General features: G+C 37.2%; 1 protein-coding gene, 1 long non-coding RNA gene and 2 pseudogenes across 3 annotated transcripts; 2 read left to right on the top strand and 2 right to left on the bottom strand.

The window, feature by feature from the left end:
- Window positions 1-1,081: 1,081 nt before the first annotated feature.
- Window positions 1,082-125,008, bottom strand: SPRED1 (sprouty related EVH1 domain containing 1). 2 transcript variants are annotated; one of them, XM_028505367.2, is made up of 7 exons: window positions 123,850-125,008; window positions 75,365-75,539; window positions 50,375-50,543; window positions 47,993-48,042; window positions 28,284-28,436; window positions 8,448-8,549; window positions 1,082-6,041 (listed from the first exon to the last, which is right to left on the bottom strand). In XM_028505367.2, the coding sequence occupies exons 1-7, from the start codon at window positions 123,879-123,881 to the stop codon at window positions 5,391-5,393; spliced, it is 1,332 nt and encodes a 443-aa protein (XP_028361168.1). In that variant the 5' UTR covers window positions 123,882-125,008; the 3' UTR covers window positions 1,082-5,390. The 2 variants fall into 2 exon arrangements, with proteins under 2 accessions (XP_028361168.1, XP_028361169.1); XM_028505368.2 differs by lacking the exon at window positions 8,448-8,549.
- Window positions 34,940-39,318, bottom strand: LOC114491333 (annotated as a pseudogene).
- LOC114491519 lies at window positions 112,177-114,287 on the top strand (annotated as a pseudogene).
- A 34-nt stretch (window positions 125,009-125,042) lies between the features above and the next one.
- On the top strand, window positions 125,043-126,347 carry LOC118501833. Its single transcript, XR_004904496.1, has 2 exons — window positions 125,043-125,362; window positions 126,094-126,347. It is a non-coding gene; the product is annotated as an uncharacterized LOC118501833 (long non-coding RNA).
- Window positions 126,348-202,524: the final 76,177 nt, after the last annotated feature.

Raw genomic sequence — 202,524 nt, 5'->3', positions numbered from 1 at the left:
AACTTTTGTAACAAAAAGCAAAACTGCATTGTGACTAATAACATGAGCTTTGGAGTGGGCAGACTATGGCTCAAATCCTGGTGGCTCTTACATGATCTTGGAAATATTTTTTAATTAACCTCTTGAAGCCTAAATCTCTTTAGTAAAATGAGGATAATACATTACAGGGTTACTTGAGGATTGACAGTGATAATTTAAAGCACATTAATAAAGACTGCTGGACAAAATATCTCAATTATGACTTTGCAGTTAGACTTTTCTATGAATTACATTTTTGAGCATCATTTTAAGGCTGTAAAACTACAAATCTTAGGAGCAATTAATTTTAAATGAGTTGACTTTAGCTCTTGTTGTTAAAACTTACTTTTTAAAGGACCATTGTGCTCATGAACTATATTGATGAGCAAGCAGGAACCCTAGTTTCAATTTCTGTGATGTAAAAACTGCCCTGCTTCCTTGTGGGTATTAACTTGATGTAAATATAAAGCAAATTTCTGAAAACCTGTGAATAAACACAAAATTACATTTCATAGTTCACAGTTAATGTATAAACAGTTAATTCTTGATTTTCAAACAAATGTAATATAGTAATCCATTTCTGTTGTTGAAATACACTATGGTTTGAGAGTATTGTCCCAATAATTTTTCATTTAGATCACTGGCTACCTTTGTTTACAAGTTAAACCACACTTTGGAACTTCCTCAGAGACACACACACAAATTGGTAGCAATGTTAGGTTAAAAAATTTCCCGCCTATCAATTAAATTGATTAATCTAGACTTAGTTGTAACCTATTCCCAAGCTGATAATGTATTAGGTAACAGACTATTTAAAAAAAATCTGGATACAATCAAGAATGAATATGTGAATCACTATATTTGGAACTTTCAGTTAACAATATACCTTTAAAATTATAATCAAAAGCTTCCATTTCTACTATTGCTTTCTCCTCTGGCAATTATTATTTCTTATGTGGTAGTTTGTTATCGTCTAGAAGAGTCAGAGAAAGTCCTTTTATATTTCATGATAGGTTTAATCAGGTAATTAAAACAAGTTCTTTGATATCATCTGATATGTCCAATTACATGGGTATGATGTAACAAAAACAGTTACAAACTTATATATGCATATTTACATTATATACCCAAAAACTACCAAGCTAGTCAACTATATCTACGGAGATACATCATGACATGAGTTAAACAATACTTCACTGCTTATTAGAAAGAATGCAGTCAAGCTTTTAATGGAAGCAATATACAAGTGAGGCACTTTTGAGGTCAAGAGTAAAGCAAATGACACTACACACTGGCAATGTTCACAAAAATCTACGTGTATCTTTAATACAAAAGCTTTTCAACTAGATTACTTCTGAAAAAGTTCAAAACTAGCAACCTACGCAATTTAAGGAGCTTTTAGAAACAATGGCTAACATCATCAGTAAATGAAAGCATATGAAAGTTTTATAACCACCTGGCTGCTAGGCAAACAGTACCTTAATACCTTAAAGCCCTTTTTTTTGGTTTATATAAATCACCTCAGGTTGTGATTTTTTAAAATGTTTTGATTTACTGCAAACACCTTATGGTGCCATGATTATCGTGGTTTACACACCATTTTTTTAGGTGCAACAATGATGCAATTTCTAGTGCTTTGTTTTATATTTAGAAATGTGATTCTGAAGGCCCAAATAAGAGAATATTTAGTCAAGATTTTGTTTTTCAGGTAACTAAGGTTTCAAGTTTTATGTAGAAAAATGTTATACCTGCGTAATGCTTTTTTGGGCTAAAATTAAAAATCCAATCTTAAACACATACCTTAAAGTGCAATCACAAGACTGAAAACCAATGTCAACATAAGAAACATCCTTAAGGTTCTTTGAATCTGGAGGAAAGTACTGTTTCCTGTACTTCAATGACTTACACGGATATTAAGAAATATCTTTGTGGTGTTCAATTAAATGGCAATAGGAGTTGAATGAGGGAGAAAAATAAAAGGCAAGACTTACCTATCAGATGGCACTATAACAAGAATTGAAAGTGCATTGTGAATTAAGTTCATATTAGGCACTGCTGAATAGCCAATGAAAATAGGTAGTTCCAAGTTTTCCCCTTTATATTTTAACCCCTGCCCCAGCATCCCAGAGACATAAACACACACTCCCTCTGACATTGTCTTGATGTAATACAGGTGATGTTTATTTTTTTTAAAAAGTTCTCCCTGACTAGCAATGGGAGGAAAAATAAAAATACCATTTTGGTAATGGCTTTAGCAAGTTAAAAGAATTGGTTCTATAAATGCTTCGGCATATCCATTAATTAAGTTTGATTGCCAGTTTCAAATATCAATAAATATTTTAATACAGAATATGTAAGAAAAAAAGTGCTTGAAATCTTTCAGCAACCAAGACACATTAGAGAAAAGATTCCTTTTACAGTTTTTTTTGTTTTTTAAGATATTTCCGGCTCCTGCTTTCTCCATTTGGCGGTGGCCACCACTTAAATTGCCCTTTACTGGTGATGAACCCTGTCAGATCCCAACAGCCACCTCACGTTTGGCCTATAAATCATCCAGTAGGTGGTGCTGAAGTCCCATACGTCACATTTCTTCAGAAATCAAGATTCCCTCGCCTCAGGCCCCCACCACCTTCAAGGCAGGAGAAAAATCATTTACAAATGATCAGGTCTGAACACAATAAGCCATCAGACCAAGGTGTTTCTTATCATGCCATCAAGATGATTTCATTTTCAGTATTTATTACTTAGGCCATTTTGTTTAGCCATTTGCTTATACTACCAGATTAAAAACAGAGAAAGGTTTTAAAGGAAAAGCCAACTAAGTAGTGCCAAATCTGTATGCAGAATGAGAAAACGTCCTTGAACATACCTATATACATTTAAAACAAGAAATTTAAACCACCCATTAGTTTTCACATTATAATTGTAATTTACTCAAGAGAAAACTTTCCACATAGGGATTCAGATAACATTATATTAACTAGTTAGTCTTCTGGACCAATTTGGAAACTGGGTGTGTTAATTATAAAGATCCAAGGTAAAATAAAAACCACTTTATCACCATAGTTTTTAATGAAGAAACTTGTTTAAAATTGTAAAGGAAAAAATGGGGATAGGACGGCAAAGTCTTAGCAGCAAAGTGGTTAAAACAATTTGAAAATATTAATGCACAAACATTAAAATATTAAAGCATATATGTTGCATATAAAATACAGTACAGAACCAGGAGTTGCACTATACCGATTAGTGCTTAACAGAGAAATGATTATTATATTTGTTCTTCCTAGAAGTATGTACATAGTTCACTTCCACAGCATTTTCCTATATAGCCAGCAAGTTATTTTCTTCAGTTATTCACACCTTGCTCAAACCTGAATTATAAGCTCCACACTTACAAATATGAAAATTTATTCACAAGGAAAACCAATTATTTCCATTCCACCAATAAAAATTAATTTGAAAGTTAACAGTCTATCCTAGGTAACCAAGTTTAGCTGAAAACTTCAGGGATGAAGATCATCTGGTGTAGCAGTGTCCCCGATATATAAACAGTAAAAATAAGACTTAAAACTGCTACTACTGTGTCATGTGTCACGTTTGGATTTAGTTCATCCAATTGATTTTTAGTACAAAACTAGAAATAACCTCTTCTTCATAACATCTATAGTTATCAATATATTTTTCTTCTTTTCAATGTGAAATAATACTTCAAGATGATCTATACACACAATGTTGTCAGTTCAAGCTGTCATATAAATATAAATGCTTTCTTAAAAAAAGTATTTTACAGACAGTGTTATATACATTGTTCGGTTCGATCTAGGGCAAAAGACAGGTAACAAGCTTAACTGTGAGTGTGAAAGGAATGATACATGAATGACACTTAAACACTTGTGTAGAACATGAGCTTCAAATGGTAGTGTGATTTTAATGCTTATCACTTCTGAAACTACAAGCCATTAAAAAAAAAAAAAAAAGGCATGGTTCTCATCTTTATCCCTCTAAGGGAATGTTTTTAAAGAACCCCTTACCTAATTAGAGTTTAAATGTTAACACTTAAAAACAAAAGAGAGAGAATTTGATCCCAAAGTACTTCAAACAATTTGTTGGAACATTTATCCAACAACTTTGTAAATAAAACATCCATTAATACAATACTCTGAAAAAGAAATAAATTTGTATGCACAGGATATTTCATTCACTAAGTTGGATTATATTGGGATAGCTTAGCACACACTTTAACATAAAAGCTATTATTATTATGTAAATAATAAGGACTGAGGATTAAGACAAAAAATTAGTAACACAGCTGAACAAATTCTGGTTTACTGGAATGATAAATGGAGATCTTAGGAGAAAACTCTTACACTAAACTATCCAGTTACACTTTTTTGCCTTGTAAAATATTTGTAAATGCAATATAATTTTTTTTGAAGGAGGAAAATCTGAAAGAAAACAACTTGCTGGTTGAATACCACAAAAAACAAAACAACAACCCCAAAACCTTTTTTCTATGTTTACTCAGTCTCTTTTTATATAAAAATAAGTGTTATGTTCCCATCAGAACATTAGACAATTACATCTGTGCTTTAAAAAAAAGTTGGTCACTCAAGGCTATTAGAATATTTTTAAGAATTTTAGATTACCAGAATGTACAGACATAACTCAATATGAACCATAGCCAAAGGGAAAATGAGGGTGAAAATATCAAATCATTCACATGGAATAAAAACATTATTAACTAGATGAGTAAAATATCCAAAATATAATGGAATGTGACAGTAGATATATGTACATCTACTTCCGAACTAGGAAGGGAAGAAAAGTTTAATATGTCATAATTCGTACCTTATATTTAGTTAAATATAAACATTTGTTATTTATACATAAAACTGCTTTCAAAAAAACAATAAATGTTTAGTTGCACTTGTTTAACTTCTTATAATTCCCAAATGTTAACTTTTCTTAGACTGAAATCAGCTGTCCCCTAGTGCACTTTTAGTTCGTATCTTAATGAATTCAAACCTTTAAAAGTCCCATCACCTAATGCATAAATATACAAAAATGCCAAAAATCAATCCCGCTTAGTTGCATCATATTTTAGGCTCACTTTTAATAGCCAATAACCAGAAATGGTTTCCCTTCACAAATACTTTTTACAACCTGTAACAAAACGTGCCATGCGCTCAAGGGAAAAGTTAGGCATGGCTAGCATGTGTGAAATGCCAAGAACTGATGAGTTCTGCTTCCTGCACGTGTGGCCCCTACGACACCAGGCAAGATTTCATATTGCTTGCCAAAAGCGTCCACAAATCCAAGTTAGCTAGTTCCTGGAAACAAAGATTTTAAGCTCATTTCGGCACTGGATCCTTTCATCCAGCAGCTTTATGTTTCCCACCACAACACCCACATGCCTCACCACAACGATGGCACATTCTCAAAGGGACGTAGCAGCACATACATGGTACAATGAAAGACAAAGCTACTAGGGCTAACCATCGTAAGCAGAACTTGTCATCACTAGTGTCACATGAACATGGATCAGAAAAATCTCCCTCTGAGTCTGACATACAATGATACAGCATGCTCTCAGCACAGAGCATGCAACTAACTTGATATATGCATCTTTTAATAGGGTCTGGAGCATCCTGACATTTTCCCCTGCCATTTTCTTCATGATTAAACCTTTCCTGGCAGTATACGCAGCGAGAACGTTCACCATCTTCTTTTCTTCGTTTTGACTTCTTAGATTTTAAAGAGGAGGGCTGTGTCTTAAGTGCCACAGAGTCTTTGAGTGAACTTAACTTAGTCTCATCCTCACAAGAGTATAGATAGTCTGATTTTTTATTGTCTGGTTTAGAAAACTGAATATTGGAGTCAGTATCATCTCTCTCCAAGTCATTTTTCCACATGTCAGGATGTCTGTAGTCTGCATAGCGACGTATTAAGATATCTCGAGGGTTTATTCTGACAATCTCATCCTCATCTTGAAAGCTGACATGTCGGATTGATTTCACAGGGACCTGAAAAGGAAAGAAATGAAAAAATGCAATAAGAACTGTAAATGCGAATTTTATGTATCTACTTGGCTGGGTCACAGTGTCCACATTATTTGGTCAAACATTATTCTGAATGTTTTATGTAAAGATATTTCTTGGATGAGATTAACATTTAAATTGGTGGACTACGATGAATGAAAATTATCTTCCATGACATAGGTGAACCTCATCCAAATTAACAGAACAAAGACTGACTGCAATTTTTCTCTGCATCTGCATCTCAAGCCTCACATCTTACCCTCTGTAGATTTGGGTATGTACCTCTACCTTCAGCATCACATGAGCCAATGCCTTACACGAATCTGTATATATACACATCTTATTGATTCTGTTTCTCTGGAGAACCCTGACTCATATTTTGGTATCAAAAAAATGTGTTGCTGTAACAAACACCTAAAGATGTTGAAATGGCTTTGGAACTGGGTAATGGGTAGAGGCTGAAAGAGTTTTGAGGTACATGTTGTAAAAAGCCCAGAAAGCCTTAAAGAGACTGTTGGTATAAATATGGACATTAAAGGTACTTCTGGGTGAGACCCCAAATGGAGATGAGGAACATAACACTGGACAGAGGAGGAAAGATGATCCTTGTTATAAGCAGTAAAAGGTGTAAATGATGTAGATGTATTGTAGTGTTTTGTGGAAGGCAGAACTTGTAAGTAAGTATGTTCTGAAGAGAATACCAAAGATGTGGAATCACAGATCCTACCAACCATCTTGGCTGAAACGCTGCAGGTTGGATCTAAACAGGACCACAGTTGAGAGGAAGTGAATCAAAGCTGTCAAAATTATAGTTTTTATAACTTACAAGAATTGGCAAATAAGAGCTATCTGGCTGAGAACATGCATTATCATTTTTTTTTAAATCCTCACCCAAGGACCTTTTTCATGGCTTTTAAAGAGAGAAACATTGATGTGAGAGAGAAGCATCGACTGATTGCCTCCTGTACGCGCCTTGATGGGAGATTGAACCCGCAACCCAGGTATGTGCACCAACAGGGTACCAAACCCACAATCTTTTGGTCACAGGACAACGTTCCAACCAACTGAGCCACACCGGCCAGGACTAACATGCATTATCTTTTAAGGGAAGCACTGGGAATGTTGGGGCTGTCTCCTCAGATCAATAGGATGGAGCCACTTCTTATTGGCCCAGAAGCCCAGGGCCAAGGGTGTGGAGACATCTTCCTGGAGAACAAACCATTAAGCCCAAGAGGGTTATTTTCGAGCCATAAAAACAAATAAAATTTGCTATGCTAGGTTTCGGACTTTCTTGAGACACCTGTGACTCCTTTCTCACTATCATATTTTGGAAGCAGATAACTTCTTTGGTTTCAAAGGTTCCCAGGTAGACAGCTATTTTGTCTCAGGATGACACTTGAGTCTCATCTACTCTTTGGGACTGAGTGTTGACGCTGGTATGGGTTAAATTTTGGAGCTGCTGTGATGGAGGGAATTCTGCATATGAGAAAGTCATGAATTTAGAGGGACCAGAGGGCAAAATGTTATGGATTGAATTTGTGTCCTCCCTAAATCCCCATGTTGAGACCCCAACTTACACTGCTTCAAAAAGAGACTACATTTAGATATAGGGCCTTTAAAAAGGTGATTAAATTCAGATAAGGCTCTTAGGATAAACTCTAATTCAATCTGACTGATGCACTTTTAAGAAGAGGAAATTGGACACATAGAGACACTGGGATGTGCTTGGAAGGACCGAGGCAATGGTAGGATACAACAAGAAGGTGGCCACTTGCAAGCCAAGGAGAGCAAGGCCTCAGAAGAAACCAAACTGCGAACACCCTGATCACAGACTTCCAGTTTCCAGCATCATAAGAAAATACATTTCTGTAGTTTCAGCCACCTGGTTTGTTACACTCTGTTATGGTAGCCCTAGCAAACTAATACAAAGACATATACTTTTTAAATCTTGGCTATGTAGTCTCTGAAAATGACTTAAAATGCACCACATCAAATATGTACACAACAAATTTACACAACCCCCCTTGGCCCTCCTTTTGGACAGACTACCTCCTAGAGGCCAAGAAGCAAAGTAAATCTTTTAAAGATAAATCATATGGCCTTCTAGAAGTCGCATTTGTGTCTCCTAGCCCCAGTCCCTGGACACAGTGACTACTCTATGAGCAAGTACCTGACCCAGGTCGGAGCAAACATCTATTCCCCAGATACTTGGTATTGGGGCTGAAAAATTCCAGGTCTGGGCTAAAGGTGAAGAGATTAATGCAGTCAGTTAAATTAACAATATATAATTCTTATTGGTTTTATCTGGTGACAAATTAGAAGGACTAAACAATTTCACTTATATGTTCATTAGTTATATTCCTTATCAGATGATAAACTAAGATTACTTACCCTATTTTGGGACTTTAGGCTTCCACATTCCTTGGATATTTGTCGCTGTACATATTCTATACTTCTGCCCTGAATATCTAGGCTTGGATGACTGAACGTTATCTAAAATAAAACAATTTCTACTTAAGTGACAAAAGAATGCATATATCTATGTTTAATAAAACTATATATAGTATATATTCCAAAATTATATTACCTATTAGTAGTGGAGTTTTTCAAAATGTTGAGTCATCCTATTTATTACATAAACTTAGGTCTTTCCTTATATATTTAAAATTTAATTTAAAAAGTAATACAGAATTCTGTTTTCTGGTTCTGCATGTAAGGAACTTGAAAGTTGCCACTCTGTTCTAACAAGTTAAAAAAAAAAAGCTGAACAGGAAAAACAAAACAACTTTTCTTTTCTTGGGTCCATAGGCAGGGCTAACCATTGCTTCCACATAGGAGAGACAGACAGGAGAGTAAGGGTAGTAACAGCTTAACAGAGCAGACTCATGAGTGATAAATGCCATGGAAACCAGTGCTGGGGTAGGAAAAGCTGAATTGTAATTGATGAATTGCTGGAGGCTAAATGTGGAAAACTTCGAGAGTTAAATGCTATATGGCAGGGGTGTCAAACTCATTTTCATCGGGGGCCATATCAGCCTCTCAGTTGCCTTCCAAAGGCCAAATGTAATTTTAGGACTGTGTGAATGTAACTACTCCTTAACTAGGGGTAAGGAGCTCTACATTTGGCCCTAAATTACTAAAATGAGTAACTACATTACTATTTACAAGAGTTCCTTTTATCCAGTACATCATGTCAAGCTATTTAAAAAAAGGAAAAGAAAGCTGAATTTGAAGTGACAGAGCAAACATCAACACCAGACATGACAGGGATGTTGGAATTGTCAGACCAGGAATTTAAAACTATCATTAATATGCTAAAAGGGCTCTAATGGATAAAGTAAACAGCATGAAAGAACAAATGAACAGGTAGCTCAGTTGGTTAGAGTGCCATCCTGATAGGCCAAGGTGGTGAGTTTGATCTCCAGGCAGGGCACATATAAGAGTCAACCAATAAATGCATAAATGGGCAGAACAGCAAATCAATGTTTTTCTTTCTCTCTCTCAAGTCAGTAAATAAAATTAAAAAAAAAAAAAAAGAACAAATGAGCAAAGAAAACAGAGATGGACATCCTAACAAGGAACCAAAGAGAAATGCTCAAGATCAAAAATACTAAGAGAAATGAAGAATGTCTTTGATTAGCTTAGGAGAGTGGACATGGCTGAGAAAAGAATCTCTAAGCTTGAGAATATATCAATATGTATCTCCAAAACTGAAAGGCAAAGAGAACAAAGATAGAAAGAAATGAACAAAATATTAATGAACTGTGGGACGACTACAGAGGTATAACATGTGAAAAAGAAGTATCAGAAGAAGAATGGAACTGAAGAAATATTTGCAATAATAATATCTGGTAATTTACCTAAGTTAATGTTAACCACAGATCCAGGAAGCTCAGGGAAGACCAAGCAGTATAAATGCCCCCATAAGTGCACCTAAGCATAATATTTTCAAACTATACAAAAAAAATCAAACATAAAGGAAAAATCTTGAAAGTCGTCAGGAAAAAAAATACCTTAGTCATAAAGGAACAAAGATGAAAATTACATCTGATTTCTCTTCAGAAACCATGCAAGTAAGAAGGCAGTGGAATGAAACATTATTATAAAGTGTTGAGAGAAAAAGGCCACCAACCTAGAATTCTATTACCTGTGAAATTATCCTTCAAAAGTAAAGGAGAGAATACTATGGGCGCTGTGGCTCTGTGTAGTGAACAGTGGCCTGTGAACAAAGGGGCCACTGGTTCAATTCCCTGTCAGGGCACATGCCTGGGTTGTAGGCCATGTCCCTCATTGGGGGCAAATGAGAAGCAATTGATCAATATATCTCTACCACACTGATGTTTCTCTCCCTGTATTTCTCCCTCCCTTCCTCTCCCCTTCTACAAAAGTAAATACATAAAATCTTTTTAAAAATTTCTTAAAGTAAAAGAGAAAGATATAAAGATTTTCTCAAGCAAATAAAAATGGAGGAAATTTGTTGCCAATAGACCTGCCATACAAGAAATGTTAAATTTAAAGAGAAGGAAAGTAATATAGGCCAGAAACTCAAATCCAGATAAGAATGGAAGAGCATAAAAAAGAATTGAAAATAAAACCTTTTCTTTTTCTTAATCTAACAAAGTTTTTCTAAAATATAGTAACAGTGTAATTTGATAATGTATGGTTTTATACATATGTGCTTATACACAGTAAAATAAATGACAGCAAGGGTACAAGGGATGGGAAGGAGGGATGAGGATTATTTTGTTATAATAAGGTAACTTGCATACCTGTAAAGTGGTTTGGTGTTACTTGAAAAGGACATGAATTAATCATAAATGTATATTGTAAACTGTTGACCAACCACTAACAAGTTTTTAAAAAGTATAACTGATATGTGAAAAAGAAGAGAAAATGGAATCATATAAAATGTTTTATAAATCCACCAAATACTTTGGGAAAAGTGGAATACAAAAGTAGAATAAGACTAAGGGTAACAAATAGAAAACTGTAGAAAATTTGATAGAGATTATATCAATTATATCAATAATATCAATAATCACTTTGAACATTAATGGCCTAGATATACTAATTAAAAGACTGTCAGAGTGAATAAAAAATATCCAACTATATGTTCTCTATATGAGACACACTATAAATAGAAAGAAATATATAAAATAAAAGTTATGGATGGAGAATATACCATACTAACACTAATCAAAAGAAAGCAGGTGTAGTTGTATTAACTTCTGAATAGACATCAAAGCAAGGGAAGTTAACAATGATAATAAAGAAGGACATTACATAAGGATAAAGGGGTTAATTCTCCAAGAAGACAAAACAATCCTTTTATGTGCTTAACAAAACTGTGACAAATTACCGAGGCAAAGATGCACCCACTATCACAATGGAGACTTCAACACCCCTGTATCAGAAGTTGGATGTCCAACAGGCAGAAAATCACTAAGGACAAAGCTGAACTCAACACCATCAATCAAGTGGATGTAGCTGACATCTATGACTACTTCATCCAGCAACAGCAAAATATACATTATTCTCAAACTCACATGGAACATTAACCCAGACAGATCCCATTCTGGGCCAAAACCCAGACTTTTAAGAAAATTTTTTAAAAAATGAATTCATACAATGTTTGCTCTCAGACTACAAAGCAATTAATCTAGAAATGACTAACAGAAAGGGATTTTAAAATCCCAATATATGTGTAGATTAAATAACATGCTTCTGAATAACACATGGGTCAAGAAGAAATCTCAAAAGAAATTAAAAGGTATTTTTTAACTAAATGGAGTAAAAACTTATCAAATTTTGTAGGATATGGTGAAAAAAATGCTTCGAGAGCAACTGACAGTACTGAATGCATATAATTAGAAAAGAAGAAACATCTAAAATTAGTAATGTTAAGTTCCCACCTTAGCAAAGCAGAAGAAGATTAAATCCAAAATAAAAGGAAAAGAATAAGAATTAGAATAGAAATCAAAAGAGTACTAATGAACTAAAAAGCTAGTTCTTTGAAAAGATCAACAAAATTGAAAAGCCTTTATCCAGTCTGGCTACCTAAGAAAAAGAGGACAGATTACTAATATCAGTAATGAAAGAGGAAATATCACTACAGATCCCACAGAAATTAAAAGGATAATAAAAGAATATAATGAACAACACTATACCCACAAATTTGATAGCCTAGGTGAAATTGATCCCTTGAAAGGCACTATGTGCCAAAACTCAACAGACAATATAAATAGGTCTGTATCTATTAAAGAAGTTGAAGCAATACCCTTTCAAAATTGCACCAGATCCAGATGGATTCACTGGTGAATTCTACCAAACAGTTAAGAAAATAAATTATACCAATTTTCTACAGTCTCCTACAGAAGATCCAAACAGGATCCAAATACTTTCCAATACTTCCTAACTCATTCTATGAGCCAACATTACCCTAATACTAAAACCAGACAAAAACAAAACAAAACAAAAGCCACAATACTACAGACCAGTACCTCAAATAAGCATTGATGCAAAAAATCCTCAACAAAATATTAGCAAGTTAAATCCAACAGTGTATAAAAAGAATTATGCACCACGACAACATGGGATTTATCCTAGTCTATACAAGGCCGGTTCAATATTAAAGAAAAAAAACCCAATTAATGTAATCCATCAACAAAGTAAAAAAAATAAATCACATGATCTTATCAGCAGATAAGAGAAAAAGAATGGGACAAAATCCAACACCCATTCATGATAACAACTCCCAGTAATCCAGGGATAGTAGAGAATTTCCTTGGCTTATACAGAATATCTACCAAAAAATTACTAACATCAAAATTAACAGTGAGAAACTTGAATGTCCCTTCTCATCACTCTTTCAAACATCATAGTAAATTTCTAGCTAATGCAGTAAGAAAATAAAGATATAGTTTTAGGAAAGAAATAAAACTGCTTTTATTCATAAGTAACATGATCGCTTATGTAAAAAATACAAAAGAATCAACAAAATAACTCCTGAAACTAGTAAGTGATTATAGCAAAGTTGTAGAATACAAGGTCAATAATGTTGATACACGAAAGAAATAAATGATAAAATGGATAAGCCAGTCACAGGAAGACAAATTCCATATGATTTCACTCATATGTGGAGTCTAATAAACAAACTGAACTGACAAGGAAAATAGAGACAGACTCACAGAGAGCAGATGATGGCTAGTGGGGATGGGGATATTAGGGGCTGGAGGGATTGAGCAGGAAGGAAAAGGGGCCCATGGACATGGACAACAAGGGATATAAAAACAATGGTAATGGAAAAAATACAGTAAAGATTAAAATAAAAAAACATACTATTCGGTGGAAAAAAATAAAATGGATTTCACTAAAATTAAAAATTTCTGTTCTGTAAAATATGTCAAGAGAATCAGATGACAAGACACACAATGGGAGAAAATATTTGTAAAATATATCCAATAAAGGACTTTTATCCAAAATATACAAAGAACTCTTAAAAAATCCAACAAGAAATCAATCAATCTGATTCAAAAATGGGCCAAAGATCTCATCAGACACATCACCAAGGAAGATATACAGACAACTTGAAAAGATGCTCTACGCTGTAAATCATTAGGGAAATGCAAATTAAAACAAGATACCATTACGCAGCCACTGTATGTCCTCACTTAACATCATTGATAGGTTCTTGAGCTGCAGCTACATGACATAACAAAACCAGTTTTCCCATAGGCTAACATACAAACAAGAGTTAAGTTCGTAGGAATTTCATCCAGGTTACAATGAAACAACCGTGAGGACCTAAGGTGTTAGAATGGCCAATATCTAGAACGATGACAATACCAAATCCTGGTGAGAATGTGGAGCAACAAAACCTTACTCTGCTGGTAGAAACACAAAATGGAACAGCCACTCTGGAAGACAATTCAGCATTTTCTTACAAAAATGAAAGATACTCTTTTCACATGGCCCAGAAACTGCACTACGTGGTATTTACCCAAAGAATTAGAAAACTTATGTCCACACAAAAACCTGTACATAAATGTTTGTATTAAGTTTATTCATAATTGTAAAAAAACTTGGAAGCGACCAAGATTTGTGGGGTGAATGAATAAACTGTGCTACATCCAGACAATGGAATATTATTCAGTGTTAAAAAGAAAAGACAAAGAAGAACCTCACATGTTACTAAGTAAAAGGAACCAATCGGCAGGCTACATACTGTTGGATTCTAACTGTATGATATACTGCTAAAGGCAAAACCATGGAAACAGTAAAAAATATTAGTGGTTATCAGGGGTTACAGGAGCATGTGTGGGGAGGAGATGAACAGGTGGAGCACAGATTTTTAGGGCAGTAAAATAAAATTTTTATGAGCTATAATGACAGATGCATGTCCTTATACATTTATCTAAATCTGGAGAATACACAACCCTAAGAGTGAACTGTAATGTAAATTATAGCTGTGAATGATTATGATGTGTCAATGTATGCAATTAAAACAAATGTACTGCTCTAGTGGTAACTTCTGCTTTATGGCTATGTATTAATTTACATACACAGATGCATGCCTGCATATATGTGGATCTTTAAAATTTTAAATAGGACCCTTTGTACTGTGCTTTGTTTTTTTATGCTTAATGATACATCACAGATACTTTTCTGTTAATTATTATAACTTTATTCTTTTTTTAAATTAAATTTTTCTTTTTTCTTTTTTGGTTTTGTCTTTTTTCTAACCTTATTTTTTAATAGCAGCTCAATATTTCATTGAGTGAATGCCTTTCAGTTAATTTAACTAGTCTGATTAATATACATACTTTTCCCAGTCTTCAGATGTTATAAACAGTATTGCAACAAAGATCCTTATACATTTACCTTTAGTACACATGCCCAAGTATATCTGTACCACAAATCCCTAAAAATAAAATTCTGAATTAAAAAGTCTGTGTGCTTCAATTCAAAGAGGAATTGAAATGGATATATCCAACTTGTGAACTAGTTATTCAGTGTCTTACATACTGAAGGAAGTTTAATAAAATTGGTTAAAAACTAAAGAGGTTATCTCATTCCCAACCTTGTTCCCTATAGTTTTGAAATGTTACTTTCACTAGTACTTGAATTACATAAGCCATAAAAAGAAACAAAAGCATTTCAATTTTAATTATGCTGTAGAACTAAAGGACTGACGTGGGATGAAGTGGATCATGGAGATTTTCTCTAACTCATCTTTATTATCCACTCTTCTACATCCAGTTACTTCTACCCAGTATGAAAAATTATGAGCTGACACTTCCCACTCAGTTTTACTTTTAGTTTCAATATTCAACTATATTTTGATTTCCTAACAAGTACACAGGGAGGCATCATCTCTATGAAAGGCACAATGAAGTAGAAAAATGGCCCTTATCCTCACAGGTAGGATGATAAGGCATAAACTTCAAAGTTATGTAACTAAAACTTAAGCTGAGATATGTAAGAATTCAGGAATTAATGGAGGAAGAAATTACTATGACTAAATGGTCTGGGAAAGCTTCATGAAGAAAAAGAAACTTAAAGTAAACCCTGAATAAAGCAAGCATTTGTTTAGCTTTAAAAAAAAAAATGGAAGAGCATTATAGAAAAAGATGTAGAGAGAAATTTTGTTTTTCCCTAACAGAAGCATTTCTCAAAACAAATATAAGCTATGTATTAAATATATTTCTGAGCTTTATTTTTAAAAGTAAAATTGTCCCCTTTTAGACTTATTACTCCAATTTGACTTCTCAGACAAAAAGTCACAAACAGCACCAAAACACACTTTGAAACTGAGTTAATAGTATAATATTAATCCTCTCATCCAATCTTTATGTGAAAAGACAGACCATGCTGACTCTCTACTCTGATTAAGCACAGATGTTGTAAGACACACCCTTAATTCATCACTGCTTTAAATACCCCAGGAGTGTGATGCTATTGCTCTAGGTCTTCAGAAGGATTTATTAGCAGAAAAAAACATGGGGAGATGCTTCTTCAAAGTTGGTCATATGAAATTTTAAAAAGAGTATGTTTATAATGGTAACAACAACAAAATGGCACAAAAAAATAAATCTCATAAAAGATTTTTTTCCATGAAGAAAGTGCAAGGCTTTATTGAGAGCTATAGAAGAGCTAAACAGAGGGACAGATTATACTCATGAATAAGGCTAAATTTCCCCCCAAACTAATACAGAGATTCAGTGCAATTAAAATGCAGGCTGCAAATGGCTTTCTCACCAAATTTGATAAGCTGATTCTAAATTTTCTCCAAAACAGCCAAATACTGTTTTAAATCTAAAGGAACAAGAAGGTAGGAGTGCTTACTCTACAGATATTAAGACTTATAGAGCTAAAGTAATTCTAAAAAGGAGAAGACGACAAGGTGACGCTGATGGCAGGAAAGCAGACCAACAGATCAGACCAGAGAGACCAGAAACGGGTCTCAACAAATGTGGAAACCCGATACACGACAGAGACACAGCACTCTGTACCAGTGGTGGAAAGATTCCAATAAATGGTGCTGAAGCAATTAATTATACACATGGTAAAAATTAAACTGGATTCCTCTCACAGAAGAGAAATCATTTTAAACTGGGTTATAGGCAAAACTAAAACTTTTAGACCAAAATAGAGAGAAAATCTTTGAAATGAGGATAGGGAGGCATTTATAAACCACCACCAGGAAAAGAATGATAAATTCAATTCCATTAAAATTGAGAATGTCTGTTCACCAAACCCCTACAGGGAGTGAAAAGCAACCAACCATGAACTCAGAAATATTGCCACAAATAAAACTGAAAAAGGACAAGTGACACTGAAAATTTTATTAGTAACAAGGTTATTATAAAATATAAGAACATGTAGTTAAAATCAGTTTGCAAAGGAACAACCACAGCTATTTCTATAGTCTTTCAAATCCTCAATATACATCTCTTGTACTCACGGAACACATGAATCCTATAGACCAGAGGTCCCCAAACTCCCGGCTGTGGACCAGCACCAGTCCAGGCCTGTTAGGAACTGGGCCATACAGCAGGAGGTGAGCTTTAATGTAATGTGCTTGAATTATCCCAAAACCATCCCCTCCACCCCTGGGGAAAAATGTCTTCCACGAAACTGGTCCCTGGTGCCAAAACGGCTGGGGACCACTGCTGTAGACTAATTTACCCCAGAGACTTTTGTAGCACATCAACCTCAAAAGCCCATTCCTATACAGCCTTAAAAAAACTCACGCATGAATAGCTGGGGACAAGAAAGTTTGTACTAGCAGTATGCCTAACAGCAAAATTATGGAAACAACTGAAATATCCACTGGCAGAAAAAAAATAAATTCTGTCGGAGAAGTATTAAAAAGCAGAGGAAATCTAAGCAAACAAAATCCAAGGTAATGGTAACTTCTAGGGATGAAGTCAAGTAGATAGGAATGGGGGTGTTTATTACATGTCTTATTTTCTATGTATTAAATATGTCATAAATCTTTGATCATAAGCTCATTGATACATGTGTTCTTATTTCTCTACAGTGAAATGACCTCCAGGAACTTGAAAGTAAGCAAAATTTAGTAAAGGAGCCATAATAGCTTCTAGGCCTATTAGACTGAACTAAAAACTGAATGAGAGCATTAGCATTTTAAAAGAATGTACCTATCCATTGAAAAGATTTAAATAGCCCATAGAGTCAAAAACAAACACTGAAGTAAAAAGACACCTAAAGCTAGTCTTAGTGACAATTCTCCATGGGTCTCCTGCAGATCTAGTGAGCATTTGTTTCAGGCCGTCTTTTCAAAGATGTGTGTTTAGAGAAACCCTTGAAAGACATAGTGTCTCCCCTTTGAAGTTAGGTTGTTTAGTGTCCAGTATAACAAAAGCAGTCTCCCTCCATGATTAAAGCCAGGCAGGTTTACTGCCCGCCCATCAGGAAAGACTTGGGTTCCCGAGGCTCAGGCCTTCACACTGTGTGTGTCACATCCACCTGAGCAGCTCAGCACCATTCCCGTGGGCCTCGGGAGGCAAGGGGAACCAACACAAACCTGAAGCTCAAGGTTCTTTGTTGTACTATGGGCAATGAAGTCCTTTGTCCCTGATCTACTAGCCTTCTGGCAGCATCCATACAGCCCGCGAGTTAACTTCATAGCTTTTAAGTTAGCTTTTAACTTAGAAGATTTTAAATAAAATCTTAGATTCGTCATATTTCTTGACATTGAGGTAGTCTAGTTCTTTTGGTAAGGCTGTTCCTCTCTTGTGGAGAAGGGTCTGCAGAGCTATTCCAGTCAAATGCAATTAAACATTCAGAGCATTTAATTCTTCTGCTGAGAGTACACACAGACAAAGCTACCTTTAGGCAACCATACAGTGTCTCATGAAGATCTACTTTATGCAGACAATGTACCAAACAAGCTGCTATGAGTATTACAATCCACATGATGGGCTTAAATTACAATTTTTTAGAGATTTTTACTTATTTATTTTTAGAGAGAAGGGAAGGGAGGGAGGAGGAGAAGGAAACATCAATGTGAGAGAGAAACATCAACTGGTTGCCTCTCATACGTGTCCGGATTGAGGACCAAATCTGCAACCTTTCATTTTGCAGCATGACGCCCAAACAACTGAACCACACTAGTCAGTGCTTAAATTAAATTTCACATTATGACTTTTACATATCGCTTTCTTAAACTTGGTTGTTTTAATATTTGAAAGATGACTCCAGCCTTGATATCATGACAAAATAAGGTTTCTGATCTGTGAGTTGAAGGCCAGATTCTGTACTAAGGAAAATTTGTCCTGTGAGACCTGCTGGGTGACATCCAAATGAACAACCGGTACACAATGCTAACAGTACTGTGCTAAATGCAACTGTGCATTATTCCTGTCAAGAAAACTCCTGCAATACTTATTTATTAAATCTATATTTATTAGGAATTAGAATGGAAAACCTATTCCATTCTAATTCCTAAACAACTAAGTTCACTTATTTTGACATCAGCAAATGTTTAAACATCTAGTTATACAAACTCATACAATGTAACCCTTGTTTCTCTGTTTCATCAATCTTGGAGGTAAAGAAAAGTATCAGTAGAAAGGAAGCTGGAATTCAGATTCAGACAGTCTGGCTGGCTCATGGGAATTTTGAAGCCATGGTCAAAATTCCCATGCTAAGGGCTCCCTGCCAAACACTGTTCACTTCCCTCCCTGCAGTTTTCTAGCGTCGTTGTGTACTTTCCCACATGGCGACTACCTCAACCACCGCACCACTACCATCACCGCCATTTTGGAAGAAGAGTTCAGTTCTTTTTCCTTCCCATCAATCAGACAAACAAATAAACAACAACAAAAAAAAAACTATAAGTTTATAGTTCCCTCAGCTAAAGAAGGTAGGACAAGCAAACTCCCAGGATCTGGATGATGAATATTAGTCTACTGTAAATTTGTGTTACATTCACTAGGTTTTCTCTTCTCACTCAACTGTATCAATCAATGACTTAGTTTAGGATGTGTGTATTTCAATTCTCTCTTCCCAGAGGATGAGTTTTTCTGCCCATTCCTCAAGATGTTAAAACATATTTTGTACAGTATTTAAAAGTGTTCAAGTGGGTATCCCAAGACTTAAAATGCCTTATTCCTAAGAATTCTTGAAGGTTATGAACAAATATAACTACACATAATGTTCTGATGTCCCCAATTCTTGAAAACGATATACAGATTACTTTTTGCTTTTATTCTTGCTATGATATTGCTCAAAGTAAAATGGGTTTAGAATTACCTTTTTTTTCCCTCTTCTGGTGCCAATATCTTAATATAAATTTTTCCTGCATTTCTTGTAATATTTCGTAATAAGCTTAGACAAAAATGAATAAACTATAGATAATTTCTACCCCCAAAATGAGGCAGTTTGTCATAGTGGTTGTCGTGAGAATTAAAATGAACTACGTAAGTGCTTTAAACAGTACTCAGCACAGAGTGGGCACCAGCTATGATAAAGATTAAAAACTATAATCATCAGATTTAATGAAATATAAAGCTGCCTATATGCCATAAAGGGAAACATTTTAATCTGAGCTAAAATAAAAAGGAGGAGGAAGCTTACTTACCATTTCTAAATAACATCAGAATTTCAGTAATTCAACAATTACTAATCTAGTGACTTTGTTCAGGCACTTGATGATTCTATGCATGAATTTCTTCACTGGTAAAAGCTAAAGATTTTGGCTTTGATCAAATAAAATATTGGACTCAAAAGCATTTAGTAAAGCACCAAAGGACTATAAAATTTCATTCTTATTTTTAACAATCTTCTCCATTTCCTGAGACAATTATAAAGGTGGAATAAATCATTAAACATAAAAACACAGAACACTTTAACAGCTAGTCTGAAAATGAGAGTCACCCTCCCCAAAGTAAAAGTAGAATGATTCTCAGAAATCCGAGTGTTGCTTTCAGTGATATTTTTATTTTCAGTAGAAGTTAATGGAAAACAACTGGCAGGAATACTAACAGGTTTCATTATGCTACTTCATATGCCATTTCTTCTGCAATACATTAGAGGAAAAAACATCAAGAATATCAGTATATATTGCAGTTCCAAAGTGGTGGGGAACAGAAACACTCATGTGTTTGACAGAACAAGAAATAAGACAATCAAATACTATCAAAGAAACAGGAGCATTCACTTGTCTTTTGAGAAGAAAAAATTCATCCTGAGAATTGATGACAAAACTACTGTGTTTCAAAATGGCCAATACAAAAGTGAAAGGGGCTATAAAATGTGATGTGAGTAGAAAAAGTGAAATTTTAGTTAAGTAAAAATAATTTAAAACTATCTTATCATGAGAAATACTTAGGATAATCATCACAAAAATTTAGATAACAGGATTCACGCTGTTACTGTGACTCTTGCTGAGACCCACTTTCTTGGAGTGACCAAAGTTCCTGGAGGGTTAAAAACTTTACTCAGAAAACAAGGGGGATACCATGGCCATAACAGCATTCAAGTTTGCTAGAATTTAACCTGTTTTACTAAGTCATGAATCCAGTAAGATCATGATGAAAGTTCTCAGAAGAGAACTAGCAGTGCTACCCCTGGAATTAGGCTTGTCTTTATGCCAGATCAACACAGCAGCCCATCAATCATATCAATTACCATGCCCCTTCCACCAAAACCAACACACATGTTCACAAACATATCTACATGCTCGCAAGCATGTGCACCCCCCTCCCAACAACCCGAGAGCTAGCCAACTACTGGACCTAACCTGAGGCAGAGGCTGAAATACCAAGTGTTCTGATCTGACTTGCTGGGTTCCTTTAGCTCTCTACTTGAGCACAATTCACCCTGTCGTATCATCCTTTTCAAGGAACCCTAAAGATTTAAGAGGTCAAATTCCATACCAATCTATGGCTTGTTTTACATAAATGGCAACGACAATAAAACATATTAACTATTTGCTCTGTCCTACCTATTTTACATTAAAACAAGCAGCAACAGTAACCACAACAAAATTAGAAACAGTATCTTAGGGTGTATATAATTTCTTCAACTTATATTTTCAGGCTATTTCATTTTTTAAAATTAAAAAATATATATATTTATTTATTTTTAGACAGAGGGGGAGGGAGGAAGAGAAGCATCAATGTGTGGTTGCCTCTTGCACGTCCCTTAGTGGGAACCTGACCAGCAACCCAGGCATGTGCCCTGACTGGGAATTGAATTGGTGACCCTTTGATTCTCAGGCCAGCACTCAATCTACTGAGCAACACCAGCCAGGGCTGTTTTCAGACTATTTCAAATCATCATAATGTTTAGAAAATATTTTTCTTTTCATTGTTCTTAAATTTATCATTTATCCCTCTTACTGCTCTACTTCTTAAAATTTTTGTTTTTTAAATAATTGTTTTATTGTTTTCCTTTTTAAGCTGTTTTTCTTTAAGATTTTACACTTTTAATTTCCTACTCCACACGAGTTTCGGAAATTTGTCTTTATACTCCACTCTACCTATTCTTTGTCATACTTTTACCTTCAATTTCTCAGTTTTTGGTTTAAATTTAGTTTAAAATGTTAAAATTTTTATTACTTGAAGTCCTGCTTTTATTTACTTTTTCTTGACTTTTAAAATTTTGTATCATTTGGATTGGCTGTCAGAACAAGTCATGTCTTTTACAGCCACTAATATTCATGATAGTGTACTGAATTGTGACATACATTATTCAGAATATAAGTGGCGACACGTTCTAAAATGCCTGTGGTCTCTAACACATAGCCCTTTGAGATCAGGCAAATCACCTTATGTTCCCTGACAAAAGCAGGAAGTGGCAGTGGTATAATATTGGTGGTGACAGAGATAGTCTTCCCCAAACTTTTCCATCCCAGGTAATAGCATTCTCATCCACTCGACTGCTTGGACCTCAAACTTGAAAGTTATCATCGACTCCTCTTTCCCTCATATTCCAGGTCTAATCCAGTATGAAGTGGTTTTTTTCCCCCTTCCTAAGAAGTCATTCTCAATTCAACCATTTCTCATCATCTCTACCTAGTTCAAATTACCAAGATCGTTTAACTAGACGAACTGGTCTTAATTCCACCCATGACCATATTCTAACTGTCCATTCTCCACATAGCAGCTATGTTTTAAAAATGCAAATGAGGCCTTTATTAGGAACTAAAAAGCTTCGAAAAACTTCCATTAAAACCAAAACAACATTCCAAACCCTCCCAACAACCTACACTATCCAAACACCACCAGGTTCTCTAATTGTAACTTGTAGTATTTATTATCACCTTAATTCACTAAACTATAGCCACATAGGCCTTTGTGTTCTATTCCATTTCCAATTACTTTGTTTCTTAGCACTTATTACCCTCTGAAATAATACTAGTTATAAAAATTATTTATCTATCTCCCTCACAGCTCCAAAGGATATATTCCTTTATATCCTTTATATCCTTTGTGAGGCTCATCTCAGTTTTGCTCATAGCTATTGCCAGGGCTTAGAATAGAAGCCTGGCACACAGGTGTTCTAACATTCGTCACATGCATATATATGACATACATATCAATGTGTGCATGAATATGAATGAGCTTTCTTTTTAAACAACAGAAATAAACTTTTTTTTAGATTTTCTTTTTTTATCCTCACCCAAGGATTTTTTTAAATTTCTTTTCAAGAGATAGAGAGGAAGAGAGAGAGAGAAACATCTATGCAAGAGAGAACCATGGATTGGTTGCCTCCTGATTTGCTGGGACCAGGTTTTGTTTGAGGCAGGACCAGGGGCTGCACAAGCCACGCTTGTGCATGAACTGGGGATCAAACCTGCAAACTTTTGGTTATGGGATGATGCTCTAAACAACAGAGCTACACCGACCAGGACCAGAAATAAATTTTTAACAGTGTGATAAAATTACAGTTTTCCTACAACCACAGAAAGCCAACGAATTAGACACTAGGAGAACTACAATGTATGCTTTATATTTTTTATAAGAAAGAAAGGTCAATGCTCTAAAGTGATTTTGTAAATGGCTATTCTTCCCTGCACAGAGTCTGGATTTCCAGTGTCATTCCTGTTTGGATTTCATCCCACTAATTAACATAGCAGACAGAGAATTACTGTAGATTTGCAATGAAATAGTACTGGCAGGCATTTAGCTCTTTTTACTTTCTAAATTTCTACATTTATTTTTTTGATTTAACCTTTATTGTATTTTTTCCAATACATTTAGTCCCCTCATACCATCCCTCCACCACCCAGCAACCACCACACTGTTGTCCATGTATCCTTTTTCCTTTTTGCTCAATCCCTATACTCCCTACCTCCATCCCTGCAGCTGTAATCCTGCTCTCCATCTATGAGTCTGTTTCTGTTTCGTTTGTTAGTTCAGTTTGTTCATTGGATTTCACATATGAGGGAAATCATATAGTATTTGTCTTTCTCTGATAGGCTTATTTCACTTAGCATAATGTTCTCCAGGTCCATCCATGCTGTCACAAAGGGCACAATTCTCTTTTTTACGGCTGAGTAAAATGTGCAAATGTATCCTAGTTGTTTTAGCCACTCAGCTACTGATGGAAACTTGAGTTCCTTCCATATCTTGACTATTGTAAATAGTGCTGCAATGAACATAGGGTGCATATATTCTTTTGAATTAGTGTTTTGGGTTTCTTTGGATAAATTCCCAAAAGTAGGATCACTAGGTCGAAAGGCAGAACCATTTTTAATTTTTTGAGGTATCTGTATACTACTCTCCACAGTGGCTACACCAATCTGCATTCCCACCAACAGTGCAAAAGGGTTCCCCTTTCCCCACATCCTCACCAGCACTTATTTATTGATTTATGATGATAGCCTTCTGACAGATGTGAGGCGATATCTCATTGTGGTTTTAATTTGCATTTCCCTGATGATTAGTGACACTGAGTATCTTTTCATATGAATGTTGGCCATCTGTATGTCCTCTTTGGAGAAGTGTCTATTGAGGTCCTTTGACCATTTTTTAATTGGACTGTTTTTCGGTGTTGAGTTTTGTATGTTCTTTATAAATTCTGGGTTTAACCCCTATGAATGAACTTTTAGACCCCTAAAATAACACTGTAGAAGTTTTATTATTATTGCTATTTACATTGGGAAATAGGAAGACAGAGAGCATTAATAGCTTTGTAATTTTGAGTTAAGTTAAAAAGCCAAGAACTACAGTTATATCTGCCTGTGACTAAAATCCAAAATCTTACTCATTGCTGCAAAAATGTCTATCTAGGAAAAAATTTCTCCCTAATGCCTAGTTTGAATCTAATAAGTAAACAGACCTTAAGAAAAATAGAATAGTAAGTCTATGCAGGAAATGCAAAACTCACAACTCCAATTTACACAAAGCAGCAAGAAGCATCTCCTTACTCAAAGGTTGTGATGATTAGCCAAGTAACTCTCCTCTGAAACTGTCATAACTATGATAAAACTAGGCTCTGGCACTGAACAGAAAAGGAAGCCATAAGCTTGTGAGATAGACTAGAACAAGAGCTCAGTCTAAAAGCAGTACTGTTGGATAAAGTGCACATCATTTTATCTAGTCTCTGCCTAATCTGTCCATCCTGTAACTCTGGAATGGACAGCTGTTAATGCTATAATAACCTACCCTGGGCTGACTCATTCATCTTCCTCCTTGAAAAAACATATTACTGGCTAAACAATACTAGGGTATAACTGCAGAATCAGCTCAAAATGGTGCTATGAAGAACTTACAAAACTCAATACCTCCCCAAAACAAACAATTCCATTAAAAAATGGGCAAAGGTGCTCACTTATCCAAAGAGGACATTCAGATGGCTAATAGACACATGAAAAGATGCTCAATGTCACTAATCATCAAAGAAATGCAAATTAAAACCACAATGAAATATCATCTCACATCTGTCAGAATGGCAATCATCAATAAATCAACAAATGAGTGCTGGCCAGAATGTGGAGAAAGGGGAACCCTTTTGCACTCTTGGTGGGAATACAGATTGGTATAGCTACTGTGGAGAGCAGTATGGAAATACCTGAAAAAATTAAAAATGGATCTGCCTTATGACCGGTGATTCCACTTCTGGGAATTTATCCAAAGAAAACTGAAACACTAATTCAAAAGAATATATGCATCCCTGTGTTCATTGCAGCATATTTACAATAGTCAAGATATGGAAGCAACCCAAGTGTCCATCAGTAGCTGAGTGGCTAAAACAACTATGATACATTTACACAATGGAACAGTACTCAGCTATAAACAAGAAAAAATTTACCCTTTGTGACAGCATGGATGGACCTGGGCAGTCAGAGAAAGACAGATACCATATGATTTCCCTCATTTGTAGAATCTAATGAACAAACTGAACTAACAAGCAAAATAGAGACAGACATATATAGATAGAGCAGGCTGACAGCTCAGGGTGGGGGTGTTCAGGGGAACTGAGCAAAAAAGAAAAAGAACTCATAGACATGAATGACAGTGTGGTATTTGTGGGGGATAGGGTGGGTGGAGGTGGAAGAGGGCATAAGGGGCATAAACGGTAATGAAAAAAATACAATAAATAATGGAATAAACTACTTAAATAATTATTAATCATAAAGAATTTTTATTAAGCAAAAGAAACTATTAAGAGAGTGAAAAGGCAAACCACAAGGTAGAAGTACACATACCTACAATACGTATATCCAACAAAAAAAACCCTGATTTCTAAAATAAATAAAATAATGCCTATAAATCAATGAGAAAAAGAAAGATAGCTCAAAATAAGATGTGTAAGAATCTCAGAAACTTCACCAAACAATCTCTAAATGGTCAAGAGGCAATGGAAAAATGTGTTCAACATCAGTATCAATCAGGAAACTATAAATTAAAGTCACAATAAAATATTACTTTACTTCACCAAGTGACTAACTTGGAGGAAAAATGGGCAACAATAAGTGTTCAGAAAAATTCCCACCACTGGTGGAAATGCAAACTGGTACCACTTGGGGATGTTTTTGAGTAAAAACATCCATACTCCATAAAACTGCACCATGTTTAATTTAACCTATGGTTTCTTGTCTTCTGGCACAGGACTGTGTACCAAGGCTTGTGAAGTAACAAATAAAATAGAGCCCAAAGTGTTTTGCAGAACATAAAAACACAACACAACCTTGTCTCATCTGCCTCTCTTTTTTATTCTCCACGCTGGTTGTCCCCTAGACCACAGGTGGCAAACACCACAGGTGGAAGCCCGCAGGCCAAATCCTGCCCTCCACCTTGTTTTATCCAGCCCAGCACCTTTTTTCTACTGGCTGCAGCACTGTGCTTCTTGCCCCTAGTTAAGGGGTAGTTACATTTATCCAGTCCTAAAATTACATTCGGCCCTTTGAAGGCAACCTCGAGGCTGACTGTAGCCCTTGGTGCACGTGAGTTTGACACCCCTGCCCTCGATCATTCATGCTTTTGCTTTATGTTGCTCCCCATTTGGAACTAAATGTTCATGTCCCAACAAAATTCATATGAAACTCTAATGCCCAAGATGTTAGTACTTGGAAATGGGGCCTTTATTTAAAATAGTTCATGAAGGGTGTGGTCCTGGTCTGATGAGATTAGTGCCCTTACAGGAAGAGAGACGGAACAGCTTGTTCACTTTAATGTTTTCTCTCTCTGTCTCTGCCAGGTGAGGACACAGAGAGAAGGCAGCTGTCTGTAATCCAGAAAGACCGCCCTCTCTAGGAAACCAACCATGCTAGCACCCTAATCTCGGACTGCCAGCCTTCAGAACTCTCAAGATATTTCTGTTAAGACACCTTTTTTATGCTATCTTGTTATGGCAGAACAAGCTGACTAACACACTTGCTTTAAAACCTTTATCCCCTCACTCCTGGTGTCCTTTTCCCCCAGTCCTCATCACCAGCCCCACCCTCTTTAATTGGTTAATTGTACCTATCCTTGAAAAGTTTAGGCATACCTAGAATTACTTACCTTCCACAATGAGTCCAATGCCCCTATCTTGTGCTCCCGTAACACTATGAGCATGTATCTATTACCTCATCAGAAACACTCAGAACAGAAACCATGGTTTATTTTCCTTTCTATCCGTCAATTCTAAAGCACAGGGTCTTACATATGGTATAAAATAATTAACATTAATAATTTGTTAAACTAAATGCTTTATCATATTGTTCATTTGTCTCACTATCTATAGTGTACCTAAATTTCTTTCCTAACAAATTACATGTTTGAAGTCCTCAGGTCAAATGAGAATCATTCAATAAAAATGTGCTGGGCTTGAGGTATAGCTACTATATGTCATTGGACACTAATACATGTTACAGATACTATCTATTAAGCAGCAGCAGATATTTTAAAACTTTTTAAAAAACCATTTTGATTGGCCTTTGATTTTGTAGACAGAATGGGTAGGATTTTAACTACATGAATTCAGATAGTGGACAAGCATTGTAACTGATACATTCCTCCTTGTCACCTTTGTCACTGAAAAATTTAAAGTAAAATTTATGGCTCAATTATTACAGCTCTAGGGAACTTTATGACCTATATATTTATTGTCTCCTTCTGGATTTGATTCATTATAAATCATATTCTCCTGGGTTTCTGTTGTTGTTTGTTAATTTTTTCTGATAAAGGGTAGATGGCCTTAACATCCTTGTCTAACACATCCAACATCTATGCATGTGAGTAACACACTGGAAAATATTTAGCTTCTCACCTGATTGGCTTGGCTTTGCAAGTAGACTCTTCTAGCATTCAAATCTTCAAAGGGAGAAGGTCTTGAGATTCTATAAGGCTCACTGGTAACAACTGTCTCTTGCTGGAAAAGATGATCTTTCACTAGAGAACTGGGAGTATCCTCTTCAGTTGCCTAATGGGAACAATCCCCAACTCATTAGTTACCAGGATATAAAAAATTAATATACTTTCACTCTAACAAATCAGTAAGAATGTATTCAACAAATCCGTAAGAATGTACCACTACCACCACTATGAATAGCAATTCCCAAAACTCAAATGTACATGATTAGGGAGCCATGTCAATATATATATATGTGTGTGTGTGTGTGTGTATATACACACACACACACACACACACACACAACAACTTCATGAGCAAACTGGGCTTTCTTACAGAAAACAACTTGGGAAGAACTGGAAGACTAACCATGTCATGTATGAGAGATATCTATTTATAATGAAGCCTTTAAGTTGTAATTAAAAATGATACTGTACACAGAAAATGAAGAAAATATTAGGAAGAACATACAAATAAACAAGTGTTCTTTTGCAAGTTAAAAGAAAGGTATGTACACTAGGAACTGTTCTGTACTATGTAGGAACAGGAAGTCAAAAGAAGAAAGATAGCAGTCATGACCTTGTTGAGTAGTGAATGAACTAAGTAGCCTGAACTTGTTGATTATTTCAAAAGATTAAAATCACATGAAGCTTAGAGGAAGGAAATGAGCTCAGTCAAAAACCTGCTTTTAAAATTTAATAAAGACTAATTTCTGAGAAATATAAATGTTAAATAAATGTTAAATAAGTGATGCTTAGCATACTACAAAACAAAAAGTCCTAAAAGAGTTTTAATTGTTTCTTTTTTAAAAAAAGAAGTGAGATGACTACTTGCTGTAACTCTTCCCATTACTATATAATTATTTGGGAAGAAGCAGTGACAGCCAATTAAAAATGACAAAAACACTTTCACTGGCTCATTCTAAACCAATTTAGAATTAGGGGCTATTTTGAAGGTACAAACTTTATAAGCTTTTGCTAAATTAAAAAAACACATTTAAAAATTTTGGTATTACTTCTAAAATTAAGTCATAAAATTCATTAAATGGCTACGATATTTTAAGTTTACAAATGCAAGTTCTAGTCTTTCTTCTGGAACAAAGTAACCTTGTGTTATTTAATTCTTCGGAACCCAAGTGCCTCAATTTTCAAATAATTGTAATTCCTATACTGTTTCATGACATGGATTACAAGAACTTAGTGAGAGGATAATACATATGAAAATGTTCTGAAAACTAAAAGTTGTTATTTTATCAGGGAGAGCAAAATTAAACTTAAAATATATAAGAATCTGTTCTTTAAAACTAAATAGGTTGAAGGCAGTTAATTGCTATTTAGCTAATTTTCATAGCAGTTGTCCAAATGTGTCGCAACAATTAATACAAAATTATTGGAAAGGAGTTGGCTAAATACTGGTATCCAGCAAATACTCTTTCAAAACACATGATTAAAATTTGAAAGAGCAAAAACATATTTATTTATTCCAGAGAATTCTTAAAATAAATAACTCAAGTAACTGAACAAAATTAAGCAAACTAAATAGCAGAAAACACTCGGGGAGAAAAAGTTTAAGGGTGTCCAATCTTTTGGCATCTCTGCACCACACTGGAAGAAGAGTTCTCTTGAGCCACATATTAAATACATTGCAACACGTAATAAAAAAATCTCATAATGTTTTAAAATTTACAATTTTGTGCTAGATTGCATTCATAGCCATTCTGAGCCTCATGCAGCCTTCAGTCCCACAAATTGGACACCCCTGGGAAAAAAAGCTTAGGTTGAAACCTCATCCAATTAGGGTATAAAATTTAAGCAATGCACTTCTCTGAATCACAATTTATTATTATAAATTGGGTGTACAATTTGTACTAAAAATCTTGGGGTTAGTTAAGGTATTCAAGAGAGCCTTGGCAGGGTGGCACCATTAGTTGGAGCATCGTCCTGGAAACCAAAAGGCTGTGGGCTCAATCCGTGGTGGGAGAGTGTACAACAAACAGGCAATTGATGGATGTTTTTCTCTCACATCAATGTTTCTTTCTACCCACCCCTCCAAACCAATACACATGTCCTCAGGTGAGGATTAAAAAAAAGATATCCAAGAGATTAAAAACTACAAAAAAGCATGAATTGCAATACTTGTATCAGTAGTAATTATAAAGTAACTATGCTTTTAATGGTGACAACTATTTGGATCAGGTTGTCTTAAATGAATTTTAATCTAATTGAAAATTCAATTAAGAATTATAAGATATAAATAAAGCTTACTTTAAAATCTGTACCTAAACAAACATAAAGTGGTTATGTTACAGGGTGCAGCCAAGAGAGGGGACCCCAAATAGGCATTTGAAATGGGGTCCAGAACTCAAGGTGTCCAGGAGATTTTAAGGTGTCTTCACCCCTTCCCCCACAGGTGTGAGTTGGGGGAAGGGGCACACAGAGCAAGAACATACAGGGCAGCTTTGCAGCTAATACATGGCATGGTCCTTTAGCATACCTATAGCCTTTGGCTGGTCACTTAGATATGCTAAATAGCTATGGCCATGCTCAAGGCTAGGGGGATGGAAAGGGACCTTCCCCCCCAAGATGGGACCTGGGAGGCAGGTCCCCTGAGTTACAGCGCCTGTGTGGGAGCTGGGAGAAGATTGGCTCCATGACATGGGGTGACACCTGCCCAGACCCACGATGGCGACCAGAAAAGCTGGAGAAGACAGCAGATTGAGGGCAAGTGTGCCCAAGTGTAGGTGGAGTCAGAAATGGGGCTGCAGAAGAAGATTGGCGCAGGGGATTTAAACCCAGACACGGCAGCCATTGGGGGAGAACCACGCGTCTTTAGCAGAGTGGAGACTCCCGCATCCCAGAGAGAGGGAACCACGCGGCAGCCCTGGAGGAGAGAACCACGCGGACTTGCCAGAGTGGAGACTCCTGCAGCCCTGGAGAGAACCATGCAGTTTTGGCAGAGTGGGGACTCCTGTGGCCCTGAGAGAGAGGACCACGTGCCTGTGCCAGAGTGGGGACCACCACAGCTTTAGAAGGAGGAACCACCACCTGGTTTTAGCAGAGATCCTGGCGACTCAGCCGAGGGTGCCGGGAACCCAGGGAGGTCTCCCAGTCGAGAGGGATTACTAACTGAGAAGAACCGGAGGACTGCCTGAGCCATGGACTTCTATTTCCTTTCCTGAGATACGGTACTCTGGACTGGGCAAAGGGGGAAGGAAGGAAGGACTGTGTGTTTGTGGGTGTTTTTAGGGACTTCAGGATTTTTTGATAAAGACATTAGGTCACTACTTTAAGTTAGTATAGCATTAAATAAACATTTCCTTTCCTTTTCACGAATCTCTGGCATTGAGAGACATCTTTCCTAGGGCGGCGGACATAACGGACCCGGGGCCTTCTTTCAATAATAGTATATTGTCCCAGGTGATATACTATTATTGCCACCCCTCGTTGTGTTCTGTAACAGTTTTATAATTCAGTGTTTTACTGTACTGAATTGGGTTAATTCTACTTATATTCCATATATTAAACTGCAATGCATTTCATTTTGATTAAGACTAAACACATGTATTTTTTTAAAGAGAAATATCCCAAGTGTTTCCTGTTTTGTTATTAAACAAAAATATGTGTATTTGGGTATCAAAAGTAGTTTAAAATTTTTCACCAAAATAGCGAAAATTAACCTATTAACTAACTCAAAATATTTCTTATCACAGTGAATTCAACTACTCACCTAAATGGGTCTCAGCATATAAAATAACTAAAACATATTTCAGGTATCTGACACAATGAAAACAAGAAACAAAAACTTTCACTGTTTGAAAATGCAGAGCTACAATTTATAAAACACATGTTATGCATAAATTTTGGGAAACGAATTAACATTTTTTAGACAATTCTAAACTGGAAAAGAGTATTTTCCTACTACTTAATTATCTCTCAGTAAGTTATAAGTTCAGATATATATTAAATTAACAAAACTTTTTTTTAACTATTTTTTAAAAGTTTTTATTTATGTATTTTTAGAGAGAAGGGAGGGAGACAGAGAGAGAGAGAAACATCAATGTGTGGTTGCTGGGGGTTATGGCCTGCAACCCAGTAATGTACCCTGGCTGGGAATCGAACCTGCGACACTTCGGTTCGCAGCCCGCACTCAATCCACTGAGCTACACCAGCCAGGGCTCAAAACTTTTTAAAAAAGTGGTGATAGAGAAACATGGTCATTCTTATCTGTTGCTAATTCTATACACAAGAGTAAAATCTGCAATAACCACTTCTGAAAAACTGTTTTAATAAAATGTATCAAAAACTTAAAACATTCACATATTTTGACCACTCCTTGAATCTAGTGTTAAGGGAAAAAAAAAAAACCGTACTACATCAAAAAAGATTTAGGAACAATATATTTTTCTCAGAATTATTATTTTTCAAGGAAGTTTTAGTAGCTTTAATCAACATCTTGATTATAGAACTATTTTATTTTTAAAACTACAGTGCTTGGGGACTTCTGGCAAGATGGAGGCATAAGTGGACACACGGTACCTCCACCACAACCAAGATTAGAACATCAACAATTTAGAGGCAGAATAACACCCAGAACTGACAGAGAATTTATCTGAATGGAAGTCGGACAGCCAAGAAGTTGAAATAGACCCATTCGTCCAGACGCGCAGGAGGGGCAGAGAGGAGCAGCCAGGTGCAGGTCGCGGCGCAGAGAACAGGGAGAACTGGGCACAAAAGGCAACTGGGAGCACGTAAGGCATCTGGGGCACACAAGATTGCAGCGGGTGGACCCTGAGTACTCCAGTGGCAGCTGGCAGACCCAGTGAGGCAGCAATTGTGGACCAGGGCAGAGTGCAACCCAGGATCCCAGAAAAGGGACTAAGGTGCCAGGAGAATGGAGCTACCGCCATTGTTCCCACCCCCCCGGGCTCCACCCCGACATACAAAGTCACAATCTAGCAACTGGGGTGCCCAGCCCTGGTGAATACCTAAGGCTCCGCCCCTCACCATAACAGGAGTGACCAGACCCCCCCCCAAAATAAATAAATAATAGAGAGAGAGAGAGAAACATGTCTCAAACAGAAGAACAGATCAGGCCCCCAGGACTCATCCTTTTGAGCGACAGAGAGATAGCCAATCTATCAGATGCACAGTTCAAAACACTGGTGATCAGGAAGCTCACAGAATTGGTTGATTTGGGGCACAAATTAGGTGAACAAATTAAGGCTACAATAACTGAAATGAAGGAAAATACACAGAGAACCAATAGTGATGGGAAGGAAACTGGGACTCAAAACAATAAAGTGCACCAGAAGGAAGAAAAAAACAAACAGGAAAGAATGGAGAAATAAGAATTCAAAAACACGAGGAGAAACTTAGGAACCTCCAGGACATCTTTAAACATTCCAACATCCGAATTATAGGGGTACCAGAAGGGGAAGAGGAAAAGCAACAGATTGAGCACGTATTTGAACAAATAATAAAGGAGAACTTCCCCACTCTGGCAAAGGAAATAGACTTCCAGAAATCCAGGAAGCTCAGAGAGCCCCAAAGAAGTTGGACCCAAGAAGAAACACACCAAGGCACATCATCATTACATTAGCCAAGGTAAAAATAAAGGAGAGAATCCTAGAAGCAGCAAGAGATAAGGAGACAGTAACCTACAAAGAAGTTCCCATTAGACTGTCAGCTGATTTTTCAAAAGAGACCTTACAGGCAAGAAGTGGCTGGAAAGTATTCCAAGTCATAAAAGACATGGACCTATATCCCAGATTACTCTATCTAGCAAAGCTTTCCTTTAGAATGGAAGGACAGATAAAGAGCTTCTCAGATAAGGTTAAGTTAAAGGAGTTCATCATCACCAAGCCCTTATTTTATGAAATGTTCAAGGGACTTATATAAGAAAAGAAGATAAAGAAAAAACATGTATAGTAAAAGGACAGCAAACTCACAATTATTAACAACCACACCTAAAGCAAAACCAAAAGGAACTAAGCAAACAACTAGAACAGGAACAGAACCAGAGAAATAAAGATCACATGGAGGGTTAGCAACAGGGGAGTGGGAGGAGGAGAGAGGGGGAAAAGGTACAGAGAATAAGTAGCATAGAATGTAGGTTGAAAATAGGCAGGGGGAGGGTAAGAATAGTATAGTAAATGTAGAAGCTAAAGAAATTTTAAGTATGACACATAGACATGACTAAAGTGGGGGATGTGGGTGGGAGAGGGTGTACAGGGTGGAGAGGAGTGACGGGGGAAATGGGACAACTCTAATAGCATAATCAATAAAATATATTTAAAAAAAACTACAGTGCTTTAATGTACTAGTAACAACCTAATCTAAGGAGCCATAGAGGCTTATGAAAGAAATATTCACCAAGATGCTGTATTTCTAGACTAGGGGTGAATTAAGTTAGTACTTTGTAAGAAGAAAATGAATCACCTCAGCATCAATAAATAGCCCTTTTCTTTTACACAGTAACTCATAATTTGATGACTTATTTCTCTGTTTCTGGTCACACCCAGAAACAATACTTTTTGGCAAGTTGTAGTCACTTGGCTCATCATGGGAAGTGTGGTAATTTGCAGAAAAGGTGCTTGATTCTAGTACTCCATTTCTTCACATCTGTAGAGGAGTTCGATACAACCACTTTTCTTTGTCATCTTTAAGCTGCACAGAGGCAAAGAGATCACAAGCTGCTGGGAGGCTATTAACAGCCTGGGGAAAGCTGTATTTCTCCTGCAGGGGTGAATTAAGTAACACTTTCTTGGCCTTCTTTGGAAGTAGCTACTTATCTTCTCCTGAGGATAACTGGCTGAGGTTTCCTGTCTTCTTTCTTGGCAAGACCCAGTCAGCTGTGTTAAAGGGACACCAGGAAGTGGCCACAGGGTTCATAAGCTTTTGTTTGCCAGTTCTGTCCTCAACACTAGGCACTTTCTTGGTATATCCTTCTTTGCATTAGGATGTGATGAGCCACTGACAAAGTACTGTTCATTATCACTTTAAAGGAATTTGCAATTCTTGAAAGAGCCATTGCCTTTGGCATCTTAGCTTGTTCCGTTGCCTCTTTTCTCAAAGGACAGAGCCACATCCATATGAAGGAAATCTATATACTTCTCAGATTCAGGTTAGGCTCCACAGGCATACCATTTTTTTTTCTTTTGCTTCTTTCTCCAGCAGCCATTTACAAACAGCTTCCCTCTCACAATTTTCATCACAATACACTGCAAAGTTTGTACAGGGCTCCTTGGCTTTGCAGACAGACTTCCTTTACTTCATATTGTGTCCTGATGGTTATGTACAAGTCAATCCTCAATTATCATGCTAGGAGCAGGTAAGGGGTTCTTGACCTCCATAGGGTCATTCAAGCACTTCAGATCACCCAAGTTTTCAGTCTCCAACTCCTTAGGGCTGGTTGCCCCAACAACTGGTACAGGAACCAGGCTCGACAATCCAATCATTCACTCTGTAAGACTCCTGGAACACCTAGAACAAGGGCTTCAAGTTCTCACTGGTTTCACAGCTGCCATTCCCAGGCTTTCCCAGTTTTTTTGATTCCTGGGGAATTCACCAGCCAATCAGAAAAATCCATCTCACCTTGATCGAGAAGCTCTAGATTTTCAACCTTTTAGGTATCTATGGAGTAAGAACTGGTGGTAGAATAACTGTTACCCTTTTGGTAACTTGGTTTTTCAGAAACTTCTTATTGCTGCCTCTTCTGGAACCAGTTTTCCAAGCCCTTGAAAGGTTGCTCCAGACATTATGAAAGAAATCACAGGCTCTGGCAGAAGTCTAACTATTCTCAAAGGTCTGATTTTGGGTGAGCCAGTCCTGGAGATTGGTGCAGGGTGTGTAAGAAGCCTGATGACCACTGGCATGTTTGCTTCCAAGGAGCCATTCACTAAAAAGGACACCTGCGGTACTAAATGCTAACTTTTGCTCCATGAATGATCCAATATTTCATGAACTAGTATGAGCCATCAACTGTTCAGGAATGTAGATGGTCTTGAGGGACCCAAATGCAGTAATGGCCTGGTGCAGAGCAGTTGTGTCTGCTTCAAAGAGTAAGAGAGTCTAATCTTCAGGTTTGAGAGACAAGCTGCCCAGCTGATTGTCCAGGTGCTTGTTTTGGGTGCACTCCACTTGAAGAATAAGATAACTGAACTGGCCTAGTAACAGGCAGAGCTGTTGGACCTGCTGCTGAAGTGTCTCCTCTTCAAGCTGATAGATGAGATCTATTTGTTCACACAACCTCATGGCTTTGAAGGCATTCCAAGTGATGGGCTTTTTGCAGCTGTGAATGTGGGCTTTGATTTCTTGCAAATTAGCTTTATTTGCCATTCAGCCTGGAGAACTCCACCAATAGCAGGCTCCAAATCTCTCTGTGCACCCAACACCTCAAAAGGGGTTCTCTCTTATTGGTCCCATTCTTGTCCTGTGAGATACTCATTCTGCTCACTGTTCTAGCTACAAGGACAATTCCGGATGATATGAGGGGACATTTTGTGGAAAGACACCACCTGATGCATGCCAAAAGCCAACAGCTTCTCAATTATTTTTGATAGTTAAAGAAATAATCTAATGCCCCCAACTAAGACTTAGTTAAGTAAATTATGCTATGCCTACTTAACAGAATACTGAGCGGTCACTTGAAATCAGGATTATGAATAGTATTTACTATGTGGGGAAATATTTAGTGTTAAATATTATATAGTATGTTATTTTACCATAAGCATAAAAGTATAAAAGATTGGTTTTTCTATATAGAAGAACCCTTCTACAATTTCCAATTATAAGGCTGTATTAGGAGACATTGCACACACTAGTGATAAAAGACAATTAGTCTTGTCTTAGGAACAATTTCATAAAATACATGAAAGCTTCACAGACACAAAACCTGTCCCTGTGAAAACCTGTCCCCCTGAAAACGCAAGATATAAGTCCAATTTTACTCCATAGGGGCAAAAATAGACAATGAATACAGAAAAAGATGTTGAATTTCATTCAGTTAAAGACAAAAATATAATGTCGGTTTTTATACAGATTCGAGAGATGGAAAAGATAAATAATACGCAATGTTGCCAAGAGTATGGAGGAACAGGAATGCTCGTGCACTGCTGGGGAAGTGCAGTTCTACTTTGGGAGGGCAACTATAGAGATACGTGTAGAAATTATCATGGTGGCACTATTTTCAACAAAAAAGGTAAAAGGAAAATCATCCTACGGCTATTACCAGCAGGGAATTGGTTTAAAAATTACTATATAAATATATGACAATTCTCTGCTGACATTAAAAAGATCTGTATGCAGCACTCATGAGACACTGTTAAATGAAAAAAAGCTAGGTGCAGAACTGTCAATATGACATGATTCTATCTGTCTAATTGATAGGAAGGTAACTATTTGTCATACAACTTGAGAAAGAGAATATAGCCAATACAACAAATAGCTCCTATGTTTTTCTCCATGTTTGCAAACCCCATCTCTACAAACCGGTAAACATCATCTTGAAGTTGTTTTTTTTTTTCTCATTTTTTAATTCTTCCTTACAGTGTTACCACACAAGTATTACCCTTAAAGAATATTTAGTTATAAATTCTTTTAAATTTTATTTGACTGATATCATGCTATTTGGGACACTATGGAACTTGCTTCTTTTGCTCAACTCTTTTTGGTGAAATTCAATCATGTTGACACATGGAGCAACAACTCATTCATTTTCACTTCTTTGTAGCAATGGTAACTAACATATATCAAGCATTTTCTATGTATCAGACATTGTACTGAGCACTTTACAAGGGTTAACTCATTTAATCCCACAACCCTTGGAAGTAGAGAGTATAATATTGTTACCTCTCTATTCTGTCTGTAGAAACTAAAACTCACAGATTAAGTAATTTACCTAAAATAAAAGTTACTTTTTTGCTATTTCAAGCAATATTGCTAAGAACATTCTTGTACAGGCCTCATAGGACATAGCTACAAGTGTTAACATATCCAAGAGTGGAAATGCTGGATTACAGAATACACATATGTTCCAGTTTACACAATAAAAATTATTTTCTAAGGTGATTTTTCACATACGGAATCCTTAGGCAGCATTCCATATTTTCACAGACTACACATTTTCCCAACGTACACTCTTATATATCTATATGCTGTTTTAAGTTCTAAGATAATGAATCATTCTCAATTTTTAGTGCATAAGAAATTTTTTTTACACAAACAACAAATTTTGAGAATGAACAAAAGAACACTGGCAACTGTTCAAACAAATAAATGCGTAAGGTTTTACTTCTTACCATGGATCCTACTACTGTTTCATCTTCACCTGTTTTTGCTTCATTAATACCGATGTACTTGTTTCTTTCTAGTACCATCTGACATTTCACACTTCTGATCCTTACATGTCATTTCCTCTGCCCACAATAACTATCTTCAATATTCCACTAGCAAAATTCCTTTATAACCTCAGCCATGAACTCCTCAAAGTCCTTGTTGATACACTCCCAAATTATCCAGTCTCTCCTCTGAACTTCCTGAAACATGCTTGTACCTGTTATCCTATATTCTAAGTGTTCTTTTATTTATATTTCTCCTATAAACCAGTAACAACTGTGTGTTTTATTCCTAGACCTTAAACTATGCCTGGCACATAGTGAATACCCTATAAATAATGTGTGATGTGCAAAAATCCACAAATTGGATCACATTATATTAACATAGACCCCTGAGAGCAAATTTGATACAATACAAAAAATACAGGAAAACAACAACAACAACAACACAAAACCTTCACTCACAAAATAATTAATTTCAGTAACTGTTAAAAGTTCAAATTACACAAAAACAATACTTCCCAGTTCAGTGTGAACTTCTGGTCAAGATGGAAGTGTAGGTAGGCACGCTTTGCCTTCCTGTGAAACCTCAAAACAAAAAACATCCAGAACTACCAGAAAATCAAACTGTGTGAAAGTCCCACAACCAAGGATTTAAAGAAGCCATGTTCATCCACACAAGTAGGAGGAGCAGAGACAGGGAGACAGGGAGATTGGGAGCCGGGGTAAAGGGGACACCGTGTGGCAGTGCACAGCAGGCGGTCACACATTCATGTGAGGTGGATAAAAATCTGGCAATACCTGGGGAGTGAGCAATCCCAGCCCCAGGCCAGACCCTGCAGCCCGGGGTTCCAGCACTGAAAATGTAAAGCCTCAAAACTTATGGCTGTAGAAAACCAGGCATAGCTGGGGTGGTGGAAGCAACTGCCAGTCTCATAGGAGAGTCCATTTAAAGGGCCCAACACAGTCCTAGAATGTCTGCAAACCCGCCCACTCTAGGAACCACCAGATGGGTGCCAATTGCACATGGGAAGTCAGGGAAGTAACAGGAAATGGGGCAAGTACTGAGTAAGCCTCCAGCAGCCAGGCAGCAGCACTGTCCCCTCTGACCCCTTCCACACATACAGAGCAACACAGCAGTGCAGCGGTTGCCTGCCCTGGTGATTACCTAAAGCTCTGCCCCATACAGTGTAACAGAGAAGCCAAGACAGAGTCCAAGACAGAGTCAAAGCAGCTCTACCTAATACACAGAAACAATCTCAAGGAGGCTGCCAAATTCAGGAGACAAAAAAATATGGCTCAAATGAAAGAACAGAACAAGACCCCTCAAAAAGAACTAAATGAAACAGAGACATGCGGAGTTCAAAACACTGGTGGTAAGGATGCTCAGAGAACTCACTGAGTACAGCAAAAGCACTAACGAAGAAATGAAGGTTACAATAAGTGAAATACAGAAAAATCCATAGGGAACCAAATTCAAAGGGAAGGAAGCTGGGGTTCAAATCAGTGATTTGGAACATAAGGAATAGATCAACAGTCAACCAGAACAGAACGAAGAAACAAGAATTCAAAAAAGTGAGGAGAGAATAGAAGACTCTGGGGCATTTCCAAGATTGCGAACAGCCAAATCATAAGGATGCCAGAAGGAGAAGAGGAAGAGCAAGAAATTGAAAACTTATTTGAAAAATAATGAAAGAAAACTTCCCTAATTTGGTGAAGGAAATAGACATACTAGTCCAGGAAGCCCAGAGAGTCCCAAAGAAGTTGTTACCCGAAAAGGACCACAGCAAGACACATCATAATCAAAAGCCAAAGGTGAAAGATAAAGAGAGAATCCAAAACCAGCAAGACAAAAGCAGAGAGTTACCTACAAAGGAGTTCCCATAAGACTGTTAGCTGATTTCTCAAAAGAAACTTTGCAGGCAAGAAGGACTGGCAAGAAGTATTCAAAGTGATGAAAAGCAAGAACCTATGATCAAGATTACTCTATCCAGCAAAGCTATCATTTAGAATGGAAGGACAGATAAAGTGCTTTCCAGACAGCGTAAAGCTGAACAAGTTCATCATCACCAAGCCCTTATTATATGAAATGTTAAAGGGACTTATTTAAGAAAAAGATCAAAACTATGAACATTAAAATGGCAATAAATTCACAACTAACTAAACAACAGAATCTAAGAACTAAACTAAGCAAACAACCAGAACACAGAATCATAGATATGGAGATCATTTGGAGGGTTATCAGCTGAGAGATGGAAGAGGAAGAACAGGGGAAAAGATAAAGATATTAAGAAATATAATCACTAGGTACAAAATAGGGAGATGTTAATAACAGTATAGGGAATGGAGAAGCCAAAGAACGTATATGCACGACCCATGGACATGAACTAAGGGACAGCACTGCTGGAGGGAAGGGGGTACCACGTGGAGGGGGGCAAAAGGGGAAAACTGGGACAACTGTAATAGCATAATCAATAAAATATACTTTAAAAAATGTTTCCATAACCCAATTCCCTTGAAATAACACCTATTATTACCTGATATATCTTTTCTGGACTTCTTAATGCAGGCATCTATGTTTACTCCCGAGGTATATTGTGATTCCATTTATATTTTAGATCCATACAGTGCCTTTTTTACTTCATAATTTATAATGCACCTCTCCCCATGTCAATATGTAAAGACATGCATGTGATTTGAAATGGTTGCAAAGTCCAGTATTTTTCAACATGTATTATATAGGCAATATTCTACATATGGGCATTAGATCACTTTCAATGTTTTGTTATATACACAAAAACATTGTTTTGTACAGCAATGCACAACTCCTTATAAATATGTCTTGGTGCACTGGTAATATCATTTCTTTAGGATTAATTCCTATAAATAAAATTACTGAAAAACAACATGCATATATTCCAATTATATTACAAAGCCACCCTCTAGCAAACTTATATATCATCTGAAAATCCATCAGGAGTATACGACAGGGACCATTTCTTCACATCGTTGCCTATAGTGGGTGTTATTGCCAATCACTGCCAGTCTAATTAAGAAAAACATTTGTATTGTATTTCCCAAATGATCACCTGTACCATTTCCATAGGTAAAATTAACAATAACCAAAGTACCTTCTTAATTTGGGTATGAATGGATAAAAAGTATTCAGGCTAAGTTTGAATGTTTTTACTGGATTATAACCCTTAAAAAATAATTACTATAGGAATATGGACATAATCTAAAGTTAGGTGGTGGGAAATGGCAAAAATCTTCCTCAAGAGCAGAAAATTTAATATATAATATAAGTTAGTATATAATATACATTATATATAAAATGCATATAATATGTAAAGACTATACATATATGTGCATGATGTTCAGCTTTTAAAAAATTATATATCACAATTATATATACCCATATTCAATGTTTTTAGTGTTGTGCTGGCATAAGGTCATCTGCATTATCTATAAAGTAACCCACGCCATTTTTAATGTACAGCAGAAATCTGTTTCACTCTCAGAGGCTGGTATAACAATACTCTCCCATGGTTGCTAAGAGATTGTTTAGCCTTTTCTTTTTGCAAAACTACTATAGAAATTTTGCATGTAGAGGCAAAAGGATGCTGGGTAAAACAATAAAATAATTTGGACTATAGCTCTGTGCCAGAATATGAGGCTAGATGACAGCTGTGCAGGAAAAAAATTTTTGCTTCTTTCCTCCTTTTGTCCCTTCTTCCTTTATTAATTCTGAAGCAGAGAAAAACTAAGTGTTGTTCTGCAAGCCTTTTTGAGTGGATATTTCCCAATAATCAAGTGTGAAAAGTAGTATCAGAGTCTACTTAATGCTCAAAAAATTCATTCTTGTAGTTGCATCATCACAAATCACAGGTTTCAAAATATGTGGCTGCATCATATCCAACAACAGAAGTTTTTAATAATTATACTATTAGTTTATTTTAGCATGATTGAAGAATTTTAAAATGTTCTTCAATGAAGAAATGTTGTATTTTAGTACTGCACAGGTTGAAAATGCTAACAAAGTTATTTTTGGCATTTAAAATCGTATACTCAAATTATGCAAACTTAGCAAAGAGAAGGAAAAAATGACTAACTATTCTATGAACAATCCAGTACCAATTTATTTTAGATTTGACCCTGTCTCCTGTTAGTTCATTAAATATCTTTAGTTACTTTTGATTAGTTTAAGATAATTACCTTTGAGTTTTTAATTTTGCATTTGTCTATGAGCTTTGTCTGAAAACATTAATAGCATACAAGTATGCTGTTTAAGCAAACAATACAATAATTGGTGATGGGACAATATAAAAGGAATAAGAGAAATGTACCAAGATATAATGTCCAGCCTAAAAATAAAAAAAAAGGGGAAAGCAAGTCCTGTGCCCCAAGATTAAGCAACAGAAAAACTGAACTACCTTTCTAATGAAACTTTAGTTTGACTTAAATTCAGTATTAGATTTTCAGAGATTGTTCATTGCCTGTAAATCTGAATTAATAGACATTAATTATACAGTCCCTGATAACTATACAAATCTCTATATAATCCTTTAACTTGCAAATCTATTTCTAAAATTTTATCTTCAGGTCACATTCAGAAATACCCCCCCCAAAAAATAAATAAATAAATGTAAAAAGATATGGAAAATAAATGTTGAATGAAATGTGATTGGTTAAATATCAGTATAGTAGTATTATAAGACAAAATGGCTAAATTTGAACCATGTGGGTTCAAATTTTATGATTTATGCTATCGAAATTCAACCACCACCACCACCACCATCACCAACACAAACAAAAATCTTAACAAAAACACAATAAAAATAGAAGAGATTGATCCTGATGGGGCTTTAATGGAGAAGTATGTATTTAAGTAAAACATGCAAAAATTTAAAAAATTTAAAAACTAGGCAGGAGTACCTAAAATATTAATAGCAATTATCTCTGGTTGGGAATAAATAATTCCTGATTTCTTCTTTATAATTGTCTAACTATCCAGATACTCTACATGGAGATGTACTAGTCTAAGAGTCAAGAAAAAAACTGAACAATGAGAAAACATTACACAAAAGATTATATACTTTTTTCTCCCTTATTAATAATAGATAAAACTCTAAAATACACTAAGATTGGGGGAACTTAACTATATAAGATAGCACTCAATACAGAATGGTGATAAGTCACAGTAATATAAAACCCATTTTGCTAGGTAAATAAAACCTATCCATTAACTTAGTTTTCGGATATACAGCACCACTAAAATATTGCCACCTTTGAAAATTAGTACACAAACAACTTATATCCTCCTAGTCCATAGCAAAATTACTTTAAACAAGCAATTTTCAACCAGTGTGCCACAACAATTTTTTAAACATGCAATAGCTGACTATTTAGTTAGGAGCACTGACCTCTTTTCCCTTAGATTATCAAATTAAAAAATGACAACAGCCAATATAACATTAGCTGCCCAGTGTAAATGAATCAAAACTATATTACTTTTTGGTCACATTGGCAAAATATGTATTTTTCTGGTGTGCTGCAGAATTGTACTTTACATGTGCCATGAGATGAAAAAGATTAACAATCACTGCTGTGAACAATAAATATAAATCGCAAGCCTTTAATCATTTTGGCTCAGAAATGACATTACCCAATTCTAAAAAAGGTTAAGTCAGTCAAGTACTTCTCAGCCAAAAGAAAAGATATGAAAACTTTTCACTTTTGATCAAGTAGGTGTCATCCTTTCTGCTGCCCCAAAGCATGAAATCTGAGCTCTTTTCCTCTTGCAACCTCAAGTCTGTCATGAGGTGAACTTTATGGGTTTTGTTACCAATCTAGCATATCTGAGCATGTAGAGCTATTGTAACTGAAAATTCCAGTTAAAGAGACAGTATAGCCCTGGGTGGCATAGCTCAGTGGATTGAGCGCGGGCTGTAAACCAAAGCATCGCAGGCCAGTCAGGGCACATGCCTGGGTTGCAGGCCACAGCCCCCAGCAACTGCACACTGATGTTTCTCTTTCTCCCTCCCTTCCCTCTCTAAAAATAAATATAAATAAATAAATATTTAATTTAAAAAAAGAGACAGTATAAAACTGACCTTAAAACAAATATAAGCTAACATTAAAAAATGAAGAAGAAACCCTTAATGGGCTCATTAAATTAGTCAAAGAAAGAAACCAAATAAAAACAAGATTCCTACCTTATTATTGCTTAGGTTAAAAAAAAAGTCCTAATTTTGAAGATTTTTCTCCAATAAACCTTTCTTGAGTACCAACTATGTATCTGATTGGTACTATACTAAACATTGGGAAAGATGTGCAAGATAAAATTTTAAATCCAAGTAACAATGTGTTATGAAACCCTTTAAAGACAGATAAGAAATAGGAAGGTAAATGTTTTCCTGTTGATTTATGATAACTGATGAGGATACTGGTTATGTTGAAAGGAGAAAGTTGTCCTTCAGTAAACAATCAATGTCTAGCATAGTTATTGAAACAGAAAGGGTGCTCAAATATTTGCTAGGTGAATTAATAAATACTCAAAATAGACAGAATCTACAATCTGATGCTTAATGCCATCAGATTAATCTAAATATAACAATCATTACCTCCTCTGGGCTTTAAAAAATTAAATAATGGGTTACATTTATGATCTAAATAAAACAATCATTACCTCCTCTGGGCTTAAAAAATTAGATAATGGGTTGGTTACTCTTTTAAAACCATTTTAGTTGTCTTTGCAAATAATCACCAATAAAGTAAACCTAACATAACCGCTACCATAAAATCAGTCAACCTGTACTCAAAATAATTTCAAAATATTTATCCCAAGTCCACAGGTGAGTTATGAAACAGGATTTACTTTACCCTAATAAAATAGTTAAATAAATTAGAATACTTTATGCCTCTAATATATTATTGCAAAACAAGAACATGGCAAAGACTTTGGCATATCATGAAATAAGGCAACTTTAAAAGTTTTCTTTGGTAGTTTAATTCTAGATGTTGATTCATTTATTTTTTTTTACTCCTCACCCAAGGACTTTTTTTTTTCATTGCTTTTAGAGGGACAGGAAGGGGGAAAGATCGATGTGAGAGAGACATCCATTGGTTGCCTTCCGTACGTATGCCGAGACCAGGAACTGGATCTGCAACTTAGGTTTGTGCCCTCACGGGAATCAAACCTGCAACCTTTCGGTTAACAATGCTCCAAACACCTGAGTCATACCAGCAAGGGCAGGACATTTGATGCTTTTAAAAAATTTTCAAACAGGGTGCTCAGAAAAATTTACCTACATGTTTGCTAGCCTCTTAGTGCCTCCCCCCATCTTTTTGTGTATGTGTGTCACATGTCATTTAGTTGGCTCCCAACTCCTGGCAACACTATGGAGTGAGTGATGTCCATATTTTTTGGTCCACCTTTTAAAAATGAATTTTAACCAAATTTACTTTCTTCATAGGGAGCAATTCAAAACATGTCCCCCCTTTTCTAGTCCCATATTTTGATTGATACCAGAACAAAATGGAACCTTGAAAAAGCCTAACTAAAAAAAAAGTATTTATTTTACATTTTTACTTATTTCTTATATTTAATTTTAAATCCCACTCACTATATTTTTAAAATAATAATTAACTATCAATAAAATAAACACATTCAAATATTTAAACACACAAACTCTTAAATATACAATAGGGGACTAGTAATTAGAATATATCAATTATGAACAAAAACAGATCATTAGAAATTATAAGCTTGAAAACATATTTAGAAAAACATAAAATGTTATTTAAGTGGAAAAAACAGATTACAGTATAATAATATAATAATACATGTATGTATACATTTATGTGTACAGGAAAAAACCCAAAGACTATATTTAAAAATATGTATGATGGTTATCATGGATCACAATTTGTTTTTTACTTTAAACTTTACTGTATTTCTCAGATAAAATGAAAACATTTCTATATTCTGACTGCAAATGTACATAAAACATTTTTCCATATCTTTAGGTCACAACTATTTTTACAATATAAATAACTGATTATTAATATGACATATTCATACAAATTTGGGCTCTTTTAGTGTCATTCTAAAAATATTCAGTTATTGTAGCACACTTAAAAATACAGAGAAGTACTAATAAAAAAGCCATGTAGTCAGAATCCCACAATCCAAAAGTAATAAAAATATTAACATTTTAGCTGAGTAATAACACCATATATTTTTTGTTTTTATTACTCAATATATTGCAAGTTCATAAATAATAAAATTTTAAGTTGTATAAAATACACCTTAGTTAATTCAATCATTCCTATTCTATTTAGATAGCTTATTTTTATTATCAATGTTTTATACACACACCCTCAAAAATCTGTGTATAAAATTTTTTTGTGCATCTCTATTTCCTTAGTATAGATTATTGGAAATTGATGCACTGGATGAACAGGCATAAATGTTTCTAATTTAAAGACTTTTTAATACAAATTACCAAACAGCTTTCTACATTTTCTCCAGCAAGGCATCATTTTCAATTTTATGGACAGACACAGTGTTGGGTAATACCAATTTTTAAACCTTTGATCACTTGGTAACTAAAATATGTTAACTGACACTACTTGTTGATTATCAGTAAGATAAAACAAATGGGTGTCCATATGCTTATTAAAAATCTACAATTCTTTTTCTATAAATTTTTTAGGAAAGTATCCTGCCTAAGGGGTGAGGTAGCTGTGATAGTTAATTTTATGTGTCAATTTGTCTAATCTATGATGACAAGCTCTTTGGTCAAACACCAGCCTAAATGTTGTTGTGAAGATAATTTTCAGAGGTGCCTAACATTTAAACAGTAGAATGTGAGTAAAGATTACCTTCCATAAAGTTGGTAGATCTCGTAATAAAAACACTCAAAGAAAAGACCGAGGACTCCAGAGAAGAAAATCTGCCTCAAGATTGCCTTTTGACTCAAGACCAAAACATCAACTAGTACCAGAACTTTCAGCACACCTGCCTACCCTGTGGATTTAGGACTTGACAATCACAAGCCGATTCCTTTAAACACACACACACCACATTATATATATACATATATATCTCCAAATCAAAACTTTCTATATGTATATACATACATACATATATTGGTTCTGTTTCTCCATATTTCCTGACAAGTACAGTGTCTCAGAAATTTTCTTTAAAATTTATGAGTTGTTTTTTATTAAGCCAAGTCATTTCCTCTACATCCTTTATGTTTAAAAAACTTCTTTCAAGCCAACTACTTACTTGTAAGTCATCTTCTGCTCCTTCAGTTTCATTTTTTAATGCTGGGCATCCTAAGAAAACAGGTAAAAGTTTAATTAAACACAGAATTTTTGTCTTAGATTTTAGTATTATTGACTAATTGATTATATCACTAAAATACTACAGGAGACTAATCAGAGATCATTCTGGGCTATCTGGCAACCAGTCAGATGTTGGTCACTCATACTTGCCCCTTTATTAGAAGAACAGAAAATAAACTGATGTTTTCCTCTTCTGCAGGTCAATTCCCAGTTACTTACTAAAAAGATGTTTACTACTTGTGTGTATGTGTATGTGTGAAAGTGTACTATTTGTAGAAAGCCCTGCTACTGATTTCTCTGAAACACTCAAACTGCTAGTTAGAGTACATGCACCACACACTCCCCTGGTGTTTAGGCGATGCTCATGCATGATTTTTTCAAATTTTTGAAATATTCTGACTCAGGAAACAGTATTTAGTAGCAAGAAGTGGGATTTTAGTTGCTATAGTAAGAAAAATAAACAAAAGAGCCTTATTCCACTATTATAGTCAATGGCCAATGTACTAAACAACTGTGCATCAATGTCTCTATATGCATTTTCATTATGTTCAAGAGCACCTTTAGTTCCAACAAATTAATAAAAGATGAATTTTTTGTAGCAATAAATTCTGAGTTTATGCTACCCTTGACAGACATAGCTAGCATGGAGATCAGTCCTTTGAAAAGGGTTGTATAGACTTTCCTTACTGTCACAGAAGGCTAATAAGTAAGAGAAATTATCAGTCTATATGGTGACCAATAATAATGCTAACCAGTATGTTTAAAATAATGTTTAAAAATAACAAGACAAGTTGAATACAGCAGTCTATTCTACATGGCTAGGAGTTTGGATAATAATTTTCTCTTTAAAGTACTGGTTCTTAACCACTAGCTAAATAGTAAAATTAACTGGGAAACTAAAAAACATACTGATGCTAGAGTCTAGTACCAAATCAGTAGTATCAGAAATCTCTGTGAGGCGAGGCATAGATAATCATGCATTTTTTACTTTAAAGTTTTTTTCAGGAGTTTGAGAACCACAACCTCTGTTAAAGAATCTGAGGATACATATTTATTTGTTTTTCTAAATTCATAATATAATCATTCAACTAGCAGAACAATTCCTCATCACATTTGAAATGTCTAGAACTTTAAAAAAAAAATGAAATCAGCTCCACTCCCCAAATAGTTTGAGTCAACTGACCTGGAGTGGGAACCAACTATTCTATTCCTCAAATGCCTCCCAGTTAATTCATACATGCAGCCAACATTAAGAACACTGACATAAAAAGAATGTATGGGTACTGGTAATAAAAATAAAATGACTGCTATCATTTCATAGAAAATTTTTTTATGTCTTTAACAACTTTATTTTTTAAATTTTATTTTAATCATTGTTCAAATACAGTTTTCTCCCTTTTACTCCCAATTTCATAGAAATTTTTCTGAACTAGAAGTCAAAGATTATTTATTTAGCAAACTCTGATCTTTTAAAGTAGCCAAACAGATTATTTAACCACTGTTTCAAGTACTATCAATACAAATCTATACTAAGTATTTCCATGTTCTTGCATATAGTCTGTCTCATAATTAGATCATTTCTTCTAATTCTCTTCTTACAGTATATTCAAAATATACAAATCATAATGTTTTCTAATATCTTTATTTGGTCACTTTATATAGAAGTCATTGCTGTGAAGAGAGATAATATTCCTTCTTAATTAGAAAAACAAATCAAGTTTTGACTTGTTTTCGGGGAAGAAATGGGTTTGAATGTGATTTCTTTTGTTCAATTATGCAGAAGCCAGTTTTATATGTAAATACGCTCTTCCTCTCTTTTAAAACCTGCAAACTTTAGGGTTAATCATCTTAACAGACTAGAAAGATATTACGAAGGGATAGATGGGGGTTGTGGCATCTGCCAGCGCTCAACAATGAGATCAGGTAAAAAAAAAGGTGTTCTGCCATAGAATAACTGAAGTCTACCTGTATATAAAGTTAGAAACTTTATCTCTATCATTACCAAAACAAGAATATGACTGACATATACACAAGGACTTTGAAAACTGTACCTGACTGCTCCCTTCTTCTTTAAGCTCTTATCTGAAAACACCTGAATTACCTGAAGGATGCTGCTGCTGGGCTCTTTAAGGTAATAAATGTAATTGGTATAGATTATGATGTAACGAATATAAAACAGACTCAAGAGCCCATTATTTTACCTTCACCTACAGTGAACTTTCAGAGTCTGATCACATATCACAAAACCTGACTTGCTTAAAGTAACTCTACTTTACTATGTATAATGGCTGAACAAATTAAGAAAATAGTCAAGAAAAGTTACCTTGAGAAATGTCCTCTATAGCTCTTCGAATACCTCTATCAAAAGCCCTCGCATCAGCAGGACTTTGAAAGGTAAGGCCAAATTTCTTGTCATCAATCTTCCAGTGGTGAAATGTTGGAGTGACCTTATTGTAAATGAGATCCTTTTTAAGCATACATTCCAAAACCACCTGTCAAAAGTTAAATGCCAGAAATTACTATACAGATGGTCCAATGCATCTCTTAAATACAAACTGAAGTGGGAAAAAGAGCTACTATATTTTAATAAGAGTATTTCATCCCTATATTAATACAGAGGTCTTGCTACGGAATCTATTTTACAGGGTTGCTCAATACAGAAATTAAGATGGAATTAAAGAGGATTCTGGAAGATGGCAAAGGATTGCTAAGAATCTGTCCTCCTACCTAGACAACAATTGCATTGGCAGAACCTGTCTAATGTTAACGGTGCTGGAAGTCTGCAGTCTGCTGAAGGCTTGAAACTTCCAGGGGAAGGCATAGATAGTAAACTGTGGTTAATTTCCATCAGTTTCAATTATTAGCACAGTAGCAGCAATCCATCCAGTTGACATGGCTAGGAGTTGTACATGTGTTCCTGGAGCAGTATGCACACAAATCATGGGAGCCAGGATGGGTAAAAGGATCCTGTCCTCCAAATTATCAGGTATCTGTGCTGTTCTGATCACTGACTGCTGCTTCTGGTCACAGAGGTAAAGAGAAAGAAGAGGGTAGTATTGTTGTACTTTCTTGCACTAGTACTGTCTTATACTATACTTGCACTACTGCTGTTGTACCTTCTCTCATCGTTACAAGTCCTTCCTTGTCAGAATGAAGTAACATCCAGGATATTTAAAAGGGCAGCTCCATTTTTTATCTATCATTTTTCACTTTTTCCATTTCAGAAGCCAGACATTAAAGACCAGAATGTGCAGAAACAGCATATACAGAAAAAATTAGAAAGTGACTATGTATACCCAGGGAAAGGCTCAGAAAAGACATGAGAAGACATTAAATTTGTATCTTATTCTTTTCCTTGGCACAGAGACTGATGATACCAATGACGGTAATAATGATGATGTAACAAAAACAGCAAGAACTTCGGAAAGGAGAAAATCTGATTTCCAGAGTTATCACACTATTAGATGCAGATACGCAGTGTTCAACAACAACAACAAAAAAATACCAAAGCATACAAAGAAAAAGTAAAGTAAGGCTGGCTAAAAGGGGCAGGGGGAAGGGGGAGGAATCAACAGAAACTGCTCCTGAAAAAGATCCCCCCAGCAGAATAGACAAAGGCTTTTTAAAAATTGTCTTAAAAAGTACAAATTGGCAATTTCATAATAGTCACAGGAGTGTAAAGTATAACATAGAGAATACAGTCAATATTGCAATAAATATGTATGGCATCAGGTAGATACTAGACTTATTGGGGTGTTCACTTTGTAAGTTACTTAAGTTTTTAACCACTCAGTTGTACAACTGAAACTAATATAATACTGAATGTCAACTGTAATTTAAAAAATTTAAAAAAACTGTTTTAAAGATGCTCAAAGAACTAAATGAAGATATGGAGAAAATCAAGAAAATAATGTATAAACAAAACAGAAATATCAATAAAAAGAAAAAACTTAAAAAGAAATTCTGGAGCTGAAAAGTACAATAACCACAACAAAAAATTCACTAGAGGAATTAAAAAATCATATGAACAGGAAGAAAAGAAAATTGGTGGACTTGAAAACAGAACAACAGAAATTATTAGGTCTGAGGAAAAGAAAACAAACAGGAGAAAAGTAAGCAGAGTCTAAAGGACCCATGAAACACCATGAAGAGATGCAAAATACATACTGTGGGAGAAAGGAGCAGAGAGAATATTTACAGAAACAATGGTTGAAAACTTCCTAATTTTTAAAAATTTCATTTACTGATTGGGGGGAAGGGGAGAACATCAATTTTGTTGTTCACCGTATTGATGTATTCATTGGTTGCTTCTTGTATGTGCCCTGACTGGGGATCAAACCTGAAACTTCGGCGCATGGAGACAATGCTCTAATCAACTGAGCTATTTAGCCAGGGTGAAAACTTTCCAAATTTGATAAAAAACATTAATATGAACATGCAAGAAGCTCAACAAACTGTAAATGAGATGAACTCAAAGGAATTCACAGAGAATCCTGAAAGAAGAGAGAGAAGTTAATCATTACAAACAAGAGATCCTAAATAAGGATATCCACAGACTTCTCTTTAGAAACTTTGGAGGCCAGAAGATAATGGGCAGATTAATATCGTCAAAGTTCTAAACAAAAAACAAACAAACAAACAAACAAAAAACTGTCAACCAAGAATCCTATACCTGGGAAAACTGTCATTCAAAAGAGAAAGAAAAATTAAGACATTCCCAGATAGACAAAGGATGAGTTTGCTACCACTAGATCTGCTCTGCAAAACATGGTCAAGGGAATCGTTCCTACAAGATGAAATGACAGTAGATAGTAACTTTAATGCTATATAAAAGATATAAAAACCTCAATAAAAATAAATGCACAGGCGACCATAATAGCAGTATCATTGTAACAATGGTTTGTGACAGTCAATTTTGTTTCTGTACAATTTAAGAGACTAACACATTTAAAGAAAAAAAAATTACTGAAGTAAAAGCCAGTTATTAGTGTAAATAATTTTAACCCCTAATATTGGTATCTATAAAATTTAAGAGACTAGTATATTTAAAAGAATTATTACTTTATGATTCTGGGCATACAATGTATGAAGACATAAATTTGTGACATTAACAACTGATAGGGGTGGGGATGAAGCTGTAAAGAAGTAGTTTCTGTATGTTATTAAAATTAAACTAGTATAAATTCAATTAGTGTTTTAACTTTAAAATATTACCGTAATCTCCATAATCACACAAAAAAGCTAGAGATATAAGCAAAAGGAAATGAGAAAGGAATTTAAGCATTTCACTACAAACAATGGACTAAATACAAAAGATAGGAATAAAGGAAATGAGGAATTGAAAAGCTATAAGGCATATAGAAAACAAACAGCTTAACAGCATAAGTCTCTCCTTATTAGTAATTACTTTAAATGTAAATGAACTAAGCTTTCCAACCAAATGAAAGATTAGCAGAATGGATCAATGCATGTGATCCAACTATATGCTGCCAACAATGAACTCACTTTAAATCCAGAAACGAGTAGGTTCAAAATGAAAGACAGAAAAAGACATTCCATGCAAATAAAAAATAAAATCAAAAAGGTTACAAGAAAGCAAGAGGATATAAAAATTATTTATGCATTTATGTATACCATCAAAACACCTGAAGCAAAAAGTGGCATCACTGAAGGGAGAAATAGATCGTTCTGAGGTAATAACTGGAAAGTGCAATACCCACTCACAATAACCAGCAGAACAACCAGACAGAAGTTAAGGAAATTGAGGACTTAGCACAATAAACCAACTAAACCTTATAGACATATAAAGAACACTCTGCCCAACAACATTTAAATTTAAGAATACATAGTCTTCTGAAGTGGACATGGGTCATTTTTCAGGAGAGACCATATGTTAGGCCACAAATTAAATCTCAATATATTTTAAAATATATGTATTACATGAAGTATCTTCTCTGACCACAACTGGATGAATTCAGAAATCATTAACAAAAGGAAAACTGGAGAATTCCTAACTGTGCCATTTAATTTTGGAAATTAAACCTTGCACTTTTAAACAACCACCTGAGCAAAGAAAAATCACAAGGGAAATTAGAAACACTTAAGAGAACTAAAACAAAAACACAGCATTCCAAAACTTATGGTATGCTGTGCTAATAATGCATAGCTATGAACACTCGCCTTAAAAAAAAAAAAAAAGAAAAATCTCAAATCAATAATGTAACTTCCCAACTTAACTAGAAAAAAGAAAACCTAAACCCTAAACTAGCAGAAAAAAGGAAATACAGACAACAGCAAAATAGAAAATAGAATAGAGAAAAATCAATGAAACCAAATGCTGTTCTATTACAAAAAGATAAAAACATTGGCAAACCTTTAGCTAGATGAACTAGGAGAGAAGATGTAAATTACAAATATTAGAAATGGAAGTATAGACATCACTGCCGATTCTACAGAAATAAACTGGATAATAAGAATACTATGAACAATAGTATGGCAACAAATTGGATAACCTAGATGAAATGGACAAATTACCAGAAACAAAACAGACCAAGACTAAGTCAGAAATAAATTTAAAAATCTCAACAGACCTATAATTACTAGAGATTGAAGAGTAATAACAAATCTCTCAATCAATAAAGAAAAACTCTGAAACTGATGGCTTCATTGGTCAATTATACTAAACATTTAAAGAACTAATACCAATATTCTTAAACTTTCCAGAAAAAAACAAAGAGAAGGTCACACTTCCAAAGTCATTCTGTGAGGCCAGCATTACCCTGATACCAAAGTTATACAAAGACACTATAAGAAAACTGTAACCCAATATTCCTTTTGAACACTGATGCAAAATTCCTCAATGAATACTAGCAAGCCAAATTCAGTAGCATATTAAAAGGATTATATAAGGGATTGATTCCTTGAATACAAAGATTGTTCAACATATGAAAACTAATCAACATAATGTCACGTGAACAGGACGAATGAAAAAACCACGTGATTATCTCAACTAATGCAGAAAAGGTATTTGACAAAATTAAAACTCTTTTCATGATAAAAAACACTCAACAAACTAGAACTAGAATGAATATACCTCAACATATTTGACAACAATGTCAAGACCACTCAGTGGGAGAAAGACAGTCTTTTACTGTATTTTTTCCCATCACCATTTATCACCCTTATATCCTCTTCCACCTTCACCTACCCACCCACCCCCATAAAATCACCACACTGTTGTCCATGTCCATAAGTCCTTTTTGTTTTTAGCTCGGTATCTCCACCCCCAAACCCCATTCCCAGGTGTCAGCCTACTCTCTATGATTCTGTCTATTTTGCTTGCTAGTTCACTTTGTATGTTAGATTCCATATGAGTGAAATCATATGGTAACTGTCTTTCTCTGACTGGCTTATTTTACTTAGCATAATATTCCCTAGGTCAGTCTTTTCAATAAATGGTACTACAAAAACTGGATATTCACATGCAAAAGAATGAAGTTGGACTCTTTCTTAAGCCATACACAACAATTAACTCAAAGGGATCAAGGGCCTAAATAAAAAATTAAAAAATAAAATACAAGAAAACACAGGACAAAAGCTTCAGGACATTGCATTTGGCAATAATTTCTTGGATATGACACCAAAGGCACAAGTAACAAAAGAAAAAACAATAGTATACTACTGTTCTCTTCCCAACTCCATATGCAATGATGTCATATTAACTAAAATCGGCCATGGTAGGGTATGTAAATGCTGTAAATCACTGCCTTTTCCTCCCTCCTGGAGTGCTGATTGTTAAACCTTTACTTACCTATCACTGAATTAATGATTTTTTATAAGTCCTAATTCTGAAATAACCAAGAAGGTGACTAGATTCTGTCTTGTCTGTTAGAGACAACATAATGAGATTGCCTCAAGTTTTCTTTCCTATACTTTGATGATTCTATTTGTATAACATAAGAATTCATACTTATCTAGGGCTTTTATGTTTTAGGTCTTTGTTAGGGCATTTTTGAAGAGATTTACTATTTGTCACAATGATTCTGCAATATAAATAATAAAATTCATAATAAAATTAAATTCTGGAATAAAGAGGTTAAAATTGCCATATGGATTACTGCAACAGTGCTACTGTATTCATAAACAGTAAAAAAAAACAATATGTATTTTAGAAAACAAAGCTAAATTAAAATTGTTAAAAAAGAGGACATAAAAAAGTGAATTTGGTCTTATAACTATTACATAAAAATATCACTAAATTAACATTTAATAATGAAAATATTACTGAATTAACCCATCTTAAATTTTCCTAGGTTGTTTTCCAAATATTTTTCTTTCAGAAAATATAATTTCAACATGATGTTGGGAACCACCCTGCCTGGTATCAGAAGCTGTAACCCCTGCCAAGGCTAAGGCTGAGGGAATGACCTTGGACCATAAGCCAGCAAGGAGACAAAGCTTATCTCCCTGGCAGGAGCACCCCTTCTGCTCCTTTTACTTCATCCTGCCTGGCCCCCAATGCTTGGTCAGTTAGCCAATGACGGGTAAGATTCCCAAAGGGGGGAACAACATAAGACAGGCACGATCATGGAAGGAGGGAAGGACTTTGGGGGCTATAGAAGCGGGTGATGGAACCTCGCCCCTGGGCTTTGACAATGCCTGAGTCCTCACTGTCTGCGGGAAAATCTCCTAATTTCTTGGCTGCCTCACTTCCCTTGCTCCACCTAAGCCTGAAACAATGACAGAGGGTGGTGCAGCCCTGTGGCTGGAAAGGGCAGGTTCCCTGGGGCGATCAGACCTAAGAAAGAATATGTAAAATCCTGTGAAACCTGCTTTGTTTAGAATGCTCTCAATGAAATGATAAGGGTCCAAGCAAGAAGTAGGTTTGTTCCTCAAAGTTTTACATCTCTTTAGCTATCTGACCCTGACTCAAAATAGGCCCTCAGAGTTCTTTGTTATCTATTGTTTGATCCTTACTTCCTGGTAATGATTAATGAGCTTTACCTGAGTTCCTATGTAAACAAATCCAATAAAAGCCTGCTCAGGCGGGAGAACCAGGTGCTTTCCCCTAAGCAGGGTGACCGAGGTGCTCCCTACTAGAGAGAGTGGCTGTTCAGTCCCTATTTCCCCACAGGACCTGGTTGTCTCTGTGTATGTTTTTCTTGTGTTTTGACGAGCCATCCACAGGGTTCCGCAGTCACTGCAGGCCAGTGGTCGTGTCAGCTGGTGCCCAACGTGGGGCCCGAGGAATTGGGACCATTTCGACCCAGAGGCTACAAGCCACCGCTGTGGACAACGCATCAACTCTGGTGAATTTACGTGTAAATTAGCCCAGCTAAGGGCCAACGACCCCGTATTCTTTCTCGGGTAGGTCGTAGGATGAGTTGGATTCCAGGGAAACAGTTTCTGTTTCTTCCTAAGGTCGCTCCTCTCTTTAGCGACCGCCTATAAAAGCATAAATAATAACTTCACTCTCAACATGATCTACACTCATCTCTACCACTTATTTACAAATAGCATCTAGTTTTAGCAACTTTTCTAAAAATGACTTCTTAAAAAATAAGCTTTAAAATACATTGAGGAAATGGGAAGGATAATGAACTAGCTCTCTGACTCACACAAATACCTATGGAAGAATGTTACTCCTAAAAGTCATGCAAACACTGAGATTACATGCCATATCACCTTGTACAAAAAAAGTATACCAATTAATTATAAACTACACATCAATTTGTATTAACTTTTATCTATAAAATGATATTAGGTAACAAAATTATGTTATTGTTCATGTTATATATTTAAATTAGCATAAAATAATTATTCCTTAGGGAAAGGCTATTATGGTAGTAACCATTCAGAATTTAGGAACAAGAAGTGAGATTTTTAAAAAAGCAGGTAATCTATTGGCACAACTACCCACCATTGTTCTTTATGTAATTTAAAAAATACTTATATGCTTCCTAAAACATTCTACACCACTCAAATCTTACATAATCTCAAAGCCTCCATGTCTGAAATATAACAATTTCTCATCTAAGTCACACAGTATAATAGAAAGTTGTTTTGCTTCTAACTTTAAGTAACATTAAAAAATAAATGCACTCTCACTTCCGGCAAGATGGAGACATAGGTGGATGCACCATACCTCCACACACAACCAAGATTAGCACAACAACAATTAAGGGGCGCCGGTCGCAGCACGAGGAGAACAGGGAGAACTGGGCGCTTAAGGCAACCGGGAGCGCATAAGCCATCCGGGGCACACAGGATCACAGCAGGTGGACCCTGAGTACACAAGCGGCAACTGGCGGACTCAGCGAGGCTGCGATTGTGAACCAGGGCAGAGTGCACAACCCAGGATCCCAGAGAAGTGACTGAGATCCCAGAAGAATGGAGCTACCACCATTGTTCCCTCCCGCCCCCACCCCCACATACAACATCACAATCTAGCAACTGGGGTGCCCAACCCCGGTGAACACCTAAGGCTCCGCCCCTCACCGTAACAGGAGCAACCAGATCCTCCCACCCCCAAAAAGAAAGAGAGAAAGAGAGAGAGAGAGAGACAGAGACAGAGACAGAGACAGAGACATGTCTCAAACAGAAAAACAGATCAATGCCCCAGGGCTCATCCTTTTGAGCAACCAAGAGATTGCCAATCTATCAGATGCACAGTTCAAAACACTGGTGATCAGGAAGCTCACAGAGTTGGTTGATTTTGGGCGCAAATTACATGAAAAAAATGCAGGTTACCATAAAAGAGATGAAGGAAGATGCACGGAGAACCAATAGGGATGGGAAGGAAACTGGGACTCAAAACAATAGACTGGACCAGAAGGAAGAAAAAAAAAAACCCAAATAGGAAAGAATGAAAAAATAAGAATTCAAAAAAAATGAGGAGAAGCTTAGGAACCTCCAGGAGGACATCTTTAAACGTTCCAACATCTGAATTATAGGGGTACCAGAAGGGGAAGAGGAAAAGCAACAGATTGAGCACATATTTGAATAAATAATAAAGGAGAACTTCCCCACTCTGGCAAAGGAAATAGACTTCCAGAAATCCAGGAAGCTCAGAGAGCCCCAAAGAAGTTGGACCCAAGAAGAAACACACCAAGGCACATCATCATTACATTAGCCAAGGTAAAAATAAAGGAGAGAATCCTAGAAGCAGCAAGAGATAAGGGGACAGTAACCTACAAAGGAGTTCCCATCAGACTGGCAGGTGATTTCTCAAAAGAGACCTTACAGGGAGGAAGGGGCTGGAAAGAAGTATTCCAAGTCATAAAAGACAAGGACCTATATCCCAGATTACTCTATCTAGCAAAGCTTTCCTTTAGAATGGAAGGGCAGATAAAGTGCTTCTCAGATAAGGTCAAGTTAAAGGAGTTCATCATCACCAAGCCCTTATTTTATGAAATGTTCAAGGGACTTAAATTTAAGAAAAGAAGATAAAGAAAAAACATGTATAGTAAAAGGACAGCAAACTCACAATTATTAACAACCACACCTAAAGCAAAACCAAAAGAAACTAAGCAAACAACTAGAACAGGAACAGAACCAGAGAAATAAAGATCACATGGAGGGTTACCAACAGGGGAATGGGAGGAGGAGAGAGGGGGAAAAGGTACAGAGAATAAGTAGCATAGATTGTAGGTTGAAAATAGACAGGGGGAGGGTAAGAATAGTACGGGAAATCTAGAAGCTAAAGAAGTTATAAGTATGACTCATGGACATGACTAAAGGGGGGGATATGGATGGGAGAGGGTGTACAAGGTGGAGGGGAGTGAAGGGGGAAAAATGGGACAACTGTAATAGCATAATCAATAAAATATATTTTAAAAAATAAATAAATAAATAAATGCACTCTCATGACATTAAGGATAACTTACCGCACACTTTAAGTAACAAGGATAACTGTCCTCAAAGTGAAAAAAAAAAAAAAAAAAAGAAAAAAAGAAAGAAAAAGAAAACCGACAACACAATCAAAGTTATATTAAAAAGAGTAAGTAAAAAAGGTCTTCAAAAGACTTATACTCATCGTGTGATCAATACTATTATCTGCATTCCTGAAAAACAAAAAAGTTTTAAGGGCTAGAAGGATTCTTAAAAATTGTGCATTCTGCTGCCTCCCTCCTTCCATTGCCCCTAAACTATATCAAATCAATGTGTTCTGACTTTAGTCCACTGGTATTCAGTACCCCAATTATGTATGTTAAGATAATAGTAATGTTAATAACAGGCATACTAAAGCAGAGTTCAATTTTTACCATATTCATGATTGGTATATAATTAGCAAGCAAGTAAACTGTACAAAATGGCAGCTACATTTCTGCCAAGCAATTATAATCAACCAATAACATCAGCAGGTGATATACTTACTTTGCTGGAAAAATAGGTAATGAGATAAATGATTTCTGGCCAATAAGGAGTTGTACCTACTAATTACAAACACAGGAAAAGGTACATATAGTCCTGAAGTGGTTACAACTCTCCTAGAATATATGACCTACACTTACTCTTAAGGGCTTCTTTACATATATCTGGCACAAAATAAATAATTCTAAATTCTGTTAAGACTATCCTAAGGACAAATGCCATTGCCATTACAAATATGAAAAATATTCTGTGTACAGTTAAATGAAACACATTTCTAATTAATCTTAATTGATAGCTGAATATATCTCTTTCCAGGGTTAAGGAGTTCTGGAAGTATATAAATTTCATCAAACCTCCATGTTTAACAATGAATAACATTTATAAATTATAGAATAAAGATAAATTAAAGGATCAGGGGCCCTACCCTCATCTCTACCCAAAAAAGACATTTTATATCGAGTTAATATAAAGATATCCATAGTGGAAACAGCTGTTGTAAAATGAATGTTTAATAAGACTGAATCAAAAGAGTAACTATGAAAGAATATATGTTGTCCAAATAATTTGACATCAATGAACTTTAAGATCCATTAGGAATGTGGCTTGTTAACAAATGAGAACAAATTGTCATGTTTCACAATCAACACTGTACTAGATCTAACTATAACTTCTGATCTACCAGTGTGTTGAGATTAGAAATGAAGTATTATTTATTATAAACAATGTAATGTATGATGAAGGATTTTAAAACTAGAAAAAAGCAACAACAGATCCAAATGCACTTAAATGTTAATAACGACTGCATCAAAAAAATTTTTTTTCAGACTCTGACACCCTAACAGACATGACCAGGTTTGAGGAGGATGTAACTGCTGCAAATTGACTGGCTGGAGCCAGCCTTAGGAAGGTGAGGATAATGACGATGGAGGAAAAATACAACTATGTAGGGGTATTTGAAAGAACAGCTTTGCATTCTAATACAGATCTAAACAGATCTAAGTTGGCTAAGACATACACATCTAAATACTTTTCTGGCTAAATACTTTTGGAACCATGAATATTTTAATGAGGTCATAAAGTCTTTTAACCTACTGGTAACAAAAAGAAATTTTTTTCTTTCCTTTATTAAGGTTAAATAGATGTTAATTATGACAAAAATACACTTGAACAGGTGAAGTCAAAATTTAAGAAAAGTGAATTGAGTATCAGCATAAATATATTAAAAGTCTGATATAGATGAAGGGAGAGAGGGAGAATAAGTGATTTCCCTAAGGTATCAGGCTAGGAGTTAAAAGAGAAAGGCAAATAAGAAAGGTGGTTACTTGAGTAAAAAGTGTCCAAAATAAAATGATTTAAAGTATGAATAATAGAAGGTGCAGGAACTGGGCACACTGCATTCCTCTTCCCCCCTCCCAAAATGTTAGTATTGTGTAACAGGAATTTGGAACAGTAACTAATGAAGCTTGTGGGCTTTGCAGCTAAAATCAGCTGGGTCCCATCCAGTTTCCACCACTCATTATCCATCTGACTTTTAAGAATTAAATGAGGTAATACAGAATACTCAAATCTGCCCGAGATGAAATAAAACTTCAATAAATATTACTGAATGACAAGTAGCAATGAAGGGGTTGGTCTGTAGGTGATATCACTAGGCCAGAATAGAACAGTTGCCATGAGAAGGCTGGGAGATCATTATCTATGAGGGGGAGACCTTTTTTACAGAATGGGAGGGGAAAGAGTTTGAATGATAAAGGTACTTTAGGATATCAAAGAGCTTGTGAATAGATTCTAAAGAGCTTAAGTTAATGGATTCTAAAGACAGTGAAAACATTTCAATCACCCAGTCTTTTTCCTTCTTCTAAAAGAAATTCTAGGGTATTATTTGGGGAGAGGGGGGCAGAGGAGGAAACACCATGGTCATTGAATAACTAAAACTTCTGAAGATACATTATTTTGGGAAATATATAGCAAAACTCCTGTCATAAAATTACTACACTTGTTTTCCATAAGCATTTAAAATAGTCCAAGCCAAAAATAAAATAAATAAAATAAAATAAAATAAAATAAAATAAAACAAACCAAGCCAAAAATGTCAATAAATGCATTTTTGTTTCACTAACAACAAATAGTAATTTGGGAGGGCAGAGCAAAATTAAATATGTACTTTCAAACTACTATGTTGTTTATTATAGTTGCTACCTCACGAGTAGATAATTACATGTTTACAAATAGTATTATCTAAAAAGTAATATAGTCTGTAACCAAACCTAAACAATTTTAGTAGTGACTTTCTGAAATACTTTTGAATCCCAGGAAAAACTTCATTTTTGAAATAAAAATTTCAAATTCAAATTATGTGATAACCAAAATCAATAACTGGTATCTCAAATAGTTGCCTCATGAACTTCAGTCTTCTAGACGATATAAAAACTGTATCCTTTATGAAGGATACCAAGGCATCCTATGATATATGAAACTATATTGTTATTATATATATATTTTTACTAACTATTAATAAAATTTTTGTTTAACATTGTTCTGAGTTGAGTGGAATTTTAGACCTTTAAAAAAAAGAAACAATGGCATGGTTCTCACATAACAGGGAAGAAAGGAAGCCAATATTCTTTAAATATGTCTATGTAATAAAAAAAAGACTTTAAATATGTCCAACTCATAAAGGAAAGACAGAAGAACTGCTCCAGATTAAAGGAGAATAAAGACACATGACAGCTGAATGTCACATGATTTTGTACTGAAGGAACAAAAATGTTATAAGAATATTATCATGACAGTTACAAAACTGGAATATGGAATATACATTAAAGTACTATATTTATGTTAAATTTCCTAAATAAAATAATTGTACTGTGGTTGTGTAAGAAAATATTTTTGCTCTTAAGAAAAATATACTGAAGTATTAAGGAGTAGAAGGCAGGATATATGTGACTTCAAAGAGTTAAAAAATGTGTGTATATGTGTATAATGTGTGTGTACTGGGGGGGAGAGAGAATGATAAAACTAATGTGACAAAATGTTAAAAATTGGTGAATTTGGGCAATGGGTACACAGGAGCTCTTGTACTATTCTTGCTGAAAGCTGACTCTCTGCCAAGACTAGGGAAATGGACAAAGGCAGACAAAAAGTACAAATAAACAGTATTAGAAATGAAAACAGGGACAAAACTAAAGGTACAGCAAAACACTTAGAAAATAATAAATACAATGTAAGGATTTTATGACCCCAAATTTGAAAAACTAAGTGAAATGACCAATTTCCTAGAAAAAAAATGTAACTCACTGATTGAGAAGAAAATAGAAAACCACCAGAGACCTGCAACCATTAAAGAACCTGCATCAGTAGGAAGTGAGACTGGAAGGGGAGGAGGGAATGAGAGGTGAGACACAGTGGGATCCCATCAGCACCTCTAGGAAACAGGTCAACCCCTGAGGGCCTTAAGCAGGAAGACCATTCCCAGTGGAGAACTGAGGGGATTACCAACAGCAAAAAGAGGAGGGAACTGTCACAATTAGGACACTGTTCTAACTCTTGGTGGCCACACTAAAGAACACTATAAAATTCTTGGGCACACGTAATATTTCTTGCTTCTTTATTTGACTCTTTCCCAAGTCCCCATAACCTGTAAGATCTCTGAATTGCCAGGAAAAAAAAGAAAAGCTTAAACAATTCTCTTCTCCCTCAACTGGGTCTGCATAATTTGGAGAAAGGCCCACACAATTCTGAAAGAACTACTCTCAATTTAATGATTTAACAGCCATAAACCTTTATTTATGGATTTATACAGCAATATCTATGACACAAAAATTATTTAGAAACTTAAGAATATCCAAAGACATAATGATGGTTGGAGATTTTCAGCTCTGAATAGAAGACCAAAAAAAAAGTAAAATTTAAATAATTGAATGAAATTTAAAAAGTCTGTGGATGTTGAAATGAAGAAAGGTCTCAAATCAATAACTGACGTTTCTACCTTAAGAAATTAGAAAAAGAGGAAGAAAAAAAAACTCAAAGCAAGCAGAAAGAAATGAACAAAAAACAGAAATCAGTGAAATTGAAAATGAAGAAAAATAAACAAAAAGCTAGTTTAAAAACAGTAAAACTGATAAACTTCTAGCAAGACTGACAAATTAGAAATGAAGACATAAATCACCCATTTTAGGAATGAAACAGGATATTGCTAAAGATCCTGCAGACTTTAAGAATAATTAAGATACTAAGGACTTATACTCATAAATTAGATAATTTTTAAAGAAAATGGACCTATGCAAAGCAAATATTATCAAAACAAAAATGTTAACATGAATAGTCCTATAACTGGTGAAGAAATTGTACTTTTAGTTTAAAAGTTCTCAAGCAGAGAACTCGCGACACTGAGAAGTTTTCACTGGAGAACCTGACCAAACATTTAAAGAGGAACCATGGTAATACCAATTTTACACAGTCTCTCTCAGAAAACAGAAGAGGAGAAGACAGTTCTCACTTGAGTTTATGAAACTAATTTACCTGATACCAATACCTGACAAGTACCAAAAAAGAAAACCACAGACCAATCTCCCTCATGAAATTAAACACAAAATTCCTTAACAAAATAGTACCGATTCAAATCCAATAATGTATGAAAAGATTATATACACCGTGACCAAGTGGGATTTAACCAGGTACACAAAGCTGGGTCAACATTAAAAAATAGAAAGTTAATCAGTGTAATCTATCATGTCATCAAGCTACAGATGTTCTGTTAACACAAAAAAGGCATTTGACAAATTCACATACCCATTCATAATAAAAATTATCAGTAATTTAGGAAGAGAGAGGAATTATCTCAATTCTATAAAGGTTGCATTTTAAGAACCCTATGGCCAAAATCATACTTCAAGGTAAGAAAGTGAATGTGTTTCCACTAACATCTGATCAAGGCAAGGATGTCCACTACTACCATTCCTGCTCAACACAGAACTGCAATAAAAAAAGAAAAAGAAAAAAAAGGCATACAGATTGAAAAGGAAGAAATAAAACTGTTCATATTTGTAATGGCATGTCTATGTTAAACAATCCCAGAGAATCTAACAAAAAATATAGTTCAGCAAGGAAACAGGATAAACAAAAGTTAATTGCATTTCCATACACATACAATAAGCATGAACTAACCAAAATTATAAACACACTACCATTCATTACAAGTGCTCCAAGAAAAATGAAACACTGAGGTATACACCTAACTAAATGTATATAGGATCTATATGCTGAAAATCACAAAATGCTGATAAAAGAATACAAAGAAGATCTAACTACAGACATATTGCATTCATGGACTGGAAGTTTCAACACGGTAAAGATGTCAATTCTCTTCAAATTGACCCATAGGATTAACACCATTCCTATCAAAATCCCAGTAAGGATTTTTGTAGACATGGGTGGGATTATTCTAAAATTTATGTGAAAAGCACAGACCCCAGAATAACTAAAACAATCTTGAGAAATAATAAGAGACATCACTCTACCCAATACTAGGGCTTACAATATAGCTACAACAATACACTGTGTGATATTTGTAGAGGAACAGACACACAGCACAAAGAAACAAAATGGAGAACATATACAAAATGCTCAACTGATTTTTAACAAGAGTATAAAAGTAAGTTAATGGAGGAAGAACAACCCTATCAACAAATGGTGCTGGAAACACTTGACATTCACAGGCAAAAGAAATTAACCTTGACATAATTATCATACCTTATATAAAAATTAACAACTATACAACTTTTAGGAAAAAATACATAGGATAAATCTTCAGGACCTAGGGTTAGACAAAGAGTTCTTAGACTTGACAACAAAATCATGAACGATGAAAGGCAAAACTGATAAACTGAACTTCATTAAAATTAAAAATTTTGTTCTGCAAAACTTGTGAAGGGGATAAAGAGATTGGAAGAAAATACTTGTAAACCACATATCCCAACAAAGAACTAGTATCTAGAATGTATAAAGAACTCTCAATATTCAACAGGAAAAAAAAAGGCAATCCAGTGATAAAAATGGCAAAGGACATAAACAGCCATTTCACCAAAGAAGGTACACATAAACATATGATTAGCCATTAAGGAAATGCAAATTAAAACTACAATGAGCTATCATTACACACCCATCAGAAAAACTAAAATTAAAAATAGCGACTACATAAAACACTGGCAAGAATGCCTAGAAACTGGATTGCTGACACACTGCTTGTGGAAATGTAATATGGTGCAGCCACTCTGGAGAAAAGTTTGGCAGTTTCTTGCAAAACGAAACATGGCATCTACCACACAGTCCAACAACTGCATTAGGGTCATTCATCCCAGAGAAATAAGCTTATGTTTACAGAAGAACTTGTATTGAATGTTCACAGCAGCTACATCTGCAAGTCCCAAACTGTAAGCAGCCTGCTTTTCCTTTAGTGAGTCAAAGGAGTTAACCTTCAGTACATAGTTGTCATAGAATACTAGTCAACAATAAAAAGGAACACATATCCAATGACCTGGATAAACCCTCAGGGAACTATGCTAAATGAAAAAAAAAAAATCCTGAAGTTACATATATCTGATTCCAATTATATAATACTTTCAAAATGACAAACTTATAGAAATAGAGAACAGGTGAGTGATTTCCAGGCCAAGAGGGAGGTAGCTGTCTTTATTGAAGAGTAAGTAACAGGGGAAAGGATTCTTATGATTACTGAACTACTCTGTATTTTTTCTATGGTACTGGATACATGTGATAAAACTACATAGACCTATATACGCACCCAAATGAGTACAAAACTGGGAAAGTCTGAGTATAGCAGATTGTGTAGATGTGACTATTTATTGTGGTTGTGATATACTAGTTTGCAAAATGTTACCACTGGGAAAACTGGGTAAAAGGGAAACAGAACCTTTTTAACATTATTCCTTACAAGAATAATTAACAATCTATAATTATCTCAATAAAAAGATAAATTTAAAAAGTCTATGGAATATTTGTAAAACCAAATTTCAGATAAATTAATATCAAATTCTGAAGGGGGAAACATAAGCAATACCAGGACACTTCCTTATTGTGATAAATGGTGCCTCAAAACAACAGCTAACATCATACATCTGTGCAACACCAGAAATCCCATTAAATTCACACATACACAAAAAAGCCAACATTATCACTGGCTAGCTACTACACACAAAGATGAGCTGCACGAATAAGCTTTAAAAGATATCAAAAATGACCCCAAAATCATACACTACAGTCACAAAAATATCTATATGTTTATAGAGTTCTGAAAAAAAAAAAGAGCAAAAATATATCCAAAAAAGAGGGTGAAGACTAATGAGGGGAAAATTAGTATTAGCAGATATTAAACTCTACATAAAACTAATTTTAAGAGTATAACATTCATATAAGAATCAACAGACAAAAAAGTAGAATTAAATAGGAAGTGATATGGATTGAACTGCACCCTTCTGAAATTTAGAAAGACAGCTCTCACCAGAAATCAAATCAATCAGCATCCAGATCTTGGACTTCCCGGGCCCCAGAACTGTGAGAAAATAAATTTCTGCTGTTTTAGCCAGCCACTCCCTGGTATTTTTTTAAGGCAGCCCAAGCAAACTAATATAGTAAGTGAAGGTAGTCAAGCAGTTGTTGATTAATTAAAAGACTAATAGCAATCAACCAATCAATTAAAAGCATGATACAGTTATATAAGTTAGATTCTAATAGAGCAAAAGTAGTGATGGAATATTTAGACCTAAAAAGTGAGATTAAAAAGTTTGAATTTTAATTTAGCTATTAGTGAAGCTGTAACTATTATAACAATTTAATGACAGTTGAAATGTAATGGAAGAAATGTGAAATACATTACAATCAAGTACAAAGGAGAAAGATGAAGTCAAAATAATCCTGATGAGCCTGATAGACCAGAGCAATCAGTATAAATTAGTAACTAAAGAATGGAATGACATTAACTCAAAGCAAGCCAACTGAATAAAGAGAAAGGCTAGTATATTCTGTAGAGTGCTAAAGGAAATTAAGTGTTAAGCTGAAGTTTTCTGAGAAAAAAAAATAAAAGCAAGTAGGAAGGTAATACAGGAATATAACAAATCTTAATTTTTAAGGAAACAGCTATCACATGAGTCCAAAGAAAGATAACGGATATGCTAACAGGTGGGGTTCCCCCCTCTCTTCCAGGAATAGTGGAAACATTAAAGAGTAAACTGTTGAAAAACAAGTGCCAAAAGAAAGTCACAAAATTTATGGTTATATAAAAAAGTCATTGATAGTACAATTTATCTACTATCTTTTCAATGGACTGACCCTAAAATGAGTAGGTAATTTTGGGGTAGATGAATGTTGTTGTTACTATTATTATCAGCATTTCTTCTAAATCCAATCCACAGCAAAATTGATTTGTTGAAAGTGCTTTCTCTAACTCAATTTTCCTAGTTTTCTATGACCTCCCTGTGACAACAAAAAGGAAATTGTTCCTGCCACTGTTGTTTCCTCAGGACTAGCAATCTGTCTACATTCGCCACTCTACATAAACTTTTAATATACTGTTTATAGTTATTTAGTTAATGTAAAAGACGGGAGGGCATAAGTTAAATGCCCTAAATTTCCATAAATAATTTCCGTAAGCCATAAATAATTTCCGTAAGTTAAATGCTTGCTCTTGGTAAACAGGAACTAAGTAAGGCAATATCATGGAAGTGACTGCCTTTGGGAATAGGCAGACGATTTAAGACAAAGGAAGGAAAGGCCTGAGTATGACAGTTCTTCCCCACAAAAAAACTCCCTATACTTCTGTCCTGATTTGTTCTTCCTCTTATCACTTATAATTGACTAGCATGTTACTAACCTTATTTATTATATTTCTTTGTCCTTCACCAGAATATATATTATCTTAAAAACTAGAATTTTTGTCATTGTCCGTTTAGTTATTCTCAATCCTTAGAACAATGTCAAACACACAGTAGCTTCTCACTGTATATTTGTTGCAGGAAAGACTCGCCTTTAAAAATAGGGGTATTCTCACCCTGGCCAGTGTGGCTCAGTTGGTTGGAGTGTCATCCTGTAAGCCAAAAGGTTGTGGGTTCAGTTCCAGTCGGGGCAGATACCTAGGTTGTGGGTTCAGTTCCTTGTCAGGTGCATATGAGAGGCAACTGATTAATGTTTCTCTCCCCCTCTCCCTCCTTTGCCCTCTTTCTAAAATCAATAAGCATGACCTTGGGTGAGGATTAAAAATACTAATAATAAATAAAAAGGGAATATTCTCTTTTAATAATGTAGAATTCAATGAAATTTTAGTGTAAAGTAAGGTAAAAACTCAGCAACATACTGTCTACTGAAACATGAAGAAATAGTTTCAATGACTGACCAAAAAACCTACATTGGATTTAGAAAGAAAAAAATAAAAAATACTCAAGCCAGAGGAATCTACTAAAATCAGAATAAAATCAGAGGCACAAAGTAATAGAGTAAACATGTAACTGTAGTAACAGAAGGGGAATAAAGACAAAATGACAGGAAATTATAAAATTTCTCAAATGAAACAGTTCTGGAAAACAACCAGATCCAGGAAAGCAGCCTGCTGAAATGAAGACCAAAAGGTCAAGACTATGCAAAGAGAACTAGCCAAGAATAATGATGAGGTTCAGATGTGGGAAAGCTGGCTACGGAAAGGAATAGCTAAGGTCAGTAGATGAAAATGAAAGTTAGAGGATGGCGATCTGAATGGTACAGTGTCAACAAAAGGATTTATATATATGATTGATTTGGTAACACTTTGTTAAGGCAAATAAATAAAGCACATTTAAAATGCTGATACCACCTCTACTCCCACTCCTGTGATATTTTCCTCCCTGTAATATTATGGTAAATAAGGGAACCAGTATCTTTCAAGAGACAGAGCTGCTGAATCTTCAAGGAAAAACTAGTTAATGCAGTTGGTTTTTAGTGGAAGACTGAGGTTTCACAATGCAATAATTCACAGAGGCACAGTGGGAGGCTAAGCAGGAAACTGTTGTTCTGTACTTTTATAAAATCTAATCTAAGGCAGAAAGATGTTCCTCTGGTCTTTTAAAGCTTCCCATGGTGGAAAGGGGGTGAGTCTCATTGTTAATAAAACTGTTCCTATATTATAACTATTTTCTTCCTAAAAAACAACTACTCTAATTTTGTTTCAAGTTCTAACAACTGGAAAGAAACTCCCTTTTTAAAATGTGTCAATTTAAACAGTAAAACTATTATCTTATGGCATTTTTTTATTTTTATAAGCCACTTTTTATCTGTAACCTAATTATACTTAGTAATCCAAAAAGCATTATCTTAATCTCTTTGTCTGCCTCCTAAACTTGAGATGTTTCTTGTTTCCTCTTTCTTCATTTTTACCTTTACTTATTCTTTTATCTTTACCCATTATTATCTTTGTCACTTTAAGTTTATAATGACAGCTATCTCCTAACTTTGCTAACATAGCATTGTGCTTTTTTCATGTTTCCATAGAATATTCTTAAGTAATCCAAATGTTCTCAGTCCTACTGTATCTTTCTATGAAGTCTATTCCATTTTTTGTCATCTCTTAGCACATAACATGCTTTTAATAGAATAATTAAATTTATAATTTTACAATATTTTGCCTACTACATAAATATAGGAATACCTAATTTATATCCCCGTGGTAATTTTAAACTGTTTAGTACTAAATATTTTAGCAAACTTTTAATGTTGTTATGGACAGTTTATTCAGCTACTTCTAAAGATTCTAGGAATAGTGCTTTAAATTTACATATCACATACAATTCAGCTAAAAAGGCAAAAAAATATAATCTATACATAAGACAGTTAAATTTTAACCAACACTTAAGAAATATGTGATCCAGGATAACACTAACATACTCAAGAATTAAATAAATAAATCAAGGTTATAAAGATTTAGAAGGAAATGGAGGATACAACTCATACAGATCAAGAGAAGCTGTTCTGAGGCTCTATTCTTGTTAAAGACCATTCCCATGCCCAAGTGCCTGGGAGAAAGGCAGTACTTTGATTACCTTAGAATATAACACCAAAGCCTGGTGTTCCTTTTGAATTCCTTCTCAATCATCAATAAAGCGTGAAAAGCCAACTATGTAGAGCAGTGCTTTCCAACATTTTCCTCAGGCACACTTAAAAAAATAACATTTATAAGGCAACCATGAAAGGAGCTGCTGCTGGTTAAGAGGCAACAAGCCCAGAGACTCCAGTCACTATTGTTCATGGCACACAGCTTGGGGAAGCTCTAATTTAGAGTATCAAAAGGGTAACCTATAAAATAAACTCCTCCTGTGTAAGCATCATAAAAACAAGGAAATTATAGGTAAACATCACAGGAAATATTTTCTAATTACACTGAATGAACAAGCCAATAAATGAATGAGTACTGCCCCAGTTACACACAATGCTGCCTTCCTGGAAAAAAAAAAAATCCCCATTCTGCCTGTTCTTTATTTATGCTACTTTTCTTATTAAAAAAAAGTAAATATTACCTTTTGGAAAGTGTAAAAGACTTATTTTTAGTACAAGTAATTGCAAATCAAAGGCTGGAAAACTCTTCTACTGAAGGGGCTCTTTTTTCACCTTTGAGAAGGCCAACTTTCTTCTTCACTGTTCTTACCGGTATTTTAACTTATCAACACTCTTTAAGCCCTGGCCAGGTAGCTCAGTTGGTTAGGACGTTGTCCCTATATGCCAAGATTATGGGTTTGATCCCTAGTTAGGGGACATACAAGAATCAACCAATGAATGCATAAATAAATGGATTAACAAAATTAATGTCTCTTTCTCAAATCAATAAATAAAATACTATCAATGTTTTTTATTAGCTATACAAGTGCTAATTATCAATTGCTATATCAATTCTTTCTTAAAGAACACAAGTTTTTCTTGGGGTTTGAAGGACAGACACACTACTTCATTTCTAAAATTCATTTAAAGTAGAAGATTCTAAGATGTAACTGACAGACAAAATGGGTCAGGAGCAGTTTTTAGCAAATATCTTTTATATTATTAAAATGTAGTTTACTTACCAAGAAGAATATTTTTTTTAATTATTTATTTATTTTTATAGAAAGGGAGGGAGAAATGAAGGGAGAGAAATATCAATGTGTGGTTGCCTCTCACACACCCCCAACCGGGGACCTGGCTTGCAACCCAGGCATGTGCCCTGACTGGGAATCAAACCAGTGACCCTTTGGTTCACAGGCTGGTGCTCAATCCACTCAGCCACACCAGCCAGGGCTCACCAAGAAGAATTTTAAAGAAAACTACCAACTTGGGAAGAACTTTATAAATTTATAGACTCAACAGTCACAGAGTATTTCTTTCTTGGATAAATTAAAAAACCTAGAACTTAGAAAACTGCATTAAAATAAAACCAATCAATAAAAATATTTATAGAAATGGACATTAATAATTCCAAAATGCAGTGATAATGAAAAAGAATATACACTTCAATTCTGTATTACTTCAGAAGTATCATGGTCAGGAGAGGGGGGCAATGTATGTGCTTATTTCAATGCAGTGTCACTGTGTCACTGTCCCATTTGTCCTGACACTCCACAAGACTGTTTTCAATTTATAAGCATGCATTATTGACTCTGACTTTGATCATACAAGTTCCCATAACCTAAAATGCTATATTATATAGCTAATCTCTACACGAAATATGGCAACCCTCCAAATGAATAATTTTTCTTCTATGTCTACACTGAGACATATTTATTATTCCTGTTACACAAGTAACAAGCTTCCTCAAGGAGAAATGATTAGGTAAAACAACAGGTGGTCTTATTCCTAAGTCAGTGCTTCTACCAGAAAATTGTATTTTTTTTGAGTCTGTTATGATTCTGCCCCTAAGGGCTCTTTTTAAATTCTGTCATAGGGAACACATTTGTGTCCTTTCTGAATCCCAAATTTATTCTCACTAGCTCTATGTCAAAGTCACAATGAGCAAGCACCTAATCCATCAATCTGAGCTGTCTCTGACCAGCCGCACTCCTGGTTATGCCGATCATGTCCCTTATTAAATTACCCTAAAGTAAACTGTCCATTAATATAGCCAATATATTTAGATCTTTACTATTTCGCTGTTTCTAAAATCTACAACTTTTCCTCCAAAACATTTCCCAATTGCCATTAGCTCAGATGAGAAGCGTCATACTCCAGAGCAAGTCACAAGAAACTTTCTTAGAAGCCTACAAGCCTTATTTTAAATTAGCATTAGCATATGCCAGCCGCCATCTTATCAAAAACCAGAATCACCTTTAAATATTTAAACTTTTAGAGATGACATGTTAAATTTATTAGGTATACTTCTAAATTTGACTGGGGTTTCCTACAATCCTAAAACTACATTTTGGTTCATTAAGATACACTGTCAGGAATTAATTATAAACTCACAAAAAACTGGAATTAGAAGGCTTTCAAGATGATTTAGGATAACTTTCCCTTTCACCGAGGCAGAAATTGGGACACAGGAAAAGTTAGTTTAAAAAGGCAAGTTAAACTATTAAAATAATTCATTAGCGAAAATTATCCAGAAGCCAAGAACCAAAATTAAAAGCAAATTTATTAAAAATATTCATATATGAGCCCTGGCTGATGTAGTTCTGTGCATTGAGGCTGGCCTGTTCGATTCCCAGTCAGGGCACATAGCTGGGTTGTGTGCCAGGTCCCCAGCGGGGGACACGCAAGAAGCAACCAAACATTCATGTTTCTCTCCCTCTTTCTCCCACCCTTTCCCTATGTCTAAAAATAAATAAGTAAAATCTTTTTTAAAAGTTCATATATGAAAGTATTATTTGGAATTAAAATAAATTTTCAATAGAAATAACATCATAGATACTAGATGAGCTCACAAACCAATCCACAAGTATATATTTAAAGGAACTATAGTTATTTTCAAGGGTCTTAGAAATTTGTGGTACTTTATTCTCATTTTGCTTCTAAGTGTATGTTTTCCTTTTCTTGATACAGGAATGACACTAACATTACTCAGCTTTTCGGACATGATTAGAGTTGTTCTATGGCTTATTAATGAAATAAAGGAGAAAGCTTTCTATACTAATTAAAAAGTATGTAATATTATGAAAAGTTAAGAGTCATATTTTAAAATACATACATGAAAGAAAACACTTGTCTGGGTGGAAGATAGTAGTGTTGAAAAACTAAGCTGGCTACCTGGCAGTCTTATGAGGCTAGAATTACTAAATTAATAGGAAATGAAGAGAAAGTACCTGAGAATACAAAATACAAAAGTCTAGGGTGGAGGTCAGCAAAGTTTTTCTGTTTAAGGGACCAGATATTTATGGTCTCTTAATGGAACTTTATATATAAACATTGAAATTTGGATTTCATATAATTTTCATGTGTCACACAATTATTACTCTTTTTTGAATACTTTCAATTATTTAAAAATGCTAAAACCATTCTTAACTCACAGACCATATGAAAATGGGGGGCAGGTCTGGATTTGGCCTGTGAACTATGGTTTGCCAGCTTCTAATCTAGGAGATAGTAGGGAGGAAGGGAGGCAGGGTGCAGCTGGTTTAGTAACTGGGGGGACTATCCATGAATGTTCTTCTATCAAACCTACTCAGAAAAGCAGCTCCTTCCTAACATGTTTATATTAATGGTACTTCCAATTGCAAAAAAGCAAAAAAAAAAAACAAGAACAAACACAAACAAACAAACAAAATGACAACAACAAACAGGCATAGTTCACTGTGCTTAATATTAAAAGAGCTCCAGAAACACCATCATTGATCCTGGGTAAAAATAATTCTCATAAACCGTGGTACACTAATCAGAATTTTAAGTAGATATTCATTCTACAAAATCTTAAAATTATAGCAATAAATGCATTATTAATTACCATTTTGTCCCTGAGTCGCTCTCCACGGATAAAAAAGTCAGCACAGCCATTCTCTTCCTGGTGAGGGACTTTGAAGACAGTGACGCAGCTCAGTCCACTCCCTCCAAGCGGTAACCAGCCACCACTTGAGTCATCCCGGGTCATCACCACAGCTCGCACTCGTGCATAACTATTACTAAAATAGATGCAAAGATTACAAATTAGCTTCCCCATAAACAAACAAACAAACAAACAAACCCCACCAAGCTGTCAGTCTTATTTGAGAAACCAAAGACCACATTAGTTAAAATGTAGTAACTGAAATATTCACTACTTTCATGACAGTCCACAAAAAGTAACCTACTTGAAAGAGGTTAGAAACCGCAAACTAACTTAAAAAGTTAACCTTTATTTTGAAGACTAACCTCACAGTAAAAGGCTACACAGAACTCTTATTTCAATTCATTATTTGAATAGTTCAACCACATTTGGCTGCTCTGGAACAACTTAAGAAAAACCCCAGGGACACACACTGTAAGATTACACAGGCCATCATCAAACTTGTCTCTCTCTCACTCTATATATATATTCACCTGCTGCAATATATAACCAGGACAAATTATTGTTGTATTTTGGTACATTTTATAGTGACACCTCTAAGTTTCTAACATTTCTGGAATATATTATAAATAAAATTCTGAACTCAGACACACTTTTTATTTCTTTTAACAACTGGGAATCTAAACCACACAAATTATATAAACAAATGTTCTGTTTCAGTAACTTATCAAGCAAATTTTTCTATAGAAACCTTTCAGGCCTTCTTTTTGGCAGACTCTATTCTTAAGAGACTACATGCTAGTTCCATTCAAAATCATTTGCCAATATTAACCACAACTATTTTTTACATAAAATCTAAAAAGTGTGTTTCATCTACTAATGTTCTAGACAACTGACATTTAACCACTTTACAGTTCTAAAACTTTTATATAATAATTATCGATGAAATCCTTTCTAAAAAAATAGTATACCTTGTTGACTTCTATGAAAAATATACTTAATATAACTTAAACTTGTCTTGGTTATTATGAAAATTATCAATTAAGGTTCTATGTAACAGTTCTATGCTACTTAGTGCCTCTGCATGTTCTAAGTCTTAGGTTGCCAGTTGTCATTTCTCTCATCAGTACTTGTCTGAAATCTCCCTTTCCTTTCTTTTACTTCATGTATTTTACTGAAATATACTTTACACACAGTAACATACCAATCTTAAATATATAATTCAACAAATTCTGATAAATGTACATGTCTGCATAACCAACATGATAATCATGATAAAAGATTTTCATGACTCCAGAGGCATCCTTTAAACCTCCTTCCCATCAGAGATAACCATCATTCCGAATTCTAAAGTACAAGATCTGTCCAGAAATTATCCAGCCATGTAATATGAAAAATAGAGACATTTACTGAAGAATATACAAGATGCAACAAACACTGTACATAGGACAATGACGCCTCCATCCCCTTCAAAATAGGTGGGACCTCACACACTTAATCCAGTCACTATCAGCTACTCCATCGTATTTTCCTGTATCTCATTGATGGTCTGAAATCGCTTCCCTTTAAAAGATGATTTTAGCTTTGGGAAAAGACAGAAGTTACAGGACATCAAATCTGGAGGGAAGCTAAATCACCTGCATGATTTGATGTCTCACCAGAAAACTCTGCGTGAAATGCGACACATGAGCAGGAGCACTGTTGTGATGATGCTGCCAATCATCAGTTGTCCACAGATACAGCCTTCAGAATGATCCAAATAGTTTCCATGAAGGAATATTCAAGCTTAATGCAAAATTTAATGTAGATTTGTTGCTCTACTTGCTCAGTCATTTTGAAAGTGATGGCTATACAGTACACATGCTCGCTCAACAGCATCTACCCCCCCGCCACTTATTACTATAATGAAGACAGTCATGATCATGCATGTGCATTCCAGTCCACTTTCCCTGACTGCCAGGTTACACTAATGTCACGCAAACCATTCTTGTATACATTAGTCCCCGCCCCCCCAATAATGGGACAGTGTATAAATGTAATTAAATAAAATCACCACTTGTACCCTTTATGTCTGATTTCTTCACTGATTACATTGTTGCATTAGTAGTTCATTCTTTTTTACTGCTAGGTACTCCTCTCACTGAATAGATGCATCATATTTTATTCATTAGTTCTTATACTGATGGATACTTGGATTGATCCTAGTTATTAACTATTATGTATAAAGCTGTTAAAAACCATTCTACTACCAGTCTTTTTGTAGAGACATATGCTTTCATCTCCCTTAATTACCTAGGAATGGAACTGATAGGTCATATAGGGTAATATGTTTGTCTATGAACTAGTTAAACTGTTTTCCAAAGTGGTTATACCCTTATACATTCCCATCAATAATGTATGGTAATTTCAGTTGCTCCCCATTTGTACCAACATTGGATGTTTTCAGATTTTTAAATTTTATTGACTGTAGTGAATATACAGTAGTAACCTACTGTTGTTTTAATATTCATTTTCCTGATGACTCATGATATTAAACATCTTTTTATATGCTTGCTGGCCATTTGTATCGCTTCTTTTCAAGTCTTTTGATCATGTTTTTATTACACTGTCTTCTGTCACTAATTTTTTTTAGTTCTTTATATGTTCTGGAACAAGTTTCCTGTCAAAGAGCTGTACGCTTCTAAAGCTGTACTGTGTTGTGGTTGAGTCAAAAGTCTGAAGTCAAACTTTCACAAATTGGATCCTGGCTCAACAGCTTACTAGCTGTGTGTCCTCAAGAAGTTACAGAAGCCACCTTGAATAAATATAAATAATGCTTGACATATACTAAACATTATAGAAGTGCTAATTATTATTATTACCACACAAAGAATTTTAAACTGATACAGCTGCCATCTGGTAATTCAAAGCCAGGCAGGGAAAAATCAAATTTACATGGTCAACCATAATTCTCTATTTTTGGTGTCAAAATAATTCTTTATATAGAAGCTCCAAAAATCTTCAGCTTTATAGGTGACCATTCTATCTAAGGTTTTTTATTATGCAGTTTTTCAGAGGCTCTAATTCTTGTTTGGGCCGAATTCTTATCAGTCTTCAACTCAGAGAACTGGTCAGTGGAAGTGTGGTGCATAAAGACTGTACTGACATAAATATCAAATTGGAATCCTCCTGGGATGGGCTGGTACAAGTGCCTCTACTATAAACATAACATGTATCCCAAGAACACAGGGAAACTTATTTTAGTGGGAACTGACTTATAGGAATAGAATTAATACTAGATGAAGATCACTTGGTTTATCAAGAATTTAAGTGTAAGGATATACTAAAAGCATAGCACGTAACTTAGACATGTTAGATTTAAATGTATGTAAACTAAACTTACACAGCTGAAGCTCAACATATTTTAAGTTCAGCGAAGCTCTGAAGTCACAAAGGTAGAAGTAGGCTAAAACCTAAATTCAAGTTCCTAATAATCATTTAAGTGTCTATTTTATTATAGAATCTTGATTTCCTTCTTGTCTAATTGTGTAATAAACTAGGAAATTTAAGGATTTTACACTAGATTCTTTAAGACTTGGAAGACCTAATGAGTAAAATACCCAATTTAGAAACTCAGGGTATATCTTGACTTCAGAGTGTGAGAGTAGTTATCCTCTTTAGGACACAGACTCTTATTGTATCATCTTTGAATCTTACTAACTCTTATTTGTAATTTGTATAATGATTCTCAGGTATATTTTATATTTTAAAGATATAAAAATGTACATAAGATTATTTTAAAACATGAGAAAACCCTAATAGTTATTTTAGAATGGTGAAATTAGATATTTTCCCTTCATTTTTGAGTTTCTCCAAAAATAATGATTTTAATTAATATTTATAAACTGTAAGTAATTTAAACTTTAAAAAACCCACATTTTAACATTCTTTGGCTTTATGCAAGATATTATAAACATTTAGAATGTTATTTTTAACAGTATGTAAATGCTTTAAACAGAGGTATCCCTAACATAATTCCTCTTAATACCCCCAATTCCTTCCTTCCTTCCTTCCTTTTTTTTTTTTTAACTTTATATAAGTGCCACCTAAAAGAGATACACTGTCCTTTCCAGAAAAAGCAAATAAAACATGATTTCCTTACTGGAAGAGTAAAGTTGCCTGATACATTGTTCACTTTAATGCAACAAAAGAGATTTTAAAGCTGGCCAGTAATTTAATTTAACCTTTTTGAATCTCATGTTTTCAACCATGCCAAATATATAACTTTCTCTTACTCAAGGTGATCTTTCAAGCTTTAAAATACTCCAGAAGCCTGTGTAAATTAGTATTCCTCTGACAGTGGCCTTCATTAGTTCATAACTTAACAACTTTCAGCTTTCGACTTCAAGACCTAAAACTAGAATACTTACCATAAAATTCAAGTTGTTCAATATCATGTTATTTTTTTTGACAGAACCTTCACTCTTGACAAGGTTAATTTTTTACTTGTTTTTAATCCCATAACCTTCTTGCCTTCAAATGTCCTTTCCTGTTCCCAAATAAAAGCAGTAATTCTTTGTCTAAAACAAGTACCCACCCCCAAAGACTAATGGCAGCTCTTACAAACTTTGTCACACTCTTCCTTGTAGCACAATAAAACCTGCACTTGCCATTCCCTCCTTCGATAAAAATGACTTAAGAGCAAGAAACCAAATCATATTCTATTTAAAGTAATAATAAACTTTCTTTCCTGATCATGTAAACAACAGAAGCCCATTCTAATAAGTGTGGAAAATAAAGAAAAATATAAATATTGACCATCACAAAATTAAAATTCAAAAGTTTGTTGGATTTTTATTCTCTGGGTATCATATTTGCAATCTATCAGTCTCTCACACAACAGCCATTTATGACAACATATTCTTACAGCCAAAAACTAAGAAATTTCATTCGACCTTCTTTAAACTACTCAGTTGAAAGGCATCTGTTCTCAGTGATTTATCTAAAACGTCAACTCTGACAATAATTAGTTTTTTGGGTTTTTTTTAAAGATTTTATTTATTTATTTTTAGAGAGGGAAGGGAGGAAGATAGAGAGAGAGAGAGAAACATCAATGTGCGGTTGCTGGGGGTTATGGCCTGCAACCCAGGAATGTACCCTGGCTGGGAATCGAACCTGGGACACTTTGGTTCCCAGCCCGCGCTCAATCCACTGAGCTATGCCAGCCAGGGCTTAATAATTAGTTCTTTAATATTATTTTTAAAATTACTTCTAACTAAAGCTCTACTCTTCATTTTAACAATGAACTACATAGCAACCGCTTTTTCATCCTAGTTTTAATTCTAATGAAATGAAGCTCTTATTGTAAAATGTTGCTTGATTTCCTTTATTTAATTCAAAATCTAAGTTGTATCTCAACTGTTAATCTGTGATCTTATTTCAACAATTATATCAAATATATCCTTTCACCCACAGAAGGGGACTTAGACAACTAATGAAGAAGTCCAGGTGAGAGGTAATGTTGGACTGGACTAAGGTGATAATAATGGACACAGAGGAATAGACTGGTTTGGGTCTACTTTGGCTTAAGAGCCAAAAGGGCTTGATGATGAAGTTAAAACTACACAGTAAGAGTTCTAAATTATCTAAAATTCTTAATAGTAACCATGAGCTTTATTTTCTAAAATTTCCAACTGGTATTTAAATAAAGTTAAAGTAAAAAGAGGACCAAACACAAAGATAAATGGTCTCTTTTTTTTTTCCTTTTCTCCCTTGTAGAAACCTCTTGCTGTGTTATTACCAAGCTTATCATATATCTACCCATCAGCCTTCCTGCTATTTTCATTCTTTTTATACTATCCATAATTTTCAGCTGGGTTGGCTATGTTTGTTCTATTGACTTGCATATTTTTTTTTTTAAATTTTATTGATTTTAGACAGGGGGAAGGGAGGAAGAAAGACAGGGAGAGAAACATCAATGTGTGTTTGCCTCTCACGCGCCCCCTACTGGGGACCTGGCCCCGCAACCCAGGCATGTGCCCTGACTGGGAATCAAACTGGCAATCCTTTGGTTCGAAGGCTGGCACTCAATCCACTGAGCCACACTAGCCAGGGCTGATTTGCATAAATTCTTTATATTATAGATACTAATTCTTGCCAGCTGTGTGAATTATAAATACCTCATTCCAATCCGTGGCTTCTTTTATTTTTTAATATTGTCTTTTTAAAAAAAGATTTTCTTTTTGGAGAGCAGGGAAGGAGGCAGAAAGAGAGTGAGAGAAACATCAATGTGTGTTCCCTTCTGCATGCCCAATGAGGGTCCTGGCCAACAACCCAGGCATGTGCTCTGACTAGGAATTGAATCAGCGGCCCTTTGGTTTGCAGGCCAGTACTCAACCCACTGAGCCACACCAGCCAGGGCAACATTGTCATTTAAAGCACAAAGTTTTTATTTTACCATGGTGAAATGTATATCTTTTCCTTTATGATCTATGCTGTTGACTTTTTGTAAGATCTCATACATACCTATTATTTAAACCTTTTACACCTTATTAAGAAATAAAACCTTTTTCTTTCTTTTGAAGTCACTTTAGCAAATAGAATACTCTTTTTTGTTTGTGTGAAAGTAAGAAAGCCCCTAAATCACCTATGTCAGGCACAGCTAGTACTCATTATTTACTGAATTATAACACACATGTCCTTTTCCATTGCCCAGAAGTTAAATCCACTTTGGTCTTTGTTTCTCAGCTACATATGATTCTCTGTTCTCCTGGGCATGGAAACCAGGTTTTCATAACTGTTGTACAGTGCTGCTGAATTAAGAGACCTACCTCCATAATTTTTTTTTTCATATCCAGGGCCCATTCTGGTCTAGCATGAAACTGCACCAGAAAATTTCCCCATCCCATTTCTATGCTTAACCCAACTTCTAAACCTTTCCTACCCTTTCATGCTCTAAAACTTCCAAGTTTTCCTTAACTTTACTGATATATGTAACATTACTTCAAATATGCTCAATTATATCTTCACAAAGAAACTGGCAAAGTATTATAATGATATTGCCAATATACATCAATCATATCCTTACTTAAATAAGTTTCCTACCAAAAGAGGGTATTAAATAAAGATTTACAAAGCTTGAAAGTACAGAAAAATTTAAAACATGGACAGATTGTAGGCAGAAAGATTACCAAGGAAGTTGTTATAACAAATTTTACCTATCTTAATAAATAGAGATGTTTATATAGACACACTGTCACAATACTAAACCTATCTGTAAAGGAAGTTTCCCATGTAAAAATTGGGAACTAAAGAAAATGAGAAGAGATATAAGCAGACTCTCTGGCAGAAAAGTAATAGAAAAAAATTACAAGTTAAACTTGACATCCTGAAATCAAACTGCTGTCAGCATGGAGTCCAGAGGTGGAGTGGGATGAGACACCAGAGAGAAGAAAGGGAGAGAGGAACAGAGAGAAGAGAAAAATAAATGAAAGAAAGTGTTTTAGAAATGTTAAGTTTAAAAACAGTTATTACATTACAAATGGCCAGTCAGCAATTAGAAATGTACACAAATTTAGGAAACATCTGAGACAAAGCTAGATCTGTTTAAGCCATTTTGTTTGTTATCTGTTTAAGTCATTTTAAGAACCATTTCAGAAATGGTTCTCAAATTGAGGTAGTAGGGTAATGACTGATGCTGTTGAAATTGTGATTAAAGCTATGGGCTATTTCCCTGAAAAACAAAACAAAGCAAAACAAAAAACATGTACAGCTAAAAACTCATATTTGAATACAACTTTGGGGATTCAGTCTATTCTAAGAGGTTCACAAACCTAAGATTAAGAATATTTTGGTCTAAAGGTCAATGTTGCTCTGTGATAATTTTTAGGTTCTCTAATTTACAGATTTATCAAGATGATATTTCCTATCACGAGTTACCTAAATGCTGGTGGAGTGAAGTTACATCCTCCTCTCTCAAGTAAACCATAAAATCATTACACTTCCAAGAGAACAAAATATGTTAAGTAGTATTCAAAAATGAAAGCAAAACCAATATAACGTCAATTAAAGTAGAAAAGACAGGCAGACGAGGAGGTCAGAATCAGAGAGATTTGAAGATGCTACACTACTTGGCTTTGAACACAGATGAGGGTCGTAAGAGAAAGAATGCAGTCCTCTTAGAAGCTGGAAAAGGCAAGAATACCGATTCTTCCCTGGCTCCCCCATCCAAAAGGAAGGCAGCCTTACCAATACCTTGATTTTAGCCCAGTGAAATCATCAGGACTTCTGATGTCCAGACTACTATAGTACCAAAACAAAACAGCCCCAAGTAACACCCTCAAAAGAAAACGGTACTTAGAATCCCTTAAAACTTGTTCAGTAAAAAAAGAATTTATAACATTTTTCCATAGAGGAATATTTACAGCAACAAAACATCTTGTTGTCTATAATATATTTTAAGTAAACATTATCATCCAAGTATCAAATATTATTACGGAGACTAGGTGTAAAAGAAAAAGGAAGCATTTAATAGAAGTAGTTTACAAATTGTAGTTTTCTCCAGACACGCAGACTTGTTCAAATATAGCCTGGCATCCCAGCCTTCTCCACATACTTCCCACATACATTCCCACATAATCTGAGAATGTGGAACATCCCACAAATCACATCATATGCATGTATTTCTTCTAAAGACATGCTGGCTCATTTTACTATACAAAATGGTTGCTCTGTGAAAGAGGAGATAGCAAATAAGGTCCTGCCTGAAGAAAACTAGATATTTCACATTGGGTATACAAAAATAGGCATGTTCTAAGAGGATATGAACTCAAGGGGTAGACAGGCAGAAGAGGGAATTCCACAGTCCTCTTGCACCTTAGATGGATATTTAGAGAAATATCCATGCTTGATAGGGATTCCTGGTGGTAGAAGAAAAATGATTTTCCCCCTTTGAAAGCAGGCACAGGTTTAACAGAGACATATTCTTACAGACTCTACAGTGAGTATGGACAACCTCTAAAGTGTAATGCAGTATCTAGTTACATCTTTTACTCTGCAGAAAGTCTTCCCTGACGAGTATCATTGAGTCAGGCATTTTCTATTAATGCTTTCATCACGTAAGGTGTGAGTGAGTAGGAGACTCAAGTAATTGATATCTTGATGGTTAGCTGTGGTTAATAACTCTTATTTAAAGCAAAAAGCAAACACTGTTGCATTTTTCTTATTTAAATTAGGTACATGATATCCTTGAGTGTATCACTGTGTAGTTATATGAGAAGTTCCTTTCCACCCTATAGGAAGAAGGCATAGTAGTCTATTACCCTTGTTTCTCAGTGTCTTCAGTAAAATTATATTCCTTAGTCTTATCTGTGCTACCAGAAATATTAAAATACTAAAATGTGAAAAAATACGGATTTGTAACAAAGATGAAGTAATAACTTTTCTGACTACTTCCAGGCAACAGCAAAAGAATTCATTGAGAGACTAATGCTCTCTGGTCAGAGAACATACTCAGGGAGATTCTGTTGACAGTAAGGAGGTAATTCTTTCATTGTCAACATTATTAAGACAACTTTCATTAAGGAATTCAGCAGAATCCCTCCCTCACATTTAGTACCCACAATTTTTTAATATGCTGCCATCTCTTTCTATCGTTCCGTACATGCGACCTTAGCAGAAGTGAAGAGCACTGACTTTTTTAAATGCACCTAGCAAGTATTTCGATTACAGCTTAACCATGCCGAGAATGCATATAACCATGCATATAACATCTTAGCACTTAATGGCAAAGGACAGAAGAGTAACAGGGGTAAGCTGACAACCCTGCACATCTAAAATGCCAATTCTTTAGGGACCTGGGACCAAAATGAATAAAATGTTTTGGTACTAGACAGAGATGGTGGTTGCAAAACATTGTGAATGTACTGCATGCCGCTAAATTATACACTTTAAAATGGTTTTAGTTGGTAAATGGTTAAGTTAGTTAATTTCACCTCAATTAAAAAAAAACTAAAAGCAGATGAAATATTAGTATATTTTACTTAATCCAATATATCCAACATAACATCATTTTAATAGAAAATTAATATAATTAATGAACTATTTTATATATTTTTTCAGCCAAGTCTTCATAATTTGGTACACATTTTACATATACAGCACATGTTGAATCTGAGTAGTGCCTGATAGTTCCATATGGCCAACAGCAACCATACTGGACAGGGAAGCTTACAATAAGAAGTTGTTGGGTAAGTTTATATTGAAAGATACTCTATCTGAAATCCTCACTTTTTAGCATACACTTGTAGCTAATCCCCACTGCCTTTGCCCTTTTTATAAACTAAAAAATAAATATATGCAATTATTACCTTTGATTGCATTTTCTCCCCTAAATTGCTCTTTACTCCTTTGTATTTAAAAACCCACATTTAATTTTTGTCTTGGCTTCTAGGGGCAATAAGGAATGCTCCTTCTGATGAATTCAATGTATTTATCATGTACATTTTTCATTAAGCAGTTAGTACCCTTGATTCCTCTAACATAATCTTCTATTATTTAACCTCAAACTTCTCCTATTTACCACATCTTAAACTGCCCTGTACCACCCATAGTACCTCACGTAGAGCAAGAACTTGACATTCCACATTTACTTGTTTCATCACAACTCTCTTGCTACTAAAACTAATAAACAATATTTCACATGCAGATACCAAAAGGATATCCTCAATGTCCACCCTTAACAGATGGTTTTCAGCTGAACTAAATAATCAAAGTCCATACAACGTGAATCAGGCTACTTAGCATTCTTCACTCAAAACAAAAACAAAAACAGAAAACACAGAAGGACTACTTCAAGACTTCTCCTCAACAGGAGCCCTCATAGCAATTTAGGGACTATTCTTTAGCTCCTTAACTGATAGTTCAATTATGACAAAATAAAACCCATGGGTAAAAATCATTCCAGGCTTAAAAGACCCATGCTCCATACAGAGACTAAAATATTCCATAACAGTCCTGTGGATGTATTTCTTTAGGTCCTGGCAAGGGATATACACAGATAAAGGAATACACCACACTCAGGACAGATCAAAGCTCTTGTTTTCCACCAGGTACATACAGTAGTCCCCTCTTTTTATACATAATTTTGACTTCCAAGATTTCAGTTACCTGCAATCAATTGGGGTCTGAAAATATTAAATGGAAAGGTCCAGAAAAAACAACTCGTAATTTTAAATTGTGTGCAGCTGTTAGTGTGATGAAATATCACGCTGCCTTGCTCCATCTCCCACAAGGATGTGAATCAACCCTCTGCCCCACATATCCACACTGTATGTGCTACCCTCCCTTTAGTCACTTAATAGCCATCTCTGTTATCGGAATAGACAATCGTGGTATTGCAGTGTTTGTGTTCAAGTAACCCTTATTTTTACTGTCATAATTGTTCTAGGTTATTATTAAGTATTGTTATAATCTCTTACTATGCCTAATTTATAAATTAAACTTTATCGGGAGTATATGTGTATATGAAAAAACAGCTGACGCCCTGGCTGACGTAGCTCAGTGGATAGAGCACAGGCTGCAAACCAAAGCATCGCAGGTTCGATTCTGAGTCAGGGCACATGCCTGGGTTGCAGGCCACGGCCCCCAGCAAATACATTGATGTTTCTCTCTTTCTCTCTCTCTCCTTCCCTTTCCTTTCTAAAAATAAATAAATAAAATCTTAAAAAACAAAAAAACAGCTGACATAGGATTTGATACTATCTTTAGTTTCAGAAATCCACTGGGGGTCTTGGAAGTATCCCTCATGGATGAGGGGGGTACTACTGTAGTTCATTCATAATCCTTCAGGTACATGTTGTATTTACCATTTTATAGCACTGCTAATACAATTGAAAATCTTTCTTTATCAAGATTCCAGAGAACCAGAGCTTAAAAAGTTAACCAAAAGTCATTCTTTTCCCACAAAAATGGATTTGGTAGTATTTATTACTATGAAAAGGTGCTAAGTAACTGCTAAGTTTATGAGAACACATTCACATATATACCTTAGTTAAAGACCTGTTTTCTTATTGTAATTCGCTTTATTAATATCAGCTAAGTATTGATTTTGCCTGATTATATGTAATTTATTCATTAAAATAATATTCTAACTATATAAAAATCAGTAACAAATAACTAGTCACTTTTCAATAATCTGAGTTGTAAATCTGAAAAACACTGCTGCTTTTAACATATATCTTCCAACAAAGCATCACCTAAAATGTCACTCACAGAGGCAGACAAAATTCAAATAACATTTTATTTAAAAAGTGAACTGTGATAGAATATTTTGAAAGAACATCAAATATGTATCTAGAGTAGGGAAAGAGCACAGGTGAAAGTTTACTGCCAGTCACTTTTGTGCTGGCACAAAGTAGATTTATTTTAAAGTGGAAAGGCAGGACATATGCTCCTCTGAATCAAGTCTTCTGAGAAGTAAGTCTTGGCAGATGCCAGTTAACCAAAAGAACAGGGATCCATTTAAGAATCAAAATAAAAACACTCTCTCAATAATATTCCTCCAGTTAGGCTAAAATAACTCAGATTTAGTTTCAGAGCTAGGTTTTCTCAGTGAGATTTCCTTAACCCCTCAATTTTTCCATACTCAATGGTGCAGACAGATAGTAAGTGATAGAATAAGGAATCAAACAAAGGTCTGAATAGAAAGTCTATGCTTTTTATCACTACAACCAAGCAAGTGAATGGTTTATGTAATTCACGGACAAAAAACAGGATTTACATTTATATATACTCTTCTACTAAAAAAATAAATTACTTGACCTCATTCTTCAGGGTTTGAAGAAGCTGGTGGACTCCTGCAGAGTAAGTTAAAAAGCAACCTCTCTTGTACCTGTGCATGCACACACACCTCTGCCTGCAAGTGGACACAACATTCAACTGCCAATATGAAATTCAGCAGGATCCCTGCTTAGACGTTGTTTCAAGTGCACTAACAATGCTTCAAACCAAAAAGGATTTTTAATTTTAAGTAAAACTGACTTCATTTTAAAGTTGGTTCTGGTTAAGTTTACTTATCTCCCCACCCTATTAGCTCTAGGTACACAAAATCCTTATGGTCACAGTATCTCTACTCAGAGTTCAAAAGTGCTGGAATTGAGTCTCGTTGTCTCTGATTTGTCTGGTGTGGGTTACTGGATAATTCTTGAACCAATCATCCCACAGAGGGTCAACCCAACTAAATCAAGAGGCCTGAAAATGAAGAAGGGGTGATTCACCAAAGAAAAGTAGGGCACTCTTAACAGAAAAAGACTCAAGGTACTCTTGGCATACTAAAACAACAGCGGCCACTACCATATTGAAGGAGGGTACATGGGAATGGACTTAAGATAAAAAATCATTTAAAGTGAGTGGCACATCATGAAAGTGGACACAGAGTATGCAATATATATGCTATTCTTGCTTGAGTTGAGAGATTACTGAAGACAACAAAGATGATTTAGACTAAATAGGAATCTACTGGTGAAAGCCTTGTGTATTCAAAAGGGAACTGGTCCAGGCTTCTGTGTAGAGGGAATACCATTAAATTGGTATTTAAAAATAATTATACCGAAAAACAGGATCAGGAAAACTTGGAATAGTCAGAAACAGAGACAGAAAGGCAGCTAGGAAGATGCTATTTGAATCCAAATGCTATTTCAATAATGAAGCCTGTGAATAAGGCAGTGTCTTTATAGATAGAAGTAGCAGGCAGAATCCTACATTTATTATTTTCAACAAAACTCAGAGCAAATACTAAGGAAGTAAGAAAAGGAGGGTACTAAAAAATACAGGAGTCAAAGACAAACTCCAAGACTGTGGGCTTGTAAAGATTCAGTCCGTTAGTGCTCTACACAGTGTAAAGGATGTAGAAAAGAAGCTGCCGTCAATATAGAATAAAAGTTCAGATGTCAAGTGTGATAAGAACACTCAAAGGAAATAACTTAAAAGCCATGGAAAGCATAAGCAATTCAACAGAACCTAGTATATAATAAATGTTTGATAAATGAATGGATGGATTGGGTGCCTCTTACAAGCCAAGTATTTTAAATAGAAAGTATCCAAAGATGAATAAGACACACAGTTTCTGGACTCTGAGAATTCTCTATACAAGTAACTTGAATAAATAATAAGGGTGATAATTTTTTTTAAACTGCCATCAGCGTTCAGAGGAACAACTGATTAATCCTGGTAAAGAAAGCTTCAAGAGTGAATCAGAAGCCTGTGTAAAAGAAAAGTAGACCATACCACTGAAACTGAGCTTTAAAAATGATTCTTTTAAGGAAGAAGAGAGGAGTCAATGATGGGGATCAGAGGCTCAAGATAGGCAAGAAAATCTGAAGAATAAAGTTTAATAAAAGCCAAGACAACAGTTTTGTCTTAAATTGCAAAAGAGAACACTAATTTATTGAAAGTATCATTTAGAAGTATGATTTGAATGCAAAAGTACTAATCAATTCATACCAATAAATGTGGAATATTCATTTCTCTAATAATAGAGAATAAACTAACAGTTCACATTTTGTTAATATCAATTTGTTAAGCCAAATCATTTTAAGTGGGATAGTCTGCCTTTTCTAAAGGAATTTAATAGCTATAAATAAGTGTTTATTTATAAATAAATGTTTTATTTTCTATCTCTAGTCACTTCACAGAAGATTCAGATTCAGCCTATACTGATACCTTAGCTACTATCTTAGATCTTAAAGCAGAGGTAAACACAAACATAAATAGCAAAGATTACTGTTTTCAGGGTTTATGACGCTTGTAGTGGTGGAGACTGTGGCCATGTAAAGGGAACACTTTACCCTCTACACTCCAGCAGCTGTCTTGTAAGGATGTAGGCTCAGTATTATAAGAATGTTTTGATCTTTTTAGAGAAGCTAGAAATTCTGCCTATATGAAATCTCTTGATTTTTTAAATACTGGCTCATTTATATGTGAACTGGTTTCACAGCCTGTTTAAGGAAATAATAGTATTTTTAGTTCAACAAAAACATAAGTTGGTTTTATCCATTTTTACCACTGCATTTACCTATTTTTTTAACTAGAAAACTAGATAAATAAACATAGCATATTTTAGGATCTTCCAAATAATGCAAGCAAAAAGAGCAATTAACCAATTAGTACTTTATCCTCAATTCCTTAATGTCACTTCAATACATTTTTCATTTCAGAATACACTTTGATCTTAAACATGAAATACAAAACTTGTAAAATCCCAGAAAATTCATTTAATAATGACCAGGAATCATGGCCAAAATGTTCTAGATAAAAGTTCCACTGGCTTAGAGGTTCCTAAATTCATGTCTGAGAATTAGCTCTGTGAGTATTATCTAGAGAACTTTTTAAAAACAGATTCCCAAGGTCCACTCCCTGATTCCTAAGGGACGAGGCTTAGCAGACCTGTATTTTAAGTTTCTGAAGTAGTTCTGATGTGTAGCTGTATTTGGCAATATAAGCAAACTGTAAAAACTGATCTTAATTTTGAATAAATTAACAGAAAGGTAGTCACTATAATATTCTATTCAGAATAATTTCTTTCCTATCACTTCAAGCAATATAACTAGATACTCGAGTCTTGGGACTTCAGATAATCTTTACAATTAAGTTCCAAAGGAAAGCACTTACACAAAAACTCTACAGTCAAAGCAAAATATTGATTAAAGACAGCTTGGTAATATAAAATACATTTTTAAATTCTTTTTTTTTTTAAAGATTTTATTTATTTATTTTTAGAGAGGGAAGGGAGGGGGGAGAGAGAGAGAGAGAGAGAGAGAGAGAGAGAGAGAGAGAGAGAGAGAGAAACATCAATGTGTGGTTGCTGGGGGTTATGGCCAGCAACCCAGGCATGTACCCTGGCTGGGAATCGAACCTGGGACACTTTGGTTCCCAGCCCGTGCTCAATCCACTGAGCTACGCCAGTCAGGGCTTATAAAATACATTTTTAAATTTACTCATTTATTTTTATAGAGTGGAGAAGGGAGGGAGAAAGGGCAGGAGAGAAACATGGATGTATGAGAGCAACATCAATTGGTTGCCTCTCACACAGGCCCCAACTAGGGACTGGCCTGCAGCCCCGGCATGCACCCTGATTGGGAATCAAACAGGTGACCCCTCACTTTGTGGCATGACACTCAACCAATTGAGCCACGAAGGTCAGGGATATAAAATCTATTAATAGCTCCTTACCATAACTTATAATACTATACCTCTTTGACTCTCTCCTAACTCACTTATACTATCTCCAACCACAATGGTATTCTTTCTATTCCTTAAACAGTTTATCCATCCCCTGACTTCCACACTTCCGGTGCACATGCTCCCCTCAGGTATTCCACTGGCTGCCTCCTTAAGTGTCAGCTAATAGAATACTCCTCAAACTGGACACCCAGTCTAAACTGCTTCCAACACCCAGCTTCCCTCCACCCTAATTCTATTATACTCAAAATGATTGGCCTTCTAGGAACCAGGTACACTCTGAATCCTAAGGATGAGCAGAGGTAAATTAGAGATAAGGGTAAAAGTGAAGGAAGAGACAGAATGATTTTCCTGTCAGATTATTTTATGCAGAGTTCCTATTTCCTCAAGGAGTTCCCCATCTAAATAACATTATTAAATAGCATTACAGATAACACAAGTAACAACAAAACAATACATAGTATGAAAAAAATAGAGAAAACAGAGAGGAAGAGGAGGAGAATCTTAAATATAAATTTGATAAACAATTGAGACCATATCACTTTTATATAGTTTGCACCAAGATTCAAATGCTGAAAAGGGAAATAAACTGGGAACCCAGAGCCACTATTTCAGAAAAATTTTACTACCTTGAATGATGCTTGAAAAAACAAACAAAAAAACCTTAAATTCAATATTAATTCTTAAAAACATTTCAGGTAAAGAAATATTAGAAAGATACTCCTAAACATGGCAAAAGCTGTTAAAGTCACCATAAATATTACCATACCTCAAAGTGAAACACCTGAGGCATTTCTATTATAGTCAGATGTGAGATATTACTAGGAAGGCTTTAAAAAATTAAAATTATGGTACTATGATTAAAAGATGAGGGAGAAGAGAAACAAATATAAATACCAATTTAAAAGGTACCCTATTTGTAAATTATATTATTGTTTACCTACGAAAACACAAGCAAATTATTTATTAGAAAAGTAAGGAGGACTTTTTGTTTCTAGACCAGCCTGTAAGAAGTTTGGAAGCTGCCAACCTGGGTTATGAAGTAAAAACCTGAACTAACTGAAAAAATCAGTAACTCTTCTCAGATTCATAAGAGAAATAAAATCACAGGACAAACTGCTGCTCCCCAAATTGGAGACACAGGTAAAGAAATACAGAGAACCACCAACTTACTGGAGAGCATATACTTCTGTGGGAAACACCTCTGTGGGTAGGAAAACTTGAGGTAGCAATGAGATAAAAACTCTAAGGAGACTCTGTCCTTGAAGTGCCCTTCACTTTTGTGAGCTCTACCTCTTGCAGATCTACCAAGTCCTTACAGCAAATATCAGAGAAAATCCCTTCATGCTTCCAGAAGGAAAGGGGAAAAGGAAGCATTCTGAAATGCTGGGCTGGCCAAAAAGTCCGTAGTGTTTTTCTCATAAAATAAGACATATTTTCATTTTCACCAATAACTTTATTGATTTGGATATTTGCGTCTATTGGCTATCCCCTGTGTGGTATAACATTGACTGTTGTCACCTAATGTCTAAATTGCTAACAACTTCAACTGGTCTGCTCGACTATGGAGCATTGTCCAGTGAGAGATCTCTAGCACGAAACTTCACAAACCACTTCTGACATGTGTGATCAGTCACAGCACCTTCTCCTTGCACTGCACAAATGTATTTTTGCATTTCAGTTGTGTTTTTACCTTTCTTGAAATAAAAAGCATAACATGCTGAAAATGTTGTGTATTTTCTTCCATCTTGAATGTTAAAATGGCTATATGAAAATTCACCAACTTTGACTAGTTTTTCAATGCACACTGACTGATATGACAGCTGTCACAATAAAATCTAATGAAATTGATTCAAATGAAGTTAAAAACAACTATGCACTACTAAAGCCATCTTACAGAAAAGAACACACAAACTTTTTGGCCAACCCAATATATCAGAGCACTCTGTTCTTAACAAAGCTGGCCTCCAACAGCATTTATTTAACTACAGCCTAATGTCTTGGAGTTTTATCAGCACCTAACTAATCTAGGGGAAAGGAAATACTCAACTACAGCCCCCTCCGACTATCCTGACCTTTCTAAAAAGGGTTGGGGGGAAATAAAAAGCACATGAATGCTGTTGGAGGCCAACACAATCCAGAGACACAAGAGCACAAAAAGACTAAGACCTAATAAGTAAGTTCTAGAGATCAAATGTACAGTTGTGAAATTGTAATTAACAATATTGTTATTATATACTTGAAATCTGCTAACAGAATACATCTTAAATGTTCTTACAGCACAAAAAAAAAAAGAAGAAAAAAATGCCAACTACATGCTGTGGTGGATATGTTAATTTGACTGATTGTGGCAATCATTTCACACTGCAAAACATCATGTTATACACACTGAAGTATAAATAATTTCTGTCAACCATTACTTCAATAAAGGTGAGGGGCAGACTGAGGCCTAATAATATGCCTATAAAGCATTTCCCATACCCCCATACCCCTACTACATTATTAAAGGCCTATTTATAGCAGTTCCTGTTACCCAGTACATCAAGTCTGGGTATAAAGAAAAAAAATTACAAGGCATACTAAACTGAAAAAGAAGGAAGGGAGGGAGGGAGGAAAGAAAGAGAAGAGAGAGAGAAAGAGAGAAAAAGAGAAAGAGAGAAAGAGAAGAATAGAGTTGAGTCCCAAGTAGTATGCTCAGTTGGTTGGGCATCAGTCCACAAAGCGAAAGGTCACCAGTTCCATTCCAGTGAGGGCACATGCCTGAACTGAGGGTTCAATCTGGTCCTGGAGCATACGAGAGGCAACTGTTCAATGTTTCTTTCATATCAATGTTTCTCTCCCTCTCTCCCTTCCTTCCCCTCTCTCTAAAAATAAATAAGTAAAATGGAAGGAAGGGAGGGAGGGAGGAAGGGAGGGAGGGAAGGAGGGAGGGGCAAAATAAAAGCAACCATAACTAGATGAATACACTTTCATTTCAAAAGTTGTAATGAATAACAGATTACAGTAAAGATATAGATTCATTTCCCATTGATACTAAGAAATAGGCATAGATAAGAACTTCCAAGTATCCGAAGTCTGAAAACACAAGCTATTGGAACACTGCTTATCTGTGTAAGTCAGTAGCTTTTATGTGGACATGGCTGGAATGAATCAAAGACAGTATCCATGGGTTCTTGAGCAGAAAAAAGAATGCTTAATGCATACAGAGTAAATCCACATGCACTCTCCCACTGTATTATGGAACCAGTATGGAGTAATGCTACTGTCCACTGGAATCTGACAATTCAGAAAGCAGCATCAATAGTCAATCACTTAAAACAAGTGAAAGCTTTTTCATTCCATAGGTAGCTTTCATAGAGATATTCCATAAATTTAAAACAGCCACAAAATATTCTTTTTGCCCTCTAAGAGCTCATGGTATCTATTAAAGAAGAAAATATGCAGAACTAAGTATCAACTTTACATTTAAAAATTTTAGGAATTGTGTGAACATAATAAACTGAGTATGTGTACTTTCCTTTAACCAAGAAACTAATGGTTATTGCAATTTTTTCTTCATCCATAAATCTCAATGTATAAAGGTATTTCTCTAAATCCATGTATTTTAATATTACACAAAAATGTACATTTTTTAACAAAGTGGACACTTCAAAACATATATAGTGTATTACATGCATTTAAAATTAATGCATGTAATACATGCATTAATGCATGCTTATGCATGCTTTTAAAATTAAAAGCATGTGACCTAGGCACTTATACAGAACCTGAAAGAACACGGCATTCACTTGAAAGGATCTACACACAGATGCTTAATCCTTTCTGTCTCAGACTAAAAATAACCAACAAGTTGAGAACTCAACTTCACATCACAGTCCATTCCATTATCAGTCAAATCACATCATCAGGAAACTGTCTTTTATGTAAAATATTACATCCCTTCTTTTGTAAGCCAGCATGTACTGATTCCAGCTTTATTCTCAGGGACAAGGTAAGTCTACTCCTAATATTTTATGGTGCTTTCAATTATTTGAGATAGCTAATATTTTTCATTAATCAGCTGTTCTCCAAGCACAACTTGACAAGTTCCTATGACTTTTCCTCATCTTACCTTACTTTCTAAATATCTCATCATACTGGTATATTATGAATTTATCACAATGGTTATGTATGTATGGAGAAAAAATAACCTTTTCCATACAGATGTTAGGTGACAAGCTAAGCTCACTAATAGCAGTGATTCACTGCTTCCCCTTTAATATGCTATCCATTCTACAATTATACTCCTGAATCATGATCAAATGAGTTCACAATGTAAATATATTTCCTTAGTCATAAGACACACTAAACAATTTGCACGTATTCATTCTAACTCATTTGGTTTTGCAAACTATATTCTTGCTTATAAAAGTAACTGTAGTTCGCAGTGTACAAATACAGACTCATAACTTAATAAGCACAGTGCCCAGCCAAATGTCCTAAATAACTGAGAATAAAATATCACAATATTTTTACTTTTTATCTATTTTAGGTAAAATAAATAGCCTAATTCCATTATTGATATAATTACCACCACAAAACAACATATTTTCTTTAGAAACCTGGGACATAGATAAATGATTAATTTTTGATAATACAGATACAGATGACTGATATATTCTTTGTATTTTTCTGTCTGTTTTACATTTCTAAAAAAATAACCAATAAGCACCTCACCCAAAAGCTAAAAAACCTACATTATGCTAAGACCTAGTGGCTAGCATCAGAATCTGAATGATTTTACCTAAGCTTTTTCATTGACCTGTATGTAGCCTATATTGAAGGATTCTGATAAAAGCATTATATGCTTATCATACTCCTTTAAAAAGGTAAATTATATATTTCTCTTCTGACTTACATTGGCTATGCTTAGAAATCAGTGTTGACACTGACATCAATGATTCCTAAAATAAAGACAACATTCCCAATAAATTACTGCTCTCAATAGAGATTGGGGTTCCTAGGGACAAATGGTGGGGGGGGAAAAATCAATAGTAAAGAGAACACTGAATAACAGTCATGAAGCGAAGTGTATCCTGAGACTGACATATGCAAGTGCAGTATTTTGGGCAAGTTATTTGGTCATTCTAGGCTTAGTACCCTCATCCAAAAAATTAGAGACCAGATGCTACCTGGTCAAATTCTTTCTCACTCAATTCGATCCATGAAATACCAAGACTTGTAAAATTATCCCAGGTAGTTCACCATAAATGTCTGTCACATGACTATTTAGTATTTATTCTATTGTTGGGAACCACCCTGCCTGATATCAGAAGCTGTAACCCCTGCCAAGGCTAAGGCTGAGGGAATGACCTTGGACCTTAAGCCAGCAAGGAGACAAAAGCTTATCTCCCTGGCAGGAGCACCCCTTCTGCTCCTTTTACTTCACCCTGCCTGGCCCCCAATGCTTGGTCAGTTAGCCAATGACGGGTTAAGATTCCCAAGGGGGGGAACAACCTAAGGCAGGCACGATCATGAAAGGAAGGAAGGACTTTGGGGGCTACAGAAGCGGGTGATGGACCTCGCCCCTCGGCTTTGACAATGCCCGAGTCTCATGTCTGCGGGAAAATCTCCTAATCTCTTGGCTGCCTCACTTCCCTTGCTCCACCTAAGCCTGAAACATGACAGAGGGTGGTGCAGCCCTGTGGCTGGAAAGGGCAGGTTCCCTGGGGCGATCAGACCTAAGAAAGAATATGTAAAATCCTGTGAAACCTGCTTTGTTTAGAATGCTCTCAATGAAATGATAAGGGTCCAAGCAAGGAGTAAGTTCGTTCCTCAAAGTTTTACAGCTCTTTAGCTATCTGACCCTGACTCAAAATAGGCCCTCAGAGTTCTTTGTTATCTATTATTTGATCTTTACTTCCTGGTAATGATTAATGAGCTTACCTTAATTCCTGTGTAAACTAACCCAATAAAAGCCTGCTTGGGTGGTGCTTGCCACTGGAGAGAGTGGCCGTTTCGTACTTATTTCCCCACAGGACTTGGTTGTCCGTGTGTATCTTTTTCTCATGTTTCGACGAGCATCCACAGCCGTGATGGATATCACTGGCTCGGTATCCTCCACATTCTATAGTATTAACTTTTAATGTTTCTTTTTAATCAATTAAGTAGGGACTTCTACTACTGACAGTGATAAGTAGCCAATACTTCAGCATTTGCTATGTGCAGACACAGTTCAACGCTTCACATGGATTACATTTAATCATCACAACAACCTTCCAAAGCAGGTATAATATCCTCATTTTACAGATGCAGTTTTTCACAAATCCAAGATCAAAAAACTAGTTAAGTTACAGAGTTGGGCCTTCAACCTTCACAGAATGAATTCAAAAGCCCCCACAAAGATGTACGCAATAAACTTGTTCACCAATCCTAAACATCAGAACTAAGGAATACTCTAAAAGCCTGAAGATAGTATGTAACAGAAACAGTACTTCAAATAGTAGGAAGTGTAAAATTGTATTTAAATCCACCTTATGATTTTAGGCAAGTCATTTAAGTCTCTTTGCTCATATGGAATATGGGACAAAGTGCTTTAGTATGTTTAGTCAGCATATATCATTTAATGGTTATATATTACTGAAATTGTAAAGTGACAGTACTTAAAAGTGACACATAAATATATGTAAATCTAAACACCAATATACTTATGTAGTATATCTTTAAGTATATAAATAACCATGTGGACTCATGGATAATGAATTAACTTATAATAGCCATACCACCTACCCCTACCCCTTAACTATACAGAGGGACGAGAAGCCACAGTAAACAAAAATTCTCAACAAATGTCTCCCCCCCCAAATTATATATTCATGTACCACCAATGTCTAGCACGCTGCATTACCCATAGCATTCTATAATAAATGTTTTTGGAACTGCAATTACTTTTCTGTTTTGAATAGCTATATACCTATTATTAGCAAATAATCATCTTTGATGTTAAAATTAGATTATGCCCTGTCCTTGCCAGAAAAAACAAATAACAAAATTGATGGAAAAGGCAAATGTAAGGAAGGAATACTATGGAGACTAAGTAGAAACCCTGGACTTTGGACTGACAGGTTTAGAGCGTACATACCAACTCTATCACTTTTATCTGAGGATTATGAAACTGACAAACTTTCAGTTTAGATTCCTTCATCTATAAAATAGGGTTGGTACCATCAACCTCACCCCAATGACAATGAGCACACCTAACACTGGATAATGGTTTTCTAAATATAGTTTCCAACAAATGGAAAGAGAGAGTTCCTTGGATAAATGAGATTGACTCTAAAGCTGGGGCAGGAAAAATATGGGATGAGCCTGGAACACCTTGTGAAGCCAAAACAGAAGTGCTCAAAAAATGAACAACATGACAAAAGGGCGCAGAAGTCACCTTGATGGGCTCCCAATAGCCAAATCTGGGACAACAGAGTATCAAAATGATAGCAAAAGATTATAATCCATACCACAGAAATAAATAAATAAATGTGAGAGGAGAAAACCTGTCTATAGAATTCCAATTAATAAAGTGGAGGAATGATGGAAGTAGAAAATCACCATTTGGCAAATATCACAATTGTTGCAGGCAAGAATCATTAACAAATGTTAAAAATAGCGGGCAAGTGTATAACAGGAAATAGGGTGTTTACATAGTCTCAAAGTATCTCTCCTTAGAAGATGCTTATTACAAAGAAAAGTTACCAGCTGAGAAATCATCTTATCGAAATGATCCAAGTTCTCATCATCAGGGTGGGATATATCAACATCATGGACTTCCTGATTTGAAGGACGAAGACACATTCACTCTAGGAAGGGTGGGTCAACCTTTTGGCGTCTCTGGGCCACACCAAAAGAAGAGTTGTCTTGGGCCACTCATTAAATACATTGTGGCACATAATCACACACACAAAAATCTCATAACGTTTGAAGCAAATTTAAGATCTTTGTGTTGGGCCGCATTCACAGCCATCCTGAGGCGTGGGTTGGACACCCCTGCGAGGGTATTGCTTAACTTGAATTTAATCAAAAGTGAGCATCAGGCAAACCCAAACTGAGAAACATTCTATAAAATACCTGACCATCTTCAAAAGTTTTCATAGGTATGAAAGAAAGACTGTTCTAGATTAAAGGAGACTAAGGAGACATAGATACTAAATACAACATGTGATACTGGATTGTATCCTGAACTACAAAAGAACATCAGTGGAATAATTGATGAAACTTAAATAATTTAGGTCAGCAGACAATAATATTGTATCAATGTTAATTGACTGATTTGCCCATGTTATTTAGAGGTGAATGTTTTGGAAGGCCAGCTGAAGAAAAATCTGGATATTCTTTGTATATTTTTCCTGCTTTTATACAGGTCTAAAATTATTTCAGAGTGAAAATGAATATATACACACACATGAATTTTCTAAAGGAATACTACCTTATATTTATTTCATCAATAACTGCCACTTATCTCTGAACAACTCTTCTCAGACATCTCCCATCTCAAACAATTCGGTTCTCGACCAGTTGTTCACCGGAAATATGTCTTGGCTGTTGAAAATCCTGGGTTCTCGACCTGACAATCCTTTCTTGCTGACATCTGTATGAGACCTCTCAGGCGACAAAGGAGATTGTGTTCAAACAAATCCTGTTTCGAACAGAATTACCTGCTTCTGAACCCTGCTTCTAGAATGAATTAAGTTTGAGAACCCAGGTTCCACTCTAATACTGAAAAGATTTCAAGATTACCTAGGCTGGTAAAAGACCATGACAGGCCACATATTTCCATAATCTCTTCACTACTCTTACCTTGACCTCTCACCCATAAAAATCTCCCAAGTTTTAGTACAAATAACTGAGAAGAAAGGGAGAAAAATTATAGCTCAGTAAGTTTATGATAATTTAATTGTGAAGTTTGGAGCCACAACAGTGTCCTTCACCTAAAATGCCCTTTGGTCTTCCAATCAGAATCTAGGCTGTTTGGATCATTTATGTGATGTAGAATGACACATCTCATGCTCTTACATTTACAGCCTAACCCAACTGGGCTAATATGTTACAAATTATACTCATTTCGGGGAGCTCTTGCTTAGTAAAAAAAAATAATAATTAAAAAGAAGACTGAAGACACACGTGCCATAATAATAAAATATCATTTATATATAAAATTTTATTTACCACATATAATGGGTAAAGTTATAAAAGATGAGGTTCACAATATTCACCTCATCCTTAGCTCTAAGTTGTTGACACTAAGCCTGCCACCCCTCCTACACAATCTATCCTGCCACACAAACGTTAAGTAAATCAGACACTTAAGACTCTGTCTATTTTGTCAGATCATAAGACTACTGACCTATATATATTAAGTCAAGCATAATTTGTAAAGATGCCTCTTCAAAATGTAGTAATTTTCTGCTCTGGCCAGGTCACTCAGTTGGTTGGAGCACCATCTCAGACACCAAAAGGGCAAAGCTCAATTCCAGTCTGGGTGCATACCTAGGTTGGGGTTAGGTCCTAGTCAGGGCGTACAGGAGGCAACAAATTCATGTTTCTCTCTAACATCGACATTTCTTCCTCCTCCTCCTCCCCCCCTTCTTTCTTCCCTGCCACCACCCTCCCCACCCTTCGTCTTCCTCTCTCTGTAAAATGAACATATCCTCCAGTGACGATTTTTTTTAAAAAGTAGTAATTTTTATTTTTAATAGCTTTTCCTCCTCTTCTTGGGAAAACTATATTTCCCCTAGCAGGAAACCATGTTTCCAAGTCCTTCATTACCAAAGAACATGTCATTTGGTTCTAATATCCGATTGAGAACTCCTAGAGGGCAAAGATGCAGATTTTATTCATTTACATCCCCAAAGCCTCTTAATACCTGGAACACAGTAAACCTCAAAAATGCTAGTTCCGATCCTTTCTCTGGCATATAATAAATGCTTAATAGATGTTTGCCACAGCTATTTCATTCAGTATCAGCATTAATGACTGCCAAACCTAAGGACAATGTAAAATCCAGGAAATGGACTAAATTTGACTAATAATAAATGATGCAACATCCTGATCTCCATCTGTTTGGCTGCTTGTATCAGCCAACCATTCCAACACACGTGTGTGATTGATCCTTTTGTGGTCAGTGCACTGGAACATTTATCTACCACTAAACCTTGCAGCATACACTTAAACATGAATCAGAAGACTTCTGTCTATAAAAAAGGCCTAGACGCTGTTTTCAGAGAACCTTAACAGTTTAACATCTGAGTTTAGATAATACCCTACTGCAGGGCTGTCAAACTCATTTTCACCAGGGGCCACATCAGCCTCACGGTTGCCTTCAAAGGGCCGAAATAATTTTAGGACTGTATAAATGTAACTACTCCTTAACAGTTAAGTGAGAGCTCAGCGCTGCTGCAGGGTAGAAACAAGGTGCTGGGCCAGATAAAACAAGGTAGACGGCTGGATTCTGCCTGCAGGCCTGTGTTTCCACCTGTGGCCTACTGGGTCTAGCACTTTGTCACTCCACAATTATTAAGCAAATAAATTATCACCTATACTAGAATTATAATTTTACTTTCTATTTTTTATCGTATTTTTTCCATTACCATTTAGTCCCCTTATATCTGCCTCCCCCAAGCAATCAACACTGTTGTCCATGTCCATGAGTCCTTTTTCCTTTATGCTCAATCCCTTCACCACCTAACCTCCCCCCAAAATTATAATTTTAAAGTAATGTTACCTTAAAACAGTACCTACAGCGTAAAACTCAAAACATCTACTGAGCATCTAGCAGCTGATAAACAAAGACGATTGGCTCAATAATGAACTACTTCAAGTACATTACTTAGAAATATTGAAGAAAAAATTTCATTTAGTTCACAATGTTATGTACAAAAGTTTATGTGTAAACCAGTATACATTAAAATTCACTCCAGAATTTTTAAACTACTTGATACGGACCAAGAAAACCCGTGGTGAGGCAGCAGACCACACAGGTGGGGCTGGCTGAGGAGGAAACTGAGATTCAGAGCTGGCGGTGGACTACTGTGCGGGTGGGTGGGGGTTGCCGTGGTGGGAGAAACACTCAGTCTCACACAAGAGTCTGTCAGAAAGTGGGCTTAGAGCGGGACAGGCAAGGTGCTCTATTCCCTCTCTGGCCCCTCCCCCACAGGCAGCGCCACAGCAAGGAGAGTTGCCTTACTGGGGTGAATACCTAAGGTCCTGCCCCCTTACAACTTAACAGGTACACCAAGACAAAGAAATATGGCCCAAATGAAAGACCAGAGCAAAACTCCAGAAAGAGAGTAAGCAATGAGGAGATAGCCAATCTATCTGATGGAGAGTTCAAAGCCCTGGTAATCAAAATGTTCACAGAACTGATTAAGCTTGGTTACAAAATGAAAGATACCCAGAGTGAAATAAAGCAAAATATTCAGGGAACTAACAGTGACAGGAAGGAAACCAGGGCTCAAAGCATGATTTGGAACAAAAGGAAGAAATAAACATCCAACTGGATCAGAACAAAGAAACAAGAATCCAAAAAAATGAAAGGCTGAAGACTCTCTGGGACAACCTGAAACATTCCAATATCCAAATTACAGGGGTACCAGAGAGTCAACAGCAAGAAATTGAAAACTTATTTGAAGAGATAATGAAGGAAAACTTCCCCAATCTGGCAAAGGAAACAGATGTCCAGGAAGTCCAGGAAGCCCAGAGAGTCCCAAAGAAGTTGGACCCAAAGAGGAACACACCAGGGCACATCATCATTAAGTTACCCAAGATTACACATAAAGAGAGAATCTTAAAAGCAGCAAGAGACAAGGAGACAGTAACCTACAAAGGAGTTCCCATTAGTCTATCAGCTGATTTCTCAAAAGAAACCTTGCAGGCAAGAAGGGGCTGGAAAGAAGTATTTGAAGTCATGGATGGCAAGGACCTACATCCAAGATTACTCTGTCCAGCAAAGCTATCATTTAGAATGAAAGGGCAGATAAAGTGCTTCCCAGATAAAGCCAAGATAAAGGAGTTCATCATCACCAAGCCCTTATTATATGAAATGTTAAAGGGACCTAAGAAAAGAAGATCAAAAATATGAAAGTAAAATGACAACAAACGCACAACTATCAACAACCAAACCTAAAAAAAAATACAAAAACAAAAATGACCAAGCAAACAACTAGAACAGGAACAGAATCACAGAAATGGAAATTACATGGAGGGTTATCAGCAGGGAGTGGGGAGAATGGAGGAAAAGGTACAGGGAATAAGGAACATAAATTTTAGGTATAAAATAGACAGGGGAAGGTTAAAAATAGTATAGGGAATGGAGAAGCCAAAGAATTTATATGTATGAACCATGGGCACGAACTAAGTTGGGGGAATGCTGATGGGGGTGAGGATACAGAGCAGAGGAGAATAAAGGGGAGAAAAAAAACGGAACAACTGTAATAATGTAATCAATAAAATATATTTAAAAATAAGAATAAACAAATAAATCCCAACTTTCATTTATTTACTCGCTTAACTTCAGAGAGCCTCAGTTTCTTCATCTATAAATGGACATAATTGTATCTAACCAAAATGGTTGTTGTGGCATGAAAAGAATCTACTATTTTTTAATAGTCATTAATTTTAATAAATCAATAAATTCATTAACTTTAATTAAGTGAAAATTAGTTTAAAGAAATAATTAAAATTACATTAAAGTATAAAGTATTTAGAACACTGTCTGGGACACAGTAAACACTCAAAAAAATTTTGGTAATTAATTATCTCTCATAGAAAATGCAAATCAAGAAGGCCACTAAGTACAATTTTACACCCATTCTATTACATTGCTAGTAAAAGTAAAAATTCCCAAACTATATTGGGATGCAATTTGGCATTATCTTATAAACTTGAAAATTCATAACATATCTTGCAATCCAACTATTTCACTCCTAAATACATACTCAAGCAAACATTTAGCAGGTATGTATCAGAAGCATGTTGTAAAAGTGTTTATGTAATGTAATAATGTTCATAATAGCAAATACCTAGAAACAATCCAAATACCCTTACACAAGAGAGTAGTAACTTCACAAAATTGAGTATTATATGGTAGTGCAAATAGATTTTTTAAAAAGTATACCAAAAAAAAACCCCCACTGAAAAACAACACATCTTAGTAATGCATTGAGAAAAAGAAATCAAGTCCCAGGTGTTCACATATAAGTAAATATATTCCTTTTCTAGAGTTCAAACATATTTAAACAATGAGACACTGTTTAGGCATACATCTATGTGATAAAACTTTTTTTAATAGGAAGGAAACAGTAAACATACAACTCAGTTTACAGTGACCTCTGAGAAGACAAGGGAATATGAGAGATGCACATTAGGTAGATGTGTGTTATCACTAAGGTTCTGATTCTTAGATTGTACTGTGCCTGGGTATTTGTCAAGTAAATAAACCATTAAAATAATAGACTTCAGAGGTCCATACACAGACCAATGATGACAGCATGAACCAAGATAAAGATTAACCCAATTCTGTGCACAAGAGGGTTTTTCTGTTTTAATCCTCACCTAAGGACAGGTCCCACTGATTTTTAGAGAGAGGAAGGGAGGAGGGAGGGCGGAGAAAGAGAAAGGGTAGGGAGAGAAGAGACAGAGAGAGAAACATCTATGAGAGTAGCATCAGAGGCTGCCCCACAATGCCCCCCACCCCACCCCAGCCCATGCACCCCTAATGGGGACCTAACCTACAACACTTCAGTGCACCTAAGGATGCTCCAACCAACTGAACCATGTGTCCAGGGCCAACTAAGGGCTTTTTAAATTTTATTTTATTTAATTATAGTTGACATATAATATTTATTGTGTGCATCATATTGATTCACATTTATATGCCTATGAAGTGATGACAATTCTGCCACCATACATAGTTATTACAATATTACTGACTATATTCCATTACTGTTACATTACATTCTGTAACTTGTAACTGGTGCATCAGAGGTTCTTTAAAATGGATTGGGGGTTAAGTATAATCTACTTTGGAGTCAAGGACTTAAAGAAGGTAATCATGTTTGACATTCAGCGAAATACTCAATATATGTTAGCTACCATCCAAAATGTTATGATCTTGCCCAGGCTGGGTCGCTCAGTTGGATGGAATGTCATCCCATACTTCAAAAGTTTACCATTCGATCTCCAGTCCAGGGCGGTACAGAAGGCAACCAGTGGATGTCTCTCTCTCATCTCCATTTCTCTCTCTCCACAACATCCCCCCCTCCCCCCAAAATCAGGAAACATCCTTGGGTGAGAATTTTAATAAAACATGATCTATCAGAAGTTACTACAGAATAAAACACACTTTAAAACTTAAAAATCACTTCTCACTCTAAACCAACCTCTTCCCATTTTGCCATAGCAGAAACCTTACCTAAAATAGACAGACTGCCTCAGCAAACTCGTGGCCCCGCAGGGCTCCTAATTCCTTACCCAATCCAATTCTCTCCTCCTACTAGGTGGTATGTAACAACCTTGTTTTTGTTTTGACATTACTACCCTCATCAACATTCTGCTTTATATGTGTACCCATATATATTACCCCCAAAAATGTTGTTCTTAAAAGGAAAGACCTAATCACTACAGCCATTAAAAACAAAACAAAACAGAACTATAATAAGCTGTAAATACTAGTATCAAAACATTTTAATACAGTAAAAATAAAAAAATATTGGCTATATCTACCCAGAGATTGAGGATATTACTCCTTCCTTATGAAAAATGCACATGCACAAATAAAAACAACTTAATTAAATGCAAAAAGTCTTAACAAAGAAATAACTTGTCAATTTAATTTAATGCCAGGTCTGTAATAAACTAAAATTGTCTTATATAGCAGGGTAAGTTCCACACTTTGGAAAAAGCTGTACTACCTCAAGATAACTCCATGTTAAAAATTTTTTTAGCTTTCTTCAAAAACTGGCTAAGACTGAATAAAAAAAGATGTCATTCATTGTTTTAAAAAATTTGCTGGGACTCAAGAATTAGAAACACACAAGATCAGTACTATCTAAACAGAAATCACTAGCCACATGTGGGCTACTTAATAAAATTACAATTTTAGTTCTTCATTCCCTGAAGCTACATTTCAAGTACTCATTAGCAAAACAGCCACATACTATGTACCATACTGGACAGCACAAACAGAAGATTTCCATCACCACAGAAAATTCCAATGGAAGTGCAGCTTTAGATTGTCAAAAGCCCAAATAGTAGCAAATGGAAATAAGAAAATTTTAACAGAAAAAAAAGCACCCCTTCCATAAAATAATAGAAACAGTTGAAAGAACTGTGAGAGAATGAATTAAAGAGTAGTAAAAATAAGGTTTTTTTTCTACAATTCCTTATAGTTTTGATGACTTCAAAGGCTGGAGATGTACTAACACAGGGCTGGAATACCTCCCAAACTAAGATAATAAAATTATTATTGCAACTGAGGAAGAGATAAAAACTTAGAAAATAAGGTTAAGTTACCAAGGCCATATCTGAATGCATACTGCCAACATTTAGTGCTTGTTGTGCATCAAACAGTTTCAACATTGGAGTCTATGAAAACTCTCATAATTACTTACCTTCATTAATAAGCAATAATGAAAGCATGACCAAATAATGCACAGAATATCAGTAATTCCTAGCTTTTAAAATGTAAAGGGTCTAGAATAATGAACTCTAATTTTCCATCCCCTGATGACTTACAAATGTTTGGGGGTCTCCCCCTGCTTATTACATGATCTCAACATCCTCTATGAATTTGTTTTGTTACAACCAACATATTAAAAGGGCATTTTCCAGCTCATTTGATACACCACCACCCAAATTCTAGGACTGATTTTAACCATGTAGATATTTTATATAACTTCCTAATATGTATGTTATATAACCTTTAATATAACTACTCCTTATACAGATCTCATTTATCTCCCAAAGAGACCTAGACATTTCAAATCTAAAGTCTAGGTTCACTTTCCTCAGCTTTTTTCTCTCCCTTGGGTTTTGCTAAAACCTTTTCTATACCTGTCTGCCTTCTTTATCCAATCCTCTGGAAAACCCCCTTTTCCCCTATAAGTAAGTAAATCAAAACTCATACACATAAATCCATTTATATGTAATTTTCATGAAAAGTAATTTATAAGTGGGAAAAGATTACTGAGCTCATTAGCAGAAATGCTCTCACATATGAAAAGATTTGCTCTCAGTCACATAGGTAAATGGTAAAATTGAGATGAGAATCTGAGTTTCCTTTTCTACACAACAATGCAGATTTCTTATAGAATGCCAATTAGTGTAACTGTTCCAAGAATTATGCTAATGTTCCAACACAAGTAATTCACTGTCTATATAAACTCTATGACCTACCTGAAACTTTTACAAAAACAACACATCTTAAATTTAAGACCTCTATATAGTTTTGCCTTTATAATACTTTGAATATAAGTGTGTCCACAAAAGAAAATTTCTTCTATAGGTACTGCCCATCATCTTTCAAATTTCCTACAGTGTGATTATATATTATTATACTTCAAAATGTTTATATTAATCTTGGCTGAATCAATACATTCCTATTTTTTCTTTGAATATGACAGCCACTATAATTACAGTGCACAATCACTCTCTGGTCTCAGAAACACACTCTGGGTATATCCCAAAACGCTGCCTCTCTCAAGAGAGTACACCCCCATTAATGTGCCACATGGGCCAGGGACACATAATGCCACAGGATGTAAATGTACAAAGATTTTTGTGGATAAAGAGCTTTCCAATTTTTCCTAACATAAATAATATTAAGACATTTCAAATTAGAATTACAACCACATTATTGATCAGAATGACATATTCACATTAACCTCTGAGATAGTTTTCTAGCTTTCAAAATAATTCTGTACTTTTTATTTTAAAGGCTGCTTTTGGAATGCATTCCCTTATCTATCAGGGCACTTCAGTGAAGAAATTTGAGAAGCAATGATGTAATACTTATCTTTATTCTTGCTATAGTAGTTCATATCTGAATTCCCTGCAATTCTCTCAGACCTCGACCTTGAAATGCACTCTCTTGAGGATCCTATAACTTTGAGTATTATCTCTTATTTCAGGGAATAATAAGCTGAACAAAAATGTACTCTTTAGTACCAATAGAGATACATCCTTAGAAGACAACATCCCATACACTGCACTGCAGTTCAGGACAGGGGATTTTTCACTTTAAGTGTCTTGACCAGCATTATTTTTTTTTACTGAGAATGAATAGGAGTACAAGAGTCAGCCTATGTCATCACACAGTAAGTCTAAGTTATTTTAGGAAAGGTTTTGTGTGTGTGTGGAGCACACACACACACACACACACTGTCAAAAGGTATAATGTATTTGGTATTGTCAGAGCCAAAAGTTCAAAGCCACTGTTTCAGTGCAAGGCTCAGAGTCTTTACCAGATATGTAATGTTTGCCAAATTATTTAACTTTGCTAAGCTTCAAGTTTCCTCATGTTTGTGAGTGAGGGTAATAACAGTAGTATTACAGGCGTGGGCAAAAGTAGGTTAATAATTATTAATAAGTAATGTAAAAATAAACTGTTTTGTGGACTCAAAACTGTAAACATACTTCCAACCCCTGTATTTAAAATGATTGTTAGCTGTCAATTTAATTATGTACTAGGAGCTATATCAAAAAGCACAAGTTACTAAAGAACAAAAATGGAATGCAAGAAATATGAAAATGAATTTCATTTATAAATAACCCACATATTAAAAAATGTGAATTTTTGGAAGCAATAATTTATATCAAGAATAAAAAACACATATATTCTTTGACAAAATTATCTCCCTCCTATAATTCATCCAAAGAATTTAAATGAACAAAAGAAAATAATTCTATGCAAATTGATGCTCACTGCAACATTATTTATAATAGCAAAGAGCTAGAAACCTAAAGTATTCACTAAGAAGATAATAGCTATGAAAACTTATGGTACAACTTGATGAAACATTACTGGCATTAAATTATGATTACTAAAAAACCATGTATAAGCACAGAAATTATTTATATTATGTATAAAAGGTAAAAATGAATAATAAGTGTTTGTACATACCCTACTAAAACAAGTAAAATATATACACATGGATCTAGAAACAACTGACAATTGTGTTGGGGTTTTAACTGATTTCTTTCTTTCTTTGATGTAATTATTGCTCCTTGTCTTCTCCAAAACAAACATAAAAAAGTCAGTGTCTAATCCATTGAAGCTGCTGTAACAAAATACTGATGTGTAGCTTATAAAGAACAGAAATGTATCTCTTACAGTTCTGAAAGCTGGGGAGTTAAAGATCAAGATGCCAGCACAATCAGATTAAGGCCTTCTTCCTGGTTCACAGCCAAGGCCTTCTCATTTCCCTCACCATTCCCCTCTTGTATAGAAGGGGCTAGAGACCTACCTGGAACGTCTCTCTTTTTACATTTTTTATGATTTATTGATTTGGGGGGGGGGGAGGAAGAGAGAGAGAGAACACATCAATTTGCTGTTCCACCTATCTATTCATTCACTGGTTGCCTCTTGTATGTGCTCTGACCGCAGTTCAAACCACAAATCTGGCATATCAGGGACAATGCTCTAACTAAGCCACCTGGCCAGGGCTACTTAGAGCCTCTTTTTTATATGTAAGACACATCCCATTCAAGAAGGCTCCACTCTCATGATTTAAATACCTCCCAGAGGCTCCACTTCCTAATATTAATTGGGGGTTAGGAGTTCAAGAAAGGAATTTGAGATGGGTCTGGGGGCACAAACATTCAGACTATAACAGTCAGTTTTAAAAGGATTTAGCTCAGTTTCAGTTTTCCCACCACTACCTACCTAAATCTATTTGAGAAAGGGTATATAAACAAATGACACAACTAGAAGTTAGCCAGTAATTGTAAGTCAAACTAGTCTTTTATTTGATGTATGCTAAGGCCTATGGATAGACAGTACACATTATACAAGTTCAGACTCATTGGCAATAAGGTCTATTTAGCATAAGGTACGTACATTTCTTTTTCTTTTTGACTCACCTTGAAGTTAAGTTTGTTCTCGTGAAGTATCAAGACTAAGAAAAATTGCTATAGAAAACTAAGGTGGTTAGAGGTTAGCTTGTCTCACTCATTCATCTATCTCTTCCCTGACTTTAAAAAATGACCATAATACAGAGTTAAAGGATATCTTAATTTGACATTATTAAAGTTTTTTGTTACGTGTTCATTTTTACTAATTAAGTTTGCTCTTTGGCTCAAATAACTCTCACCAAAAAAATACATACAATTTTTAATCACCATATTTTTTAAGTTCCTGATTTTTGTTCATTTAAGATATTGAGTTAACTTCAAATTCATTCCTAACCCAAGTTTCAGTAATTATTATCTAAGACAGTTATTTTTGAATTAACAAATTATACCTTTTTGGAATAATGAGGCTAAACATCAGGCTAAATTAAAATATAAACAAGTTTTTGCTTTAGCTGTCGATGACTATAAAATGAACTAAAATATAAACTTACAGACCTTTAGCTGTCCCAATTAAAGATAAGAGATTAAATCAAGAGCAATGAGCTTCTAACCAGCAGATTTAGCCTATTACTTATCATGAGGATCCCTATTAATATCAATAGATCTATTAATAGGATCCACATTTGATTACAGTTGCATAAAATTAAGTATCTAAATACTTAGATACTTAATTTCGTAATACTAAATACTAAATACTAAGTAATACTAAATACTTAGGTACTTAAATGCTCAGAACATGGAAAAAATGTTCACAATATAGATTTATAGTATTTTCTGCTTATTGGAATTTTTAAATTTTGAGTTTTTCTAAAAAGCTACATTTTAACATTTAAACTGAAATATAAATTTTCCAGCAGGTCACATCATTTTACAAAAGTAACCTGTCCTGTCTTGGCTGGTGTGGCTCAGTTGGTTGTAAAATCATCCTGTAAATGGGAAGGTTGCAGGTTCCATTCCTGGTTCAGGGCACATGCCTAGGTTGTCAGTTTGGTATCAAATGGGGGCACATAAGAGAGGCAAATGATGGATGTTCCTTTCTCACAACAATGTTTCTCTCCTCTCCTTACCTTCATCTCTCTCTAAAAATCAACAAGCATGTCCTCAGGTAAGTATTAAAACAACAAACAAACAAAAAAAACCATAGCCCTACTGCCCTGACCAGATAGCTCAGTTGGTTAGAGCATCCTCCCAATATACCAAGGTTACAGGTTCAATCCCTAGTCAGAGTACATACCAGAATCAACCAATGAATGTATCAATAAGTAAACATAAATCCATGTTTCTCTCTCTCTCTCTAAAATCAATTTTTTAAAAATTCAAAAAGCAACCCTACCAAGAGGACAGTGGACCCCAGAGAGCATCAATGAGCCTTACTGCTGCTACTGCTGGCCTAGTTACCATCACATCCCAGGAGGAGCCACAGCTGCTACAGTCAGCCCCAGTCACCATTTACCACAACCATGAGCAGTGAGGCCTAGGCCCAGCAGCCACCCACTGTCTGTCATCATCACCACCCTCAGTGCTGCTAACACCAAGCCTGGCACCACATTGGTGGTACCTGCTGACAGGTATAGAAGGGCTTCCCTAAGAAGGTTTTAGGAACAGTAAAATTGTTCAATGTAAGAAATTAATAGGGTTTCATCAATAGGAATGACACCGAGGACAATATATTTGTATACCAGACTGCCACAAAGTAGAATAACCCCAGGAAGCACCTTCACCAGTGTAGGAGATGGAGAGGCTATGGAGTCTGATGTTGTTGAAGGACAAAAGGGTGAAAAGGCAGCAAATGTTGCAGGCCCTGGTGGAGTTCCAGGGCAAGGAAGTAAATATGCAGCAGACTGGAACCATTATAGACCCTATCCACGTTGCAGGGGCCCTCCACACAATTACCAGAATAGTGGAAGTGAGGAAAAGAATGAGGGATCAGAGAGTGCTCCTGAAGTCTAGGCCCAACAGCCCTAGTTCCCCCCTCACCACATGTGAGACCCCATGGGCATCAACCACAGTATTCCAACTCTCCTGTACACGAAGTAATGGAGGGTGCTAACAACCAGGATGCCGGAGAACAAGGTAGACCAATGAGACAGAACAAGTGTCAGGGCTATAGACCACAATTCCATAGGGACCCTCCTTACCAAAGTCAGTCTAGAGAGGACAGCGATAAAGAAGGTAAGGAAAATCAAGGAGCTGAGACCCAAGGTCAGGTCAACGTCAGTACTGCTGCAACTTCAGAAAACCCTAAACCACAAGATGGCAAAGAAACAAACATAGCAGATCCACAGCTAAGGCTGAGCAGGGCAGGACTGAGTAAATGCCAGCTTACTAACTCTACCATCATCTGGTTTAGTCACTCAACAAGCAAATATGAAATCCCAGCAATAAGAAATGAACAAGATTGGAGCTGAAGATCATAAATGCTTGCTTTCTGTCCACTGACCAGATAACTAAAACTATCTGCGTTATCTATGCAGCATGGGATTTTTATTATATTGACATACAGACATCTTTTTTTTGTTAATGACAAATGTGTTCTTTTTTAAGCCTGTTTTTAATAATATACCTATAAAGATTTTTAAATTGCTTCATATCTGCTCAAGTTGAGATTTTAAGAACCACATTTTTAATTGGTAATAAAAATTTACAACTTGATTCTTTAAAAAAGTCAACAAACTGCAAGCATAAAGGTCTTAAATATTTTTTTCAAAAAGTAACCCTACCTAAGTGAAAGTAAGCACTGATTATCTCATGAACATAGTACCTTTCTTCTCAAGAACTAAAGGTTCTTTTTAATATTCTTTTATCTCTAATCAAAAAGTGCTTTTGAGGGAGGTTACATTTATCTTAACATCCCTCTGAAGTAGGGACACATTATCCTGATTGTACAGATGGAGAATCAAGCACGAAGACAGTTTATGTCAAAGTCTTAATATGACAGCAGTAGCCACAGGATCATGTTAATTAATTGTGAACACCAAATTACAGAAATTTAATTAGTGAATTTTGTTTGAAAAGGCCTTTCCAACCATTAAGAATGGAGCACCCAAAGAATATAAAATCTTCTGTCAGAGACAATATAATTTATTTGGATAAAGTCAACATGTTGGTTAGTCTTTCAAAAACCTTAAAGTTCGTAATAAAATCCAAATTTGGATAATTTATTCAAAGGTCTATTTTTCTTTCTACTTTCTAATTTTTAATATCTCTCATTCCTGATAGAGCCATTACATGAGATCTTATCATTTCCAATAATCTCAACTCCTCCCAGGGAAACCCTCCCTTTTCTTATCCTCCTTCTTCCTGACATCCTCCTCTTTAACCTCCAATTCCAAGATCCTGTCTCTTTAAATTGTAGAGGCAGAAGTCTGCATTCATACTACCACTTTAAGTCCCTCATCCCACATGCGCATTAAATACAGCGGTGCTGGCTCAGGATTCCTCTCCAGTTCACCTCTTCATACCTACCCAGCAACTTGAACAGCCACATTATTTACTGACCATTTAAAATAAACTAGCAGATCCTGACTTCTCCACTCCAACAATTTGTTTCTACTTTAATCTTCCCCCATGTGTCATCACTCTGTGGAGTTCTGTTGTCTGATCAAAATCTTTCAGTTTTTCCCAGTTCCACTCTATGTGTCCTTTATTAATATTTCCAGTCCCTCAAAAGGGCTGTCAATTCTGTGTGTCTACCTATCACTTCAAGATTAATTTTTTGTTTACAATAAAGTCTAGCCATTAAGTGTTTGAGTACAGTGTGGTATAAATAATATGCAATTTGAATTTCAGTTCTAACTCTTACTCCCTTGTGTGGCTGTGGGCAAGTTAACTAAACCTCTCTTAAGTCTCAGATATCTCTATGTGTAAACTATGGATAATACTTAGCTCACATGGTTATTAGAAGGATTAAATCTAGCACCGTGTCTGACAAGCAGTAAAACAGCTTGATAGACTCCTCTTTCCTGGGTCTTGCTCTCAATTACCCATCTTTCCTTAAATCTCTTTCTCTTCTTCCCCTCCAGAACTGACATCACCACATTCAACAAATCTCAACTCCTAACTTCCCCCTGAAGAGTATAACATTGCTCTTCACTGTCTCCATTTTATCACTTCTCATTTTGTTTTAATCACTTTCTCTCTGAACTCTCCTACCTCTCAAGACTCTTTTGATGTCCTTTCTTATTCTCCCTTAAAAACACTGCTATTTTTAACTATTCAACTTTCCATTTCTACTTAATATTCTCCTTGGGCAATTTTCCACCAGCTTCAACTACTACATATGCTGAATTGTCACCTCTAACTCTGCCCTCTTAACCTTCTTTAGGCACCAAACCTATAATTAAAACACCTTATGAGACATTTTCTACCTTGATACATAGGAGGCACCCACAAATTTAAAAAGATCAAAATGGAGTTATTTTCCTCTTAAAAACCTTCTCTTCCCCTTCCCACTTTAAGAGCATTGCAGCAGCCCCAATTTAAAATGAAGTCATCCCACACTCTTCCTACTCCTTCCTTCATATCCAGTCATAAAATCATACTTACTGGAAATCTGAATTGCCTTACAAATTCATCCTCAACAGTTCCAAATGAACTATTTCCAGCTGTTCTTTACCTCGATCATTATTATATCTTCCTCCTCAAATGGAGTTCATTTTCTGTTCCTTTCTTTTCCCTCTAGTCACTTGTCCAAAAGAGCCCCAGTATTTGGCTTTCTACAAAAGTTTAATATCTCCCCCTCACTTAAAATAATGGTTCCCTGCTGCCTACACGATAAAGACTTAAGCTGGTGCTTTTCACTATTACCCTTACTGACCTAAGAGTTATATTAACGAGGAAGGGTAACTCAAAGAACAAATTTTCTTCGAATGGTTAGTGCTTTATTTGAAAAATATATGGGAATTATGTTCAAAATTAATGTTACTAATACATTTCCCTCAACTTTTCAAAAAAGCTTTGAAAAAGTTTCTAAGAGCTTCTGTCACATTTATCTTGTGGACCTCAGGCTCCGGGCCTAGCCATCACTCTTTGCCCCAAGACTGCTGATACACAGACTACTTACTGGGCCCACATTTTTTTTTTTATCTCCAACCACTCCTCCAAACGTGTTTAGCCAAAAAATAGGTTGCTTTTCTTCAAACCTTCCATGATTGTTTTTGTTTTATTTCCCCCCTCTCTTTTTGGGATAACTTTTTCCTTTCTAGCTAATCTCTGACTGACTCCTAAAACGCCACCTCTGTTCTAAAGCCTTCCTTCACACACTAACTCACACCCTGCCATCCACCCCTGGAGAGAATCACTTTCTCCCACAGCCTTGAAGAACTTCGTAAGCAGAGCACTCACCACATTTCAGAAGGATCTAGTTCCCTTGTTGGATAGTGAAAGCAGTTATCAGGATTTGCTTATCTTTGTATCTCCAAGGCTAAGGAAAAGTCAAGTGTCTAGCAGGCTCTCATATGTCATTAAACTGAAATTCTTGAAGAAAAATTTACTAATGGTATTTGTCCTGAAAAAACTTCTAAGAAATCCATATACATAATTTAGCCAATAAAATTGTGAAATGCTTGCACATATTATTATGGGGGCAAACCCAAAAGTGATCCCTAATTCCAACCTTAAAATATCAATGTAATTAACAGTAAAGCAGTAAAAAATAAAACTAAAAACATTGGTGACGCCCTGGCTGGCGTAGCTCAGTGGATTGAGCTCGGGCTGGGAACCACAGTGTCTCAGGTTCGATTCCCAGCCAGGGTACATTCCTGGGTTGCAGGCCATGACCCCCAGCAACCGCACATTGATGTTTCTCTCTCTATCTCTCTCCCCGCCCCCTTCCCTCTCTAAAAATAAACAAAACCTTAAAAAAAAAATTGGTGACTTTATGCCCAAGTTACTAAAACATTCTGATCTGATGAAAGGTACAATAACTTTGAAAAAGTGGCATCAGAAAAGTCATGATTCACTAAATTTCATCTAAATTTCTCTAAATTTCTTGTAATCCTAGGACACAAATACAGAGAAGCCATTAACAAGTAATGAACATCATACATTTGCAAAAGTAATCCCTGAGCAGGTGAATTAACAAGTGAGATGTATTTAATCATATGCAATAGTATCATTAAATACACCAGCAAAACAATCACATTCTATTTCCAAGTCATAATGGCCTTTACCTAAATTATAATCCCTGTTATACAAATACAATTTAGAAATAAAATTATAACACAAATCAGATTAAATGTTACTTCCAATCACTGAATTTACTAAAGCTTATTCTTTGCACTTTAAATGTAGAAAGAAAATGCCTTCCAAGATAATTCAAAAATTTCAGATACAAGGAAACCTTCAGCAGTAAATTCTACACTATGAGTAACAGGAATGCTACATTAAATACAGTTCAGAAATACAAAGAAAATCACTTAGGATTCTAGAATTCTTGAACTAAAAAATCCTAAAGTTGATCAAATCTAACACTTTCATTTTAAGTCAGAAAAATTAAAAAGTCTAAAATTCTAGGGAGTAGAAATAACATAAATCTGTACTTATGAACACTTATAAATCTATAAATTATGAACATTTACGTCCATAAGATTAAATGACAATACTGCATTTCTAGCACTTACTAAGATTGTATCATTTCCCTCCTTTAATCTTCAAATGTTATCAACTACATGGATTTTCTTACATCGATCCATTCTTGCAATCTCAAGATAAACCCAGTTTGACTGTGAGGCTTTGTTTTATGTTTAGTTCACTAAATTGGATTTAATTTGCTACTTCTTAAAAAATCTCAGCCATTATCTTTGAATATTTCCTCTCCTCCACTATCTCTGCTTTTGGAACTGTTAGCTATATGTTGAACTTGTTCATCTTATCCTTCATGTTTTCTTAATCTTCCAATTTACATACATATCTTTGGGTTCAGGCTTCTACAGCAGGAGACCTTAACCTCTTATGCCATGGACCTCTCTGTTAGTCTGATGAAGCCTATGGCCCCCCTTCTTAGAACAATTTTAAAGGCTTAAAATAAATACATGGGATTATAAAAGAAATCAATTATACTGACATAATTATCAAAATATTTTAATTTTGAAACAGTAATACAAAATGTAAGTGCTTCTTCACTAACATTAAAATGTAAGCTCTAGCAGTAGTTTAATAATTACAGTAAGTTCATACTAGAGACTACAATAATGGCTATTTCAATATACCTATTAACCCCTGGACAGTAATTGTTTAAAAAAAAAAACCAAAAAACAAAAAACCCTGATTTCTACTGCTATTATGGGTGAATTATCCTTCCAAAAATAAATAATGTTGAAGTCCAAACCTCTAGTATCTCAGAAAGTGAACTTGTTTGGAAATAGTCATTGCAGATATATTAGTTAAGAGAAAGATATACTGGAGTAGGGTGGGCTCCTAATCCAATGAACGGTGTCCTTATAAAATGGCCATGTGAAGAAAGAGACACACAGAGAGAACACCATGTGATCATGAAAACGAAGTAGGGAATTAGGCAGGTGCAAACCAATGCCAAAGTGCCATCAACCACCACGAGCTAGGAAGAGGCAAAGGAGTATTCCCCTATTCATTTAGGAGCATGGCCCTGCCAACACCTTGCTTTTGAACTTCTAACCGCCAGAACCATGAGACAATAAATTTCTGTTGTTTTATGCCACCTAATTTGTGGTTCCTTATTATGGCAACTTTCAGGAACTAATACAATTGCTATCACAAGGACTTCTAATTCTGTTATGGTTTCTTGGTATTTCCTTCGATTATGAATGCAATTCATAATTCAGTCAGAAATTTGTAGTCTGAATTCCAAGAACTCTATGTCTCAAGCAATGTAACACATTAGTCTATGATCCACTACTGATGAACTATGTTTTAACAAAAACAATAACCTGTTTAAACAAAAAATACATCAGTATTTTTTTCTCATTCAAAACATTTGAGTGCCACAAAACACAAAAATCAACATGTTAGGAGTTTGTAATGACTGTGGATCTGGACTCTAAAATGAGATGCTGCTATGACAAAATTTTTTTTTGTCACAAGCAGCAAACCAAATCAAAATATTTAAAAAAAACACATTATTTAAGTTAACTTCTTAATCTATTAAATTATCCATTAGTGTTAGAGTAACAAGATTTGTATGAATAGCCAAATGAAAAGACTTTTCTTGGCACTTTTTGGCTGGTATCTTGTTAGTACATAAGTATTCGTTTTAGAAACACTCAAGTTGGTGTTTAAACCCAAAGGCCTTAAAAGAGGCTTAAAAAGAGAACCACAAAGTTCTCCATCTGTGATATATATATGACATATTATCAAAGACACATGGCTATAAAATAAGAAAATCTTTAAAAATTCTTAATGTACCAATTGTTTCTAAATTTTTTATCTTGGTCCTTCAAAATTCATGATTTTAGGCACCATCCTACCAAATCTATACCAGAAGTCTTTCATTTGCTCAAATATTTCAAAAACAACATAAAATTGGCTCCGGCTGGCATAGCTCAGTGGATTGAGCTCAGGCTGCGAACCAAAGTGTCACAGGTTCGATTCCCAGCCAGGGTACATGCCTGGGTTGCAGGCCATAACCCCCAGCAACCGCACATTGATGTGTGTGTGTCTCTCTCTCCCTCCCTCCCTCCCTCCCTCCCTCCCTCTCTCTCTCTCTCCCCTTCTCTAAAAATAAATAAATAAAATCTTTAAAAAAAAAACAAAGAAAAAACACATAAAAATTAATAAATATGTATGTTATGAGTCTATTGACTTGCAAAATGTCTACCACAATATTACTTCAGGGTAAGTTAGTACAGGAAGCACCAATACTGCGGCTTTAGTTCAAATACCTTGATTTACAAATGAGCAAACTGAGGCCCACAGAGGCTGTCATTTGCCCAGAATCACAGAATAAATTAATGACAGCTAGGACAGCAATGCATCTCCCAATCTCAAGTCCAATGTTCTTTACACTATACCATACTGCATAAAGGTTGGTAAAAGTTAAATAAATTATCTGCAAATGACTTTTGTATGATCACATATGATGTAATTCTATTTACAACAGAGTATTTTAAAATAGTTGTTACCCAAAAACAACCTCAGAATTTTTAAAATCTATATCTATTTTAGATATAGATTTAATGTCTATTTTACCATCTAGCACCTTTTTAAAATAGGCACAAGGTCTCATTTCCTCATTCAAAATTGGCAAAAATTTCTTTCTAGAACTGGAGAGACTATTTCAAGGTATAAACATTATCATACATTCAGTTTTTCTTTTCTAGAGAACAATTTGGGTGAGAGAATAAAATAAAAATTTTGCATCTCTTTTAACTCCATTCCTAAAATATCTCAAGGAAAAACCATAATACATTTGGATGAAGACAGAACTCAAGACCAAATGTAGCATGTTCGGAAATATCCAAAAAATAGTAGATTTTTTTAAACCAATGTACACTATATACTGAATATAATATAGCCATTAAAATTATAGTATTCTAGAAAGAAGTGACATAGGAAAAGATTCACAAAATATTAAGCTATAATAGTATCTAATGCACAATTCCATTCTGTTGAAAATCATGTATATACATAAATCACATAATTCATGGGTAAAGCATTTATTAAAGTGCTTGGCATATAGTAAAAAATCCAATAAATGAGTATGATTCATCAACATCATAGGAAAGGAAAGGCATGTTTATATATCAAATGTTAAGTAAGACACTATCTTAGTAGTAGAAATGCAAACAAATTATTATGTATTCACTTTAAAGACCATTTTGTACATTACCTGAAATAAACTATTACTCCTGAGTGGAGGAAATTATCTTTTTTAAACTGCACTTTTAATTCCTTTCCAGTTCCTACTGAAGGTTGGAGAAGAAAAGCTGAATTTTACCAAGTCTGGTATTGCATAAGACAAAGTCTTACATGTAACAGACCCTTCACTAATTCTTGGTTAAATATATACTCACAGTCAACTTCTGGAAGCTTTCTCTCTACAAAGAACTCTTATTTCAAATAATACAGTATAGAATAAGAGGATTTCAAAATGAGGCTTCTAAAGGCTTTACTGGATTTTACCATAATGGCTAAAAAAAGGTGAAGTTAAGGTGTCTCAAGATATTGGTGATTTTCACTTTTTCTCTGAAGTTTGAAATCGGGTGAAAAAACATTCAAATGTTAAGAACAATTTCTACTGTAATTAAATTCCTATTAATTTTGGCTTTTAAAACAATGAGAAAAGAAAAAAGGAAAAAAATACACATAAAGATTTTATAAGTAAAATCCACATCACAGGACACCTTTAAACTGTGGTAAGGCTTCAAGGGTATCTGCCATAATAATCTCTGGTTTCTTCATAATATATAATTATAAATAATAAATTGCCATTTCAAAATGTTACTTTATATATTAAAGATAAAATACATAAACTATCAGAATAAAAGCTACATTCCAGTCCTAGCCAGGTAGCTCAGTTGGTTAGAGCGTCCTCCCAATATGCCAAAGTTGCTGGTTCTATCCCTTGTCAGGGCGCATACAAGAATCAACCAGTGGATAAATTATGCATAAATAATTTACATAAATTATTGCAAACAATGCATAAATAAGTGGGACAGCAAATCAGATTTTTTTTTCTTTCTCACCTTCTCCCTCTCTATTTTGCTCCCCCACCTCCTCTTTCTAAAATCAAGATAAAAAAAAAATAGCTATATTCCAAAGAAGTTCCCTGTGGTTTGGATAATGCACAATGTTGCCTTTAATAAAAGTGATTAACAGATGAACACATCACTTTCTAGCTTTTTTTTAAAAGTAAAACCCCAAGAGTTGGTCTCCATGAAGAGTTAACATCTAACAGCAAAACACTACATGCTAACCATTATTTTTGTCCTACAAAAACTAGCATAACAAAGCTCCAAGAGAATCAATAAAGCAGGATAAATTTGTAAAAATAGAATTCTAAAAGTCTGGGTGATTCCCATACTAAGTACAATTAAAATTTAAAAAAAGAAAGACAAAGCAGCAGCTCTCCCAGTTAAAAAAACAAAAAAACAAACAAAAAAAAAAAGGCCATTTGGTGTTTCAGATATCAACAACTTTGGAATTAAACCACTGGGAATATTTACTCATTTTTTCGTGTAACAGCACACTGACATCACTACACCAAAAACCTGCACTCTGAATTTGTCCATGGCAAGTATTACCAACACAGACCATTTGGAAACCATATTTTACATGCGTGTCAATTCACATTTCTCATTCGCTTTTCTGTTAGCTACATCCAACAAAGAGGTACTCAGTATTTTACTTTAAATATGGTAATTAATTTTTCCCATCTCTAAAACAAACTTGACATTTTGATCCAAGCTACTTTCTTAAAAGATACTAATAAAAATTATCGTCATTCCGTTCAGAATTTTTCGCAGCCTTTTTTCTAAGTAGGCGTTATCTGAGATACAGTACTTCTTGATCTCTCTCAAAGTAGGTCTAATCTGCAGAAGGCAGTGAGACAGTGTACTGCACTGTGAATGGACAGCCAGGTATTTTATGAATGGAGGCGATCACGTGATCCCAGCACCTCCCAGAACTGATATTTCCCACATAACTGTGTCAACATTCTGAGAACAAGGGTAGTTATTTGTGAGTGTTTATGTTTCTTTACTTTAACTTGTAACTTCGAATTCTCCTTACTTACAGAACTCAAAAATCCACATGAATACAATTAAGCTTCGAATTTTTTTTTCTTGGGAAATCCTTTCAAGATGTCCAAGGTGATGGATGTTTAATTATTTTTTTATGAATGAAGAGTGTGCTATGCAAATGAAGGCGATTCACAAAAAAAGAGAGAACATGGCGGCCACTTCTGCTTCTAGACTGCACTGACACTGCAGCAATCTACCTTCTCCCACACCCGCTCATCAGAAGCGTGTGTTGGGGGGGAGGCGGGGGGAGGAATGGGAAAGAGACACGCTGCTTGGCCTTTTTCAAGCTATTCTATGTTAAACAGGCCTAGGCTTTGGACTTTAAAGTTCTCTCAAAAAGGTCTGACTGCAGGAATGCACTTTATTTAAAGGAATGCATCCTAGGACTAGCCCTTACTCACTTAACTCTTTCCAACCCTCAAAAGATAAACAAAACCTGAGTTACAGGAAACGTATGCTAATATCCTGCATGAAATTAAATCGCGTCTCAACAGAAAACTGTCACCGCACCATTATTTCTCCAAGCAGCTGTCACGTTAAATCAAAATATGAAAAAGGCAAAGTATTTTGTTTGTAAAGTATAAGAATTGCCAAAATAAACAAAATCTTTAAATGGGATGCTCTATAAGTTAATCAATGAAGTCATCAGCATGTTCAGCAATGTAAATACTGTTAAGCCAACGTCAATGGTGTATTTTAATATAGCTAAGGGATGAAAATTAACATTCAAAATTCTTCTATGCACCTGATAAAGGCATGTCCAATGTTCGCAAAGGTAAAATATATTAGTTCAACATCTCCCACACTCCAGGTGTCCTTACCCTATTACATTCTAAAAATGTTCCCCTAGCCCCACTTTTTTACAAGAATCTTACAGGTCATAAGTTTACAAAAGGAGGGGTGGGGGTGGAGGCTTAATCGGTATTTAAGAGTCACTGACTCATCGAATTAAGATTCAAGAGCAGTTTGCTGCAAGAGGTGCTCCCACACATTAGTTTGCAAGTGAAACAGCTATAAAGGAATCAGGTTGGATATTCAGGGTATGTTGACTGGCATGTTAAGGTGAAAAAGGACAGGCCAAAGGTCTTCCAGGCAAACGGGTAATTTCTATCCTGCCTCCATCCATCCATTCACATTACTCCATCTCCTGGACATAAAATTACCGTCCAACCCCAACCCTCAATACCCTTCCCCAAAAGGAAACCACTTAATGGGGGGGGGGGGGGGGGGGGGGTGGAGGGGTTGCTGCCGTAAAATTAAAAGGCTAAAGAAATCAAATGTTATCCGCAGAACAAGATGCACCGAACTCTCTAGGGTTGCAAGCTTTCCTGCACCCAAGTCTCCAAGGGGTCTGGGGGACAGGAGAGGAAGGATGGGCGGGGGTGGGGGGTTAGTAATCAAGATCAATGAGGCGCTTACTCGTTGTCAGAAGTCGCCGTCTCCTCGCTCATCTTTCCCTCACCGTGATCCGATCTGGAGATGGAGGAGCAACAGTAGGCGGAGGAGCAGCAGCAGCACCGAGGGGCAGGAGGCAGAGACGGCCGGGGGGGCGAGGGGGCAGCGGCTCAGGGGCCTCACCATGGTGGATGCCTCACCCAGAACGGTGCCCCCCCAGCCGGGAACCCTGGCCACCCCCGCAGGGGGGTGGCGGTAACAACCTCCACCGTGGCGACCCCAGCCTCTTCTTCCCTCGCCTCAGTGCCCAGCCAAGTGATCCGAGGAGGCCGGGGAGGGTTCGTGGAAAGGAAAAAAGAAAGGGGGGCTGCAAGGGCTGACTGGAGAGCTGCTCCTCCCGCCACTGGGGTGGAGTGCGGCGGTGTCCGGCAGGGAAGGAGCGGGCGAGCGGGCGGGCGAGCGAAGAAGCCCAGAGCAGAGGCGGCGCTTCCCTCAGGGATGCGGCGAGGAGGAAGCAGAGCTCGGCTTGGTGGGGGCCGGCAGGAGGGTGCCGAGCCCAGGCTCCAGGCAGCGGCGGCGCGGTCCTACCGGAGCCCACCCCACCATCTCCCGCCTCGCTGCAGGCTACCCGCTCAGCCCCCGGCAGCAAGTGGGGCGGTCCTCAAGAACCAGCGGAACCGGGCGAGGGGCCTGTGGTGGCGGATTCCTCCAGACACGCTCCAGCCGGGACGACTCCAGAGGGGGAAGAGGGGGCGGCGGGGAGCGTGTGCGGCGGTGGCAACCAAGCCGATCGCTCCCACCCGGGCCGACGAAGAGCAGCCACTCCCGGGGAGCAGGGCTCGGAGAAGCAGCTTGAGAGCGAGGAGAACGGCCGCAAGTCCCCCACTAGCCGGTGCCCAGCAGCAGCTCCGCGGGCCAGCACCTCACCTCCCCACACCCGCCAGAGGGGAGTCGCGAGGGGGGCGGCGGAAGCGCTCACGCCGCCCGCTCCTTCCGCCGCCGCCGCCGCGGCTGCTGCTGCCCGAACCGGGGGCTCCCGCAGGAGGAGGCGAAGTAGTCCCTGGCGACTTCTCCTGGCCTCTGGCTTCCCCCGAGGGCCAAAGTGACCACGGGGTGGGGTTGCCGAGCAGGGTGCCCGGGGATCGAGAGCGTGTGGGTAGCAGGACTAAGAGCTGCGGTCTCGGGGCGAATCACTGCAACTTGAAGTCGTGTGCAGCATAGCAAGTTTCAGGAAAGTAGTTCCCTCCTCCCTTCATTTCCCAAATCGTTGTCGAGCCACTGAACGGGGAAAGGGAGGAGGGAGGCGGAGGGATACGCTAGGCAACGGACTCGGTGTGCGTGCGCGCGCTCCAAACTCTTGGCACGCTTCGAAAGGGGGCGGGGGTGTGAGCTGCACTGGGAGCTGCTAGGGAGGCTGCATTGTTGCGGCGCGGTGCTCCCAGTTCCTCGCTTTGGAATATCCAAGTTGCCTGAAAGAAGAGGTTGGCATGACAGTGTGCTCAAAGAGAATATTGGAGGCTACTCTGATCTGACGTGTGTATGTGTGTATATGTTGTGTGCGTGTGTCTTCTTGCAAAGAATGGAACTGGCATGAGTTCATCTTTAGTTGGTGGGGGTTAGAAGAGGGACTGTACAAAGAGAGCTCCGCCTGCTGTCCTCTGCTTGCATTGCTGCAGTGTCCTAGCTGCATGCCCGGCGGGTGTGTGTGTGCGCGTGTGTGTTAGAGAAAGAGTTGGTTTTAATACCTTGAATCCTTACTGCGCAAGGGGTATGCAGTGCAGAGCATTCATCTCCGAAAGCTAGCATGGTTGTTAATGGAGAACGACTTCCATTGAAGCCCAGGGTAGGCGTGTTACATGAATCTGGCGCAGCCAGAAGCACAGGAAATAACTCCCGCGGCGAGAGAGGTTGCATAACTATAGCGCAGAAGATGCTTCTGTGGCATGAACTCCTCTGAACGGAGGCGGAACGAGAATTGAATAGGCAGCTGTCACATTTGCTTTGTTAGAGGACAATGTATGCAGTAATCTCAAAAGGTTTTTGGACAAAAACCTGCTTAGGTTGCGGGCTGGAGTATAAGGGCTCCTGGACCAGAGGACTCTGAGCCCCTAGCTTCGCAAATTCTATTATCTCTTCTTTACTTAGAAAGCCAGTCTGCATTTGATCCGGCCTGAGGGACTGAATCCTAAACGGGCTCCAGATTTTCTGACGTATCTCCCTAGGTAATCCATCTAGCTCTGTGCGCAGTGCTTTTTTCTTCATTCTCAGGTTTGTGCAACCTGCGAATGAAGGCTTCTGCTCCTGCCACGTTGAAGAGTAGAACAATTCCCGAGGAAGAAGAAAGTAGGAGAACCTCCCACACAAGCCAGCACTCCTGCCATCTGTCCCCGGGAAGTTTCAGGATTGCTGTTCTCAGGAGCATTGCTGTTCTCAGGAGCGCGCACACTAGCTTGTTAACAGTGTTTTGCCCATAGTAAGTGCTTAATAAATGTGTGACAAGTTAATAAAGGAGCTAAACCAGTCAGCTTACCCCTGCCCCCGGAAAAAAAGCATTCTGTTAATTTCTAAGTTTTCTTGCTTCCTGCCTCAGCAGGAGCAGCATTGTCCTTACTCCAAGTGAGGAAGGGGTAATGTTGGTAACAGGAAGGGGTGAGAGGATCCTGGGATAATCAGATCTTATCTCTGTTTCCTCTGAACCTGAGTTTGGTTTGGTGGGAATTTTTTTTTGGGGGGGGGCGGGGGGGCGTTAAATCTTGTTCTTGCTAAGAACCTGTAATTGGGAGGCCAGTTGGCACTGGCCTGCACTCCTTCCAGTACTACTGCTGACTGCTTCAGCTGCTCAGATTTGACTCAAGTACCATCAGTTAAAATTTGTGTTCTAGGCAAGTTACTTAAACTCCGCCTGTGTAAAAACAGTACCTAATTCACAGAGTTGTTGTAGGTATATAGGTATATATATATATATATATATAATAGAGAGAGAGAGAGCGCTCAGAACAGATTAAGAGCTCAGTAAGTCCTAGCACTTAGAACAGATTAAGAGCTCAGTAAGTCCTAGCTTTTACTGTGATTTTTTAAAATGGAAATAGTAAACTCCATAACAGGCAGTGGCAGTTGCTCTGAAGGTTTAATGTAGAGCATTCAATAGCCTTGTTCATTCAATAAATAAATGGGGCTTTTTTCTCTATGTACCACTCTTGCTAGACACATACCCTGGCCCTTAGTAAGTCATCAGTAAATGATAGTTCTCAGACTTATGATTAAGTAAGTAAAAGGAACATTGGGTCCCTTGCAAAACCCTATTTTCTTTTGAAAAAAATTTGTATCTGAAATTCAGGTGCATCAGGGAAATTATCAATAACAGGCTTTGGGAGAAGATATGAAAACCATTTTGGTTGTTATTTGCACGGCATTATGCTGGCCACTTTAACACACAGTGCCTACCCGAAGGGGCAAGATATCATCAACAGCCTGAATTAATGCTTTTATGTTGTTCCCAATCCCATGACCAAGGCATAGCGCCCAAACAGTTCTTTTTTAAAGTACCATAAGTTCTCACTTAACATTGGTAGGTTCTATGACTTTAAGGGAAACAACTTACAACAAAGCCAGTTTTACCAAAGGCTAATTCATATAAAGAGTTAATTTCCTATGTTATAACAAAATGACATTGAGTAAAGTGATATTATTCGAGGACCAGCTGTACACTGCAAGTAGGGCTTTAATGTAGACTCTGACCCCATGCTAGACATTGTGATCACAGACCTGTAATGGGACTAATAAATCTGGTTTGGGTTTTTTTTTTGTTTTTTGTTTGTTTGTTTGTTTTTCAGAAGTATGCCAGGTCCTTCTTAGCATTCACAGACTACTCCCTTTCCTTGCAACCTCTTGTGTCATCACACCTCCAAAAACATCTCTAATTTAGGCCTCTTCCAACAGAACATACACACAAAAAGGTATATCTTAGGCTAAAGTACATACTGGTCAAGACCAGAAAACTGGTTTAGCTAAGGAAGATGGAGTCAACAAGTCTTGAAAAGCTATGTGAGAAGATATATAGGTCACAGTTTCAACTTATGTTCCAACTCCATTCAGTTGATTGAGCAGTAGTCAAGAAGGAGTCAGAAGAGTAAGGGACCCTTCCTTGCATTTGCTCCCATGTATATTCTCAGGACGGTTTGTGAGAAGGAGCTGGCCACAATAGCTGGTGTGTATAGGTGGTTCACAGTACTACTGCCATGAGCTTAAGAATTAGACACAGCCACTTAACACTTAACTTGTTATAGATGATGAAGTATCCAAACATCCATAGGCCAAGAGCACAATTGCCAAGTAATTGTCACTGTAGGAAATCATCAAAGTTAAGAAGGTACAAGTGGGCTCTGAGTTCCAGGTAGGTATCAGACCAGAGGCCTCAAGGACAGCAAAGTAGCCTGTTTTCATGGAGACACTGGGAGAGGCATGGAGCACTCCAACTGAAGGCTCTCTTCCTTCCAGACCACTTGGTTCATAGCGATCATCTTTCTTATGAACTCAGAATTTGTCATGTCTAATTCTTTTATTTTTGTCTTGACTATTTTAAACCTGTATTAATAATTCTCTTTTCCTTATGTGTGTGCGACTTAAATTTTTGTGAGTTTCTGTTTGTTTTCCCAGTTACATTTTAAGTGGCTTGAAGGCAGAGGCAGCATTTCATATTTTTTTGGTGTTCTCATTAGCATTGGTTGGTTTTAAGTAATGGAAGCTATTTAAGTGCAATGTGATGCCAAAGCTCTGTGCATATAGATATAAATGAAGCTGTATTGACTGACACTGATGGAAGTCAGGAGTCCACTCTGGCTTTCTACTGTGACTTGGACACCACTGCAGTGCAGCACTTCACACACACCGTGCCTTGCACTAATAAGCTCTAAGCAGATATTTGTATACTTGAAAAAGCCACAAGAGGAAACAGCCATGCCAACATTTGAGGTTCTCACAGAATATAAAATACATATACACAGTTCCATTTCTAAGTCTACTTTTAACATTCCCTCTTAGCAGATGTTATTAAAATTTTATATTGTAAAACTGTAGTTAATATGTGCCTAGATCAAAGAGAACACTATTTTCATGCTGTACTTTGTTTAATGAATGGTTTTTTTTTCATGTAACCAGTCTCTTGGCTAATGAGCTCTGCCTCTCAGTGGAATTACTAAATGGTAACCATGTTTCTAAATAGTTTCCTTGCCTCTGGCATGAGTCTTTTTCTCCATCACTAGGGTTTCCATGTTCTTCTAAACTAATATAGAGTGTAAAGGAGAAGTATGCTATTTTATTTTTTTCCCAAAGGACTACAATTGTCGGTCTGGTAGTATCCGGTGAGTGTGAAATCAGTTTACTTTTAATGCTATAACTGCCTTTTACAGGAAGTTTCCACAAGATTACAACCAGTACAAGGGAAATGAGCAGTCTGCAATTTCCTTTATTTTCAGTATAATCTTAGCAGGGAGGATGCTTACTAGGCCCCACACTGCTAAATAAAGCCCTCCTCCCTTACCGTGGTTCTGGCAAATAGCTTTGGCATGCTCGTTCTTTGAAGGTGCAATCCCATTACAACAAGATTTCCAAGACCATGTGCATGCAACACCGATTCAGTACACAATGACAACAACAATGACAAAGTAAGCAGTTCCTTGGATTTTGTTTTAAATATGGCATTTGCCTTCCCTTTTAGTGAGTAATAATAATTAGCCATTTTTTATAGGACCATAAAACTTATGCCCCTCAGGAACTTACCTTTCTAACACCCTTGCCCACTAGGTATTATTATCAACTCCAATTAATAGAAGAATTAGGAACTAAAGATCAGAGAGCTTAGGTGACTTACCAAAGCTCACACATTAGTAAGCATGTGGCTAGAGCTCACACACAAATTTTGTCCTTCAAAAGCTTGTGTGTGTGTGTGTGTGTGTGTGTGTGTTAGTATTACATGAAACCTGTCTAAGATGGGATTGTTGTCCACTTCAAGTCATTATTACTGTGGAGGGCGACTTGGCAGGAGGGCGGGAGAGCCATACTTTAGATAAAGAGAAGATTAAATTCTTGGCAGTTATTAGCTGCTTTCTGTGGTCCTCAAGCACTTTATGAAAACCTCTGGTGTCTCTTTTGTGAATTGGTAACCAATTCTAGGGCCTTGATAGGAAGACTACTTCCAGTAGGAGGCAAAAATCATCTGGTCATGTTGAGGAATACTAGCAGCTTTGATGATCGTGTTAGCAACTAGCCAACACTGTGGCTATTTAAATTTGATTTCAGTTAAATAAGATTAAAAAATTTCTCCTGCCCTGGGTGGGTAGCTCAGTTAGTGGGAGCATCATCCCTATAGACCAAGGTTATGGGTTCAATCCCTGGTCAGGACACATATAAGAATCAACCAATGGATGCATAAATAAGTGGAACAACAAAAATTGATGTTTCTTTCTCACTCTCTCCCTCTAATCAATAAATAAAATTTCTTTTTAAAAAAACCTTTAAAAATTTACCCCTCAGTTGTACTAGCCACATTTCAAGTGCTGAGCAGTTACAGATGGCTCACGGCAACCCTGTTAGTTCAGATCTAGAACGGTTTTGTTATCACAGAATATTCTGGTGGGCACTTTGATGTGTAGATGTGTTGCTGTAAACAACACAGGTAGCTGTCTTGTTCTTAATATAGACATCTAACAACAATTACGCTCCCAAATACGTACATGTCAGATTTGAACTGGAACACACTGTATTCCCTCTTTTGACCTCAGATTGTCTTCATTGCCATCAACTCAGGGTAAAAGGAAGGATAATTTCATAATTAAAGACTGTGCTAAACCTATGGAAGATATGTATATTGGTAAGCATTAATTCATTGATTTATTTTATAAAAATACTTGAAATGCTCATGTTGAGTACTGTAAATCTTTCCTACTGAAAGCAGCAAAGTTTCACCTGGGAGCTTGTTAGAAATGCAGACTCTTGGACTCCAACCCAAAAACCCTACAATCCTACTCAGTTATAATCCGCATTTTTACAAGATCCCCAGGTGATTCATCTGCACATTAAAGTTTAAGAAGCCCTGCTGGAAATAATCTCTTTCTCTCTAATAGCCACCCTACCTAATCTTGACTAGGTCTATTTTTCTTCAGGTTTGTCCAGCCCCCAAGTGTATAAAAGTGAGATAGACCTACCATCATTTCCAGCTCTTTTCCTGGCTCCCCTCAAGAGGATGTTTGTTCCAACTGGCTTTTAGCCTCTTCTTTCTGGTCTATCATTTAGACCACTGAACAGCACTTCCTCTCTGCTCCTCCCTGGGTTAAACCCAGATGACTTGAGGGCTGCCCCTTTCTTTCCCATCCCTTCCCATGTCCCTCTTTTCTATCAAGTATCCCTATTTTCCTAAAACAACAACAACAAAACACCTTGTTTTACTAACTCTCTCTGACTTTTTGAAGGGGCCCTCCTCTTCCCACTCTGCAACATCACACTTTGGTCAGATTTTATTATACGTTATTAGGCATGTGGAAAGCTTGGTAGTCCTACACAACCCACTCAGGGTATATTAAAACTGCATTTTGTTGTAACTTCTGTTTCCTCTACTATAGTTTAAAAAATAAACAAAACTTAAGGCCTGCCTTTTACATATGGCATTGACCCTTCCAGACCCTCCATCTGTGTTGGTAATGTGTGCGTATATGTAATATGTAGTTGAAGGGTTATAATGGAAGGAATACAGACATTTAGGTTATAGAGGCTATGTGTATTATATGCATTGTAAAGGAAATGGTAGTAGTAGAGGAAAAAGAAAATGATTTTTAATATCTGTATTGTATAACACCTTGTGCTATATAAATGTTTCCTTTTGGTTTTCCATGTTTTCCTAGATATTTGGTAAAATTTTAGAGACCAGTAAAAAGGCTGTTGCAGTGGTCTATATAAAAGACCAGTTTAGGTACTAGTCAGGTGCTAGAGAGTAGAGGAGGAATACCAATACATTGGCACCTTGGACTTGATCGTTACTTTGTTCTGGAACTTGCAATGAATGCCAAAACCAAGGAGTACCCAGCAACTGATGAGTGCTGAAGCTGGGCAGTGTGGTGACTCACACAAGTTCTAACAAGTGCAACGAGTCCTCAGCAAGCGCCAAGTGTAGAAACATTCTTTTCTTGTCAAAATGTGACAAGTACAGGGTTTGACAAGCTCTGAAGGTGGCAAGTACCAGGGCACGACTGTATTAGATACCAGAATTCTCAAGATTACTTCAGCCGCTGGGAGTTCTGCTCTCTGGAAACCTGCAGTGTAGCTGGGGAGACATGGAAAACCAAAAGGGAACATTTAGAAAATACAAGATGTCACATAAATGTATGCCATGACAAGTAATAAAAATAACTGCTGTTGTTTCCTCTCATGACGCTAACCTCATTAGCATTCCCAAATATGTCAGTTTTGGAACCCTATGATAATAGCTTTCATATCTTTGTATGATAAAATCTAAAACATACACCACTCTGAAAATTTCTGTGTTTAAAACTAATTTTAACCTTAAGTTCCAGTGACATCCGACCTACCCAGAAAGAAACATTTTCATTCTCCAAAAAGTTTAAAATCCTAAGACAGCACTGCCTTAAAGAATGCCACCCTCAACTCCAGAGTTCTTTATCAGGAAGCCCTAAAACACTTCACACCCTTATTGTCTTCTGGGTTGGAGCCAGTCTTTGTTTACTCCAAGTTTCCTTCCTCTGTCGGATCATGCCAGCCTTCCTTCTGGGGCTCCTGCCAGACTGTGCCAAGGACTTCGAGCAGTCTCCCTTTACATGCCTTATTGCCTTTGCTTATTTTAAGTACATCTCCTGGTACTTCCCATAAAACTTTTCAGAATTGATTTGGGAGGAAAAATTGCTTTTTACAGTTCTCCAGCATTTAATCTAGCCTGCATCTTAGAACTGTTACTCTTGGTATATTCCATGATACTATTCTTAACTATGTATTTATTTAATGCCTATGGTTATCTGTTGTTTCCAAGGTTTTATTAAACCAAAATATTCATATGTATCCAATTATTTTTGTACAATAACTTGTAAAGTGAATATCAGTAGGTGCATATCAAATGTTATTTTATATGGTGATAGTAATTTATTACTCCAAAAGAACAACTTTTAATTTCTATTTTCAAGTTATGTCTTTGGATCTCCTACCTATTCAAATGTATAAATGACATTAGAGATTTTGCCAAGCTTTTGTTCAAATTCATTAATTCTATTTATGTATGATTCCAGTTTTTTTTTTCACTTTTCTTATATCTACAATGTCAAATTTCCTTGGAAATCACTCGAAATGTAGTTAATTTAAAGGTGATTTTTAAGCCCTGGCTGGCGTAGCTCAGTGGATTGAGCGTGGACTGGGAACCAAAGTATCCCAGGTTCGATTCCCAGCCAGGGTACATGCCTGGGTTGCAGGCCATAACCCCCAGCAACCGCACATTGATGTTTCTCTCTCTCTCTGTCTATCTCCCTCCCTTCCCCTCTAAAAATAAACAAATAAAATCTTTAAAAAAAAGTCTGAAAAGTTTATAAACCTTAAAAAAAACAAAGGTGATTTTTAATGCTTTTACTTCAGATATTGATGTTTTATAAAACCAATAGTAGTCAGTAAAGGATAGAGAAAACCTTCAGAAATCATCATTAGCATTCACTGGAGACTGGTTTAAGATCAACTCTACAAGGATCTGTCTTTAATAAACTTACAGAAGATGTCTATATCAGAAACATTAACTCATGGATTAATTTTATATGCCAAACTCAATAGCAGAGATGGAATTAAAGCAGTCCTTGAGTTCAAGGAACTCATGTCTAGGAAAGATGAAAACCAGTGAATTGCCATTACCGTGGTAAGTGCTATGCAAGTTATGAATGAAGTGCTGTGGGAACAACTGATTTTGCTTCACATAAAACAGAAGATGAACAGTAGGTGAGTTACCTTGAAACATCATTGTGAAACATAAACAAGAACAATGAAATGAAAAGCCATTCTTGAAAATGGCTTTACCCATGTGTTCAAGGAGATTGTAATTAAAAAAAAAATGCTGATGGTTGTATAACTTTACACTCCAAAGGGACAATAGGAGCTAAGAGAGATTTAATAAATGTTTGGTTCTGTTTTGTACACTTTCATATAACAACAAGGCCATTGTGCTGAAGATGCAACCCATGAGGATAAGGCTTTCACACCACTCCCTACCCTTCAGCCTGTTTAGATGTTACCCTTTTCACCAACACCTGTCTCATTTCCCCCCCACAGTATGTTACCATACAGTGACCCAATGGATGTTTATGTAGCTGGTTTATTTGTTTTCAATTATGTTTCTGGTGGTTACGTATAGGCCCTTTTGGTGTATTTGAACAGCCTCCTAATTAGTACCTATGTTCTCTGAGAAATGATCTTTAGCATAATGCACCCTGTTTTGATTCCCAACTCAAGAACTCTCTGTGGTTGCTTTCCATGTGCTGAGTGCCCAAGCTCACCTGTTTTCCCTCTCGTCTCACGCATCCCAGTGTCATTTCACAGGGCCTTCCACTTCTGTCTTTTCTGAATGACACGTGTACAGATTCTACACTGGACATTTTTGTTGTGTTTATTTGATTACAAAAAGTTTTCTTAGGTTCCTTGTGTATGTTTTGAATATCAAATTAACAATACAGGGGCCTTGGTTTCTAAAGATTTTTTTCATCTTCCCCGAATGTATATATACTATTATACCCTCAACAATTTTGACAGAAGTTGCCTCTTGCCTCTTCAACATTTGAGAGAAATTCATGTGAACATAGGTCATCCTCTACACCTTAAAACAATAATTTTAAAAAGCACAAAGCAATATCAAGATGAAATCTCAAGATTTATTGTACCCTTAGCTAAATATTGTCATGAAATAACTGTTACCAAAATACTCATATATTAAATACTATTATCAGTGGGTTATTGTGTTTTCTAAGAAAAATAATAGATAAAAATAAAAGTATTGTTTTAAAAGGCTTTTCACAATTATCTTCTCTGTATTTGAGATTCTGTTTTTATTTATGTAATTTGAAACTTTGCTCTTTCTCCAGTCACACAGAAACACTGTATACATTGTATTCAGACTAGCAATAACAATGCATCAGGGAGAAATTTAATGGAACTAGTTAAGTGCTATTACTATGAAATGTACATTTGTCCATAGTATTCCCCTAGCGCAGCTTCCCCAACACAGAGATGTTAAATAAAACCAGCATTATTCCTTAAAGTGTTATGAGACCAATACCTAACTTGCTCCTTTCCCAGAGCAGTAATACAGAATAATCCACTCCATGAATACAAATGGGCAATTGTTGCTGGGCTCTTTTATATAGAAATGTGGTACATGTTCTTCCCTGGTGGAGGACATGAAGATAATCATAATAGCTAACATTTATTGCTTGCTTACTGATACTAAGTACTGTTCCACATACTGTACATATGTACTCCACATACTCTACATATTGCCAATCTCACCACAGGATAGTTACATCTCCATTTTAGTGGCGAGGAAGTGAAAGCACACACTGATGAATAACTTGCTTGAGTAGGTTTCATAGCAAGAAAGTAGCAGATCCCAGATTAAAACTCAGGCCATCTGGCTCCAGAGCCCCACGCACAGTCAGTGCTGAACTACCGTGGCCAGTGTTTGACAAAAATAAAAGAAGAGAAAGGAACTGTAAGAAGGACACGAACAAGGGGAAAAAGAAAAAAGTGGGAGATAAGAGGAGGAAAAAAAGGAAGAAAAATAGATGAAAAAGAAAAGAAAGAAGATAGGAAAGAAAGAAATGGGAAAAATCACCTTCTGACTCTCTTGTGCCACCAAACCAGTGGCCACTTAAGGGAGCTCGCTCATATCAACACCAATGAAATGCACTGCATTGTGGGTGCATTCCTCATGTTTCCTAAGCCCTTGGCCTGAGCACCCCTTCACACCCACATTCAGGTATATTTCTTCCAACCTGGGGACACTGTCCTGGCATCTTCCCTTGCTCTACCTCTAAGATTCACAAAAATTGTAGAGTCATGGACTCTTACAAAGAAGGATGAGATTGACTCTACACTCATCATCTGATTTGAGCTTTCAGACAAAATAAGCTGGAGGCTAAATGTTTACAAAATGCATCCTTCAAATATTCCAGAAGAAAGAGAAAAATTTGGATTTCAAGTTCTCCCTAATTGCTTAGACTCACCTTCTCTTCAACATGTAGAAAAGGTCACAGGGAAGCATTATGTGACAGTGGTGCTCCACCAGAGTTGATTTTGCAGCCCCCGCTCTCAGACCCTTCCTTGCTAGTGTCTGGAGATATTTGTGGTTGTCACAACTGGGGCAGGGAGGAAGAGAGCACCACTGGCATCTGGTAAGTAGAGGCCAGGGATGCTACTAAGGATAGCCCCTCACAATGAAGAACGTCAATAGTGCTAAGGTTGAGAAGCCCTGCTCTGTAAGACAATGCTATCCAGGCTCTGGTTAAAGTTCCCCTCCAGTGGCATGAGAATTTGTTCTCTAATAAAAGAGACAACGGGAACTTTTTTCCCAGCCAAATTCCACTTTTTCATTCCAACTCCTTCCTGTCTGGCTAGGCTATTCATGAAAGAAAAAAAAAAGTGCAGAACAAAACTCATGTAAAGGTCCAAGCCCAAATATTTGGGTGTGATTCCTTGCCAGCGTTTTCTACCTCTGGTCATGTGTGAATGACATTTAGGTGTTTCTTCGTAAAGCCAGGGATTGAAATGAAACTGAGCCAAGTGTTGAGATACTGACAAAAGAAAGGAAAACCTTCATTCTGACGTAACTGCCCAAGGAATACTTATTACCCAATAATTAGAATTAGATACTTTGATGAATCTTCCTTAAGAAAACTTTCTTTACAAATTTGAATATTACCTTTTATGTGTTTATTAATGATAACATGTGATATGTTTAGAGATTCTCAAAAAACTGATGATAATAACATATTTGAGATTTATATACTATTTTAGGTACTATTTTAGGTTTTATGCACCAGTCCTATGTATATTATCTCATGTAAGGCTGATAACACCAATTTAGCAGATGTGGAAACTGAAGACTCAAAAGGGTGAAGTTATTTGCTCAAGCTTACATAAGCTAGGAAGAGGCAGATCAGTATTCGAATTCATGTTCTCTGACTTTTACCAGGTCTAGCATTATTTACATAATAGAATTCTGCTTATCTCATTATTTCTGTTCCCAAGATGATTCAAAGAACAGAATATATCCCTATTGGTAGTTTTTAAAATGCAGCACCAGATAAAATCATATATAAATTATATACATATACTACTATATTAACATAGTGGCATTGCAATTTGTTATAATTTTATAACAAATTATAATTTCATTATAATCATTATCTAATGAATCATCATCTTGTGTAATTCCTGGGATTCTCCCAACCCCTTTGTAGACTACTGGAGGGATAGGTTTCATTCCGTGCTGTGTGTCAAACTGGGAGACCTGGCCTATTGGTGCCTCTTTGGCAACTCCATTAGAAATGGCTATTGTAAGATCAGTATTAGACACCAATCCCAGTTCAGATCGACACTTAAACCAAATGACACAACAGTAATAGGAGAGTATGACCCTCATCTATGAGAATGGTGCATGAAAAATATGGGGGTGGGGGTGGGGGAGACATCTGCCTCTTATCATCATTAAGGTAAATATATAGGGTGACAAGGCACATCCACAGCAGGAGGTTGACGCTCCAGAGCATTTCATTACAAAGGCCTTTATCTCAGAGTCACAAGGAACTAGGCTTATCATTCCTCCCCAATACTTCTTTTATAGTAATTACTTAACAAAATGCATGCTGGGGTTACTCAGTGAAAATGAAAAACTATTATACTACAGAGTGAGGAGATCTTAGGGACATGAATCATATGCAGGAAGGCTAAATCTAAACATACCATTTAGTTACTTCATTTAATTTGACTTAAGATGCCAGTAAAGCTTCTATAATTCTCTTGTTTCACTTTTTTACCAGTATCTGCATTTCCTCACTTAATACAGATGGAACTGTATCAGACCTGGAACAAATCTGAAGTGAAGAAAATATAAAAAATGTGAAATAATGTCTCTTAGCTTTCTTGACACTGGAAATAACCTCCATTCTGTCTTGTTTCGCCATGACTTACCCTCACATTTAGACAGGATAATAATACTTCATTTAACTCCCTGATGGCCTGAGTGAGAATATTTCTTTGATCCTCATTCTAGGAAATGTCCCATCTGCAGAGCATCTTCTGTTTTCCAGTCTGCTCCAGTTAAATTGCTTTCCATCAAAGTATAATACTGTTAACTGGCCACCCTGTAGCCTTCATAATTCTTAAAATCTTCAACTTTTGGAAATAAAAGAGGTATTAGAATATATTGTATATAACTATTTTCATCTCAATTAATAGATAATTAAATGGCTAAGTGAATGATTTAATTTTTTTAATTGGGGGATTTAATGTGAAGATCCTAAGGCATCTAATTACCAAAAGGAGAGCAATGCATTGGGCCTCCAAGTTCAGCTAGGGTGTGGATTTCCGCGTTGTTTCTGTTTCCCTGCTCGACCTTTGTGTCTGTTTCTTCCGTCCATCTATTGGAGACTTCTACTGCTCAGATCAAACTGGGGAAGGCAGCCACCAACCAGTTGCTGCCCGTTTGTATTTCCTAAGTTTCAGCGACTGGAAGGAGGCTGATATTAATTTTTTTGGTTGCTGTTCTGAAATTCTTTGGAAAAAAAATTATATTGGCCCAGCTTGGGAGTACCTATGTTTGGGCCAGTCATGGGAACAGCAGGGCTAGATCTGACTAATTTGGGGATTAGTGTGATCCCATTATAATCACGTAGATGATGGAGCTGAAGAGGGGGCAGGCCCCAACTAAGTGGGAGACCGGCAGAAAAGAGTACCTGCATTTACCGCAGAAATAATTTAGTCCAAGCCTTTCTTGTCACAGATCATGGAAATTAGGCTCAGAAAAGCGGGTGGACCAGTCTAGTGAGAAACCCAGAGCTGGATCTCGGGTCTCCTGAGTGCTAGATTCACGTTCTTTATTCAGCCGAAGTTTGCTAAGCTTTCACCATGCGCCAGACCTGGTCTCAGGTGCTCAGGCTGGTCACAACCGTGAACAGCAACCACAGAAGCTTTCTTTGTCTTCACTACACTACTCAGACCAAACAGATTGTCTTCTGATCTCCCTTCTCTTAAACAGCTCTTTTTTTTTTTTTTAAATCACTGTCCCTATTCTTCTTAAAGAAAACTCCAGAGCCCATTCTTTCTGCCTCTTCATTGCTTTCCCACATGCCAACTGATTCCTACATTAGCTTTTCTAAAATCCACATGAAGAGTGATCAATTGCTCTGATAGATCCCTAGTCACAAGATACAGATTTAATACACACAAGCTTTGGAAAAAATAGTGTTGTTTTCACCATTTATTTAGTAGCTGTGATGCCTCACTTACTACTTTGCATCAAGAGAGGGACATTTATATATAATGGCTGCAAATTCTTTGGAAATTTTTTGGGAATGCCAAAAGTGAAAGAAAATAAAGGAATGGACACTAAATTGAGTATTGGTGTATGGTCAAACATACATTGCTCTTTCCATTTGCTAGCTATGTGACCTTCAGAAGTTCACTTAACTTCTCTGTGCCTCAATTTCCTAATCAATAAAATAAAAGTGGGGACTAGACAATTATTTATAATCCCCACTTTTACTTATTCTTGAAAGGATTAGAGAAGCCAATGAAATATAAAATCCATTTCAGTTTCAAAATTCTACATTTCCATAACAGCAAGTGGCTTCACAATGCTTTCTGCAAGGGTGATTAATCCAGCATTTCACTATTTGTACATAAATCCTAACTGATCTAATTCTGTTCATTAAACAAACCAAATTTCTTTGAAAACAAGGTGGCTTTGTCTCCCAGTTCTAGCATTATAATGAGTTGCTGCTGTGATTTTTACAGTATCTATTTAGGTAGCCAAAAAGTCTCACACTGGTTTTACATGGAAAAATGTCATATTCCAAATGATTCCTTTCTCCCCATATTAGAAGGCTAAGATACAGTATGAACATGTAATTCATATTATTTGGAAGTCTTCACGTACTTTATTCCATGAAAATCTAAGACAAATGGGAGGGAAAGGCATTTCATTTTTGCTCCCTGGATGGCTCCAATATGCCTGCCTGATTAATTTTTTTAGGCCTGCTTGAATTAACTACCTGGGTACCCAGGTCCGTGCAATTTTTTTTTGTCTGATATCAGAACACTTTCATATTGAATTCTACAAAAAATCATCTTGGGTCCAGCATTTCCACACTGCCCTTTGTTCCCTTGACTACCGGAGATGGCTATGTCTTGATGGGTCCTAGAAGGGACAGCATGTGAAATGTGCCTGTTCCCAGAAACAGCATCAGTCTCTGTGACTGGATTCTGGACAGGCATTCCTGGAAGCAGCCACTCAGGAGTGCTACTTTTAGCAACAATAGCAGCTAAGATATGATGCTCCAGTCAGGACATTGTGCTGTATCTTTTCTAAGTGTTTTGAATGAGGCTCTGGCTGTGGGTACTTACTGAGCTCAGAGCTGAATGCTATCCTTCATGTTACATGGCTATCAGTGTTTTCCCACTCAGAAGTGGCCGCAGAGCAAACCCTCTGGAGTAGCACCTTGGTAATGGGCATCAAAAACCTTAAAAACACTCAAAACTTATCAAGTGGTCATTCTACCACTTGAGAATTTGTCTTAAGAAAATAAATGTGTATTATAGTGGCTGGCATGTAGAAAACAGGCAATAAATGTTAGTCGTTGTTATAGAGATGATCATTACAACATAATCTACAATGTTGAAAACTTAGATGAAACCTAAATGTCCCAGAAAAACAATATTGATTAAATAAATATTATCATGTCCTTACAAGGTACCATGGGGTACCATTAAAAAGCATGTCAGTGGCTTCCAGATTTTGGTGTGCATCAGAATTGCCTGAGGAACCTATTAAAAAATGAAATTTCCCAAATACTCTATGAATAACTGGAAGTTTCTAAAAATAAGAGAGAAGTTAGGATTCATATGTAAACTCAATATATATTATAGAAGGAATATTAATTTTGCTTAAAGGATTATTATTTATGTCAAAGACTTGGTGTCTGTTCTTAACCAGTTTATCTCACCAATAACCACCTATCTTAAAATGACCCATTTAAATCCTTCAGGTCATTGAAAACAAACCTCACTTGAAGCAATCTTGTTCAATGAAATTTTCTTTAAATGGTCATTACTAAAGAATGCCTTCTCCCCAATCTCCAAATTATGTAATTGTCTTTATATGTGGATAGATAGATATCTCTATAATAAACGTATAACATTCTCCTTTAAGAGAAGGAGTCCATTTGGGGGAAACACTTCATATTTGAGGCTTTCGAATGGCCTTCTCTCTGTGTTCTCATAATATCTGTGTTGGAATCAAGGGTAGTTGGAAGGCTGTGACTGAGCAGACTGAAAGCACTGAATTATCAGCTCAGAAGTTTGTTCCAGCTTCAAGATAAATAATTTTATCTGCAGTTTCTGTTTTGCTCAAAGAAATATACATACTAAGGAAATGGCCAACAAAGTATCTAATTGAACAAAGACGCCATTTGACTGAAATAGCTTCAATGCCTTAAGAACCTACATAAGCAAACCCAAACCTAAGCCTAAAATGCCTCAAGGTGAAGAGACAACCAATCACAAATAGCCAACCAGGTTTTTCCAAATAAGGCAAATGCCTAAACTGTAGCCAATTAAATGATTGCTTTGCTTTGCTTGTGTGTCTTGTGTTAAAAAAGAAAGGTCAAAAGTCTTCTCTAGCTGTTGTCGGTGAAGCACTCTTAAGCACTTCTGGTTTGTCTCTACCCTATTTAAATTGATTTTTGCCTAAATGAAATACAATTTTAATATCCTCAGTCTATCTTTTAACAACAGGCTTTGTTTTCTTCCAGATGAACCATTAGTGTTCATTCAAAGACCAGTGTAATAGGTTTTACTGATGCTGGAAAGTCCAAGTTATTTCTGTCTTCTGGGTCCTCCTTGCTGCCTACCATTATTGTCCCCAAAATCATGGAGTTGACCCAGCAGCAGCAGAGTGACTCAGTGAGCACTGATATGTCATATTTTAGGAACAGGGTTAAAGTCCTAATTTCTTATTCCTTCCCAGGCAACAACCCCCCTAGCAGCAGCACTGTAATTACCTAGAGCTTCTCTGAGCCCCGCGCTGCTCTCTAATCACTTCACTGAGGTTTGTATTTACATATTTAGTTCTCACCCTGTAAGGTGATAATACCATTGTTCATTCCCATTTCACAAGTGAGGAAATCTCACCAGGAAGGTAAAGATCACACAGATACATATGAATGATCCATAAGGATTTGAACACAAATATTCTGAAAGTCTTTGGTATACTATTCTAAGGTCAAATTTTGCGTCAAATACTGGAGAAGGCCTGAGTGGAGGAAAGAATGTAAATGACTGATGGTAGAAGGAAGTGCCTGAGGGCAAAAACGGGAAGAGTTCTGAAGGTTGCAAAGTAAAACCAGGAAAGTAGGAGCCTGGTCAGAAATCTTGCTCTTCTTTGCCTCTGATTGGCTAAGGCCCTTGGAAAAGGAATTTTATTTTTCTGAACCTCAGTTTCCTATTTTGTAGAAGCTGATAATAACAGCACTTTCATCCTGTCCTCATAGTGAAATAAAATAATATGTGCACAATAGGCACAGAGAGACCTCAGCTGTCCCCTGCCCCTACCCCTGCAATCAAAGGCAAAGAAAGAAACTTGAGATCTTTGAATTTACTAAATTGAAAAGACAGATTTCCGAGTAAACTTTGCTAAGGACCAGCAAACAAAACAAAACAAAGCAACAATACCAAAACAAACAAACAAACAAAAGAACCCAGCAGGCTTTTGTAACCATTAAGTTTCATAATTTCAAATATTCTTTTACTGTTTTCTTCTTTTTTTTCCTTTTTTACCTTCTCCCCTCCTCCCTCTTTTCTTCCTTTGCCTTGTTCATTTCCTCTTTCACTTCTTAACACAATTCTTTTTGAAAACCTCCAGCTTTGACTTCACTAAGAGGGAAGGAGGATACATTTCTACTGAGACCAGAAAACTATGGAAAGCAGACTGCCCTGGGGAACACCCAGCTGCAACACAAAAACACAAAAAAGCTGGCTGAGCTGGGAGATGAATATTCTAGAGGGAGGAAGTGTGGGGATGACTAAAAATTGCAGATTCTTTCTGGGCTGGGATGGACTTTCCCAAGTTCTACTTTGCTTATATAAAGTTGATTTACTTTACTAGAAAGTGATCCTTTGCCTATGCCATCTTATGTTTCTTCTTGCATTGCCTTAGAATCATTTAGGTGGTCTCAGGCACACATGTCTCATTTGCCATCCAAATTGCTGGTTGGAATAAGAAAATGTATCTTCTTCCTTTGGTTTCACCTCTGTGTGAGAACAGGAAAGAACTGGGCTTTGGGGTCAAAAAACCATGGGTTGAACATCAGCTCACTACTTACTAGACATGTGACCCTGAGTACATTACTTTACCCCTCTAATGTTCTTCCTTTGAAAAGTGGGTATAAGAACAGTAGCAGCCCTGTCAGCTTGTTTGAGTGAGATAATATGTGTAAAGCACTAACATAGGAATGGAGCCTAGGAAGTATTCACTGTATGGTAGCTATTGCTATTTCAGTCTATTTTTCTCTCCCACAAATGCCTAACTATGCACGCAGTTTAATAAGGGTTTGTCAGGTGAACTAAATAAATGGAACAAAGATGTACTATCAGTCCAGGGCAAAAGATACATTATTGTAAAAGGCTTGCTTCTTTCCAGGATTTTGAAGAATTTTAATGTTCTAGGTTGTGTTTTAGATGGAAACCAGAAAGAGAATCATGAAAACATGAAAATAAATACAGAGTGATATCCTGCATAGTTGTCATTAAGTGGTCAAGACATCTTATTTACATAAATGATTTTCTATTGTCTTAATACATTAGTAGAATACCATATTATTTGAGGAGTGAAAAAACAGGGTTTAGTTTTCATCAAACTAAAAAAAATACTTTAAAACTAAACAATTCAGTTCAGTTTTAAAGATTGAAAGGGTACTTAGAGTCCCCCATCCCTGAATTAGCTTTTTGCATGTATGAGACTAATCAGCAGGTACCTTTGTGCCTGTAAATGATTTGTTATTTTCATTCCCCTTCAGCTAAATAAATATTTTTTACATGTGTATACCATGTACTAGGCACCTGGGATTAAAAATTGATGAAGCTATAGTTGTAACCCTAGAAAATAAGATTGCGAATGTACTCAGTGCACAGAAATGGTGCTTTTGAGGAATGTGGTTGTGCCCACGTTTACTTATTACAAGGCCAGAGTGTGATAAAATCTGATCACTCCTGCTGTGTCCTGGTCATAGAACTCTGTGTTCATATGTATTTTCCAAGGTGTAGTTTTGCTAGGTTAGGCAGATATTTATTTTCCATCTTGTGAATGGCAGTCAAAATTTACGCCCTAGAGTCAGAAGCTTGGCGAGCCACTTGCCAGGGCCCTGAAACCACCTTTTGCTGTCACACAAGCAGTTGTTGTAATCACCTTGGCTTCGTGCCTGGAGCAGGCTGTGTGACTCAGTGACAGTTGCAGTCAGAGCATGGACTTGGAGACAAAGAAGCCTTAGATCAGGAAATCACAGTGACGATGGTCAGTTAGGGCTGGAGGGTTTTATGTGCATGGAGTGTTTTTTAAAGAAAAATTAAAAAAAATATCATCCACCGAGGACACATTTAATTCTGTTACCTTTGCATGAGATTTAAACTTTTGTCCTAGTAATACTCTGTTCAACAACACAAGTGATTCTACACTAAGGGAGAGCTCCAAATGTTATAATAGCTATTCAACATTTCTAGTGATTTCAGGTTCAGGCTTGATAAGGACATGTATACTTCCTCTCACTAGAATTAGGTTTGGTTTACTTTTTTAAAAAAGATTTTATTTATTTATTCATTTATTTATTTATTTATTTTTAGAGAGGGGAAGGGAGGGAGAGAGAGAGGGAGAGAAAGAAACATCAATGTGTGGTTGCCTCCTGCACACCCCCTACTGTGGACCTGGCCCAAAACTCAGGCATGTGCTCTCACTGGGAATCGAACCAGTGGCCCTTTGGTGCCTGCACTCAACCCACTGATCCACACCAGCTAGGGTGAATTATATTACTTTTTGAAGTCACTTAGATTTTAACATCAACCCTGATCTAGATTCAATTCATTCTAGTAAAGATAACAATTAACTTTCAAGAGAAATGTTCAGTCTGAAGTATTGAATGTTTTGAAGTCCACAACATGTATACTTTGTAAAAAAATGATCAAGCACTTAATTTTTATATTTATCAATCTAGTTATTAGTTATAAATGTGCATGGAAATGATAATAAAGATAGAGATTTCTAACTATTGGTCAACATTCAGGGGAAGGAACCTATAAAAAATTAGGGAAGGATGAACAAGGATGTGAAGTTGTGTTAGTTATAATACAACTTATTTCTTCTCCTTTTCCATGTCAGTTACATGGTCAAACAAGGTAGAAATATTCTAATAACACCAAAGGCACCATCCTTAACTGTGGTTGGGTAGAACTGCTGTGCTGGGGGTAACAATGAACGGAGACAGGCACTATATTCTGAAACAATATCCTCACATAAACTTAAAACATTTGGTATAAGGGAACAACTGTCTTACACTGCAATTTGGTGTGTATTTGGTGTGAAATGCTCTCATTGCATCTTAACACAGAATCCTAGGGATCTTTATGAGGCAGATTTTTAAAAACCTTTAAAAGAGGCCTGGAGAATTGCAGTGCAATTTGAGACAGATAATTGATTAATTTTTCACTCTTCTTTTTTTGCAAAGGAATTTTGCTTTTATAGTTTTTCATTGTTTAAAGATGAACATTTTTGCATTTTATTAGGAATGTACCCGTCTGCACTGAGCAAAGTCTATTCTTTGTGGTTATTATTATCATCAGCATCATTGACAGGAGCATCAGTTGACAAATACTTATTGAGAACCTATTATATTCTAGGGAGACTGCTCTAGGGTCTTAGGATACAATAAAGAACAAAATGGGCAAAAGTGCCTGCCCTCATGGAATTTACATTTTAGAGTGGAGTGATTGACAATAAGTATTAATCTAATACATAAATAAATTAAAAAGTATGGAAAATAAAACAATATAGCAGGGTAAAGGGAATCAAAAGTGTTGAGGGGCCAGTGTTGCAGTTTTAAACAGTGATCAGGATAGGCTTCATTGAGAAGGTAACGTATGAGGAAAGACTTAAAGGAAGTGAGACAACTAGTCACGTGGCTGTCCCTTGGTAGAGCATTTCTAGGAAGAGACAATCGTCAGTGCAAAGGTCCTAGAGGTCATTGTCTTCTTTATTCAAGGAGTACAGCAGGCTACTCACAGGGACTGAGAGAGAGATACACCTTTTCCCAACCTTCTATCCAGGGTTCCTAACCCCTCATGCCTCAAACATCTGTGATTTTTTGGCTCAGAGAGTAACTGTGGCCAGTCTTGGCCATATGTTGTGGGTCTTGCCTGCTTCCTTGAACATGCATACAACAGGAAATCAACTTGATTATGGGGTATTAATTTTTTTTTCTGTTAGAGCAGTTTGGGAAGGAACAATTGTTGTTCATCATCTATATTTATCAGTAGAAGATGTATACACTATAAGAATAATTGTTGTCTCTCCAAAATATAAATGATGAACTTGGCAGCATCATAACTGCATAACAAATAAATGATATGGGACACACACACAACTTTTCGATGTGACATTTTCTCCAAAATTTATACTTTATTAATCTTTAGACTATATGTGTTTTTTATTTTTTAATACATTTTATTGATTATGCTATTACAGTTGTCCCATTTCCCCCCTTCATTCCCCTCCACTCAGCACACTTTTTCCCAGCCACATTCCCCCCCTTAATTCATGTCCATGTGTCGTAAGTTCTTTAGCATCTACATTTCCCATACTATTCTTGCCGTCCCCTGTCTATATTCTACCTACCATCTATGCTACCTATTCTCTGTACCTTTCCCCCCTCTCTCCTCCTTCCACCCCCCTGTTGCTAACCCTCCATGTGATCTCCATTTCTGAGGTTCTGTTCCTGTTCTAGTTGTTTGCTTAGTTTGTTTTTATTTTTGTTTTAGGTGTGGTTGTTAGTAATTGTGAGTTTGCTGTCATTTTACTGTACATGTTTTTTATCTTCTTTTTCTTAGATAAGTCCCTTTAACATTTCATAAAATAAGGGCTTGGTGATGATGAACTCCTTTAACTTGACCTTACCTGAGAAGCACTTTATCTGCCCTTCCATTCTAAATGAAAGCTTTGCTGAATAGAGCAATCTTGGATGTAGGTCCTTGTCTTTCATGACTTGGAATACTTCTTTCCAGCCCCTTCTTGCCTGTGAGGTCTCTTTTGAGAAATCAGCTGACAGTCTGATGGGAACTCCTTTGTAGGTGACTGTCTCCTTGTTTTTTGCTGCTTCCAGGATTCTCTCCTTCATTTTTACCTTGGTCAATATAATTATGATGTGCCTTGGTGTGTTCCTTCTTGGGTCCAACTTCTTTAGGACTCTCTGAGCTTCCTGGACTTCCTGGAAGTCTATTTCCTTTGCCAAATTGGGGGAGTTCTCCTATATTATTTGTTCAAATAAGTTTTCCACTGGTTGCTCTTCCTCTTCTCCTTCTGGTACCCCTATAATTTGGATATTGGATCGTTTAAAGATGTCATGGAGGTTCCTAAGCCTCTCCTCATTTTTTTTGAATTCTTATTTCTTCATTCTTTTCTGGTTGTTTGTTTTTTTCTTCCTTCTGGTTCACTCCACTGATGTGAGACCCAGCTTTCATTCCATCACGATTGGTTCCCTCTGCTTTTTTTTTTTCATTTCAGTTATTGTAGCCTTCATTTGTTCATCTAATTTGTGACCAAAATCAACCAATTCTGTGAGCATCCTGATCACCAGTGCTTTGAACTGTGTATCTGATAGGTTGGCTATCTCTCGATCGCTTAAAAAAAAACTGGTTGTGGGGCTTTCAGCTCTGTTTGAACCATCTTCCCCCCCCCCCCGCCCCCTTTGGTCTGGTTGTGCCTGTTACATATGAGGGGCAGAGCCTTAGGTGTTCACCAGAGCGGGGCATCACAGTTGCTGGGTTGTGACGTTATATGTGGGGGCAGGGCCTGAGAGGGAGCAATGACGCTTGCTCTGCTCTCTGTGGGACCTCAGTCCCTTTCATCGCTTCCCCCAAGCAAACTGGGCCCCTCTGGTGCCAATTCCCATGTGGGTGGGCTTGTGCACATTGTGGGACCATTCAAGGACCTCTCCTGTGAGGCTGGGAGTCCCTCCCTGCACCTCAGTCCCCACAGGTATCCTCAATCAGTGACCCAAGGCTCTATTTCCCAGAGCTGTGATCCTGGGTTGTGCGCAGTGCCTTGCTTCACAATCACCACCTCACTGGGTCTACTGGTTGCCACCCCTCAGCCGGGGTCTGCCAGCTGCCGCTTGCACATTCAGGGTCCACCCGCTGCAGTCTCAAGCACCTGGGATGCCTCATACACCTTGTGCCAATGCTCTCTGCTCTCCGAGCCACAACCCACACCGGGCTGCCCAATTCCGCCCCTCCTACTGGTTTGGATGAATGTGTCTATTTTCTTGGTTGTGGGAATTCCATTCAGATCAATCTTCTGTCAGTTTTGGTTGTTATTCTGTTTCTAAATTGTTGTTGTCTCTATCTTGGTTATTCAAGGCAGCACAGTGTGTCTACCTATGCCTTCATCTTGGCCGGAAGTCTCCTCTATGTGTTATTTTGATACTAACTATTTAATATCAATTTCAGATGCAGAAATGCTACTTCACACCATATGACAAACTCTAAAATAAAACATTTCTTTGACATTGTGGCATCATTAAGATACGTGAATAATAATAAATGGTTACCCTGTATATAAACTATTGAAAATACACACATATGGGTACATGTGCGTGCACATATATAAGGGGAGAAAAAGAGACTCCAGGGAATGTAAATAAAAATAAAAGCGCACATAAGCTTTTCCCAGGCAGAACGTACTTTATTAGGCAAACTATAGAAATCATTAACAAAAATTTATTTGGCACCTAATGTTAATAGCTACTGTGGTAGGACCTCTGTTTCATTTCAGAACTTGAATTAATTCTGCTTCTACAGGGAGTACAATATAAAACAACAATAAAAACCAGAACTCCCACCATACCCTGAGTGCTTATTACTTCCCAAGGAAGGTGCTAAGTACCTGTACTTGCATTGCAGTATTATTGTAACATTGCATCATTTAACCCTATAAGTCAGTAGTATTATTACAGTAGTAGTATTACTACAGACGGATGAGAAAATAAAGGCTTAAAGAGGGTGGAAAACTTGTGTAAACCCCTAGAGCTAGTGAATTCTGGATTAAGGGTTGGAACTCAGGTATTTTGTCTCCAGGGTCCATAGCCTTAGCACTGCAGCGTGTTTCTTGAAAAGGATCTCAGAAGTTGTGTGAGAATTCTGAGGTCAGACAAGATCCAGGTTGAAGTGTTATTTCTGTCTCTTATGTGACCATAGGCAAGTTACTTAACCTTTGAGACTCAAAGGTTAATGGTATAGACACTAATATGTTTTTGTTTTTGTTTTTGTTTTTTTTTGGTCTGGTTGCTCTTGTTACAGTGAGGGGCAGAGCCTTAGGTGTTCACTGGGGCTGGGCATCCCAGTCACTAGATTGTGACATTATATGTGGGGGCAGGGGCAGGAGTGGGGACGGGAGGAAACAATGGCGGTAGTTCCGGTCTCCTGGGATCTCAGTCCCTTCTCTGGAATCCTGGGCTGTGAGCTCTGCGCTGGTCCACAATTGCCGCCTCACTGAGTCTGCCAGCCACAGCTTGCGCACTCAGGGATCACCGCTGCGTTCTTGCGTACCAGATAGCTTTCACGCCAATTCGCGCCAAGTTTTCCCCGACCTCCACGCGCCACCAACCTGCGCCCGCCTGGCTCATCCTCTCCTACCAGTCTGGATGTACAGGTCTACTTCAACGTCTTGGCTGTCCGACTTCCATTCAGATAAATCCTCTATCAGTTCTGAGTGTTATTCTAGCTGTAAATTGTTGTTGTTCTAATATTGGTTGTGCGAGGAGGTACGGTGCATCCACCTATTCCTCCATCTTGCCGGAAGTCGGCATTGCATGTTTCAAACATTCTTGTGGCACATCCATGTGCCACAGCACACCAGTTGAAAATTGGTGGTATAGATAATAACATGTACTTTGCCAAATTGGCACAAGATTAGAGATGACATATGTGCCTTCCACGTGGTTGCTCTTCAATAAATGATAATTGTTGTGATTTAACAGTTATCTCTGCATCTAATCAGAGTCATGGAGGAAAAAGTATGCCAAACTGAAAGTGCACCTAAACTTTTTCAGTTCTCACTAACCAGGGCTACTGGTGGCTACCTGATTATTTGTCCCTAGAATCAAGGGACACCCTTGCCAGAAGAAAGAAGACCAGGAAGTACATACGCCTCCTGCATTTCCCGCAACTTAGAAAATGAAGCCCATTTTTTTCATCCTCACCTGAGGACATTTTTTTTTTCATTGCTTTTAGACAGAGAGGAAGAGAGAAAGAGAGGAGCATCAATGTGAAAGAGAAACATTGATTTGCTGCCTTCTCACACGTGCCTTGAGCAGTGGCCGAACCCTCAACCTAGGTATGTGTCCTGACCAGGAATTGAACCTGCAACCATTCAGTCCATATGATGACACTTCAACCAACTGAGCCACACCAGCCAGGGTGAAGCCCATTTGTTTAATTTACACCAGAGATTTTGACACCATGTAAAGCCTTCCTCTGGTAGAAACAGACAAGAAGCTAATGTCCCAAGTAGGGAGAAACAATTAGCTAATTCATGAATCAAGGTTTGTAGTGACAGTATATTCTTTTAGCCAAAGATGGTAATTTGTTAGCTTAACACTAAACAAATATTACCAATGTTACTAGAGAAAGTGCTGCTTAAGGATAGGTCCAGCCTTAAATTATAAAATTGAAACTCAGAGATGTGTGGGATGCCCAGAGATATTAGCATTTACATAGGGGATTTTGCAATGAAGATAGAAAATCAAGCCTAAAATAAGTAACTATCCTGAACAACAGTAGTATAAACAGGATCCTAATTAATGAATAGTCTAGCAATTTTTAAGTAGGTAATAGGTTGTGAGAGCTGAAAGGGATTTTAGAGCTCATTTATTCATATTCCTCCCCCTCACCCCCCGCATTTTTTAGATGTGGAAATTGAAAACCAGCCAAAGGAAATGCTGTGGCCAATTCCATACAATACAGTAAAATGGTTCTCATTTTGAATTTCCTCTGGAAGAAGTGATGGTGCTGAGTGAGAAGCATCATTTATATGGGTTCTTAAAGCAGGTCTTGCTAAATTTAGATTCAGTTCCTGCTTATGTAATTTTCCTTGTGTTTTCAATTATTTATACAAATATATTATTTATATATGTCTGGAACTTGTGCTTTTAGCACTCAATAAACAGGAATAATTTATAGGATTATGGAGTGCTTCCTGTCCTTACCTTTCAGAGCGTGTTCTTTTGCATTGTTAATTATTTGTTATATTTCAGCCTTGTGTAATTTCCTTTCCCAGTAGTCTTATGGTAGTACTTAACTAGCCAGAGAGAGCTATGTTAGGATCCACCTTCATCTTCATACACTGGTTCTGAAATCCAAGTTAATTCTCCCATTAGCCACTTCCCTAGCACAGCTACCTGTGGGGGCTACGTGGCATGGCCCAGCAGATTCCATTCCCTAGGTAAAGTGAGACCACACTGAAAGGAAGCGGGCTTCCAATCCTAAATAGAATTTGCCTCTGGTTCAAGTTTCTTCTTTGCCTTTGCTTTTTAAAAACAATCTAGTTCTTGACATACTCTTTCCCCTCTCATTACTCTTTTTCTTCTGCTGCCTTGCATTGACTTCAATCACCTCTGTCATCCTGGCCCATAGCCATGGAGCTGGATTCTACCTCCAGCAATCCAGACTCATGTGTTCCCCATGTCTGGCCCTCCTCATCCTTGGATCTCACCTTGTCTTGGATTTCAGAGGTCCTTATCCTGGGACTCACAGGAATGAATGACAGTTGCTGAGAAGAGCCAACACAGCAGGCACCCCAGAGTGGTGCTAGTGTGTAAAGAGGCCTTGGCAGAGCTGGGGCTGGGCGAGCTGGCAGCTCAGCCTCTGTCTCTTCTGCCCCTTTTCTTCACAGCCTCCTCAGCACTCCCCAGTGCAGGTAGAAGGAAGACTTTGGTTGTTTCTCCATGAGACTGGAGGATAGAGCTCTGTAGTCAGTTTTTAGGAGAGTAAATATAGTGAGGTACATAAACTTCCCTTCTGTGGAAAGGGAGGACAAAGATTTGCAAACTGAGATGGGCTGTCTTTTTTTGCTACTGTCACCCAAATTCGTGGCTTAGGCCTTGAAGCATGGTCTTTCCCCGATTCCTTCTATCTCTTCATTGGAGCCACCAGGCGAGCAGCCCTCTCTCAGACCATTGAATCTGAAGGCAAGAAACCACCTTGCCAGCATCATGTTTATGAGGATATAGACCAAACAAACCATTGACTTGATGTGAAAGGACTGCTGGGACATAAACAAATAATTCTCAGGAAAAGGGGCCATTGAAGGATATTTTTCTTTCCTTTTCTCAGCATTTCAGCAATTTGTTTTCTACATAGAAGTCAATCATAATACTAGGTGTCAGAATTCATTGAACGAAAAACGAACAGGTGGATGAATGAGCCTCAGCTAAAAAAGTGGACCTCTTTAGACCTGAGCTCTTTTGGATCTCTGCGATACCTTGTATATGTGTCAGGAGCCCTGACAGCATCTTTAAAGCCTCAAGGAAAGCACCTGGGGATGCACCTAGTTCCAGGAGACTGACTGGCCATACCACTGGTTGTCGGGATCCTCCCTCTCAGAGCTATTTGTTCTCTAGCACACGTGGATGGATAGATGCCAGAAGGTTCTGTGCACTATGGGGCCAACTAGGTGGCCAGGGAACTCCACCCAATCCTAGCCGAGCCGGCCAAGTAGGCAGTAGTTAACTGTGTTAAAGGTGAAGGAGAGGAGGATTCTGAGAAAGAGACTCCAAATGCCCTGGGCACAGAGTTCATAAATTCATCTGGCTACAAAATGTCTTCCATATTTAAAATATCTTAAACTTTAAGAGTGATTTATGTTTATTGTAGAAGATGTAAAAAGTATGATGAATGAACATAAAGGGCCCCACCTGTGTGATGCCCCATTCGCTCACCTTGAGTAAGCACAGCAGAGAGCTTCTTGTTTATGTTTTTGGGAACATGCAATGCATGTAGCACCATATATCGAACCAACAAGACTAAATGGGGGTGAAATTTAAAAAGTATCTTTGTTCTTTCTCTAACCCAAGAGCTTCAAACTCACTCTACAGGTCTCCCTGCACAACCCTTGGACAGTATCTTGAGTGGGTCCTGTGGCTTTTCCAAATACATCTAGATGTTAAAACAGTCTTTTATTTTCAAATATATTTAAAAGGGTGCTCTGATCAAAATCAAAAGTTCTTTCTTACATCTAGGTTAACATTTCTCCTCTTCCTCTGAGCTGAGGCCTGATGCTGGTTCAGAAGCCTGCATGGAGAAAGGGAAGTGTGGGATTGGCTTTTTACTCTCCTCCGCCTTGCCTTTCTGCTCCTCTAGATCCTGTACAAAATCCTGCTGCCCCTGGCTCCTCCAAGGACTGGGCTGCATAACCCACAGAAGTTTCAAAGGGCCAAGACCTGGCTCAGTGGGTGTTATATTACCCAATATCTTTGCCCTCTATGTGGTAGATACCTAGTGCTGACATTGTCTTACATGGGAAGGTGCTGTGGGTTTTTCAAAGACTCCTTCTGCCCAGTAGAAGACTGCACTCTGGCCTCTGAATTGCTCTCTGTGGTGCTCTCTCAGCCCAGGCTTTCATGACTCTCCCTCAAGTGCAGTCTTATGATTCCTGTCCTATTCTCAGAATATTTCTGCTGGGATTATCTTGCCCCAGCAGGCAGGGCTCTGGAGTAAGACCTTTTCAAAATGACACCACCCTGGCTACCTTCCAGGGTGATCGCTTAGCTCACGGGAAAACTTGGCAATCTCTGGCCTTTAGCTTTTTCTAGGCAAGAGGCAGGCACCTCATTCTGTGCCCCCAGATTCTAGGGAACACAGAGAAGTTCACCTAAGAGCTCGCTCAACGAATTCTGTTGTAAGAGCAGCATGGAGAGAGGCTTCTGAATTTTTGCAGATTGGCAAGCAATGAGTTGGTAGTGAGATGGTTTTTCTTCCTGTGGCGGGCCCCACCATCCTTTCATTTCTGCTCTCTAGGCACTCCACTCAGCCCCCTTCATGAGGAAGGGAACCCATGGGACTATAATGCTATCAGGGCAACACTTGTCCAAGCTCTCTTCCTCACTCTGATCATCCTCTAACATTCTCTTCAATGGAGATTCAAGATGGGTGATGAGCTGAGGGTCACAATTTAGGATGTTGTTTACCTTTTAATAAGCCCCGAATGGGTAATATATTTAATAGTACCTCTATTTAAAATATGGGGAACATATAGCACACTATTATTAATATTGAAACCTGAGCCCAGATTCTGATTAATCATGAAGTCTATTTAAGCAAAACACACATATATATACGTGCAATACACAGGTCCAAATATTATACATCCTTTCTTAACCTCAAATGGAAATGCTCTATATTTACTGTTCTGAAACTTGTTTTGTTAAGAACATGTCTGAGACAGATTGTATTGTCAGTCCATATGGATCAGTAGAGTATTATACTATACGGCTGTTTCCAGATTTCTGTTATGACAAATAATGCTAATGTAGTCTTTGTACACTTTGGGGAGAATATTTGCAGAATAAATTCCTAGAAGGAGAATCACTTCCAATTCACAAGTAAAATTTTAATATATGTCGCCAACCTGCCAATTTTTAATCAGTTTTCACTCTAACCATTAGAATGTGGGAAGCCCATTTCCTTACACTTCTACTAATCAGGGGATTTAAGAAGCACCTAAATATTTGTCAGTGTGGTAGGTAGAAAATTGTTATGTCTCCATTATTTTAGTTTATGTTTTTTTAAAATTATGAGCATGGAGGAACATTTTTTCATATATTTTTTAATCTTTTGAATCTTTTTCTGAGTTGCCTGTTTGTTTCCTTTGCTTATTTTTGTATTCATGATTTTCATATTAATTTTTAAAGAGCACATCGTATGTTAAGGACGTTTGCCTTTTTCTGATAGGCAAAAATGAAATATTGCCTTTAGTTCTTCTTTGATACATTGACTTTATCTGTATCTTTTTTTTCCTGTAAAGATTTTTATAATGCAGTAAGTCTATCAGTTTTCCCTTTGTGACATCTGGGTTTAAGACATCCTTAGAAATGCTCCAAGTTTCTAAAAATATTCACTGATATTCTAGTGTTTTTATGGCATCTTTTCTTTTTACATTTAAATGATTGATCTTTGTGGAATATATTTTAGGGTAAAGTGTGAGCCTTTCTGCCTCTGACATTAAATGGAAACTTTTTACTTCCTAGACTTCTCTAACTTCTTTTTCTCTTCACATCACTGAATGAAAATCTAAGTTAAACTCATAGTCCCTCTTTAAACACATAGCTTCTCACACAGTTAACCACAAAGGCAAATAAAGGCAAAACATTTTTTTTTGTTTTAAATTATGCCCGCTGCCCATTTTCCAGGATTCTCAGTCTCACTTTCATAGGCATTGGTCTCTTGGACCAGTGCTTGTTTTCATGGCAGTTACAATGCACTTTTCAAATCTAGCAGTGAAAGAGGCAAGACTCTTTGCTCCTCCTCATTTTTACAGTGGGTGCCAAGAGAGGGGAAGTAGTAGACCCAAGGTCACAGAGCAATTTAGGGTGTTGAAATCCAAGGTTCTGTGCCATCTAGCTTGTTGCAGGGATCATCAGACATCGTGTACAAAGCACAGGTAGAACCCATTCTTCTTCTGATTGCATCACTCACTAGATTACATAATCCACAGCAAAAATGGCTAAAGGGCAGTGGACGGGGTAAAACTTAGCCTGTTGAAATGCACAGATGTTTCAGTGAATTGGGAAAATGGCCTGCTCATAGAATCATATATAATATTTGACAACGTGAGTCAGGCTTGGGCATCATTCAAGATTAATCTTATCCCCTTAATGAAATAGCTGATTGTTTTGACTTGTTCCTCTCTGCCTGTTCCAAGTTGCCTGACAGTGTGTTATAGAGACAGTCTTGCTGGTCTGAAGCTCTATTCTCAAATGCTGAATTATGGAGTCCATTAAGAAGTTCAAAAGATCTGTTTGGAGAGGCAGGAATCCAGTAAAGCTTCTAATTTTTCCATGATGACTGATGGATTTGGAGCACTCTTAAGGGGAGGCTGTATAATGCTAAGTGTTTAGTGTGTGCCAGCTTTGTCACCTTACATGAACCCTGTAACTACCTTTTATTCCAACCTCAATTTCACAGGCTGCCTCTGAGGGAAGGAGAATTTCTGACTTTGGAAGTTGGGAGAGAAAAGGGAGGGTGGGCATGCCCAAGGGGGAGGCACCAAAAAAAAAAAAACCCGCCAAAAAACAAACAAAAAAAAACCCTGCCTGTGTCTTAATTACCTGGCAGATTCCCTGCTTTAGTTTCACAGGTCATTGGATTTCTTCCAGAACTGTTGTTTTGCAATGGGTGTACAGAGCAGTGTAGGCTCTCTGGTGAACAGGATACTCCTTCCTAGCAACAGGATATGGGAGAGTTTAGCACCAGGAAGATCCGTGTGTCCAAAATGGTACGGAGAAGTCGGAAATGGACTCTGTCTGACCAGCTGCTATTTTTTCTAAACTCAAGTGGCTCTGGGGATTGGTCCCAGCACCTCATAATACTGGGAGACTGTGTTCAATCCTAGGTGCCTAAAGTCCTTCAGTTAGTCTGTGGTCTGTGTGGTCAGTGCTGACAGCACCAGCTAAGTTGGAGTTACAGGCAGTGATTGTGCTTGTCACAGAAATGGTCCATTCCTTGATGTGCTTTCAAGTGCTGTGTCCTATGAATCCTGTTGGCAAGAAAACCATCCTCCACCCTAGCACTTAGTTAATAAATATGGCCTTGAAAAGCAGCCAAAAATGCATATGTTTGCTGTGCTGTTGGATTTCTTTTTGAAAGGGAAAAGCTCTTCTGGTCGTGATGCATAAAAGATTCTATTAATTAGCAGAACTTATAATGCCTCCCTATAGGGTAAAGAAAAATAATAGCCTACATTGCTACTCCACTGGTTCCTTTGTTGGACAAAGTTTATTGCTTTTGCTTTAGCACAGAAATTGCCCCTTTGACCCCTTAGTTGTGTCTCGTATCCTTACACTGTGCACACACAACTATTCATTAATGTCAACGAGACTCATGAGTGTGTATCCGATGGGGTGAAGTCAAGGGGACTAGGTCCCAAAGTCAACATCTTTGCTATACATTCCAAGATGAATATGATCAAAATCTTATTACTCTTGAGTGACTAAGATTAAAAAAGTAGAGCATTTAGGATACAGGTTAGAGATGAAGCAGAAGATCTTAATTTATTTCTCCCTGAATCGTGTTCATACGTGCACCATACTGTAAAACATTTCAACTCAAACTTGTCCCTAGATATAATGGGATAGGGTCACTGGAGCTCATCTGGAAATAAAATTTTTAGAAATTAATTTAAGTTTGTCAAAAGCTAAAGGAGGAAAGAGCAGGCAGCCCCCAGCCTGCAGCCCCCAGCTCCAAGCAGAAACCAGGTGCTAAAGATTCTGAAACAGGAGAGAGAGTATAATCAGAGGAGAAGATGTGTGTCGAAAGAGAGAGCAGGGGAGGGGCATTTGGCCCCTGGGGAGACAGAGATTTCTCAGCTCCTTTCTGCCTGCTGAGTTGTAGTAAGACTGAGGAGGGCTACAAAGACACCTAATCTCACCTCGAAGAACAATGTCCTCAGGCCCCATCTCATTCTGAGAAACAGTATACTCCTATGATCCTTTGCTCATTGTGCTGTGTATTTTGTGAGCCCTCAAAGATTGACACCCTACTCTTGTCTACTCTGAGTCTCAGGAGGCTGATGTATATGGACTGAATCAACTGGGTTTGGTTCCCTTGTCTTTGGCTTCTTTTTGGGTTTGACTGATGGGAGGGATTGGCAAGAATTCAGAAGGCAGCAGAAAAGCAAGATGAATCTTCTTGCCCACCACAGTCCTTCCTGCTAGGCCTCAAGTTATTAGGGCTGTGTTCTTCTAGAAAAGACCAAAGCTCCTGTTGGGGCTCTTTTTTACAGAGCAGGTCTCACTGGGATCTAGCAACTCTCTCTCTCCCCTTGACATTCAGGCATAGGACTTCTGGTGCTATCTCTCTCTTGCTATTCCAGGGCTGGTTCAGTATCTTTTGTCCACATCCTTTAACCATAATTACTCTGGCTTCCACACTCTTTGAGTGGCCCATCTAGCTTTCTGCTAGAATAATGACATGCATATCTCTCCACATCAGCTTGGAACAGATAACAAGCAGCCAGCCCCTGACCTGGACACAACAGTCCTACTTTGTAGTATTGTGGTTCCTGATAGCTGTTCTATCTTTGGAGACGTTGTTCTTAGGCTCCCATTTTGAATCGTCACTTTGTGCTGTGCTCTGCCTCTGCCCTCTGGCCATGCTAGCAGTTCAGTGGCAACCTTGGCCTATCTGCTCTCTTTCTTGCTTTGGATAATTTAAGTACATGCTTCCTAGGAAGCAGGTACTATAGTGAGCTCTTTACCTGTATACTTTATTTATTCTTCACAGTAAGTATTGGATGAGTACTATCTTTATCCTCATTGCACAAATGAGAAAACTGAAGCTCAGAAAAAGCTGAAGGCCACACAGCTAGAAAGAGCAGAGATTCAAGTCGTGTTGTGCTCTAAACCACTGAGCTGTGCACTAGCTGATCCTCTGGCTCAGTTCTAGGAGCTCGCTGTAATCACAGGCCATGTTTCTGTACACACTGGTGCCTCCCTTGTGTTTCCTAAGCCATGGGATAGTCTAGCTAGTCAAATTGCTTACTGGGCTTGTAGACCTGGCCCATCTGCTCCTCCCGATTGGGAACTCAATCCCTGTCTCAGTCTGCTAGGGCTACTGTAACGAAGTTTAACTGGGTGGCTTAAACAACAGATATTATTCCTCACAGTTCTAGAGACTGGGAATTCCAACAGTAAGGTGCTGGCAAGACAGGTTTAACTCAGAGGCCTGTTCTCTTGGCTTGTAGGTGGTCGCTGTTTGCTATGTGCTCATGTGACCTCTTCTTTACATGCATAGAGAGAGAGACAGAGATTCCTGTTGTATTCATCTTCCTATGAGGACACCGATTCTACAGGAATAGGGTCTCATCCTATGATTTCACTTAACCTTTATTATTGGCCTTAAGGCCACATTTGCTAATGCAGTCACTTTTGGGTTGGAGCTCCAACATACAAATTTTGGAGGGGACACAATTCAATAAGTCTCTCTCCCTAGAAACTTAGACTTAGCATTGATTCTTGATCTATCATGTCAAAACAAAAATCAGACCCTCTACGGTAAGAATAAAATTTCCTTTCCCTCATACCTACCTATAAGGTACTATCTTCCCAAATGTTTACAAATGAGTGTACAATTTTTAAAAATATGCTAGGATTTGGAAATATCAATTAATCAAACTCAGTTTAAGCCATACACAGATGAACTTTGACAGAAATTTATAGTTAGAGCATCCTATCCTAACTTTAGGCAGAGCAGCCTTACATTATCCTAGCAAGATGTGGTCAATGCCTAATCGTTCTATGTTGAATGTACACATTTCTAAAATGGCCAGGTTTGCTTCTACAGTGTGAGAAGGGTGTGAAGATGAGAGCTAATGGTCAGGAGTAAAAATCGATTGAAGGTGCTTAATTAAGGAAAGAAAAAAAAAAAAGAAAAGCCACACTGGTAGAGCAAAGGGGTTGATGAAACATTTGTCCTTCGACCTATTTTTTTTGTGTGGTAAGTCATAGGATGAAAAAAATGGCCGCATAAACAATTTACCTCCTTTTCCTACTTCTCCTATCTTTCCTTTGTCTTAATCCCATTAGTAGTTTTTAAAAAATATTACTTTTTAAATTATGGATTTTTAGAGAGAGAGAGGAAGGTGGTGGAAGAGAGAAAGAGAAATAGCAACCTATTGCTCCAGCCAACTATGCATTTATTGGTTCATTCTTGTGCGTGCCCTGACTAGGGATTGAACCCACAACCTTGGCATATTGGGGCGATGACCCACCCAGGACTTGATTAGTAGTTTGTTTGTTTGTTTGTTTCTGCTCATTCTGTGTCTAGAGAAGAAAATAGATTTACTATCTATAGTAAACCAAGTTGGAGTTAGCTAGTTCCTGAATTAAAGTTAGTATTTTTGATGAAGAATTTTTAAATTCTACCTTGTCTCAAATTTTAAATAATCTGGGAGAAATAGCACAGCTTTCCACATAGGAATGTATTCCTTTATTTGGAAACAGGAAAAGTGTGTTTTACACATAGAGAAAAAGTTGCAGAACATTATTTAGAATGATTTGCCTTTTATATGTATTTTTAAGTTGGGAAGTGTAGGTATATGGTATGTCATATCAACACAGATGAATCTTAATGTTCGTTTAGTATTGCGTACACTTTAGAAAGGAAATCTAATTAACACCAGGAATACTGGCTATTGGGGCGGGGGCACACCTCAGAGCAGGCAATCCAAACACAAAGTCCTGGGTATGTTTTGAACTGAGAGCAATAGAAAGAAGGAAAGAGTTTGGGGCCTCTGGACAGTTATAGGCCTGGGGCAGCTGGCTTCTGCGGTATGTGAGGCAAAAATCCTTGCTGAGACACACTGATAATATATTTAGTACACCAGTGTGCCCTAATATTGCTGGTGTGGAAAATCCTCATTTGTTAGACTGATCTTTTCAGGAAGCAGAGCCCACTGGCTGTCTCAGACACCCCTTTTAGTTTGTAGTTCACTCAGTGTCACAGGTCTCTATAACCCCAATCATTTACCCTAAGTCTAAGCTCATCGTTTCTTGTTCTATCTACAGTGAAGCTGAAAAGCAGCTAGTCTGCATAAAGATTCTTGTCATTAAAATCCTTCTCTTCCCTGTATTAAATATGTTGTCCCTCTTTGGGTTATAAAAAGATAAAGAAAAAAGAAAACAAATAGTGAGTGTGGTATTAGAGTGAATGTCTTCAGAAAGTTCCTCATACCCTTGGAGTTCTGACTTTTTCCTCTTGCTTATCCCCTTGAGTACAGAGATATTTGGACAGAGAACCATTTTTTTTTCTTCATGAGCATATGGGAGGGGTTTGGAGAATTGAAAAGTTAGATATAATACCATGAGGAAATTATAACTTGATATCACAAATGCACTTGGGTTGGTTAAACTATAATATATATAGCTCCTATTTCTTTACACAAACACAAAAGTATCACAAGGAAGCTACTTATGTGAGAAGTCTCTTTTTTTCTCCCCCTTTCTTTTTTAACGACAGTGTGGGAGAAGAGTTTCAGCTCCTAGGTGTCGGTCTTTATAACTTCCTTGTTGAAATTGGGAAGTTCGAAAGTTAGTTTCCCTCAGGGAATTTCCTTGACAAGTTAAACAGTCCTTGCCTTATTCTTCCAAGGTGGGAAACTCTCAAGGAGGGGAGGTCTTGCAGCCACACCTCTTCCTGGAACATCTCAGCACTCCACCCTGGAATGTGGGACCTATGGGGCCTGTGGCAGGTGGGGATCCTGGGAAACACAAAGGCTGGTTGTGTTTCTTCTAAAACTTTGCTTTGTCTGTTTAGAAACTGTCTTGATTGAGCTGCTGTCCTGGCACAGAGATGACATGAGAATCTTTGGGAGGTGATTCACTTGGGAGCAGACCCCAAGGGTACTGGGATTAGGCAAAGTGCTCTCCACAGATCATTCACTCACAGAGTCACCTGTACCAATAGGTGTTTGTGATGCTTAGTTTTGCGTATGAACTTAGCTAGGCATGGTACCCTGATATTTGCTCAAACATTATTATAAATGTTTTTGTGAAAATGTGTTTTTTTGGGTGAAATCAACATTTAAATCCATAAATGTTGAATAAAGCAGATTATACTCTTTAATGTGGGTGGGCCTCATTCAATCAGTTGAGGTCCTTCAAAGAAAAAAAAACTGATCTCTCCCAAATAAGAGGAAATTCTGCCAGCAGATTGCCTTTGGACTTGAATGGCAGCTCTTCCCTGGGTCTCCAGCATGTGTGTGCGCGCACACACACACACACACACACACATACAAAACACACCTCTAGAGAACACTGACTAATATGGCACTGAACATACCTTAAAGTTGATTATGAAAACTTGATTAGGAGCCTATTTGTGAAGATAGTTATTTGCATTATACCTTGATGAATTGGAAGTATTTTCTTTTTTTCAGGCTAGTGTTCCATATGAGGTTAATATAAAATATGCAGTCATGGAGAGACTCAGGGAGGGATACAGTCTCTGTATTTTTGCTTTCTAAAACCATCATGTTATTACTATGCTTAAAATTTTTTTCTGCTTTCAAGAAAAAGGTCAAAATGATTAACGGGGCCTGTGAGTAGCGTGATCGTATAATTATCCAAATGGGGACACTTCTGAGAGTTCAAGTAGGTGCTATAAACTAGATCAGCCTATCTGTAAAACCTTGTTCTGAACCTTCGTCTCCTCTGGCTCCACGTTCCCTCCACTCACCCGGCTGGGTGCCATGCTTCTTCCTGCTGCAAGGCCTTTGTCCATGCTGACCTCTCAGCCTGGAGTAGCCCTTTCCCAGGCACCCCAGCTCTGCCTAGCTAGTGCTTCCTCATCCTCAGATCTGGCTCAAGTATCACGCACTTGGTTCCCTGGATGAGGATGAGAGTCTCTCAGAGCAGCACGTGTCTTTCCTTTGTGGCATGTACCATTTCATAACTCTAACTTTTTACATTTATTTGGGTCATTATTAGATTCAAGTGTGTCTCCCTGACTGACGTCCAGGGACTGTCTCTGTAGTTCTATTGTTTATGTGCTTGTCACATAGTAAATGCCCCCCAAATATTTATTGAATAATTAGATGAGTGTCCTAAGCACTTGAGTCCCTTAAAAGGAAATGTTATTTTCACTGGTTAGTAATTGAGGAGACCAAGGTTCGTATAACATGCCCTTGGTCACAGTGGTAACACTGATATTCAGTGCTAGATTTGTTGACTCAGAGCTCAGGCACTTCCCACTACACCAAACTGCCTTTCTTTGCAGCCTGCAGAAACCATAGGCAAGATGATTGAAAGAAAACACTCCAATCTGTGGACTTCCCTTATTGCTTTATCTCTGAAAGCACACCCCAACTCTTGGCACTGCCGAGAGGAATGAGAAATCTATCTGTGTGTTTTACATTGGAACCAAACTTAGTGGTACCAATTGCCTCTGAATTATCAAGCACCAGAATGAAACATATCACTTGAAGGTGAGAATAAGCATGTGAAGAAGCATGAAGGAGAGAATGAGACAAAATGTATAACACCTTCACATTTCATAAGACGAGACATTAAAATCTCACATCTAAAATTTTTATATAGCTCAGAGGTGTTTTTGATATAATTCTAAAGGATTAAAGCAATGGATTTGTAATTGATTCCTAACTAGCAATTCCATTTCACTTTAGAGACACAACAGCTTAAGAATTGCACAACCTTCCTTGTCTATCATGGAATGAGACAGCTCAGACAGGGAAACTCACAAAAATCTAATCAAAATGGCCTTACAAAGCTGTCTCCGGAATTACAGACCCACAGGGCAGTTTCACAGCCAAGTCTGCAAGACTTGAAAAAACAGGGTTAGATGGGAAGTGCTGACACAAGCCCAGCAGAGAGAATGGCCTCACTATATTGCTGTAACAATCTGAAGAGAAAAGTGAATAATTTTTTTTGTCTGCATTAATCTTCAGGCTGCTTCTACGTGACTTGAGACTCTGCCACCAAAACCGACACAACTTGGCTGCGTAAATTGTGTGTACATTCCTAGTGAATAGGGCCCTTGATCACATTCCTACCAATTATGCTGTTCTCAAAATGATTCGGACTGAGTCCTAACATGTTAAGAATGCTCAGGAGGGGAAAAAAACAACAACGGTGGAGAATTTTGCTCCTCTGTTAGAAAAGTAGAAGAAGGAGGGGCTTATGGCAACAGCAAGTTAAGACTTTTTCAGGCAACTTCTACTGAGGTGAAGTCAGCTGAGGAAGCTATTAGTAGGTGAGTTTAGGGTTAACTCGATGACAACGAACTTCATGTACTTGAAGAAAAGTCATTTTGGTAATGCCTATGCTTCCACAGGCCTTGGTTTTCCTCTCATGGCATTTATCTTACCCTCAACATTTGTGTTTTTGCTTTACTTTTCATATCTTCACTCCCACCTCCAGCCCCTTAGATTTGAGTTGCTGGAGGACAGGAAATATGTTTTATTACTCTTTTAATCTTACACAGCACTCAGTTAACTGCAGTGAACATAGCAAATACAAAATACACATCAACTGACTTCAGTACTACTGTTTAGTAACTGGCCACCTGCACAGTATGAGATACAGGCAAAGGAGATATATTCTGGCAGCTTAAATTATGACAATTCTTGAAATTTATAGAGCCACCTGGGCTTGAGAGTCTCTGTGTGTTTTATCATATGCTTCTTGAACACTAGTGCTCTTAGCCTGGACCGGGTCACCTGTCAAACCAAACCGGCAGCATTGTTTTTCCTTTAAAGGAGCACATCCAGCTGCAGTTAACAGTGCCATCATCATCACACAGGCTCTGCACTTCAGGGAAACTTAGATTTGAATCCCTGGTTTGCCAGTTCCTAGCTCTATGACCTTGGGCACATTTCTCAATCTCTGTAAGAGAAACGGTCTAGACGAATTCCAGAGGTGAATGCCATGGCCTGTGGGTGCCTCCTGTGCATCTGTGCATGTGAGCTGGGTCTGTGTAAAGGCAACAGGACAGGGTCCATTGGAAGCCTGGGCACAGTCGGGAATTTCCAGAAGAGCAGGGCTTGGAGTTTGGTCTACAACTTCGGCCTTACCTGTTTATCCTAATTTTATCTGGGGAAGTAGGCTAGGGACCAGCAATCACCCACCATATCTGGATGGGGAAAACACTTCTTGTAGCCTTGAAGGTTTATGGCCATCCTGCACATCTCATACACCAAACACAATCCTCGTACTCTGTTACCAAGGTGGCTGCTGGGAATCCCAGTGTCATCTCCACATCCTCGAACTGTAAAAGAACTGTGGAAACTCCCAGATGTTCCTTCCTCTACGTTGACCCAGGATAGGAAATTACGATGCTACATACCTTTTTAGGATTGGGGAAATGGAATTAACTGACATTTCTGAGAAGTCCACGTGAATCACTCTAAAAATCTGAGGTTTTGGTTTAGATTTTGGCATCTCACATCTTAAGCTCTGCCCTATGCAGTTTAGCTTTCTGTCCATATTTACACCAATGATAGTCACCAGTGGCACACGGATGTGGTGGCTGCTCCTGGGAAGACCTGATCCTTGTATTATATTCAGTTGAAAAGGAGACCTTGGAGTGAAGCTTCTTGCCCAAGGCCGTGTAATGGGAACATAGTAGAGGCAGAAGTCTCAGGGTTTTAGATCCAATTGGTTTGATGTTCCTGGAGAGTCTTTTCGGGATTGGAAAGTGAGAATGCTGCAACGTGGCAGAGCCTTTCCTTTCTGACTCTTTCTGAAATGGGTCGCATCATCTGACTCTCTGAAAGTAAGTTTACTTTTTACAAAAATTAATGGGGATTTTTATTACAAAGGATGCAGCATTTTAACTACACTGCATGATGTGGTGAGTCATTTCAGAAGCTACTTACATAACAGGGATTTCCCTCAGGCCATACCAGTCATGGGGCAGAGCTGGGACGTCCTACTGTAGCAAATTGATGTTTCTGCTGCCCTTGCCTCGGCCCTGTGGGAACTTTTGACTCAATCCAATCCTTCCTCTGCTCGGTCAGGAGAGGGGAATCCCTGAGAAACGAGTGCCTTAGGAAATACAGTCTTTTCCACATACTTCATTGCTCTGCCTGGCAACATCAGTGCTTCGTGACCAAGCCATGGGCCATACAACTATGTGCCAGTCTTGTCTGCCCCCGTCAGATGCCTAAACTTTCCACATACCAATGCAGGTTGCCTTTCTCTTATTCCCAGTGGGTGTGGCCATTGTCTGTGTAACGGAAGGCAAGGAGGAGGATGGCCTCAATGCTCAAGGATCTTTCTCTTTCTCAGGGTTTCCTCTCTTCTTACCTCTTGTGTTAGCCAGTCCCATCCAGCTGCTCTCTTGAGGAGTGAGGTCCCTTAAAACCATGCGGGTCTGCCCCCTTTCTCCTTTCAAACACTTTTAGGGTCTCTTCCTCCAGCTATTTCTTCCCACCTCCTTTAGTAGATTCCTTTCAAAACAGAACCAGCAGATTTTGGGGGTGGGGTGGGGAATAAGTGTAGGTGGCTTTTGTTATACCTGCTTGAAAGGGGAGAAATCCAGGGTATCAGAATATAAAGTAAGGAAATTATTCAGATATGTTTGTCACCTTAACTCTGGTTCCCTATGAGGTTTTTGTTCTTAATTAATACTTTTAATTATTTTTTAGAATAGTTTTTAGTTTACAGAAAACTAAGCTGATATTACAGAGAGTTCCCATATACCCCTTCTCCCCACCCTCTGAGGTTTTAAGTGATCACTATGGAACTCCTGGACTGTTGTCTTGTAAGCAAATATGATATTTCCAGCCTGCTGACCACAGAGAGATGTGCAAGGAAATAAATAAAATCAACATTTTAAGTAGATAGCTTACTATATTGGCCCACAGGTTATTTATAAAGGCAAATTACTAAACGTACTAATTGCAGAATATTTTCAATTATCCAGATAAGGAGCACAAATAGTAAAAAAATGTTTATTTTATGTAGTTTAACCTGCCTTTTGGAGGGAAGGGGTTAAAACAGGTCTAATATAATCAAGTAGTTTCTAACAATAACTAGAATTTTCTAATTGCTTACCGCTTTTTTCATTTGCTGCTGTTCTGGGTTCCCAGTCTAGTCCAGCCCATTTGTCCAGAACCACAAATTGAGTCTTGAAAGCTACCTGCGGTTGAAGTGGGGGAGCAGAGTGGGAGCTCTATTAACTGTGTGGTTTCATCTTTCTGCTGCTAAATCCCTAAAGCCTTTAAGGGGCCAGGCAGCTCGAAGTCTTCTCTAATGATCTAGTAATGGTTGAAAAGCTTGTTGAAAAGGTTGTAAATATTTGTTGATTGATTGTCAACTGAGAAAAAGCCTTTTACTCCTCCATAGTAGCCTAGAGGAGAGTGAGGGAGGAAGCTTTTACAAACCCACTTGAATTCAGCCTTTTTATTTCTCATGCTTTGACATCCTAGACATACATTTCAAGAATAAAACTTTTCTTTCACCTTCAGAAAATTAGAATGAGACAGTTTTCTTAAGTTTTTCTCTATAACACAGGGAAATGTGCAAATAGTCAGTTACCAAGTTGGACAAGGCTAAGCACAGCTCTTCATGAATAAGAATGAACTTTTAGTTTCAATCCACTGAAGGAAAATGGAGTGGGTGGAGTAGGCAGCTGCTGATGTCGTGAGATGTGAACATTTCCAAGAGACTTGCCTGCATAAAAATATCTTTCCCCTGGGTCTATCCTAGATAGAAAGGCAGCCAGCTATTGGAACTGCTCTTCTGGATAAAGGCATTGTCTGCTTTAGGTGCCATTAAAATATACATCTATTCCTTGGGAAGGTAAATGTTAACCCATTAGGAAAGATTAAAGTGTGTGTGTGTGTGTGTGTGTGTGTGAATTCTTAATTTTAAGATAATCGTAGATTCATGCAATTAGAAGAAATACTACAGGGAGTTGCCAATATACTTCATCCAGTTCCCCCCCTTACATAACTATAATACCATGGCAAAATCAGGAAACTGGCATTGATGCAATCCACAGACCTTATTCAGACATTTCCAGTTTTACCTATACTTATTTATATACATGTGTTTAGTTCTGTGCAACATTGTCACATGTGCAGATCCTCACCACCATAGTCAAGATACAGAAGACATAAGATACAAGATCCATCACAAGGTCCATTGGGAGCCCCAGAGCAAAAGTTTCCCATTAGCAGAGTCCTACTTTGGGCAGGAATGGCCCAGTGGTGGTTGTCCTCCCATGCTCAGTCCCTGGTTGGGAGCAGCCTGTGGGGAGAGTGGTCTCAGTACAAACACTGCAGTAGATTAGAAGATGCCGCAGCTGGAGGCTATAGGCAAACTGCTTTCCTCGCAGCAGGCTCTCTGTTGACAGGAGCTGGGACAGGCCCACTGCTATGACTGCCGTGACCGCCTTTATTTGTCTTTAATAGCTTTGACACTTTTGAAGAAGCCTTTCTTCCCTGTTGTCTTTAATAGAACATTCTTAATTTTGTGTTTGTCTGATATTTAACCCATTGTTTTTGCACACTTTTTTTTGTCACAGAGTCTTTTATTGATAACACCTATTAACATCTTTTTAAACTTATGTTCTATAGAACACACTTCGGGAAATTGCACATGTCGATGCTGCTGTGAGAAATTATCTTTCCCTCTCTTTGGTCCAGCGATCTTTCTCTTCCTTCAAAGTTCACACTCCCCAGGGTTTTAGGTGGTGATAATCTCTTTCCAGACAGGCTGTGAATCTCTCTGTCATCGTATCCATCAGACAGTCTGTCATCCATTGACTTGTCAGCTCCTTTAAGCTCATGTAGAAGGTGGTTGACAGATGACTGTGTGGAGTATTGCGCTATCTCCAAAGGGTGATGTTTCTAGAAATCCTAATAATGTTACCTAAACTGTATTTACATAGAACCAAAATACTAAGGGCCGATAATTTGGACAATTCACAGAAAGGGAGAATATAGCCTATCCTCTTATACTCTGGCAACAAAGTCTTATTAATGGGAACTATTAAGGGATTTCGATAGCAGATTACTTAATGGTTGTAAACATAATCCCGTGAAGATGCCACTTGGAGGCAGAAGCTCTGGTACTTGGTATTGTTGGTGAGACTTTGAGCCTTGAGAGTTTCCAGGCTAGATTCAAGGTTTGAATGAAGCACGTGAGTTTCTGGGCAGGCCAAAAATTTGTCACCCCGACAAATCAACTTTAAATATTTAAGTAGAGGAGAGTCTGACCACTGCAGGGGAAAGTTGTAAAAGGAAGACCACAGAAAGCTGAGTCTTGCCTATTTTTCTTAAGTTCAGGCTTAAGTGCTGTCCTGAAATTCATGTACACCATTTAGCAAATCAGAAACCCTGACGTTAACCTGACTCGCCTCTTTAGAAAATGGGGCCTAAGCATGTATGTCCCTTGGGAGGTCTCCCATCCCATCCCAATATTTGCCTTTTCCAAGTATTTCTTCAATCCACACGTTTCACTCTTCCTGAGAAAATTTTTGGTAGGTACAATGCTGCCCAATGCATTACATTCTCAGCAAAGGCGGATCGCTCCCCAGTATGGTGACTCCCCATGAAACAGCCCGGCTGGCAGTCCCTTGTTCTAGCTCTGATTGAATTCGGGCAATGAAGATACATTGTCTTGGCACCAAAATTTCTACTTCTTATTTATCTTTTGTTTTAGGTACAGACATTGACCTCCATTTTCATTTTAAAATAATTACCTATTGTACTGCGCATATTGAGCTGTAAGATTTGTGCACTTGTAATACTTCAGTAATATAATTACCTACTACTATCTCTTAAAACTTAGACCATCCATGGAGAAAATGGATGGCCGGTAATGGAATAAAATTTGAGGAGAAATGCAAAAGTATGTGGTTGAAATATAGTTTCTACTGACTTACCACTATTTTTAACTTACTTAAACTAGAAAATGAATATAGGTAATACACATCATTGGGTAAAAATAAAAAACTCAAATAAGCAAAGTAATAAAAATGAAAGTAATTTCAAAACACCTGCCATAGGTTTTGTAACACAATATTTTGGTGTGTATTTTCCCAGAATTTTCCTGGGTGGATACATACGTGGAAAAATATATACATATAAAAATATACTTACCAAGACCAGATGATTCTCTATATTGTGCTATGTAACCTACTTTTCATATTTCATAATGTGTTCTCAAAGAATTTCCATGCCAATAAATATTACTTAATGTATTATTTTAAATGTTTGCATATGATGTCATTATGTAGCTTTCTAGTCATTATTTAACTATTCTCCTATTTTTGGATATTATGATTATTCCAAATTTCCCCTTTATTTATCCATTATGATGAGTAACATAGTGTTAAACATCTATACTACATCTACCTCACATACATGTTTGGGTTCAATTATTTTCAGTCTGACTGGTGGGTCAAAAGATTTTCACTTTTTTAAGGCTTTTACTACGTATTGCTGATTCTTGCTACTGGTTTCTGAAAGTCCAAAGGTCTAGTCCTAAAAACAAACAGTGTACCTAGGAGGAATGATTAATTCAGTAGTCAATCAATTCACCAGGACTGGTGGAGCAGATTGGCTTTAGGACTCTGAGAAGCTGGGTGAGTGGTGTAGCAAAATCGTGTGTGTGTGTGTGTGTGTGTGTGTGTGTGTAGCTCAAGAAATTTTCTTAGCAGACCAAAAGGCCTGGGTGATTAGCTATCATGGTAGCCAGTGCTGTTAAGGTTGGACAGAGCAGGAAAGAGCACTAAAAGGAGGCGTGTGTGTGTGTGTATGTACAGGTGTGTAGACTTTATTCCCCCATGGTTTTGCTTGCTGTATGTCTTGGAAGGGAACAAATATTTTGTATTAAACTGACCACGTGGAAATTCTACTGTGTGCCTTTTATTGGAGAAACCTGCTTCCCTGTTAAAATAATACATGCCTGCAGATTATTTTTTCATACTCTTGGTCTGTAATATCTATATTTTTGTCATCTTATCCACTTTTGTTTGTTTGTTTTTTGGTTGTTAGGTGTGGGAAAGTACTGATCAGAAAGAATTCTGAATCTTTCACAGAAAAGTAGAGAACATATAAACTTGAAAAATAGTCTTTTACTCTCTCTGGGCCATGCAACCATCAGCAAGCTATTAAGCATGACAGCATCCTGGACAGATTGTTAGTTGAGCTATAGAAGGAGTCAGCTCTCAGTCAGGAAAACCAACCAGGGAGCCAGCTCTGTAGAATCAAAGATAAGACACCTTTGGGGGAGGAAAGAGAAGTTTCAACCAACTGCTAAATATGGGACTGCTCACTTATTCCCTAAAAATAATCAATGGTTCTGTCACTGAGTATCCAGTTGACCATTCACTGGAGAGGGGTGTTTACTTAGTAGCCATGCTTACTAAGCCTGAGTCTTTTCCACGCCTCTGGATTTGTAAAACAAATGACCTCTAGATTTCATGCCATATATTTAGAGACTTAAGAGTAAGACAGCCCATCAAAAATAAAACACAGATAAACTTGGTGTTATTTCATCAGAACAGCAAAGGCTGTGTCAGATTATATTTTTGAAAAATTTCCACAGCATTATTTCCATTGTGACATGGTCCTTCACAACCAACCTCTTTTGCCATCAAGAAATGGATTTTATTTCCCCTCCCTTGAACTTGGGTGAGGTCATGACTTCTTCCTCTCCACCAGTAAAATAGGACAGAAGTGATGCGGTGTGACTTCTGAGGCTAGAGCATATAAAGGACACAGCTTCTGCTCAGATATCTTTTTTGCAGACATAATATTGTAGAAGAATCCCAGGTCAACATGAAGAGGCTATGTATGTATGTTCCAGTGGACAGCTCCTATTAAGTTCCTGGCTGACAGCTGGCATTAAATGTGAGCAAATGAGCCTTCAGGTGATTTCAGCCTCCAGCCTTCAAGCCTTTCAGTATGAGACATTTAGGACCAGACACAAAACATTCCCACTGGGCCCGGTCCAAATTCCTACCTACAGATTCTATGAACATAACAATGGTTGTTTCAATCCACTAAGTCTTCTGGAAATTTTCAATGTAAGCAGAGTAACTGAAACAAAGCTGTGGGCCACATTCAATACTGTAAATGCTCGATCACTCAGCAGACAGCTATGGTGAGCCTGCTCTGATCAAAGTGCTCTGCTAGACGTGTGGAGTTTGTATGTTAAAGAAAAAGAAACAACCCCAAACAAAAAACACATTTTTTTGTCCTTGAAGAGTCCAGTAATTTAGTAGAAGAATCCAAATATATAAGTGCAAAAATATCTTAACAATATGTGGTAAGTGTCAAGTGAGGTAATAAACATGTGCTGTGCAAGAGTTGGATGGAGGGACAGATCACAGTGGGTAATAAAGAGAGGCCAGGCTTTGCTATGGAGCACCACACCCCCACCCAGCCCATGGCAAATTCTAAGGGACTATTCATTTGACCTGAGAAGAGGACAAGTTAGGGATTGAAGGAAGAGTGTCAGGTACTTAGAAAAGAAAGTATTGAGTCTGGAGTATTGGGATGTGGATAATAGCAATAATAGTACTAAACCCTTATGTGTCTAGCAGTATGTATGGGGTTGGCCAAAAAGTAAGTTTGTTTTTTCTCCCTGTAGGATGGCTCTAGTAGTGCTTAGTTGTCTTAACTTCATCCAAAACAATTTGTTAGATTCTATTGCGACATCTGTCATATCATCATGCATTTAAGAAAAACACATTAAAATAGGTGAATTTTTGTGTAGCTATTTTAATATTGAAGATGAAAGAAAAATAACATGTTTTTAGCATACTATGCTTTATTATTTCAAGAAAGGCAAAAATGCAACTGAAATGCAGAAAAAGATCTGTGCAGTATATGGAGAAGGTTATGTGACTGATCGAATGTGTCAAAAGTGGTTTGTGAAGATTTGTACTGGACATTTCTCACTGGATGATGCTCCACGGTCAGATAGACCAGTTGAAGTTGACAGTGATCTAATCTAGACATTAATTGAGATCAACCAACATTATACCATGCAGGAGATAGCTGGCATACTCAAAATATCCAAATCAATAGTTTTATTGGTGAAGATGAAAAACGTGTTTTTTATTTTATGCAAAAAACCATGCAGACTTTTTGGCCAGCCCAACACTTTGTACAACACTTGCACAGACACTATCACATTTAACCTTCACAGTGGCCCTGTGAAGTAGGATGTCTTATCTTTATTTCATGGATAAGAAAATTTAGGCCCAGTGGTCTAAAAACCACTTTGATTTTATTAGATCTTTTTTGGTCGGGATAGTGATGAATGAAAAGAAAAATGAAGTACTAACATTTAATGAGTGCCTACTAATTGCCAGATATTTTACTTGCTTATTTTCATAATTCATGTAAAAACCTGAAATCTAACTTTATAATAAGCTTGGGAGTAATTGTTATTATCCTGGTTATAGAGATGAGGAAATTGAGGCTCAAAGACATCAAATAACTTTCTTACGGTCATACAAGTAGTAAGCTAGAACCTACAGGTAGACTTTCCGAGTGGGATGGCAAGCTCAGTGCACCCCCACCTTCCTGTGTGATTGTCTCTCTGCTTCCCGCTCCACAGTTTCAAACAAGCCTCCCTTTCACACTTCCACAGAAACATCACCTAGACGCCTGTGTAAAGTATTCAAGGTGTTAATATGGGAATGACCAATAGGTTTAGCACCTTCCCCCCAAAAAAGAGCTAGTTGATAACCTCAAAGAATTTCCATTTGGTAGAATGTGAGAGGGAAATCTCTCTGTCTCTCTCTAATAAGCTGGAGCACTAATGATATACCTAGTAGGTCAGCAGTGAGCTAGGGAGATGACCTTGAATTTGCTACTTAAGTCTTTTGGGTCTGAATTTCCTCATCTGTAAAGAGTTGCTTCATGATCTTCAAGGTTTCTCCCAGATGAAATGCTTTATGATTCTATAAATATAGAACTAAGATGTAAAATGAGGAATTCACTTTTTAAAAAGATGTTACATCACTCAGCTTTTTCCTTTTTCACCTTTGCAGAGTGAGTCTTTTAATCACTGAGAGCAAAGAAGCATTACTGGGGAGGGTGGATCTTGGTGTAGTCACGTTCTGAAGCACGGATAGGTAGCAGATCCTCTGTGTAGCGTAGTGCTTTCATAATTACCACCAGTAATTGGTAGATCTGTGTAAGCCTATGATTTCAAAGGTATTTATGTAAAACTGCTTTATGTACAGAGGTAATTTCCCATACTGTGACATCCTAGGTTTTCCTCTGTTAAGTACATGCCCATTTTTCAGTTGATGCTTTTGAAATATTTCTATTTGATGAGATTGCTCTAAGAATAAATCCCAATAGTGTGTTCTCATCAAATGGCAGAAGGTTCTAATTGTATAAAACAAAACACTAAAATAGCCTGTTGCAATTCAGACTTGATAAAGCAAAAGAAATTATGATGTTAATTGCTCTCTTCCACTTTCTCTCTGTGTTTGATAATTGCCACTTCCCAGGGAATCATAGAATATGGAGATGTTAGGTAGGTTGCCCTGCCTGTCTATATTAAACCATTTGTAACAACAAATGAATGTGTAGGATCTGGTAGGCAAAAAAATTTATGGCCTTAATTTTATCGCTTGGATTAAGTTTATGTGTTCCAAAACTGTTCTTTAATTGCTATGTCCTTGTCTATTTTTGAAAGCCTGGGAAGTTATGAGTTGTTACATAAGATCCAATGATAGGTATACCTCATATCTCCAGAAGTTGATTTATTTATATTCTTTTGTATTTATATTTAGGAAATGTCAAACAAACTCAATATTTATGCATTTCTTGGTAATTTTCGATTACTTATGAAACAACAAATTAGCACAGAGCTTCAAATAAGCCACAATCCTGCAAATGATTGATAGATGCTTCATAAAACTTAATTTCAGTTTTGCTTTCTGCTTAGTGGCTCAGTCCTTAAGGAAATGGAAAAATGCCTGAATTTCCTTTATGGCTCATTTTACGTTAACAGTCCTTGAATTCTGCCCCAAAATGCAAGAAAATTTAGTTTTAAGTATAATCATTTCAGAACAATTCTCTGAATTACATTGAGAATGATTCATTCTTTCAATGAATATTAATTGCCCCCAAAAGGATAAAGGATAAAGGATTGACCTGAACCTACCTATCCCACTTTATTTCCAAATACTCTAAAGGCCAGCTTCTGGTTTTCCCACCCCACTGTGTTTTTCTCCCATCCCCCTTTGCTTACAATAGCCACTTGCTAGTTGTAAAACCATTTAAAGCTGTTGAGATTATGCTTAACAAGATTGTTGTTATTTAGTGGTGCCCAAGCCTGTTCCATACACATTTTCTGTAGTAGTGTTGAGCATCTGACCTCTCTCAGCCTGTATTTAAATAAAATAATTTATAAGGATGCAAAAAATATATGCTAAAATAAGTGAAGCTGGCAAGTGGGTTCATCTTAAGCAGGCTTCAGCTTCGGAAGCATATTGCAAACCACAAACAACAGGGCTAGTGTAGTATGTTTTGACACCTTTTGGAGAATGCAACAATTCCATAGGCCATTGCTGAGTGGAAATGGTGACATTTCACAAGTTCCCCAAATTTGGGATTGGTGGAGGTCCTCCAGCATGGTGTCCTTTCAAACTTGCTTCTTTTAATTAGCATCATCACTGTTTTCCTTACTATGGTTGTTTCCAGCAGTTTAAATAGAAAGATGCTATACACATTTCCAGGTGAGGAACCTTTTTCAGACCTGTATACAAGCATAGGAAGTAGCATTTAGTCCACACAAATATTCCCCAGCCCTTGCCACTGAACAGGACCTTTGTTCTCTTTCCAGGCTCCATATCATAAGCACCTGGGAGTTTAGAAAATACTATAGATTTCCAGGCCTTGCCCAAGCCATTCTCATTTAGTAGTTCTAGGTGGGATCGAGGCTTCTATAGTTTAAAAAAGTGCCACAGATGGTTCTCCTGCACAGTGATCATGAGGTCTAAGATGTAGTAAAGTAATAACAATAATCTTAATTTCTTGTCTATTATAAACTTTGTAAAAGGCAATACCTACAAGTCAAACTTTGAAATAAGGTAGACTTGGAGCACAGACAGGGCTCCACCACACTTGCTGTGTAAACTTGGGCAAATCACTTACCTTCTCTGAACTTTAGAGTTTGCATCTGAAAAATGGGGATAATAGTTCCCTAGTAACATGTTGTAAAAATTAAATGAGCTAATATATATGCATTTCCTCCCAAAGTGCCTGGTACTTAGTAAATGTGTAACATAACATATCCATGATTTGATTTCTTTTTAGGTAGGTAATCTGAAAGAACTTGTACCTGAGCAATCAATAAATCATATACCATTTCATATACCATTACTATACAAAAGGATATTTTATCTACCTGTGACAAGAAGACTGGAGGACCTCAAGAAACTAAAAAATGTAAAACCTGGCAGCTGACCTCAAAGTACTTGAAAATCAAATGTAAGTCACTTCTGATGGAGGAAATGAAAAAACAGAATCAGTCTTCTTCACTATAAGGGGAGATGCCGCAAGAAATGGTTCTCTTGCAAACAAGATATAATAATGGCTGTTGGTTATTGGCCAACATCAACTGGAGAAAGAGCTGATCTCCTCCCACTCCCAGCTCCCACACTGCTAGCAACAGAGCAGATTTCTTCCCTGTTCCCTCTTTTTCTACCACGGTTATTCCTACTTCGTCGCCTGGGCTTACTCCTTTTCCCTCTTCCAAGATCAGTCATTTAAGACCCGTATCCTCTTGTCTCTTTCCATCTACCCTGCCTTCAGTGAAGTGTTTTCCCCATCTCTCACACTTTTGTTGTCTCAGTTAATACCTTAGCTGTATTTATTTGTATTGCTTTGTGGATGTTAGTTCTCTTCCCAAGTAAACTTCACATTTTCTAAGGGAAAAGATATTCTTAATCTTATTCTTCAGCCCAGCACACTAGACCCTCATGAAATCAGATCGAGTGTCACAGAGGGTCATGTACACACTACACAGAGAGCCAGTGAGTCCATCTTTACTGGTTGGTGTGCTGAGAACTTAAGGGTCAATTTTACTAGCTGTTCTTTGCTTTCCGAGAAAGGGATGCAAAACACAGATTATTTGAACTGCTCATTGACTTTCCTCATTGATCAGTTCAGAGTTAATTTTCTTTTTTTTTCTTTAAATAGTGATTCTCAAAATTGTTTACATGTTAGAATCATCTGTGGAACTTTAGAAAATCTTCATGTCCAGACTATACCACAAAACAATTACATTAGAATTTCCAGGAGTGAACCTAAGCCATCAGTATTTTCTCTTTAAGAAAACCTTCTCAGGATACTCCATGTACAACAAAGATTGGGAACCACTGTTTCAGATCAAACTATGTAAAATCTGATTACTAGAACCCCAGGTTGGAAACCAATAATAAATATAAAGTAAACATCTAGGAATGGGATTTCTTTTTCTTTTTTTTAAAGATTTTATTTATTTATTTTTAGAGAGGGAAGGGAGGGAGAAAGAGAGAGAGAGAGAGAAACATTAATGTGCGGTTGCTGGGGGCAGTGGCCTGCAACCCAGGCATGTGCCATGACTGGGAATGGGATTTCCTAATGGACCCCATGGGTCCTGTGGACTCCCTTCTGATTCTGTCCTTTTCCTAAGACACACTGCTCAATGGACCTGAATGTATGGTTTGAGGACAAGCATACACAAAAGTGAAACTCCTTGCTGCCTCAGGGTTAGTGCACCCACTACCCACTGTTAACAGCTCTTGGATTGCCTATCCTACAAATTGGTGCCCATTATTTCAAATCTCAAGTTGAGTTTTCTTTCTTGACGGAAGTCTTCTTTGACTACTTCCATATTCTATCAATATTTGAAGCACTATTTATGCCTTTTCAAACATACTATTTTCCTTATAGCACCCATGATACATAGAAATTTGAGTGATCATTTGCTTAATATACCATCTTTCCCTCCTCCTACCATAGCATTTTAAGCTTAGTGATAAAAAGACCACATCTGCTTTATTCGCAGTAGTAAAGCTAGCCCTCATCACAGTGCGTGGGGCAGGAGCTTAGCAAATACTTGCTGAAGAATGACAGTCAGAGTACTACTGACTTTTGGTGGGTATTTATTGGGGTGGGAGAAGGGCAGAGCCCTGTACCTCTCTGGGGAACATTCTGGTTAACAATGAGATAATGCAGAGCAGTGGGCACCTTCACTCATCCAGTTTTGACTAGTGATTCTCAAATGTGACCTCATGAGAACCACTTGGATGTTTGCTTGAAAGTACAAGTACCTATGCTTCATCTTTCAGAAATTTGGCTTCAATAGTGTAAGATCGGAACAAGCAATAGGTTGCCAGCTGATTCTGGTGCTGTGGGCCACAGCCTAGTGTTTAGGAACTACTCTTAGGCATTGCCCTGAAATGACTTTCAGAATCACTGTCAAATTTGGAGCCTACAGCCTCTGTAGCTCAGTTGTCCTTCTTGCTCTGTGATGGAGTTGGGAGGGTAAGATTGAAGGTTCCCTCTGGAAAAGATACTCACTGCTTATACAACTGCTCTGGAGAGAGAATGCCCCAAATACCATTCACTCTGTTTAGTAATGTGACTGGCCAAAACTATGGCTTTTTAGAAATTAATGTAGAAAATCTGATGATGATATTAGAAATAAATATAGTCAGATAGCACCTTTTCCAAATGCTTAGGAAGCTTAACCATTTTGGCTGTGGTCAGTGCTGGCCATATTTTCACATGCCTTTGTCCTTTCTCACAGATAATCAACATGGAAAATATTATATCATGTAAAGTATTCATGACATTTGCATGTATGCTAGGAAGAGGCACAGATTATACCACTTCAGTTATTCAGAGGTCATTCTTCCAGCAAACTCAGATAGCTAGCTAGAGCAAAAAAGGAAAAACTAACCAAAAGAGAACTCCACATGCCAAAAAGTGGGTATTATAAAAATCATATAATTAAAAGTAAAATTTTTTTTCTGTAGGAAAAGCAGTTTGCTTAGACTCTATTTACTGTAATCAAAAAAATGTTTTAAAATTTATTTTAGAGAGAGGGAGGAAGAGAAAGAGAGAAACACTGATTTGTTGTTCCATTTATTTACACATTCATTGGTTGATTCTTATATATATTCTGATTGGGGATCAAACCCACAATCTTTCTGTATCTGGATGATGTTCTAACCAACATCATCCAGATGGATGAGCTACCCAGCCAAGGCTATTTGCTGTAATTTTAAACATACTTTAACTCCTTTAAGAAATCATGACTTGTATACAATAAACACAAAAACCTTAAAATCGAAGCTGCATAACATTTTTGGGCTAAAATGCTCCTTTATTTTAGTATTTACTTTTTTATAGTCAATAATTCATTGGTAACATTTATATCTGTTATAAATTTAATACTTACCATAATTGTTTAGAAATTCAGGGAGGATATTCTTCCCTTTTTACAGATGAGGCAACTGTGAGTGAGGGAGGTTTAAGAACTTGGTAAAGTCATTTTGATTCCTAACCTCATAATCTTCCTGTTGTACTCGGTTACCTAGTAAAATGTAGAACAACCTTTAATAATCACAACGATAACCTGGAATCACCAAGCTATGTTTAAAATTTAGCATACTTAGTTTAAAAATGTAGAACAATCTATAGTAGTTTTTTAAAAAAATGTCCATTAACAGTGATTAAAGTAAAGTAACAATGTTTGAGTACCTGAAGGAGCAAGTTTTTGTTACATGAAAAAGTCACTTCAGTGAAATGTTCCTTTAGTAGGAAGTCAGATGAAAAAGGAGTACACTCAGACACAGGGGTACACACATATTTTAAACTGAACTTTTTATCCACCATAAATCACTACCATCTCTATGTACACATATTTCTTATGTGGTGTGAGCTATTTATTATTTATTTGATCTACAAACCATCCTTCTGAGCTCAAAATGGCTCAGGAAAGGAAGAAGACAGCAGCAGTCAGTTAAAACCAGAGAGAGATTTTTCACAGTCAGACAGCTTGTACCCAAACCAGAGAAAGCTGACACCGAGACTAACTTCTCCACAAGAAGTGGGTTAGAGACCTTGGCCTCTGCTAAAGAATTTATGTCTTTTCAAATTCTAACCTTGTACATTATCCACTTAATTTTCCAATCTTAGGATCAGATATGTGGCTGATATGAGTAGGCTGAGAAAATAATGCATTCCCAACTTTCCACCAGCAATCCTAACAATGTGTAAATGGACTGAAGAGTTTCTTTTTCAGATATTTACAGGGGTATTGCAATCCTGCAAGCATGGAAGGGGCAATTATTTTGCACCTATTCCATTCATTAGCTTAGCCATAAATATATATATACATATTAGAGAGGACTCAAAAAATGGAATTTATTTATAAAAAATTGTGTATTTATTCTTACATGTTTAAACTTCAGTCATCTTCAAAGTACTCTCCATTTCATGCAGTACCCTATTGAGATATTTTTTTCCACTGCTCAGAACAATTTCTGAACTCGTCGACTTTGATGCTTTTCTGTGCTTCTGCCGTTTTTTGTTTCAACTATTCCACATTGACTAAACGCTTCTCTTTTAGGTCTTTTTTCATTTGGGGAAACAAAAAAAAAGTTACTGAAGGCGAGATTGGATGAATAGGGAGAGTGGGGCACAGGGGTCATGCTGATTTTGGTAAAAAATTGTTGAATATTCAGTGTGGTGTGGGCAGGTGCGCTCTTAGATCCCCCATCATGAATTGGGCAAAGATGTTGAAAAAGTCTTAAAAAAAAACTTTACTGAAGCCAAACACAACTTCCCACAACAATGCCAGCTGGTACACTGGTACAGAATGGTTTCTAGAACACTCTCCTGGGTGGGAAGCCTATACTACAAGGGGCCTACCCTCCAGAAGATAATTAATTCTGCATCCTTTTGGATCTCCCTTGTATATACAATATTTTATATATTGAAATACTTTATATCTATATCTATGTATATATCTATATTTATCTCTATCTCTATCTATCTATCTACCTACCTACCTACCTACCTATCTATGCAGGCTGTTAGCCTTAACCTTCTAGGATTAGGTATTATTTTTTCCATTAGAATATTCTCAGGTAGAGAAGCATTTTTGAACATTATACTTCTGCACCTATATTGATATTAAAGTAAAGAAATAAACTTTCCAGCTGTTAATCTACTGTTGGATTGTTTTAAAAAAATTTTAAGATTTATTTTTAAAGAGAGGGGAAGGGGGGAAGAAAAAGGGAGAGAAACATGAATGTGAGAGAGAAACACTGACTGGTTGCCTCTGGCATGCACTGTGACTGGGGACTGAACTCACAACCCAGGCAGGTGCTGTGACCAAGAATCAAACTGGTGAACTTTCACTTCACGGGATGGCACCCAGTCAACTGAGCCACACTGGTCAGGGCTCTACTGTTTGATTCTTTATTATATTGCTCTCAAACTACTATAGAGTTATTTTTCCTTCTCTGTTATAAAATTAGGGTATTTGATTTTGAGTCACTACATCAAATTCTTACTCATCCCCTTAGACATTAATTTATTCCATGGCTATGGGCTGGTTTTAAAATATGTCCACAAATTTCTTGATGCAATTCCTTGCAAAGGTGGAGAATCTAATTCTCTGCCACCTAAATGTGGACCAGATGTGGGGGCTTCCTTCTAATAAACAGAATGTGGTAGAAGCCCTGATTTGTGACCTCCGAGGCTAGATCACAAACAAAACCTCGCCATTTCCTTTTGCTCTCTCTGAGATTGCCCACTCTGGGGGAGGCTAGCTGTCATGTTGTGAGAATATTCAAATAGCCTTGAAAGATCCTCCTATGGTCAGAATATGAGGCCACCTGTCAACAGCCAGCACAAAATTGCCAGCCATTTGAAAGATCCACCACAGGCATGCATCCTCCAGCCTCAGCCAAGCCTTCAGAAAGCTGCTGCCCTGACTGATGTCTTAACTGGAACTTCATGAGAGGCACACGGTCCCCCTGTTCCCTCCCCACCCTCCACCACCAGATCACTCAGCTAAGCCATACTCAATTAGTGACCCACAGAAACTCTGAGAGATAATATATGATTATTTGTTGTTTTCAAGACGCCAAGTTTTGGGGCAATTTGTTATGTAATGACAATATAGTTATCTTGCCAAGACTAGATAACCTGCCTTTATTTACACAGCAAATATTTACTGAGCATCCAATGTATGTCAAGCAGCCTGTTAGGTGCCAGGTATACTAAAGCGAGTAGGAAAGATATAGTTCTTCCCTTTAAAAAACCTATAATCATATGTTGGATAGAAATATTAAATAGGCAGAAGTAATCATATATTTAATTACAGTAACTGTGAGATGGAATAACTGGATTATCAATGCTTCTGATTCTTAACCTGAAGGTAAGGAAAGGTTTTCCTGAGGAACTGACACTAAGGCTGACCGAGAATGCATAGGCGTTGACCAGGTTAAACGGAGTAAGACTGAGAAAGAGCTTTTCAAGTAGAGGGACAATAGAGGTGAAGGCCCTTGTTCAGTGGTGCCAACTAAGAAATTTCTGTGCTAGAAACTACTGGGAGATGGTTTTTTCATTTATTCAGTTTCTTAAGAAATGTTCACTGAGTGCCTACTGTATGCCAGGCACTGTTCTAAGCCCTGGTGCTGTTGTAGTGAACAAATCAAACAGAAATCGTGGTCCTCATAGAACTTACATCCTGGTGAGAAGGCTAATAAAAAATTGAATAAAAAGATGAAATACAGACATCCAGTTTCTGGTCCAGCATACGAAGAGCTTGGAAATTGTGTCCTCCACCCAACAAGAAACAACTGAACACACTGAACATTAACAACTCTTCTTAGATGCACCAGACGACTAAGGTCACAGGGTAAAGTGTTGCTCACGAAATCTGAGACACAAACAGGCAGATACAGAGCATCCCAGGGGGTAGGAAACCTAATGTATAAATGACAAATTGCTAAAAGATCAGTGTGGACAAGGCTGAGAGATAAAACCCCAGGGAGGCCCCAACACTTCTGTATGTTTCACTTCCGGAGACTGGGAGCTTTGTCAGGTTCTCACAGCAAAGATCAGAGGAGAAAATCCCCTTGTGTTTCTGGTAGGGCAGGGGAAAGTGGCTATTTTGAAATATTCCCAGGGCATTCTGTTCTGCTCACCAAGACCTGTCCTCAGGAGAAACTACTTTACCAGAAACTACTAACTAGCCTAGGGGAACTGAAATACCCTACTCAAGCAACCTGCAGCCTTCTTCTCTGTCCTAAGGGGAAAACAAAACAAAGCAAACAAAACAAAACAAAACAAAACAAAACTGAAAAGCACTTGTGAAGGTCACAGAGCAGGGGTGCAGGTTTGGTAACAGACTGAGACCTATTCACAGGGACTGTAGACTATTGCTCTTTCTCCCATGCCTCACCACCCTATTTTTTAAATAACAGCTGAAAGAACTGTGCATCTCAAACAGTAGTTAAGAACTCTTTAGGGAAAGCTATAAAAACCAAGGGAGGCAAAAACGAGGACACCAGGGAAAAGTTAACCTCTGACACCTACAGCTACAGTAAACTGTGAACTCAGCTTAACCCCGAGCCAGATAAACAAAAGGAATAATACAATGGATGAGGATAAGTGCTGAGAAGAAAAATAAAGCAGGTAAAAGGGACAGGGTGCGTTGGTGGAGAGGGCGGGTTGCAGTTTTAAATAGGATGGTCAGGAAATGCCTCACTGAACAGGTGACATCTGTGCAAAGATCTGAAGGAGGCAAGGGAGTGACTCATGGGGATAGCTGGGAAAGAACAGAGGGAGCCAACATCAAGTGGAAGGTCTTTGAGAGGGAGTATGCCTAGTGTGTTGGATAAGCGACAGGAAAACCCGTGTGACTGGAGGAGAGTGAGGTCAGAGTGGTAAGGTTTGGGATGAGATTGTGAGTGACCTCGTAGGGCATTGTAAAGATTTGGGTCTCTCTAGCTCCTATGAGAATAGACCACAGGGGAGGGAGCAGGGGAGCCCAGTCAGGTGGTTTTGGAAACAATTCAGGAGAGAGCTAATAATGACTTGGATAAGAGAGGAAGCAGTAGAAAAGGCTACCGGTAATCAGATTGTGGATACATTTTAAAGGTGGAGCTTAAGGATGTTGCTGATGGACCAATGTGTAAAACAAAAGGAGGAATCAGGGGTTGACTTTTTGGTCTAAGCAAAAAGAGGAAGCCTGAAGGAGGAGCAAGTCTATTACAAGGGAGATCAAGCATCAAGTTAGAAATGCCTGTTAGACATCCAAGTGGATATGTCGAGTAGGCAGTTGGACACCCATGTCTGGTGTCAGGGGAGAGGTCTGGGCTGGAGATGTAAATTTAGGAGCAGTTGGTATATAGATAGAATTTTAAGCCATGATAATAAGTGCAATCACTAAAGGAGTGAACATAATATAAAAAAGAGAAGAGAGCCAATGACTGAATCCTGGGACACCCAATGTTAACAAAATAATGAAATAACATTGATAAAATAAGGAGAAACAAGCAAAGAAGACTGGGAAGTAGGAAGAAAACCAAGTGAGAGTGATGTCCTGGAAGACAAGTCAATATAATATTTTCAGATGGAGGGAGTGAACAATGGTGCCAAATATTCCTGAGGAGTCAAATAAAAGAATTGACCAGTAGATCAAAAAGTGGACACTGTAGGTAAAGAGCAATTTTGGTGCTTGGAAGAAGCAAAAGCCTGATTTAAGGGGGTTTTAGAGGAAATAGAATAGGGTTTAGAGATATGAGTATAGACAAGTCTTCAGAGGAATTGCGGTAAAGAAGAATGGAAATATGAACTTGTAATGGGAGAGCAAAACAGATGAGGGAAATAACAAGTTTGTATGCTGATGGAATAATCCAGTCAAGAGGAAAGATGATGTAGGACAAAGAAAAAGCAGGACTATCTGGAGCAACGTTCTTGAGTATTTAAAAGGATTGGGATCTAGTGAACAAGTGGAGAGTTTAGCCTCAGATAGGAAGATGGACAGTTCATCCCTGGTAACAGGAGAAAGGCAGCATATAGGGCCCAGCTGCTGGTGGGTGGGTGGAGGTGTTGGTGGGAACTTGTGGAAGTTCTCTTTATGATTGTTTCTATTTTTTTCAGTGAAATAGCAATCAAGGTCAAGAGCTGAGAGTGAAGATGGGGGAGGAGGTGTTGGAAGTTTGAGATTGGAGAGAATAGGGACTCATAGTCCTAGGATTGTAAATGAACTAGGAAAATGCTCTATGATGGCTGGGCAGCATGGAGGGCACACTTGAAATTAATAGTTGTGAATGTCATGAATGTAAAGATGCATGACATGGATAGTTGCGTCTTTCTAGCTCCATTAAGCTGCATGGGTTCTGGTTGAGAGTAACATTTCTGCAAGGGGGATAAGGTTGTTTACTCAGATCTAACAACCAGTGATTAAAATAACTAAGAAATGATGCATTTGTGTAAATTCTACTTAATTTAGCACCCTTAGAGAATGGGCGGTGGTCTCTGGTTAATTGAATATTTTAGATAATTAACTCCATTATATCATATATGAACTGATTTTTAAAGAATTAGAAGATGAAACCTCCCCCTACTCTGACCATCACATAAGAGTTTGGGGGTAGTAATAAGTGTCTAAAAACCTAATAATAAGCACCTCAGTGTCATTATTACAAAAAGTAGCAACCACTGTATATCCCGGGGAAAAATCTGGTTATCTGAGTTTTCTGGAACATTGAGATCTTGATACATTATACTGAGAATTATATAAAAAGTATGGGGACAACTGTAATTGAACAACAATAAAAGTTCTTTTAAAAATATAAAAATGAAAAGGGATGCCACTAAATGTAACAAGAATATCCTCATGGAGATCCACCTATTATGTCTTGGTTGTACCTATGATAGCATTGAAGGGACACTTTTTTCCCCTCTCTATTGCCTTTTCCTGGGGTAGTGAGGTGACAAGATGCCATCATTAGATTCTGAATCTTTGGCAATGGCAATGCCCGTGGTGGTGAGGGTGTGACCAGATAGGCTGGCTTCATCTTTGCTGCAAAGTAGACTCATTTCTCTCTCAGCTACTTGTGTTTTCCAGTAGCTCAAATTCTTTTTATATTTGGGAATCTGTTTTATATTATTCATTTATTTTTAAAACTGTCTGATTCTATAAATAATACATATACACTGAATATAATTTGGAAAAAATGGAAGAAGAAAAAATAAAAATTATCTCACCACTCAGGGATGAACACAATATATTGGTGAATTTTAATATTTAATATTTTAATTAATGCATATCTTTCCTTATAAAATGTATATTGAACTATCACCTTATATACTTTTTAATTTAATATTTCATTGTGAGGTTCTCCCATGCCACTGCATAGTCTTTAAAATACAAATTTTTAAAGACTATATAGTCATCTGTTATATAAATCATCCTATAATTTATTTAACAGTTCTCTCATTATTATACATTTGGACGTCTTTAAGTTTTAGATAACACTAGGTAAACATCCTTGAACATAAATCTGATTATTTTCTTAAGGCATAATCCTAGACATGGAATTATGAGGCCAAAGGCCACAAACATGTTAAAACTTATGTGGAGATATAAGTATATTGCAGCAGCCTCCTGCAAGGTCACGCTTTTTGCAGTCCCCCTGGGAGTGACCAAGGTGGTCCATTTCTACAGAGAATTCCATCAGCCTTTATAGTACCTCTCTGCACAGCTGACCTATGATTAGTTCACTGCAGTTTAGTTCTCCAATGAGCGATTTGTAGGACTCCTAAGGGGTCTTCCTGGCTACTCATTCCCACCACCAACATATTCTCCGTGTTGCTGTCACAGGCGTCTTTCCACATCACGAAGCTTCTTACTTCTGTGATAAAAACCTTGAGGCTCCCTCAGTCCCAGCAGGTTACATGATGACACACACGGCCCTTCCCTTTTTAGCCTCACAGACCACTCGCTTCTATGTGCTTTGATAAAGCAGTGCAGAATGTCCTTTAATTTAAAAACATGCAATGTGCATTCATGCCTCCAGGCCTTTAGACATTATCACTCTGTCACATTTTCTCTCTGAAACTCCAACTCACGTTTTAAGACACCAGGCAAAGGCCCCATTGGCGGTGCTTTCCTGATGTCCCAGGGGGAGGCAGAGCAGCTGCGCATGGCACCAAGCCCCAGGCCCACAGCGCTGCACCCATGTCCCCACTAGGGCACTAATCACTTTGCCTAGTGATTATTTGCTTTCCTTGACTTCTCCATTGAAACCTCAAGGATCTTGTCTTATTTATTTATATCCTCAGTTCTTAGCCTATTAGAAGTTGATGATCAGTAAGTATTTCTTGACTCAATGGCTAAAAAATTGGGACCCGGTCATGTAGCCCAGTTGGTTAGAGCACCATTCCCATACACCAAGGTTGTAGGTTCAATCTCTGATCAGAATCAGAACACATGCAAGAATCAACCAATGAATGCATAAATGGAACAACAAATCAATGTGTCTTTCTCTCTCTCTCAAATCTGAAAATCAAATCAAATCACAGAATTGGTTTGAGTATTTTGTCATTGCCTATCTTAGAATAGTTGCATTTGAGGGGTAGAGTATGCCATTGCTAACTAGTCTACAGTGGTCTCTTAAGTGTGCTTCTGTTAGCTAGCATCTTAGTATATGGTTTGTACCATAGAATCTTGGATCACAAGCTTCTGTTTATTCTTCAGTCTCTTCCTATTATTTGTCTTAGTTGTATTTTGCAGTTCACTCTCCCCAGTTCTTTCAGTCTATTCAGCCCATTTTGACTTCACTTATTTGACAAAGCTCAGTACCATGAGCAGCTAATGGCTTGATTTCCATCTTTCCTCATTATTCATGAACACCCCAGCTATTAACATTCTGCATGGGAGTTTCTTCTATTCTCTATTTATATATTTTCTCTGCTCCTGAGTTTTTTTTTTTAATTTTACTGTTCTTGTGTATGCCCTGTAAGCAACCTCTGTTCTTTGTTGAACAAGGCAGAATATAAACACATAAATCAATGCATAAACACACACTTATTTCCATTTTTGCAGACTTCATGTTCTTGAAAGGCCACTTGGTATTTGTTGTTGTTAACCAATATACAAATTGATTTGTCTTTTCATACAGCTCCTCAGGAATGCTATTCCAAACCTTTTCTGTTCTCCTTTTTCAGTGATTTGGCCCCAAAGTTTACTTAAAAACTTTGCAGAAACCATCTGAGAAGATTTTCCTTAACTTCTCCCTCTCCCAACTTGGCCTCTCTCTCAGGGCAGCTCAGTTGGGTACTGCCCATATCATGCTGCATGTGTGTGGTGCTTTCAGCTTTGCGCTTGGCTGTCCTCAAGCCCTCTGCTCCTCTGTGTACAGACATACTCCAGCAGAGCTCAGTACACAAACTCAGTGGACAATCTACGTCTCTGTCCTTTCTATAATGCGACTTAGAAAAAGTTCCAACTCGAAGCCCCATTCTGCTGATGTGGTTAAAAAATATTAATGTCTTTCTTTTTTCATTTGATTGAAATGTAATGTAATACTTTTTATATTCAACTTCTTTCTTTTTTTAGGGTTTACTCCCCCTCCCCCCCAGTGGAAGTTTTGCAGTAGGAAGGCTTGAAAATGGGGATAGAATGAAGATGGCAGCAACTGTTCTATGGCAACTGTTCTGAGGATTCTCTTGGCCATTGGTCTGCTGTGTCACTGTTGAGCAGTCTGTTTCCAAACACCCTCCGTGGCATGTGGGCATCTTGCTGAGCCTGCCCAGGGTCCTGTATCCTCAGGCAGGTCACACAGCCCTTGCCCTGTAGGTCTTACCTCCTTTTGTGGGGCTGCTGGGAGGCAGGGCTGCCACTCTGAGCTGGGAATCCTCAGACAGCATTTTCTTTATTTTTCTCCTTCTGCTCTGGCTGTGGGAAATATGTTTCCCTTCATTTTTCTTCCAGAAACTGGTTCTTTAACAAAAAATGTCCTAATTTCTCCTAAGAGGTAAAGAGTTTGGGAGAATAATGACAAAAGAGGCTGAGAAGACTTTTGAGTAAATGATAGAGCCACCTGAATGCTTTAGATATCAGAAGGAAAAACTCAAAGTAATTTCTTGAATGGTATTCCCAACACAGTAGACAAAATAAAAGCAAAGAAAAACCAGATTTTTCTCCATGCGCCCCCATCCTCTTCACCATTAATCTAGTTGAAAAGGCAATCCCTACCCACTGTCTTATTCCTGGGTTAGTCACGCCTGTCACCACTTGCAATGGGTCTTTTACTTCTACCATTCTGTTGAAAACACTCTCTGAATCACCAACTCAACTTTTTAATTTCTTCTTCCTTTCTTCCTAGCCCTTTTTGTTCTTCCAACCTGCCTCTCTGCCTCTGTATTAAGTAGTTTCTCCTATCACCAGGGAACACATTCCAAGACCCTCATTGAATATCTGAAACCACGAATAGCACTGAACCTATATACATACACATCTATGATAAAGTATAATAAAAATTAGGCACAGTAGGAGAATGATAACAACTAATAATAAAAGAATAATTACAATAATATACTGTAATAAAAGTTGCACAGATGCATTATTAAGTAAAATAAGTGTTACTTGATCACAAGCACTGTGATACCGTGACAGTCTAAGATAAGGAAGAAGAATAGAAAGAGACTAACAGGAGGGGAGCATGTACAGCATGGGCAACTGGACAAGGGGATGATGCACATCCCAGGCAGGACAGAGGCGGATGGCACAAGATTTCATCAAGCTACTTAGAATGGCACAAAATTTAAACTTCTGAATTGTTTATTTCTAGAATATTTTAATATTTTCAGACTGTGGATAACCGAAACCTTGAAAAGCAAAACTACAGATAAGGAGCACTGCTGTATTTGACTAGTCAGTGGCTGGCATTGACTACTAAGGGACTATGCATTGGAACACGAGAATGAATTAGACATGTCTTGTTTTAAAGGAATTTGGGATCGGATGAGGTATGTAGGTGATAAGTGAGTACTGCACAAAAAAAATCTCTGTCTTCAGTTTTTGATGCCAGAAAGGCCCTGGCCCCTTCCTGTTGATGTTTATATTTCTAGCTCCTCCTTCTTTAATTTCTTTTCTTTTTTCACTGGCTCCTCTTAAATTTTCCAATCTCCAACCCCTTTCAAGAGTTTGCCCTGAGTTTCTTCTCCCTAGGCTTGCTCCTTCAGAGAAGTTCTTGTTCATGGGGATTCATTCTAACGCTGCATCTTTGAGTTGGCTGAGGTGCACTTAGATACCCTCTTAACACCTCCTCTTCTTCTGTTAATGACATCACCGCCCCTTTTCAGTAAAGCTTAAGATGTCACCACCTTTTCTCTAATCTTAGCAGCTGATCAATTGCCACATCCAAATGGTTCTTCCTCTTCAGGGAGAACCTTTCTTTCTGCATTTCTTTTCCTTGTCACCCTAGCATTAAGTTAAAGCCATTATAGCACTAAGAACTTTCTGCTTTGTTCTTATTCAGGCCTGGAACATGGACCTCTCTTCTAAACAACTACAGCATTCCAGAAACTTGTTTCTTAAGCAAACTTTTTACATTCAAAAGTACCACATCTATAATAATTTCTCAGCATATATCTATATCAAATCATTACATTGTACACCTTAAACTAATATGATGTCACATGAAAATTTAAGGGTCTTACTACCAATTCCAACTTGGTGGCGAGAGGTGGTTCACCATACCATCAAGTCATTCTCTGACACCGGCTGGGTGTCCTACCATTCAACTCAATTCTGACACTATCTATCTGCAGATAGCATTATACATATCCCATAGATCAAGGGCTCAGTCTTACAAGATTGTCCCCACACCACTTCAGATGCCAACTACAAGTCAGGTGGTCGTCTGGGCTTCTGACTGACCAGCTATTTATAGGAGATTCCAATGACTCCCCTCCCTCAGGTTTGATTAATTTGCTAGAGGCACTAAGAACTCAGAGAAACGTTCTATGTACCGGATTACTGGTTTCTTGTAAAAGGACATAACAGAATAGCCAGATGAAAGAGATGCACAGGGCAAGGTGTGAAGAAAGGGTATGGTGCTTCCATGACATGGAGCTTCCAAGCCTTCTCTAGGTAGGCCACTGTCCCTAAATTTCTACTTGTTCACCAACCCTGATGCTCTCTAAACCCTATCCTTTCCAGTGTTTATGAAGGCTTTATCACGTTGGCAGTGTTCATTAAATCATTAGCCATTGGTGATTGAACTCAATCTTCAGCTCTTCTCTCCTGCCAGGATGTTGGGGCTAGGAAATTGGGGTGGGGGGGTAGCAGATGGGGTGGGAGGTATGGGAATGAAAGTTCCAATTTTCTAAGCACAAGGTTGGTTCCCTGGGCAACCAGCCTTTATGCTTAGGTGTAATGCAAAAGTTGCCTAATTAACATAGCAAAAGACACCATTGTCACTTTCTCATTAATCACAATGGTTTGAGGAGCTCTATACCAGAAGCAGAGATGAAAATCAAATATTGTATACATATCTTATTATAAATCAGAATATCTCACAATTATATCTTAATCAAGTGGGGGGAATATCACATCTATTTTGTCCTTTCCTTACCCCAAATCCCTGATTTTCTCCTTTGTCAATTGAAGTTTAAATTTTTTTACCCAGCATTCAGTGCCCCTATGATATAGTCCACATGTGTTTCTAGCTTCATCTCCAAGTAGATCCTTAGGAATATCTGATACTGTAGCATACATGTATTGTTCCTCAGATACCAAATATACTGCCTAGTTGCTTTTGCTGGTACTTCCACTGCTAGAATATCCTACTTCCCATTGTTACTTGTGAGAATCTTAGCCATTGAAAAAAACTTTTCCAAAGGTTTGTCTATGAAACCATTCAGGTCTCCCCAACAGATGTTGTCTTTCCTGCCTTTGATTTCCTGGAGCACTTTGTTTGGACCTATTGCACTGTTGTTATCTCACTCTTCCCGGTGTTGTGGTCAGTTTTTTCCTTCTCTGACTTTCTTGGTAAACTTCAGTCTCCTCAGAGATTGTGACTTTTCTTACCAGTACTGTGGATTTAATGGTGCTTATCATTGTGTCTTCTATATTGAGGGACCCAGTATCTATTCTTACTTTGTCCTGAGTAACAGAACTTCTGTTTTTTTCAGGGTGATAATGTGCCCAGCTAAAAATACTTACTCTCCAAATTCTCTTGCAGTCAGGTGGCTGAATGAGTCAGTTCTATACAAGGAAATGAAAGCTGAGGGTTTCTGGTTTTCTGGACATAGGCACCATAATCCTTTCAGCTTTGTTCTTCATGCCTGGATATGGACCTGGAGGCCATTAGGCTAGTCTTATGGACATTAGGTAATAAACTTCAGGGTGAATATTAAAGCACTGATCATTTCATTTAATAGATATTTGCTGAACACTTACTATGGTGCCAGGCACTATTATAGATGCTTCAAAAAGGGGCAGAGCAGAAGGACAGAAAGAGTCTGGATCCTGTATGGCTTCATCAAACACTGAAACAGCTTTAACTGCCCACCTCTACACTTCGTGAGTCCCAGTTGCTTAAAGCTACTTTTACTCAGTTTTATTATTTTCTTTTACTTCTAGATGAATACATTTCTTTTTCATACAGTGTTGTTTACTTTTAAAGCCTCGAATTTTAGGTGAGACTGACTTATTTTTCTCTTGAAATAATCATATGGATTTTCTCCTTTATTCTACCAGTTATTGTTATTATTCATTTTGAAATATTTACCAACCTTGCATTCTTGTAATAGGCCTACTTGATTGAAATATAATTATCCTTATTATGTCTCCATGGATTCAGTTTGCTAATATCTTGTTTGGGATTTTTGCATTGTGTCTGAGAGATACTGGCCTGTAATTTTTCTTCCTTTTAATGTTTGTCAAATTTGGTATCAAGTTACACTGGTATTATAAAATGAGTTGGGAAATACTCCATTTTTATTATCAGAAAGAGTTTACATAAGATTGTTCTTATTTCTTTAAACATTTGGAAGAATTTACTGGTGAAGAATCTGGGCCTAAAGTTTTTCATTGTTTTAAGTATGTATTCAAAGTCTTTGATACCCACAGAACTAAGATTTTCTATTTACTTTTTTAGTCATTTTTGGTAAGTTGTGTTTTTCAAGAAATTTTTCCATTTTATTTAAACTCAAATGCATTTATTATCTGTTTATTATCCTTTTATTGTCTATGGAATCTATAGTGAAGTCCCCCTTTTAATATATGATATTAGCAAGTTGTATTTCTTTCTATTTTTTTAAAGAGAGAGGCAGGAAGAGAGAGAAACATGAATGTGAGAGAGAAGCATCTACTGGTTGTCTCCCATAGGCACCTGGACTGGGGGTCACATGCGCCTGGACCAAGGATGGAACCTGCAATCCAGGCATGTGCTCTGATCGGGAATAGAACCCGCAACCCTTCAGCTACCGACTGACACTCTAACCAACTGAGCCACACTTGCCAGGGCTCTTTCTGATTTTTATTGAATAACCTTTCTTGGGTTTTATCAATTTTTAAATTTAATTTGTTTTCAAAGAGCCACCTTTTACCTTTGTTAATTTTCTCTAGTGTATGTTTGCTTTCTATTTTATTGATTTCTGCTCTTATTTTCTTTGGGTTTAATATGCTGGGTTTTTTTTTTCAGCCTAGTTTCTTGAGATAAAAGCTTATATCCTTGATATTTAGCCTTTTTTTCTTTCTAATATGTGCATTTAAAGTTATGTATTTCTTTTTAAGCACTGCTGTAGCTGCATACCACAAGTATTGATATGTGAAGTCTTCATTTACACATAGTTAAAAATAGTTTCTAGCCTTGATTGGTGTGGCTCAGTGTGTTGGGAGTCGACCCACAGATCCAAGGGTCACCAGTCTGGTGCCTGGTCAGGGCACATGCCTGGATTGCAGGCCAGGTCCCCAAGAGGTAGCCAAGGGATGTTTCTCTCGCATATTGGTGTTTCTCTCCCTCCTTTCCTTCGTCCCCTCCACTACTTCTAAAATTCAGTAAATGTTAAAAATATTTTTTAAAACATTTCTAATTTCTATTGGGATTTCTGATTATTTTAGTTACTTTTCTGTTATTAATTTCTAAGTTAATTCCACTGTGGTCCAAGAATTTACTCTGTGTGATTCTCTCCTCTGAGACGTCCTTTATGGGCCAGTTGAGACTTTCTTTATGGCCCAGTGCAAGATCTATTTTAGTAAATGTTCGACATGCAAATATAAAAATATGTATTACAAAGTCATCGGTTTTACATATATGGTGTTATGTATATTATTATATCAAGTTTTTAATTATTGTGTTAAAATTTCATATATCCTTACTGATTTTCTTATCTGAGTAGTCTATGAGTTACTGAAAGAAATATGTTAAAATTCCATTATTATTATGAATTTGATTATTTGAATTATGCATTTCAAAGCTGTTATTAAATGCATTGAAATTTATGATTTCTGTTGAATTGATATTTCTATGAATATAAAATATTCTTCTTTATTTTCAGTCATACTTCTTGGCTTTGAGTTCTGTTAATTTGATACTATACTATATACTATACTATACTATAAGATACTATACTATATACTATTATACTATATCAATTATCTTTTGGGTAAAGTTGGCATGGTATATCTTTTCTATCCTTTTACTTTAAACTTTTCTGTGTCTTTATATTTAAGATATGTCTCTTGACAGAGTCAGGTTTAAATCCCAGGTCTTCTGCCCATTATTAGCTGAAGCTCAGTTTCTAGACTACAGAATAAAAAACAATATATATTAAAATAATTATTATTACTAGTAACTATTGTATTTAACAGATGCATAACCTATCTTTTTTGATACAGTGTTTTCTCACTTTTATTCCAACTAAATGCTATTCCAATGTAGTCCTTATTCTATCGTTATATTTTATATTAAGATAAGAGGAAAACATTTCTATACTTCTGTTTTTCTGGTCCCTCATTATGAAACTAAGTCTGGGGAAAACACTCATGCAATTTTATACTTTCTTCTTTGTAATACTGCTTCAGAAAGGAAAATTGAGAAAGTCCTACTCTTTGACTTCCATGAGTTAGTAGGAGATATTTTAAAAAATATTCTCATTATGAAGACCGAAAAAAAAACCTGACTCAGTTATAAGCTATGTATAAACAGAAAAATAGTGATTCACAAAAGATTGTTACTTGTTTCAATTTAAGGGTCTATTTATACTCCATCCACCCCTCCACCCCTCCATGTGGTCATTAATTACTTAACATATATTGAAGGTTTATCATGTACTAGGGACTGTGCTAGGAGCTTGGGTACAAAAATGAGTATGACAAAGTCTCTCCTTCTGGAAGAGAAGTAGGGAAGCTTAGTAAGGAGGGAAGATAAATATTAGGAAAATCTTATATTCTGTATATATTCTTATATACAGGGTGCTATGAAAGTATTAGGAGACAATGTAAACTTCCATTAAGAATACCCACCTGCTTGTTGCTTAGTCTTGTGGATGACTCAGGTTTCCAAGATGAAGGGGCATTTCAGCTAGGGCCTATAGAATGACTTGGCATTAGAGAGTGGGCCAAATAAGTTTTTGCATAGGAAAAAGAAGGCACATTAAATGTTTTAAGCAGAAAGGGATTTATATGCTTATGAAATTATTGGAAGAGCTAGAAAAATGAGCTCTACCTGAGTCTCCAGTAATGATTCACAGAATGCCGCCATTCTGTGAATTGTGGGACCTATGGGAGTACTATTTTGTTACATTCCAGAGGTGGGAATCAAAGGGTCCCCTGGATTAGTTGATTTCAAAAACATGATGCTGTGATTAAAATCCAGAAGCCAGGAAGCTGGAAGCAGGAAGCTACTGCTGCCGACACCACCCAGGAAGCTGGAGACTGTGTGCTGGAGTGCAGAAATGTCTCTGTCTGCACAACTTTCTTTGTCCACAGGAAACACCCACAGCCGGTGTTTTCACCTTCTGATCACTGAGTGAATACATCTGAATGATGAAGACTTTTTCACACCCAGAATCTGAGAAATGAGAGTTTTAGCTTTCTGAGCTTTGCTATAGAAAGGAACTTACACTGGGAGGAGATGAGAATGGATACAAAATGCAGATCAATCATCAAACGTACTAAGATGAAGTGGCAGTAGGAGAGACAGATGGGGAGAATAGTGTGTGAAAAGGAGGCAAAATAATATAGAGATTTCGGGGAATTTCTGGGATGACTGGCTAGGAGAAACAACTAAAGATGAATCTGGAGGGGAGTATCATTCAGATGATAAGAATAAGTGAAGAAAAGGTGGCAGAGGGGAGGAATACTAAACTTAGGCAGACCAAGAGGCTATTGCATTAATCAAGATGAGTGATAATGGTGACCTGAATTAAGGCTATAATGATAGAAATGGAGAGAAGAGACAATTTTGGGAGCTAGTTCAAATATCATGATCATTTTTATCACATACTTTTCTTTTTTAATGCTGATTTTTTTTGTCTGGAATGTCTTCTTTGCTGTAGTTTTTTGCTTGTTCTAATACAAGGCTTATTGAACATATTATTCCAGCCCCTGGCGATTCTCCATTTACTGAGCATCTGTAGCACTTGTGGTTAATGCTGTTTCTATCCACCTGTAGTTTCATATGTTGGTTGCCTTCCCAGTTAGAAAGGAAGCTGCTAAAGAGCAGAGGTCATGTTTTATATACTTACTCAATGTAACAGGATATAATGTTTGAAAATTTTGACTAAGGCACATTGAGTTAACAGATACATTTCCTGGAGAGGTTTCAGATACAAATGGAAAATTTCAGTCTCAAAACCAATTACATGGCCAAAAGCTCTTAGTACATCTAGGGTCTAAAAGAATAGGATTGAGGAAGGATTTTAAAGAGTATTTTCTTTAGAGAGAAAGAGAGGTGGGCTGGGATTCTAACTCTCCCCAAGGGGCAGGATAAGGTACTTTCACCTTATCTTAAACCCAGTGCAAGGAGCTTAAAAGCACTCACTGAACTTAATATGAAATTAGGATACAAAGAAGACCAGAGTTTTCCTCCTGTCTTGAGAAATCTAAAAAGCATCAGGCAGGGTGGTTTGCTTTGGATGGATGAATTGGAGGACTGGTGCGTGAGTCATATCAAGGGAGTCTCAGAGGAGAAGTCCTCAGTGATGGAGCTCTTTCTAAGAATCCACAAAATAGCTCATAAGAGTCAGTGTTGTTTGCCTGAGAGTGCAGGACCATTTTACAATTGTACTAACTAGGTGAGAGATTCCCTGTCTACCCCGATCTCTCCTCTCTCCTCCCAACACCCTTTGGCCTTGGAAGAAAGGATCACAACCTGATTGGCAAAAGACCAAAGGGAAGGTACAAGGAAGAAGGATTCCCCTACCTCTTCCCCTACCCCAACCATTTTCCTGACTTCCCACAGAGCAAAAATCTTATAGCAGGAAGGCAGGGAGGATTTTTAATTCCAAATATGATCTGAAGTTTTGATTATTACATATAATTAGTACTCTTAATTATGAACTTGAGATCATGTTTGCAGCTTGAAAGGACAGTTGGGTTTTTTATTACCTGGATAATCAGAAGAATCATGGGACTTTTGAGTTTTCATACAATTCAGAGGAAGAACATTCCCCATCACTTAATATTTAAAGGGAGACTGTGAGACAATATAAAGTTAGTGGGAGATTATATCCCATGAATTCTATCTGGTAAACTACTAGTTAAGCTTTGTCATTCCCAGAGAATCATCTTGTCCAATCCTGAGTAGTAAGTGGAAATGGCAACATAGCATATAGTACAAGGGGCTTCTGCTTCATCTTAGCTATATGATGTTGTAAAATACAGCTAATTCCTACATATCACAGTTTTCTTTTCTGCAAAATAAAGTGACTATATAGTATCTGTTTTTTTTTTCTCTCACAGCATTGTTGGGAAGATCAAATGAGATTGCACAATTGAAAATGTCCCCAAATTCCAGTAGGTACTCAAAATCAATTAATGACTTGATTAATGTACATTGATTAGATGATACTTTGAAAGCTCATCACATTTTTCTCTCTTGCCCATGGACTGAGACATCCTAAACCCATAGCTAAATGAAAATAACTAAAGAAGAAGGAGAAAACTCCAGAGAAAGCGAGTCCACAGAGTCCCCAGGGGCCCATTCCTGTTCCTAATGCTACCAGGATCATCTGTTCTGTGCTCGGTTTCTCAGTGTTTTATCACCACTTATAAAAGCCATTGGCAAATGAGCTCTCATGAAAGTTTTCTTCCCTCACCAGTTTTTCAGCACCTTCTCCAACACGAGTGTTGAATTACTGGCCAATTACCTGGAAACTAAAATGAGCCGGAGAGAGTCAGTGAATTACTAACAAAATCATTTACAGAGAGAAGTTACATCGATGCAGAAGATTAATTGAAAAAATGTTTTGATTTGTTTCATAGAAGGGCTGGGAAAAGAGAAAAGAGCACAAGGAAGAGGCTAAGGGATGACTTGATTTGTCAGCAACAAGGAAAAAAGTATGAGCATTTCACAGACTACAATACTTGTCTGTGGTTATGGCACGGCATCTTCTTGACAAAGACGCTAGGGAACTAGCTGCTGCTAATTGAAAATGGATCTACCAGTGTGCAAATGTGGCAATGTTCTATTGTATTGTATAGAATAATGAAAATAGTTGCATTTGTGAAGAAAAACGGACTATGAAATCTAAGGGATGCTTGATTTTCTGCAGGAATCCATTCCTTTTCTCTTCCCCAGCCTGTTTCAAAATTTATTATTTTTTTATTTTTTCTCATTGTCCTTTATCTTCCTTATACCCTCTCTCCCCTACTGCAATCACCACACTGTTGTCCATGTCCATGAGTCCTTTTTCCTTTGTGCTCAATCCCTCTGAACCCTAATCCCCCAATAGCTGTTAACCTGCTCTCTACCTATGAGTCTTTTTCTGTTTTGCTTGTTAGTTCCACTTACTACTAGTAGTAATGTGGGTGGAAGATTCCACATATGAGTAAAATTTAGATTTCAAATTTAGATATCCAGCTTCTTGAAATCAGCGACGACAGTTTCTACCACCTGTACCACCACACTGTATCTGTCTGCTGCTTCTCCTGTGAGCAGTGCCATTACAAGAATACAAACCACCTATCTCATGGCTTCTCAGGAGCTTATGCTCTAAAATAAACTTTGCATTCATAGACCAGCAAAAGAATAAATACTCTTTGTAACAGAGTAGATCAAGGAGTGGAAATGACGCATAGAAAACCCATTATCATGTGTTCAGATGTTAAAAGTGGGGGAGGGGTTAAAAGCAAGGGAGCTATTTTAGTTGGTGGAGAGAAGAGATGTTACCTAAAGTCAAAAGAAAAACATACTCTTTAATCATAATATTTAAAGTTCTAACAGTAATGAAAAAAAGAGAAAGGACTAAAAGTAAGTTAACTCTCCAAACTAGGAACGGAGGGGGAGGAAGCAGAACTGAGTTAAAAGTGCTTTATCTTTTATGATGGGCAGTCAAAAGATACCAACATTCACAAGTCAAGAAACAGAAGTGTAGACAGGTCGTAAGAGTGAAAGCGACTATCATTAGTTACAAACCCAGGAGCAGTGCCTTCCCCAGGGTGCGGAAGCAGGGCTTCGGCGGCACCAGGGAGCAGAAGGTACAGAAGAGGGACGCTCTGCTCTCCCTTCTCCCGGCCAGACTGGGGAACAACTCTGCTTTTCACCTGTTTTACATCTTGGGTTACAATGAACTATTTTACTGGGGAAAAAAGTTTCTATGCTTTAAAAATATTTGGAAAACATTATCCCAAAACAAGATGCATCCATTAAAAGATCTGCATTAAAAGTGTAAATTCTGGCAGGCCAAAGAAATTATAGAGAAGGGTGAGGGGCTTTTATAATATATGCATACCCTTTGAAAATGAGTCCTCTTCCACCCATGAATTGCCTCAGAGACCATGATTTTCCATCTGATTGGCTCATAGCTTATTGAATCAAGAGTGAAGAGCTCACTGAAATTTGGCTGTTTTATATTTGGGTTGCTAGGGATTTGAACTGAGTTGGTATGTACTTGGTCTGAGTTGGTATGTACTTGGGAGGGGTGGTGTGGCCATCTTTGTTATTTGCAGGGAAACAGTAAAGAAGGAGAAGGATGCAAAGAGAAGGTGAGGACGTATTAAATAGCCCCAGAGGGAAAAGATTCTCTCTCTGGCATTTCATAGGCCCCCATCCCTGATGGAACCACTGGATTCCACTATCCTAGATCCTTTCAATAAAACCTTTATTCTATTTGTCAGGTGTGCATGGGATTCTTTCCCTTGGAACCGAAAAGAAGAGAAAAAAAAGAAGAAAGGCTTTGACTATGATATAGAAGAGAACACACTGGGGAGAGAGGGTGGGGCTCCCTGAAAGAAACAGTTCAGAGATAGGTTCGTGTGTAACTACTATGGGAAGCATTTCATTTCTGGTTCTTAGTAGGAAGACATCGCCTCTGTTTTCCGAAAAGGTTCCCTCAGTGTTGACGATTCTTAGCCCTATGGGTTGCTCCATGTCATTTCCCCCTGAAGTCCTACAGATGCTCTCAGGAGTAAGAAGTCTAAGGGAATGGCCTATTCGCAAGCAGATTTCAGACTTTATAGCCTCTGGACTACAACCACACCTTAAACTATATGTTAAGCATGAAATGTCAAGAAATAAAAAGCCTGATGTTGCTGACAAAAATTCTTAACTCTTTTGGCTCTTGCTTCTTTTCCTCTGCTTTCCTCCAAATTTTAAGAAGATGAATCCCTGGATCTCTCTTTCAGCTCCTTGCCATACTTTCCTGCCTTCTTGCCTTTGTTTAAGCTTCTCTATCTTTGAAATGTCTTTCTTCCTATTCCTTCTCCACCTGGTGAACTCATTTCATTGCGCAACTCCCCCCAATAGCCCTTCCTCTAACTAGAATTAATTGATTGTTTTTACATGCTTATACCTCATCTTGAACCTATTTTAATGTCAGCTCTTATCAAGTTGCATTACAACTAGTTGTTTTTGTAACTGTGGTCTCTGCTAGATTAATCCAACAAACATTCAATAAGCAACCATGTGTGCCAGGCCCTGGATTAAGCAACACAAAAATGAATCACATTCTCTCTGCCTTCCTGTCCTTTAAGAGAAAGAAACCGAACACTGTAGTGGGGAAGATGCACAAATCATCGCACTCTCCCTGGGCAGACGCTACAAAATGTAGATATACCATGCATGCTAAGAGAAATTCAAAGTGTTTAGGGCTGTTGTTTAAGATGAGAACAAAATTTCTGGATGTTGAAATAATTTTGAATTGTTAAGGAAAGCTGGATTATTTGGGTAAACAGCTAACCTTTGCCAAAATGCTCTTTCAGAAAAGTTTTAGTATATCAATGTATTTGGAGACAATATTCTGGCTAGGATCAACTATTGGTCACCTATAGAATGGTTATTGTTATAATGTTATAAGCTGTGCAGAACCTTATATTTTGTGCTGCAGCTAAAAGATTTTGGGCACAATCCTATGATTTCCAGTTAAAAATCCCCAGATGTAGAGGAAAAAAAATACTGGGACTTGAATCCATTAGATGTGAGGTTGAACCAAGGCACTTTTGTTTATTCTATTTATTCTGTATATTTATTTATTTTAATCCTTACCTGAGGATATGTTCACCAGTTTTCGAGAGAGAGAAGGGGCGGGGGAGAGAGAGAAAGAGAGAGAGAGAGAGAAACATTGACCAGTAGTTTCCTGTATATGCCCTTAACCTGCAATGTTTTCACATACAGGATGATGCTCTAACCAACAGAACCACTGGCCAGCGCAGAGGCTCCATTATTTATTAGGTGCCTAAGTTACTTGCTTTCTCTGAGTATCAATTTCTTTGTAAAGTGAGGATGAAAAATAAATACCTCACATGGTTGTGTGGATGATTATATAAGATAATGCATGTAAAAGCACTTAGCACTGTGCCTGGCACATAAAAAAAATTCAGTAAATGTTGGTTTCCCTGTATCTACTTCCAAAAATTAAAAAAAGAACAAGTTGGTCCAGAGCCAGAGGGAAAATGCCAAAGGAGTTTTGGAGCAGGTACCAGCTGCTTGCTCTTCTTTTGATCTGGTGAGTAGTATCATTCTCCAGCTTGTCAAGCCTGTCCAGCAGCAGAAGAGTTAATTTTTAACCCCAATTTCCTCTCCCGCTGAGACTCAGGCCACTTGGGTTCAGAGTTTTCTGAGTCCATGGCGAGGTGAGCTGAATTCATGGCCCTGCGCCCCTGGGCTAACCTCCGGAGCCTGGCCCCTGGAGGAGCGCTCAGGGTTTCTTTCCCTCTTCACCACCACACAAAGGCT

Source organism: Phyllostomus discolor, chromosome 1 (genome assembly GCF_004126475.2).
Source record: "Phyllostomus discolor isolate MPI-MPIP mPhyDis1 chromosome 1, mPhyDis1.pri.v3, whole genome shotgun sequence".
In the NCBI taxonomy this organism is placed as follows: Eukaryota; Metazoa; Chordata; class Mammalia; order Chiroptera; family Phyllostomidae; genus Phyllostomus; species Phyllostomus discolor.
The sequence above is the reverse complement of the archived record's forward strand: the minus strand, read 5'-3'. Positions and strand labels throughout refer to the sequence as shown.

Coding starts and splice junctions, on each gene's coding strand:
- SPRED1 (XM_028505367.2), bottom strand. CDS start 123,881: ATGAGCGAGGAGACGGCGACTTCTGACAACGA. Junction 50,544..75,364: donor AGCGACTCAGGGACAAAATG/GTAATTAATAAT, acceptor AACTTTTGACAG/GTGGTTTTGGAATGTATGCT. Junction 28,437..47,992: donor GAGCAGAAGATGACTTACAA/GTAAGTAGTTGG, acceptor TGTTCCCATTAG/GCAACTGAAGAGGATACTCC.